Source organism: Lepidochelys olivacea (assembly GCF_965140295.1).
Source record: "Lepidochelys olivacea isolate rLepOli2 genome assembly, chromosome: 10".
NCBI lineage: Eukaryota > Metazoa > Chordata > Testudines > Cheloniidae > Lepidochelys > Lepidochelys olivacea.
Window position 1 is genome coordinate 69,302,147 of NC_140420.1, and position 288,358 is coordinate 69,590,504.

General features: G+C 41.4%; 4 protein-coding genes across 8 annotated transcripts in view; 1 reads left to right on the forward strand and 3 right to left on the reverse strand.

The window, feature by feature from the left end:
- Positions 1-773: 773 nt before the first annotated feature.
- ARNT2 (aryl hydrocarbon receptor nuclear translocator 2) lies at positions 774-135,391 on the reverse strand. 3 transcript variants are annotated; one of them, XM_084641469.1, is made up of 22 exons: positions 133,360-135,391; positions 100,512-100,623; positions 94,136-94,183; positions 90,099-90,143; positions 89,942-89,986; positions 85,961-86,174; positions 82,130-82,343; positions 58,071-58,173; positions 53,746-53,811; positions 53,242-53,327; positions 43,305-43,381; positions 41,255-41,389; positions 40,216-40,290; positions 34,242-34,393; positions 26,723-26,795; positions 26,426-26,549; positions 19,728-19,827; positions 16,923-16,949; positions 16,294-16,432; positions 13,579-13,744; positions 8,170-8,306; positions 774-5,680 (listed from the first exon to the last, which is right to left on the reverse strand). In XM_084641469.1, exons 1-22 carry the CDS (start codon positions 133,697-133,699, stop codon positions 5,582-5,584), a joined length of 2,577 nt encoding a protein of 858 aa, XP_084497595.1. In that variant the 5' UTR covers positions 133,700-135,391; the 3' UTR covers positions 774-5,581. The 3 variants fall into 3 exon arrangements, with proteins under 3 accessions (XP_084497595.1, XP_084497596.1, XP_084497597.1); XM_084641470.1 differs by lacking the exons at positions 89,942-89,986; positions 90,099-90,143; XM_084641471.1 differs by lacking the exons at positions 16,923-16,949; positions 89,942-89,986; positions 90,099-90,143.
- A 42,325-nt stretch (positions 135,392-177,716) lies between these two features.
- On the forward strand, positions 177,717-211,606 carry LOC311527845 (uncharacterized protein). Its single transcript, XM_084642234.1, has 5 exons — positions 177,717-177,818; positions 200,293-200,362; positions 204,043-204,204; positions 210,534-210,610; positions 211,465-211,606. Exons 2-5 carry the CDS (start codon positions 200,357-200,359, stop codon positions 211,568-211,570), a joined length of 351 nt encoding a protein of 116 aa, XP_084498360.1. The 5' UTR covers positions 177,717-177,818; positions 200,293-200,356; the 3' UTR covers positions 211,571-211,606.
- A 17,061-nt stretch (positions 211,607-228,667) lies between these two features.
- FAH (fumarylacetoacetate hydrolase) lies at positions 228,668-260,326 on the reverse strand. Of its 2 annotated transcripts, XR_014713249.1 has the most exons (16): positions 260,156-260,326; positions 256,566-256,676; positions 255,249-255,370; positions 253,463-253,512; positions 251,638-251,728; positions 251,033-251,130; positions 250,829-250,881; positions 249,670-249,769; positions 248,761-248,891; positions 247,841-247,916; positions 246,459-246,505; positions 243,162-243,263; positions 241,353-241,470; positions 229,897-229,958; positions 229,755-229,807; positions 228,668-228,935 (listed from the first exon to the last, which is right to left on the reverse strand). XR_014713249.1 is itself a non-coding variant. In XM_084640749.1 (14 exons), exons 1-14 carry the CDS (start codon positions 260,234-260,236, stop codon positions 228,856-228,858), a joined length of 1,260 nt encoding a protein of 419 aa, XP_084496875.1. In that variant the 5' UTR covers positions 260,237-260,324; the 3' UTR covers positions 228,668-228,855. The 2 variants fall into 2 exon arrangements, 1 of the variants encoding a protein (XP_084496875.1); XM_084640749.1 differs by lacking the exons at positions 229,755-229,807; positions 229,897-229,958 and having other exon boundaries at positions 260,156-260,324.
- Positions 260,327-264,251: 3,925 nt separating this feature from the next.
- ZFAND6 (zinc finger AN1-type containing 6) overlaps positions 264,252-288,358 on the reverse strand; it is a 48,812-nt gene continuing 24,705 nt past the window's right edge. For both annotated transcript variants that reach the window (XM_084640753.1, XM_084640752.1), the window contains exons 2-6: positions 280,022-280,192; positions 277,672-277,783; positions 274,718-274,818; positions 265,861-265,974; positions 264,252-265,188 (exon numbers count right to left, since the gene is read on the reverse strand). In XM_084640753.1, coding sequence (XP_084496879.1) covers positions 265,040-265,188; positions 265,861-265,974; positions 274,718-274,818; positions 277,672-277,783; positions 280,022-280,175 — 630 coding nt within the window. In that variant the 5' untranslated portion in view covers positions 280,176-280,192 and the 3' untranslated portion in view covers positions 264,252-265,039. The remainder of the gene's footprint in view (positions 265,189-265,860; positions 265,975-274,717; positions 274,819-277,671; positions 277,784-280,021; positions 280,193-288,358) is intronic.

Genomic DNA, 288,358 nt, shown 5'->3' on the forward strand with positions numbered 1-288,358 from the left:
AGTGGTGAGAGGGTAATTCAGTCTGTATCCACTTCTTGTTTTCTCTGGTGGGCCAAAGGGCCAGGCAATGACAGTTGTGGTTGAGATGTTTGGACACTGGCTCACTGGGTACTGTACTGAGATCACCAAACTCATTTCACAAAGCCCGCTGAACAGCCATTTGATGGTCACGACTTTTGCTCATTATAATGCTGACCTGAACTGCTATAGCACTAGTGACTCAGAGATAGATATAAGTTTCTGTAACCCGCGATTACCAATCTCCCGAGCCATCTCATCCTCTTAGACAAAAATGAGCATCAAATGATTTTCGAAAAGTTCATGACTGCATTAACTCACTGCTCAGCTCCCTCGTGCCATCAATGCACAAACAAACTCTGAGCCTTGCTTAACCAATCTGTTCATAAAGAAAGTGAATAGACAATGGGAGACTGAAGTATGTATACACACAAAGGGCTGGATTAATTTCACACTGGTGCGGGGTCCCTTGCAATAGAAAGTCCTCTATGAAAGTTGCAGCAGCTTAAGGGGAACAAAAATAGAACAGGTTGAAAAATGTAGTTTTTGGCCAAAATTTATGTAAGGAAGACATGCTTAAGTCTTCTTGATCTAGGATTATGAAATGTGTTTCTATACTGAGCATTATAAAACTAAGATCTGATTTGTAAGCATGAATATCAAAGCTCCAGATGTAACATAGCATTCTGTTTGTGCCAGCAGGTATCCCAATTACTTATATAATGACATGAATTAATAACAGCTCATGACAGTTTTATTTTAATGAAATTTAAAAAGGCAGTTATTAGATATACATACACACAACTGATTCGGTAACTGTTAGTCATAAATATAGAACATTCAGAAGTACAAAATACACTTTATCCACAGCACAATTTCACAGCAATATAAACAGTTTAAACAGATAAGTAACCAAGTGCCTAACTTGACAACAGAAGCCATTTTTTTGGCATTTATTATTTTTAAAAAAGAGCACGACTCTAAGCAAACTGGTCCATATCTATGCAGCTGTCAACCCATGAAAATGTGCTCAAAGTTTGGAGCAGGAGGAGAGTGACCCCATAAACGTCATAGACTCATAGACTTTAAATCATGGTACGCCCTCCCTTTTTTTTTTTCCTCCTTTTCCCCATTTTGGAGGACCTTCTCCTCATGCACCTCCCTCTCCACCATTGGCAACAGTGAAAACTGGGGTTACAGCACAATCCCCTATACCCCAATTTGAGCACTGCTATGAAAATGAAAATATCTGACCTAAAAATTAACCCACTGGACACCTTGCAAACCAACCAACCGAAGAGCAACAGCATTATGACACTGATAAGGCATTAATGATTAAGTGGCTGTATTACTCTTGAAAAAGAGTATGCCTATGTATAAAAATATATGTTATAGCAATTGGGTAAATCCAACACTATATAACACTGTGCCAAAAGTAATTAGGAGTTAAAAAAGGCAGTACTGCAAAAAGTATTTACAGTTTCAGACTGGGCTTCAAGAAAAAGAAGGCAACAAAGCTAGTTATGGACACATCTGGTTAAAGTATAATTGTTGGCACTGTCATTAGTGCCTTTAACAAGTTATGCAATACAATCAATCCTGTAAAATACTTAATGTCAGGAAACAGGATTGATTATATGAACAAGTAAATACCTCAGCATATGAAAATGGTCCCAGTCTATAAGCTTACTCATTGAAGTAACTTCCTCAGCTTGTTACATTATCATTTGTAGCTTCTTGCACACTTGGTTTAAAAAGCAGAATGCTTCAGTTATGTATTTCCCACTGTTTTCAGAAACACTGTTTGCAATACAGTCTGGTCAGAAAACACAACTCTGCAGGTAGAAAAAAATCTGCATGTAAAATCTGCAAACTCTGGCAGCTGACCTACCACAGGCGTTATGTTAACTGCACAAATAAAAAGAGGACAGTTTTCAAATGCAGTTAGCAACTTCAGTCATTATACATGTAAGTTGTTTTATTACCATCAAGACACACAACAAAGATTATAGCTCCACTTATGCTAAAACAGCCTTTGCTGCCACAAGAATTAGAATGAGGAAGAGATTTCAAAAGAGTCAGCCAGGGGCATTGAGGCAGCACATACTGGACAGGAGCCCTAGGAGCACTATTCACTTGGTCTCAGGAATAAGGTTGCCAACCATAATGCTCTTTAAGAGCTCCCTTCTTGCTGGCGTGAAACTAACAGCACCCTCAGAAAAGATCACCCACATCTTCCCTTCCAACGCAGGGAAAGCAATGTAAAGATACTGTGTGGGGGATCAGCTGAAGGGGAGCTTAGGGAGAATGGAGAAACAGGGAGAAAGATAGGCTCAGGATATCAGAATATAAACAGGGGCATACTGTGGCCCAAAGTGAAGTGGATGAAAGCCTTGCACTCTTCTAGACTGGCCTTTAACACTACAGTAATTCCCTTTTATGGCCACAAGGATGGGGAGGAAGAAGACAAGAAACAGACCTTGCACTGATGCCTTGGGCACTAGTAATACTGTATTTTAAAAAAATAGACATGCTTGAATATCTTTTAACAAAGAACTTCAAACTGTACTACCAAATACTGACTGATAAGCCTACTTCTACACACCGATAGCATAAAAAGACAGTGATATGTAGAGAAACTTTTCTGGGCTGGAAAAAACAGGTTTTCATAAACACATTATTTTAGACTGAATTCAGGAACAACAAGTAAAGTATACATACACGCAGAGCAACCGGTCAGGTAGACTGCAACATAGGAACACCATTTTCCAATCCATTTTTCACTTTACAGAAATTCTCATTTTTATATTTTAAAAAATCCTGAATGTATCACATCCAGTGCAGTATATAAAGAGCTATAAATTGCTGGGCCACTCCCTTCTTCCCCCGTTGTTAGACCTGTCACAGAATCAGGATCATCCATCTCTCCTTTTACTATTATTCCCTTTCGCCCAGATGTCTCAACTCACCCACACAGGCATCTTTTAGGGGGGTCAGTGAATTCCACGGACATGCTAACTACAGGGAGCAGAGCTTTTCTAGACTCACTCACTGATCAGTTCTTTGTCCATGCAGTGTGCGCGCAATGGGAGTGAAGGGTAGCAGGGGCAGCTTCAAGAGAATCAATATCCAGGTATTAAAATAAATATAGTTTAAGTGCATGGTTTCCTCAGCTAGCTGAGTATTCTCCTCATCCCCTGGGGCAGGGGAAGAGGTGCCCATTTTTAAAACAGGATGACTCTGCTGAGACAAGTACAGTCCAGAGATCTGAGGCCTCTGCAGTTCTTTATCTAGCTTTGAACTAGATTCAGTTTTCATTAAAAAATACAAGCAAAAGACACATATACACAAACCATCCCTCCAATGGCACGTAGGGCTAGGGACTGGCCCTGGAAAATGAAGCGAAGAGACAAATGGCAGGCGAGACTCTCACTAAACACTGAAGACCACTTACCCCACTCTGTGACCTGCCAGAAAGCAGAGTAGGGTGAGAAAAGCCCCAGTCACACGATTGGGGTTGGGAGCAGTGTGTCTGTGGCCTGCTAGCTTTGGTTTGCCAGCCTGTGGAAGTCTCTCTGGATGAGACCCACATGGTAAGAGCAGGCCATGAGTTAGGGAGATGGCTGCTCTCAATGGAGTCATCCACCCAAGGAACCCCCAGTGATTACCCACATAAGACAATGCTGACACAGTGCATGCCAATAGTCCTCCCTGCTGGAAGACACCTCTGAATTCAGAGGTAGCTTCAAGTAGCCAGGCAATGGCAGCATGTAGGTTGGCAATATGTAGAGACACTGGGCCTCTGGGTGTGTGGCCCTGGCTTCTTGTAGGTGTCCAGAGATTTGCATGGATCCCAGGGCATCCACAGGTTTAGGCAGCTGGACCCTCTTCCCCTTTTTCAAGGGGGCTGAGCTGCAACCTTCACAGGATTTCAAAGAAGCTCAGCAAGTGGGAATTTTGAGTTTCTTGTCCATGGGTGATTTTCCCCTCAAGCAGGGACTATTTGGCCCTAAATCTTCATTTTATATCAGATCTCTGTAACTCAACTAATGTGATAAAAGAAATAAAGGAACAGAAATTCTAGAAGTTTCTGATGGAGAAGCCAGGCAGCAAGACTCCGAGCCATGGAAAAGCATGCACCCTTCTGGACGGCCCGAGTCTCCAAAATGCCCAATGAACTGAAACCCTTATACAGCGGGTTTAAACAGAAGTAGGTGGATGCTCAGCAATTTAGCATGCAAGCAAAAATTCAAGTTAACACCACTGTGTTTTTGGCAGACAACGGCTTGACTGGCTGTTTCCTATTACAAATTAGTTTTAACAACATTGTTTGGCACATGAAACAAACTAGCTCACTTCTCTCAGTAAATGAGCCTTGATGATTCTGTTGTAACAGGGCACCTCTTTTAACTGTCAAAATGTAATGTTGCACAAGATATAACAAAGGGGTTCACAGACAGGAAATGCAACTGGTGCTGAAACAGTGTTCTTGATATGTTGTACAGTAATTTTATAAAAGATCTTTTGGGGGATGTAATAATAGACGGCAAAAAATAAAATAAAACCAGGTAGTGAGAAAATTAGAGACATATAGGTCTTACTTAATAAATTCAATGAAAAAAAGAACAACAGCTTGCGTAAGTAAATATATGGCATAAATCAGAATGACCAGAATTAACCAATTAGTGTTATTTCTAAGTAAAGTGATGCATAATCCTGCAATATCTAAGTTCTGCGATACATTATCACCCCTTTCGGTACACTCTGGACTGGACTCATTTCATATGTTAAAAAAAAAACCAAACCCTACCAATACAGGAAATCACATCATACAGCACAAGATATACATACAGTACTAAAATGTACACATATTCAAGTTTAACTGGGTTAAGAGAGGGGAAAAAAAGTGCTGAATCTTCTGGTCAGAGAGGACTATATTATGCTGTATAATCTCACATTCAAACTGACCTAAAATTCTCAAGAATCCAAGAAATCAGAATACTGAATCTGTTTTCAGAGAACGAAAGCTTATGCTCAAATAAATGTGTTAGTCTCTAAGGTGCCACAAGTCCTCCTTTTCTTTTTGCGGATACAGACTAACACGGCTGCTACTCTGAAACCTAAGATTAGAGCAAGACATTGAAACTGAACAGTAGACCCTGTAACTGGATGTCACCTTACCTTTTCTCTGTTAGTCTTTGTTACTTCATTATCTATTTTAAATTTACCATTCAAAGGGAGCATTAGGAATTGTTCACATTGAGATATTTAGGACTCAGAGATTTTTCACAATCAAGCAAAAGTTTTTCATCTCTGAGGTAGATGACAAGAAAATACAAAATGGATCTGTCAATGACCACCACCAAGTGGTGTAACTTCTTCTTCAGCACTCACACACCAGAAGGAAGAGAGATCAAACTCCTATTATCACTATCCAAAATATGAGAAACATGATTTCTTGTTAGTAGATTCTACGGTTATGCAATACAGGAAAAGCAGAACCAAAACCACACTGAAATGGTTTTGTTGAACTTCATTTCACTGGGTTTGTTTGTGTTGTAGATTACTCAGAAAATGGTGGAAACATGCCCAGATCGGCAAAATCTTCAATGTTGTAATTGCCAGTGCCCTGTGTTGGATCCCCCGGCATAGGCAGCATGTCCTGTATGAGGAAAATCAAAGTGAAGTGTTACTTTATATGCTATTGAGAGACAAACTTTTTTTTGGTTCATCTTTTTAGCTTAAGACCAGAAAAGGCCAAAGACTGGAAAAATAAAGTGAAATTCACCCCATGCAGATGGCTAGCCTGAGCCCTCTGCACTGTTTAAAGTCTCACATGTCCTCTTTCAAGGACTGAACCTGGACTTAAGCAGTGTGTAGGCTTTGTGCTGGCCTCTGCACAGGTCTGACTGTCCCCCATACTGCACATTCTTCACTGATCTAAACATACACCATTTGTTACAGAGGGTGGTTTGTGATAATATGCTAAGACACAGGATCAGCAACTGCTGAGAGACAATCATAGCACCTACTGCAAGGATGCCGTTGGGAGTAGCAGTTGCTTCCTTGTGGCTGTTGACAGCAACAAGTTAGACATTTCAAACCAAATCAGAGAGTACACACTAAGGCATGTGCTGCTCTGCCTTTCCTGGTGATGCTTCCTCAGCGTAGGTAGCATACATCCCTTCATGAAACCAAGACATGGCGGGTTTTAAAGTGTTGGTGGGTTCTATCTACATGTCTCAGTTATTCTTCAGTGTGCCATGAAGGAAAATCAACTAAGGGCCTTTATACAGATGATGGGAATGTGTGTTGTGGAACAGAAAGACATTCCGAGACCCTTCTGAGAAGGGCAGAGCACCCTCATCCCTCACTGACGTCAACTGCAGTTGCAGAAGCTCAACACTGCTAAGGAGGTGTTCAGCCCTCCACAGGCTCATCACCCTTCCGCCCTTCGTACAACCTAGGCAGCCAAGGAACTGATGAGCAAGCAGTGGCCATTAAGCATCATGTGATTTGTGTGTCTCTTAATATGACTCAGCCCCCTTTAATTTGGATCATGCCCCTTTTCTGACATGCTATGCTGGGAGCATTGGAGGGAGTCTCGCCATCAGAGTTCTGTTGTTATGTAGCTGGTACCAGCACACATTTGTGGAGGATCCACTTCCTCCTGAACAGCATGCTGTAAGCAGGGGCTACGTTTATTCTGACTGCACCTCTGCTGAAGAATCCTGGAGGTCTTTCCTCCAGGTCAGTGAGCCTCCTTGTATTTCAGAAAAGGGAGTGGAAGTCGATAGCATTTCTCTGGTATAAGAGGAGTTCATGATAACTGCTCCAAAATCTGCTGAGTCACAGGTGGTCCCTGCAGGAGGCATAGGGAGTACTGAACCTCCTTTTCCCAGTCAGGGACAAAGCCTGGGGAAGAGGTATCCCCTGTTGGGAAAATGATCATGCTGTCCTTTCAGCTCTTACAATAACAAGCTCTGGCAGAACTTGATTTTGTAGCAAGAGAGGGACCATAATAATACAAAATCTAAATAGCAAACAAGAAACATGATAACCTATTGGCTCAAAGCATCTGCCCTCAAGAGGGTGAACTACCCTCATCTAAGAGCAGCATAATGAGGATTTACTCCAGGAGAGGGCAAGCTTTAAATCTAACTGAGGACTTGCGGGATCCATTAGAGTGGAGATAGATGATGGGATGGACTGAAGAAGCACACTTCCCGCCTGCCTTGGCCAGCCCTGTGTTCCTGGTCAATGCTGCACATTTCTAATGCTGCACTTGCCACCCGCGGGGCTCTTTCATCCCCCATTGCCACCCAGAGAAGGAGAAGTTGAAGCTGTCTTGTGCTGCTGAAATCTCCATCCCCTTTGGGGAACTTCTGCTGTTGAGGCCCTGCGCCAGAGATTACACTGGTGAAGACCTTGCAATGAATCTGGCCCTTTTCATTTACTTATGTCTTTCCCTTTTCCCTTGCATACAACTATCCACCCTCCTCTTTTGTTGGTTGGGTTCTTGATCTAATTTAAATGATAAACAGATTATAAAGGGCTAAAGGACCATATCAACTTGCTTGCTTGTAAAGTGCCATGCTCATCTACCATGAATAGTTATAACAGTAATTAATACTGCAAAATAACTAACATAACTGAAGATGATTATTTGCCACTCACATGGCTTCTCAATAGTTGGAGTATTTTAAAAAAAATCGTTAGTTAGTATCTTCTCTAAAGAAACAGCCTACTCTCCTCCCTGACTTTTCAAGCGGAATTAGACCGAAGTTTAACTGACTGGATTTATAGATCTGGACCAGGGTATGAGGAGGGACTTCTAGCCAGGACTGTCTACCTACTGATTTCTCCCTAAAATGCATAGCCCTTGTGCTGTGGAAGCAGGAAGGAGAAAACATTTCAAAACACAGAAGTTTTTGTGTTCTGGCAGAAAAAATGCTTTGAGTTCTAGTGAAGACTATCCTAATCCCAGCAAACATCACTATAAACACCAGGGCAGCATATCTCAAACTGAAGGTTGGTGCTTGTCATGCACAGTTTCCACACTGGGCATGATTGGCAAAGGTTGTTGTTTGGGTAAGAAGACTGACTTTCTTGTGACAACTGTAGACACAATGAATCTTTGACTCTACTCACTTGGAAGACTTCAGTCTGACTGGGCTGCTGGTGAGAATGCTGGTCACTGCTTTGCTGATTATGATGCTGGCTTTGCCACTGGGACCAGACCTCCGAAGGTCTCCCTTGGAATTGTCCACTGCTTTGGCCACTCTCAGCTGAAAGATTTAGATTTACACAGACAGTTCCTTTAAAAGGCACAGATATGTTTTTTGAGACTATTTCTAAGAACTCTGATGTTCAGAAGTAAATTTTATAGCACAGATACTCAGCAAGGACCAGTTCCGATGGGAGTGAAGTCAAGGGGAGTTTTGACACTGCTCTCAAGGGAACAAGATAGTGACCAAAGAGAGCAAGGTGAATTACTGTGGCTGCACCAATATGATAGGGACAACACGCTTACTTACAGTAAAGAACAAACTGAAATAACGAAGAGTGTAATGAAACCTAATCTGGCCACGCCAGGGTTTTCTCCAGTCCCGCCTCTCTTTAATAGCGAGAGGAAGTACCAGCCATTTCACTTAAAAACAGAATGACAAGATAGGCATTTTAATGCACTTCCTCTTTAATAAACTCTTGGAGCAAGAGCTGGACCAGAAGGAGCACTGTCATCTGATGGATTATATAATTCAAAGGCAGCATGTCAGCACCCCATTTACAAAATCTGTTGTTTCATGACCTTTTAAATAGTAAGATAAACAGGTGCCAGCCTTGCTGTCTTATTTAAGCGTAAAAGTCATGTGTTTAGAATACTGGTTGGTGAGCTGCTTTGTCCTCTGTTATTATAGGTATATAGCAGCTATTTACTTCATGCGGCTCTAGTCTCAGAACTGCAGAATTGCTCTGTTCACATGGTGCCAACGGTTCCCTAAGAGTGCGGGTCCACTTGGGTTTTGAAGGAATAAAGAGGTTTAATGTTAAGAAGACTAATGTTGTCAGAATGACCATTTCAGGATTATGGATCTCTCTGCTGGTACTTCAATTTATATCACATTCTGCATCTGTTAGCTACTTCACCTTTTACGAGTATGTTCATGGATTATGTTTACCAACTGAAGTCAACTGGATTTCTCTTTGTACTTTGGTAGGCAGAATTTAGCCCTAAATATATAAGATATCACCCAGAAGATTTTCCTTTTGCATTGGAACCAACAAACTGGCTGTTTGTGGACTCTCTTTCCAAGATTTTCATCTTTCATAATATTTTGGAGAGTTTCTGGCTGGTGCTGCCAAGCCAGGAAATGCAAAATTTATCATTATGCTATGGTGTTTGAACCACTGCTTGCGCTCCCACAGCACAGCACCATTGCTTTCCTTAGGCTGAGATAGGAAAGGGAAAGTGCATCTCCAGTGAATAGCTCCAGTGGATAGCTCATGTCTCAGTGAATAGCCCAATACACATATTTATTTTCAGTAGTGGGTGTTGCATGTCTTGTTCTGTGAATTAAAAATGTTTCTAGCACACCTGAGAACCATTTTTCCCAAAACACTTCCCTTTTATTGCTTCTGTTTTTGCCTTTTTTCCTTCAGACACACAAATCCAAAATTTGGGGGTCACTGGTAGATCAGGTTACTGCAGGTCAGAACCACTGGCCAACTTCCTAGCCATTACTGCAGAAGCACGCGGTTCTGCATGCCACGTTGCGTTAGACTCCTGACAACCACAAACCAAAATTTCCACACAGAAAAATGGAAAGAATGGCAAATGGAAGTAGCCAAAATGCCTGACTCCACAGTTTGTCATTGCTCCATAACGTACAAGATCGCAAACGCCGCCACTTTGACTCCAGTCTCTCTCTACTATCAGCTACAAACAGTAAGCAGTTTCCCAGAAGACTGATGAACTGCAATGGCATGCTTCTGTCACATCTGGGCTGGAGAATTACTACTCCCTTGCTGACTGTTACAAATAATTCAGCTGACTCAGAAATTCTGCAGTCACACTATTGGTCACAACAAAGTTCATTTAAGTTACCCCTTAAAAGAAAGCTGCACCAGTTTTGCTCAGTACGGTATGACAAAATTTACTCAGTGAGGCAAATGAGCCTTCTGCTCAGCAAGACAGAGGTTGCCAGCAGAAGGTTCAGGCTGCTCCTTTCAGGAATAACTGTATTTATTAATAGAATTCAAACTGATGTAGATCAGGAAATATTTTCCACCAGATGAACAGTCATTGCCAAGTAGTTTGGGTCTCCAGTGCAGGTCTTATAAACAAACGTACAAAGCCCAGTGGAATAAACTCAACGAGAAGTTAGCCATTTTGGTGTACACATCCCGATGCACTGCTGCTGAGTCCAGGCAAGGCAGCATAATGCTAGTGAATGAGGCCTAAAGACTGAAAAGGGCTTGAAATGAAACTGGTCTAATTTCATTCACAATGTTGAGTGAAAAGCAAAGAGTGAGTAAATTAGCATTAAGGGCAAAAAGAAAAATTAGTGTTTTAACATTCCACCCGTGGTAGTGATGATAACCTAGGTAAGGGGAAGCAGCTATTCCTGCTTCCTGACATATCTGCAAGGGGTGGCCAAAGTTAAGTTCAGTGGAATACAAGCCATTATTTTTATTTTGTTCCTCCAACAGTCAGAACACGGTGCTGAGGAAACCGAGTGGAACTTTCTTTAAACTCACTGCATTAATGGCTTGATCCAAAGCCCACGGAAGTCAGTGGAAAGACCCCTTCACTGACTTCAGTAGGCTTTGGATCAGTTCCTAATGTAAACAAGGTACTGACTATGATCACCATGTGATTTTAAATCTTTTGCTTAGTGTGTATACAAAACTTTATATGACCTTGGCCAAGGATAGCTGAGTGCTCTTTCTTCACCTTTTGTTCCTGGCAGCCTACCTCACACTTCTGCAGCTGATTCACTGACTATCCTGAACTACCAGCATGTCACGCTGGCTTTAGGAATGTTGCTGTTACATTTGCTGGCTGTAGAATTCCTTAACTCAAGCCTCAGCATCCATCCAAATTTTATATTCTCTCTAATTGCCACAGCTGACTACATACATTCTTATAGGCAGATTACTATTGAGGTCACTGTTTTAGAGGTTTGTGCTGATGTATAGGTCGAAGGGAATAGGGAAGCGTTTGTATTTCATTATTTGTGCTCTCATTTCACTTATTGGATTTTTTTTTCTGTTCAAGCACTCCCTCAGGAACAGCTCATACTAATGGCATAACCTGAAGACACTGTGAACAGCACAATTATCCTGAACCATTCTACTTAACTATCTATGGAGTAATGTAAGCAACTGTGGAGTTTCACACACTCCAAGTATGATCATGATGAGGCTCAAGTCTGAGGGCTTCCAGCCACCAGTAAGTACGTCCGTAAAATTGGGACTGAACCCATGACCCTTGTGAAGGAAATAGCATAAATCAAAGGAAATAGCATAAATCAGTGAACAATAACATTGCTGGATAGCTCCCCAAAATATCAAAAAGTTGATTTTGCTGTGCTGTTGAGCAGTTCCAAAACACTCCTAAAGTTTTGCATGCTATAAATTTGTATGGGCACTGGCCCTTTCAAAGACACTGCTAATGCTACTCATGTTCCTGAAGTAGGATGTATAATGTGCACTTGGATTTTTTCAGATTTAATTTTTTACAAAGTATAAAATATATCTGAGGCCTCAGATTATCAGCATGCATGATTACAGGCTGCATTACCTTCTTAAAATTACAGATAGAGAGCCTTCCAGGCATTCCATAACAGGTAGCGTACTGTACAACAATGTAGTGAGTTTTGAGAAAGGATTGGCATTAATATCTTTATTCATTCTTTTTTATTTGTTTTTAAATATAAAGACACCAATTCTGCCTTCCATCTGTGTCATGCAACTCCACTCCACTGACTGTATATAACCATAGCTTTGGGAGATGACCAAATGTACAATAAAGTGCTTCTAATTCTCCATTATAATCAAAAAGAATCAAACTGCAACAGGTACAGAGAAGGGTTAGTAAAATGATCAGGGGATTGGAGAGTCATGATAGGAGACTAAAGGAGCTGGGCCTATTTAGCCTAGCAAAACGAAGGCTGAGAGGGGATACAACTGCTCTCTATAAATACATTGGAGTAAGCACCAAGCAGGGACAAGAGCTATCTCAGCTAAACAACAATGTTGGCACAAGAATAAAGAGGTCTACGCTGGCCATAAGTGAATTTCGGTAGAAATTAGAAGAAGGTTACTAATCATCAGAGTAGTGAGATTCTGGAACCATCTCCCAACAGGTGAGTGGGGGCAAGAAACCTAACTGGTTTTAAGATGGAGCTAGATCAGTTTATGAATGGGTTATATGATGCCGTTGCCTGTGAGGGTAGGGGGCTAGACTTGATGACCGAGGAGACTGCTTCCAGTTCTACGTTCTTAATTAGTAATTAAAACAACAACAAGAAATTGTTGTTATTGAAATAGAAAAGGCTGGTTTTTTTTGTTTTAATGAATCAACATCTGTCTCATGATGATATAATCCTGTCCAGGCAGAATTTGAGGTGCCCTTGCTATCCCTGTTCTCTAATACACATTCCAAAGCTATGGTCATAACTTAGCTCCTGAACATATCCCATAGGGCCAAGTCCTAATGTCTCTAACTCAATTCTTACCCATGCCTTACTCGGAGGGGAAAGAAATATACTGATTTAACTTGAAAGCTTGAAATCACTGGAGCATTGCCTGGGTAAATAGAAGTAATGAGTGAAGACATTAGGATTTGACCTTTAATAGATTACTATCTCCTGCGACAGTAAAAACAAGAAATGGACTATTGCCATGTTCTGCTTTAGACAGTAGCTGAGAAAATTCACATTAATATTAGTCTTAGTGAATGTAAAGTGTTCTGCTCAGAAACACACTGAAACACCCCCAGCTGTTTAAAAAGCGAATTGTTTAACCTCACAGTAGGAATAGCAAAGGTAATTGTCTGCGTGTGACTGAGAGTGAGGGTGACAGAGGTTATCTGCACAGAATGAGAAATGATTAAGTATCCTGGGAGAGGAGCAGTTGACACGGCAGTGACAGGACACAATTTCTCACATTCAGGTTGGCTTAAAAAAAGTCCCTGTTCTGGATTGTGCCATTTTGGGACTCTTCTGAGTCAGAGTAGAGTGGAGCTGAGCCACTCAAAAGGAAGTTTGGGAGGGATTCTACCTCAGGAAGGGAGTGCAGTGCATCCATCCTTTAGGATGCTGGAGGTGGAGCATGGAGGGAGGGGTCCCTGAACTCATCTCAGTCCATTGCGTCAAGTAGTAAGAAGCTTTGCTTCCTCTCTTTTGCCCTCTCGGCAATCCCTACACACCCACACAAGGGCAGAGACAATCTCAACCTTGGCATACATTCAGAATAGAGGAGCAGGTCCGAAGAATTAAAATACACTTAGCATTTCACTTTCATGTTCACTTGTGAGATACATAATCTGAAACCTACCAAACCCTGCACCTCTGTTTGCTAGGCTAGAGTAGGCATTTCCACTTGGGGAAGAAGTGGCTGGGCTAGAGAGAGGGCTGTACGATGATGGATCAGCTGGATAGGTATGACTGGTTCCAATTCCAAAGGGTGACGATTGAGTCTTGCCAGATTGTGATGGGATTTGCTGAGGTGAGGGGGAGAAAAAGAAGAAGTTATTTTCATTGCTGGCATAACAGCAGAGCAGCATGATAGACCCAAGTTTTAAAAGTGTAAAATCAACTGCTAAATAAAAACTGCCAATGAGATTAGGCATATTATCCCTGTCTCAGCCATATTCAATTTCCATCAACATGGATTTATGGCTATTTAAGTTAATGAAAGCAACAGATTATAACTGAAAATATAACAGCTCTCCTGATGATTAATATCCTCCATGCATTCAGAAAGAGAATCACTATTGTTCATTACCTGATGGTTTTCCCCCACCTCTATTAGGGCATAGAAACTAGGAGCAAAGATTAAAAACGTACAAAAATGAATCTTTATTTGCCAGATGCCCTGTTTTTAATACTACCCCAGTTATCTGAATGCCTTGTAGGATATACCTCATACCTTCAGATAATAGGGATTTTCAATAATTGGGAGAGCTGGCACAAGAGGCTTCCAAGTGAATATTCTGGATCTCCGCACAGGTTGGAAAGCCTGCTGGGTTTTCTCGCCTGATTTTAGAGTATGAAAACCAGCTTGCCCAATGGATACGTGAAACACAATGGATATGTTCTATCTTGCCTTAAGCAAGCAGTCAGCAATTGCATGAGAGACTTGGTGGGGATGCCCAGCACTACTACTGCAGGGGAAAAATAACCAAACTTTGCTTAAAGGGGATGGTTCAGCTAAATCAAGAACAATAACACTTTACACTTCTATAATGACTTCAAAGGATCTCAAAGTATGTTACAAATAATTAAATAGTACAACACCCCTGTGAGATAGTTAAAATGAGACAAGAAGTGGGTAAGTGTCTCGCTCAAAGTAACAAAATACACTAGCAGATAGCGCCAGTAATCAAACCCACTTACCAACAATGTAGTCCCTTTTCCCCTATCAACCAGCCCAGCAGCTCTACAGAAGACTGGTATTTAACAAGTTCTGCTGTTTGAAATTAAAAGCAGTAACATCTCTAGATACATTTAATGGTGTGCATCTTATAGGCAATCAATGCACTGAAGTGCAGCTATTCTCTTATGCAAATGAGGGGGGGGAAATAGATCCCAACAGGCAAACAACATGATGAAAATACAAGTCTTCAGTTTACTTACTAGCTAAGAAGTAACTTAGCTTTGAAGGTCCCCATTATGACAATGAAAGCAGTCTTCAGTAAGACTTTATTGATTTTTTTAAGATGGTAAAACACATTCTGAGTTCCCTAAATTTGTACTCTGGTGATGCAGACTTGACCAGGCTGATCGTTTAGGTTAAGGGGAGATGTCACATTTTTGATCAGTAATCATTAATGTCCTTTCTATTCAGCATACAAATGAAAATGTGTCAAAATATTATTTCAAGTTGATTTCTTTAGGATATGGAATAGATATGGCAGAGTAACTGATGCAAACTGAGGACTGGTCAGCCTGTGTGTGAAACTAGGAAACTAATATGGAAATAATTAAGCTGCTGGTAAAATGATTGAGTGCATACCTTAAAGTGCCTTTATAGACTATATAAGAAAATTGAATGCAAACAATTATTATTAAAATAGTATTAATACTAGTCTTATTTAAACAGATTAAAACAAGAGCATTTAATGATTGGGTTGCTACTCAGTACTTAACACACTGGCTTCTGCATCGTACTGTATTCAGATCACTTGTCATTCTCAGTATGTACTACAGGCTGTATATGGCAGAGTTGGGCAAATTGGTATGCCTGTATTTTAACTGGGAGTCTCCCAGCCTGCGTAAACAGACTCATGCTAGCTCCACTTGAGCTAGCATGCTAAAAACGGTGGTGTGGACTGTGGTTTGGGTGGCACGTTGGGCTCTCAAGCCCACCTGGCCCCTAGGTCTGAGTTCAGTGGCTAGCCCGAGTCTTTGTCTGAGTTGCAACATCCACACTACTATTTTTAGTGTGCTAGCTTGAGCAAAGATAGCGTGAGTTTGTCTACTTGGGCTGGGAGGCTTGCTCCCAGAGGTAGTGTAGACATGCCCGTTTAGGCCTCTGTCCAGCAGAAACTTAAAGCCCAAGCTTAACTGTGCATAGTCCTGTTGATTTCACTTAAAACACACATCTATACAGGAATGAGGATTAAACTGGGATTTCTGTGGGGGCCATGTATGTATACATAGGGTGACTAGATGTCCCAATTTTATCGGGACAGTCCTGATTTTTGGGGCTTTTTCTCATATAGGCACTTATTACCCCCTACCCCCGTCCTGATTTTTCACCCTTGTTGTCTGTCTGTATATATATATATATATATATACACACACACAAAAATATTTGCCCAAATAACCCTGTTTTTCCTTCAGAATTATGCAAAGGAGCATCCAACCTTGAGCTTTTTTATTTTGACCAGGTAAATCAGAAACGGAGGAACTGATTTCATTACCATTTTTTAAAAAAAATAACATAAAAGGTACATTTTACCAAATTTTAATCAAGGAGTTTGATTTGTTCTTTTGTAAAATCTGCTTAACTAGAATGCCCCTAAAAACTTCTTAATCAAACACACACCTGTCCTGGAAATGGTGGACGACTCCCTGTCCAGGTGACTTGACTCTGATTTAACTGACGAGAGATCTGTGTCAAATTTTGGCCTGTTGAAGAAGAGGACTGGATATCATTCACACCAGGCACATGTACCACAGATGAGCTAAAGGGGAAAGAACAGAAAATGGCTTGTAGGTGATAATACAATATTTATGACGCATAAATTGTATGCCAGATACTGAAATTTTGTTAATCAACCCATTAAGGCAAGTTATTCCAGACTGTCTGCATAAGGACTAAATGAAAATGACATGACTTCAGTATTAAAACTATCAGGTATTTTGAAATTCTAAAATATCAGACTGATTATGCAGACACAGTGCGCCAAATTCTTCTTAGTTAGATCCATGCAATCTCATCCAAAGGGCTTGCATGAGTACAACCAAGGGGAGGATTTTAGAAAGATGTGTAATTAAATTATTTTCCATATTGGTTTGGCCCCCAATTCAGGAAAGTAGCTCTCCTCAGGACCACACTTAAGTATGTACTTAACTTTAAACATGTGCTTAAAGTCAGTGGTACTTAAGCACATGCTTAAATGCTGTCCTGAATCGAGGCTTCTGAAAGGATGCTGTTCATAAATATTCTTTAACCTGTTTCTTGTCAGTGTTGCATTCTTTCTGTAAAAAGAAGAAAATATGTGTTATGTAACAAAGATGTATGTTTGATTAGCTGCTTTTAATTCTTGTTTTCTCCCAGTGGTGCTAAAAGATATCACAGTTACAAATCAAACGAACTAGTGTTTTGAGCCCTGGAACAAAAAAGCAGAAAAATACAAATAGGAAAAAATGATTCCTAACAGAATTTATGTAAGTTACAATTTATTGTTTCCCAGATCTTGAAATATTTTAACCTTATAATGAAAATTATACTTTTTTTTGTTCAGTGTTCTTTGTATGGAAATCTTTGGACCTAGTGACTATACTAGCTATAAAACACATATTGATACATAAACTTAAATATACGTCCATGAATCCCAATATTTTATCTGAAAGAACATGTTCTGGATCTCATATATGGACTGCACTTCATAAGTGATTTGTTGTTGGGTTTTGCCCAGGGGTGGAAAGGGGGAGCCTCTGTAGTAATTTTTTATCTTTGCCTTTACTCTTTCTGTGTTAAATTATTGAATAATTTACAAAAACGAATAGATTGCTGTTATGGATTCATGTATGTCTGTATCAAACTACAACCTCCATTTTGCTTTTGTGAATGTCATTTTGATTATAAAACTGTTTTTTACTCCATCTTGGACTGGGATTCCAAGAAGTGTCTAACAATACAGAGCAATCAAGGGTTGTTTCCCATTCACATGCAAGCACCCTAAGACAATGAGTTAGCTGCAGCCAAAGGAATCAGTTCAACTAGATAAGCTGGTAACCACAAAGTCTCTGATAAGGGACTTGAAGTCACTGAGGAAAGTTACCTGACAAACAGGACTGCAGCTATTTTAGATGGGGAAAGGAGGGACAGGGAGCAGACCCAGGACCAGAAGGAGTCAAGGCTGAGTAGGATGAAGTGAGGAGGAATTCTGGATTCCCTGAAAAGATACCGACCAAATCGCAAAGGGCTCTTGGAGTGGTAGAGAAATTGAGGCAGGGATTTGTATGCTGGGTTTATTGTTTTTTTGTACATCTGAATATCTCTTGTGCTACCTCAATGTAACGTGTGTGTGTTTAGAAATTCCTTTGCAGAGTCTGTATTACTTGCTTTCGCTCTCATATAGTCCCTGAAGAGGGAAATAGGAAACCGGAGGGTTCACAGCTTCAGTGGATCTATAGACGCATGCAACTATTTGGGAGTCTGGTGCTAGTTTCTGGGCCTAAGCAACTATCCGATGGCGTCCCCACTGCCAAGAGGGGTGTCAGGCATGGGGTCTGCACCTGGAGTATGAGAGTAGAGGCCCAGAGCCATAGAGGCAGTGTGCCACAACTCTGCCCAGCCCCCAAAGGCCAAGAGCACGTGGGATATAAAAAAATAAGAATGGCCATACTGGGTCAGATCAATGGTCCATCTAGTCCAGTATCCTGTCTTCCAACAGTGGCCAATGCCAGGTGCTTCAAAGGAAATGAACAGAAGGCTAGGGGCAACCAGAGATTGTATCCTTGCCCATGTTAGCTAACAGCCATTGATGCACCTATCGTCCATGAAGTTATCTAATTCTTTTTTGAACCCCATTATAGTTTTGACCTTCACAACATCCCCTGGCTATGAGATTCACAGGTTGACTGCGTGTTGTGTGAAAAAGTACTTATTCACTTTCTCCACACCATTCATGATTGTATAGATCTCTATCATACCTCCCCTTACTTATCTCTATTCCATGCTGAAATGTCCCAGTCTTTGAAATCTCTCCTCATATGGAAGCTGTTCCATACCCTTAATCATTTTTGTTGCCTTTCTCTGTACCTTTTCCAATTCGAATATATCTTTTCTGAGATGGGGCAACAGAACTGCACCAGACTGCTATACTGGATCCAAAGTTGGGTGTCCTAGTAGGGGAGCTCATCAAGGCATTTGTCTTTGTGCCACTGGTTAGTGGGGCAGATTACAAGCTACAATGAAGCTACAGTTAAATTTCCAAGAAACCCAACAAAATAAAAACAACAAAACATGCCACACATCAAGATGGCTACTGACAATTTACATGTTGAAATATCATATAAGATCTAATTAAAGAAAACTTGTGATATCATTGCCAATTACAAGGTTAAGAACACATTGAATTCTATAAAATTATAGCATGTATTAAATTTCTAATTCATAGACCTCATAACCAACAGTTATTGCATTTGAATGGTTGTTCCTTCATTTAGACCAAAGTATTAACCTAACGACAAACTCATTTACAACAGCTACCTGCATGCATAGCTTGGGATTTCATTAAATAGAGTTCATTACAATATAGTTGCTCAAGACAGTTTCTCTTCGGTCACTTTAAGCACCAGGAGAACAAAGAGGAACAGATTAGCCTTCAAGCAGGTAGGCTTCATTAACAGCTAGGCCATTCAGTGAACAGTCATAAATCTTCTTTACTAAAACAGGACTAATACTAAAGTAAATCTAACCACAATGGCTACAGAAATCTCAAGGGTGTGCCAATTCCTAAACTTCAAGTAGTCTGTCAAACCTATAGTATCAGCTAGTAGACTAAAAAATATTTCAGAAGCTACTCACACACCCAAATTATACACGTTTGAAAATGACCTACAATAGGTCTTGCCTACAGTCTGATTCTTCCCGATGAACTTTTGTGTGGGAGCCAAGCTGACACAAAGGAAGAATGATTCACGCTGTACAGGAAATGTGTTAGCGTTACCTGTATTCTGCCTCCACAGAATCAAAATGTCATTCCCTTTCGTGTATGGAAGCTATTGGTGCTGCCCCAGGTACTGTACCTGAAAGCCTTTCCTGAATGCCCTGGCTGGAATGGGCTCCCCTGAGAGTAAAGCTGTTGGTTTCCTGCTGGGGACGCAGAGGCCATCATTTTTTTATCCGCTATAAAAAAAACAAACCATCAAAGAAACTCTTAGGAGAGGACGAAATAAATTAACAATCTGTTCACCAGAAAATAACATGTATACAAACTACATGGTGTGAGTAACATTCTCCTTTTTAATCCCTTATGGGAAGGCCCTATGGAACCCAGTATGGATGAAACCAATAGGGCTGTATGGAAATTAAACCAAGGTCAAAAGGTGCTTTCTATGGAATTTTTAAATCAGTCCATAGGATGTAATAATGAACTCTCTCTCTGCTACAGAATGCAACAGGTTGGCTTAAAAATTCTACAGAAAGGTAACCATTTTCTATTAATTCCATTAACTCTTTTCCAGAAGAGACTGAATTAATGTTAATGGAGGTTACACATTTGCCTTGGGAAGAGACTATATCCTTCTGGATGCAAACAGATATTTCTTTGTCATTCGGGCTTACTCAGTGTGGTCTAAGGTTACATCAGCATTGAAAAATCTGTTCCTGACTTGCAGAACTAACAAATCTGTAGTAACAGTGACTGGAGGCTTATTTCTTGTATGGGAGAGCTATTTTTATTATTTATTTTTTAAACAGTCTTCGAAAGAAAAGGCCTCCTCAGTTTTTTATAGCGGGGTGCACAGGTCTTGGATAATCTGCCGGGCGTGAGACAACACTACTATTGTTGTTAATATAGTATTAACTATTTGTATTGCTATAGCAGCTAAGACTAATTTGTGTTCGGCACTGTACAACCAGAACAAAAAGCTGTACCTTCCCCAAAGAGCTTACAATCTACTCCCCTCAGCAGTAGCGGGAATTATAGTCCTGGTTCTTCCAGGCACTATGGTGGAATTTTGCTCACAAATCAGGATGATCTGTAGCCCCTTAAATACAGATTAATCCCACTTTACTCAGTAGGAATTTTGTCTCTGTGAGGTCTGCAGATCAGATATGTAAGCAGTAATTTAAGGCAAAACTGAGTCTCTTGGGGACACAGTGAAGCTTACTTTCTTTACTCTGACAACAAACTGGCTTGAGCAGGCCACGATCTAGGCTGTGTCCCAATGGAATTAAAGATTAACATAATCATACAAAGGCACTGTAAATGAGACGCATACAGAGATGCCATTGACTTTTATATTCTGTTCTTACACTGTAAATAAACACATTTACTCTTGTGATCAGTCTCTTCATTTGCTAAAACAATGCAGGGCAAACATGGCCATTCACTTTTTTAATAGGAAGTTCTCTTGTGTAATTCTAACAGCTGACACACCAGGGATTGAACCAGGGACCTCCAGAACTAAAGGCATGAGCTGCTAAAGCCTGAGCTAAAAAATATCTCCCCGCCCCAGTGGGGAGATGTAAGAACTCATATCCTCTGCAGATCAGCACAGAGGCAGCCCTCTAACATACACACTCACCAGTAGATTTCTTAATAGTACCATGACTGGGATAAAGCATGAATCAACTTTGAATTTATATTTTGTTAACTATCTCGGCTGGTACTTTGAGAAGGAACAGAAGCTCTCTGCTCTGAGAATCCACTAAGAGATCTGAAAATCTCAGTAAACCTCCCCTCTGCAATGCTTGTTTATACAGCTACAACTGCCAAAGGTACTGGCAACCCTCAATTCCCCTTTAACAACGTAAAGGCCCTGCTCCACCTTTCCTCCTCCACCTCCTATCTTCCCTCATCACCTTTAAGTGCAAAAAACTGCTGATCTTTTCATGACTGTCTGCTGCCACACACCTCCGATAACGCTATAAACCAGGGAGGCCCCTCCTTTTCCTCTGATTTCACTTGATCCTCTCTTGGTGATCATCCTCTCTGTATTTAGAAAGAGTGGGTCAGATGGATCCCAGGATATGCTGCAGCAGCTCTGCAATATGAAGCTGCTCTAGATACTCTAGAACTGGCTGACCTCAGCCAGCTGGAGGATTCCCTCTCTGAAGGGGAATTCCTCAGGTGTCACAGAATTGCACAAGAGAGTGATACAGGGGATGGCCAAGGTATCCCTATGCTCCTGCTATCACCAGCTGCCAAAACAGCTTCTGGGGACCACTGGCAGAAGATGCAGTTAAAAGTAGCTTCCAGGTGCCGAGCTACTGAGGACTGGGAGTGGTTTAAACAGAAACTTTGCTCCCTCCTGAACTCTGCTGAGTACTCTAGTCACACCTCAGAATCCAGCCCTCCGCTTCTTGCCTTTTCCCCCTCTGCCTCTCAGCTCTTCCCTTATAGCACAGCAATAAACACACCCTTGCTGTCCACTGGTATTTTGCCAGGTGCCCTCTAGTCTGCTAGGCTCAAAATCCCCCTACTTTCTATCCCCATACCCTCACTAGTTACTCATTTACTCTTCCCCAACCAGGGCCTACACCCCCCTTCTTGACTCCTGCAATACCCAGACCGCCAGAGGCGCAGCACGCAGTGGCAGGGCACTGCCCCACCAAAGTAGGGAAGCCGACACAGCCTGTTTGTTTAATATATAACGTGAGAGTGAGAGAGAGAGAGAAAGGGAGAGAGACTAAATCCAAATCACAAACACAGCAAATCTCGGGCAGCCTGCTGCAGATTTGCGGCGTTCGTAATCTGGATTTAGCAGCAGGGCATTTTTCTCCTCCGCCTCTGTGGCGGATGTGCAGCCTGTGCAGCCAAGGCCTGGCCGGAGGTGAGGCAGCAGCGGTTCCCTGTGGCAACCGTAGAGTGCTCTCAAGTGCTGGGCTCTACCTGCACCATACAGACCATGCTGGTAAACCAGGTACCTTTTAGAGCACACCAGCAGGGTTTACATGGGGCAGCTGAGCGCAACACATTAGGGCACTCTACACCTTACACTTCTGGCCAACCCCAGGCACAGACTCCAGGGGCACAATGGACGGGAGGGGGGAGGGGGCGGAGAGAGAGGCAGGCCCTCCTTGGCCACAGTGGGAGCGAAGGGGGAGAGGTCTCACCTAGTCCCAGCCCCTCCAGGGGGCGGAGAGCATGGGGCAGGGAGAGGAAGAGATCCTACCATGAACTCTTACTCCTTCCACTGGAGAGGCCAGGATTGGCTAGGATCTCTCCCTCCCTTCCACTCCCCTCCTAGCAGAAATGGGACCTCTCCCCTTCCCCCCCACTGCTGCTGGGACCGGTGGGGGTGGCTCCGTGGCAGATCAGCACAGAGGGAGCTGGGATGCGGCAACTGGGACCGGGCAGTGGAGATTGGGGCCAAAGCCACTGACAGCCTGGAGTAGAGTAGCCTGGACAGTGGAGCTTCCCACAGGAAGCAGGAGGGAAGCACAGGTAGGGGGAGGTAGGGACGGGATGGGACGTCTTTTCCCTGCTTCTCTCCACTGAGTGGGTAAATTGCTCACTAGCGATCAACGGTGGCACCACATTAAACAGTGCTGTATCTCAAAATGGCTACTGCTCAGAAGGCATGGATGGGTAAAGCATGAGGTCTTTTATTTTAATAAAACATGTAGCTGATGTAGTGCGACAGATGCAGGGCACCCAAAAATCCTGTGTTTGTCAGCGCTAAACTATTTTTATAAGCCAAACTGGAGAAAGAAGTCTAGTATCAGTACAAAGCAAGTGTCTGCAAGCAGCATGCAAGTTTGTCAATATTGTTTTTGGACACTTTAGCACACCTCTAACTGAGAGCCCTCCCTTTTTATCATTAAAAGGGTCGCTGATCATGGCTCCCATGAGATACTCACATAGGGAGCACATCCGAAAAAAAGCACAGCTTGTAAATTGATAAAAATGAAAAGTGAAATGGCATTTCCAAGAACACAACTCCTGAGCTCACCTCACAGCTTGCTACACCCTTAACCCTGACCTAGTCACACAAACAGTTCAGAGCTGTTTGAGTATTAGCCAATAAAGCAGCCAGAAAGCAAGATGTTCTCGCTTGGAAAACATTGTTCCGGTGTTTAGGGTTGGAGTCTTGCTACCTTCCAGCAGACCCCCCTTTATGGCCCCAGATACTGACTTCACTCTAAGAGTAAACAGACAAGGATGAACAGGAATAGCATAAGTCTCAGCAACAAAGAGACAGAATATCAAGTCTATATTGAAGTTACAGTGACTTCACAGTTTGAAAAGGTCAAGCTGTACATAAGAAACTCATACAGTGAGGTCATCTCCTTATACCCCTGTAGTTAAACACAATGGGTCATTTCCTCCCTCACTCCAAGACACTTGCGCATTGATTTATTTAAAACAAAAATAAAACTTCTTCACTCTGGGGGAAGTGGGGAAGGTTAAGAACAGCGAACACTTAAAAAACAAACAAGGAAAAATATTACACCTAACATTATCTACAAAAATAGATTTTTTTTTTAAATTGTAAGCCAATATTACACAGTCTTCATAGCATTGCTACTCCAATCCGTCTCAATGAGCCACACTGTCATATACTGTCTGAGAAAGACGGTTACTTCCAATTTTAGAAGCTGGAAGATCTATTAAACGTGTTTACATCCTTTTATGAGTTGCATTGAGAAGTGTGCCTTTGAAAAAAGGTTTCAGATTAGCAGCCGTGTTAGTCTGTACTCGCAAAAAGAAAAGGAGGACTTGTGGCACCTTAGAGACTAACACATTTATTTGAGCATGAGCTTTCGTGAGCTACAGCTCACTTCATCGGATGCGTAAAGTGGAAAGTACAGTGAGGAGATTTTATATATACACACAGACCATGAAAAAATATACATTGTAAGGAGAGTGATCACTTAAGATGAGTTATTACCAGCAGGAGAGTGGGGTGGGGGGAGAGAAAACCTTCTGATCTCGAAGTGAGTATCCTTCAACAAAAAAACTTCGAAAACAGACTCCAACAAGAGACTGCTGAATTGGAATTAATTTGCAAATTGGATACAATTAACTTAGGCTTGAATAGAGACTGGGAGTGGTTGAGTCATTATACTAAGTGAAACTATTTCCCCTTGTTTATTCTGCCGCCCCCCCCCCCACACCCTCACTGTTCCTCAGACGTTTTTGTTAACTCCTGGAAATGTGCTGGAAATGGCCCACCTTGATTATCACTTCAAAAGGTTTTCTCTCCCCGCACCCCACTCTCCTGCTGGTAATAGCTCATCTTAAGTGATCACTCTCCTTACAATGTATATTTTTTCATGGTCTGTGTGTATATATAAAATCTCCGCACTGTACTTTCCACTTTATGCATCTGATGAAGTGAGCTGTAGCTCACGAAAGCTTATGCTCAAATAAATTGCTTAGTCTCAAAGGTGCCACAAGTACTCCTTTTCTTTTTGAAAAAAGGATGGCTACTTCAAAACTGCATGGGAAAGATGTGGCTACTAAGTGAGAATAGAGGGTGGCTTCTAAGTGGAGCTGGACAGTGTATCAGCCTGTCCTCAAACCTTCTGAGTTTCGTTCAGCTTCCTTTTTGGGGGAAATATCTATTTCCAACAAATTCTACGCATCGTTCTTTGAGACTCACCTGCCTAGTGACTTCTCTGCCACAATGCTTTTTTTTGTTCTTTCAAAACAGTTTAATATTATTAGGGCCCTTCATTTTCAGTTTTTATTTAATTTTCCCTGGGAATTTATCAGTGTTTATTATCACAACAACAAAAACAGGTGAAAATCAGTGCAAAAAACTGTTAATTTTTCTGGGTAAATATCTGGGTTTATTTTTGTGGATGGAAAGACAGGGAATTCTGTTTATCAATGTGGTTTTCTGCAGAACTAAAACAGAACCCAAAACACAATGCCATCTCTGAGTTTAAGAAAACAATACATCTCTAATCCCCAAATGAAACTTTTCATTTGAATAAATAAATAGTTTATTGCTGTAAACTTAGAACTATTCACCTATCATAGAATCATAGACTATCAGGGTTGGAAGGGACCTCAGGAGGTCATCTAGTCCAACCCCCTAATCAAAGCAGGACCAATCCCCAATTTTTGCCCCAGATCCCTAAATGGCCCCCTCAAGGATTGAACTCACAACCCTGGGTTTAGCAGGCCACTGCTCAAACCACTGAGCTATCCCACCCCCCTATAAATATATTTACATTTAATATTTGGGCCGCACCGCTTGCAGCGCATACACTCAGCTTTATCCTTTTTTCCTGCTTTTGTCTTCTTAAAACTTTAGAATACTTTGTGTTCTGAAATGTATAGATTTGTGTTTTCTTCCCATTGTAGCGTGTCAAATCTTTAAACCATTACCTGCTAATATCTTGGAATGTGTATGTGGGTGGGCGTGAGATTCATCAGTACGTTCAGATGTGCACGTACTTCAGAACTTGCGTGTATGCCTGTTTGTTTATTGTGTGTATCTTGTAGACTAATACACAGCCTTCCTTTAACAGGCAGCTTTGTATATACACAGAGACTAATGTATTATCGTAATACACATATCTCATGCAACGGATTGTATTTTCCTAACCAAACAACGTTTTTAAAAAAATATATTTGAATGACAGAAAAGTAGAAAATCAGAAAAAAATGGAAAACTACTTTTTGTAAGACCCAGGAATTTTTCGGTAAAAATAGGTTTAAACTGAAAATGAAGGGGGGCTTGCATGTTACGTAATCGTACTTAAGGTCATGACTACAGCTTACAAAGACAGTATTAAAAATTAAATACCAGAGGCTCTCACTTACAAGCAGTTATTCCTGCAAACATCTCAGCAAACCTAGGATTCTGCTCCTGGGAGAAGATAGCGTCTGGCTTCTCCACTGGCTTTCCACCCTCATGAACGTTAGCTGGTATATTTGGAACAGGTACCTGTTGTTGACACATGCAAAGAATGTAATTCTCCCATTCCATATTTGACACAATGAGCTCAAGTATAGCCACAGTGTCTTTTTGTTTTGTTTAGATTCTTAATCACTTTGTGTTTCAAAGATCAGAGAAACCAGTAAAAAAACCAAAAACCAAAAACCACCCAGAGATATCACCTGAGATAAGTCATAGGAGGACAACCCATCTCTCTGATGTACTTCAAGCTCGGCTTGCTGTTGCTGAAGCTGTCTGCAAATTCGAGAGGAAATGACAAGAGTTACAAAAAATATAATTAAGAAACTGAGAAGGAGGCTTGGCTCGCTCCTTTAAATTCCCATAGCAAATGTAGCCGCTTTCAGAGTCTTTGTTGACAAGCCATTTCCTGCAAAGCCAAAATATTTTTAAAGATTTCTTACTGAGAAAACCTCAAAACACAGTACTGTTCTTGCTGAGCATAACAGGATCAACAATGCCTTGCACACCAAAACTTCCATTGACTTCCAAGGAGTTCTGGGCTGTATCCTGCATTCCTTACACACCCAACTTCTTCATAAATGTCATTTATTTTTAAAATGCCAATTAGACTTCTTTAATCTGCGAAGAGCAATACGCATGGCCTGTTCCTGGACTTGCTGAAGTCAATATTAAAGTGCCCACTGGCTTGAATGGGAGCAGCATCGGGCCCACAGCAATCAACAGGTGGGAAAATTATTTCCTCGTTTTATAATCTCGTAGATTCCTGTGCAGATTATGGCAATATTATGGCAAAATAATAATAATAAAATACTACTACTACTACTACTTATATAACTCATATAGTTTGAGAACTACTGATGAAAAGCACGATTTCGCCCATAACAAGTATTTGGATTTGGTCTGAGGTGAAGGACCTGAGTAGTCTCAGGGCAGTTCTGTTTTAACCATTCGCCTCTTAAAGACGGGAGAGGAACATTTGTGAATGACACCAAATGTTGCAGGCTGAAAACCGTCCATAAATCAATACTGTTTCTACAGAGTATCAGCATTTATCTGATTTTTTTGGCTTCTGATGGCTTAAGACAATTAGAGGCAAATTTGGCTTGTACTAGTTCTGCTAATGGTTCCTTTCTGTCTCTTGGTCACATCTAGTGATGCTATTTATGGCATGAGGGGCTCAAAGGCAGCTGACCCATCCACTGTGGTCTAACCCTTACTATGACCTATACCCAGCGACCAGGGATATTTTTCACAGGAAGACAGACACCAAGGCTGTGAGATAGAGGTGACAGCAAGACCAGAATTGGATTGATAGGAAAGTAGGCCACCTGTAAATAAGATCCAGTGTTTTGGTGGTAGCATGCCCCTGGCCTCCTCCTGAAGAAGAATGAGGCTTCACAGACAGGAATTGCAAACCACTGGGCCTTTTTCCTCAAGCTGGAAGATATTACAGATGGATGGGGTAGTAGTGGTGGAAAAAAATGGGGTTCAAGATACCAGGGAGATGGACCTCAACTATCTGGATAAATTCTGGGCTATGGCCCAAAAAGTTAGATCCTTATCAAAACCATATTTTAAAGCTGTCCATTACTATCAAGAACTTGAATCAGAGATTCAAATCCCAAACAGCTGGAGACATACACTATATAATAAAGAATCATTTTTGTACCAAGTGGCGCAAACAGAAAAGGTATTTCCCAAGTATTCCTTGGACCATGGGTTTTCATTAATAGTTTATCAAATAGAAAATGAGTACGTCTAAAAAAATCCACTACTGTATGCAAAGGGATTATTTATTTAGTAAGCAAATATATGCTTTTCCAACAAAACTCCAGGAAGCAATTTAATCACTGAAAATATATGGGGAAATTTTTCCAAACACCATTCTTTGGACGATAAAAACCCATTAAATTGTGTTGTTAACGTGAAAGCTAATTCCATTGTTTCAAATGTTTTTATTACTGACTATATGGTGCGTGTGTCAATAAACAGTACTTTAGGTCTCTTCTATTAAGTATAAAGTGTGTTCTCTTGATTCAGCCATAGATACACAAATGAGTCAAACAAAATAGCATACTTAATTAGCTCTGTTTGTTTGCCAGCACTTGTCTAACCTGGAACTCCTCTGCCTGTCTCTATTTGAAGATACTCATCAGTAGCATTTGTTAACCTACACTACAGAATAAGTACCAGACTAGATCAATATTTGCTTACAAGGCAAACTGTACAAAATCCAACTAACTATAAAGAACAAATATTTAAATGCATCTTCTCTGCATTGCATTGTATTGTACTAAGTTCATTGAACTGTACTACTCAGTTCTAATTTAATTTTAAAAGTGGGTTGGGTTTCTCATTTTTAGCAAGTATTAATATGAAATGTGGTTTTAGCTCTTTAAGAAAATATGCAATGTTTCAGAGAACAGCCAAACTAGGCACAGTTGAATCTTGTTGTTGGGATTGGTTTAGATACTCTTTCACCTGCTGCCCTTTTGAATGGATGATTATTACATATAGATCCCTTTAGTCATTAGATTTCCAGATCAGATGTGTAACAATGGGACAAGCCAGGATGGTTTTGGAAAAATTCAATCCTCTTGTTTTGGTTTGCAAGTGAAAGCCAAAACTGACCCTGCTTTTGATTTTAGGATCCACGGCTTAGAGGAAGCCATGAAAGACGAATTTTCTGGTTCAAAAGATGATATCCTACACAGCAAGTGGAATATTGTCTGGGTCAACTGAGAATTCCCCAGGTAACTGCTAGAATTCCTGGCTCATGATGGGAGTCCCTGTGAAAACCTCTCACTGTGCTTATCTAACCAAATACTGGAATAAAAGACTCTATACAAGTTTCCTTTTGAAACTGGAAAATTTTCTAGTTGAATACCGGTGTCTCGCTGCATAAACTCTGGAGTCACCAACTTATTGTCCTGGCTTCAAATTGGTCAAGAAGAATTCAAACTTTAGAGTGGGCAGTTTTCTTGTTGGGGAGAAATGAGTAGATGCAGACTTGAGATATCACCCCTAGTCCATTTTTATTAGTAATAGATGGACATTGTCCCAGTTATTACTTTGAAAATAAGGTTTTGCTATCTTCACTATCATGGGATAGAATCTCACTGAAACAGCTGATTTCACAACTGGTCTACTCTACTGCACCTTAATCAGAGGCAGTAATCAACCAGAGCTGTCCATTGATTCAGCCAGAATTCTGCCTCTGGTAGCAACCTGCACCAGATCCTTCGGAGGACTGCAACTCTACCACTAGAATATTTCAAGACCAACAGAAGTCCTGGATTCATCAATACACACAAAAATCCAATCAGGCTCATGAAAAATGAAAACATCAAGATCTCTAAAGGTTAGGAAACAACCCATTTCTTCTCTCTGTGCATACAAAATTAAGAAACTGTTCATCCATCTCAGGGTAGACGGGCTCATTCAAAGGCACCTCAACCTGTGTGTAAAATAAATGTTAGTCAATTTTTTCTGGAACTCGAAGAGGAAGATGATGTGGTGAGGTGACGTGTGGCGGTCTCCTTTTCAGCTGAACACAGTACAAATGCTAAACATTAAATACTTCATTTTGGATGATTATATCCAAAAGAAACCAAGCTAATTTTTTGGCAAGGTACTAAACACAGAAAAGAAGTTGGGAAAGTCAACTGCTTCAAGTTCCAAAACAATATTCTAAAAAACAACCATGACCACCACTGCCCTCTACAGTCCTCTTTGAAAAACAAACTGCATTCACTGGGAAACACAAAATGAAACCTTTCTAATAATAGAGATCAGTGGCAGGCAAAACAGACTTCTCTCTGAATTCAATTGATAGCTATTTATCAACATATATCTATATATCAAATCAAACGTATTATCATAGCATCAGTCTCAGGTCAGAGTGCCTGTAAGATAAATACATGGTTTAAAACTAACACAGCTCAGTAAAATGAATATCAATTTTAAAATGAAAAAAAAAAAGAAAAGAAAAGAAAAAAAAAGCCTCACAAGATAAACCCTTCCTCCAAGAGCTTTAAAATTATCACCCTAAAACAAATTCTAAAAATAAAACAACAAGGGTTAGAAATATACTATTTAAGCTAAGTCACACACTTTTTTCTTGTTTCTGTGGCTGAGTAGGCAAACAGGGCCACAGCACAGACCATCAAAACATTTTCACTACATAACCAGTATTCTAGTTTTTAAGCTGGTGAGGTAAAAGGCATGTGAGCCAGGAATGGGGCTAATCACTTATTTTTCAGGTGACCACAGAGGTTTTAAGAAAGTAGAGCATGTATAAATCTTCAATCTGGCCAGACCTACATAGACAAAGACAATTATGTCTCACAATACTCGCATACCTCCTTGCCAGGTAAGCCATCTGCATAGTTTGAAAATGCAGAGTTGTAAAGGCCCTTTTAACCTATTATTATTCAACATTTCCAGATATTCTTTAAATGAGAAAGCCGGGGGGCATATTTGTTGCGTGGACAACTGCCATATCCAGTTGCGTAAAGATACAGACAGACAGACATAGAAAATAGGATTTTAAAAGGGATATTGTCGAAATATAGAATAGAATTAAACATATGTTTACCTGGTCCCTTGTCTCAAATAAATACTTGTGGCCAAATTTTTAAGCAATCTTGAGCCAATATACTATGGTGCTAGATGCATTATAAAATGTATACACAAATCAAAACCTGTTTCTGATTTTGCATACACAGTTGACTGCATCTGTAAAAGAGAATATGCACCCCCTGTGTCTTCAAGTAAATCAGCCTGTTGGGCCCAGTGTCCATTTGCAAATTAACCATCTGTGCATGCAAGAGATGAACCTCCACTGATTCAGTTACAATTAGACATGCAAAAAATGGGCATGCAAATCAGAGGCTAATTCTGAAAAGCTGCCCTTCAGAAGGTGAGCGTCATATACATACACAAATGGCAAGGGAGCAGAAGTCGGTAGAGCTGTGACTATTTACTCAAGCTGAGACTCTTCCCCAAAGTATCCAGAAAATAATATATCCATACACAGGTGAAGCATAGCAATAGCTAGTGAGCCATAACAGTAAGAATTGCACTGTGCATGTGTGTAGGAAGGAGAGAAGAAATGGGAAAAGAAAAAATAAGTCAGTTGAACAAAACCTAGATAGATGTTCTGTTCCTTCTAATCTAGTACTTAAATTTACAAGCTTTTTTTTTTTAAAAAAAACCCAAACCAACAGACTTTTTTTTATTGTGTCACAGCTCTCCAAAGAAGGAGGGAAGGCAAAACATATTTAGCAATTTCATTTTGTATAAGAAATAACGTGGAAATACCATCTGTCGAACTAACAGCATCCAATCTCCTTATTAGGGAAACATCTCTGGTTTGTTTTTAAAACCAAGTAAGGATAGATATGACAGGATCCAGATACTAGCACAGTTTTATTCATCCCAGTCTGTGCTAGGGAGCCAAGGTATCTTGAAAAGGAAAATATGGCACAATAGTCAACACTACTTAATTTATAGGTCAAAATTTAGATCTCTGGACTCTGGAAATAAAAGCCAATTATTTCAGTTGGCATCCAGTTATCAGCAATTGTCTCTAATTTTGCACGCTTGTTTTTATGTATGCAAATGATTACGTGCAAAAGTATGGGTGTGCATCTTTTCCACCCCCATACATAAATATTTGGGTGTGCAAATGAGGCAGCTGAATAACCAGCTCCCTGATTTCAATAAACAAGATTTATTTGCTCCAAATGGGTAGAATGTCCTTTTTTTCAGACACGGTTGATATGTTACCAATAAGGGTTTTAGTTGGCAACTAAAAAGAGACCTCAGAGCCAATTCTAACCATTTATTTTAAGTAGTGTTAGGTCAGTGCATAGCAGAACAGTGCATACCTCAATCTGTAAAAAAAAAACCTTTTGCAGCCTGATCACAAACAACTTACACTGTTTGACATCGTTCTGAAGTTAGCTTACAATTTGGTACATTTATAGGACTTTGTATATTTTCACTGTAACTTATGTCCTCTTTTTTCACAGAGGAATTTATTTTTAAACAACATTATTTTTGCCCATAAATTTCCAGGACATTTGAACATCTGTTTATCTGTCTGGCACATCAGATTTTTGCTGACTTAAGCGAACATTATAGTTGTTTGTTAGGACACTACAAAAACAGTATTCTTTCCTGAACAATTCTTGTAAAGGTTACATCTTTCTGGTAATTCTTAGCAAACTAGATTTTTTCTTCTCAGCATGATTCCCAGGGCACTGTGGGAGTTTAACTCATAACCAAGTTACAAGCCTTATAAACTTTGGTGCATAGGCTAACAGGTAGGATATGCAAAAATGGGCATATTGAGGGTGAGGCTGGGTTTCAAGTGACCCTTAGTGTCCAAGTCTGTGTCATTGTCAAAACGCTCTCCTAAGCAACAAAATAGAATATAGGGTGATAGTTGAAACAGAGGAAGAACACTTACCATTTTTATAAAATGCAAAGCCAGAGGAGAGTTGGTTGTGATAGTGAAATTATCAGTGCCCATCTACATTAATTAAGTGCCTGTTTGAGATCTCCATAACACATTCTAACAGGACTGTAACATAGATCTCAACTTTCCCTTTGAGTTTTAAACTTGTTAAAAAAAACCCACCCAGCTTAGTCCAAAGCACTTTTTAAAATATCAGATTATTATTTTGTTGGGAAAAGATCCATAACAGAAGAAAACATCTCACATTAGCTTCTGCAGCTGCTGGCTCTGATAGTCTGTGTTATGAGGTTATGCGGTGAATTAGGCTGCACTGGATTCTTAGGAGAACTTCTTTGGAAGCAGCTCTACAATACCAGTTTGGGGATTAAACATCTTAAACCTCTCTCATGGGTATAGTCACAGCTTGTGCCCAGAATAATTTAGACTCACAGTTATTTGAGCACATGGCTCTAAAGGACCGGGGAGGCATTAAGATGCCAACCTAACATAAGCTGCTGATGTGAGCCTGCCAAAGAAAACAATCAAAGGAGCTGTTCATCTTTGTAACCTTTACCCCCAACACCAAGTAAGTGCCAGTCTTCTCCTACCATGGTCCGTTCAGGAGTTACTCTAGCAAACTGCCACTGGCTGCAAGGTCATAGGGATGAGTCAAGGAGAGGAGGAACAGGTCTAGGACATGTACACAGTTATAGCACACAAGAGGCAGGAAACTTGTTTATGTGAGCTTGCCATTCCTTTAAGCAACTCTGCAGCTTTCCCTTTGGGCTTATGAACTGGGCTAACTTTTCTCCAGTCTCACAACTGAATTGAACTGGATTTGGACTAGATACCAAGAGGTGAAAATCGCCAACCCTTATTATTAATTCTCTAAGCTATCCTGCTCTTGGCAGATATTGTGCTGCTGGAGGCCTTGTCCTAGCCTTCAATGGAGGCTGGATCAAGCCTGTTGGGCTTTTCTGATTTCATGAGTTATAGTTATTTGTTTTAATCTGTGCTGCACCCATATGCTAATGACACATAATATATGGCAATATATGTTAAAGAGAAACATTTATTTGTGAGAACTTGTATTGTAGACAACCCGACTATAGTTTGGGGGTAAGGATAAATGAATGCAACTGGAAATAAGCCACCACGAGAACCTGACCTTGAGTTTTTACATTGGTTTTAACTGCATGTTTTTAGATTAAATTCTTTAAAAAAAAAGCATTTCAAACTCCATGAAAAGCACATACTTAACGTTAGTGTTGGTGCAAATGATGTATTCAATCTCGTCAGAATAAGGATTCTGAAAAGTGAAGCTGCTGGTCCTGATTAACATCCACTCCCGGTTTTTGGTACGAAAACGATACATCACTGACAGGACTTGGCCCTTCAGTTTAACAACCTAAAAAAGTTTTTGTAAAGGTTAGAGACAGCTGACTGATACCTGATGTAGAAACAAATAATACACCACCAATAACTAGTAGATTTCATACTGAAACTGTGCAAAGATACAGATGCAATTTGGATGTATTCTTTATATAAACCCAACAACCCAAATCCATTCTGTATTTTCAATTAGCCTCTAAGGACAAAACTGACATGTCCTGGATTACAAAATAATCTCTTCCAATTTACATATAAAGACCAATGGACTGTGTCTTTATCCCAATGGGAAGGCATTACAACAAGGCTACAACGTGGAACATATGTCAAAATATATTATGAGAGAAATAAAACCACAGCATCTTTTATCAGATGAATGTTTAGAAATAATCAGAAAACAAACTTTACAAAATGTACAAAACAAATGCCAAGAGAAAACATTAATTTTCATTAGGTTGTCTGACTACTTACAATTCCACTTGGCTGCATGGCTACCTGTTATATTTGCACTGCACCACTCACACTTTAGCATCACAGCTAAGCAAAAACTCTGAGGAAGGGATACTTAGGAAATGTAATTTGCTTTTCTTCAAACATGCTAGAACTCAGACACGCTTCCATTGCAATGTTTAAGATTTTCTGTCAGCCGTGGCATGCCAAAGCATCTGATTCTGAAGCACCTCTGTCTGAATGTGTGTCTATGGCCATTTAAATTCCTGAATGTCCACCTCCCATATCCCCCTGGGTAAAGTCTATCAATATATCCTTAGGCTACATCCTTTCTCCTTGGATGTTTTTAAAAGACAGCACAGTCAAAGCAGCTGGGAGCTCATACAACTGTTCATTACAGTCATGTCTTTTGATGTCTGGACAGTCAAGGCATATCTGCCTATCTTCGGGGTTGGAAGATTCTTTGTTCTCATGTTCACGTGTTCGGACACAATCTATCTATAGGCTCCAAACACATTATATAATCCCTCTTGCAATACCTATGAACATCACCACACAAATATAAGGTTCTTCAAAAATCTATTCCCTCTCTCAAGAAGCGCCCATTCTTATCTCAACATGTGAGGAAGTCACATGCGTAAATCCTTGAGCACCGAGAAAGAGCATACCACAGGGACTTATGAACACATAGCCACAGGGCCTTTGGTCACTTTTTAAGCTGGAAAATCAACTGAAGTCAACTGAACTTTAGGGCATTTTTAAGTCTCCTTTGTTCTGCTCATTAGCTGGGGCCGAGGATCTGGCTCTGCTCCTGTATTCCTTGTATAGCCAAATCTTCCGTTGGACTTTCTTTCACTCATTCTTAGCAGTGATAGTGAATGTTTTTAAATTTTGCCTATTTCTTATTATCTCTTTCCTGCATATAGGTAGGCAAAAAAAATATTAGTTTATTTCAGGTTTTGTCTCCATTGTACCATCATTTTTACAAAGAAAGAAAGAAAAAAAAAGTGGTATAGAACAGCACTGAATTTATCCAGCTTTTTAAACTCCCATATAACATAACAATTCTCCAATAAATGATTAAGAGCTTTGAAGAAATCCCAAGAGGAAGAATTCAAACACAGATCTCATGAATAAGCACTGGCAGGAAAATATTGGCCAGGATAAAGATGATGAAATTCCACAGTCACCCCACTAAACAGGTGAGACTATTTCCAGAGGGCGGAAAAAGAAACAAACGAGATTTGAATGCAGAAATAAAATGTACTCTTTAAACCTGCACAAAGTAATAGAAATAAAGCTGAGATTAGAAATCAGGAAGAACATTACAAAACTTTACCAAGAAAACCCTTGAGTAAGAAATCCAGCACTAAGAACAAAAACTACAGAGAGGAAAACGTTTAACTGAAGATCCAGAAAAAGACAGGAAGGACGTGACGGGGACAAGATAAAATAATCACAGAAAAGTGAAAGACAGAGACAAAAAAACACGAGGAGGTATAGGGTGAGCACACTGCCCTTACTGGTACTGCTGCAGGGAAAAATGTCTGTCTCTGGTGTGCTAGGCATGAACAACTGAGAGGAAAATATGTCTGCAACCGCTCGAAGAAGAAATATAGCTTCACTGGGTTTTGGTATGACTTGCATCTTATGACGAGACTTGGAAACAAACAAACAGGCAAAACAATAAATCAAGACAAAAGACATCTCTAAGACTGAATAATTGGCATGGTAATGTGCCAACAATTTCACAAGGAGGAGGGGTGGAAGACAGGCTATGCTTATAGTGGATCGACCACCACGAATACGTGCTCTATTATAATACAACTTAAGGCATTTGTGATGAAGACAGAGTAACAAGTTAATAGTTTGTAGGGCCTACATGCTTATATCTAAACCAGAATTGGGATGTTTGGTAATATAGGACCGAATTCTACCCTTGATTGCACAAGTTCCACTGAAGTCAGTGGTAGTTGTGTGTGTGTGTGTGTGTAATAAAGGAAGAATTTGTCACAAGAGTGGAACTTTGTCCTACAGGGGACACAATGAGGCTTTGATGATGAAACAACAGATGATCCCAGAATGGATCATCAGATCCCAGATCCCAACCCCATGAACTCTCTCGAAAGCTCGGATCTGGATCCAAATTTTTGGCTTGGGCCCATCTCTCAATGTGACATGAACAACTGACTTTTAAACAGAAATAAACTAGACAAATAAGGTCTAAAGCAGTGGTTCTCAACCAGGGGTCCGGGGCCCCCTGGGGGGCTGTGAGCAGGTTTCGGGGGGCCACCAAGCAGGGCTGGCATTAGACTCGCTAGGGCCCAGCGCAGAAAGCCAAAGCCCTACCACACAGGACTGCAGCTTGGAGCTCTGAGCCCCACCACGTGGGACTGAAGTCAAAGCCTGGGCAACTTAGCTTTGCGATGCCCCCTGTGGCATGGGGCTCTGGCTTTTATATGCAGAAAAACAGTTGTTGTGGCAAAGCTAAGCTGTGGAATTTTTATAGCATGTTGGAGGCGGTGGGGGGGCGGGTGGGCGCGGGCGGCGGACTCAGAAAGGAAAAGGTTGAGAACCCCTGGTCTAAAGAACCTTTCCTCACATAGCTACACTGTGATCATGTTATGTCTTGTCCATTATCTGATGGTCTGGGTCTAATTCAGAAGAAATGTTATGTTTCTTGAGATCTGGCTAAGGCATTCAGCTGAAACTTACCTGGGCCACATGCAATTAGTTTCTGCTGTTTTACAGCAGGCTAGGTCATGTAATGCCTCAGGAAGGAAGGAGAAGATTCTGTGCAAATAAACGCTGCACTCCATAGCGGAATCCTAATCCTCACCCATTCGGATTGGTCTATTTATTAGTAGTCTGTAGCCTGACTTTGCTAACAGGAGTTATCCTGGAAGAAACCTGGTGTTTACTCCATGTAGCTGCTGACAAGCAGTTGCAGAGGAGAATTGCTCTAATCTGACCTTTTCAAAAAGTTCTATTTTAAATTGATCCACTGGATCCCCGGTTACATAGACAGAACATAAAGAAGAGACACAAACTTCAGTAATGCCCAGAATAATAAAACCTATTCATCCTACTGAAAGTTCAGGGTTAATGTTTTACTTAAAACACATCCTTTTGTAGTTTCAATCCAATAAACCATATCCTTTTATCAACAAATGTTCTACCACCACACCCACTGTAAAGAATACAGAACTTGTGTTAGCGTCCATTCTGAACGTTTTCCTAGTGGATATTAGATAGCTGTCCTCTGGAACCTTCTGATACAGAACTCTATTTGTTGTTCTTGGCCTTGAGAACATATCATTCTGGCTTAATTTTCCCACCCTGATGAATGAATTTATCTTCTCAAGGAAGTAAAGGCTCTGAGATGGATTCTGGCAATCAACCAACAACTGCAAATCCCTCTGACTCTGCTATGCACCAACCTGCTTTTGACAGCATCAGCAATTTAAAAATGTCAACTTTACCGAGGATTTTAAACAAAGTTCACTGGAAATAATAGTTACCATTTTAATAAAAAAAATTCTTAAGGCCAAACTACCAATAACAAAACAAACTGTAATGATCTATTGCTCTGCGATCTGAAATAAGCAAATATTAACTTTGTAATAATATATAAAGCATGGAAGTCTTTGGTGGGAAAAACCTGAACTGTCTTAAAACAGTGCACACAAACACGATAACACAAGAAGATTCAAAGCTAATGTTTAACCTCTATCAAAAAACAAAAAGATTCTTCGGAAATGAAAACCATCTGGTGTACAGATAACTTGTTTAATTGTCTTTTAGTCATTGATGGAAATAGCCTGGATTGCATTGCTACTGTACTGAATATTCAAAGAAGGAATTCTCCACCGAAGATAGAGGCAAAATGATTTAGTGGATTGAACCTGGGATGCAAGGCCTATAACTCCACACTTTTAATCTCTGGCTCTTCCAACAGCTTGCTGTGTAAACCCGGAACAAGACACTTAGGTCTTGATCCATCAAAATACTTAAAACTAATGAATAACCATAAGCACATGGAGTCAATGGAGTCAATGACAGAACTCCCACTGACTTCAACAGTGCAGCATCAGGAGACCCTTTTGGCCTGATCTAACTCCCACTGAAGTCACTGAGTGCCTATTCATTAACTTCCATAGCAGCTGGATTGGGTGTCTCGGGATATGCTTACACTGCAGTCAAGATGTGCGGCTGTTTACAGTATGTGTAGACACACCCAAGATAGCTTTGATCTAGCTCGCTTGCTAAAAATAGCAGAGAAACTGCAGCAGCACAAGCAGCAGCATGGGCTAGCCATCCAAGTATGTACCCAGGGTCCTGGGCAGGCTTGTACTTGGGAGGCTAGCCCATGATGCTGTGACTTCTCAGCTGTTTTTAGCAAGCTCGCTAGATCAAAGCTAGCCCAGGTATATCTACACATGCTGCAATCACACTCCTGATTGCAGCACAGACATAATCTCTGAGTTGCAGATTTACAGTTTATAAAATGGGAATAATATTGTATGAATTATCTTCCTCATACAGGTTTTATGGGGTTTAATTAGTTTTGTGCCATGCTTTAAATAGATAATCATCTATATAAATCCACGGCTAACCTGAATCCAGACTGAGAACCTATTCCATATGTTGTGTGCCTTTTATTACTTTATTCTGTATTTAATTTCTTTAAATGATTTATACAGGGCCAAATTCATAGCTGGGTAAAACTGGGACTGTTCCACTGAAGTTTATGGAGTGGTGCCAATTTACACCAGTGGAGAATTTAGACCACAGGATCTATTACAGATGGGATTTTCAAAAGCACTCAGCGCTGGCCTGTGTGTATTCCCGTAGAAGTCAATGGTAACATTCCCAGTTGGGACCGGAGTTAGGCCAGCCCTGAGTGTATGTGACAATTCCTCTCTCTGGATGTGTGTGTGCCTGTATCTGATTTGCTGTTTTAATGTTTTCCTCTTAAATATTTGGTTTAAAAAAAAAAAAAAAACACCACGGGAATGGAGCCGGTTTCAACTCAAAATACCATATTCTTGCTGAAGACAACCAACCCCTTGTGGTACCCACTGACGTCAGTGGGCTCTAGGCAGGCAAGTCCGGAGCCACACTATGGCTCTAAACATGCCCTGAATATTCATTTATATTTTAGAAATAAGAATGAAAAGAACATGTAAAACAATGCTATTTTTCTGAAAATATAGCACCTTGAAGATGTGTGTATAATCCAGTTTAAACTACTGGATTTACAGACATTAATATTAATAGGAATTACCCCATGAGATTCACCCTCAACTTGTAGATATCAGACCTGACCCCTGGTATTGAGAAATGTTAGGTTCTGCATAGAAACTAGAAAAAAAAAATGTAGGACAGTACCTGTTGGAAACTCTCTCTCAAATGGCTTTGATCTTCCGGATGGCAGAATTCTAAAATGTCTTTTCCCAGAAGATCCTAGGAAAGCACAATATAAAACTGTAAAAATACAAACCTGTGTGCTGATCCTACAAGGTTTTAGTTTAGAGAGTAATCCTTGCTCACACACACAGTCACATTACCTTCAATTGAACTACTCACCTGAGCGAGGGTTTGCAGGATTGGTGCCCTACATTGCCTTTAGGCTGTTGCAAAGACATATATCTTTCCTTTAAAAACAGTTTTAAGTGAATTTTTAATGCTTGTTAAAAGGTGCCAGGTTGATAGCCCTGAGGACACTGAAATCCTCTATTAATCCAGCTACATTCACTTTAATATACTGTTTTGTTTGATAAATTTACAGTAAAGCTAATTCAAATCAATATGAAAGTAAATTGATCAGATAAGGACAAAATGTCTTGCCTGCGAACAATTGTTTACATATGGAAACTATTTTCTTTGAGATTAAAAGATAACATGCTGTTATCTGTGAGAAAGCCATCACATAGAGATCATTTAGTATCCAATTATATTACCTTAATATTTATTCAAAGGAGCAGACATGAGCCTCAAGGAAAATAAGCTTCATAATGGAGGTCTGCTTGTTGTTCGATAAACTGATAGAGAAGTTAAAATCGACAACTGTAACAATCTCTCAAAGCAGAATTTATATTGCTTTAAGAGAAATGTCTTAATTTGAAAAATAAAATTTGAAAGCTGCCTAGGATTTGAACCAGTTCAGTGCTAAAAACCAATAAATCCAAAAAGGATACAATGAAATCCCCTGTAATTAAGGGGAAAGCTCTTAATGCTAAGGACGTGTGCACAGTATGGCAAAATAAATGACACAACATCAGACTGTGATAAGGTATAGAATACAGACAGCTGGAGATCAGCTGAACTGTTGCATCTTTTGGAAGTTACGTTTTTATTTGCAAACACAGAGAGAGAATTTCCTTAATTAGTTCTCACCAATCTCTCAGTCTTAAAACTAGCAACTGACCTGTGGTTGGTAGCCAATCACACTGATACATCTTGGATCAACAAATGTGATTATTCCATCGGAGTTGTGTCTAGACAAGAACTCGGTAGGAACAGACATTCCATTCATGTCCATGCACACAGGTGAGCTAGTTACCTAGGACAAACAATCAGATAAATATTATTCGGAAAAGGAACAGTCACCATAAGTAGAGGTTGCTTTTTCATTTAAAACAACACAATCTGTTTATTGTCAACTATTTAAAGGGTTCATAAAGAAAACAAGGACACAAATAAAATGAAACTGAAATGGCTTCAGTCTAGTCCACAGCACAAAAACATCGCTCCATTACATGCACACTGGACTCACCGAACAATACGAAAACAAGCCCATCGAAGATGCCTCACAAAGAAGGTTCTAACAGCTAACTCAAGTAAGTTCCCAAAGAACTGTGACATAGGTCTCTCCCATTGGACTCTTAGGGTATGTCTACACTGCAAGAGGTGTGATTGTAGCACAGGTATTCCTCCCCATGCTACAATCACACCTTCACTTTCAGCACAGACATAACGTTAAGGGCATAATGCTAGCACAGCAGATATCACCGTTGAAAGAAAAACAGAGATTTTCTGTAAATTTTCATCAAGGTTCTTCAGAAAGAATGAAACATTTCCAGGTTCCTACTTGAGATCTATGCAGCCAGCCAAGTTAATCTACTTCTATCCATTTCTACATGGGCTAAGAGTGAGAAAAGTCTTTGCTTTGACTTTCTCTTTCATCCTAAACAACCAGGTCTGTCAAAGAGGCACAAGGCAATCTGTACAAAATCTCTTTTTGCTCTCTGCTCTGTAGCACAATAGCATCAAAACACCAGTTAATAGAGCAGGGAGGTGATTAGCTGTCACTTTATGGCTTACTGTTTGGAGTGCACAGTTCTAAAATTTGTACACCTTGATTTCTTTGTGATTAAACTTGTCCCCTGAGCCACTGCTTGCTTGATCTTGCCTTCACTCACAGAGGGCCTGCTGGCTATTCTCTTATGGAACAGATGTTTTGATGCTCCACAAGTTATTAATGGGATTTCTGGGCAAGAGTCTATTTTGGCAGCTGTAACATCTGCAAACTCCGTAATTTCCTTCTGTCCACCACTTAGGTATTTTATCTTTGAACGTAAGTGTGATTAAGTGAAAAATGTCATAGCAATGCCACAAAAATATTGCATCACACAGGAGACACTATTTGCAGAAGCGGTAACGTTTCCAGTATGATGCTCATCTGAACGGATATTGGTTTGGCAGCTACACTCCAATGACACTGTCATTCTGCCATTAAGAGTGAACAATGCCATCCTAACAGATGGGCATGAGTGAAGGCCAACAAGAAACCATGCATTAGGATCAAACGTTTTTACTAATGGCATGATTCCCAGACAGGAACATAAAAATGGCTTCCTTATTATGATTGAAAAGGTTCACCACTGCTACTCCAGCTCCAGATCAATACTCTGATCCACTAGGACTCCATTAGCAAGGGATGAAGGGAGGAAAAATACAGTACACATAGAATGCCTCAAATTTGGATGTTTTGATCAAATGAGATGTAAAATCTTATTTACACTACTTTCAATGGACTTCTGTGCATGGATCTGCCATATAATATTTCAGCAATATTAAGTGTTTGTGTGTGTAGTTATGCTTTGTAAAGCATTTAAAGTACTTAGGCCCTCTTGACTGCATTAATTTTATTGTTTTCATACGAGCCTTTGCAACTACAGGTTTTCCAGCCAGTTAATTAGCCTTTTAAATCAGCAACTGGAGAAAATCTATTCACAACAATTTCCACCCCCTAATGTTTCCCTCGTCAGGTACCCAGGAAACTTCCAGAAATAATCATTTCTGCAGCCCATCCAACTCCACTTGACTGGGCACAGACACCATAGCCTTGTGCTTTTTGTGGCATGGTACAGACCCTAATCTTCTAACCAGACCCTGTCAGAATCTGATATAAAACTGTACTACAACATTGACTAACATTTTCAGCAGCAGTGGATGTAATAAAGGAGCGTCTTTACCTGAAGCCTCCCTATTGCCACAAGGCAATATTTGCTACCTTGACCCACATCTGTATCTTCTTCTGGTATAGTCATTCCTAAAATAAACAACAACAACACCACCACCATTGTTACTGCTAGGAAAGGTGAAAAAACAGAATCACTTGCCTTTTTTCATAGATGGTTTCAATTTCACAAACAAAACTAGTCACTATCTTCTGGCTTCAGTTAGACAAAGGGAAACATACACAACAGCCGCTAGACTCTGATGCCGGCAATAATATTTTGAGTAATATTTCTTTTCAGGTTATTACTGCAAGATGTAATTTATGCATTTTTCTTTGGTATAGCATACACCAAATATCAGCTTTAAAAGAAAGGTACAATGTGGATTACACACCAACTTCAACATTTAGACTGGTCACTTGCCTCTGAATTAAATGGATTCGTTTCCTTTATTATAAAATATCCAGCATACTTTGTTATGCTAAAAGGAAACAGGAGATTGAAAAACATAGGGATTTCATTAAACTCTATTTGTTTTCAGTTTTTCAATGGGATTAACTATTACAGACGTGAATAAAATCAAAGCATACGGGTAGGCTATTTTCCACTCGTGTTACACAAACAGAAATGCTCTTTACATGAGTGTTGTTTAGATATTATTTGGTTAAGCCTTTAGTAAGTAGATTTCTCAATCTAAGTTTTGAGTTATCCACTTCCTGTGATACATTTTAGAAAAACTCTTCTATTGGTAACACAGTTGATTTATTTTAAACTATTTACAAGCTCTCTTCCCAATGTTTCTTGGCATTAAGACACAACAGAGAATGAATTACTTAAAAAGCAGTTTAATGTGTTAGTGAAGTTAATTGCAAAGTCAGCTACCAGTTATGAAGCAACAATCATGTTTAGAGATTATTATCCTCTGACATTTATACTTCCTAATACAAGTCAATCACACTGCAAGGAATCTTGAACTGTTTAGAGGAGAACCAGATATAGCTTTTTAAACATGATGCACATGGGATAAAAACCCTAAAACACTGGTAATTTTAGTGACGAGGTTTTCCAGATAAACTGTTCCTATAATAAGAAGTGTTATTTGATCACACAGTTTTTGAACATTACACAGTATTTTCCACTTTCCCACAGTTATAAGATATAGTAAACTATAAATGAATATGCAAGAAAATAATGAGCATTTTGTGCAATGTACTCAGTCGTCATCTTGTTCATTGCTCATAGCAAAGGTTACATTCCGAGGCCCAAATTCTGACTCTCAGATAATTATAATTAGCTCTGATTTCACCTGTAGATTTCAAAGGAACTTTACAGTAGAGAAAAAGATTTATTGTTCCCCTTCAACAGACGGTGAAAGTGAGGCAAAAGTGATTTGCCCAAAGTTACACAAGTTAAAGAGACAACGTGGGTGAGGTAATAATTTTTATTGGACCAACTTCTCTTGGTGAGAAGGAGAGCGCGACAGAACTGTGTAGCTCAAAAGCTTGTCTCTCTCACCAGCAGAAGTTGGTCCAATAAAAGACATGATCTCACCCACCTTGTGTCTCTAATACCCAGGAACGGACACGGCTACAGCACTTCATACAAGAAGTTGAAAGCAGAGCTGGGAATAGAACCCACATCTCCTACCCAATGTGGTGCCCTTCCTCTTAATGCATGCAAAGTTCCTAATTTGGCCCTTAACGAGCTTCTTTACATGTAAAGCTCTTTGATGTCCCTGCATAAAAGCCATACACTTCCTTTGGCCCATGCACAGTCCAAGCTAGTATATGAACTTAAGGGTAAATTTTAAAGGAATCACACATTAAATATAGAGTTTTAAAATACATGGAGTTCCATACTATTTTTCAAATAAATTGTTTATTTTGCAGACTTGGAAAAGGTGATCCCTGGATAATTCAGGATTTGAGTCTCATTTTCACTAAGGATCCTTACACAACTCTGGCAAAGTAGAGAACTCTAAACGTGAACATAAATTACAGTTACACCTCCTTCAAGGCCCCTTTCCATTCTCGGAATTCAAAGGGGTCTTGATGTTAGTAAGAATCAGGCCCATAAAACAGTTAAGTTAAAAAGTAATACCTTTAGTAGAACAAATATGACTACCAACTATAACAAATATAATTACACTCTCTGTTCTATTACAACTACACATCCCATGCTGCGTAAAGAATATTTATCTCTGTACATAAATGAAAGACACTAACACACGAATGCATCAAGGATAAAATAAAGCACCAATACAGAAAGAACTACGGAGGCATGGTGTAGGGTTTTTGGTTTTGTTTTCACTGCTGTGTTTATGCACAGTGGAAGTCTTTCTCAAGTACTGAATTTAGTCGTCATCTGAAGGCATAAAGCAGCTTAAAAATACACACAGGGACAAAATCTGGCTACCTGTTGTGAAAATGGAGGTAACTGCATCGTGAAAAAGGAGGACCAAGCATATGTACTTAAAGCTTTGTACACTAACAAATAAAATTCTGGAATCAGGCTATTAGTTGAGGCCACGCTCCAAAAACATATAAAAATCCTTTGCATGTGCACACTGTATTTCCTCACAGATGCAAAAAGTAGTCCACCTGTGGATTGTGTGCAATCCGCAGAGATGTTAAGCACAATCCATTATCCTCTCCCCCATAATGCTGTGAACAATAATCTGAAAATAGAATTGTATACAGGAAAAACAAATGTAAAAGCCATGATGGACAAAGAAAGAAATATAAATAGCAAGAGGAGCTATTGGTCTCAACAATTATTATTAATACAACAATGTCACTTATTTTGAGCTGCATGCCCCCCCGCCAATACTTTTAAAAATATAATGAGGCACCTCTGCCTTGAGGTGTTTAGGGGATTAATTTTCAGAGATGCTGAGGACCAGCTTTTCCCCACTGACTTCAATGGGATTTAAGTGCGCTTAGCTCCTCTGACAACTTTTATTTTTGGCCTAAATATGTATTTAAGCTCTTAAATTTAGGCGTCAGGTTGGATAATGTTAGCTGAAGGGTCTCATTTTTATAATGGTGTTTTCAATCTAAAAACAACATTTTTAAGGTATTTTCCTTCAGTTTCACTGAGCTTTCTTACAGTTTCCTTAAAGACACAATATACCACAAAAGAAGGCAAAAGCTAAGCAGCTGGATGGTTTCCATTTCTCATAATCTTTTTGCTGATGTGTTCAATAACACTTTCCCTTTTTGGAACTTGGTTCAGGTCCACAACTGCCCAAATAAACCCAAAGCAACATAAACAATCTCCAGAATTAAACCTAGCAAAGAAATGCCATTCCTCACTGAGCTCAGGGTTGGCCAGGGGAGCTGTTGTTCCAAAATTCACTTTTTTTGTTTTTTGTTTGCGAGGTGGATTACATTAAGTCCATGCAACACAGTGGAAACTTTATTAGCTGGGTTATCCCACAAGACACACTATGCATAAAAATCTCACTGCCTGGAATTAATCAGTACATGACCCAGTGAATTGCTAACCCTTCCCAAAGCTTCTAGAGCAAAAAATATGCCAAAATGATTACCTGCTTGCCTGCTCAAAGTAATTTAGGTGCTATTATTGGAAGGATTCCATGCAGCCTATTTTTGTTCTGAATGGAAATTGTTTTCCATATTCTCTTGCTGATGGTTATAAAGATGCTATTTTACACTGCGGTGAATGTGCATAGGGGATCTGTACTTCCCCTATAATATATTCCCTATTAAATGTACTTAGATTTCATAAGGACAGGTAAACAAGATCTATGCACTGGTACTATCATTACTTCATCTAACTCTTAACACAATGTGATTTGTTAGAATCTGCAGTTGCCTAAAAATTAGTAATTCCAAAAGCGTTCCAAAAATTTGTACCCAGGAGAAAGGCTATGAAACTGGCCTATTAATAACATCAACAGAATAAAAACACATTATTCACATTCTTGCATGTAGCCAGTAGAAAACTTTATTTCTCAACACCAAAACATACGCTACTACTAATAAACAAATGTAGCACTACGTTTGTCCCGATTAACATCAACAGAGCTAAACATGAAAATGAACCACAAACAGAACACTGTGCAACCAGAGGCCATGTTTAATTTAACAGTATCACTGTGTGCTAACAAGCAGTTTCCCATAAGGTAAAGGCATGTGTTTAAGTGGACATAAGAAAGTGACTTTCTAAACAGTCCCTGATGAATTTCCAACTTGGTCCTAACAACAGAATGCCATTATCTCCTGTCCTTCTGCAACCCCTCAATCCTGTACTTCATGTGTATGTATAGGTGCAGAATAATGACTTTGTGGATTTTGTGGTTTCACTATATCAGGGGTTCTCAAACTTCGTTGTACCATGACCCCCTTCTGACAACAAAAATTACTACAGGACCCCAGGATGGGGGACCGAAGCCTGAGCCCGCCCACACCCTGCCACCCCAGAGGTGGGCCAAACCAAAGCCCCACCTCCCCAGGCCAGGGATCTAAAGCCAAAGGGCTTCAGCCTCAGACAGGGGGCCTGTAACCTGAGCCCTGCTGCCCAGGGCTGAAGCCCTCGGGCTTGGGCTTTGACCCTGGGCCTCAGCAAGTCTCAACCGGCCCTAGTGATCCCATTTTACCTGTCCTGACCCACAGTTTGAGAACTGCTGCAACTATATTAAACTGCAAAATAGATATTTTATGATTGTTCATAAAAGTGGAATTAAAATGTACATGATGTACCATTGCATGGCTACACATTATTTTATACCTCCATCAATTATTATTACCTGTACAGTACCATTCATGTGCATGGCACTTTAAAAGATCATAATACCTCTTGAATAGGTGTATGCAGGAATCTAACTCCTCAAAAAATAAGGACCAAAAAAAATTTCAGTGGGTCTTAAAATGGGGGGGCGGGGGGGAAGAAGTACTTGTAAAAAATTCCAAAGAAGAGGGAGTCATTTTTTTAATAAGCATTAACAATTACAGTGCTGTAAAGAGTATTCAAGCAACTATTTTTTGTTTTGTTAAAAGGAACAGTTTTGCACAAACTTTTTGATTCAGGCCAAAATTTTAAAATAACCTAACTACTCTGGCATTTTGTGGCTAAACACTTACTGTAAGTCTGACTTGGAAGACTAGAAATGAATCAATAATTGCAAGACAAAAAGCTAAAGACAAAACCAAAACAACTCCCCACAAAAAAATCACCCAAAAGAAATACAGAATTCTGTATTATTTGAAACTTTGTTTACTAGGATTTTCAATCTTCAAGTGCCCTAAGGTACCCATCTATTTGACCCTTCTGATGACAATGACTTCCCTGTAGTTTCCCTTTGGAAAAAACATTGGCCTTGGATTTGATTTATTCTTTGCAAAACCAGTAACATGCTGACATACTGTAGTTTCTCTCAACTAAATATTTCCATCCACTGCTATGTGATGAATAAAACTATTACGAAAACATCACGTGGACTGCATAAAACTCATTTCCTTCCAGGAATATGATGCTTTAATTGAAAAAAGGCAAATACTTGTTTTAAATTAAATTTTAAAATAACAGATTGGAAAAAAGTAGAATTGGTATATTTTGTACGTTTGGTTATTAGTTACAACACTTCTCATGCAATCAGAAGCACAGGTTCTTCTAGCCAGTTGGCAGCAGACAAAACAAATGTAGGATCAAAGTCTGGAATGGGCACTCAGCTAGTTTCAAATAGTGAGTCTTTTCCCCATATTGAAAATATTTTAGCACTGTATTTCATTGTTTAATAAAACATCATCACATACAATAAGCAAATAATATAACTCCCTGGAAGAGAGTCTGGATTTTCCAAAACCAACTTTTTCATTTAGTTTTTGACAAATGAATAGTTTTGAGAAATCCACCCCCTGTGCAGACAGTCTGCACAAGGCCAATATTCCACTTGCTCCTAAAAACAGATCCACATTTCCCCTACAGTTACTTACCCAGAAGCAAAGCCTGATGGCCAGGTTATGTACTTTGTGATCCTACCCAGTTTAGGGGTGGTGTGGTGCTGCATTGCCCCATGGGGAGCTCTAGTTAGGACTACCATGTTCCCCCCTACCCCCAGAGAGCACATGGAGTTTGCAAGCTGCTCCACACTTTGAGACTGTACAGCCTGCACCTCCTAATGTGCCTGGCCACCTTTCCAAGAGAGTGTGAAGAGGGTGGATGTAGGGCCATAGCTTTGCCTTCTCCTGGAAGTGCCCACATGCAAGGACTACGGAAATCCCCAGCTCTTGTGTGGGGTACAGTGGGTACACCTCCTTTTCTCTTCCCACACCCATGTAAGGGCTAGGGACAGTCTGACCCTGAGAGAATATGTAAGTCTAACTGTTCTTTGAAAGTAAAAAAAAGATTTGGGGTCTGACAGAACATATAGGCACAAGAAGAATATAGTTATTTCATGTTGGAAATCAACACTTGAGGGTCAGTCCTGCAGTCCTTATTTAGATAAAACACCCCATTAACTTGAGCGGCGAGCTTTGCTTGAATGAAAACTGAAGAAGCAGGTCTCGTTATCAGAATTTCCTTTATACTTTACATGGTGTCAAGTATCAGGGGTAGCCGTGTTAGTCTGTATCCACAAAAACAACAAGGAGTCTGGTGGCACCTTAAAGACTAACAGATTTATTTGAGCACAAGCTTTCATGGGTAAAAACCCCACTTCTTCAGATGCATGGAGTGAAAATTACAGATGCAGACATAAATATACTGGCACATGAAGAGAAGGGAGTTATCTCACAAGTCTGCTGACAGGGCCAATTCGATCAGGGTGGATACAGTCCACTCCCAATAACAGATGAGGAGGTGTCAATCCCAGGAGAGGCAAAGCTGCTTTTGTAACAAGCTAGCCACTCCCGGTCCCTATTCAAGCCCAAATTAATGGTGTTAAATTTGCAAATGAATTTTAGTTCTTCTGTTTCTCTTTGAAGTCTGTTTTTGAAGTTTTTTTGTTCAAGTATAGCTACTTTCTAATCTGTTATAGAATGTCCAGGAAGACTGAAGTGTTCTCCTACTGGCTTTTGCATGTTACTATTCTTGATGTCTGATTTGTGTCCATTTATTCTTTTACGTAGGGACTGTCCGGTTTGGCCAATGTACATGGCAGAGGGGCATTGCTGGCACATGATGGCATATATAACATTAGTAGATGTGAATGAGCCTCTGATGGTGTGGCTGATGTGGTTGGGTCCTCTGATGGCATCGCTACAGTAGATATGGGGACAGAGTAGGCAACAAGGTTTGCTACAGGGATTGGTTCCTGGTTTAGTGTTTCTGTGGTGTGGTGTATAGTTGCTGGTGAGTATTTGCTTCAGGTTGGGGGGGCTGTCTGTAAGCGAGGACTGGCCTGCCTCCCAAGGTCTGGGAGGGTGAGGGATCGTTTTCCAGGATAGGTTGTAGATTGTTGATAATGTGTTGGAGAGGTTTTAGCTGGGGGCTGTAAGTGATGGCCAGCAGTGTTCTGTTATTTTCCTTGTTGGGCCTGTCCTGTAGTAGGTAATTTCTAGGTACCCGTCTCGCTCTGTCAATGTGTTTCCTCTCTTCCCCAGGTGGGTATTGTAGTTTTAAGAATGCTTGATAAAGATCTTGTAGGTGTTTGTCTCTTCTGAGGGACTGGAGCAAATTCGGTTGTATCTTAGGGCTTGGCTGTAGACAATGGATTGTGTGATGTGTCCTGGATGGAAGCTGGAGGCATGTATAGCGGTCAGCAGGTTTCCGGTATAGGGTGGCCTACTTTTGTCATCTCCAACTTAAGGAATATTTTCAACACACAACTGAACAGTGCACTGAGCCACAGGAACCCTTCTACCAACACTACAAGAAGAAGAATTCTGCGTGGTCTCCTCCTGACGGTTGAAATGACAGACTGGACTTCTACATGGAGTGCTTCCGCAGGCGTGCACAGGCTGAATTGTGAACAAACAGCATCACTTGCCCCATAACCTCAGCAGTATAGAACGCATTGTTGTTAGGTTACTTTAAGCCTTGTACTGCATTTGCCTGTATTTTGCTCCATTGACTCTGCTTTCATTCCATGTTACCACTGTGGTCCACTTCAATGAGCGTTTTTCACCAGTGTACGGTCTGCAGTGATGGGTGCCAATTAACCATCTTTACCACCCAAGTAACCCATTAAGCATGACTAGGTGTACTTCTCTGGGTATCCATTTTGCATATGACCATTTAATTCACTTGCATTTGAAAGTATCAGGAGAAAAACTCTAAAAATTGAACTTTGCTTAAAGTAAAAAAGTACATTTTGTTACAGGACTTATAACCTCTGTTTACTCTGTCTGGAGATAAAAATGACTGAAACATTTTGAGAGTTACAGTACACTAATTTAAATTGTATGAGCTTTAGCAATCTTATTACCAGCCGTTAGGAATGCAAAGAGGGACTTTTACACTTCTTTGTGGTTCCAAAGTACAGGCAGATGACATGTGGTCTGAATTATGCTTGTCTGAAGGCTGATAAAATTCCAAAAGGATGCATCATTTTAATTTTTGTAGGTATCTCTCTCTCTCTGTGTGAGAGAGTGAGATAATTATATAACCTTTGAAAATATAAATCTGCACAGAATCAACAAGGAATATAAAGCTGCATGTTAAAATGTGCACAAACAAACAATGTACAGATTTAGTGTAATGGGATTTTTGGCACTCCTAATCCCTGGAGTAGCCTGAATAATGTTTGTGGTATACTCAGTCTATAACCACAAAAGGGCAAGACCTCTTGTTCAACAGGAATTGACATACTAAAAAGAATATTAAAATATTCAACTTCTGCAAATGCTAAGGCCAGTCAAACTATCCCTTCATGATGTTGGACTGGTCTCCATTTAGTCTCCCTTTGTGTTCAGACTCTTCCGATCTGTAAATATTCTCATTTGTAATACTGAATTACAGTAGGTGAGTTGTTTTTTCATTGCTGTTCAAAGTAGCATGTAAAGACTTATTTCCCAAAATCCCACATTCAAAACAAAATAACTTAATCAAGATGCAGAGATAGCAATATTCTCCACTCAGTAAATTACTTGTAAGTGAGTATACCGTTACCTAAACTGAAGCCAAAATTTTCAAACATGGGTGTCTAAAAATAGGCACTGGCTTTGGCCAGTTTTTCAGAGGTGCTGAGTACCTGCTGCTTCCACCGCTTCAATGAGAGCTGCAGGTCCTCAAAACCTCTGAAAATCAAGCCATTTTTATTTAGGCACCTAAGTTTGAAAATTGTGGACTACACTTCTGTAGTCATATGGTACCCTCATTCTGAGAGTGCAACTCTTGTAGATGACAGTTGATACTCTGCCAGTGTACATCAATGGCTGTCGTATGTGGAGAACCAGGGCAGTATATTGAAAGACTGAGGAGAATATGGATGCGCATTAAAAGTGACGCTGACTGACTTTCTGATTTACAGGAAAATGTACATGGACTAACCAGCTGAAATCAGTCAGAGTGTGATCAGTTTTTCTGTACCTCTCAGCAATGCTAACTTTAGAATATCATAATACAACCACATGCACTAGGGCATCACCTGCACACCACAGGGAGCAAATTTGGTCAGGTGTTTTATGGGTTCTTTCCACCTTCCTCTGAAACATCGAGTGTAGGAAACAGGGTACTGATGGCCCATTGGCCAGATCTGGTACGCCAAACCGAGCAAGTAAATAAATAGTAAATAAAAGTTGCACAGTCGAGTTGAACACAACGAGCTACCTGGCTGAGATTATCAGTTTATCAGACTGAGGCTGGGATTTTCAAAGGAGCCTGGGGGAGATAGGTACATAAATCACACTGCACTTAGGCTCCTAACTCCCTTTGTCTCCTTTGAAAATCCAGCCACAGATGTCTAACTAGCAAGTTGGTCAATAGATTCTAAAGATCAGTTTGGTCTTGTACATAGTACTATCTATATTGCCCTTAATGGAACTTTTACCTGCTGGTGGCCAGGCCTTGATATATCCAGTGCAGTGGACTACTGCATACTGTGCTTCTCCTTCTTTTACTGGGCCTAGGCCATTCCTATATGAGAATAAACAATACTATTAACAAAATGTTTGATAGCCAATAGAATTTTGTACTAGTACCAATTTTTAATACAAATTTACCAATTACACTAGTAATAATACTTAATACAGCTCTTACATAATGTTCAACAGCTCAAGTGCTGTATAAGCCATATCTAATTATAGGTAAGTATCATTTTACAGATGAGGTACACCCTAAGGAGTCAGTGACAGAGGCAGGATTAGAACTCAGTGATGAGCTCCCAATGCTGTGCTCACTCCACTCTGATGGGATCTCATGCTATTTGTGAAGCGTGAGTCAGATTCTGATATACAGACTTGTTCGGGTAAAACTGGGAGATTTAGCGCTAGTGAAATGGACAACTAGAAAAGTTCATTATGATATACTGTAGTGGCAACTGAAACAAACTCACCTGTATCTTTTTCGCATGGTGGTTATTCTGTTCAGAGGTAAATGATCCAAAGGGGCATTTCCACACCTAAAAACAAGCCAGCATTTGAAAGATAATATAAATGCCTGGGGAAAAAAATCCAATTTGAACCCCATTTAAGGATATATATTCAAGTAATATTGCGTTTGTTTTTGATTGCGTGTCTTAGAAAAGTATTTTCTGAGGGCTTGTCTACACTTACTAGGGGATTGACGTGCAGTGATCAATGCATCGGCAGTCGATTTAGCGGGTCTAGTGAAGACACACTAAAATCGACCGCAGATCGCTCTCCGGTCGACTCCAGCACTCCACCTGAATGAAAAGCGCAAGGGGAGTCACTGGGAGAACGATCGGAGGTCGACATTGCATAGTGTGGACCCTGCGGTAAGTAGATCTAAGTACGTTGACTTCAGTTACATTATTCACGTAGCAGAAGTTGTGTAACTTAGATCGATCTCCCCCCCTACTGTAAACAAGGCCTGAGAAGTTGCTATTACTATAACCCCCACATTGGTTTTTGTTTGTTTGTTTTACTTTTTAGTGCCCCAACTATTTTCAAGATGTAAATAATAAAACAAACACTAAGAAAACTACTGACTCACAAAAGAAAATCCTACAGTTAACATGAGGCTAAACAAGAAATACAAGAAGAAAACACAGCCCGAAGCAGAGAATCCCAGGATTGGTTTAAGCAGAAACGGGCTGCAGCAGTTCACAAACACTTTAAAAACAAATACGAAAACTAGACAAACGTACGATTTTGGCCCTCAGCTAAACCATCCAAAAATAATTCCAGCTTCCAGAGGATTTATTAGCACAGAGAATTTGCATACTATATACTTGTGTATTCACCAATTATTTATGTATTAGACATTAGTCATTTGTATGTACACCCACATATAACAATGCTGACCCACATTTGGTATAACCCTTTCTATTGGAATATATGATAGATACATCAAATATCTACAAACCCTAAACTACTTATGTACTATCCATGTAATGTCACAGAAATTTGTATAAAGAAAAGGAGGACTTGTGACACCTTAGAGACTAACAAATTTATCTGAGCATTTGTTAGTCTCTAAGGTGCCACAAGTCCTCCTTTTCTTTTTGCAGATACAGACTAACACGGCTGCTACTCTGAAACCAGAAATTTGTACATATATATTGGCCCAATATCTGACTACCTGCTACTTGTGTTCCAAACAGAGCTAAGCAGAAAAAGATTCTCTCATCCCACAAAACTTTTTGAGATTTCAAAGTTTCTCCCTGTTCTGCATTGGGATGAAACTGACTTTTCAAAAATCTCAAACATCAAAGAGACACCCTCCTCTCTGCCAAGAATAGGCAATAGGCCAGTGGTTAGGTCACTCACCTTAGATGTGGGAGACCCCAGGACTTGAAGCTGGGTTTTAGATGTGAATGTTTTGAACACTGGGCTAGTGTGTCAACCTCTTTCTCTGGCCCAATGAATTATTTCATTACTTATACAGAATGGAACAGTTCCAACATGAAAGACAGGAAGATCCAATTGCCCGTTGGTTAGGGCGCTAACCTGGAATATGGGAGAGTCAGGTTCAATTCCCTGCTCCAAATCAGGCAGAGCAGGGTCTAGAACAGGGATCGGCAACCTTTGGCATGCGGCCCATTAGGCAAATCTGCTGCTGGGCCGGGACGGTTTGTTTACCTGCAGCGTCCACAGGTTCGGCAGATCGCAGCTCCCGCTGGCTGCAGTTCACCGTTCCAGCCCAATGGGGGCTGTGGGAAGCGGCGCAGGCCACGGGATGTGGACGCTGCAGGTAAACAAACCATCTCGGCCTGCTAGCCGATTTCCCTGGCGGGCGGCAAGCCAAAGGTTGCCGATCCCTAGTTTAGAACCTTGGTCTCCCACATCCCAGAGGAGTGTCCTAACTACTGGGATAGTAACTATTCTGGTCTGTGGCTGGCACCCTCTGCCTCTCCCTCTCCCCCTAACATTCCATCCTGGACTTGAGAAACTTGACAGAAGTTTTATCAAAACTAGAACATTCCTACAGAAAGCTTTGGTATTGATGAACTGGAATTTTCCAATGAAAAAACATTTTGTTGGAAAACTCCTGACCATATCTAGTTCCAGCTGACTTGTACTGAAGTCAGCTTTGACTACCTAATACCTGGCTAACAGCTATTAATGATACCAAGTAACTTTCTGTTTACAACTTTGATTTGCATACCAGAGTATATTTATTTGTATTTCCAATTATGAGTCTAACTGCATTTTAATCGTGCATCCATATGCAATTATCCCTTTGAAGCCAAATAAATGGTTTGAAAAGACAAAACTGAGTTTATTTTCATTAAAGAGGAGGAACTATATGGCAAAGAAAGAAGAAATCATGCAGCAAACATGGCAACCTCAAATAATTCACAATATTTGAGGATGTATTGGGGTTCAGGTACGAAGACTCCTTCCTCACTAAGATTTTTTACTAGTCACTGCCAGGAAGTAGGAAGAGAAAGAAATAGTAAAAAAAAAAAGTTTAGAATTAGACACACAATGGGACTACACACGCGTGTAAGGTTACTCACACACATTAGTGTTTGCAGGATCAGGGCCTTATAAGTAACTGTGATTTGGATGGCTGTTTCGAAAAGCTGGGGAACAATTGTAAACTGGATATTAGGTCTGGCTCCTGTCTGATCAAAGACCTCATCACATGATCGGTAAACATGGGCCAGAAGATAAAGAGGTGCATCCTAAATGACGAACAGCAGACTGAATACTCTTACTGAGTCAATATTTGCCTGAATTAATGAATTTTATGTAGCTACAAATTAATAATAGAAGAAAATATTCTTGGAGTACATGAGAGGATATGGGTAGGATACTGGTTTCATGATTCCAAAGCACAAATGTAATTCCTGTTGCTTAGCCCTATAACCATGGGGCTAAGTTGCAGCTTGGAGCATTGTGGAGCACTGGGAGAAGCTGGTATGACAGTGCCTTAAAGGAAACACGCAGGGGTTTTGCTATACTGAAAGGAATGCTGGAACCTGCTCTTCCTCCTTGCTGAGCAGCCTCCTGTCCTATCACTCTGTTGCCATGCTGACATTTGCCCCTTGTTTGGACAGTGCTACCACCACAGCTAGAGTCTCCCTGTTGTGCTTCTCAATGCGAGTAGCCAAATTAGAGCTGCCGCCTCTGTAGATCAGCAGGGGTGCTAGTGTTTCTTCACCCCTCCGTAGGACCCATGTAAGGCCAGCCATAATATTGCCTAAAGTAAGTAAGCAACTGTTACATTTATACCACCACTACTATGACACTTCCAAAGCACCCTCAGATTGAAGGCTCTCAAGCAGCTTCACACACTTGAATTGATTAGATTTAATAATTATATTGAATTAGGATGTGTGTCACTTTGTGTGTTCAAAACATTATGCACATACAAATTAATCAGACAGGCTGGTCTTGGGCTTGATTTGACCTTCAAACCTTTTGGTTTGTTTGTGTTTTTGCATAATTTATTCTCAGCATACAAATTGGAAACAGGAAACAAATGCGACAGTGTGCTTGTCCCCCTCAAAGTCACATTGATGGACCTTTCACCACATTATATCTACTTAATGTTGCTATTACAACTATTCATTTCTCTTACAGGGACACCAAGAGGCCACATTCAGGATCAGGCTCCCTTGTGCAGGTGGCTCCTGTTAATCACTTTCTTGCATGTTATTTGGCAAACAAACATCAGAACAGTCACAGAAACTTACCAGAAGTTTGAAAATTGTGAAATAACTCCCACCTCCTCAGCCCCCACCAGATCTAACGTTTACTCATGTATTTAGAATTAACTAGTTGATCACTGATTAATTCTCACATAGCTGGCTAACTCCATAACTAAATTCCTGCTCGTCTTCAACCTATTTTTAGTATTACTGGTTTGTTGGGGAAAAAAACAAAAAAAAAAATGACCCCACAGAGCCAAGTTTCCAGTCTACTTTTGAAGGCTTCTTTCCAGAAGCTTTGATTTAAATAATCAAATTTTAAGAGACAACGGCTTACACTCCAGTGGTTAAGATGGTCTGAGGCTCTCTGGAAAAGCGTACAATATAGCACACTAGTACAGCTATGATTTAATGACTTACTTGTTAATTACAGGCATTGCAGATTGCAAATTGATGCTAGATACAAAAGCAAGCACACTGGAAATGTCTAATCAGCATATGACAGTACATCTCAGATTTTTAAACGAGGTGACAAAATGGGCCAAAATCTTGAGGTCTGAGACGGGATAAGAGTATTGAAGGAATAGAGAATTGTGTACCTCATTCTGCAAATGAAGGAACGCCTTGATCCCATGCACATCCTCATTGAGGACTGCTGACCTTCCTTCTTTACTGTTCCGGTCTTCAAGTCCAAAATTCGCCCTAGAAAAACCAAGGAGAGCAATTCATGATTTTGCCTTTTGCTTGCTAAGAACTGACACAAATTAATTTTACATGGGCCCCAAAATCGCCACCCGATAGGTAAAAAATTCTGGAAATTATTAACACAATGTGAAAATGAACCAGCGATCTGGATAAGAAATGCTTCATATAGCATTAAGCAAGACCCTCTTCCCTCTAAGTTTTTTCAATGAGAACAGTAGCTTTCACTAATACAGGCTATATAATTTTAATAGAGAGGCTATTTTTTTAAAATCAACATTTTTTTTTGGTATAGTGTAGCAACAAACCTAGTTAGCGTAAAATAAGATGCAGCTCAGTTGGCATTAAAATGAATGGAAAACCTAGAATATAAAAAACTCTCCCCATAAATACACAATGACTTAGTTTGGAAATAAATTTATTCCCACAAATTAAGCCCTGAAATTACTGTCAGATATTTAGATTCACAGAATAATTTTATTCCCATGGGGAACAGGAATTAATTGAAGACATGCACATCCTTGAATGGGAGTAAAATCTTTACAAAACATTTTAAAATTGAATATTTTAAAAACAGAACTAAGTAGCAAAGAGAATTCCCTTTTGACTATCAAAGGTTTTTGGTGCTGTAGGAATGTTATTCTTACTAACCAAGGGCTGGACTGTGCCTTCACAGCCTTGAGCAAGGGGTGGTACATAAACCACACTAGCCCAGATGTACTCCTGGGAGGCATTGTTATTTGGAGACACCCCTCTAAGGCACAATTTCCTCTCAGTTCCTGCGGTGGTCACAGGGTGCAGGTCTGTGCTACCAGCAAGTTATGACACCATCTCCCCCAGCTCAGCTGTGCTGGCCAATGTGCTAGAGGGATTGGCAAAGGCTCAACCGCTCTCCACAGTCCAGGTAGCTTGCAGAGGGATATAAGTGGGGATAGTCTCTCACTTCTCCATTCTTTCTGCACTGGCCTATTTTCCTAGGGCCCCCCCAAAATTAATAACTAAAGTTTAGAGGGGAAAAAATCATTATACAACAGTCAAGTTGATTCACAGATGAAAAAACAATACATGAGAGTGCAGATAATTAATTTTAGATACTGTAGAGAACATGTGAATACGAGAACAATTTCCCATCCATTTCATCAGACAAATCAAGTTAAGCAACTTTAGGATTTTTTTGCCTTCATAGCAAAACACTTCCCTGTACACGAAAAGGAGGAGAAAAGTTGCTTTCAAGGAAAAGAATATTTTTTAAACTGAAATAGCCAATATAAATTCCTGCAGTGAAGCTTTTCGTAAAAACCAGGAATAAAAATGTTTTTCAAAAAAGTAATAGAAATATTTTTGCTTTTATCACTAAGCAGCATACCAAAAATATATAAGCACCCTCTACAGTACTGTTAGATAGCTACTAACTTTAAAATTGCCCATATGTGTTCCTTTGGCACTGAACGCTTTGACAAAGCATGCTACCTGAAAGTCACAATTTTAAGAGTAGCGTTTCACTTTGTAATGTCTTAAGAAGATGTGTCAGATAATATTTAATGGGCCATATAGTGCCCTGACTTACATCCCATGTAACCTCAGTGACACGCATGGGGAGTGAGTCAGAAAATTATTTTGAGCAATAGATATTATGACATAGCTCTCAAACAGTTTGTTTCAATTGTCACTCAAATGTTTATTAGCTTTTGCGTAGTTGGAACAATGTTTATTGTTACAGTTTATGAATAAATATATAATATTAAAATAAAGGGGAAGGGGGTGTTAATACTAATTAAACAGATAAAAGGCCAAGTTTTCCGCTGCGCTTCAACTAGTTTCCAGCATTGTGCTCATAAATATAGACTCTCTGGGGGCAAGAACTGTCTCCTACAGGACTGGGTCCTCTAGGGACTGCTGTAATACAAATAAAATAATCATCATTATAGCGATGTTAGAGCTGCAGAGTATGCATGACTGTAAACTGGGCAGATGCCTCCCTACCCAGCCTGCACATACCAATGTGTTTGTACACACAAGCAGTGGTGCAGGAACATCTGTGGACACAAGTTTAGAGGCTAGTTTTAAAAACATGAACCATGTAGCATTTGGAGCCCCCCGTGTACTATATATGTTGACAGTACTACACAGACACCATTAGTACAATTATAAGAGGGAGGTCCTGATTTCTAATGGTGCCAATTATGATACATGCATCTCAGATTGCCACTGATGTAAACCTAAGACTGTAAAAGAGGCTGGAAGATAGAATGATGTGTGTAGCAAAATGTATTTTTCAAGGGCACTAGAGGAAATAAAAACAGGCTTTCAGCCTTTATCTGCACTCCTAATGAGGTCTGGAAAGCCACAAAATGCTGATCTAATGCTGTATCACAATGTCTGTCATGATATTTTATCAGTGTGATGACACAGGACTGCATCAACACAACATCACCAGGTACCAATGCCACATTACAGCCTCATCCCCTTCTCTCTCACCACTCCATTCCTGACTACGTGGATTGCTCCATTCCTAACTTCATTGGGTTAAGAAATGAGGGTCCTGGCATTTTTTACATTGTTGGATCCAGTTGCTCGGCACTCCCCACTTCGTCTGGCACACACTTATCAGGCAGCTTGGATAGATCACCAGTCACTGTTGCTACACCTGGGAGCAAGTACCTATCAGAAGTATGAATCTCTCATAGTCACATGTAGGACTCTGAAGATCTGCTCACGGCTCGAGGATCAGTGACACAGACGGACATCTGCTTTATCATCTCCAGAACTACAGTTTGCTACAGCTGCTCAAGTGGTGGACCCTGGAGTATGCCAAATTACAATCAAGCACAGAGCAAATAAATCACAGCTGCATGCCATATGAGCAGCTAAGATCTATATCCTGATGATAATTCTGTCATAAGATCATAAAATATTCATCCCTCTGTGTGCTTCTGCATCCGTTACACTAATACCATTTCGCTGGTGATATATGTTCATTTAAAATCTCTCCACAGGAAACACATGTGCAAAACACATTTGATTCTGATGCCAGCAACAATATTCTGATTAATAAGAACATTTTGTGGAATAGTAATACAAATTACTGTAATATAATACTATACACATTATGTGCATCTTCTTTTTTTCTAGTATATTCCATAGATCAGTCTTAAGAGAAAAGGTCCAAAACAGGTAACACATCAACATTACCATCTGAATTACTGATCAGCTTTGGCAGTAAACTGATTATTTTGTGCGTAGTTTATTTTAGTTTTAAACTAAATCCTTCCCCTGCTCCAGATTTAGCAAGCACAGTGCCCACTTCCCAGCCACAACACTGCTCTGAATGACACTTGGGCCTCATCATCATTCTAGTATCTGCAGAGCTTAAATTATACTGTAGTTTGCTTTGCAGAGGAAGAATGAATGAAAAATTGAGCAGAATACCGAAAGGTGAACCACAATACAATCCAGGCTCCTGATGTCAGCTACTATTGCTGTTAGATGCTGCCAAAGTCAATAAGCATGATGAAGGACAGGGTTCAGAAGATTAATTATCTGTGTAAAATTAGAAAGAGCCATGCAAGGATCTCACCACTAATAAGAATGGCAAGTAACCAATCCAAAACAGTGATGATACAGGCCACAGACGCTCCTATACTGTGACAAATTTTCAATCAGGTTCTAAAAATGTTCCCATAATGATCACAGGTGCATCTGTATACAAGTACAAAAACCTGACCCTTGCATGTGCAAATGGGTATTTGTGTATGTAGCAGCTCATTTTCCATTTTGATACTCCAATCCTTTTTTCACAACAGAATATCTGAGATGGACCTACGCCATAAAGTTCAGACCCAAGTCTGGAGTTACTCAATGTTCATTGGGTTTCCAAGCTGGGATTTTGGCTCAAGCCTATCTTTATGAAATAGCTGCAGACCTTTCAAAAATTTGGCCCTCTGTGTTTAAAGATTGCATGCAAAATTTTATAAGCAGATAATCAGACACAACCTATGCTTTCTTACTTTTTTCCCATTCTTTCTTTGGTGAATTTGATTCCCCCTAGAGAGAGAGACAAGGTGGTTGAGGTAATATCTTTTATTAGACCAACTTCTGTTTGAGAGACAGATAAGATTCCCACTAGACAGCTAAACCTAATTTCTAATTCCATAGCAAGCTCTTTTCCTCTGTTTGATTCCTCACTCCTACAGTGTCTCTTCCTACAGGCAGTAATTTAAGGACAAAAAAGAATGGTATGGCAGGGTAGACAGTTACAGCTTTACTTCTTCAGGAATCCTCCCTACAGAGCGTCCTTCAAGTCCAGTTTCCTTCCAAATGCCCTTCTTCCCAAAGATAAAATTATCACCATCAGACAACATTATTTTCACAATGACCAACTTAGAGACTGGGGTCTGCTGCATGGCAATGTAATACCCCTCTTGAGAAACAAAAGACCTCCTGTTCTCTAAGCCTGGAGAGATTTCGTTTGTACAATTGGCAAGGTACATAATGGGGCTTTCTACCTAACTCTGAAACATCAGGGATAGGCTGATGCAAGAGGCAGAATCTTGGACTTCATAGAACAATGGTCGGATCTGGTAGTAAATCTTACATTCCCTTGGACATCATCACTAACAGCAAATATCAAGCTTCACATAGTAGGCCACAGAGTCTCATTTTTAAAGGACAAAGTTAGCATTTTTACAATTAATCTCAGGCCCTTTATTTTCTAAATATTCTTTTTTTTCCCCTGTAAAGATAAAATAAATGACAAAATTAAAAGTTTGGTTTGGCCAACATAACAAAAGACGACTTTGTGCTCCTTGAAAATACTCCACATGCTGCTCAGGGAAGACAAATAGAACACAGGAATAGTGCACCAAAGGAATCCTTAAGAAAACCCACAACATCTTTATTGTGGTATAATAAAAAGGAGCAAACCAGGATAGGGATGCAGGAAAACAAGAGGAAATGATTAACAATGAAAGCAAACTAATGGTCAAGTGACTGATGCTATCTGATGTGGTTCCAAATATAAGCTGACCGCTGAATTTAAGGGTCACTGGACAAAAGACTATTCTACAATGATGCGAGTCATTAGAATTTTAATACTTTCAAAAGGTAACAGAGCCAATCTTACAGATTATGTGCATGGAGAGTAGTTTCAAATAAAACTTCTAGTTGCAACCCTACCATGCTAAACAGCAATGGTCAGAAATGAATTAATTATTATTATATTTGTATTGCAGTAGCACATTTGGCCCCAATCAAGGAGCAGGGCCTCACTGTGCTAGGCACTGTACAAATGATGCTCCCTGATCCAAAGAGTTTACCATCTAAGTAAATTCTTGGGAGAATTTCAAGAGCACGATACAAAATGAAGTGCACATTACAAAGTTATCTCTATTACGGTAGCTCAATCAAAGAACATGAAAGGTTTGGATGGAGATAACGTGATAGAAGAACTGCTTCTGTTCCACTGAAGTCCATGGGGAGCAGGATCAGACCTGTAACATGACAGTTACTCATTCTTGATTTTGAATAAGTGATCAATTAAGTTCCAGAAAGCTGAATTTGGGAGCATTGATGAGCAATCAGAACAGAACATTTTCTTTTAGTTGACTATATGCTAGTATGGAGAAATGTGACAGACATCAGAATTTAGATTTTAGCAATTTTAATTTGACTTTTGGTTACTTAATCCAAACTGTATTGAGGATTTCTGATATACACCAGTTAAGTTTATTTCTTCATTGACATATTTCATCGCCAGTTTACTTTTCAATTGTCATTCTATTCACACTCACCGACTAGTATTAAATATTAAAGGCCATATCTCAGCTAGTGGAAATTGCGATAACTCCATTGAAATCAACAGAGCTGTGATGATTTACACCAGTGGATCATATGGCCTGAAATGCATAAATACAATGTTTCAAACGGGTAGATCAAATGGTCTAAATCTGATTGATTCAGCTATAGCTGAATCAATCATCGGATATTAAGAAGCTAATTCTGACTCATCATCATCATTTTACTGCATTAATACAAAAATCAAAAGGAAAAAAAAAGGGGGTTTACAAGTTACGCTCTTAAAATCATTCGTAAAGACCACCACACAGTTAAGACAGCTCGGCCAGGGCTTTAAGCTATATTAAGTTACTACAACAGGATATATTTACATCTTCCCCATGGATCCTCGGTTTTTCCAAATTGGCTTAAGAGTAATATATTCCTAACCTAAGTGGGAAGAAAAACAAACAAAAAAAAAAGCTCCCTCTTGAGCTGGTGTCCCCTTTTCTCTCTTTAATCTGTGACAAAACTACATGAATTCTTGATTATGTTTAAAATACATGGGCCGGGGGAACTGGGGGGGGCATGAAAAACACATTCAACACACACTACAATATGACAAGCTGAAGAGATAGAGAGAGCGCGCTAACCTTTTATGTTTGACTTCCTCACTGCAAACTTCTGCCACACACAACTTCTGCAAGATGAGAGTGGCATTCTTTGAAATATCCACTTTCCATTGATTCAGACATACCATGCACATGATATAGAGCTGCTAGTATTCTGTGCCTCACGTAATTGATATATCATGCAGAACAGATGGGCTTGATGGCTTTTGCATATTTAAATATTTATTTTGTATTATTATTTCTAGGAAACATTCACATTTTAAATTCAGAGAAAAAAAGAGGTTCTGGGTAGTACAATAGGTGCCGGTTCAAATTCTAGTTTAGATTATGAGTAAAATGAGTTTGATGGGACAGCCTCATCCCATGCTTGCATTTGGCCACCATAACCAGCATGAATACAATCCCTACTTCAGAAAAGACTCGAAATTGAACAGTGAAGGTGGTGAGGTGAGAGAGGGATGGGTTGATTCGGGTCAGCCCTGAAGTGTACTGGCAGAGGGGGAAGGAGGGTAGAACTTGACTGGCATAATGCCTGACTCCTGCCAATGCTATTAGTTTCTCATTTTCCCGAGAATTAAATGAGTACACAAATGAAAAAAGAAGATGAAAAATTATAGCTAGTGAAAAGTGTTAGATGAAAGGACCATAGCATTGTGTGTATAATATAAAAATGCTCATCCCAATAAATACAAATGCAAAATGAATCAACTTTCTTCAGATTTCTTGTAACAAATCCGTGACCACGAATGACTGCACAGTTGTCAAAGTACTGCAAGCCATGGCAACTCAGAACCACATGGGGGCAGCACAGATAGAGCTCAGATCCTTCTGCTTCAAAATCAGAGGTTCCTACTACATAAGTGAGACACTTCTTCAGCTGTGAGCAGTATAGGGCCTATGAAACAGCTTAACGGTTCTAGTTCTGTCCAGCAGACAGCAGTAACAGCACACAGTACATTACAAAATCATAAGTTCTCATTACACAGTGAGTTTCTATGACTGCAGATAATAGTTCCCAATAGCCTAACACATTATGATTTACAAAGAGTCCTGATGAATTATAGCCATCTCTGTACACAAATAGCACAAGTAAGAAATACACATGCTCATTACTTGATACATAAAGAATACAGGCTGTACTGTTGATTTAAATTTCTTCACAACTATAGATATGATATCTTAATGAATGAGTGGAGCAACTATAACCTGTTAGCTCCAAATAAGTGAAAAGAAATCTCACCTTATCAAACATCCACGCTATTAAATATGCTATTTAGAATGAGCATATACTCTGTACCAGTGTTTTTCAAACTGTGGGTCGTGACCCAGCACTGGGTCGTGGAATGTAAGGCACTGGGTCACAGCGGCTCTGGTCAGCACCGCCGACCGGGCCGTTAAAAGTCCCGTCATTGGTGCTGCCCGGCTAAGGCAGGCTAGTCCCTACCTGTTCCAACACTGCACTATGTCCCAGAAGCCGCCAGCAGCAGGTCTGGCTCCTGGGGGGCCCACGGAAGAGCTGCCTCTGCACCCCAGCTGCGCTACTGATCTGGAGCTGCCGGAGGTAAGCCTGCGCCCCAACCCTCTGCCCCAGCCCCGAGCCCCCCCTCAAACCCAGAGCCCCTTCCTGCACCCCAAACCCCTCATCCCCAGCCCCACCCCAGAGCCCTGACTCCCTCCTGCACCCCAACCCCCTGCCCCAGTCCTGAGCCCCCTCCCACACTCTGAATCCCTCATTCCCGGCCCCACCCCAAGCCCTCACTCCTGCGTCCCAACCCTCTGCCCCAGCCCTGAGCCCCTCCCACACCCCAAATCCCTCTGCCTCAGCTCCGTTGGGTCATGGGCATCAACAATTTTCTTTAACTGAGTCGCCAGAGAAAAACGTTTGAAAACCACTGTTCTATACTGCACATTTTTCCTCTGTACTAATTAAAAATTCCTCAACTATCTATCACTACATGATGGACAATGTAAATGCAAGCCAGCAAAAGCTGGTTTTCTTCACTGGCTCAGTCCTCAGTGGAATTATTTTAAGCTCTGTATTGCTGTTAATGTTTACTGCATTTAACTGTGACAGATGTTGTATAAAAATTAATGTCATGCTATGACATTCTTACAACAGAAATGAAGTGTGGATTCATATCAACACCAATTAAAAGCAAAAAAAAATAAAAAGTAATATGACTGAAATGTAGCGGTTTTTGTAAATTTTTCTTTCTTCTATTGGCAAGAGGAAGAGCTGAGCTGTGGTAAGGGAACTGTGAGGATTTTTTTAAGTGAAGTAAAACAGCCCATATTGCAGATGTTTTCCTCATTTAACTTCTTACAAAGCTCATAAGGCCAAAAGGTCTCCATTATGTCTGCCCTCATATTTGACTAATCAGTCTGCATCACGTAATTCTCCACAGTGTGGGGCAAACGTGCATCATCACAATGAAATTAAAAAGGAAACTATGTGGGCTTTTTGAGTCTTGCAACTGCGTTATTTTTAAAAGGCTAGTTTTACTTATCACACGTGAGCTTTGCTGCAGATAAAGCCTGTCAAAACTGAAAAGGCAACAAGTAAATGATTCAAATCACATGTTTAAAGCTAATTAGGTTACAAAATAACAAAAAGGAGAATAAAGATCTTTTAAGGGCAATTCTGCATTAATGTATACTCAAAACTCCCACTTATGTAATGATCATATCATTTATGTAGGAAGAACAAAAGCTACGCTAAGCACTATATTGGTGTGACCTTAAATAAGTCATTTAAACTCTCCAACGCTCAGTCCCCCATTTGTAAAAATGGGATAGTAATCCTTCCTTTTCCTTCTCTTTGTCTGTCGTGGCTATTTAACCTATGAACTCTTTGGGTCATGATCTGTAACTTACTAAAGGCTTGTACAGTGCTTAGCAAAAGATCTCCTGATCTCAGTATATATCTCTAGGTCAGTGGTGGGCAGACTGTGGCCCACCAGGGTAATCTGCTGGCGGGCCGCGAGACAGTTTGTTTACATAGACCGTCTGCAGGCATGGCTGCCCGCAGCTCCCAGTGGCCGGGGTTCGCCGTTCCTGGCCAATGGGAGCTGCGGGAAGCAGCATGGGTCGCAGGGACATGCCGGCCGCCGCTGCCCACAGCTCCCATTGGCCGGGAGCGGCAAACCGCAGCCACTGGGAGCTGTGGGCGGCCGTGCCAATGTAAACAAACTGTCTTGCAGCCCGCCAGCAGATTACCCTGATGGGCAGCGTGCGGCCCGCAGTTTTCCAACCACTGCTCTAGGTCCTACCACAATACAAATAAATAATAGTAGGGGTTAATAATTCCATCTCCCTTATACAAAATGAGGTGGGCAGTTGTACTGTGTGTTCTGTTACAGCTTCCAGATGAATTTCAAGGAAAGTCCAAGTAGGAGAAAATTACAACTGCCCAGCCTGTAGGTGAGCAAGGCATGAATGACTGTAGGTCCACATTAGAGTAGACTTTCCAGAGCTGGAGATGGAACCCAAAACCCAAAGACGGAAACAGCTACTCCAAAATGCTTTCTCAACATGGAATTCCATGCTAGGAGAACACTCCGAAGTAACTTTATAAAAATACTGTAACTCACAGATTAAAACCTAAACCAAAGAACAAGATGTGAACCACACTCAGTTTTATGAACTGCATGGGCATTCCTACACCACCAAAATAAAATAAATAATAATAGTTTAATATGAATGCTACCAACCTCCATTAAAATTATCTGCCTACTTAAAGATCTCTTGAGAAATACTGCTGCTAAATGAGCTCCAGTTTCCTGATGCTGCTCTTATTAGGTCGTCAAGATCATGTCACAAGTAATTTCCCTGGCTACAGGATTTTCACAGGTTTTAATTCTATTAAATAAAATAAAGTATAATCTGGTACCAGAATTTATCTGTGGTTTCTCTGTCAACATGAGCCAAGTTTAGATTTAACGACCTCTAATGATTTCCAAACTAATTGCTGGGGAACACCAAGCCACAATGAGGGAATGACCACGCTAGGAGGTTCTACTGTACAGTGGCATTCATTTTCCATCAAAAAAATTCAGAACAAGCTAAGTTTGACAGAGCATGCTGTAGAACAGGATGGTGAGAGGAGAATCTGCCATGAATGCTTACTGTTCTTTTAGCTCTGTCTTTGGCAGCTAAGAAGTAATTAGTAGTAATGGAGAGTTTCCACAATGATATGCTACACCGGCTCCATGCATAGAATTCCCTTTAAAGTGCATGCAAAGCAATTGTAGCACCAGGCGCTGCAGCATCAGACCCATAGAGGATGTTATTTCTGTTGTTTCCATTTAACGAACGTAAACTTCAGTATGCCCTTTCTAGTGCAAATCTCTTTTTAAAATGCCTCTGCATTACTGAAGTGTTATTACTCCCACTTTACCTGAAGGTTGATCTTACATGTGGTGAAAGATTGGACAGCTATAGTCAACTTTTCAGATGTGAAGTCTGTGGAAAATTTAATTGGACAGATAAGATAAAATGTTTTGGCCCTGATTCTACTCTCCCTTACACTGTAACTCAACTGATGTCAGTGGAATTACACTGGTGAAAGAGGAGAATCAGGCTCTGTTTTTTGTGTTATTCTTTCCCCATGAAACAGAGTTTTAAAAAAAAGCTTCTAAACTAATCCATAGAAAGTGTAAGGTCACAGTGTCTCCCCCTCAATCTTACTATCTGCCGTTTGTTGTCATGGTGTAATGCTTCTAGCATGTGTTTCATTATTGTGAGAGTAGTCTCACTCTGTGCACTACAAGAGAGCTTAGCGGGTGGAATTTAGAAAGGGACTCCATTTCTTATGCAGCTTCTATTGAGCTTAGTTTGAAACAATCTCCCTTAATTAAAACACTGCTTGTTTTTCTAGTCTGCCTCCAGAGAGTTTTTATACTTCACATAGCATCATAGAAAGGTGGGGCTGGAAGGGATCTCGAGAGGTCATCTAATCTAGCCCCCTGAGCTGAGGCAGGACCAAGTACAGCTAAACCATCCCTGGCAGCTGTTTGTCTAACTTGTTCTTAAAAACCCACCAATCACAGGGATTCTACAACCTCCCTTCAAAGCCTATTCCAGAGTTTAAGTACCCTTATAAGTAGAAAGTGTTTCCTAAAATCTAACCTCAGTCTCCCTTGAAGCAGAGTAAGCTGATTACTTCTCATTTTCCATGTCCACTGATGGTAGGACAACGGATAACGTCCTCTTTATAAAAGCCCTTAACATAGTTGAAGACTTATCACATCCCCACTCAGACTTCTTTATTCAAGACTAAACATGCCTAATTCTTTCAACCCTTCCTCCTAGGTCAGGTTTTCTAAACCTTTTATCATTTTTTTTTGCTCTCCTCTGGATGCTCTCTAATTTGTCCACATATTTCTTAAAGTGTGGCATGCAAAACTGGACACAGTACTCCAGATGAGGCCTCACCAATGCCAAGTAGAGCAGTTATATACGATATGCCTGTTAATACACCCTAAAATGATATTAGCCTTTTTCAAAACTGCATCGCATTATTGGCTCATATTCAATTTGTGATCCACTATAACCCCATTAGATACAACTTCCCAGTTTCACAGCAGATCATTGATAACTACTCTCTGGGTACAGTTTTTCAACCAGTGGTGCACCCACCTTATAGTAATTTCATCTAGACCTCATTTCCCTAGTTTGCCTATGAGGATGCCACATGGAAATGTGTAAAAAGCCATACTTAAATCAAGATATATCATGTCTACAGCTCACTCACCCCCATCCACTAGGCTAGTAACCCTGTTGAAGAAAGAATAAGATTGGTTTCGCATGATTTCTCCTTGATAAATCCATGTTGGCTACTATTTATCATGCTATTATCCAACAGGAACAAAGGAAAATATATAAATCTCAGAAGCCAGACATTGGGCAACACTGACTTGGCTTACCTGCCTGTGAAGGCACATGAGGGTGACTAAGAACTCTCCCCACCATGTGCCCCCGTGCAGGATCCCATGTAGGAGTTAATGGGTGTTACGTGCCTGCTATTTCAAGACCCCAAGCAAGTATTTGTGGGAGTTTAGGGGAAAGGAAGGGAGTGGATGGAGCCTTGCCTCTGCTATCCCAGCACACCGGCCAGTGGGGAGATAGGTGGTGGCGGGGACCAGCAGCAAATAACTACTCCTCTGGAACAAGAGGAGACTAGGGATGGAAAGGTGCCACACTGAGGCACCATTCCTTCGTGGGGCTGCTCCTGGGTCAGTGCACCAACAAGCCATCCCACACACTGAGCTTGTAGCATAATCAACATTGAGAAGGTACCAAACGGAAGTTAGTTTAAGAGAAAATTCCCCATTCCACAGGAAAGATCTCAAGTTCAACGTTCCACTTTCCCAATATCTGTGGAACACCCCTGGAGAGCAGTGAGCATACAGGGATTACAGAGGATTGAAGGCGAGTTCTGCCATAAGGAGCTGAGAGGAGAACTTTGACTGCTTTATCTGCAATGGGTTAATGAAAAGTGAACTCAGATAGACATTTCTATTAAGTATTCATGAAACATTAGAAGTTTATAAAAAGGAGGAAAAAGATTGCTGAACTATATATGTTTCATCATGCCATGAACACAGTAAAGCAAAACAAAGCAGTCTGAGTAAATATTTAACAGCAAAAGCTGAAACTGATCCTTTTAAACATCTGTGATAACAGACAAATAGATTGCAGTTTCCAAGTGGGAAATTTGCTGTGAATGTTACCAAGAAATAACAACCACATGATTCTTATGTTCACTTTTACATGAATACCTTCAACACCTTCTGAAAAATCATATTAAATACATTTGCTGGACACCTCAAATTATTAAACTGCAATGCGGCTCTCTCTGAGGACTCAGTTAAAGCTACTTCATCTAGCTACCTTTACATCCAAATGTCAGAATTAGCCAAGTGATTTTGAAAATGCAACTTATCATCATCATTTTTCCTTTCAGACTTCTAGCCCAATCGTGATATCATCTTGAACTGAGACCCATAGCAATGGGGATGACCACTACATTTGTGTAGGAGTTATTTAATGAACAGATTTATCCACAGCTAATTTGTTCCAACACGTGGAATTTTATTTTTCCAGCAACAGCCCCAGAGACGAGAGCAACACAAAATTCTCTTCAAACAAATTAATGAGATCAAACAATTCCTTCTTCCATACATTTAAATTACAATCATTTGAAAAGTCAATTATTGTGGGGTCTCTTTTCTCTTGGAGACCAGACTAGCTTCTTCTACATGGCAGTGATCACGTAGAACGTCCTCTTGGGTTACAAGGAAATTAGAAACTTTTCCTTTTTCAGACCTTTAAGTCTTCTTTCCTATACACCCAACACACACAGAGCCAAATTCTATCCTCAGTTTCATCTCTGCAAGTTCATGGAGGTCAATGAGGCTACATGGCAGTAACTGAAGGCAGAATTTGGTTTACAGTGTGCGTGTTAGGCAGGACATATGGACAACTTACAGTTTGAGGCACAGAATATTCAAAAGCTTTCTTGTCCTGCTTGTTGCATCCTAGTCTGATCATAAAATTTGAGGCAGGTCTCACCTGTTAACTCTGCTGCTTGGACACCTGGGACAGCAAGCTGCTCTAGCTGAATCAATGCATGAACAGCACCTGAAAATATTTAGGTTTGAGCTTCATTTTTCTAATAGTTTCTGAAGGGATATCAAAGAGCACAGACTTCTTGTTTTATGCTCTTGCCTAACCATACACAATCTGCTGTTCTCATTCATCTGCTTGAGATCATCATGGAAAGTGACAATGCCTCATTTCTCTAGCCTAAACTTGAAAGCCTACCTCTGAGCATAGTGAATCTGGAAGGCACTAACTCTGATACCTGAAACTAAACAAAGATGCAAATTCAAAGGCGATCTGCACCATAGCAACTTTCCTGCTACAAGAACAAATAGTTCACAAAGCCATAGGCAACTTTTTTACTGGAACCGCAGCAATGGCAACTGGCGGGTGTGAATGGAAATTGTTGCTTTTAACATTCCTTTACTTATACAATATGCCACGAGGCTCATAAAACCCACGAGTTTGCTGAAAAACAGGTATCACATGCTGATTTGGTAGTGTCGCTAGAATGAGCCAAATCTCCCCCAGATTTCACACTTATAAATAGGATAGAATGTCTTGCCAGGATTGGACACTTCCACAGCAAAACCAGGCTGAAATATGAATCCTCAGTGTTCACAGTAATCACTTTTGTAATTGCTCTCTGAGAGAATGTGGCCACTGTGCATTCCAACACAGTCCACATCCTGACCAAGTGGGGATGGCTTAGCGTGTCAACTTCTGCTCTTAAATATCTCAGTTCCCTGGAATCACAGGCTGGAATCCTGGCATGGCTGGCTCATCCCTTCATCTTTCCAAAGAAGATAAACTGAGTACCTACACGCATAGGGGTGTTTTGAATGAGAATTTAAGAGTTGAGGTTCTGACTGCTCTGCTTGGACATGAAAGAGTTCATGAAACTTTTCATAAGGGGAGTGTTTTTCTTTATGTAAGTTTCCCCTTCTCCTCCTCTTGGGTAGCCTGCAATTAACCGTTTAGCTGCCAGCATCCACTGCAGAGGTGGCTGCAGTTCACTGTTATTGTATAAAAATAGTTTATGAAGAATGATGGCTTTACTTTCAGGTAAAAAGCATTATGTAAATGTAAACTACTGTAACTTCCATTTTGCGATTAGTTACTGACAAAGTCTAGCTCTCCCTATCTGCCTGCTGGCCAATACTGTCATTAGGTCAGGCCAGCCACCTTGTGATAAGGATCTATGATCCAAGTAGAGAGATCTGGATTTGATTCAACTCTCCATCACTTCCCAGGCTGCAAAGCCTGAGAACCTTTCAAAGGTACATGGAGCCTCAGAGTTTCACAGTATACATAAAACAGTCACAGGATCGAAAAAGGAAATAAACCATTGTCCCTAGAAACAAGATTACACGCTGCCAGCATTATACCACCTCTCTGGTACGGAACCAGCCCTGATAAACATGTACTCCACGGTACCAAATGCTACAGAAGAGATTCCCAAAGCAGCTTCAATACCGCTTTTGATTTAGCTGATTGTCTTACAATCTCTACAATAGCATGTTTATCTGACCAGAACAGAACTTGGTTCCTTTAAGGCGTTTCCCTAACATCAATGTGACACTTAAAAGCAGAAGGAAATCTAGAAAAGCCTTATCTTTGGCCACACCAGATAAAACCCAAAAGGGAGTCCATCTCTGGAGCCACTTCTAATTCCCATAACATTCAAAGAAGACATTCAAGGGCACCCACCATGTTGTACTTTCTAGTAGAAAACTTTTTGCTTCCTCTGAATTTTAAGCATTGGGGTTTCTTTTTAGCAGGCTAGTTTGTATTGCCAAAGAATCTGAGCCAATTCTAAACTGTCACTGGACCAAGAGAAGATCCCTTCCAGTTATGGTAGGAAACATCCTGTAAATTAAACTTTTTAAATTTTGTTTTCAGCGGATGTGTTCACTGACTTTCATTTTCATTCATGGATCATTATTTTTTATTACTATTGGCATGGTACCATGAGAGGGTAAACAAAATGGGATTTTCCAGCATGAACAAACAGCTTTCAAACAGCTTCAAGGGGGTCTCCAAATGTACTTCCCCACTTTGCCACAGGCAACTGAATAGGTGTCTCACCCAACTCTCCTTTAAGTAAGCAGGAATCTCTCCATTGACATCAGTGGAATTGGATCAAGTCAGAATCTACAAACAGGAACATGCACAACATCCACATTCACACATTGTTGTTTGGGGAAAGGAAGATAGGTGTACAAAGCCAGAAGACAGAGCAGGAAAGATGACACTAAGTAGAAAAAGGAGCTGACAGAAAGTCCTGACACAAGTTTTCAGAAAAAAAGTATTTGATCTAAAGGAGAATATGTAGCATTGTTGTAGCCATGACGGTCCCCAGATATTTAGAGAGACAAGGTGGGTGAGGTAACATAACTGAAAGCTTAAACTTAAAATCTAAATAATGGCAAAATCAACAGAAGAATACTGTTTGCCAGAAGGCCAACAGAGAGGAGGTAAGGTAAAGTTTAAACTTTACAGAAGTTGATCTAATAAAAGATATTACCTCACTCACCTTTTCTCTCTAAAAGGGAATACTTATTCCTGAATTTCTCTCTCAGATGGTGTTATTTATGGTTATTTATTTATTTATTTCTCTCTCAGATGGTGTTATGTTGAGCACTGACCATGTGTTCAGTACCGTACAAAACATCTTCCCTACCACCTCTCTGTTGGCCTTCTAGCAAACAGTATTCTTCTGTTGATTTTGCCACTATTTAGCTTTTTTATTTTCACAATCTGACTCTGTCTACAACACCAGGACTGCCTACAGATGCACACGCAAGCCAGGTAACAGAATCATATTCAATTTCATGTCCAGTTGAAAAGGAATGCTTCTATTGAAGCCATCATCATATGGTAAACTTGCCATTTCAGAATCTGTAAGGCAGGTTCCCCAAGCCATACGTCTATCCCCCAAATAAACTTCCACAATACTAAAGAAATATTTTTGTGAAAAGCTGTCATAGAAAATATTTTCTTTAATTCTATAAAGGCACCTATCAGGTCACCTATAGCTAAAGAGTCTGTCATTGTTTTCGTTATGAAGCCCTACTTCTGGTTATAAAATTTAGCTATAAAAATTTGTGCCAAGATTAAACTTGGCACATGAGTTCTCTGAGCAAAAGTTAGCAACCAAATTCACTTAATCACTGTTAAATCATGAGTGCAAAAGTTTCTGGTTTTGATATTTTGTTTTCCTGCAACTCAAATCAATGATTCATAAAACGAAATATTTTAAACCATGAGCTTGATTTTGATACAACTCCACTGACCTTCACAAAGTTCTATTCCTGATTTACACTAATGAGAGATCAGAGTTAGCCTCATTCTGAAAGAATGGGGCCTACTCAGTTTTGGTGTATTCTCCCACCCACCTACCACCTTTTAAATAAAAACATTATATCAGCCTAATATTTAATTCCAGTTTCTGGATATCTGGATAGTATCATTTTTCTCTGTAGAACTGATATGTGCAAGATTGGATACACATCTGGTGTATGCAACCAGTTCAGGTGCTCACGATGGGAGTACACTCAATTTTATAGGTGTAGTTTTGAACACAAATATGGGAGAGACGGTCTTTTAGACAGGCTGTAAATTTAGCCCTAAAACAATTAAGTAGGATCTCAGACTGCCCTTGATTCACTTTGATATCACCTGGTAGTTTATGCTAATCTGATGCTGCAACAAACGGAGCTGCAAGTGTTGACGGGGAGGAGAATTCTTCCTTTAGTTTTTCTTGGAAAAGATGTTACTGAACATGAACAATAGCTACTTTGCATCTCAACTTTGCTATATACCAAACTGAGTGCTGATAAGTGAGTTACTTGGATTGAAAAGCATCATTCAAAACCTCCTTTTAAGTTAAAAGCAAGTGGAGTTTATATTAAAGTCTTGGCAGAACATTGGCACCCAGTGTATTTAAAAGTCTTGAATATTTTATAAAGGGGAACTGCCTCTTTTATGAAACATAATGCACAGCTCAGGATCTGATCTCCTAAAGTTAAAAAAAAAAAAAACTTTAAGCACACAAATTTTATTTTTCAAAAACAAAATGCCATTATTAGTATTTTTCTGATTTTCTCTCCCCTTCTTCTCTCACAAGTTTGGAGCCAAATTTAGGAATAGGAATAGATGGCCAGGCTCCTCAGTCTACTCGTCCATACTTCCTCCAGCTATCCCCGTGAATCTCATATTGGAAGAATTGTGAGGCACAAACTTCAGTGCTCATTCTGCGATGCCAATGCACTGAACGTATCAGTTTGCATCCCTTTCAGACCAAATGACCAACAAGTGGAATATGGTTAGAGAAATTCCTCTCTATTAAAATGCCTCCAAAGAGGCAGTAACCTTTTATCTCCATATGGATATTTTTAGACAGTAATCCCTCTAGCTTTAAAGGACTTCAATGTGGCTTCTAGAGCAGGAGTGGGCAAACTACAGCTTGCGGGCCACTTCCGGCCAGTCAGACATTTTTATTTGGCCCTCAAGCTCCCGCCAGGGAGTGGGGTTGGGGGCTTGCCCCACTCAGCCCGCCCGGCACCCCCCAGCCCCCGACTCACAATTCCCTTGATGAGCACCATCTTCTGGCACAGAGCCACACTGTGCAGGTGTGCCTTCACTGCGCTCTTTCCGGGATTGGAACCCCACCCCTACATGGCAGCCCCCCCCCAAGCATCAGTGCGCCCAATCCCTTCCTGGTCTCCTACGCCCCCCCACCCCCAAAAATCTTGAAACCACCCAGGGGCTGCACCCGTCCCAGCTAGGGTGCCACCTTGGTGTCACTGCCAGCAGGACCCCAAGGAATCCCTGATACCATCCCTGTAGAGCCCCTCTCCACACCATACCCCATGAACCCGCCCTCCCTCCACCTCGGTAACATCCCTTATAGAGCCCCCCCATGCTACACTCCATAGAGTCCCCCTCCCCCACCGGGCATTCATGGGCCGCCATACAATTTCCATACCAAATGCAGCCCTCAGGCCAAAAAGTTTGTCCACCCCTGTGCTAGAGTCTCAGAGGATAAGAATCTCATCCCCCTTACAGACAATTTAACTGGCTAATTTAGGATTCCCCCTGCATTATTACAATAGCAAACAATCGCAGTGAGGATCTGGGTCCCATTACGCTATGTGCTATATGAACATACTACAAACGTAGTCCCTGATCCCACATCGGAATCAGATAGTACAGTCCCCTGCGTCCATACAGTATCATCAACTACAACTCTCCAAGAGCACAGTTCTGACCAACTAGGTTTTAAATTAAGAGTCATTTTTCCTGTTTGGATACTTGTAAGAACAAAAAAGAAAAATTCTTTGATTATTCTCCTGAATTTCTTCCCTTCTCAGAATGTACTCACCCATCTAGCACATGTAAACACCTTCTTTAGGAGCACTGTTTGTCACTATCACATTTCAGTCCTCGCCTTTCCTAGCTCATCTTGATCCGTACTTTCTTGGTGCTACAATGTGTTATCAATTACCCTACAATAAACACGCAGACAACTGTTCCATCCCCAGACCCCCCCCCCAAATCTCCATGGGTATGAAACAACATAGAAATCAACCATTTTCCCTTTAGCCAAAAATAGATACAGCACTCAACTAACTCTAGGAAAATGAAGTGCAAAAGGGGAAGATGACCCTCTTTACCTCTAGGACTTGTTTTTGCCTATTTAATTAGACACTTCTATTATGCCCATTGCTACTATATCTGTAGCAGCTCTAATACCATTACATTAATGAGCCTTTGCATATAGTTATGTGCCTACATGATCAGCAACAAGCCCACTGCCCTCCCATGGTTTGGAAGACTGTAAAATACCACTGACCTGACAAAGTGAGTCAAGGGCTGAGTAAGTGTGTGTTTCTAGTCACACTTATCTCTTCCATACCTGCCATCTCAACCACTGAGAAGAAGTCACTAGTCATCTAAAACATAGGTGGAAAGTCCCCACTTTTCTCTGCAACTTCATGCCTTTAAACTGCTGCAGGATCTAACTTAGACCAGGTTAAAAACTCAACACTACAGAAATCTCATGTCCTCTCTGTTTTCCCTAGTGACTCCTCACAAGATATTTGCTAGTCACATTTAGTGCTAACAGTACAGACTCCATGATGCACATGAGGGAGGCACAGGTACGCAAGGATGAGGCTGCGCTTGCCCTCACAGTAATGGAGAGAAGATGCAGCTGGGCAGATTGGATCCTGGTTTCAGAATCCCCTTCTGCTGGAAGGCACTTTCTGGCCAGGGACCAGGCTGATGTCCCAGATGTGAAGCCCAGCATAGTTTGGTTTGGGCCTTGGTTTTCTCCTCAGACTGTCACTGGCTTTCTGAGGAGTCTCGTCGTGTGTCGTGAACAGTAGGACAACTTCTTTGTATCACATTCACCGTCCTTCAGTGAAATCACTGCACATTTCTCCTCTTCGCATGGGATCAGGATGGAAGCTGCCTTTCACTACCTCTGGGCAGACAGCATCAATAGTTTAGGTCCATGGAATTGTGCATCCATGTCCCAGACTCACCCTCATTTATTTCATCTTTGGGTGCAGAAATGCGAGAAAGAGCTTACTCTCTCACTGTCTGTACATCGTACTTGCCAATGGTAGACCCAGAAATGCTCACAATGTGCAACAGCCTCTCTGTGTCCAGGGATCACTAACAGTAGGGGCTAACTGGGAAAGTCAGAGCAATGTAATAATAATACTGAGCATTCATATCCTGGTGTCATGTACATACCAGAGGCTTACGCCATGTGATCTGATACAGGACAGTAAAAGTTGCTTCTGTGGAATTCTGTTGTGTCTGTTCCCAAACCTCAACAGGTGAAAAGGGTATTTTACAGGGATGAGGAAATGTACACTTAGAAGGGGGGAGAATATTAAAAATCGTAACTTTTCTAAACGGAACTTTCACCTGAAAAATCCCCTTGTTTCCCTGTGTGGCCCCTCTGCTCAACAGCTGGTGACCATGGAAGGATGTGGGATTTTCCTGCTGCCTGTGGTGAACCGTACTTTTAGCAGAAAAAATCAAACAAGCAGCTGACTGGCTTGCAGTTTGCTTCTCTTTCAAGCCTTGCATTGTTCTGTATAAAACAGTAATCTTGGAAAACAGAGTGTGGCTTAGGGACTGCCCAAATGGTTTGATAAATACTAGCTTGAGGCAAACACTTCTCTCCGTGGTTCTTTTAAAAAAAAATAATTAATTCATTTACCTACACTATTTCATTACACTGATGTAGAAGTTACAACCTGCTGCTGAATTCAGCATGGCTCATGCTAGAGAAAGGGTGGTGTCTTACTGCGTAGATTAGGTGTGGTGCACTTTGGAATATATATGGCCACACTACTCAGAGAGGTTTCAGAGTAGCAGCCGTGTTAGTCTGTATTCGCAAAAAGAAAAGGAGGACTTGTGGCACCTTAGAGACTAACCAATTTATTTGAGCATGAGCTTTCATGAGCTACAGCTCACTTCATCGGATGAGCGAGATCAAGGGGCAATAAAATGGCTGCTGGAGCACTATAGCATGCCGTCTTACAAATGGATTGAAACTGATCTGACGGACTGAAAGGACTATACCTAATTTTAGTTTACGGTAGACTGCAGAATCAAACTACTTAACTTTAAAACTGAATTTCAAGAGTTTGTTTGTTGCTGTCTGTACTAACACTACAGTATGTAAATCTCACTAGTGGTGTCTTCTTTTAAAAAGAAAGACTCAAACTGCAGCATAAGAACATTTGACAAGGATTGTCACTTACTTTAGACTATTAGCAGTAGCATTAATTCTTTGTATTATCAGAGCTCCAAGGAACCCCTATCATGGACCAGGACCACACTGCGCTAATAGTCCCTGCCCCAAAGAGTTTATAATTTAAGTATACGACAAGAGACAGCAGATGGCTACAGACAGATGGGAATACAGGAAAACAATTAGACTAATCTTATACAAACTCTAGTTAAGATCCCAGAGACACCCTGAAAGATTGGTTTTTTTCTGAGATGCACATAAATGGTGTGTGCGCGTGTGACAGTACATGTCTAATGTGTACATGCAATTCCCAGCACTGCCCGTAAAAATCAGGCTGCTGAATGCATTTATGGCTGGAGAGATGTTTAACTGGCCATATGAAAGGTGAAGTACTGGCTCTCTATAACGCTACACAGAAACCGGGTTCACAACGTCTCGACACACTTGTTCCCATGCACTCCTCTTGTCTGCACCAGCTTGTAACTGGCACTAGACTCGGTGCCTTCGGCACCTTCCCATGCCCAGCATGGCCCCTACACCACGGGGTGAGGCAGGAGGGGCTGGCGTAGGGACAACTATTCAGATTTTATACCAGCATAAAATTTCCTTGGACTTGGGGAATCCTCAGCTGTCCATTGAGGGCAGATTTAAATCCCTTTACGCTGATCTAGTCGCTCAAAGGGACTTTTTCAGGGAGAGGATTTGACCCCAAATGTTTTCAGTTTTTGAAGGTTTTTTTCTCTATGCAAAGGAAGGTTCAGCTAAAAAGCTGCACAAGTTTAAAACTGAATGAATATATTTAGAGTTGGATTTTCAAAAGTGCTCAACATTGATCTAACCTTGCTCCAGTCTGAACAGAGCTAAGCGCTTCTGAAGATCCACTCCTAAGCACTAAGTGAGTCTCTGGGATAATTGCTTCTTAAAAGGGAATGCTCTGTATTAAGTGCTATATGCAATGGGAGCGTGTATGCTATATTTTTATTAAACAAAGCACAAAGTTTTAGAGCTATGTGGATCTCAGCAGTTTGCCCAGGTTCTTCTCAACATTCTCTTGGTTTTGATCCATATGGATTTTCACAGTTGAGTTTTGCTTTGAGTTTCTGATTTGAATAAAGCAAATCTTTGCCAAAACCACATGACTCCAAAACCCCATGGAACCATGAATTTGGCACTCTTTTGAGATGGAAGCTGTAAATTGTGCCCAGGTTCACTTGAAACAGGGTCACAGGCTTTTCAGTTATGAAACACAGAAAAACTTCCAGCAAACAAGGTCAGAAGTTTGAGTTCCTAAGGAAGTGAAAACCATGTGAGTTTTGCCTTGTTTGGAGTTTTTGCACAGCTCTAGTATTTTTCTTTAGCCTGAGTATTCCTCAGATATACACATACTGCATGGCTAGACAAAAGGAACAAGCCTACACATTCTTTAAGTAATTCTGGTTTTCTACTTTACAAGTTTCAGTGAAAATGGGATTTAGCTCCATCTTGCTAGTTCTAATACAGCCTATGCCCTATTAACGAAGGTCACATCTCCGATTGGTGGTACTCAGCCTTGATGGCTTTACATGCCACAATTACAAGATAAAGATATGCATCTTTCAATTGAAAAGTAGAAAACCACAAAGTATGTTATAAATCACACACTAGCTAAGAGCAGCAAATATCTTGTTAAAAAGCCACATGTGACTCTGAGCTGCCAAGCATTAAATCTTTTGCATATGTTTTTTCTTAACAGATCAAATGAAACTTTTAGAAAACACAGAAGTGTGGAAAATTATTTCAGGTTTCAAAATAGACACAGGCATAAAGAAAACACATATTTGTGAAGAAGATAAAAAGATCAGAGAGTAAGGAAGGAAAACAATGCAGAATCCACACCTGGGTAAGCCAGAGATGTGAAGGTACAGCTAAGTTAAGGAGGGGAGGGGGGCAGTGTCTACAAGCCAAACCTGAAGTCAAGTAAGTGGGGAGCAGATTTTAACACCACACATAAATGAATAAGCTCACCACCATCATTGCACAGCCAGCAAAACAATGGCAGCCTAATCTCATTGAATTGCCGTTATTCATAGATAAAAAAGGCTAAACTGACCTAGGCTTTAATCAGGATTTTGAACTTCAGCTGAGCTCAGAAGGGAACCATAATACAAGGAAGCACACATCAGACATATCTGACCTGTCATAGAGTTTTCAGATGTACACAGTTGCTCTCTCAGCTTTTCCACATCGTCTGGATGAACCTGCTCATAGAGCGTGCTGCCAAACCACTCTGACTGTGGCTGGTTCAGCACTGGAGTAACGGAATCCGATACGTAGATGACTCTCCCGGTCTCAGCTGCAACTACAAACAGGAACCCATCTGCAGCCTCAAGGATAAGATGTTTCAGTTCCTTGCAAAGACAGGATTTAATTAGAAGGCCACCAAGAAGAGAGAATTAAAGAATACATCTATCACCCTCAACTCAACACTTTTTTGTGATTTGAATGGCTGGTCAAATAATAAGTGAACCACATTTTCAATGTGGTACTGATAGAACAATGCATCCCATTTTGCAATGAAACAAAAATTGTTAATCTTAGTAACTACAACAACATCTTTTATCTGATGAGCTCAATGCAGTTTAGAAAAATTAACTAAGCCTCGTAACTCCCCTCTGAAGTGGGTATCATAAAGAAAGGCACAGACAGGGGAAATGACATGCTAAAGATAATACAGCAATTCCATCCTTATTGAAATGTTCTATAGGATTTAACAGTGATTAAAATCAACAGGATTCTTTTGAAGTGTAATATGATCTTTTAGCTATTATTCAAATCTGTAAAATCTCATAAGGAATGATATTCTTTTAATAGTTTTTTTTTAAACTTTCCAATAGAAATCTATAGCAAAGACATAATAAAAAAATTATTGAAAGATTATTAATCTCTATTAAATTCTGTAGAACTTTTCCACATAGGAAAGGAGGGTCACTACTGACGTTTTCCATTCCCTGAATCATTTGAATGCTAAGGGCCAGTTTCCAAACAGCCTCTTTTTATGCACAGATCTCAGTGTTCCTGTTAAAGAGCACCTACCTTTTTTGTGTGCATAATGCTCACTGTTGCATGCACAACCTGGGCCGTTAGTCACCCAACAGCTTGACCGGTGTGTGCAATTTGTTCTTTGCACGTATCAAAAAAAAAATGTGTAGCAATTTTGGTGGAAGCAATCAGTTGTGCAAAAATGGTTGATGAGGAGTGAAAAACATGGCCCTATCTTTTATTTCTGTTTACTCAGACTCCCTTCTTAACACCCACCCAAATCTGTTGCAACTGAAACATGTTTAGCAACAAACGAGATTTCTCAAGCCAGTCTTTTTCACTGTCCACTTTATTGTTTTGATTAAATATTTTAGTCTCTTAAATAAGGATCTCTGGGTGCTGCTGCTTCAAACTTTTGCGACTATTACCGTGGAGACAGGTGCCTAAACAATGCACGTCTGTGCTAGATCCTGCTGCCCACCCACTGTACATCTCACATTTAATGTCACACATTGACCTACAATGGAGCCTTAGATAGCAAGATACAGTTTAGGGACATTCCAAGCTCCATTGTGGGTTGGAGTGCACAAAATTGAACAGAAGGTGGATGGTACTGGGTGATAAGGAAGAGATCTTAGTCTGGTAAACTGATACCATTGCCTTAAAGAGCTGTAACTGCTATCAGAAATACTGCTAATAAATTACATGCTTCTGCTGACATGTATCTTATTTTTCACCACAGTGTCAGTGTATCCATTTCTGAAACACAACTAAAAACAGGATGATTTTGTTAAAATGGCCCACCTGCCTCTATATTAGCTGCAACTTCTGAAGGATTTATGACCCCATTTTAAATCCAATATTAACACAGTTGGAAATAGAAAAAAATGTGTGAGCCATTCTGTAAGTCTCAAAATAAAAAATAAAAAATGATACAATGAAAAGTGACTAGTCTGCCCTAGAGAAGAGTAACTAGGTGGGTGAGGTGATATATTTTATTGGACCAACTTCTGTTGGTGAGAGAGACAAGCTTTCAAGCTTACACAGAGGTAAGACGACGAGTCAAGTGACAACATTTGCTGTCCCCCAGAAGCAAATTTAGAGAGATAAAAGTGTGACATTTCACTCCATATTCTTTATGAAAATATGCTTATGATAAGAATAAGACACAACTGAGATGTACCTTATGCAAGATGGATCTTGTAAGGTATCATTGGAAAGGTTATAATTTACAGAATGTGATTATCCAATGTGTATGCCTGTATCATTTCTGTATCTGAAGTTAGGAATATTGACTATGTATCTGTATTTCAGTTATGCTACTTTGGGTCATGCCCACTGCTAACGCTTCAGGTGCAACAATGGAAAAGCCAGACAGGACGGATGGCCCATCAGCGAGGACAATGGACTGTGAAAAGGCTTGGCTTTCCTGCGGGGCTCCATATTGCCACTGACTCATGGATGCTGTGATACTACAGGTTTCAGAGTAGCAGCCGTGTTAGTCTGTATTCGCAAAAAGAAAAGGAGGACTTGTGGCACCTTAGAGACTAACACATTTATTTGAGCATGAGCTTTCGTGAGCTAATGCATCCGATGAAGTGAGCTGTAGCTCACAAAAGCTCATGCTCAAATAAATTTGTTAGTCTCTAAGGTGCCACAAGTCCTCCTTTTCTTTTTGTGATACTACAGAGTTAGGTGGTCTTGTCACCTGATACTAAACATTACCTGGGAGTTCTTGTAAATTTCCACTGGAAGGGAGGGAGTGAGGGGGTCAAGTTTGGGAAACAAAGGATTCCCACCTTATGAAAATCCTATTTAAGGGTGGGGAGGAAAGCAAACGGGACTCCTCTCCATGGCCTGTCTTCCCAAGAAGATAGACTGCTAAAGCCAATTGAAGGGAAGGCCAGGGTGGAGTCTAGACTGAGACAGGGGTCCAGTCTGAAAAGAAATATAACTGGAACTCTGAACTACAAACTTTGTAACCTGCCTAAAAGAACATTTAGGGTGAGAATTTACATTTTGTAACCTGTTTAAGTATATTGAGCTTAGCTTGCGTATTTTGCTTTACTTGGTCAGTAATCTGCTTTGTTCTGTTACCTCTTATATTCACTTAAAATTCACCTTTTGTAGTTAATAAACTTATTGCTTGTTTATAATATAACCCAGTTTATGTAATTTCTTACGGGGGGGGGAGAATATCTCCCTCCACATTGAGGGAGGGAGAGAATTGCATAAAACCTTTGGGTTTGTCCCCCTTAAAGGGAGTGGGCACCAGAGTGTTGGGGTAAGCCCTTAAGGCTGAATCTTTCCAGAGCAGATCTCTGTCTCTCTGTCCAGCTGGGTGTGGCCCTGCCTGTGTGCTTGCCTGGAAGAGGCTTGTGAACGTAACCCAGTAAGACCAGGTAAAGGGGACCCAGGCTGGCAGAACAGGCTGTCTCAGTGGCACCCCAGCACATCAGGTGACACCCCAAAGGGGCCAAACCCATCACAAAAAGTACACAGAGATATGAGCATTGCAAGCTCAGCAGCTGCTGGTATTTGTCTAACAGAAATATGCATTGCTTCAAGCCATTCTTTACATATGTAAGAACTTTACTGTTAAGAGCAAAAGTGCGTCAGTTACAGCCCTCTGGGTTCAAAAGTACCAGCAGGCATGAGGACTTTCCAGTGGATAAGACTGAACCTGGGCTCCCTTGAAATACCAGTTACATCTTCTTCCCTATAGGCAAAAGAAAACTAAAGAGGAGTTTCATAAGTTCAGATCCAAGCTCTCCAGTTCTGAGTTTTTACAGTTGGGGGCTAGCCATATAGTTCAGATCCAAATCTGAATTTTCTCTAAATCTGTCTGTGTTCACACCTGGGATTGTGTGCCTCTCATTAATGAAGCAAGGAAAACAATGTGAAGAACCTACTGACCTCTCTATCCCACCTCTCAAAATAATAGGATTATTTAGTCCGGAAGAAATAACATTTATGAAGCAACTACCTGTTCCGTTAGGAAAGAAGGCTTATATGCCCCGTCAGTAGATTTATTTCCAGTGCCCCTCATAGACTTCATGTGCGAAACAGCCATACGCAGAATTGTCAGCTTGTCAGGTTTACGGGCCAATGCACTGCAGGTGGGCACCATGTCCGACAGCTCAGTGATATACTGTGTCATCTTATTTCTCCTGCGTCTTTCAATTTCACTGTGATTCTCCCTAAACATTTAAAGAAAGATCAAGCCAACAGAAAAAGCAAAGACAAGATCAGTATAGGAATTTTCATTTGGTATTATAAATAAATAATAAATAATAATAATAATACTTTGCACTTGTGTAGCATCTTTCATCTAAGGTGATCAAAGCGCTTTACAGATGTAAGCATTATTATCCCCCATTTTACAGGTGGGAAAACTGAGGCACGTGATAGTTAAATATGACTTGCCCAAGGTCACACAGTGAGTCAGTGGCAGAGCAGAGAAAAGAATCCAGATTTCTGAACTGCCAGTTCCTGGCTCTAATCCCCTAGAAATTCTACCTCAGTTGGTTTAGAGCACCAGACAGAAAAAGGAATGTGAGGTGCTGAGGGCTGTCAACTCCGGGGGAAGTCCCACCTTTCAAGAGATGTTCTGTACCTCATAGCATAAGGGCCTTAGTGAGGTGTTCCTTGTATTAATATAGATCCTGATCCAGCTCCTGATTAAATCAATGGGAGCCCCTCAATGGACTTCAGGTTCACAGTAAGCAACAGCTCTGACTAAAATTTTGTAATGGCGATATAGACCGCAAGCTTGTAATCCTATGCAGCAGATCTCAACCTCTATGCTGCCGCCCGCTCCTAAGACCTCAGTAAGGTTATGTATGGATGCAGGGATCAGACTGCAAGATTGGGACCATATTTTGTATAACAAGTAAATACAATATCTAAACCAAATATTAAAGGTAAAGTAGGTCCTGACTTGCCAGACACTGAACAGGTAATTATATAAAAGAGAAAATAACTATGACAATAGTCCACCCTAATACAGTGCTTATTATCTTCAATGAGACTTACACAGATACCTAGAGCATCTTCACAATAACCCTGTTTCACAGAGGTTAAATAACTTGACTATAGCTACAAAGGAAGTCTGAGGAAGCCAAAGAAAGCTAGAGCTGGGATTAGAACTCCGGAGTTCCTGAATACTAATACTGTGCTCAAAAACCATTCAAAAGAAAACATTATCAGAAGCTTTGGTTTTACTTTGTCTTCCATGAGTGACAACATTTATAATTATAAAAGGCCACATCTTAAAGTTTTTACTCAGTCAAAACTATCATTAAAGTTCTTCGGAATTTTACCGGATAAATAGTTGAGTTAAAAATTGTGTAAAGACTTCAGGATTTAGGGTGTGATTTTCAAAGACGTCTAACAGAGTTAGATGTATAATTTCCATTCTTTGAAAACCCCAGCCTTAGCCTACAGACATTAATTTTCATGGCAAAACACTGTACTCAGTCCACCTATCAAATTAGGAAAAACAAGTATCCAGTAAATTAATTTTTTTCCCTCCACTTCACACTTCCCCATACCCTACAACAAAGAGGATCACTGACTCATTTAAATTTTATTTCCAAAGTTCTCAGCACATAACAATAAATATATTACTGATTTGGCCAGTTGCATTTCAGGGTTTTTCAATTACCAGCTGTCAATGCTGTATATAAATTAGGATCTGTGGGCCAGATCCTAAGCTAGTGCAAATCAAATAGCTTTATCTAAGTCAATGGAGTTGAACCAATTTACATCAGCTGAGGAACTAACCTACCGAACCCAGAAAATTACACTGCATCATAGAGGTGCATGTCTTTATTTTCTGACATGGCACCAGCATACTGTACCTGTAAAGCAGTAGCTACCTACAAGCATGCCCAGGACAGGTGTTTGCTACTTCAGATGTCAAAGCAGCTTCTTCCACTGATTTCAATGAGCTGTGTATGGAGTTTTCTTGAGGGATAACTGATTGATCCAACAAGATGTGAAATTGCAGATTACCACATGGAGAATCCAGTAATGTTGACAGGTACAACATGCAGTATTGGAAGAGATTAATTTATTCTGATTTAGCATAACTCAGGGCTGAATAATAAAGGAGTGACTCGTGGAAGTGGACTAAGCAAAGATCAGAATACTTTTCACCCACTTTTCACAACTAAGCTTTTTTTTAAATTTAGGGTCGGGATCCCAGTTGCAATATGTATCTCTTTGAAATACTCTAGCAAATAAGCAAGATCATAGAACACCTAGAAGAGTAGGAGTGCATTGGCTTGTGTTGCTTTAGAAGATGCATCATATGTGCAGGGTATCATATGTAGATATTACATGTTGGAGTCACTGTAACAGAATCAACACATTTTAGAGTTCTGTCTCCACATTCACAATTCCCACTGATATCAATAAGGACCTTATAAGTCAAGCTACGTTTCAGTCACGGGTATTTTTAGGAAAAGTCATGGACAGGTCACAGGCAGTAAACAAAAATTGACAGCCCGGGACCTGTCCATGACTTGTACTATATACCCCTAAACAAAACTTGGGCCGGGGAGCTGCAGGTGCTCTGGCGGGTTGGCCCAGGACCCCCGCTGGTGCTGTGGGGGAGGCGGGCGGCAGCACACGGCCTGGGATGCCTGCTGGTTTGGGGGGCGGAGGGGGAGTGGACTGCAGCGCGCAGCCCAGGACCCCTGTTGGTGCTGGAGGGAGGGTTGGCGGGGCTCGCAGACTCCCTACCAGCTCCACATGTCCCTGCAGCTCCTAGAGGGAGGGGTGGCTAGGGGGGCTCTGCACGCTGCTCCCACCACAAGTGCCAGCTCCACAGCTCCCATTGGCCGGGAACCACAGCCAATGGGAGCTTCAGGGGCAGCACCTGCGGGCGCTGGCAGTGCGCAGAGCCCTCTGGTCCCTCTGCCTAGGTGCTGCAGGGACATGCTGGTGGTAGCTGGAGACCCCTCCCTCCCCCCACCCCGGTAAGCGCCGCCCCATACCTCCACCTCCTGCCCCAACCACCTCCCACACACCCAAACTGCTGCTGCTGGCCTGAGCCACAGGCCACTGCAGAAGTCACGAAAGTCACGGAATCCATGAGTTCCATGACAGGCACGCAGCCTTACTTAGGAGTAAAGCATCAATGAGTAAACAATTCAAACAAGCGTATTGCAATGTCAGCCCTTAATGGTTCAACAAATTACAACCTCTCTCTTTTGTTAAGGTTACCATATACTTTGTTTATCACATTCTTCCTAATGAAGGACCTGTTTCAGATTCTCAACTGTCTGAGTGACATGGCGTAGCCATGTTGATCCCAGGATAATAGAGAGAGATTAGATATGAGAGCTCTGTGTAAACTCGAAAGCTTGTCTCTCTGACCAACAGAAGTTGGTCCAATAAAAGATATTACCTCACCCACCTTGTGTCTCTAATATCCTGGGACCGACATTGCTACAACCACACTGCATAGTTAAAAACAATCCCATACAGAGTAACCGACGGACAACAGGACCATTGCTGCATGAAAACAGTGACAAAATCCAACATTCCATGTTATTTATTATTTTAAAACTTTAAAATTATTACATTAATCCATAGGTCAGTAAAGGGTCTGCCAAAGAAATAAATCTGACACTGACCTGGAACTCACTAAAGTTGAGCTTAGTAGATAACAAGAGGGACCACAGATCCTGGCAACTTCATGAACAAGTTTAGAAGATGGGAGTCCTGGATTTAGAATTCCTAACTGGTTTTTAAAGAATGTTTTTGAGGGTATTAAAATCTGGCCATAAGGGGCTGTTCCAAAGTCCCCAAAGTCAATAGTAGGTGGGAAGTCTCCTATTGACTTTAATGGGCTTTGGATCAGGCTCTAGATAAGTGAACCTTACCGATTTGTGATCAGTCGGAATGTTATCATATAAAATAAAAGAGGCAAAACGTATGTGATTTTCCTTGTTCCTACCTGGCCATCCTCCCTGAATCAGCAGTACTTTGATATTCTTCCCACCTGGAAACAAAATAACCAGCTCTCTAAGCTAAGGCACACAGACTGAGAACTTTTGGATACGACTATCCCCCTTCTTTTCTCTCAGCAGAGGATCTCTACAGAACACGCCTACCTTGCAAATTTTTCCTTATCACCAGAGATTTGATTATCATCATACCTGTAAACAAAATACGGTAAGTAAATTCAAAAGGCTTATGCAAAACTAAAAAGTCAATACAAAGCAGAAGGTGAAGACAACACTTGCAATTGCAAACTACTACAAATTACACCGAGAAGCATGATATTATGGGAATGACGGAACGGAAAGGAAAAGGGGACTCTGGTGAAACTTTCTGAATGACCAGGAACCAGTTGTTAAAAACTCTCTTTGTGTATTAATATGAAAAAGGTCAAAATATGACCCACTGGTTTCACTTAAAATATTAGAGCCTTTTTGTATATTGCTTGAGGAAGTTGTACAAAGTGCTATTAGTCTGTTACTAATAGTAACCCATGAAATATTCCTGGCTGCACAGCTGTAGTAGGGACATCTTCAGCAGGCTGCATCCACTAGCTATGGCACTCAGTAGAGGGCAGTGATGACATATAAATTGTGGAAAGACAGAGACATCCAAACACAGTTCATTATTTTATGGACACCTTTGTAAAAAGGTTTAATACAGACACTGTACACTCCACCAAATATTCTTTATGAGATTCTGGGCCAGATCATCAGCTGGCGTAAGTCAGTATATCTCCACTCAAGTCAATGGCGATCTGCCTCTCTGTATTAGAAATAACATACTGTGTTTGGTGCAAGTGTCTGTCTTTCACAAGGCATAGGTATCACCAATGACGTCTTCTGGATTGAATGTCAGACCTACTTCCTTGTGCATAGATCTCAGAAGGCTAAATATTATTACACCTGAGCCGATACTAACCTCCCTAGAGCGTGTATAATTTGTTGCATTCTAGTCGTTGCAGCCTACAGAGGACAGAAGCCTAAAACCTACTATACAAGCAGGAGTATTCATGGGTTACCACCGTGATTAATCAATCATACATAAATAGGAATCTTTTCTGTTTATTGCCTGAGCAATTTAAAAGTGCAAATCTTCTTTTCAGTTACTCCTATTCAAAGATTATTATATAAAAAGAGAATATTTCACTAATAAAATGTTGTTAATATGCTACAATGCTCTGTACACTTGCAAAGTTAACTTTCCACATAGACCCAAATATGTACATGCCAAAAAAAAAAAGAGTTGTAAGAAAGAAAAATAACAGTTTAAAGTGGGTTGCATAAGATATCCTCCCAACTCCCACAGCCCTTTTAATTTTCTAGGCAAATGAAGGCGTTAACACATGTGTCAGTGCATATCTATGTGCTTTCTATTCTGTTCCAGATGTAGCAAAGTTGCCTTCCACATCTGGTGCCCTTCTCATGCCCTCCAATAAAGTGGAATTCTGCTTTTGCATCAGAAGCAATAGCAAAAAAGTGTGGTGTCTTTCTCCACAGAGGTGGTGGTTAATGATCATGTGTGTAGCTATGACCCCTTGCTAAGGTCACTAGAAACTTCCCCTGCCTCCCAAAATCTGGTTATACTCATGAGTTATACACACAGGGCCAGCTTTTCAGTTGGTGTAAATGCACCAGTTTTATGTACAGTGCCTATTTAAAAAAAAAAAATGATCTGGACAGATAAACTGAGGGTTGTATAGAGAAATAAAGCAAAACTGTATAGACGCCTACTAGGTGTGAGAGTTCTTAAAACAAGTATAGAGTTATGCTCAAGTGTCAAATACAGGCAATAAAACTTCTTATTTTCTCTTATATGAAAGGACTGAAATATGGTCAATCAGGTAGCAGGAATTTATAATAAATCACATCATGTTATGTATTATAAATTAAATTAGACTAAATATTTTGAGTGACATCCCAATGCAGCTGAAGTCAATGGGAGTTTCACTTCTGTCTTAAATGGAGCTAGGACTTCATCCTTTTTGTAGTGTTCTCCAAATAGCAGTCAGGGGCATGCAACATTACTTATAAATGTTACCTTTTTTCTCTCTCTCTTTTCTAAATATATATTCATCATTTGGAATCAGTATTTCCTAATGCGGACACGAAATAAAACAATATCTAAAAGAAGATCCTACTGTTGGAAATAAATCAAAATACCTGGTCCCAATTAATGTTTATTTTTTGAAAAGTTGAGACAAATAAACGAAAAACTATGGGTTGTGAAGAACTCAATAATAGCGCTAAATGCTTTTCTGAAAATAAAGAGCATTAGTTCTCAAGAAAAGCCATTTGATTTTCTATATTACAATTGCTGCTTTACCACGATAAGTACAAAGGCTCCACAGCTTATTTACTAGTGTCTTTAATCCTTTAAAGCTTTCATGGGAAGTACAGTATAAATAACAATCTTTTCTTTCTTTTTTTTTGAAAACTTAAAGGGTCACCATTAACTTGATTTTTTTTTTTTAAAGTGAGTTAAAAGTACTTGTAGGTAATAAATTTTCTCATGAGCCCTCCAGTGAGTTTTTTTCAGTCTTACAGTCACATTTCCTTTTTCAGGGAGTCATATTTAAATCCTCAAAATAGAGCTCAAGTAGGACTGAACTGGTGCGTTTTGCCTTAAGCCTTTCATCCTGTAGTCGCCATTCACGCCAATAATCTCAGGATCAGGCCCTTATTTTGTACTGACTACAGGATAAAATGCTACTTCCTCTATTTTACTTTGCCTTCTGGGATGTGGTCATGCCCTGAAAACATAAAGGAAAAGGATCGGCTCAATGGAGAGTGCCTGTGTCTCTAAATAGCATATGCTATTAGATGGAGACAAAGTAATATGTTGCACTTTCCCTCAAAAGAGTACAGAGTTAAGGTGCTAGAGCACTAAGAACAATTAATCACCAAATTCTGTCTTCAGATACCTGAGCACCTGAATTTAACATTAGATAAGAATTTGGCTCCAACAAAAATAAAAACAGGACCCCCACAGGGGCTTTTCAAAGGCTCTGGCAATGGGTGGTGTCATGCAAAGTGCATATGTAACACTATGCCTACAAAACCCTACATTTTCGCATGTGAACAGACATCTGCATGCACAAATCAGCTCAATATAATAATATTTTACTTCTGTAGCTGCTGCCAGAGGCACTTGAAGTCTGTGAAGTTCTTTAACACTCACATTTTTAAAATACCACTCAAAAAGGTGGATTGGGATATCCTTTCTGAGAACAGCACTAGCTAAACAGAGCTACTGTTGACCTTACTAGGTAAGTCATGACATGGTTTTAGAACTTGGTTCTAACACAATATCACTGTCAATATTAGGCAGGAAAACCATTCTAGAACCCTATTAATGACAACTGTGATTAAACATGGCTGTTATCATGGTTCCAACTGCAATGTGAGTAATAGTGGTGGGCTTCTGAGTACACACGGTGTGTCCCATATTTTTCTAATGGGAAACTGCAAACAATGTAACTAAAAGTGAAATGAAAGGTGAAGAATGGCAATGTCACTTAACTTTTGTTTTAACTTTATTGAAATATTATGTTACTCCTCAAGACACACACAATATTTAAAGGAAGATCTGGCAGAATATTTGAATCGTCAATTAAAAAATCTGAACTATCATAAGCAATATAAAACTCATTCAACCAATAGGAAACTTATTTTCAGTGGCAGAAAGACAAATTCAGCAACCAAGAATAATGAGAGCTTATCTCTCAAAGTTGGAATATTGTAAGTAAAAGTCACAAATGTCCTTATCTGAAATTGTTTCTGTGATATATGTAACGTTTCATATGATGATGCAAAATGCATTCTGAGTGTCGTGAGCCGACAACTACAGTAAGCAGATTCATCTGCAAAAATTTGCTCATCAAAGAGTTCCTGCAGGGCTTGACACTCTGTGGGCTGAGATCTAGTGGATATCAACCTAGTTACTGGCTATTTTGTGCCAGGATGTGGTATGCCTAATTTGCTGACACAGAAGATGTTGCCAATGCAGTTCAACCCAACCCGTTAGCATTGGGAGACACCAACCACATTTCAGCCTATGTGACTGTGGTTTTGTCAATATTAGTAGCTTGCTAGTTGTCTTCCTGCATCGAAAAAGCCAATCATTTAGCCAGGTACTTATAAAAGCTCACCTTGAAAATTTGCTAGGACCCTCTCCATCTTCATCATCAAAGTCCATTCTGAAAAAGCAAAATTTTTGAATAAGTAATCGTTATTTAAGAAGCCAAGAGTTAAATTAAACGTTCTGTCAACAAAAATCTGCACTGCTGCTATTTTCTTCTTAATTTTAAGTGAATGTAGTTCCTTTGAAGTGTGCTGGATTAGCAGCCCTCAGGCCTGATCCAAAGCCCACTGAAATCAATAGGAGTCTTTCCATGTATCTCAGTGACCTTCTTTGGGTCAGGCCGATATATAATGAAGTTCTCTGTTATCCACATAATACAGATGGGGACAACAGTCATACAGACTTCCCCGCACTATCCCGCCCACATGCTTTTGCCCAGGTCTGGAGAATTCACATGTAACAGTGAGAGGGAGCAACAGGTCAATCTCTACATCTAATTGTTTCTTGGCCTCTGCTAAAATTGGCTGCCAATTAGTCCCAAATGATTGTAACTGTGGTGATTTTTGGACTTGTCCGTTAGAAACCAAGATCACCAACTCATTTCACACAGGACGTCAGTCAGCCCTTAGATGCTGATGACTTTCAATCACTACAGACCTAGATTTAAATGAATTAGTGACTTTTAGCCACTACAAAGCCATGTAATAACACTATTACTTAAAACAGACAGCATTTTTACATCTCTATATTTCTATACTTTATAAAGGTTGGCAAGCATTGCTATACCAGCTTTACTGATGGGGAACCTTTGGCATAACGAGACACTAAGTGTCTGATTCTGATTGCACAATGATTTTACTGATGTAACCTTATTTATTCTAATAATCAGACCCGATTTACAAAAATGTAAGTGAGATTTGATTCAGGCCCTAAGTGTCTTATCCACGGTAGGTATTCCATTATCATTCCTTTCAATTAACAAAACAGAGTTTTATTTTTTTTTTAATCCTTTTTATTAGGCAACACAAACACTTCTAAGTTTTCTAAAATTTCCGACTACAGTAAGACTTAAGGAAATTCTGGACTCCATACGCCCTCAAGTTTTTTATGATCATAAATGCAATAATGTATAGCTATGGCAAAAGAAAACTGCAAAGACAATTTAGGTCTTCATATTAAAAAATGTTTCACTGAATTAAAAAAAAGATTTTTTAAATTAAAACATATATTAAAGAATAGTACTACACTGAGTTCTGGGCACAGAATAACTTCTTTGAAACTAAAAACCAAAATATAAATGATCAACTACACAATGTAAGCGCCAGACTCCATCAGTGTATATTACTTTACTTCTTAATTTTTATATAAATGACCAGATGCCCTCTAAAAGATTTTTTTGGACGGTAGTAATCTATGTACAAATGGAACAAAAAAAGAAAATCATCACAAGAACTGAAAATCTCATTAGAAAAGACACATTAATACTTCCAGACGGTAAGAGAGATTATTCATTTCTAAAGGAAGTGGTCAGGAAAACCACTTTCCTAAAAGGTCTCATAGAAAAAAAAATGTGGTTTTGTATTTTGTTTGATTGAAGTCTGATTTCATCATCGATGTTTCCACTGCAAATCATGTTGCGCTCTTCTGCTCATTACCAAGTTCTGTTTCAGAATCACTTTCTATATGATCAACAAGGAATCCAGTGGCTACCCACAAAAGCTTATGCTCAAATAAATCTGTTAGTCTTTAAGGTGCCACCGGACTCCTTGTTGTTTTTGTGGATACAGACTAACACGGCTACCCCCTGATACTTTCTATATGATGAATGGCCTTTCAGTTGTATTTTTGTGGAGCAACAGTGACCTCCAGTGGCCAGCGAGGCTAGTTGTACAGAGATATGTATGGCTAATTCATGGCCAATCTACTCTTCCATAACAATGCTGTTTTCAGTAGGGGGCTCTCCAAATATTCTGAATTTGCTCAGACCAGCTGCATGGGAGATATTTCTAACAATGTACATGTTATCTTGTTGAAATTCTCCTGTGATCCTTGCCCCTGCAATTGATTGGGATAGCTCAGTGGTTTGAGCATTGGCCTGCTAATCCCAGGGTTGTGAGTTCAATCCTTGAGGGGGCCATTTAGGGATCTGGCAAAAATAAGGGATGGTACTTGGTCCTGCTGTGAAGGCAGGGGACGGGACTTGATGACCTTTCAAGGTCCCTTCCAGCTCTATGAGATAGATTTGGACACTTTCACCTACTTGGTGCCACTGAAGTCAAAAGTGCTCTTTACAGGCACAGGGGTCAATCTATGAAGATTCAATTGCAGGACCCTTGTCTATAAAGCAAATCCTTCCCTAACCTCACTGGCTACTGAAGCGCAATGGAGAGAGTCAAGAGTTTACTGCAGGTGCTACACATCCCCTGCCCTGAAGGAAACCAGCTGGGGAGACCTGGATCAGGGCTGGAGGATGCTTTACTATGTAGCGCCTCCATCCTTCCCTGTGTGGAGAGGTATTAAAGGGGCTCTTTCCTTGATGGGGTTTGTCCAGATCCCAGCCAAAACACATGGGGTGGTGGGGGAGGGGAGTATTGAGAGCTGGATCTTCCCATGAGCATAACATCCCAGCTTTATTATGTTTGGTCCAGTTTATTATTATTGGAATATGCAACACTTGATAACAGTGTATTTAGGGCCTGGTCTTGCAGCCCTTACTCATGGGACTCATCCCAATGGAATAAGAGAAACTAGTCATGCAAGTATTTATCCAGCTAGATAGAGCTGAGTTTCTTAAACTGAAAACTCTTTGGAGTTAAGACTGCCAGTCAGTCATATGTACAGACAGCACCTACCACATTGTGTGGGCGACTGGAATGCAAATAGAAAATAAATCTAGACATTTATACCATGTGTATCTAAGTGCCTAGAACTGTTAAACAGGCTTTAACATACTGGACTTTAATATATACTTATCACTTTGTTAGGCTACACTGTAATTGCATTTTTATTACAAATGTAAAACAATGCTTTTTTTAAAAATAAGGACTTAAACTAACTTCATAGAACACTTGTAAAAATGCTGCACAAAATTAATGTCAGCTCTGGTCTTTGTTTTTAAGACAAAAAAAAGGAAGAAGTGGAAAGTAGAGATATGTTAATTATACATGGAAAAACTCAGATCATCTTGAAAAAAAAACCAGTGGGTTTAAAAGTAAGAGATGCTAACTGGTTGCCTTCCACTAATATATATGGTTTAAAATGAGGCAGAACCCAGAAGGATGAGGAATCAGTTTTAACCTTTAGCATTACACAGCACAGCATGTAAAAAAATATTCCAACAAACTCACCTTACCCCAACAGATAAGATCCTCTATTCAGAAAGAGTAAATTGCATGTCAGCAATACCGCAGAAGTAACTTCCCAGAAGACAAATGACATCATTTCAGAAACAATACCTTTTGTCTTCACTTAAAATTCCCATTTTAAAAAGCAACTAAAAATATGCTATCCTGGGCTCTCATACTGAAGAGAGAAGAATAAATCTTGTTTTCTTCTTTCACACAGTATTCAGGTGTTGTGAAAAGGCCAGATAGTAATAATTATATTTATAAAGTGCCCCATGCAAAAGCTTCTTGGGTGCCATAAATAATATACGAATTATGAAATATGGTAACATTTTAAGTTAAAAACACGTTCAAGCAAGAAACAAAAAAGGAGATGGGGGCAGGTTGAGTGGGAAAGATGGGAGAAAATGGATTTTAGGTAATGTTTAAAAATTGGGGAGATGGTTTGAGGTAGCTATTCATGAGGGTGCAGGCAGAAAATGAGTTCCACACCCTAGGGCCCATCATAGCAAAGGCAAAAACACTTGCTGACCTAAGGCCAAAAATCAATGGAGCCCTAAAAGAAATAGATACCCAGCCAAAAAAAACCCAGAAGAGGCCTGAAATATAGCCAGTGCCTACACTGATAAGGGCTTTAAAAATCAGCATAAGCAACAAAAATAAATTTAAATAAGTCTACATACTCTTACTGCCCTCATCAATGGAATATCTTACGCATTTGTACCTTTTTTTCTTCCCCACAAAACGTTTGGCACAACCCACAGAGAGGAAAAACGTATTTCCTAGCTGCTGATGGAATGGAATCCTTACCTTGCAGAAACACCTTCTGGACAGACAATGAGCTTAACCTGGCACATATTTAAGCCTGTACAACAATTATTTTGCCAGAGTGCATCAGCAATTATAAGCAAAAAACAATTTTCAAAAAGATACCAAAGTTGGGAAAGAAAGCCATATTGCTGGCTGCATTCCTTTGTGTTTGATCAGAAGCATTCATTTCTAAAGTGCCCAAGGAGTTAAGTGTACAAAGATGCATCACCAGGGGAGTAAGGAAAGGACTAAATGCTTGTTACAGCTTTGTTCAAAGAGAAAGTACAATGCATTAGACACAGCAAGCAGACATACCAGGCATTCTTTCCCTGGAGGTCTGAATACATAGACTGAATAAAATGCTTTCTCTCCACCACCTTAGGGAGGGCTTTCTAATCTAGAACTAAGATTCACTGATACAAAAGTGCCCTCTGTACAGCAGCAAACCTACACTATCTAATTCAGAGAATTTTTAAATTAAATACATTTTTAAATAACTCACTTTTACCACCACCCCCATCTCATTCTCCTGCATATAAAAGATACTTACAATGGTATATTTAAAACTCAGGACCACATCATTTTGATTTAACTTTCAAGTCAATATTTTGTATAACCAGCAAACTTCACATTTAGCAACATCAATGCTTGGCAGTCACTACTTAGTAATTAGTATTAGCAGCTGACCTGGCTGTTGCTCAGCAGTGAGATCATTTGTCTGGTCACGTAAGAGTCCAAGACTTAAAGTTAGACTCTTTGTAAAGTAGCCATTAAAAAGATGTTAAAGCTTTCTCTTTTTTTCATGGATTCCAAGGTCAGAAGGGACCACTGTGATTATCTAGTCTGACCTCCTGTAGATGCAAGCCATATGGAACTTCCGCAAAATAAGTCCTAAGAGCAGATCCTTTAGAAAAATATGCAATCTTGATTTTAAATTTGTTTTTAGCATAAGCTTAAAAAGGCTTTTGTGTTCAACAGTTTTAACACAAAATGTAGCTTTTTCAAAAGGGATAGTTCATGATTTAATAAGATCAACTGTATACAGTTAGTTCAGCATGTGGAAGCCCACTTCAGAGGTAAAGCAGACCAAAGGAACATATCACACCAGCGCTCCACACGCCTCATCTGGCTGCCAATTTAATTCCAGGTCTAAGACACGGTCCAGATCCTCCTGTTTTTATTCACATATATAGTGGGACCAGCCGTCCTAGCTACTGTCTCTTGTATTCCCCTAGAAGACCATTAAAATTGACAGAACACTTTGGCTGGCAATCACAAGAGGAGAACTCACAGGAATTGGGTCAGGGTTCTCTCAGTGAATCCTCCTCAGTTGAACGATCTTTACTCTTGATGAGCCCGGTTATGGCCATATTTAGGGGCAAATGTAAGACAGACCCATCTGCGTGCGTATATGCCTTCCCCTAACAGAATAGTGAAATCTCCAGAAAAGCGATCTCCTGACCACCATCTGGATTTCATCTGCCTAAGAAAGCAGTTATTTCTAGGGAAGAAAGTGTTTTTCCCCTGTGAAACCCTGAGGTACTTCTACTCCAAGTTGAGGACACTCTGATATTACAATGAGAGAGGCCACAGAACTACATGTGATTAAAAAAAATATATTGTCCTGCTTACGGACACAATGTGAGGAATAAGCAAAAATGGTCTGGATAAAATAAGAATTTCCTCTCCCCCAGCAAAACCTCCAGCCATGTTAAGAAAGGAAACTTGAACCAAACCTTTCTCAGATACTAAGACATTTTAACTTCTGGTTTCCAATCAGGCCCAGGATATGACAAGCCAAAATACCTTAAGAGAGGCTGTAGTTATGGTTTCTGCACCTACGGCAGAAAATGGAAATACTGTATTAGAAATTTAAGTAGAAAATATGTAGTTGGGAGATTCCAAGCCCAATTTTCAGACCGAGCAGGTTTGGATAAATTTCCTTATGCAACTAGAATCACATCTTGCTCCACTTATTCGCATGAGACCTCTCACTGAGACCAGTGGGATTACTCATCTGAGCAAATGTAATGTGCTTACATTGGTTTCAAGACCACATCCCTGAATTTTGGATGCTTAGCCAATCCATAACGCCGTAACCTTCTGAGGCTTGCCCATCACTAAACAAAATACACACACAGCAGCAAGTTCAGTCTTACAACATACATGGTGAAAAGAAAACCAAAACACAACTAGCCAGTGTTGTGACGCATATTAGTACATGTATGCATTTAATTTATGAATGCAAATTGTTTTCAGTTTCACCACTGATAAAATGAAATAACTTACCCAGAACGCCTCTTTCCTCCTCTAGCAGGCATGGATCCTGCCATTCTCACCTGTCCTGTTGCCATAGGTGCAACTGGCAATGTCACTGATCCAGGAATATCTGAAGCCATTTCTGTAATACAGAATGAAAATCATGTTATCCACTATGAAAGGTAATGATGTACAGAAGGCTCTTTTAAAAACACTCAGTGCAGAGTGATCTTTCCTTTTATTTCTAAAAGAAGACAAATTTATCCTTTGTGGTTTAAAAGGACTGTACAAATGATGGCAAATTCATTACACTCTTGCAATAGCTTCAGTTTTGTCAATAGATATCCTGAGTGCAATTGGAGAGAGAGACAATCACAGCATACACAGTTTCCTGTGTATTTCTTTTACGTATTAGCTCACTGTACTTTTGTTCCCTACTGTACAGAAGCTGCCAATGAAGCCTAGCAGTCTTTCACAACACCTAAAAAATACCCTGCGAGGAAGCATATCAATGCAGAACTACTGAAATTAATTAGGTGCTGGGGCATAATTTATCCAGATCAGGCAAAATTTTAAAATATATTTTAAATATATATATATATAAAAATATATATATATTTTAAATATATATATAGATCAATGCAATATTAAAAAGTATGACAAACCCTATATGCTGGTAATTGTGGGTAGCAATGAGGTCTAGTGGCTAGAGCAGGAGATTGGGCCTCAGGAGATGTTATTTACATTCTGGTAGCATTTAGAGACCCTAATCAGAATTCATATCCCAATATGCAAGGTGCTAGGAAGAGTTTACACTCTAGGCTCTTATTCACATCTCTGTCAGTGCCTCGGTGTGTGACGTCAGGCTAATCCGATCTCTATGCCATGCTTTTCCAATCTGTAAAATGGGGATATCAACACTCACCTTAGTAAAGTATGTTGAGATCACAGAACTAAAAGGCATTTTTATTATCCAAAGACAGCAACTGGATGGGAAACATTTTATTATACTTCAGAATGAAATACACTCTAGAAAAACAGAACAATGTAGTTCTTTCCCTTCTTTCTATCCCATAGATTAAGTATTTGTATGGACTTTGTGGAATCATTATATAGGATTTAAGAAATGAAAAGTCTCTCTCCCTCTAAAGCATAGAGATTTCACAGACCATTTGCTGTAGCATGTGGCTGAGATACTACCAACCAAAGATCACAATGTCTAGTGGGCACAAAACAAAAACCCAAAAATGTTTTGTTAAACTGTACAAGGATTGTGCAAACGGGATGTATATTATTACTATTCCCCTCCCCCAAAACAGCTGGTAGGCTGGAGCTTGTGGAAGGATGGAGAGGAATCTGCTGAGAGTGAGCACACATTAAGAGAAAAATAAAAGAGACTGGATGATAAAAAAAAAAAGTGTTCTTCACACACATACAGCATCTCATTACCCCGCCCCGCCCCGCCCCCGCCAATGCATTCTCCTCCAAACTTCAACCCTAAATATTAATTCCGGTATTTTAAAATGTTGTGGGGTTTGGTTTTTTTAAATATCATTTAGAACCACACATATCAGGGTTGGCAAAGGCATCTTTGGTCACCTGGTCCATCCCTGGCAGCAACATTTTTAAGGTCTTCAGTGGAAGTTTATTGATTAGGGGAACAGGGATTGAGGGTTGTTCCCATTTTTCATTACTCAGTGCCATAGCCACGATGTTCCGTAACAGAGTGAGAACCAAACCAGTAACTCTAGAGGTGAAACCAGGGGCTTCTAAGGAGGTGAGCATAAGGAAGGTGTCAGAGCTGCTATGCTGCCTCCACTCCACAAATGGATCCCATTAGACTGAGCAGCCTACACCAGCTTCAGGGACATGCCATAAGTCAACCCTAAAACAGAGAAGAATCTGGGCCTATGAAAGTTTCTTAACAGAAAACAAATTATTCGAGAAATCCCGTTATTTTTCTCAACAGACTAGCACAAAAACCCAACTGTGACAGGGAAGCAGAAACCCACTCTCTTTCAACAGCATTTTCTTTCATGTTTGGAGAGCACTTCATTCCTGACCTATTTTATTCAAATCCATTATTCAATAAATGTACATTTTGAGTCCCATTGTTTCCATTCACTGCTGCTAGGAATTTCTTCTAGCACATTTATTTTATTAGCTGAACTTCTTTTCAGCCAAGAAGCAACAGAGCAGAGAACGTAAAACAATATGCTTCAAAAATTCATTCAACGATTAAAACAAACAAAAAAAAAAGATGCGTCTACAGTGTCATAAGACAGACATAGTAGAGTTACACAAGAACGGAAACATAAAAGCTAAACTGCTATTTCTGAAAATAAGTTATCTTTGAAATATACTGACAATCACCTCACATTTGAAACATATAGCTGAAAGTCATCTTCAGTTGCTCTGCTGATTCGTTTGTTAAAGCAGCTTTTAAAACACTAATAAGTATGCTTTTACAGTGTGTTTCTCACTAAGAGAAACACTGAAATACACACCACTAAGAGGACTGCTCTTTTAACCAGCATGCAGCCCTAGAGCAAAAAGGAATATTTTAACAGAATTTCAAATAAATCCAAAAGTGTCCTTTATTATTTTTTAATACCAGAAAAGAAACATGAACACTCATTTGTGATGAGGCGTTTGTACAGCACTATTTTCCTTCGATACAAAATAAAGCACATACAGTACCTTCAAATGACGTGTTGAAGGTAAGAGGGTCAGAATGGACTCAGCACATTAGACCCCAAAAGAGTCTAAAATTTATAGAATAAGTATCATCTAATGAATGGTCTTTCTACTAACAAGAAAGGGGGTAGGGGGGATAGCTCAGTGGTTTGAGCATTGGCCTGCTAAACCCAGGGTTAAGAGCTCAATCCTTGAGGGGGCCATTTAGGGATCGGGGCAAAAATTGGGGATTGGTCCTGCTTTGAGTAGGGGGTTGGACTAGATGACCTCCTAAGGTCCCTTCCAACCCTGATATTCTATTAAATGCACTTGCCACTGCTCCAACAGTACATTCCACCCTTGACAGCATTCCAAACAGCTCACCTTGCTTATTCAAGGAGTCCCACTGACTATAGTGGATTACACATGTGAAAAAAATCAGCAGTAATTGCCCCTCATGAGTTGTTCCAAGCATTAACTTCACTGCTGAAGGGTCTCAGGATGCAAAGAGAAGAGCATTCAGCTTCAAAGCTAAGGTAAAATAATTCACAAGGAATTTAGTTTGTAGGGGCCTTCATTTTCTCCCATCCTAGGAAAGACTGTATGCAATCAGCCTTACAGTGCTTTCCACCAAGAAGCAAAAACTAATGGAAGACAGAAGATACAGAAGGGTAGATTCCTCAGCCCTTCAGATATTTTTAAACCTGACAACATTCAACCTAAAGAGGATCCCTCAGAATACAAAGTGGGAAGGGGTGATATAAGAGAAGGAAAATAGTGCTCATCACTTTTCACTGTCCTCTCCATCCGGCAGAAGTTTCCAAACAACCAGCAGATGTAGCTAGCAGACCCAAAGAGGAAGCGGACCTCGCTAAGAAGCAATTTGGATAACTTTGTCTCTTCTGGCACCTTAGAGACTAACCAATTTATTTGAGCATAAGCTTTCGTGAGCTACAGCTCACTTCATCAGATGTGAAGTGAGCTGTAGCTCACGAAAGCTTATGCTCAAATAAATTGGTTAGTCTCTAAGGTGCCACAAGTACTCCTTTTCTTTTTGCAAATATAGACTAACACGGCTGTTACTCTGAAATTTGTCTCTTCTGCCTATCACCACACAGGAATACATTCAGAAATGTGAGGCAAGGACAATCTACATGGCCTTGAAGTCTCCAGCATGGTGAACTTGTCCCACTCAGCTCAGGTGGTAGAAATTCATCAAGCAGCATGGCCTTTTGCGGGCATCTTGATCATCCGTTAATAATACATGATTTTAACCAAATGACTTTAAGGCATGATAGGTAGAGACCTGTATTTCAGGTCTTTGAAATGAACATCTATTTGTCCTTCTAAAGAGCTATGTACAATGGAGATTAACCCTAGCGGCTACCTTTTCATCCAAATATTAAATCCTTTCTAGGGGAAAGAAAAAAAAAAAAAAGGAGAGATTTGGTTAGAAGTTAGGCACAATCATGGACTCGTTCATACAGAAGTCCAAAACCAGCTGAAAGAGGAATTCCTGAAGCACCTGAAACTTACATCCATCCAGGAAAAACAGTAAGAACAGAGCCTTGCTCACTAGGAAGATTAAATCTCCAACAAGACACACCAAAGAGCTACTTCCAGAGTCAACAGATTTCATGTAATTTTTCATGCATGTCCTCAAGAAACTATGAGCATGGAAAGCAAAAGCCCATCAAACCCCAGAAAGTCAATATACCAAAACTGAAAACTTAGAGGGGAGTTTCAGGCCCCTCATAAAAACAACTCAAATAAACCTGCTGTAGGGAACAGCTTGTGGACAGGATATGCTTGCATGCATAGCAATACAGCATTATACACACACAAAACATTGTGACCGTGACCCCGGACTTCACCATGGCTCTAGAATGCAGGATGCACCATAGCTTAAAGCAGCTCGTTGTCCAATACTCAATTCCTTCCCTAAATACCCATGGCGAGTTCTGCAGATCTTGAATTCTGGGGGACGGTAAGGTCTAGCTGTCCAGCTGTATAACAAATGCAGTGACGGTAGCACTTCTAAGGGCCGTGACTGGGATATCAAACACACCTCAGAGGGGAGCTTTCACTACCTAATGACAGCATCATTACTATACAGGGTTAACTAGGGTTAACACATCTAACAAGGGGGCACTACTACTGAGTCACAATATCCTGCGGAGCGAAGGCTACATTGCTGAGATCAGGTTCTCCCCCAAAAATATGCACTCCAGATTCTGACTGTGCAGAAAATCCACCCAGAATGTGGCCAGACTATACGTTATAGATTCCAGGGAGTCTGACTAGGAAACTGGTTCAGATTTGAACTCCTTTTCAAAGCAGTTATCTCCATCCTGACTTGCCAACAGTCACCCTGCAGGATCAGAGCCTCAATATAATTTCTCCTTCACATGCTAGAAAGCAGATCCTAGAGCTCCGTGGGGAGCAGGGTGATTAGAAGTTGGATGGATCAGAGAAGCAGAGGACAGAAACATGCAGCCTCACAGAATGAGGTACTTGTCTGTGGAAGTCACAGTCACAAGGAAAATGTGACTGGACAGCCTGCTTTCTCTGAGGCTGGACCTGCTGGCACTGAAGGACACCAGAGATGAAGCTAACAGGCTCAGAGAGGTCTACATAGTACTGTACTAAGGGAAACCTACAGACATAGAATAGAAATGATGTGACAAGCAGGCCACAAGAAGTACTGCTGCCAGGAGCCCTCTGCTGTATGGAAGAGGGAGTGCAGCAGAAAAAAAGGACACCAGAAAATCAGAAGGGGATACCCGCCAGTGATCTAAATTACATTAGTATAAACAGGGAGCAGCTCCATGGGGGTAAACTGAGTTATTTTGGTGTAATAAAATCAAAGCCTGAAAGTGCATGGGCAGTTATAGCATTGGTTGTTTGGTTGTGAAAAAAAAGGTTACCCATTTTTTTGGAACTGTTCATGTCCATTCCATTCTAGGACGCGGGCATTCTACTTAGATAGAATGAAGCCATTCCGTAAGTCAACACAGTTGTTCATTGCAGTGGCAGACAGGATGAAAGGCTGTCTAGTGTCTGCTCAGAGAATCTCGTCCTGGATTATGGCCTGCATCCGCTACCTCTATGAGCTGGCAAAGGTGCCCCCGCCGGCGATCATGATGGCACACTCAACTAGGGCATAGGCATCATTGGCAGCCTTCCTGGCATAGGTGCCAACCCCAGAGATCTGTCGGGCCGCTACCTGGTTGTCTGTCTACGTTTGCGTCGCATTACATGACGACTCAGCAAGTTCGAGACGATGCTGGCTTTGGCAGTAAGCAGACACTGGACAACCTTTCTCCTATCTGTCACTGCAACAAACAACTGTGTGGACTTACAAAACAGCTTTGGTCAATCTATGTAGAATGCCAGCACACTAGAATGGAATCAACATGAACAAGCACTCGAAGAAGAATGGAAGTGCTTGATGTGTGGTACTTGTCAATAAAGTGCCAGAAAAATACAGCTCTCAGGCTCATACACAACCACATACACTGTTGCTACTGTTAACTCAAACAGAAGTATTTAATCAGCACCGGATATTAAGAAATGAGCTGGGCTCTTACTTAGGTTGGGAAGACTCTTTTCTTTTGCAAACAAAAATAAGGGCATATCAAGCATACATAACCCTTACTTAAAAGTGTGAAGGAGTAATGGTCAAAGTGAAATTTGTAGATGAAGTTTGACCATAAATGTTGCCTAACATTGTGGACACAGTAGAGTGGAAAATATCTGTGCAAATACTTTAAATAGCTTTTTTTTACAAGAAAGTTTCTCAGTTGTAAACTATTTTTTAAAGGTAAGACATTTGCTTTTGCATTGCAAATCACAGGGTTACAAAAAATGGAGGAACAAGCTTATGCCCAGTAAGACCAATGGTATTCAGACCCATCTGAGTTAGCAGCAAAGCCAGAGAATAACTTATTGACACAGAGAGCAATTACATAACTTCAATGGAAATCCGGACCCAGTTTCTGGGATAAAGAATGCTGAGACAGCTCAAATAATCTCAGACTTTCATTCCACCTGACCGCTCCACTTTTTCCCTCCTTCTTCCCACTCCCACCCCCTTCAGTCCGCTTCTTTCCTTTTTTGCCTGTTATCCCCACCTTTCTATTTAAATTGTTACCCCATCATGTCTGTGTAACATTGTCTGATTTTGTACTGTCTGGTCCTGCAGCTTTGTCAAGTTGTAAAGTTGTTTAACTACACAATTTTATTGGATATCCTGTGAAATGCATGGTAATTGGTAACATAGACAAGCTGTGAGTCATTTATACCTGTTTCTATTTTTTTTGTACTGTTTATTTCTTTATGAAAATTAATAAAAATTAATCACAAAAAAAGGAGAAAATTTACAGGGTATTTATTTCATTAACAGGGTACAAAAAGAAAAGTAATCCAAAAATCAGCCAAATAGCATCAAAATGTCTTACAAGTAGGATTCAAGAAAGCACTCATTTGGTAGGGAATAATCTCCAGTGACAGATTAGATTTCTCTTCTATCTCCATCATCCACGGGCCTGATCCCGCTACCTGTTCTCATGTTGACTTGTACATCAGTCCATGAGTAGTCCCGTGAATTCAAGAAGAACGGTACTATTCGATGTGAGTAAGGGTGACAGAATCTGCCTTGCGAGTCTGTGTCTAGAATTATATTCATGGCTGTAGGCCTCTTTGCTGCCACTTCCCCACTTACAGAATATGACAGCATTTCGTTGGTGTCGCATGTAGGTCATGCCAGAGTGCTTTGGAATCTTTTGAAATGAAGGACATTTTACAAATGTACATTACAAAAAAAAGTATCGATAAATTCCAGCTCCAAATAAAAGATGGTTTGTATTTGTTCTGGCCTTTATAATAAAGTTTTAGGTCTATGTAACTTAAGTTACATTTACTCCACAAAGTGAAACACAACATCAGGTAAAATCTGGTCTCAAGGTTTATTCTAAATAGATTTGTAAATATATGTATGTGATTTTTACAACAACCTGTTTCAATTCTTTGTACTGCTGAGTGTGATATCCTCCAACACAACAACTGAGGGGCTAAACCTCAGCAATCTTAGTGCAGTAAGATCACTGGATTGAACTGTAGGGGGGAAATATTGATTTTATTTTATTTTTAGTTGAATGTTACTTACCAGAGATTGGCCCCTAAGCCAAAATTTCAAATTCAAAACACCTCCCAAGCTTCTGAGTATTCAGACTCCAGATCTGGATTTGAATTTTGAAGCTTTATCTCAGCTCTACTACAGTACATGCTTACGGCTTTTAGACAGACACAGATTTCAGAGGAGCACAACTGACCAGTTGCACATCTTCACAGCGTGTGTCATCCAGCTGCGGGGGAGATTCTGCTACTGTAGTCAGAAACCTCTGCTTCTTGTGAAACTCCCAAAGGAACACGCTCTCTCCCATCTAGAATGGCCACTACCCAACATTACTTTCAGTCAGCGTATTACAGTCTTTGCTTCAGATCAAGACATGCATGATCTGCATAGGTAATGCTGGCCCCAATCCAAAGCCCACTGACATCAATAGCAATCCTTCCACTGACTTCAACGGGCTCTAAAACGCTTTAACTTCCAAATCTTGTGACAAGCGCAATATTTGCTAGTAAATATTAGGGGACCATTGAGGATGCTCTTTCCAGTATTCTTTAATCCTTTACGAGTCATTGTAATATGATAGGTTACATTAGAACTAAATATCAGTGCATGACTAAACCTGAGAGCAGAGGTGCTGGAACAATTTTTATAGTGGGGGTAGTGAGAGCCAGTGAACCAAACTGTAAACCCTGGATATAATGGAAAACACTTCAAGCCAGGGGATATGGCAGCACCCCCAGCTCCAGCACCTATGCTTGAGAGATGCCAGTTATATAAATGTTACAGATTTGACTGCCAGTCCACCAACTGACTGAAATGGCAATCATCTCAGAGTAAATCTTAGTCTAAGGTTAACACACGTGCCCTGTCCCTTGAACAGAAGCCGATAAAAACGTTTTAGATGTTCCAAAAAGGTAAAGTCTAAAAACTTCTTTAGGTAATGGACAAATACAGTTGTCAAAATCATGAAGAATTAAGATATACAACCACTAACAGATCACAAAGGATTTTACCACCTAGTATAGGCACATTTAAGAGGAACAAAATAAAATCACATTTGTGAATTCAGAACTTTGCAGGTGAAAGCATAGCCACCATGAAGAATATTTCATAACACCTACAGTAAAATCTAATTATAAATTTAGTCACATCACTTTGGTATGTTAATTACAGAGAAAGAAAAAACCCAGATAAATTCCACACAGCAGTACAAATTTAAAATACAATTATTTTACAACCTTATTAATATTATTATACATACATACCATTAACAGGTAGGTTAAATAGACAACAGGTCAGAAAAATTTATCATTACATATTGCAAAAGCAGCAATAACCTTTAAATGCTCTTAACTCAGCACAATTATCATATCAAATAAGTCATAAATATAATAAATCCCACCTCTACAGAAGAATTTTTTTCCTGTGACCAAAACCTTCTTGAAAGAAATTTTATCCGCATCTGAGAAACATCAGAAACCTCTGGGAAGAAATGCAACTGCATTGGTATTCTGCTCAGAAAATGTCATCACAGATCTGTTTACCTTAACTGTGGACCATGATTCAGCCAGCAACAACCATCTTGCATACTGATCAACTTATTTGCAGCAAAATTACTAACATTTTCTAAATTAACCACATAGATTCTGGAAAATAGTTAATACTTTTAAAATTTTAAACTTTTTAAAAATTTTAAAAATTAAGTATATAATATGGACACTATTTTGTTACATTTTTCATTCCAGCAAGATGCATTGTACTTTATGGAGCTTCTCCTGTTATTCTATTGTGCATAATATGACATATTCTATTACATACAATTATCAAAGGGACATTTGAGGGAAGTTTAAAGTAAGAGCTTTACCATCTTTAGGATTCACAGGTGAATGTTAATTGCATATGAAAAATGTAAAACAATGCAAGTACGTACGTAATTCTTAATGGATCTGTTTTTACAGCATGTTTGGCAGTATGCGCGGTCCTGGAACCTTAATAAGAGTGCAGGAGAGCTGGAGTATCATTAGCGTAGTTCAGCAGCATCAGGAAACCCCAAAGAGTCCCTGCCCCCAAAAAGCTTTAGGCTATTTTTTGGGGTACATCAATTTTTGTGTATTCAACTTGAGACATATCAATAGGGCCTGATTTTCAGAGGGTGGGTAGAGGGTGTCTCAAACTGGGCACCCAAAAATGGTGGTACCCAAAAATAACTAATCTCTTGTGAAAATCTTGGCCTACAATTGTAATTTATCAAGTGAAAGGATACTCCATTTTTGAGGCATGGATATGAAATACTACTTTTAAAATTAAAAACAAAACCCATATTATCAGATCATGAAGCTATTTACGTGGCAATTTCTGACCTTGGATAGGAACGTGCTATTCCAGCTGACTTCAATAAGTGTTATGGATATGTATCCGAGGGCAGAACCTGGCCCAATAAAAGCTCACTAATCTAGAATATTATAGGATACCAAATAAACAGTGTATCAGAGCCAAGTTCTACAATGAGAAACACAAACTTCACTTATGAAACAGCAATTTTAGATAAGAAACTGCTTTAATTGCTTCATAAAAGGACAGAGGAAGTTATAAATTTTATTATTCTACAACTATTACAGCAGACTGCCAAAAAACCATAAAAAATAATTATCTAACACTTAAAGTGTACATTAAGTAACTGTCCCAAAGGAAATTAAATATTTTAGTGCATTTTCAGAAAAGATGTTTGTAATGTAAACTGGGAAATTAGGTGCCAAATTTAATAAGATGGGTCTATGTGCAATTCTACACTTACATTAGCTCACACAATTTCCACAGTTGCACATACGTTTTTGTATGCAGCCTGAGGCCTCATTTTTCCCCACATTTGGCCCTAAAAATGCATCCTTTGTCTATGCAACAGTGACCTGTGCTAATAAACGTGCATACTGTAGGTTTCTCTAAGTGTACTACTTCTGCTTCCTGTGCAATTTGTAGCATGCTGTACTAAAGGCCATTCACAACTCTAAATAATTCTCTTTTCTAAACTGGGAACTATTTCTAATTTTTGTTTTAATTATAGTAATAGTCCAGAGTTTTCAAAACTACATAATTCAAGGCCAGGTCAATGCTAGAAACTTTTATCAATACAGTAACACTGGTTAAGTGTGTGATTTTTTGTAACACTTCTATACCAGCAAAAGCCCTACTGCAGACACAGTTAGACCAGCATAAAAGTGCCTCTAACCATGTAGCTTATTTCACTTGGGAACCTGATTTATACTGCCAAACATGCTCTAGTGCACCCCTGGCCCAAAAACACATTTTGCAGTGACAGTTTGATTCGGCCCACGGTAACAGCCATCAGTGCTGGTGACGAAATGAAAGGAGAGGGTGGTTTCTTTTCCCAGCTGATGAGTGAGAAACACCTGAGTAAACTGGGGAAGTTGCCAACCACAGAAGCTGAGCAGTATTACCAATGCCAGGAGTTTAAAAATCATGAGTCAGACCCCCCTCACCCACCTCCCACCAAAATAAATATGATCGTGTCCTAAAACTCATAGGATCTTTCAAAAGACTAAATCATGGTTTTGGGGGGCCATCTTCTGGTTTTTAAACTCCCTCTGTTCATCCCCAACATATCTGTGATGATTAAAGGCTGAACATTCAACCTTATTGCATACAAAATGTGCACACAAATATGTAGGCACCAGATTCTATAGGCTCCTGCTCCCTGGCTCCTCCCCACCTCCGCAGCGAATGGTTCATCGCTGATTCACCTTAATCGCTTCTTATTCCCATCCTTTTCTCCTCATTCCCATTTTTTTCATCCCTCTCTTCTTAGCATACTAACAGCTTCCAGCTTGGGAAAAGAGGCGCTTCTTGCATCACGCTCCAGCAGACACGTACAATGGGCATTGCCGACACCTTCCAACGAGCCACCCTCATGGTTAAAAGAGAATTTGCTTGGACTTCAATTGTTCAAAGGAGCAAAGGATAAAGAAGAATCCTTAGTGCTCTATTAACTTCAGTTCAACTGTGACACTAGACACAAGTGGAGGGTCTGGCCCCTGTTGTTTAAAAGATTCCATAAATTCCAGGGACAGATTTTCAAAGCCAATTTTGCAGCCTCTCTGCAAATTGGCCAGTGGTAAGAACCATGGGGTATGCCCCCAGAAGTCCCAGACATGGGGGAGTGCAGCATCAGTGAGGACACAGTAACTCGAGTAGAGCTACTCACACCTGGACTAGGCTAACCCAAGTGCTTAGACCCGCCTGATGCTGATTGCCCGAGATAACTCTGCATACTCTCAGTCTTAATTCTGAGTTTTGTTTTGTTTCCTGGAGAATGGGAGCAGTCCTTCAGAAAGGAGTACAAAATGTGGATCACGGTTTTTGTACTTGGGTCGGAGCATAATGAAATTCAACAATCGAATAAGAGCCCAGGTTAGCTCTGCAGTGAAGACATACTCTGAGTGTCAAATATCTAGGCACAGTTACACTCACAAATGGGTAAATTGGATAGTCACATAGCTAACGGCCCAATCTGCATTCTCAAAAGTAAGGATTTCATGTGAAGTTCACTGGCCAATCTGCGGAGGCTTCAAAGTTGACATTGAAAATCTGTCCATGGAATTGATGGAATATCTAAACAGGGGCCAGACCCTCAACTTGGGCAAAGTGTCATAACTCAGCTGAAGTTAATAGAGCTATGATAATTTTCACCAGCTGAGGATCTAGGCCTAGGCCAGGGGTTCTCACAACAAATTTTTTGGTGGCCTCAAAGTGCGGCCACCAACTCTTGCTGGGGGGTTACGCTGACAATTTTTCTTAAAATACTTAATTTACTTTAGGAAAAAATATATATGCACAGACACATGTCCAAATTATTGTAATTTATTGAATCTGTGTTATTGAGTCTGCAAAAAAAAATAACATACAGCTGTCTCTCTTCTTTAGTGGACCTAAACAGAATAGAAACAGAAATAAGGCGCTCTGCAGGTTATTGTCTTTTTTGTTGTTGTGTCTTTTCCTTTTTTTGGTTGCTTTTTTAAAACAGACTTGCTAGCTAAAAAGTCTGCTGCTGAGAAAAGTGATATTAACAAACATACAAATATCACTTTTCACAGCAGCAGACTTACTCAGTCCTGGCAAGCCCGGGGACAAATTAAGTCTTGGATGGGGAGGTCGGTAGGAGGGAAGTGGGGGACAGGGGGAAATGCATAATGAGCCAGCGGAGGCAGCGGGAGCCAGGGACAACGGGGGGTGAGCCCCACTGCTAGGGGTTGGAGTCCCGGGGCCAGAGCCTGCTGCCTGCTACACCAGGGCTGGAGCCCAACTCTACATCCCTAGGAAGGTGGGGAACTCATTAGCTGCCTCTTCCTCCAGCATTTGAGTCTCCAGAGGGGGCAGGGTCCAACCCCTGCTGGTGGCCCTTGGGGAGGGACCACTGCTTTGTCCCCCCAATCACTGCCCAGGAGTCTGTGGCTGCAAGAAAAGCCCCTGGTGGCCGCATTTGAGATGCGCAGGCCTAGGCCCTCACATAGCACAGAATATATTGCCATACATAGGTACAACAGCAATCTCTAGGGATGCATATTTTAATTTGTCCTTGTTTTGTTGTTTAGACATTCAAGATCATTTGATCAATTTTCCCCCGTTTAATAAGTATTAATCAAATGATTCTCCATCACAAAATTAGGCTTCCCACACAAAGCAGCGTTTCCATTTAAAAGAAATTATCATTCTCCCTCCCCCTATGATATTTTGAATGTGCTTAAAATAACAACATAAGTATAAGCTGTGCGCAAGAACAGCAAGAAAAAGTTTCTCTAAAAATTTTTTTTCGTAAATTTTACACACTCTATTAGAACTAACAAATGCAATATAGGATTGTTCCATCATTCATGCAGCACCATATCTGTAGAATCTCAATTTTATATGTAATTACTTTATCTATTAACATACAAATTGAAGCAATGTAACATACATCCAAACTGTGCACATAAGCACAAAGCGGAAAACTAAGGAAGTGTAATGACTCTTCTTCAAACTTTCTCAAAGATAGATTGTGCTTAGTCCATTAACTCATCATTTAACGTTTTCATTTAGTTAGTTTGTTTAGTTTATTTTGGTTGGCATTCCACCAGAAATTCATGTACAGGAAATGTGTTTTCCTTTCTAAAATGGAACACTTAGTAGATGACATACAGCAAAACACCAGGAGGTAAAGTGGAAGTTGTAACACAAGAATATGTTAAAACTAGACATAATAATATTGCATTAGATTTTAAAAAATTACACACACACACACACACACACACACACACAGAGTCCAGGGGCCACCATTATTTATTACTTGAAAATGATGTGAGTGAGATTCTTGTCTCTGTTCCCACCAGTACACAAACAGCCTCAGTGGAGTTACTCTGGATTTATACTTGTATAATAGAGTTCAGAGTCTGTCGCAGTGTGAGCAAAAAAATTATCTTATTGTACTTTGCTGAGATCCAGACTGTGCCCAAATCCTGTCGCATTTTCCTCCACAACATTTCTAAGATCTGACATTTTCTGTCTAGATAGCAAAATTCTCATCTAGGCTCTCTATCTCCAGTCTTACCTGCTGTAATTACTTGTTCTCCTTCCCCAAATCCCACCTTACTGTCTTGTTACATCGCTCCACCCTATTATATCATGTTTGAGATGACCTATAGACTCTTCTGGGAAATTGTCTCTTTTTATCCATTTGGGAGGATGCCTAGCAAAAGTTTGGGCTTTGTAACAAATAAGCAATTATAACTGTTCAACACTTTATTATTCACTATTACAGACTATTTTTTTAATCCACCCATCTTTAAATTATTTATTAAAAATCAATACTTCACTATTAACTTCAGTGTCACCATCATCAATCTCTGTCCTTTAACTTTACATCTTGGTCAGTAATAATTACTTTGGTCAACCAAAGTCGATTTAGATCTCTACCAAAAGTCAATTTTTAATCATTAGAATCCAGAGCCATACGGTTCATACAAAAGATTCAGCTGTCAATTTCCAAGAATTATTTTACAGTTGCCTTTAGAATATTTATGGTGCTATATTAAGAAAAAAATAAGCCAGATCAATATTATTCAGCACTGTTCCAAAGTTTAAATCACAGCAAGATGGCAAAGCATCCCATTCTGAGAGGTGCTGAGTGCCCTCGATTTCTAACAACTTCATAAAGCATAATAAATAGTAGTAAACAGACAATGAATTAAAGTTAATGGATACTAAATCAACTTAAAATGTTGACTGGGATTGATTTTAACCAACTGCAGCAAGACACCAGTAACTCAGCCTTCCTGGGTAGCCAAACCTTTTCATTGCTCCCCCAAGCTGTTATCTCCACCCATCAAGATACCAAAGTCATATGAAAGTTTTATTCCATGATTGGAGATGCAGTAGGTTCACAATCCCTGCCCATACTTTCTGTTAAGCCAACTGCATACAGTACAAACTTGTTTTCAAAACATCCTGATCGTGGAGTCAGAACAATTTTTCTAATTTTAACTTTCAGCTGGAGAATACTGCCAGCAGATTTCTGCTGATAATTATTCATGTTTTTAAATGAATTTCCTTTCATCGTTCCTGGCCTCCAACTATAATTGCTTTGCATAAGCACCCTTGCAGTCCAGTTTTACTGTTACAAATGTTCACAGAAAGTATAGTAGACACCAAGTTTTAAATTTGGCTCAATCACTAATTCATTCTGACAACCAAAAGATATCACGTGACTTACTTCATCAAATAGAACAGAATACACATAGTGAATACTGAACGTCAAATACTCAGAGGTATGCATCCGATGAAGTGAGCTGTAGCTCACGAAAGCTTATGCTCAAATAAATTGGTTAGTCTCTAAGGTGCCACAAGTACTCCTTTTCTTTTTGCGAATACAGACTAACACGGCTGTTACTCTGAGAGAAATACTGGTAATCCATAAAGCTAAACCATTTTCAAAATTTCATCGAACAACTGAACATATTGTTTTGATGAAATCATAATCAATTTGCAACTGATCAAGCAAAAAATTTAATAATTCTACCACTTAAATTATTCATTGCAAATAACTTACTTGCATCTTTCAAATGATTTTGTAAACTTATTCATTGTATCTGCATAATAAAAAAATCATGTTGCAGTAGGGATGTACAACTTTTAAGTTTCATTCAGAATATCATGCTGGGTTTATCAAATACTTAATTATCAGTATATTTAGGGTATCACTGGGCATGCTTAGTTAACCAGTGTCTAACGTATTCAAAAGTTACTGTATCATTAAACAGTATTTTACTGACTGCACTCGTGTCTGCAATCCTGCTTGGTCAGCAAGTAAGGGATATTTATTTAATGTTATGATACTGAACTGACCTTTTGTGTGTTTTCAAATCCCTATTCATCATCATAAGTCAAACTGAAGAGAAAATTAAAGTGCAGTTGCCAGAAAAGTCACTCAGTAAAAATGACCATATGAGAGTTCCTTATTGAGTCTCTCCCCCTGATTTCCAGTTTGAGGTTCCTTAGTCTACAAAGATTTCCCACGCCCTTCCCCGCGCTTTAAACTCCAGTTCTGCAAACTCAGCCTGCGTTCAAGACATTAAGTTGTGTCCTTTTGCCCCCTACATCACCACCAGTAAATAAAGACCCTCTAATTAGCATTTAGAGGGCATTTTTTTCTATTAATGAAGCAAGAAGCAGAAAAGAATCCAGCACTGAAAAAAATGCTTTAAAATAAACATTAACACTATCCATTGAATTTATATAAACATTGAATTCTACCAAGCCTAGGTAAAGTCTAGTCTACAGGCTGCAGGAAAGGGCTGGGAACCAGGAAATCATGGGTTCAGATATGACTGATGCTTGGACAAGTCACCTAAAAAGAGTATTTCATTATTGCCCCAAAACTGCAGTCGCTGGCATTTAGCAGTGGATTCTTTCAGTCAGACATCTAACTGGAGATTCCAAAACACTCCATTCTACAAAATTAAGTGCTCTAACATCTCACGTATTGACTCTTTTCAGAGTCTTTGTCAGTCATTCAAAATTATCGCAAAAAGGTCGAAGTTTTCTGCAGTTGAAAAGATTTGGCCAAAGGAAGATTATGATTTTTCTGCCCTTTGCTGCGCCAGTGACATTTATTATGCTGTTAAGAATGCTAGTCTCTCCCCCTTGCTGTCTGAGTATCACACCCTTTATGTCTATGAGTAAAGAGGAACAAATAAAAACCCATCCGTTTTTGGAAGTTCCGAAGGTAATTGCAGGGGTGGGGTGGTTTGTTTGTTTGTTTTATTTTTAGATTGTAAAAATCTTTCATTCCAACTGGTGCCCCAAAGAGAACACTTTCAGAATAAGACATGACGGAGAGCTTTATAAGTAAATACACAACTCAGCCAGCCTTGTTATAGGAGAATCTCCGGGGAAATATTCGTTTTACCAAGAATTTGCTACAAATGTTGAGAATCTCAAATCCTGCTTAACTTCATCACAAAGAACTGTTTCTGAACATTTACTCTGATCTAAATTAAAATAAAGTAAATTAAAAGTAAGCTTTCCTATGTTTTCAGAAGGAGGTTGTTACCCTTAGAGACCACTATTACTGCATTTTCCAGAATTACAATCACAGGGTTTCACTAGCAATTTACCATCGGAACCACTAAGCAGACATTCTTTCCCTGACTTTTTAAACAACTGAAGATCTAAAATAATGGAAGATTAAGGGAACACGGAAAGAGAAATATTCAGATTAAACATTATGTCACGTTCACTAGAAGCTGATTGTTCCCAGAAGTACACAGACAGTCTGTAGATGCTTTGAACTTGGAAGTGAAGAATGTTATTGAATAAAATTTTCTACAAACAAGCTAGATGTTTATATACAAGCCTTGACAAAATTGAATTTTTCATATTTATATCTGGAAGAGCAGCAAGACAGCCTTTACATATGTAAACATGAAGGAAACATGAAATCACACCAAATGTCAGATTTGGCTATCAAGTTCTAGCTAACAGCAGAATTCTCCATAACTACATACCAAAGGACCTGTAGTTTTCAGCTATATTTTATAAGAAAGAGCCATGGGAAGAAAATTAAGTGCCAACACCAAGAAGAAAGACTGCTTGACATGGGACCCTTTTCAGTGTTCATTTTATTTATTTGTAAAGACAGACTAAATAGCCTATTTCAAGGAGCAATCTTCTACAGTTTATACATCACACAACCACACCAAACAGAGTGGTTTTCCTTCCTCTAGTAAGCCATCCCATGCTTTCCACAATAAAGATGAACAAACTCTTGAAAGACGTGTGTGCCCTTTTTCGGTTTTTTAAGTGTGCATGTATTTTAAGTATTATTGAACCACTTGGTAAAGTTGTGTGTGTGTGTTCAATATTTCACCCTCACTTTAAAATCTAATTGTAACAACCCAATAACAGGTTGGAATGCTTTCAAAAGCAGTGAGCAGCTGACGGAATGAGTAGGCAGAGAGCGAGTTGCAAAACACATATTAAAACTAGAAAAGACATGGGAGCTCTAGCAGTTTAGTAGCGAAGGATCACTGGTGGTGTTCCCTTGCCTAGGTGTATATTTTGTTAAGACAATTAAAGGATATGTGTTTTGCCTTATCACTAACATATCTAGCATACAGAGTGATGAATGTGAATATGTTAAATGTAACAACTAACGTCCCCAGAATGAAGGATACTTGTTGCTTCCAGAGTAGCAGCTTTTAGTTTTACACCTACATCTTTTCTCCCTAAGCTCCAGCAAAAAACCGATAACCAATGAAAGATACAATTGGTGTCATGCTTTCACGGTTGTGATTCAAACATCAATCCTGCAACTGAGCTATTGGTTAACTGTAAGTACTTGGAGAAGGAAAACTTGTAGAACTTAATAACATACATAGAAGGCTAGCAAAGACTATTCAGAACAGACATGGATGGCTGAGTTTTGTTTGTGCCCTGAGCAACATTTCATGGTCTGGGAAGGATTCAGATGAGTTCACGTGTGAAAAGCAACACTGGTTTCCACATAGGAAAGATTCTAATCACTCTAAATATTAGCATACTGTGGAAAAGGCTTCTTCATCTTATTGCTGAATATGGTTGAAACTATAAATAATTTTTATATCAATAATTTTGTTCTATCACTTTGGAAAAAAATGGATACACTGTTTGTTCCAGGTCCAGACTCTCTGACATCTCTCCCTTAAAAGTAAAGTTCAGCTTTGAAACTTCTCCACATCAACACCACCATTTATGTTGGTATAACTTATGTCACTTATGTCAGTGACATTTGTGAATAAGCCAACCCCCCCACATGATGTAAGTTATACCGACTTAAGAACTGGTGTGGACAGCGCCATGTCAGTGGGAAAGCTTCTCCTGCCACAGCTGCCAACGGTCATTGGAGATGGATTATTTAAGTCAACAGGAGAGCTCTCTCCCATCAGCTTAGAGCGGCTACACAAGAGAGTTTACAGCAGCGCTGCCTTAGACTACTATTTGTATTACTGTCATACCTAAAGGGCTCAACCAAAACAGGGTCCCACTAGGCTAAATTCTGTACCAGTGTAATGGGTTTGGAGAAGGCAATATGGTAACATCAGGTATAGCATTTCTTTCCCTTTTTTGTACCTCAGCTTACCTTTCTGCTGTGATAGAGACCAGAGCTAGGTCTGTTCAGGACTTCCATATAATGCAGAGTTAATCTGATAAAAGGAGAGTGGCACACAATCTCTAAAGAAAAATGTTCACTAAATCTATCTATATGAATACACTACAGTTCAGGGACTGGCAACCTTTGGCACGTGGCCCGCCACGGTAAGCACCCTGTTGGGCTGGGCCGGTTTGTTTACCTGCCACGTCCGCAGGTTCAGCCAATCGCGCCTCCCACTGGCCCCGGTTCACCGCTCCAGGCCAGTGCGGGTGGTGGGAAGCGGCGCAGGCCAAAGGTTGCTAATTGCTGTTATAGTTTATGACCCTTGAAACAACTGTGAATACTTTCAACACCAACTCTTTCAGTATTTCCTTCTCCCCTCAAACTATTAATACTTGTTACAATCAAGTTCAAATGCAAACTATAATTATGCACATGCATACATACATACATTCCCCCAGGACTCTTCTCTGGGAGGATTTACCCTTCTCAGTCTTGGCGGAATGGGGTCCTAACTCTCTGTAGGGCATGCAAACTCCTTAATGTCTGGGAAACTCAGATCCAACAACATCCTCTGAATTTTTCAAAATTATAGTATGTTTTCTCTACCATCACAAAACTGCGTCAATTTCAAAACCATTTCCATTTTTCATGCGCCAGTTGCAGAAGACTTAAAGGAGGGAACTATATTTCTTGATCTTAATGGGTTCTGAAACAACAAAGGCACACTCAAGGAATGAAAACTCAAAATTCAGCTGAGTTCATCTCACGTACATTTGCATGACTGGGATTTTAACAATGTCAAGGTGCAGCACTGCAAGTTACATGACTGTAAAATGAAATCCTGTATTTATTTGTTTTTCAGCTGAATGTTACAAATGGCAGCTGAAATGATAAAACAAAGAAAGAGGAAGTTAATTGGTTCTCATTATTAAAGCAAACTGAGATATCACTCAGAGTTCTCATATCGATACATTTTATATTAATCTCTCTCTCTCTTGCTATTACCATCACCACCACATGAGCAGTTGGGGGTGGGGGGGAGGAGAGACAAAAGGCACTGAGGGTGAAGAAAAGCAGCTCTGTTTTGCTCCTACCTAGCACCTTTAACTTTGCCCATGTTTAGTCATTTGTACCCAGGATCCACCATTAAAAGCATGTGCCTCTACTATTTAAGCTAAAAGAGAAAAACTCAACAGCTGGTAGCAGTAATAGGCTATTATACTCTATGTCACCTAGCCACTAGAGCAGGCCACAGTACACTTGGCTAATGTGTTACACACCTCCTGACACTCTATACTAACTTAGAATACAAGTTCTGTTACTATAACACTTAATGCTTTTAATAGCTCCTCCAAAAGTGTTGAACAGGTGTCCCCTGTACAGAGAAGCTATAATTCTATATTAGCTATTACTGTACATTGCCCAACACACATCTCTTTATTACAAAATGTTAGCGTATTCAAACAATTGGGCTGAACAGTGCTAATCTGTTGCTGAACAGTGCTAATTAGCTGAACAGTGCTAATCTGGTGCACATTCTCACAGCACCCAAAAGTCCCATGAAAGTCAGTGTAAGTTAGGGGTACGGAATCTAGTTTCCTATTGTCCACCTCAGTAGTTGCCATAGAACTCATGGAACATTTTCAAGGCGACACAGTCGGTCAAGAAATTTCAAGCACCATCACAAAGGTGCTCTCAAAAGTGAACTTTGTAAAACAACATCTTGGTGTCCAGGTTTACTGACTGTCAGCAGCACTCATCAGGCTGAAATTTATTTTCCTGGCCAGTCATACGGGTCAGCATCCACTGACTTCTGTGGTTACGGTTACATGTGTTACTGCTTAGTGTTTAGGAACTTAGACATTTTCCATTTCAAAACAAGATTTTTCTAGCTGACAGCACTTTAAGGTAAACCTGCTTTCTGACAATTAAGCAGTGTTCTCACATTACCACCAATAACAAAGATCCTGTAGCATGCATGAAACAAAATAAAATCCAGCTCTTATTTCCACAGCTGTATCGGCTCTGCAGTGCTGAGAGGAGTAAAACTTGTTTTTGTCAGTAAACAAAACAAATGTGACTCAGAGGACACAAAGAGTACAGTTACAAGCAGTAGCTAAATGCCATTTTTATAGCTACTTTCATGACTGTAACCACTTTCCAGTGGTTACTGTTACATGCAGCAGCTAGTCAGTGGACTATACTGACCTCTGCCATGTGACAATGGTATGAGCTTTGTAACCCAGACTCATGTCAGGTGATTGGGGATAGAAAACAAAATACCAGTCTCTTACCAGCCTTCCTGTGTGCCACGACTTTATTACACTGCCCCTCTTCAGGATGGGGGTGTTGTACTGGATCACATAGTCAATGATATTTCACCCAGTTATTATTTCTTCTTATTTTATATTGCCATAATATCTGGAGGCCCTAATCCCAATTGTCATATGATCCGATCGTAAGAAGTTACTTTACTTCTCCCTGCATCCTGAAACAATTTGACCCTGATTTTTAAATATGGCCAGACCTCAGCCTCTGATTTTGCACCCAGATACAACAGTGGGTGCAACTTTACAAGCATACAGCACTACAAGTCCATTTTACTGCACTCAGACAGCTACCAATCTACCTAGACGGTAATATATCTAGGTGGTATAAAATGCACATGTAATTATTTGTGCCCCAAAACTGTGTTCCTAATTATTTCTGAGATCAAAATTGGATGCCATTTTTCGTCAACAGATTTTTCATTTATTGTCTATCCAATAGAAAGGGATTCTGGTTTTTTATCCTCCATAATACAACAGTGCAGTATTTTAGGCCTTTGCAGCATCTGTCATTTGTTGGCATGTCTCTTCCCATAAACTATTTGCATGTAACTGACAGTCAAAATCTACAGATACATTTTGAGTCTGCCCGTAAGCAAATATTACTGGTAAAGTGTAAAGGAACATTTAAACAAGCACATATACCAATAGCAAAGAAAAACAGACAAATTATAGGGTAATTAACATACAAATGACGATCCAGTTGTTAATTACTATCTGTTCCAGGCGTTCTGTATGAGCAATTTACCTTAAAAGCCTTACAATATGTATACAAGTAGAGTCAGCAATTAAACACTTCAACTCTCCTCTGGCTTTATTAGAGAAAGATGACAACTTCTGCATATGATTTTATTTGTTAGATGTGTTTGAAGTTTAGCTGAGGGAAGGACTGGCAGCACAAATCTGTAATTTAAAGTGCAAAGTTGTGACCTGTCCTTGAGCAAAACAGCAAAATGTATGTGTTCATGGAGTGCACATCTAACTTAATAGACGTTCCCAATCTTGAGCCAACTAATAAAAATAATACTCTGCACTTAAACAGTGCTTTCCATGGAAGGCAGTGTGGTCAGTGATTAGAACAAGAAAGCCTCACCTTCCCTTAGGGAAGGCTGCTGGCTCTACCTACTGAATAACTATGGGACTTTCTTAAATGCTGTCTTAGCACTTGAGAGAAGCAACAGTACAAAACTAGAATTTGTTTAAACAACAGTAATTGAGAAGCAAGAATGCTGCTGAGCCCAGTGCCAGAGTTAACTCTGACAGAGTGGCTGTACCAGATGGAAAGGAAATTGAGTAGTGAGGAGGAAAGTGAGACAAGAAGGAGAATGATCTGAACAAAAAGGCCAGGGGAACAGAAAAGAAAAGAAAGGGAAAAAGCAGACGAAAGAGAAGGAAGATGGGATTGCAGAAATAGGTTAATAAAAGGAGACCTTCCTAGACCTCCGGAATATGAAAACGTTTCAGCAGTACTAGATCTAGACCTACTTACAATGCAAAGGATTTTCCTTTGTATGCACTTTCTTTCTCAAAGAAACACTGGTTTCTCCTGGATTCAAAAAGGAGCTCGTAGATACCTGGAGATTATCTTTCAATGTATAATCTGAATACTGGCTGCCTTCAGCAATCCACACAGCTAGGAAACCCCTTCGTAATGATACTCTAATAGGCGGATCCTCTGCTGATGTAATTTACCCCAATTTCCACTGAGGATCTGGCCTTACAAGTCCCTGTTGATATTTAGAAGCAGACATTCCATTTGTTATGGATTGCTAGTCTGCTAGCTTTTCTAGTGTAATTTGTTGCACTTACATTTATTATTAGGAAAAAGAAAACAATTCCAAACTGCATAAGCAACACTGCACTGAGGACAAGGAGAATAGAACATATAGTGAGAGATAGGACCTGCACCACCGAGCATACAATCTAAATAAAAATTTAAAAAGATAGACAAAGAGGGAGAAAAAGGGAGTCACTTTACAGAGGTACAGAAAGATTCACTGACTTGCCAAGGGTCAGACAGGAAATCTTCCACAGAGCCAGGAATTAAACCCAGATCACCTAAGTTCCAGTCCAGTGACTTAAATACAAGATCGTCATTTCTCACCTTACTAGCATTGATTTTATTAGCATGCTAATTTTCATAAATTAGTGCTGAATTTATGTATTTACTATGCTCTTCACTTTGTAATTATTTAAATCTAAAAAGTTACCCACTACCACACACACCTTATCTTCACAAACCATTAAAGTAAAAAACGAGTTGAATTTGTCTTCATCATGACAAATAATGCCAGATCTGTCCTCCTAGCAACTGGCTACATCAATAACCTTATTTTGCATGTGACTGTTTTAGAACGACTGTTGTTCTTCCTTTTCTACCCAAACCTTACAATATTTTTCTTACTGAAATGAAAAATCAGCAATATCGTCTCTACAGCAAAAGTGTCTTTTTTATTAAGTGTAGTGAAACATTAAAGCTTGAAGCATCATTTGAAACTAACCATACTATTTTTCATTTGCATATTCAAACATATCCAAGATCAAAATTATATTCTGAAATTCATCGCTGACTTTAATTTAGAAATATCAGAAAAATATATGCTTTTAATATAAGTTATTACTTTGCAGACAGTTTTAAAATTAAACTGCATCACAGAATTGAGTCAAGAGATGCTGAAATAATACATTGTACTATGACTGAATTAAGAACCAATTGAGTAGTAGGAAAGCTATGAATATCACAGGAGAAAAAGATCTTCAGTTTAACTAAGCCTGATATTAGCTAATGCATGCTGAGGATAAGGATCTCTGTTTTAACATTATCTTGGACACAATTTCTTTGCATCCCACATACTTTTAAAGCCCATTACAGTCTCCATCACTATAACACTCTGTTTATTCCCAAGGATGTTGTTAAATTGCTTTTGGAGTTTACTGACTAGTCTACACTACAGTCAGAGCAAAGGTGTTACTACTGTAGCAATAAAGTAGAGAGGTTCCAGGGCTTAAGTTCAAAGGTATTATATAGACTCAAAGATTTCTGAAGCCTAATACACTGGAGTAGGTTAAGCAAAAAAAGAAAAAAAAAATCAACAATTTTTAAAGGCAAAATTAATGCTCATAAAAGATGCCAGACGGACAGCTTAAAAAAAAAAATCAACAGCCTCTGTACATCTACAGAAGAGGCAACAGCAGTAGATCAAAATCTAATGGATCATTAGGAGGGCTAATAATGAGATAGGATATATTATTTATCTCCATTTTATAGAGTAGGAATCAGAGGGTAAGTTGCCAAATGTCACACTCAATAAGCTATTGGCAGGAACAGAACCCAGATCTCCTGATACCCAGTCCAGTGCTTTAATCCCAAGTCCAGTCTTCCTCACTTTCAACACAGAACAGGTAAAACACTTATGTGGGTGACGTAATACTTTATTCACCACAGTTTCAGTCCTTGGCCTCTCTGCTGAGAATTCCAGTAACAGAGCTGGAGGGCTTGTCTAGACAAAGAGCGTGCAGCTCTGGGATGTCAATCTATCCAGCACTAGCCTGCCATGCACTAACTGAAGTGGACCAGGCTGCTCTGCACTAAAAGCTCCCAAGTGTGCTTTGAGCTACCCCACTTTGAGCATCAAGCACACACAAAGTTTTAGTGCTGAAAGTCCACATGGACAGCACAGCGGGGGTGGGGGGTGGAGGTGGAAGGGATGATCCCTGGTACTCTGGCTGCTCCCCCTTCCTGCAGTGCAGCTACTTGGTCCCCACTCTACTCTCCCCCCACCCCCTCCCAGGGGCTGTGTTTGCACAGACGCCCAGGCTGTGTGCACTGTCAGGGTGATGAGTGGGAGCTAGCCTCAAAACTTCCCTGCAGCCTCCCGGAGATCCCTTATCCGTACTTCCCTGGGGGGTGCTGAAACACACTGCACCCCAAGCCCTGGGGATGCACTTCCCTGCTCCACAGCCAGCAGCAGCTAGGCGTGCGTGCTTCCTCTGATACCTTCATTTTATGATAAACTTCAAAACAAACAGACAAAAATAAATAAAAACCCAGCCAGACCAAAACACCTTCATTGAACATCCTGTTTAAAATATTAAGAACTGCAAAGTTTCATTTTAAGAGTTTGACAGCCCTGCCCCCTGATGTCCTAATTAGCCTCAGAAAAGGTGCACGTGGACATTTTCCTGCCACTGTGACTCAGTCTAGAGGTGGAGATCCCCAACTCTCAGATTAGATGATAGTTCAGTATAAAGCCTTCTCAAACTACAGTCATTCTAAGGAGACAGCCACCAAAGGAGCTAATTATGTGGTTTATGTACTCATGTGCTCCTTATGGCACCTGAGTCCCATCAAGAGCACTGCCACAGTTAGGAAACAAGGTGGGCAATAGAGTTTTCCCCACAGTGCACCACATTCCTAGGGCTAGAGGGTCGACATGAGGGAGGGGGGTGCTTTAGGCACTTTGAGATGCATTTACTTTGACTCAGATCTGTGCAGTGCGGTGCAGCGTGGACCCCAGAGACCTAGGTTCGAGCACGGGTCAGAAAATTCTTAAGTTGGGTTAAAATGCAATGTAGATGCTCAAGCCCAAGGTTCCCCAACATGGGTCAGCTGACCTGAGTCCCATTAACCCTAGGCTTACATGGCTGTGTAGACATACTCTTAGTTCATGGCAGGCTAGTGCAAGGTAGATTTACACCCCAGCATGCCATGCACTAACCTTCTGTCTAGACAAGCCCTTAGTGTTGACAACTCTCACAATTTTAATCACGAGTCTCATGATATTTGATGTTTTACTTGGAGCCCCAGCTCCTGGAAACAAGTGATTACACGAGAAACTGAGCTTTTTAAAAAAATAAATCATATTTAAGATTCTAGCCCTCATGGTTGAAAAGAAATTCAAAACATAACTCAGGTGTACCCTAAAGGATCAAAAACCAGAAGGCAAATAAAAAAAACCCCTCACATTATTATGTATTTATTTTTAATTTTATTATTTTAAGTCAATCTCGTGATGGGGGGCGGGGTGCCTGACTCATGAAGTTTTGAAAATTTATAAGGGGTAATATTGTGGTGCTAGCCTTGGTGGTGGCTTTGTACCATGGACATTTCGGCTCAGACCCTCAAAATGTACTGATTTCAAGCCACTAGGAATTGGCTTACTCAACACATTTCACACAGGATGACAAACAGGTTACAGCTTTCAGTCTCTACCAAACTGAGCTAGACTGGAACTGCAACTGAAATCTCCCGCGTGATCCAGGCCTCACTCCATCTCCAGAAAAAGCAAACATTGCATTACATAATTTACATTTTCACAGTATCTTGGCTGACAGCAAACATCAGTAGAACAGGAATTTAACTTCTGGTTAATTAGCAAAATTTTATTTGAAAGTAACAATGTGGACAAGCCAGTATACCAAAAACGTATACATTTAAAAAAGACCCAACAGATGCAGCACCAAGTTCAAACGTCACAGCAAGCACCATTTTATGAAAAGCCTGCTTCACTGCCACAATTTTTGGTTCTTAGGTCCCATTTAGCTTGTCTTCGTTTAATAAGCCAATCATATTTTAGCAGGAAATAAATTATCTTTCATTCTTCGTGACAATGCAGAAGAGCTTCCCACACACCTGCAGCCTGTTTCACAGCTTTAGATACTTCAGTTAGTCATCCAGACCATGACAAGCCAACAAAACACCTATAAGATAGGACCAGTTTTCCCTCTCCCATGGTAAAACCTGCAGGAGGGGGGGAAAAAAAAACAAACCTGAGGTTTCAGAGTAACAGCCGTGTTAGTCTGTCTTTGCAAAAAGAAAAGGAGTACTTGTGGCACCTTAGAGACAAGTACTCCTTTTCTTTTTGCAAAAACCTGAGGATCCCCTAATGAAATTTCCCCCACATTGTTCTGTCAGTGGGGTGTATAGTTACACAGAGAAATACAGATAGCAGAATGAGCAGGTCTGGCTCCCAAGCTTCACAGGGTATGTCTACACTGCAATTAGACACCCAGGGCTGGCCTGTGTCAGATGACTTGAGCTCATGGGGTCCAGCTGCAGGGCCGCTTAATTGCAGTGTAACTGTTCCAGCTCAGGCTGCAGCCCGAGCTCTGGGACCCTCCCACCTCACAGGGTCCTAGAGTCTGAGCTCCAGCCCGAGCCTGGACATCTACACTGAAATTAAGCAGCGCCAGAGCCCCAACCCAAGTCAGCTGGCATGATCCAGCCAGAAGTTTTTAATTGCCATGTAGACATACCCACAGAGCGTCCCTGGACAGTTAGTCCCATTCGAACTATAATCAAGGTTTCTTGGCCGCTGCTAATTCCAGCTGTGATACTGACAGGCCAGCTCAGGTTACGGCAATAGGCAAATTCGCTTGTGTGTGAATAGCAAAGAAATGTTAAGCATAGTAATTCACTCGAGTGTTAATTTAGTTCAAAGAAAATGTGACTCATATTGTCTTCACTTATCTATAACCTGTTGAATGCTATCACATTACCTTATGTATATCCATGTACTGAATTAACCGTAGATCAAACGTTTATGTTAGTATTAAGATGAGAATTTACTTGACATGTAAACTTCATGAAAACTAGTGGAATGTTAGTTGTATTGTTCTCACTTATCTGTTCCTCTTAATGGCAGGCATTTGCATGATGTATATCCTTGTAACTAAATAACCCTTAAATGCAGATGAAGCCTTGGGGGATGCAAATAAAGAAGAGGCTAACTTCAAAGCAAGTGGCCATTGGTGTAATAACTGGAGGTCAAAGACTCAAGATACATTCCTCCCTCACCGTCAACAAGGAAACCCACACATTGGTAAAAGCACTGACAGCTTGCTTTCTGTGTGGAAACACTACAAATATGGAGTCAGGGAACGATCCTGCATCCTGTTGTTTGGACACTCACAGGGAAGCGTTCCAGATGCAAGACAGAGATTCCCAAAGTTATTTTGCATAATTCTGAAAGACTTATGGAAAACCAGCAGATTACCACAGCTCTGCAATTATTTTGGACGTACAATACCTGTTAATGTATTTTACTTGCTTTAACCTCTCCATAATTCATTTTCTTAGCTACTAAACCGTTAGTTAGTTAATTAGAGAAATTGGCTGCCTGCGCTGTCTTTGGTGTGAGATCGAGAGTATCCACTGAGCTGGAGTAAGTGACTAACCCTTTGGGGCTGTGAGTAACCTAATGCAACGTGATATTTGGTATAGCAACCAGTATCACAAAGTCCAGTTTGTCAGGGTGGCAAGGTAGGCTAGAAACCTGAGGGGACTATTTGTGACTCCATGGTAAGACTAATACAGTGATCCAAGAGGGCACACTTGTTACTGGCTTGGTGAAATCTAATCATTGAATATACCACCAGTTTGGATGTCTGTCCTATTTTCTGACAGTTTAACGTGAGATTGGCATTCACAGTTGTGAGCCACTCCAGACACCATGACACCAGCACCTTCCTTAAGGGGGGTTCCCCACTACAAAAAAAAAGACCACATAAAAGCAAATATAGTGGCAGGCTGTATTCCTTTCCCAGATATCTTCTGTGGAAGAAGATCACACTCTGCATGGACACAAGGTTCTGTACTATTAGATCCCAATGTAGATTCCTAGCTAAGATCACATTTAAAAGTCAGATGTATCTATTATTACAGAACACCGAATGTTTCCTTTTCTGATGTTACATTCCCCATATCATGGTAATTTTCTTCCACTAAGCTAGAATTTGACTAATCTACAGCTACCATATAATATGTGTGGTGTAATGTCCTGCCTAAATTATCAGCTGTTATGAGAATAAAAAGCTATTCAAATTAGAAATTAGAATGATTAAAGGCTCTTAAATTAATGGCTCTATTGTCCTTCCATAACACAATGAGCCAGGTCATCAACTGGTCTATATTGGCACAGCTACCACTGATGTCAATGGAGCTGCCACCAATTTACACCACCTAAGGATCTGGCTCCAAACAAATACAGCCATAAAATCCTACTACTAAGGCTACCATAACACACTGCCAAATTTGCAATGGCTTTCATTTCAGTTTGTCTGCACTGCTTGGCAGTATACCTATAAACACGTTTATTCTCTGTGGCTTGTATTATGTTACGGCTACAGTGGAAACCGTGGTAGCTCAAACATGGTGCTACAGCTCACTATCTTTGTGCCTATAAAAAGACTTACTAGTCACAACCGTAACTTTCACACACTGAGAATTTGGGGGTGTAGTTTACAACGGGTGGCTGGTAAATGTGCCCCTCAGCTCAGGAGGTCTGTGCTTAGCTCATGAGTGAAAAGATGTCTGTCATCTCAGCATCATCAGTGGGGCATATTGGTTCACATCACAAAACCACCACACAATTCTTCACACTTCAGGATGGCTGGCAGCCTCTGCTTAGGCAAATTAAATTTGATAGGTAATTGTAAACCTTCCTGGGAAGCAACGTACACCTTCATTATGTTTGCCTCCTGCCTGTCTCATTCCTAAAAATTAAATCCAGAATGCGTCCCAAAATGAACAAAGTATATTTCAAATTCCTATAGGTAACCATTAGTCACAGCATAGAGGTACAACACAAGGATCTCTACACCTATTATGGCCTACCTTGTGGCTACATAGGGTATGTATGTTAAGACAGGGCAGCCTCTCAGGCCTGACTCCACATCTACATGCCCCAGGAAACTTTGTGATCGTCACAGATAGGTCAGCATGGAGAGTATTGAAGAGGGAGCGGCCAAATATGCAGTAGCCCCAGCAAATGGTACAAGTAGCACGGAGAAGCTGTGGTCCCTATTATACTATGTAGCCTGATACAGTGGCTAGGAGGCAGGATGCAATCTTGCACCCTTGACCCTAAATTGGGGAAGGTGGATTTCAACTGCTCATTCTACTTCAGTTCACATACGCTAAAGCTCATTTACTCTGACTCTGTGTGGGTGAAGTGAATTTCACCTTTAACACACATGATATTGTAGGTTGGGAGCTAAATAACATTCACTTAATAACCTTTCATCAAATATTGATTTTCACTGACTATTTTCACTGGAATTCTGAAATTAAAAATTAATCTTAAGGAGTAAGGGCCTCAGTCTACTCTACTAACACATGAAACCAAACACTCACTGAGCCAAATTCATTGCTCACATAATTCCACTGAATTCAGTGTGAATATACACATGAATAAGAGTAGCATTCAGTCACAAGAATATGGACCAAATTCTTCCATTGTTAATCAAGCAGAACTCTTATTGTTTCCAACGAGCGTTTAACTAGATCACATTGAAGACGCAAGAATTTGGCCATATATTATTAAACTATCAAAAACTAGAATCACAACACTATATTTTTGTAAGCCTGCCACTCATTTGCTTGGAGCCCAATAGAATTTCAACTGCCCCATTACAATTTAGTTAAGGATTTTTTTAATTAAGCAAAGCACGCTTTTATAATATGCACACCGACACTTTGCATCCTGTATTAAAGCAATTTTGAGCATTCATTTAAACAATGCTGCGGGAAGGGCAGCCAGCACATCCCTCGGCCTGCGCCACTTACCCCAGCCCCCATTGGCCTGGGACGGCCGAACCTGCAGATGCTGCAGGTAAACAAACCGGCCCAGCCCACCAGCAGCTTTCCCTGGAGGGCCGCGTGCCAAAGGTTGCCGATCCCTGATCTACAGTAATGCTCCTAAGAATGAGCCCCACAAAAATCCAACACAGGAGATGTTTCTGAGTTCCTTCTATTGATAAAAACGGTTAAGAAATGTATGGCTACACTTGCACAGGAAAAAACAAACATACAAAAAAACCCACCCTCACACAAAAACCACCCACCACACACATTGGCCAAAATGTATGTCTTCAATATTTTGACTCCAAGCAAAAGTTTTACAGCTCAGTAATACATTCACCCTCCCAACTTTCCCCCCCCCCTCTATATATAAAAACAGTAGAAATTCTGATATCCTTATCTATAGTATGGCTAAGGAAGGGCTGTTCAACAACACACAGTATTGCTCTTACATTGCATCTCATGTGAAATTCACTCATTTTGTATTACTCAAACCTATTTTCTCCTTATAACCCCATATTCTCTCTTTCCCCCCCAATTTGATTGTTTATGTTTATGTAGAATTTTGTCACCATTTACCCAAGAAAGTCAATGTAAGCATTCTGAGTTAGCTCTAGGTAGATGGGTTACTGGAAACTAACAAGATTCTCTTTAGAGGTACACAGTGCTGTATAGGAACCTCTATTTGTGAACCCCAAAACATTTTGAATGCAGGCAAGAACCCCTTTGAAAATCTTAAGACATAGTCTGGGGACCCCCTGGGGGCCACAGGTTGAGAGAACCACTGGTCTCGGAAACACTTTGGCTCAATGTTATTTTATGATCAAAATTAAAGGAGTGAAAATGGCTCTGTGCCTGAAACAGGCTCTGTTACATCCCTGAACTTTCCACCATTGTTATCCAGCAACAGTGAGCTCTTTTTTACAATTCTAGAGAGATAAGTGATCTCTCTCTCCATCCAGGGGAGTGACCTTGGAACCATATAAAACTCTGGAAACTTAGGGCCAAACGTATCCCTGGCCTTATTCCAAGTAAGTGAATGGCGATACACCCAGCGGACAATTGGGTCCAAGAAGATGCCCACACGGGACCACACAGAAAGCTGGCCCTGCGCTGTTGGATCCCGGGCGAGAAGGGGGCGTGGGAGAGATGCTGAACCTCGGGACCTGGGATGGCTGGTCAGTGGTTACTCCTCCCCACATGACAATACGCCGCTCTCTTCCCTACTCCTGCGCGGCCGCTGCCCTCTCGGCGAACAACCCGCCCACCTAGCCTTGGGCAACGGGGGGCACCGCGCATCGGTAGCGCTCGGGCTCGGTGACAGCGGCCAGGCTGCTCCTCCTTCCCCCGAGTCCCTCTCCCAGCCCAGGGCCCGGCCAGGCTGCACCCGCGTCTGTGCGGGGCCGGGCGGAGGGGCCGCGGGGGCGGGCGGGGGGTGGCGCCGATGTCCTGCCGGGCAGGGGGCGGCCGCCGCTACTCACCGGGAGGGTTTACAGCCGCCGGCGTTGCCATCTTGTCTCGGAGGCGAATTAAGATAAATGCAAGCGGGGAGGGGGGGCGCAGATGGGGGGGGCGATGCTCTAGGCAGCCCGGCCCGGCGCGGGAGGAGGAGGAGGAGGAGGAGCGAGCCCCGGGGCTGCCAGCCACACAAAGGGCCGGACGCGCAGCGCCCCGGGGACGGGGCGGCTCCTTGTTGCCTTGGCGCTCCGACTCCCTGCGCAAAGCGGACCTTGCAAGATGTCTGATGCTCCCGCTTCGCTTCTGCTCATGCTCCAACGCCCCGGGCGGCCGTAGCGAGCATGTGCCGGCCGCCCCGCACATGGGCGTTGGGACGGGGAAGCCGCTGCCCTCTGCCTGGGCCCCCGAGCCTGGCTCGCTTCCGGGCAGCGCGGCGCGGGGACGCCCGGCTCTACAGGTGTGGCCCAGGGGTGAAGGGACACCGCGCTGGGGCCGCTAGCCTCGGGCCCAGGCGGGACTCAGCTGGCCGGCTTGGGGCCGCTTCCCCGGGGCCCATCCCTGACAAAGCAGCAGGTTGCTGCGCAGCCTGAGTCCGGTCTTTCCTTCTCTCCCTGCTTGGATGATTTGTTCTCTCCCTGGTGCTCCCTCCCTGGAACTGAAAAGCCAGTCATGGTGCGTGTGGCTAGATCTCCGAAAACATCCGGGCAATGGGCAGCGGCAGTCAGAAGAAAAGCTAATACTGTGCAGAGCCATTAGAATTCCACCATGAGTTCAACAATTTCCATTCCACCATCAACCTCAGCCTGGACCAATCCACACAAGCGGTCCATTTCCTGGACACTACTGTGCTAATAAGCGATGGTCACATAGACACCACCCTATACCGGAAACCTACTGACCGCTATTCCTACCTACATGCCTCCAGGGTCAATCCAGGACACACCACACGATCCATTGTCTACAGCCAAGCTCTAAGATACAACCGCATTTGCTCCAATCCCTCAGACAGAGACAAACACCTCCAAGAGCTCTATCAAGGATTCGTAAAACTACAATACCCACCTGCTGAAGTGAAAAAACAGATTGACAGAGCCAGAAGAGTACCCAGAAGTCACCTACTACAGGACAGGCCCAACAAAGAAATTAACAGAACACCACTGGCCATCACGTTCAGCCCCCAGCTAAAATCTCTCCAGCGCATCATCAAAGATTTACAACCTATCCTGAAAAATGATCCTTCACTCTCACAGATCTTGGGAGACAGACCAGTCCTCGCTTACAGACAGCCCCACAACCTGAAGCAAATGCTCACCAGCAACCATACACCACACAACAGAACCACTAACCCAGGAACCTATCCTTGCAACAAACCCCATTGCCAACTGTGTCCCCATATCTATTCAGAGGACACCATCATAGGGCCTAATCACATCAGCCACGCTATCTGAGGCTCGTTCACCTGCACATCTACCAATGTGATATATGCCATCATGTGCCAGCAATGCCCCTCTGCCATGTACATTGGCCAAACCGGACAGTCTCTACGCAAAAGAATAAATGGACACAAATCTGACATCAGGAATCATAACATTCAAAAACTGATAGGAGAACACTTCAACCTCTCTGGCCACTCAGTAAAAGATTTAAGGGTGGCAATTTTGCAACAGAAAAGCTTCAAAAACAGACTCCAACGAGAAACTGCTGAGCTTGAATTAATATGCAAACTAGATACTATTAAATTGGGTTTGAATAGAGACTGGGAGTGGCTGGGTCATTACACATATTGAATCTATTTCCCTATGTTAAGTATCCTCCTCACACCTTCTTGTCAACTGTCTAAATGGGCCATCTTGATTATCACTACAAATTTTTTTTCTCCTGCTGATAATAGCTCATCTTAATTAATTAGCCTCTTACAGTTTGTATGGCAACTTCCACCTTCTCTGTATGTGTGTGTATATATATCTCTTCTTATGATATGTTCCATTCTATGCATCCAATGAAGAGAGCTGTAGCCCACGGAAGCTTATGCTCTAATAAATTTGTTAGTCTCTAAGGTGCCACAAGTACTCCTGTTCTTTTCATTAGAAAAGAGAATCACACAGAAAATATCATAATCTGTTACATAACGCCATGGTACCCATCCACCCTCCTCCCCTCCCCCAGGGTTGCCAACCTTCCAGGATTGTCCTAGAGTCTCCAGGAATGAAAGATTTTTTTAAATATTATGTCATGTGATGAAACCTCCAGGAATACTGCCAGAATTGGCAACCCTACCCCCACCTCGAATACTGCGTGCAGTTCTGGTTGCCCCATTTCAAAAAAGGATGCATTAGAATTGGAAAAGGTACAGTGAAGGGCACCAAAAATGATCAGAGGTATTTTCAGCTTGGAAAAGAGACGACTAAGAGGGCATATGATAGAGGCCTATAAAATCATGAATGGTATGGAGAAAATAAATAAGAAGTGTTATTGACTCCTTCACATAACACAAGAACCAAGGGTCATCCAATGAAATTATTAGGCAGCAGGTTTAAAACAAACTAAAGGCAATACTTCTTCATATAGCTCACTTGTGGAACTCATTGCCAGGGGATGATATGAAGGCCAAAATTATAATGGCTTTCAAAAAAGAATTAGAAAAGTTTATGGAGGATAGGTCCCTCAATGGCTATTAGCCAAGACTGTCAAGGATGCAACCCCATTCTCTGGGTGGCCTTGGCCTCTGACTTCCAGAAGCTAGGAGTGGACAACAGGGGATGGATCACTCGATGATTGCCTTTTTATTCCTTCTGAAGCACCTGGCACTGGTCACTGTCGGAAGGGACTAGATGGACTATTGGTCTGAACCAGTATGGCTGTTCTTATGTACAGTGCCTTAGTCTTTCCTTTCTCTCCCACTGATTGCGCAGTTACTCTTCTTTGAGTTTGCAATCCACAGAGCACCTTTCAGTTTCCACCTCTCATTTATGGTCCTTTAACATATTAGAGAAGAGTCTGTATTAGCTTTGCACATTTCAAAGCAGTGATGGAGCGTAATAGTGTGATAATTCTGTACAGAGAGCTGTAGCAGTCTATCTTATTCTTGTAGATTTGGCAGTTCTAGACACGTATACAGGGGTGTTAGGAGTTGCTATAATGCAGGGGTGGGCAAACCTTTTGGCCTGAGGGCCACATCTGGGTTTGGAAATTGTATGGCGGGCCATGAATGCTCACAAAATTGGGGGTTGGGGTGTGGGCTCAGGGGTGGGGCCAGAAATGAGGAGTACAGGGTGCGGGAGGGGGCTCCAGGCTGAGGAAGGGTGTTGGGGTGCAGGGGGTGAGGGCTCCAGCTGGGGTGCAGGCTCTGGGGTGGGGCTGGGGATGAGGGGTTGGGGTGCAGGAGGGTACTTTGGGCTGGGACTGAGGAGTTCAGAGGGTGGGAGGGGGATCAGGGCTGGGGCAGGGGGTTGGGGCACGGGAGGGGGTCAGAGGTGCAGGCTATGGGCAGCACTTACCTCAAGCAGCTCCCAGAAGCAGCGGCATGTCCTCCCTCCAGCTCCTACGTGGAAGCGCAGCCAGGCAGCTCTGCACGCTGCCCTGTCCGAAGGCACTTAGGGCTGGGGCAGCGTGCAAAGCTCCCTGGCTGCCCCTACACGTAGGAGCCGGAGTGGGAACATGCTGCTGCTCCCGGGAGCCATGTGGAGTGGGCCAAGCCCCTGATCCCGCTCCCTGGCTGGAGTGCCGGAGTGGGGCAAGCCCCGAACCCCGCTCCTCAGCGGGAGCTCGAGGGACAGATTAAAACATCTGGGGGGCCGGATGCAGACCCCAGGCCATAGTTTGCCCACCCCTGCTATAATATCTTAAGCATTTTTCAATTTGGGAGGGGGGTGTTTGCACCTGGCTCCAGGAAGCTAATGTTGCTGACCCCTGCAAGTGATAATATTAGATCTAGGAGTAAATCATAGGTTTAGAGCAACCCCATTTTTTTGTGAATTGGTTACTATTTCTCAAGGAAGTGTCCAGATTCGAGGACGAAGGGGGTTATCTTCACTGACACAATGGGGGTTGGTTTCCCCTCCCCCCCATAGGATTTAAACTTCTCAAGTGGAGAGAAGGCAGATGTAGTTTTTATTTTGAGACAGCTAAGCTCGGTCAGCACTAACACCCCCACCCGCCCCCCGACCATGGTTGACCACACCTAGTTTACCTAGAGTGCCTTGTCTCCGCTGTGATTTTACAACAGGATAGCTTTTGCATGTTATTAATCCTATGGTAAAAACACACTATTTTTGATAGTCAAGACATAGCCCAGGTGATTAAATAACTTTAAAAGGTTAGAATAACTTTATGTATTATTCAGTATGTTATCTGAGCCACATGATTTCCTGATTCTTGAAAGTGTGTCTTTGATACCTGTGTGGTTATAGTTCTGCTGTCTGAAATGCCATCATGTGGATTGAGAAAATGAGAGGTATGGAAGAGGGAAGTGAGGGGAGGTGTGCAGAGGAGGTGTTTGGGGCTGTGGGAAAAGAGAGCTGCTATCTAACTTGTGCAAGAGATGCTGGCTGGCCTATGTAAAACAGAGAGAAAGATTCTCAATGTCCTGTATGAGAGTGAAAGGTAGAGATGGAGAAGGTGTGGGGGGGAGGGGGGGAAATCTATATTTAGTTTTAGTTTACTGTAAATTAAAGAAGCAGGAGTTGTTTTTGGCTTCATTTCTTTAACACATATCTAAAGGTTTCTTTAACCCCAGGTTCAAGCTTTGTTTCAATAATTTACAGGATTTAATAGTGAGATATAAGATGCTTTGTTTTAAATGTTCAATACATAGTGTTTAAAAGGAGCAATGTACCTTGTAAAGAGGTACTGTAAAGGCAATAGCATTGCTTCCACGTGCTTAACTATATTATTTTTATTTTGTGGATTAAGATGGAGGAGACGGTGCCTTGAATGGAAATATATTAAATACAAAAATCTTCCTTAAAAGTAACATTAAGGATCACATTTAAACCCACAAAAGCTTTAAGAATTCAGAAGCTGAATCTGCCATTCTATAGTCTAAGCAGAACATTCACATGAATTACATACTACTCTGCCAGAACCAGTCTTACACACTACCCACATTCTCAAACATAAATAAGTGGATCCAGGAACATTAGACAGCCTTATTCTTATTTTCCTTGATCTTGTGCATTCAACTATTATTCTGCACATTGATGGATTGCAATTTCCTTTGTTGTTTTTCAAGTTTAAAAAGGTGCCATAACTTTTATCCTTTGTAACAGAAATGTTTGACATAGGCTACAGGATAACAGAAGTTATATATATATATAAATTGCCAAAATGTGTGTATCACACTTAATAAGCAAAATCACATTAAAATAATCGGTTCAGGGGTTCCAGCAAGATCGTAGCTTTCTGATAAGAAAGGGGCATCCTCACCTTACAGAGTACAACTCATACATGCCCTACTATCCAAAAGACATCTGTGATTTCCTCAGTAATGTCCAAATTTATAACTGTTTCTAGTATCATGGTTCATCATTCAAGAAGATTGGCACATATTATATTTGTTTCTATTGATAGTAATCAGAGTAAGAAGCTTGTATGCAGCTGAAGGGTATGAATCCTTTTCAGATTGTTAATTTTCCTCCATGTTTTCAGTTTTAAAATCAGCTGTATGGTCAGAGACTGAGATGTGACCTGGATTTTTATTTTTAGTTAGACCCATTGTCTCCATGGTTGTACAGCAATTCTTCAAATATTTCTTGGTTTAATCTTAAACATAGAAACACAGTCAGAACAGAAGGAAAATGAACAAAGGAAATGGAGGTTCAGTAGCACATGCTTAAAAAAATGGATTCAAACTTTTTGCCAAAAGCTGAAACAAACAGTCACAAGGACTCAAATGCAAATTTAGTTTTTCAAAGTTGGCAAGTATTCCCATAATTTTTAAAAATGTATTTCATGTTATAGAGAGATAAAGCGGGTGTATATTCAGACCCTGTTGTGAACATATAATCCCACAAAAGCAAAGAAGTTCAGAATAGACACCAAAACTCAGGCTTTAACTCATTCTGTTGTGCATATGGTATGTGTAATATCCAGGTACAACGGGATGACTTTTGTCCAAAAATTTCAGAAGTGAGTAGTGATTTTGGGCCCCTACCTTGAGATGCCTTAGAGCAGCCTGGTTTTCACAGGGTGTTGTCTGAAATCGGGCACTGAGAAAATGAGGCATCCAAAACCACCAGTCACTTTCTGAAAATCTTGGCCAGTCTTTACTTTTATTCTTCCCATAGTATGAGTTTTATTGTGTAGAACAATTCAATTCTTGACTCTTCAAGAAGAAAATATGATGGGAAAGCAATAGCTATCCAACATATAAAGGAAACCTACACAATTTTCTCCTAGACCCATAGTCTGACACTCAGTTTTATTTTCACATTTGTTCCTTGTACAACCTGTAAGAATTGCTGATCCTATTTGTGGTGTACACCCTGCATCCCCTGCCCCATATACAGTTCTAAATGAGTTTAAGGTGATCGCTAAAGGCTCAGGTCTTTCTGCTGTTGTTACTAGTGGAGTGATTTTGCCTGGAGAGGTTTTTCTTTTTTTGAGGTGGGTGGGCGACAGACATTCTCCTGCTTCTGTGAGACCATCCTCCTTCTCTGCAGTGCACAGACAATCCAGGAAGTTTTTGGAGAATGCTGGAGGAGCCAAGTAGGGGCCCTGCTCCTCTTGACCTGCTGCTCACAAACAAGGAAGAATTGGTAGGGGAAATAGAAGTGGGTGGCAACCTGAGCAGTAGTGATCATAAGATGGTAGAGTTCAGGATCCTGACAAAAGGAAGAAAGGGGAGCAACAGACTGTGAGCCCTGGACTTCAGAAAAGCAGACTTTGACACCCTCAGGGAACTAATGGGCAGGATCCCCTGGGAGGCTAATATGGCCGGGGGGAAAGGAGTCCAGGAGAGATGGCTGTATTTTAAAGAAGGCTTATTGAGGGTGCAGGAACAAACCATCCCGATGTGCAAAAAGAAAGAATAGCAAATATGGCAAGCGACCAGCTTGGCTTAACAAAGAAATCTTCAGTGAGCTTAAACACAAAAAGGAAGCTTACAAGAAGTGGAAACTTGGAGAGATGACTAGGGAGGAGTATAAATATATTGCTCGAGCATGCAGGGGTGTAATCAGGAAGGCCAAGGCACAATTGGAGTTGCAGCTAGCAAGGATGTGAAGGGTAACAAGAAGGGTTTCTACAGGTATGTTAGCAACAAAAAGAAGGTCAGGGAAAGTGTGGGACCCTTACTGAATGGGGGAGGCAACCTAGTGACAGATGATGTGGAAAAAGCTGAAGTACTCAATGCTTTTTTTTGGGGGGGGCTCGGTTTTCACAGACAAGGTCAGCTCCCAAACTGCTCCACTGGGCAGCACAGTATGTGGAGGAGGTGAGCAACCCCCAGTGGTGAAAGAATAGGTTAAGGACTATTTAGAAAAGCTGTACATGCATAAGTCCATGGGGCCAGATCTAATGCACCAGAGGGGACTGAAAGAGTTGGCTGATGTGATTGCAGAGCCATTGGCAATTATCTTTGAAAATTCATGGCAATTGGGGGAGGTCCCAGATGATTGGAAAAAAGCAAATATAGTGCCCATCTTTTAAAAAGGAAAGGAGGAGAACCTGGGGAACTACAGACTGGTCAGCCTCACCTCAGTCCCTGGAAAAATCATAGAGCAGGTCCTCAAGGAATCCATTTTGAAGCACTTGGAGGAGAGGAAGGTGATCAGGAGCAGTCAACATGGATTCACCAAAGGCAAGTCATGCCTGACCAACCTGATTGCCTTCTATGATTAGATAACTGGCTCTGTGGATACGGGGAAAGCCGTGGATGTGATGCATCTTGACTTTAGCAAAGCTTTTGGTATGGTCTCCTACAGTATTCTTGCCAGCAAGTTAAAAAAGTATGGATTGGATGAATGGACTATAAAGTGGATAGAAAGCAGGCTGGATAGTCAGGCTCAACGGGTAATGATCAACAGCTCGATGTCTAGCTGGCAGCTGGTATCAAGCTGAGTGCCCCGGGGGTCAGTCCTGGGGCCAGTTTTGTTCAATATCTTCATTAATTATTTGGATGATGGGATGGATTGCACCCTCAGCAAGTTTGCGGATGACGCTAAGCTGGGGGAGAGGTAGATATGCTGGAGGGTAGGGATAGGGCTCAGAGTGACCTAGACAAATTGGAGGATTGGGCTAAAATAAATCTGATTAGGTTCAACAAGGACAAATGCAGAGTCCTACACTTAGGATGGAAGAATCCTATGCACTGCTACAGGCTGGGGACCAACTGCTAAGCAGCAGTTCTGCAGAAAAGGACCCAGGAATTACAGTGGACGAGAAGCTGGATATGAATCAACAGTGTACCCTTGTTGCCAAGAAGGCTAACGGCATATTGGGCTGTATTAGTAGGACCATTGCCAGCAGATCAAGGGAAGTGATTATTCCCCTCTATTCGGCACTGGTGAGGCCACATCTGGTGAGGCCCAGTTTTGGGCCCCCCCACTACAGAAAAGATGTGGATAAATTGGAGAGAGTCTAGCAGACTACAGCAGCCAGCAGGGCAACAAAAATTATTAGAGGGCTGGGACACATGACTTATGAGGAGAGGCTGATGGAACTGGGCTTATTTAATCTGCAGAAGAGAAAAAATTAGGGGGGATTTGATAGCAGCCTTCAATTACCTGAAGCGGGGTTCCAAAGAGGATGGAGCTCAGCTGTTCTCAGTGTTGGCAGATTACAGAACAAGAAGCAATGGTCTCAAGTTGCAGTGGGTGAGGTCCAGGTTGGATATTAGGAAAAAATATTTCACTAGGAGGGTGGTGAAGCACTGGAATGGGTTACTTAGGCAGGTGGTGGAATTTCCATCCTTAGAGGTTTTTAAAGCCCTGGCTAGGGTGCAGGTTGGGGTTGGTTCTGCTTTGAGCAGGGGTTGGACTAGATGACCTCCTGAGGTCTCTTCCAACCCTAATCTTCTATGATTCTCACCCATTCCTGAAGTGTCCCAATATAAGTTCGTTTCTTCTAATTCCCTTGAGAAAGGACCTCAATACTTACTTTGGCCTCTTCTTGTCTCTTATTGTACGGTAAAGTCTGCGCTAGTCTACACTAGAAGTGCTATATCTGCGCATCTGCACCAATGCAGCTGTGCAACTACAGTGCTTCTGGTGAAGATGCTCTATGCTGACAGGAGAGCGCTCTCCTGTCAGCATAATAAATCCACCTCTGCAAAAGGTGGTAGTTAGGTCGTCAGGAGAAGCTCTTCCACTAACAGCGCTGTCCACACCAGTGCTTAGGTCAGTGTAACTACATTGCTCAGGGGGGTGGCTTATTTCCACCCCTGAATGACAAATTATACAAAAGTAAGTAGTAGTGTAGATCTGGCTTTAGACTGTCTCCTGTTCTGCACTGCAGCAATCATCTGCCGGCCTCTGAAACCCACTAGTCCTCTCTCCTCCTGACTTCTCTCCAGATAAAGTCTTCCCAGACTCCCTTATTTTCCACAGGCTCCTCCAATGTCTCCTCCTTGAACAACCACCCCCTTTCCTTTTCCAAGTTTCGTCTTTAGTCAATTCCAGTCTTATCCCAAGAGTCCCTTCTCACCTTTACTCTGCCTCTGGTCTCTCCTCTCTCTCTAACCCCAAACTCGCCCTAAGTCTCTTTCCCAAAATGCCTCTCTCCCATCTCCAAATTCGTCCATTTTCTTTACCTTTTCCCTCTCACAGCTGCCTCCAAATGCTTGTATCCCCATCATCCCATTACCTGTCCTTACCGCTCAGGCTCTCTGGGCAAAGCTGCCCAAGATGCCATAGGCACAAATAAAGGCAGGCTGTCACCCTTATTAGTGCACCTTCCATTGTGCTTGTTGCCCTGATAGCTGTGCCAGATTTTCCTAAATGCTCAGCTCCCAGGGAATGATGATGGAGAGGGGTGCTGTGGTTCTTCATGCCAAGAGCTGCGTGCTGCGCACTTTGGAAAATCTGGTCACAGATGTAAATCTCAAACTGGAAAGAGAAAGAAGAGAGAGAATGATTATGCCAAATGTTGTCAATTACTGCATTCGCTTGCAGCGGTGCACCCCATTGGCATTTTTTTTTAATTTTTCATGTTCTGGGAGTATTACCAGCTTCAAACATTCAGAAATCACGAGTCAGGCCACCAAAATCATGAGATTTCAAAAATTACACACTTGGTGGGGTGGGGGGAGGGTATTTGCTTTCTGGCCCTTTAGGGTGTATGTAGATCAAGCTTTTTTCAAGCTTTTCTTTGCAAACGTGGAGGCTAAAAACTTGCTTTAAAAAAAAAAAAGGAAGTCTGAGGGTCTCATGTAATCACACAGCTCCAGGAGCTGGGGCTTTAAATAAAACACCAAATATCACAAGACCAGTGATAAATCACAAGAGTTGACAACACTGACTAGCACAGTAACTAGCAAAACATGAAATAATTCTATCAGAGAGACTTTAAACCAGCCTTCCAGCCCCCAAAAGTGATTTAAACCCCTTCAAATTGCAACATTCAGTTGTCACATGATACAAAACAACTACACTAGCTTCAGGCCCTTACTCAGGAGAGCAGTCCTTTTGACTGGAACTATGCACAGTCAAAGGCTGCAGGATCAGTCCCTTCCTTTGCTGAATGAGTAGTCAAACAGTTCAGCCATTAAGATGCAAATTGGCATAAAGATAAGAAGGCATGGAGACTACGTTTCCTCATTTCCTGCAGATAGTTTTGTCAGAGAGACATTAAAATGTTCCAGCCTGAGAAAGTGCTTCCCGTAGAAATTTCAGTCTACTGATGGTTTATTAAGATTTTACTTGAGAGGGTTTTTTAAAATATTGCCTTTTACAGTGGCTGTCACTTGCTGCCACAGAGGTATGGTTGCACTGCAGAAATTCCTAATTTGTAAATGTCTCACTCCACTGAAAGTAAAGGTGAACTGGATTTAATTTACTTCAATTCAAAAATGGTTTTTGCTAATTAGCATGGTGAATTATGTGATGATGGCTTATCTTCATACAGCTTAATTATGGGGAATGATAGAAAAATATTTAGTTGTAGCTATAGATCGTCTTGATTACAGGACTTCTAAAACCATATCTTAGTGGGAAAGCATCCTATTAAGGACCTAGTTCTGTTTAAGGAGATTAGGCGCCCAGTTCTCTCATTTTCCTTTGAAAATCCCATGCATAAGCACAAGTAACTCTACTCATGGAAGCAATCCCATTAACTCAATGGAGCTACTCCCATGTGTAAATTACACCCATGCTTAAGTGTCTGTGGGATTAGTCTATAATAGTGTAATTTAAATATAATGCCATACTTCTAATAAAAATATTATGCATTACAACAGTGCCTTCTTTCAGAGTAGCAGCTGTGTTAGTCTGAAGATCTCAAAACATTTTACCAACATTCGTGGAATAAGCCTCACAACACTTTTGTCAGATGTGTATTATCATCCCCATTTTGCAGACAGGGAAGTTGCCAAAAAAGACACCAGAATTATTTGACAACACTTTATCCTATCTTACTGTACATGCATGTACAATAGACCTAAGGTCAGAGATTAGTAAACCAGTGAAGCCATTCATGTGTGTTGCTCTGTCCTTGCATAATATTCCATGAGATTTCTGACCGTCCTGGAAAGAGCACATTAAAAGAGCTTGTACTGTTTGTGTGTTTGATACTCTACCCCATGTAAATAAGGCCTGAATATAAGGAATAGAACAGGTCTGTCAAATAAAAAAAATTGTAGTGTGCTTGAGGTTTGCTGCAATTTACATACAATAATGCAAAAACAAGAGTCTAAAAATCTTTTGCTGGCAAAAGCATTGACGACTTGTTGAATTTAGTTTAAGAGGCAATTGTTCATCCACTTTTAGGTGGCTTAAGAAATTAGATTTGTTTTCTTGCCCCCTCCCCCCCCCGCCTTAATGGGTAGCATCAATGGAAATATTTTTTCATCAGTTTGTGTGTGTGTATAGTGAAATTGACCGTAGCAGCATTGGCACCCGCCTCTCTGGCCAATACGTGCCTGCAATCACTCAGTTTTAAACAGAGGCGGCACCCACCTCTTGTGAGTGCCCCCCCAGCCAATGGTTGTTTGGCAGGTCTTTAGTGACTCAGCCCTCCAGCCAAGTCACACACACTGTCCCCCGCTTCCAGGTATACAGTTTCTAGTTCCTTCTCATGGCCCTGGCATGGGGCCATAGCACCATGGCTTCCCCCCTGGAGACACTGCCTTCTTTAACAGCCCAACAGGGGCCCATTTGGGTACCCTCAGTTGGTGTCCTTTTGGTAGCCCTCCCTGGGTTCAGTCTTCACCCAGACCAGCAGGGCCCATCACTGTACCCTCGCCCAGTCTGGCTAGGTTCTGGGCTCAGCCTGCCTGCTCTGACCTGTCCATGGTTCTGCTGCTCTTCTAGCCAGTCAGAAACCCAGTTCTCCCTCCTCAAGCTCCAAGCAGCAACTGATTGCTCTGCCTCTGCTGCTCCTTTTTATATGGCCCTTCTGGACCCTGACTGGTTGCTCCAGAAGCCCCTCTGATTGGCTGCTCCCCTTTAGCCCCACTTTAGGCTGCCTGGAGGACTTCTCCCCTCCTCTTTTCTGGAGCAGGGGGAGGCAGGGCCACAAGACCTCCAGCAGAGGGCCTCCACATCTAGTCTACCCTATCACATCAACATTTACCAGTAAAAATCTAATCCTTCCAAGCCGTCCCATAACTATCACTCCTAAAAATTCAGTTTTAAAATAGCATCATTTGAACTGAAAACCCCCTTTTACATGCAACCCCCTTTACTCTAAAAATGCCATGTCTATCATTCCATTTGAATAAATGAGTTTCTGCTGTTTCATGATCAGGACAGCTACAACAGAGACAACAGATGCAAGTTTTCCATTCAAATACTATAAAACATGAAGTGTCATGGTACCATAGGACCTTAAGTTCCAAGGAATGTTAGGAAATTAACCTTGATTGGAGCAAAGGCAAATTAGAGGGAAAGGTAAAGACTCATGTACCATATTAAAATGGAATTCTATTTCAAACCTTTGAAAAATGGTAACATGGGGCTGCATATTCAGTATCTCTCAATGCTTTTCAGTTAAAAAAATACTACAGGTTATGTTTTAGTCAAACTGCCGGCCCAGCAAATTCAGTTTGGAATCTGAAAGTCAGCCTGGATTCTTTTGGACTCACACATGACCAACAGTAGACAGCCTGGCCAAGTTTTTCAAAGAGGCAAAGGTTTTTGGGAGCTCAACATGAGACACCTTAAAGAGGCCTGATATTCACATGGAGGGTATGAAGAACCTTCTGAAAATCAGACCACATAACAAGGTATGTCAAGCTGGGCACACAGAAGTTGAGGTACCCCAAAAAATCACTAGACCATTTTGAAAATCTTGTCCCTGTCTGCAGTCAGGGCTAAGGGCCTGATTCAACTCCTACTGAAATCAATGGCCAGACTCCCATTAGCTTCAGTGGTGCAGGACTGAGCTTATAGTTAACAATTCTGTAGAGAGTACTTGCAACTTAAGTCATAATAAAACCCATTTGACTCACTAGTTCTGCAATACTAAGAGGAGTAACAACTTAAGTCAGCTGACGTATAACTCTGAATACAAAAAGGGAGGCCTATTAAGAATGAAAGTACCATTTGTATATGGTCACTGCACAGAGTGGAACTGCACTAACATTTTACAGATTTCCCTTTTTTCTCTCCATTACCTCCTGTCATGCTGTCTGGAGTGGCTCATGACCATGAGTGCCAACCTCAGGGCAGACTGTCAAGAAGCAGGGCAGATACTTCACACTGGTAGTATGTTCTATAATTAGATTTCACCAACTCAGAAACAAATGTGAACTCCTGAAGCACTATAGCCAGTATTACTATGTAGTCACATACAATCCCCTTGGGCATTACAGTCTATCTTGTCACCCAGGCAAGCTGGATTTAGTGTTAGTTGGTTACTATACACTGAAGATCACAAAATATTCAGGTTGCTCCCATTTCCAAGAGACCAGTCACTTATCCCAGGTCAATCACAGACCCCTTAGATCACACACCAAAGACAGTACTTGTAGGCAATTGCATAGTAAATTATCTAAGGATTTATTAACTGAGACGAAATGAGAGTTATTACAAGGTTAAAGCAGGCAGAGATAGACTAACTCATTTGTGGTTTCAAAAGGTGACAGAATTGTAGTAATCTGTTAGCTCTGAATGTCTTTTAGGGCTAGCCCAAGTTGACCCTGGGGATCTCTCCTTCCGTTTCATAGCTACAGCCCCATGAGAGTCCAAACTGCAAAAAGATAAAAAATAGCTGATGAACATTTTCAGTTCCTTCTTCCAGAATTCAAGCTGATGGGATGAGCTCTTTTGCATGTAGCCTCTTCATGGATGTGATGGGGCAATTAAAATCTTTGTATTGTGATGTCCCACAGTGGCCCATTTAGTTTTGATAGGCCTTCGTGATAGGCAGGAGATGATCCCTCCTGACTAGGTTCATGGTCTCAGAACAAACATTTTTTACAATTACAAAGCAAAAATGCGATAAAGATATTATAAGTGAAATTAATGCATGCAGCAACTTACAAGTAAGTCTAAACACAAAACCACATTATTGTAAGTCCAATACCCATCTTAATCCTACTAACACACCGGTGAAACAGACTGGTTTCCAGCAATGAGTTCGTCCATGTTTGTCTGAAGCCTAAAGCCTTGGCAAGAGCTGGCACCAGTTCTGCCAGCGTCATGTCTGCTTTTTCAGAGACTGACTATAGCAAAATGTGAATATTTACATAGTTGTGACATCTCCATATCTTGAGAAAACTATTTTATTTACTAGTTCTCGTTTTCTTGGCTTACAAGCATATTTCCATAAGTCAATCTGTCTGTAACCCACAAAAGACGGATTTTTGTTTGACATAATAAAACCAACCATAGACTGGAACAGTTTTACATTTATGGCAATGCCATTTGAAAAGCATTATTTTATTCTGATATATTAAAAAAAATACCACTGCCAAGGTACAGGAGGATTTTGCTCAGTTGAAATGAGAATTTATGAAGAACACTAATGAATTTTATAGACAATTTGATTTGCATAGTTTTCTTTATCTCTTCAGAGAGATTTGCTGGGCATCATAACTGCAATAAGACTAAAACGGTTGAACAATCTCTTGGATTTAAAAGTACCGAAACAACCACAATCCTAGGTGATGTGAAAGGCAATTCTCTCTTTAAAAAGGAAAGAAGTTATGATGAGTCTGAGTCATGCTACACCATTCAGTTTAACACAGAGCACATGATAAAAGAGCAAGAATGGGAAGAAAGGAGCTGTCTAATAACCTCTCTTTTAATCAAATATGTTCACTCTTTCTTTTTTTAAAAACACAGTTCCACAAGGTAGTGAGTTCAAAAGAATCCTAAAACAGAACAGAACACATCCACTTAATTGTCTAATAATTGTTGATAAGTTTATGGTTGATTCTACAGGCAATGATTAAGAGGCTATGCAGATTCTTAGCAGACCCTTACATTTATGAGCTTGCACACAATATTGTAATTGCTTCTTTGCCAGTTTCATTTCTGAAGTTGACGAAATGTGCATGTGTAACCATGGCTTAATGACCATATAGTACATGTTTAATTATGTTCAAAAATATAATCTCTAAATGTTGGAATTTCATTTCATAATTCGTTTTTATGTGCTTTAAATGGACTATCTCCAGTCATACGCTTTATGGTTCTTTCATCTCCATTTACAAAATAAGAACCACCATCTTGAATATTTTAATAGCTGGACATATGGTCATAGATAATGTTTTCTTCTTTATTTAAATCTCCAGATAGCCTCGAGACAGTTTTTTTTTATTTATAAACATGGCCACGTATACAAATTATGTTAGCTAAGTTCAAAGCTAAAACCTTCTTTGTATTAGTTCAGTCTCACACTAATTAAACTTTAACTTTTACCTAAATTAGATCATGCATTGCTCTTACTGGAATGCACAACTCAGCATAATGATTTTAAAGCTCTTAGTGTGATGACTCACAGTCTCTCTAGAGTTTGCTGGTTTGTATCATTACCTTTGGGAATAAGAGAAAGATCCCGTGAATGATGTATCAGCATTAATCTGCGTGACAAAGAAAGAGTCAGCAATCACTACATAAAATGCCCTGCTCTCGGAATTTAGATTCACCACGTTCACACATTTTGAATTTGCTTTTTGAGAGCATTCATAGGTAAAAAAGGTTTGTTCATACAGATCTCTGTGGAAAAAGAATGAGGCAAAATTATGTGACCAAATTTGCTTTGGGTGGAAGTGGAAGTAGTAGTAGGCTTCTCTCTTTTCCCATTGATTTCCCCTCCAAAAGATTGTTGCTTCTTTGCACAGATGACTATTATGGTGTGCTACCATAGGTAAAGTATTGCCAGGTGTGGATGAGTGACAATGAAGATGTGCAGGTTAGCGCTCTCCCTTGCTATCTATTGGCACATGGGACAACATGTCTTTTTGGAAGATCCCACTCTTCCTCCACTGCTGCATCTCTTCCTCACGGTGGGTGAAACTCACCTCTGAGCGGGGAGTCCATAGAAGGCCTATTTGCTGTTTAAGTCCCAATTAAGCCCTCAAATTGGGCTTTGAGCGGTGCATAGGCTTTTTGTAGAACCTCTTCACAGCCATGAATTTCACCCTTTGTGTGTTGACGACTGGTGAAAGCAGCTACAAAGAGAACAGGAGAAAAGTGGTGAATAATTCCCCAGGCCAAAGCCATGAAAGGAGACACTGATGAGGATTCAGTTGTACTCCTCCCAGCCTGGAAAACATGTGCATTCCTGTCACAATTGCCATGCATCAGTTGATATGCTGAATGGTGATGTGAGAGAGAAAATTGGAGCCCAGTATTCTGGCTAGGCAACTGAGCCCTTCTGCACTGGAATGGTGCAACCTGAAGAAGAGCTCTGTGTAAGCTTGTATCGTTCACCAATAGAAGTTGGTCCAAATAAAGATGTTACCTCACCCATCTTGTCCTATATACTCCATGACTCTTTTCTAGGTTACCTGAGGTGTCCAGGATGAATCATTGTCACATGCTTACAGCATAAGAGAGCCTTGTCTGTGACCACCAGGGGAAAACCTTCCCTGACTACCAGCTGCTGACAACACAAGCCCTCTACTCTGTGCTCCACAAGGCCCGCACACGCTCTCTCTCTGCTCTGCAGGCTGGCAATTTACACATCCCACTTTGTTACACTCCGGTATCCAGTCCTTTATCTCCTGGACATCTTCCATGTACACCAGTCCACTGCCTCCAGGGAAGCAATGCACCCCAATGCACTGATTTAATCTCAGTTCAACACTTTTTAGTTTCTTTAGCACAAGGCACTAGACAGATTTATAGTAAATTGAAATTGAAGATTATTAAAATAGAGCTTGAGATAGAGATTCAAATAAAAGCAAATGTAAGGGTTTGGAAATAGAAGGTTACAGGTAAAAGAAAGACACAAACTACAGTCTATACTTATTAACTAGTTACCTTATTAGACAGGAAAGTATCTCTCCCCAAAAGATTTTTTCTTGCAGCACTTGTCCAATCCAAAGAGCAGGGATCCACTTTTCATGAGACCTCCCCACCCCCACTGGTGGAGAGTCTCCTCTTGTAACGAACAACAACTTGAGCCATTTATTCTGCTTTTAAAACAACAAGCCATTGTTTTTTAGTTCAGGGGCCCCCTCCTTCAGAGAGCCCTCCTGGGGTTCGCTTGTCTGAGGGTATGTCTACACTACGAAATTAGGTCAAATTTATAGAAGTTGGTTTTGTAGAAAGCGTTTTTATACAGTCGATTGTGCATGTCCCCACACAAATGCTCTAAGTGCATGTAGTCGGCAGAGTGTGTCCACAGTACTGAGGCAACCATCGACTTCGGAAGCATTGCACTTTGGGTAGCTATCCCACAGTTCCCGCAGTCTCCACCGCCCATTTGAATTCTGGGTAGAAATCCCAGTGCCTGATGGGGCTAAAACATTGTCGCAGGTGGTTCTGAGTACATATCGTCAGGCCCCCCTTCCCTCCCTCCCTCCATGAAAGCAAGGGCAGAAAATCGTTTTGCGCCTTTTTTCTTGAGTTACCTGTGCAGACGCCATACCATGGCAAGCATGGAGCCCGCTCAGCTAACCATCACCATATGTCTCCCGGGTGCTGGCAGACGTGATACTGCATTGCTACACAGCAACAGTTTATTGCCTTTTGGCAGCAGACAGTGCAGTATGACTGGTAGCCGTCATCGATGTAGTCCAGGGTGCTCTTTTAACCAACCTCGATGAGGTCAGGGGCACCTGGGCAAACATGGGAGTGACTCAGCCAGGTCATTTCCCTTTTAAGTTTCGTTTCATGGCAATTCAGTCCTACTGGCAGTGCACTGTCTTTTAATCTGCAGCCAGCAGAAGATAATGGCCAGCAGTCATACTGCACTGTCTTCCGCCAAGCACCCAGAAGATGATGATGGCTAGCGGTCATACTGCACAGTCTGCTGCCAGCAAGATGTATAAAGATAGATGAAGTGGCTCAAAACAAGAAATAGACCAGATTTGTTTTGTATTCATTTTCTCCTCCCTCCCTCCCTCTGTGAAATCAACGGCCTGCTAAACCCAGTTTTGAGTTCTATCCTTGAGGGGGCCATTCAGTTTCTTGCAAAGCCACCCCCTTTGTTGATTTTAATTCCCTGTAAGCCAACCCTGTAAGCCGTGTCGTCAGTAGCCCCTCCCTCCGTCAGGGCAATGGCAGACAATCGTTCCGCGCCTTTTTTCTGTGCAGACGCCATATCACGGCAAGCATGGAGCCCGCTCAGATCACTTTGGCAATTAGGAGCACATTAAACACCATGCGTATTATCCAGCAGTATATGCAGCACCAGAACCTGGCAAAGCGATACCGGGTGAGTAGGCGACGTCAGCATGGTGACGTGAGTGATGAGGACATGGACACAGACTTCTCTCAAAGCACGGGCCCTGACAATGTGGGCATCATGTTGCTAATGGGGCAGGTTCATGCTGTGGAATGCTGATTCTGGGCTCGGGAAACAAGCACAGACTGGTGGGACCACATAGTGTTGCAGGTCTGGGACGATTCCCAGTGGTTGCGAAACTTTCGCATGCGTAAGGGCACTTTCATGGAACTTTGTGACTTGCTTTCCCCTGCCCTGAGGCATAAGAATACCAAGATGAGAGCAGCCCTCACAGTTGAGAAGTGAGTGGCAATAGCCCTGTGAAAGCTTGCAATGCCAGACAGCTACCAGTCAGTCGGGAATCAATTTGGAGTGGGCAAATCTACTGTAGGGGCTGCTGTGATGCAAGTAGCCAACGCAATCAAAGATCTGCTGATATCAAGGGTAGTGACCCTGGGAAATGTGCAGGTCCTAGTGGATGGCTTTGCTGCAATGGGATTCCCTAACTGTGGTGGGGCCATAGACGGAACCCATATCCCTATCTTGGCACCAGAGCACCAAGCCGGCGAGTACATAAACCGCAAGGGATACTTTTCAATAGTGCTGCAAGCACTAGTGGATCACAAGGGACGTTTCACCAACATCAATGTGGGATGGCCAGGAAAGGTACATGACGCTCACATCTTCAGGAACTCTGGTCTGTTTCAAAAGCTGCAAGAAGGGACTTTATTCCCAGACCAGAAAATAAACGTTGGGGATGTTGAAATGCCTATAGTTATCCTTGGGCACCCAGCCTACCCCTTAATGCCATGGCTCCTGAAGCCATACACAGGCAGCCTGGACAGTAGTCAGGAGCTGTTTAACTACAGGCTGAGCAAGTGCAGAATGGTGGTAGAATGTGCATTTGGACGTTTAAAAGCACGTTGGTGCAGTTTACTGACTCAGTTAGACCTCAACAAAACCAATATTCCCACTGTTATTACTGCTTGCTGTGCACTCCACAATATCTGTGAGAGTAAAGGGGACACGTTTATGGCGGGATGGGAGGTTGAGGCAAATTGCCTGGCTGCTGGTTTCGCATAGCCAGACACCAGGGTGGTTAGAAGAGCACAGGAGGGCGCGGTGCGCATCAGTGAAGCTTTGAAAACCAGTTTAATGACTGGACAGGCTACGGTGTGAAAGTTCGGTTTGTTTCTCCTTGATGAAACCCCCCACCCCTTGCTTCACTCTACTTCCTTGTAAGCTAAACACCCTCCCCTCCTCCCTTCGATCACCGCTTCAAGAGGCAATAAAGTCATTGTTGCTTCACATTCATGCATTCTTTATTCATTCATCACACAAATAGGGGGATAACTACCAAGGTAGCCCAGGAGGGGTGATGGAGGAGAGAAGGACAAGGTCACACAGCACTTTAAAAGTTTAAAACTTTAAAACTTATTGAATGCCAGCCTTCTGTTGCTTGGGCAATCCTCTGGGGTGGAGTGGCAGGAGGCCCCCCCACTGCATTCTTGGGCATCTGGGTGAGGAGGCTGTGGAACTTGGGGAGGAGGGCGGTTGGTTACACGGCTGCTGTAGCGGCAGTCTGTGCTCCTGCTGCCTTTCCTGCAGCTCAACCATATGCTGGAGCATATTGGTTTGATCCTCCAGCTGCCTCAGCATTGAATCCTGGCTCCTCTCATCACACTGCCGCCACCTTTCAGCTTCAGCCCTCTCTTCAGCCCGCCACCTCTCCTCCTGGTCATTTTGTGCTTTCCTGCACTCTGACATTGTCTGCCTCCATGCATTTGTCTGTGCTCTGTCAGTGTGGGAGGACAGCATGAGCTCAGAGAACATTTCCTCATGAGTGCGTTTTTTTCGCCTTCTAATCTTCCCTAGCCTCTGGGAAGGAGAAGATCCTGTGATCCTTGAAACACATGCAGCTGGTGGAGAAAAAAAAAAGAGACAGTGGTATTTAAAAAGACATTTTCTAGAACAGTGGCTACACTCTTTCATGGTAAACCTTGCTGTTAACATTACATACATAGCACATGTGCTTTCGTTCCAAGGTCGCATTTTGCCTCCCCCCACCACGTGGCTAGCCCCTCAACCCTCACCATGGCTAACAGCGGGGAACATTTCTGTTCAGCCATAGGCAAACAGCCCAGCAGGAACGGGCACCTCTGAATGTCCCCTTAAGAAAAGCACCCTATTTCAACCAGGTGACCATGAATATCACTCTCCTGAGGATAACACAGAGAGATAAAGAACGGATGTTGTTTGAACGCCAGCAAACATACACTGCAATGCTTTGTTCTGCAGTGATTCCCGAGTACGTGCTACTGGCCTAGTGTGGTAAAGTGTCCTACCATGGTGGACGGAATAAGGCTGCCCTCCCCAGAAACCTTTTGCAAAGGCTTTGGGAGTACATCTAGGAGAGCCGCAAATGCCAGGGCAAATTAATCATTAAACATGCTTGCTTTTACACCATGTATAGTATTTTAAAAAGATAAACTCACCAGAGGTCCCTTCTCCGCCTGGCGGGTCCAGGAGGCAGCCTTGGGTGGGTTCGGGGGGTACTGGCTCCAGGTCCAGGGTGAGAAACAGTTCCTGGCTGTCGGGAAAACCGGTTTCTCCACTTGCTTGTTGTGAGCTATCTTCCTCGTCCCCAAAACCTGCTTCTGTGTTGCCTCCATCTCCACTGAAGGAGTCAAACAACACGGCTGGGGTAGTGGTGGCTGAACCCCCTAAAATGGCATGCAGCTCATCATAGAAGTGGCATGTTTGGGGCTCTGACCCGGAGCGGCCGTTTGCCTCTCTGGTAGGCTTGCCTCAGCTCCTTAAGTTTCACGCGGCATTGCTTCGGATCCCTGTTATGGCCTCTGTCCTTCATGCCCTGGGAGATTTTGACAAATGTTTTGGCATTTTGAAAACTGGAACGGAGTTCTGATAGCACGGATTCCTCTCCCCATACAGCGATCCGATCCAGTACCTCCCGTTCGGTCCATGCTGGAGCTCTTTTGTGATTCTGGGACTCCATGGTCACCTCTGCTGATGAGCTCTGCATGGTCACCTCTGCTGATGAGCTCTGGCCAGCGTGGCAAGCTGCAGGTGACCATGCAAACAGGAAATTGAAATTCAAAAGTTTGTGGGCCTTTTCCTGTCTACCTGGCCAGTCCATCTAAGTTGAGAGTGCTGTCCAGAGCAGTCACAACAGAGCACTCTGGGATAGCTCCCGGAAGCCAATACTGTCTAATTGCATCCACAGTATCCCAAATTCGACCCGGCAAGGCCGATTTAAGTGCTAATCCACTTGTCAGGGGTGGAGTAAGGAAATTGATTTTAAGAGCCCTTTAAGTCGAAAAAAAGGGCTTCATCGCATGGATGGGTGCAGGTTTACATCGATTTAATGCTGCTAAATTCAACCTAAACTCCTAGTTTAGACCAGGGAGAAGGCTCAGTTAAAGCTCAACCTGGACTGACAGTAAACAAAGTGCTGTCTCCATGGATGTCCATTGTTCTCAGCATTGATTGTTAGCCCTGAGACCCCCACTTCACTTCAGGTGACAAGTCTCATTTCAACAGCTTTGCAACCTAATATTCTAGCTTTTAGATATTTCATAAACTATTGCTCAGACAAACATCTCAAAATAACCATTTCAGTTAGAGCCCACACACAACCCCCTTCGGTATAATATCGAGTAAATGGGCAGACACAGATATAATTTACCTGCCAGAGAGCATACCTATGTCACGTGCTCCTGTGCTGGAATTACAGCCCTAGTATTTGTGCCAATGACCGCTGTCAATGGAGACAGGTGATGAAAGATTGCAGACTGCAGCATTGGATAAATGCCACTAGGACAGAGGTGGGTAAACTATGGCCCGTGGGACCATGCTGTGCAGCCCCTGAGCTCCTGGCTGGGGAGGCTAGTCCCCAGCCCCTCCCCCACAGCCTGAGCGCACCGCGCTGCCAGCGCTCTGGCCCGCCGCTGTTGCCCGGCAGCGTGGTGGTGTGGCTCGCTCCGGCATGGTAAAGGGGCGGGGAGGTCCCAGGGTGGCAGTCAGGGAACATGGGGCGGCTGGATGGGTTGAGGGAGCAGGCAGGGGATAGGGGGAAGTTGGATGGGGCAGAGGTTTTGGGGGGGCAGTCAGGGGATGGGGAACGGGGGGGTGGATAGGGGTTGGTCAGGGGACAAGGAGCAGGGGGGTTGGATGAGTCAGGGATTCTGAAGGGGTAGTCAGGGGGCAGGAAGTGGGAGGGGGCAGATAGGGAGTGTGGGCCAGGCTGTTGGGGGAGGCACAGCCTTTCCTACGTGTTCCTCCATATAGTTTTGCAACCCCGATGTGGCCCTCAGGCCACAAAGTTTGCCTACCCTTGCACTAGGAGATACCTGAAATATTGCCATGCAGTGCTTAAACAACAGCACAGCACCACAGAGAAGTTTCTGAAATGGTTCTATACGCACTTCATCCCTTTCTACATTTGCAGTTAAATCACATCCAGCTCTAGTTTAGGGCATCCATCGTTGACACCTCTTGTCTGCAACAGGTAGCATCCCCAGAGAAGACAAGGATTTACAATTTTGCTTGATTTTGAACTAAAATTATAATTGGCCCAGATTGAAAAGGTTAATGAAATCTTTCAGGCAAGCCTGGACACACCTTTGGGTTTGTAATGCAACCTGAAAATCATCAAGTTTCCACATAGTTTCAGCTTTCGTCACAAAAATTTCACATAGCTCTAAAATTCACAGGCAATGGCAGAAGCACCAGAGGGGCACTAAACCACCCAAAAAAGTATTTTATTAGGGTCTCTTCCCAACTCTGCTGCTGGCCTGCTGGGTGACCTTGAACAAGTCACTTCACCTCTTTACCTTGGTTTCCCCATCTCTAAAATGGGGCTAATGATACTTGACGGGCTTCATAATGTGCTTTGAGATTGACAGATAAAAAAATGCTCTATTAGAGCTAGGTATTATTATTATAGTCAGTACTGCTATAATAACCAGTGTACCCTTCTCATTCCCACTATGCCAAGAGTTCCCAAATTAAGGGTCACGACCCCAAGTGGGGTTGCACCATCAAGGATGAGTTGTGGCATGCAAAGTCATGCTGTGCAGAGGATGCCATTTTGTAGAGCAAAATGATGTGTTCCGTGCAGTGAGACCTCACTCGTATGGTGCATGCGAGAGCAGGCTATGTGGAAGACGCCATTTTAAAATGGCATCTGCCATGCTGTCTGGGGTTGCAGGAAGCAATAAATCAGAAAATGAGGTCATGCAGGTGAAAGGTTTGGGAACTGCTGCACTAAACATAACCACCAGGATTCTCCCAGGGGAATATGGGAGTTAGGGACTTAACTCATTGAAAATCCCATCCTGAAATGAGAGTTGGGTAGCTAATGAATGCCACTGCACACGACATTTCCCCAGTGAATCAGTGAAGAAAAATGAACACCCCTTGAAATCTTTTGATAGGACAATCCTCTCCCCTCCCCAGAGCAGCCCTGGTTACAGGGTAACAAGGAAGATTAGCGTCGGGGGGGGGGGGGAGGAGTGTCCCATGACCATATTGTCAAGAAAAATATTTTGACACAATAAGAGACCTTCTCACCATTATCACGTGGTCTATGGCCAGCATTAAATATTAAGAAGGACTGGTGAGAATATGATCCTGTATTAATAGGATATGAATTCAGAGACACACGCTAGTAAAATGCCCAAATGGAAGGCAACTTACCCTTATCTTCTGCTACACAAAATAAAAGCAAAACAGCCACTATCTGTGTAATTACCAGTTTGTTGAGGACACAACTCAAGGTCATATTGATTGGGTCAGGTCAATCATTGCCTGGCACCATACAGCCAGATGCAAAACCGTACACCAACAATGCCTACACCAGGTAATACTACCATTAAACTATTATTTAAAAAACAACAGACACACATTTCTTAAAGTACCAATGTTACCTCTAGAGCAGTGGTTCCCAAACTTGTTCTGCCGCTTGTGCAGGGAAAGCCCCTGGCGGGCCGGGCCGGTTTGTTTACCTGCCGCGTTCGCAGGTTCAGCCGATCGCGGCTCCCAGTGGCCACGGTTCGCTGCTCCAGGCCAATAGGGGCTGCTGGAAGCGGCACGGGCTGAGGAACGTACTGGCTGCCGCTTCCAGCGGCCCCCATTGGCCTGGAGCAGCAAACCGCGGCCACTAAGAGCTGCAATCAGCAGAACCTGCAGACGCGGCAGGTAAACAAACTGGCCCGGCCCGCCAGGGGCTTTCCCTGCACAAGCAGAACAAGTTTGGGAACCACTGGTCTAGAGTATATATAATGTGTATTGTGACAGTAAGCATAGCATAACTCTGAATTTCCTGATTTCTTGGATCATGGCCAAAGCACCAAATTTTGGTCCCTTTGAAGTCAATGGGACCAGGATTTAACAACACAATTCAATGTTTTTAAGGTCCACTTCTTTAGTAAGAGCCTCCCCGTCTTGCCATGGAATAAGAGTAGAGGAGAAAAATTGAGAGAGTTATGTGAATTTTTTTCTGTGACTAATAAATTTGCCAAAAAGGCAGTTTTGGGGCAACTGAAACTATTCATGAATTAGAGTTGAATTCAGCAAATAGTTTCAGCTGCATTTAAAAAAAAAGGAATTTTTTGGAAACATTTTAAACTGTTTCAACATTTTCAGAAACAAACCATTTTGACATTTCATTTAAAAACACACTTCAAAATGTCATTGCCAACTGACATTCATTTAGAAATGTCATTTTTCATTCAGTGCAGACAAAATGTCTTTTTGTTTAGGTGAGAACAAAAGTTCTTTTCAGTTTAAAATAAGCAAATTTTTTTCTGATTTTTCAGCTTGGCCATTAACCAAATCCTTAATTTTTCCACTCAGCTCTAGCGGTAGCATTAGCTTTTGTTTACTCCCAACCTTCAGAACAAAACAAACATAAAATGTGGTTTTACAAACTGAATTTTTGTAGAATTTTTTTCTGTAGGAAATTACAAGTTTTTGGCTTACTCTGATTCAAAACAAAAACATTTTGAAATGTCAGAATTTTCCATAGTACAAAAATTCTATTTTCTGACCAACTCTACTTCAATAGGTGTGAGCTGCTCCAGTAATCTCAGTGGGTTAACAATGTTGACATTTGATTTGTAATTATTAGGTTTCAGAATTAACTGAGTCACAGCTGATTATTTTAGCAGATGCAACCAGCTAATACGCTTAACTCACAATCCCAAATAGCATAACCATTTGCCCAAAGCTCCAGCTTCCATGGGACAACTTTGCAATAATTTTTTTTGTAATGATGACAAATAAGTGTAACTCAGTAAAAATTGAAAGAGCGGAGTCAGTATAAAAAACCAAAAATAAAATCAAACTAAATACACCCATTATTTATGTATTGTGCAATTCACCTGCATTTACTAAGGGTCTTCCTTTTAAAATTTAAATTAAGCTGCCATAGAATTTCCTGTCTATTACACAAGGTTGCCACAGAACTGCTACAGAATTTAGGTTGAGCTTGCTGCAGAGAACAGGGAGCCCTGACTATATATAGCACTTCCAATTTCCAAGCTTGGGACCAGTCATCCAGTCTTTACGCTTCTAAACTGAAATTAATAGGCAATTTCCCTGAATAAGGAATGTAGCAGTGAATCCTTAAAAAGCATATGGCAAAAATTTTAGCAGCCAAGTCCCTTTTGTCCAGTCTGTTTTTAAGAGTGTATGAATACCTTTAAAAAGCTTTTGATATATTCTAGCTGTTAGCTGTAATTATTTATGGGATTTTTATCTTGTTTCAGCTGTTTTTTGGTTGTATGTTTTAATGTTTTCTGGTTTTAATGTTGTTGTTTGTGCAGTGACTGGAACAACAGACCATTAAAATAACATTTATTATTCTCTTCTCTTATTTTGTTATTGTTATTTTTGGAAGATATCAGGCCTCTTTTATGCAGTCTCTTTGAATAGAAACAAACAACACTGTTTTCCTGGGAAAGTTAGAGCTTTTGTTTTAAACCAGCATGAACGGCCTGTTTGGTTATTATAATGTTCCTGATCTCGAACATTAGTTTTTCAGGTTTCAGAGTAGCAGCAGTGTTAGTCTGTATCCCCAAAAAGAAAAGGAGGACTTGTGGCACCTTAGAGACTAACAAATTTATTTGAGCATCGGATTCGTTCTTGTGCTTTTTCAGGGAGTTTCTTGAGCAAATGGTGTAGTTTTTCAGTTTCCAAAGACAGTATGCTACTTAGGACCATGTAATTAAAAGCAGCACATTACATATAGCACCTTATCAGAAAGGTCCATTTTCACAAGAAAAATGGTTTCTCTAAAAGAGTACACCCCAGCTTTCATTTGGCATAATTAAAACAAATGCCATTGTTCTAGTGTTCTTTAAGTTACATTTATTAAACTGTATGTCACAGTGTGGGAGCCAATTTTCTTTAATGTCACAAGGGATACATCTGATATAATTGTATTTAATATTTTAGTGGATAGTACAGAGGCTGAGGTTAGGCAAGCTTGTTGTAAATTAAAAATCTAAGTTGAGCTCAGTGAATCAACCTGTTTTGGCAAGAATCATTCTTATTTTTTTATATTTGTTTTATATGTGTTTTATATTCTTTTCTATCTTAATTACATTTCAAAGTGCTGCTCTCTAATTCCAGGGGTTAGTGTCAGTTTTTAAATCAGTGCCCTACAACAACGCAGACCAATAAAATGTGAATAATCCATTTGATCCCATGACTCTCATTCATCAAAAACAGGAGGTGTTCTTATGGAACTCATTGTATATGTATAGTTTATGTGCAGGATCACTTGTACTTAATTACAGAGACAGCAGTATTTAGACTAAGGGCATTGGAGGTTAGTTTAATCGTAAATGACAGATACAGTGGGCCAGATTCTGCCACCATTACTCATTCTGAGTTGTAATTTACTCTGAGCTGACTCACTGAAATCAACTACTTGGGAAGTAAGAAAGATTCTACTCAACATGTATCAGAATCTAGAGTGCATCATTAAATACTATTTCAAAACTATTTGGTACTAGTCCTCACAGACAGGTCTCAAAGCAACTGACGTGAACTTCTACAGCTCATGTAACACAAAAATTTTCCATTAAAAATAAAGTGCAAAGGGGTGTGATGTGCCAAATTATAGCATTGCTACCTGAGGAATGTCACTCACAGATTTCATACCATTGTATCAAAATCAAATAACAAATCTAGGCAAACGTATTAGAGCCCAAGCCCCTTCTTCATGTCAAATCGATGAGACTGCTCATGTAAGAAAGGGCTACAGGATCAGTCCCTTGGGATCAACAGAAGTTCCCAAAATGAGGCCTCTGTCCTCTAAATCATTATACAATGGAATTGTGTGATCCTTCCTGCTCCAGAGGCATATCCTACTGTCGGTGCAGAGCCCACAACACTAGATTACTTTGTGGATTTCTATATCAAAAGAGGGAGCAATGAAAGGATAGGGCATTGGACAGCCCATTCCATTCTATGTTTTTTGTTCATTTTTGCTGACAGCTCTTGCCTACTAAGCCAAGGCAGTTCACCATACAATCAACCCTGGAGCCTCAGGAAATTCAACAGGCCAGAGTCCGCTTCCTTGCATCACCATACCTGGGTGTTTGGACGTGACTGGCATAGAGAGGATGTAATCTTTTAATTATGCAAGTAGTCTTTATTCATGTGAGTAGTCCCATTGATTGTAATGGGATTATTTCTGTGAATAAGGATGACTCACTAGTAAAGGTTGCAGGATCAGGCACATAATTTGCTTTTAGACTTCCATGGCAGGGCAGCATTTCTGTAGTGTAAGCCAGCCTGAGGCAGAACCTATCAATGGTTGCAGCCAACCAGAGACTGCATGACTTGAAAAGCTGTGAGTGCCTTTGTCTGTAGAGTGCCCATATGCTTTAAACACTATCAGGTCATTGCATTAAAAGATGCAGTGATGGAGTCTCAGGGGGAAATTTGCTGCCTATTAAAGTCAATGGCAAACTTCCAACGTCTACAATGAGGCCAGGGTTTCAGCACTAGAGGGTCAGTGCATTTAGTGATGGGAAGATGAGGGCAGCTGTATGTCCACTTGCTATACCCCCACCTCTCAGCAGGTAGACCCAAGCTCTTGACAAGAATGAAAGATGATTTAAGTTGCAGTCTTGGACAAATTACCTTGAAACACCCAAATACATAGCAATGCATTCTGTGTATCTAGGCACAGACTAGATCAAATAATACAGAGAGTAGCAAATGGACATTAAATTGCCTGCAAAGAACATTCTGATATGCCAGAAGAGCGATAATAATAGGAAGATAATATTTTCATTCCTTGAAAATCCTGTTGCTCCTTTTTCAGTTTCAGGCATGCTAACTTTTTCAAAGCAGTGATTTTAAAGAACAAATGGATTATAAAAGTGTCTAATATACATAGGGCGGTGCTCCAATTCATTTTGAAAACTGCCATTTTAGTTTCTATTCTAAAAAGGAGGGATATGCTTTGCACTTCTTATAATAAATGCTTGGTGTGGTTCATAATACTATGTGGGGAAAAAAGGAAAATCTGTATTTTCTGAATGGTGAGCAAATACTAAGACTTTCAGAATTATGATTTTGAAGCAACTCCTCCATAGGAGGAATAAGTATGAATTTAATGTAAATTAGAATTAGCATACTGATATATAAATTAAAACACAGGGAATGACTAAATATTGTATAACCTACAGATATGAGCCAAGATAGAAAGGAGTTGAACAAAAAGAAATACCACCAATGCTACTACACTGTATAAAATCTGTTCCTTCCTTGCTTAAATATATTTTCATCTAACTTCCCATATCATCAGCACTCCTATTTTGATAAATGGTCATGCAGTACTCTAGTCATCAGTGAAGTCCTATTATTTCAATGCATATCGAGGTCCTCCTTATTGAAAATGAAAGGAGGATGAACTAGGGGCCTGATCCTGAAACTATTACTTGCATGAGTAATTCTTAGTTTTGTGAATAGTCCCATCAGCTTCAATGGGATTTCTCACAAGAGTAGGGGCTGCAGAGTCAGCCCCTAGAGAGTTTTACCTTATCTCGTGTGGGAGGTCAAGCGCTGGGGCACTAGAGATGGATTTGAGACACCAACCTTCTCGTCCTGGTTCTGCCATGGACCAGTCATATGACCCGGGGCAGGTCACTTCACCTTTCTCTGCTCTGCCTCCCCTACCATCTTTGTCTTGTCTATTTAGACTAAGCCTTTCAGGGAAGGGGACTCTCTCAGATATCTATCTATCTATCACCCCCCCCCAAAGCACTACATTCATACAATAAATGAAGGGTACTCATTTTCTTTTGAAGCCTGTTAGATTTATAACTAAAGAGTGGGCTTCTTATAGGCCTTAAGTTATCAGAAAAAAAGGTAGCATGCTCTATAGCATAAGATACAGATTGATTAGTAATAAATTATAGAATACTTGACGTCTTTCACCCAGAGAGATCCCAAAGTGTACACCTGAAAATGTATATAGATACTACAAAGAAGGTTTTCTTCATTCGTCAGTGAAATGCAACACCCTCCAGAATGAAATAGTTACTGATGTAGGTAGTTTGAAATGAAAAAAAGAAATAATTGTATGACTTATCAGGAACATGCTTAGGCCCAGATTACACAATCTATGGATGCAACTCTCACTGAAATCAAAGGCAAGTTGGGTCCATGGACTAAGGGCAGTATTTGACACTATCTGTATGAGAGGCTTTCAAGGACAGACTGTTAAACTGGGGTCTTGGAAATTTGTCCCTGAAATAAAGGATCTAAGCATCAATTTGGACATCAACCCTATGGGGCAAATTCAGCTCAGGTGAAAAGCAGGTGCAAATCATTAAAGTTACCCCACAGCTGAATTTGATTGTGTTGGTAGAGTTTCAATTAAATGAAAAAGAAAAAACCTCCAAACAATCAGCAACTTGAGTACAATTAAATCTTGAGCTTTGGCTTGGTCATCCACATCCCACACACTTACAGTGGATAAATAATGAAGTTTGTTATTAAGAATTTTGTAAGCCAGAGATCCCCAAGTATGAGGAATGCAAAGACAGTGGAAATGTTATATTATTGTATTTGGCAAAAATAGAACATATCTGCTCAGACAAGAATTTGGCTTGGATGTAGGCACATTTGTTGACTTTGTACAGCTCTTTGAGGCCCATGGAGTTATATCTGATCAGAATTTCCAGAAATGCCATTAAAAAAAAACCAAACTAATAAACTCAGTGGGTTATGAAATAACGCTGGATGGCAGAAGCAAAACACAAAGATAAAATATATATCTTGTTTATTTTATTAGACCAGGTGTGATTCAGATGTTACTGGAGAGTTACATGTTTGGAGACAAGAAAACAATGAAAGGCGACACGGAGACATTGTTTTCCTTTCCTGGGGGTTGTATCAGAGCAGTTGGGAAGAAGTAAAATGAGATTCTGGATTCTGAAAATACTGCAAGCAGCTGGAATTGATTTCTCTCGCTGTGGGTCACATTTTTAAGGGGTGTCAGTAGCAATACAAAATACATTTAGGGTTTGTTATTCTTACAGTGCTGGCAGAAAGAGATAGGTCTGGTAAAAAGACTTTTTCAAAGAATCACTGGAGATCAACAGACATATATAGCTGTTTTAGCCTCAGCAATAGCTGGATACTAAAAGTTATGGGCCAAACTGGAAGCTTTTATAAATCCTCCCCACATTTTCTAAGAATTGGGGTTCCAGCTACGATCAATGAGATTTTCCAAAATCAAAACCATATCCAAGCCTCCTTGGTCCACCTCTGTTCGATCCTCTGACAGTGCAGAGTGTATCGTCTCTATTGAATAAACTCCATTTCCTAGATGAGAAAAGTGGGTAGGGCATCTTAAATACCATCTGGTAGAGCCGAGTTGTGGGGAAAGATTACCATGAAATTCAGTGTACCAGATAAATCTATTTAACTATCAGTCCATCCAACCAGGTACTTCCATAGCCCTCATCACATTATGATCTGAATATTTCTAAGATTGTTTAAATATCACTGATAGTGAAAACATGGCAAACTACGTATTTCACTCACAGCCTTATTTTACTGGCTGTGGGCTGGACGTGACTCCCTTTGACTTTAGTGGGTTGAGCCTTTGTTGAAAATGTTGCATGTGTTTATTTTTAGTTGCTTGTTTCCTCAGAAGATAGTTTCTTTTGTGGTGGGCTCAAACTATTCATTAGGTTTGAAAACCAAAACTTATGCACAGTTTGGTGACATGGAGTATAAATAGAAGGAGAAAAAAACACAGGAAATCATGAGAAGGGTCAAAAACCAAGACAACAGGAAACTTAAAAGTCACAAATGAAGGAGCATGGATTAACTTTATCAGAACCAATCACAGTGCTCTTAAGATCTCACCCCTTTCAATTGGTGTACACTAGCACTGCAAAACCAGTATTAATTCTGTGGTCTGGCTGGTATGATCCATACACAGCCCCTCCATCCTCTATGCAGATTATCTTTTGCCTGGAGCAGACATTTCCAGGGTATAGTGGTATTTAGGACTATGGCTGGGTCAGGGTATTAAAGCACTAAAACACAAAGATCATGATCCAGTCTCCAGTCCCTACCCACACATTGAACATATGTGGAGGGCTTTCAGAGCAGCTCCTCAGGGGGTATTGTGCAGTGCCAAGATCACTAATTTCATCTTTCAAATCCCCCTTGAAGACTTACTTCTTCCAAGAAGTCCACAAATCACTGCCAGCAAGGATGTCATCATTACTTGGAATTGGAATCAGAGCTCTAAGATCTACCCTTCCTCTGGGTCTCTCAGTGCAGTCACAGTGTCTGATCTGTGCTGTCTGTTTAAATTGTAAACTCCTTTGGGCAGGGATTGGGTTTTCCTCTGTTCTGCACAGGGCTAAGAATGTTGCTGGCACTTAAAGAATCACTGAGAACTGCATCAGTGATATTAAACTTGAAGTGGAAAAAGGGTATATACCATTTTGAAATTTACCTTGGGGAGGGGGGAGGAAAGAGGCGTTCTGCTGGAATTTTTAAACCTCTGTTGCATCCATTCGCCAACATGTCTGAAAAACAAATCTATAAATTACACTGGTGCTTAGAGGTATGTTTAATATATACCCATACACCATGCATAATCAGACAGTTCCCTGTATTATAATAGGAGGGAAAGTTACTGATTGTCATGTTGTGTGGTACTTAGTTAAAATGAATTTGAGAATGATTTGGAAGGCTGGATCGTGAGTTGACACAGACTGGTGCTGAGAGTATGCCTACAGTACATAAGCACACATTCATTTTGATGAGGAGAGCGGGAAAGGATTCAACTACAAGATAAGAGTCTAATAGCTAATGCTCAGCAAACTGAATTACAATAAAAGTCCCTTGAGAGAACTCAAGGAATCCATACAAATGTTATTTTTATTCTAATATTCTCCAATTATTCCATTTGGGGTGATGACCTTTTGCCATGTGTTAAACTAGAGAACCATATTTAGAGCATATTGTTCTGTCTATACAGAATCCAATGCTAAAGTGTCTTTTGAATTACCTCTGTTCTGCCTCAGGCTACACCTTATGCATTGAGGAGGGTGTTTCCTTTCAGAAAACTTCACATTTTCCTGAAAATGTGGCTTAGAAATGCAGAACTCCAAAAGCAATAATTGACTGCTCAACTCAATCCCATTTGATAAAGCCATTATTATTATTAATGTTTATATAGCACCTAGAGGCCAACTAGCTGGGGGCATTGTGCTAGGCACTGTACAAATGGTCCCTGCCCCAAAGAACTTACAGTGTAAAAGACAAGACATAACAGATAAATGAGACAAACAAGGGGAACAGGGTGGGAAGTGGGGTAATAGGACATATGCAATTTTCTTAATCAATCAGGAGAGTAGGTTCCAAAATGCTTATTTATAAAAGGGTTTTGTTACTTCAAAGATGTATGCATCACTCCAAACATAAACCGTCACCCTACATACTATGTGCCTGTGCTTACTGCTGGTGTCTCAGTAAGGTGAAGTCTTAAGTAGGAAATTTTATCACATTTGAACATGATTGTGAAGAGCTGAGATAGCTGACACAATGCTAACTGCAACTGACCAAGCAGTATGGTGTGGAGAAAGCAAGCTCCGATCACCTAACTTCTTGAATAATGAATAGGAAACTGATGGGATCCTCTGTCCCTTGTGCTGGAATAGCCATTGATTTCAGCAGGAGCAGGCCCTGGCCTCTTAGATGGTAAGCTCACAGAGGCAGGGGGCTGGGTTCCCCCCTCCATGTTAAATAAATGACAGCATTAACACCACCTTTTGCTTTCCATGAAAGGCAGTTTTGGGTCACAGTACAAATAAGATCTTAAATAGCTGCATTTATTTACAGTTGCATGATGACATGTCTGAAGCCTAGTGGGAACTTATGTCTGTGTTTTCCATCTGTGGCAAGGCTTTTAAAGTGTTTAAAAAAAAAAAGGACTTCCTTTGACAGATGAATCCTCGTGAGTAAAAATTAATAAAAATTAGTTCAATGCTGGACCAGTCTTGATCACTTGGGAATATAACATACAAAACTAGTCATCCCAAAAATGTTATTCTTCTCTAGGGAATGGAGCTTTTTGTTTGTTGTAATGAAGTGTTATAATTGAAGTCAGTTTTGGTGGTGTGTAACTTTTCTAGAGCTAAGAAACCAAAGTTTTATTATGAGGCTTAGTGTTTGAGAAATCTTCATACCATGTAGCAAATGAGTGACAACTCAAGATTCTTCTCTTTGGAAAATATACATTGTTACTCTTTTCAATCCCTTCTCTTCCTTGAAAGTCCATTCAATGGTTTTCATTACTAAAATGTATGGGCATATGGATTTTTTTTTTTGGCAGTTGTAATAGTGACGAGTTCTCTACCTATATGTACTGGTGCTTCTGATCTTTGCCTATTACCTGATGATTTCTTTGGAAGCAATGGATATGTTGGCAGAAACATTTAGTCACAGTGGATGCCTTAAGTTAATTTACTTTATCTCTAGGCAAGAGTGATCTCATTAAGATCTAGAAATGGAAATAGGTCTAGACATTTTCCTACATCTATAAAACCAGTATCTGTGAAATCCTGATGGGCAATCTACTGGGCAAACAGTCTCTCGTAGGACTTCATTGTCTGAATAGGTCTCGCCCTCCACTTCACCTATTATGTTTAAGTGATTTTGATGTTTGTAAGTGAGAAGCTATTTGCACTGGGTAAATCCAGGCATAGATCAGTATCTGTGCCAGCACTCCTCAGTCTAGTTCTTATTGGAGACAGTCAATCATGCCACATTGTGCCTTGATTTCATGGCACAGACAAATAGGGACTGTCAGGGTTCCTTCCCCACTCTGAACTCTAGGTTACAGATGTGGGGACCCGCATGAAAGACCCCCTAAGCTTATTCTTACCAGCTTAGGTTAAAAACTTCCCCAAGGTACAAACTTTGCCTTGTCCTTGAACCCTATGCTGCCACCACCAAATGTTTTAAACAAAGAACAGGGAAAGAGACCATTTGGAGACGTCTTCCCCCCAAAATATCCTCCCCAAGCCCTACACCCCCTTTCCTGGGGAGGCTTGAGAAGAATATCCTAACCAATTGGTTACAAAATCATCAAAGACCCAAACCCCTGGATCTTGGAACAATGGAAAAATCAGTCAGGTTCTTAAAAGAAAGGTTTAATTAAAAAAAAAAAGAAAGGTAAAAATCATCTCTGTAAAAATCGGGATGGAAAATACGTTACAGGGTATTCAGATTCAAAACACAGAGGATCCCCCTTTGGGCAAAACCTTAAAGTTACAGAAAACAGGAGTAAACCTCCCTCTTAACACAGGGAAAATTCACATAAAACAAAAGATAAACTAATCCGCCTTGCCTGGCTTACTTATACTGGTTGCAATATTGGAGACTTGGATTAGGATGGGTTGGAGAAGGTGGATTTCTGTCTGGCCCCTCTCAGTCCCAAGAGAGAGCAACCACGTAAACAAAGAGCACAACAAAAGCCTTCCCCCGAAGATCTGAAAGTATCTTTCCCCCTTATTGGTCCTTTGGGTCAGGTGCCAGACAGGTTAGCTGAGCTTCTTAACCCTTTACAGGTAACAGGATGTTGCCTCTGGCCAGGAGGGATTTTATAGCACTGTATATAGAAAGGTGGTTACCATTCCCTTTATATTTATGACAGGGACCCAAAAGAAACCAAAAAGCACCCTATTCACAATTTGATCCTAGTGCTAATGATGTTTGTGAAGTGCTCAGATACCAAAGCAAAGCAATTAGGGGAATTTAAGTACCGGTACAGATAGAGGCTTGTAGAAATAACAGGTTCTGGGCTAGATCAGGGCATGACCTACTCTTCTTTGATATCTACTAGAAAACTTGGAGGACAATCTTTATAAATGATTGGTATCTAAAAGAATTCTTTTAATTATGGTTATGACTCCATGTCTGTCATGGAGCTTGTGGAAGTCACGGATTCTGTGACTTTCCCCAACCTCCATGACTTCTGCAGGGTCCGGTGTGGCTGACTCCAGGGGTCAGCTGCTCAGGCGGTCCCTAGCTGGCCAGCCGGAGCAGTCACAGTTAACAGCCCCTGGCAGCTGGTACCTCTGGCCCCGGGCACCCCACCCAGCAGCGCCCCCCCCACGCCCTTTCAGCACCCACACCCCCAAAAGTTAATCATAGGTATTTTTAGTAAAAGTCATGGACAGGTCATGGGCCGTGAATTTTTGTTTAGTGCCTGTGACCTGTCCATGACTTTTACTAAAAATACCCATGACTAATTCATAGACTTAATTATGGTGTGTGTGTGTGTGTGTGTGTGTATATATATATATATATACACACACACACACACACACACCACACTTTATTAAAGCGAATGTTAAAAAAAGGATGTAATACATAGGTTGAGAAAAGAGTGTCTGTACAGTTGGGTATAGTACTTAGATTATCCACAAATACAGAGTTTGTTTTTAAAAGTCATAAGATATATATAGTGCATAATCAGCAATAACCCAAATTAAGGTGAATAAATTTAACAATACAGTTTATATATTAGAATCCGAATACTAGGGTACATCTCTCATGAAAAGCTATACAGGGAGTTGGTTGTAGAAAGCAAATACAGCAACGAGTGTAGACTGTCCCTCAGTAATTGAGCATTTAGGGTAGATTGTCCATTTGGAAAATACAATCCATGAGGAAACTATTTCAGTTACTTTCCCCACTGCACTTCTCATTGGCTCTCCAATTCATCCCTCCTGGTATTGCCAATGTCTGGTGATGCGTTGTATGTAGATGTCCCTCAACCACCTGATAGTTTCCGACACCATGAGTTGCCACATCAGCCAAGTATACACTGACCAATTCCGCATTCTCTCAACACTCGCTCGTTACCATACTGCAATACCACTTAGTGCCAGCTTCCATAGGAAGAAGACACCTGTGAAGTAACAAGTGTTGTGGAGTCCCACCCAAAGCCCAAGGTTTATTTCCCTAGTTCAAATTCAAGTCCACTGGAACTAGAACCTCCCCACATAGTCTGTTGCAGAATGACTAGAAGATCATTGTACTTATTTTCTCTCTCTTCCTCTAAATCCTAGACTGAATGAAGGTGTGGTGCCTGCCCAGGTTAATTATCTCAGGGAGGACCGTGAGACATCAGTCCTCATTTCCATTTGCACTAGGGCTTCTTTACACTAGTCTAGTAGCTGTGTAAATAGACTTTAGGGCAAATATGATTGAGACCCTCTTTCACCATGTATTCCCAGACTATCTTTTTTAATTAGAAAAAAAAATCTAGTTTCCTTCATGCCGAACTAAACAGAATGAGAATAAATAAAAGCCCACCTTTATTTCTTATTTATAGGCACTTTACACCATCCCTTGCTCCAAAGGGCATAGCTACCCTCTTTATACAACAGAAAAGGTTGAAAGGAACATATCCTTTAAAGCTATTTTCCCTTCATTATCTGGATTACAACAGTGCATCTGCCTCCGACACAGAAATCCAGGAGCATCCAGGGAAGGAAGGCAACATCTGTCCTCCACCATAAACCCTCCCATCTGGCATGATGGCCCAATTCACATTCCAGGCCCATAGTTCTCATCTTGGTTTTTCTCAGTTATAAAATGTCTTGTGATGCTGAGTAAGAAACACAATCTGGAGGTTATACACAGATGATCCGGTTTAAAACTGCTATCCCTCATTCCAAGAGTTACACAAGTACCACAAGTTATGCACTGTTACTTGAGTGGTGTTCCAAGGAACACAGTGGCATGTTTTGAAGCAAGCATGTTTTTAAACCATGCACACCCATTATCCACTATTTTTATGATCCTTCCTGGGATGGGGTCAACTTCATATCTTAATAAATTCTAGCTAATTTGTTCTGTTTCCTTACCTGATCTTATTTCCCAGCCATCTTGAAACAAAACTTTCTAGCTACTTATTTAACTTGCAGTATTAAAACCCTAATCACATCTAGCCAGTAACTCCATGATGTATTCTGACATCAGCTGATAAACAACAGCCAGACCTCCTAATGGGTGGAAACAGAAGTCAACAAGCTTTGATCTCCTCTGAGAGCATATTTGAAATAAAAGAAAGATCCTCCTTTCTTCCCCACTTCTAACTAGACCTTTGTGCAATTGCCAGAGTCACCGACCTTCAAGAAAATGACTGACTTCCTCTTGAGCGTGACAATGCTACTGCTAAATTGACTACATGGGTTGTTGCATAGCAACAAGAGGCATTTCTTCCCTTGAGAACTGAATTTGACTTTTGTGCATTGCTCTCTGCCCCTGCCATTTTGGAATGATAAAGACCAGAATCAAACCAGTTGTCTCCTGTAGCAACACTGAGCCATCAAGATAAGCACACCAGGTCATTTTTAAGCACCCGATAGATTTTCCAAGGCATCCTTAGCACAAAACTACCATCACAACTGTCAGCTACAGTGGCAGTCTTAGCAGAGAACGAATGGACATGAAAGCTGAACTCCCCACTCGTACGTAGAGGTGGGTGGTTGGTTTCAGAGGGGTAGCCATGTTAGTCTGTATCAGCAAAAACAACGAGGAGTCTTTGTGGCCCCTTAGAGACTAACAAATTTATTTGGGCATAAGCTTTTGTGGGCTATAACCCACTTCATCAGATGCATGGAGTGGAAAATACAGTAGGTAGGTATAAATATACAGCATATGAAAAGATGGGAGTTGCCTTACCAAGTGGGGGGTTAGTGCTAACTAGGCCAATTCAATTAGAGTGGATGTGGCCCATTTCCAACAGTTGACAAGAAGGGGTGAATATTAACAGAGGGAAAATTACTTTTTTGCCAGCAATGCCCCTCTGCCATGTACATTGGCCAAACCGGACAGTCTCTATGCAAAAGACTAAATGGACACAAATCAGAAAACAAGAATTGTAACATTCAAAAACCAGTAGGCGAGCACTTCAATCTCCCTGGACACTGAACAACAGACTTAAAAGTGGCCATTCTTCAACAAAAAAAACTTCAAAACCAGACTTCAACGAAAAACTGCAGAACTGGAATTAAATTTGTAAACTTGACACCATCAAATTAGACTCTGAATAAAGACTGGAAGTGGCTGGGTCAGTACAAAAAATAATTTTCCCTCTGTTGATACTCACACCTTCTTGGGAATGAGACTCATCCACCATGATTGAATTGGCTACGTTAGCACTACAAAAAGTAATTTCCCATCTGTTGTCCTTTGTATCCGGGTTCAAGAACTCAAAAAGTCATGCAGCCTGTAATCAAAGGAAAGGTCGAATGCTCCTGGTCTATCATAATTTGACTTAGTGCTGGTGGGGACCTGAATCACCCGACTCAGTCAACCAAGGCCTAAGTCAGCTGTTACAGTATCATTCCAGCACAACACTCACTTAAAAAAAAGCCATCAACACTTTGATCCACCCACGCACTCTCCCGTCCATTCCGATGGTTTTAATTTGTTTTGCTTTCCCCTTGTAGTCAGACTCAGTGTTTTGAAGCACACAGATGTGAATTGCCATCTGCATTTTTTGTTTTCTTATTAAAATAATATCAGTTTCTTTGCCCAGACTTGAATCTTTGGTCTGTAGCTGACGTTTCCCCTCGTAATTCCTCTTCAGGATTGGGTTTTCAGACTGATAACTGTTGCATTTTGCACACATGCAAATCTGATCTCATACAAACAGGTGAATACTTCATTTCTGTAGTAGGCTTCCCTTTGGGACACAGTGACAAACAGATTTTTTCAGAATTAGGAGCCTTTCATAAAACACACACTAAAGAATTCCATTTCCAACACAGGTTTTCTAAAGGTCTAGGAAAAGAAAGGACTGCAGCTCCATTTGAAAGCTATTATCAAAACAGGAGTACTTTCAGTTTGGGAAACAGATTAATTAATTGGAGATGGATGGTCTTGTGATCAGTGCACCGGACAGAGACTCAAAAGCTTTCAGCTCTGCCACAGACTCTTCCAGGATATGTTTACACTGCAATAAAAAACCCCACAACTGACTTCGGCTCACAGGGCTCAGGCTAAGGGGCTGTTTACTTGCAGTGTACACATCCAGGCAAGGGCTGGAACCCAGGCTGTAGGACCCAGTGAGGTGGGAGGTTGCTAGAGTTCAGGTTGCAGCCCAAGCCAGAATGTCGACACCATAATTAAACAGTCCCTTAGCATGAGCCCAAATCAGCTGGCACGGGCCAGCCACAGGTGTCTAATTGAAGGGTAGATGTACGCCCAGTGACTTTGGGCAAATCATTTAGGACCTCATCTAAAACCCACTGAAATGACTACAATTGACTTCAGTGAGCTTTGTATCTCTAATTCTCAAGTCCCCATGTGTAAAATGGGAGGGATAATCCTGGCTTTCTTCCAGCCTTTTGTCTGTCTTCAGCTCTGCTGCAAGCTCTTCTGGGCAGGAGCACTCTCTTGCCATGTTTATGTACAGTGCCTAGCACAGGGGAGTTCTGATCTTGGTTGGGGCTGCTCAGTGCTACGGTTATAAAAATGATGGTAATAGAGCAAGCAACCAGAGAAAGGCCTAAGCAATCTTTTCTAAAGTGAATTCACGCTTTAAGGAATAATAGTTCCTTGATAAGACCTTTATATATGTCTTTTTGACTTTGATTAACAAATAGATATGCAATACAAATAGATACAGGGACGAGTTCACTTTTCCTATGGACAGGAAGTTTGCTATGTATGGTACTCTTCATATTTCATGACTGGAGTCACTTACAGCCCTGTCCTGCTTCCCAGACATCCAGGTTAAAATTCAAAAAAGTTTTGTTGCAGTTTTCAAATGCAATATGCATTCCAGCTCATTTGTAAGAGATCTTCAACTAAATCACCATGGACAATGTTGCTCCTTAGGGACTCTGATAATTCCCTACCTGGCAACACTGCACTCAGTCAAGTATTTAATCTGTAATACAATAAATATCACATTTTGGGACAGATCAATAATTAGATGTGGAAGGGAAGGGGGGTGGGGGGGGCTGCAGGGACATGGATGTGATGCGAAGTGGCTGGGGGAGCTGGAGAGGAATCTGAACATCTTTGCGAATAGTCCTGAAAGACCTGGCATTGGCTTTTAGTAATGGGTTATTTTCACCACCAAAACCTAAAGATACCCCCCCAGGATATCAGAATCTCATTGAGATTAGACCATCATCTAGTCAACTGTTTCGCTTGTCTAACCTCCAGAGGAGCATGCCAGCTTGGGTACTGTGTTCACCTATGTGCATCTGAGGGCTTTGAGTGTGGATTATAGGGAGGGTTGGGCAAAGGCACACAGCATAACCTGCAGCGAGTCAGGACTGTAGGTATACCCTCTCACAGGATGATGGCCCCTTTAGGAGGGAACAGGGGCCAGCACAGCTGGACTGATTCCTTACTGCATGGTCTTAAGGGGAGGTGCCTGGGCCTTATAAAAGCAGGAATCAGGCAAAGGGCAGACAGTGGTTTCCTGTGTACCTCTCTCTCAGCCCAGAGAAATAAGGGAAAGGATTATCTAAGGAGCTGCTGAAAGAGACCTGAAGAAAATAGCTAGAAGAGCTGCCGTGAGCAGGATTTACTCAGATCTCCTACAAGGACCTTGACCAGGGAAGGTGCTTGAGCCTGAAAACCAGGGAGAATAGGCTCCAGGGGAATAGAAAAGACTCAAGCGGAGAGCGGAGCTTGCCAAAGCAGAGAAGAGTTGCAGAGATGAGACTGTGGCAGCAAGGAGGAAGATTGAGCATTGTGACGTGTTTTGGGTCAATAAGAGAGACACTGGGACAAGGAACATTATTAGAAAAAAAAATCAAAGCCTGTGTGGCATTTAAAGGAGCCCCATGAAAGGAGAGATACAGACTGGGCTGCTGCAGAACCATACCTGGCCAACAGGGGCCACTACAGGGCAAGGTGTCCACCTATACATACCATAATACTGAATGCTTCTTCTGCCAGAACTGTGCCCTCTTTGGCGTGTTTTATAGCATCAAGCCCCCTGCATGCTTAACACATGATAATTGTATTAAGTAAACTTAAAGTTTCAGGTAAAGGCCCCAGTGTTGATACTGTTCTGTATACAGCTCAAAAGATACACTGCTTTGTGATGTTTCCCATCCCCATCCACCATTTGAGTGCAGAAAAAAAAATAGTCCCCCCACACTGAGGTGGGCTCACATCATTTTATAAAGACCCAATAACAGTGGCAAACATACCATTTGCCGAGTTTCCCTGTCTAAAATGCTTCAGTGCGCAAATTAGTATACTGGGGTGGTTCTGATGTATAAGATGGTGACTCAATCTTTAGTCTTTATATAGGTGAGAATGCAAAGAATTGTAAACAATATTAAAACAAAAATCTCAGAGTTGAGAAGGACACAAAGCTACATTCCCGGGACAGTGCCACAAAAATCCCAGAAGGACAGGAAAAAGCTTAAGTGCTGCTGATTGACATACTGTGGCTCTACCTTACAGATAGGCTGTGCAGCTGTTAGATGCCTGCCCTTGACTGCCCTTTCAGGATTCAGTTAATAGGCCTGTAAAGTTGATTAATCCTCCTGGCTTGGGTGGGTGGGTTTTTCTGGTGCTACCTGAATGGATACTCACCTCCGGGAATTCTCTGACAGCAATGAGACTGTTAAAACCTATACACTTGACAATTTAAAGTCATTCCTGTTTTTGAAGGGGTCTTCATGCCACAGTCACTTCTTGATCAACTCTCCAACATCCACAGAACTCTGAATAATGATTGGAAATAAGGGATTCCTTTTAACAGGTTTATTCTTAAAAACTATCACTGCTATTAAATATTGGGACAGCTACGTGGGCAAAGCATCCCACTTTCACCACAAGGGCTACAATTTATTTGACGACACAAATTTACCACAAGCAGTTACGGACAATTAGCTCTAGCAGGTCACAAGAGGCCCTGCTAATGAGCAGAGCAGAGATGAAATGGGTTCTTTATCCCTAAGAGGTTCCCTCGAAGGCCGGAGTTGAAGTTACTGGCAGAACAATGCAAGGAAAAACGCTACAGAGTCCACAATTTTTGCTGAAGTTAGCTAGGGAGATGAACAGTTGCACTGCCCTCATGATGCGTCCCAAACATTTCATAGCCACATGTGTCTCACTGGAAGGAAGTCAAGACTGCCTTAAGGACAAGTTTTTTGATGCTAGTACCTGTTCTCTTCTCCAGCTTATTATTGTTGTTCATTATTTCTATTATTGTAGAACATCCCAACCCCACTGAAAGATCAGATCCAACTGCTCTAGGCACTGTACAAGCAAGTAAAATGGTGTCTGAAAGTTTAATTTGCAATGTTAATCCCAGAAGTTTTAAATTCTCGCTTCCCCCCTCCCCCTCAAATATACCATTCCCATGTAGATATTATAAAGTGTCAAATCTAGGAACCCCCTGGGCTTGTACTTCCCAGTATTAAAAAGGTTGGAATGAAATAACTTAATGCTCACTCAAAATCCTACAAATCTGGGCTAATGCATTTTAAATGTAAACCCCAAATCTCTCTGAAACATTGTGTTATGTTCCTTTATGCCTTCTATTGTGACACAGGATGCATCCAAATTGCTCTGTAACAGACAACAAGACAGCATGAAGGCTGCCACAGCCCCTTTTGCCTTTAAAATTGTATGGATGCAGTGGGTATTGCTACAAAACCCTCTTAGCTGGTCTAGAAAGCTGCGCCTCTTCATTCTTTCGTTACGAAGACCCAGTGGATTGCTTACTTAGCACACACCAGAGGCTATAGATAGGGCAAGCAGCCACTGCAGCCAGAAAGCCCCAGTACAGAACAAATGCCATTACCCTCAACATGCAGATACTTTGGAGCTGAATTGTGCAGAAGAGAGAAACCGTCCAGGTGACAAAACCATGAGTGGCTGAGAAGAACAGCCACTGCCACTCAGCTGAAAAAGCAATGCAGTAAGTGACTCTGATATTGCAGCAGGCACGGCCGGTTTCCTCCGATTAGTTAGGAATTGAAGATCCGCAGCTTTTTTTTTTTTGAGAGAGAGCGAGAGAGAGAGAGTCTACAGTCCAGGAGCAGCGTCAGAGTTCTGTGAATGTCTCATAGTTCTCTTAATTCACAAACCGAGACGACCAAATTTAACTGATATGCATACATCTTACATGGTGTGTGTGTGTATATTGCAGAGGAGGAGCGTTTGCTGTATGGTTCTGGGCTGAACTAGTACTGTTAGCTTTGTCATGCTTTTCTATAGTCATTTTGACAGTGATTAATGGAGGGATGTCACTTAACATGATAGTGCACACCTCTATATTACATTATACATTGTAATTTATATGCTGGGATGCAGGTTATTTTCCATGCTCTCACTTTAATGTTTAGATTTAGAGGGACTTTGACTGGCAAGTGTTAAGTTGTTTGTTGCAACTATCAATGTGAATGGACACAATAATTTTGATTTGAGTGGAGAGGTCTAGTTTGTGATAAAATACTTAAGATAATTGGTCTAAGTAGCAGCTGATATTTGTTGGTAAATACTTGCAAGCAGTACTGAGTCATACTGTATCTTTGTTTTTATAAATTCAGATGTTCTTCTGATCCCACATTCTGCAGTAAGAGACTGTGTAATTTATAACATGTAGCTGAGTGATAACATGATTTGAAGTTTAGTTTATAATGAGACAGAATTTGTTTCTCATTTTGCAAGTATTAGAAGAGGAGGAGTTTGGGTTATAATCATAGGCCTTCACTAGAAACTCAGTTAATCTTTAGAGGCAGATTCAACTGCACATCTTAAAATTTGTTAATTTAGGGCTAATTCTGAGTTGCATTTATTCTGTATTTTGTGGGGTTCTGGCTGTAGATATATTCGAATCTGGCTATTGCGGTCACCACTGCCATTTTGGGTTGTGAAAAAAAGTTTAACAAATATAAAAGGCATCATTTTAAAGAGTTAAAATGTTATCAATTAATTCTAGTTAGGGATTCTCCAAACCATTGAGTCAAACGTTAACGTTAAGCAGCTGTGAGGTCTTGTTAAAAAAGCCACTAAATTTAAACACTTAACTTTGGTCTAAGAGTTATTGTCTGAACTACTGGAAAATGAAGTTCCTCAGAATGTAAAAGAGAAAGGTATCTGGTTCATTTACTTCATCATGTTAGTTCTGTAAAAATTTCAGTGTAAACCACTGTTTACTGGGAATTATAGTGTTCCAATGACGTGACTGAAGTAAAATTTTTGTTGAAATATTTTGTGCATGGATATTGTTTTAAGCATAGATGTTTTAGCCTTAAGCAAAAATGAAGAAATTAAGAAATACATTGAAATTACAATTGAGGGGTATCAGGCTTTTCTTCTCAGATGTAATGTACATAAATCTTACTGTTCTCTCCCCCACACACACACTTAAGTAGGCGTACAGCTGGTTTTTAGATCTGCTCCCTCTGAGAAGGCAATCTAGAGAATTTTCTCCTTCCAGTCTAGGTGGCCTGTGACATATGGTACAGTCAGGCTAAAGTCATTAAGATGACTAATTAATAAGTTAAAGTTATTCCTCAGTAATAGTACAAGAACTGTCAAGAGGGACAAATCTGCAATTAGAAGGGACTGCATCTAAAGCTACTTCTCCACTTCCCTGCCCCCTTCTGTTTACAGAACTTGATAGTGCTTCCAGCCCCTCTTGTCTAAGGCCCTGAGTCAAAGCCCACCAGAGTCTTTCAACTAATGTGTTTTGGATCAGGGCCTTTGTTACTTTGAGATCCTGTTATAGAAAATGAGTCCATAATCTCTGCATAGTTGCCCAGCAATGAACCTGGAACATTAGAGGGTTAAATAGCTAAAGGCCTTGAATGTGCCTTATAAAATCTTAGTATCGGTTAACTATCCTGTATGAACAGTAGTTATTTCATCTATAGTGAGAATGCATTTAAGCACACCCAGCCTTGACACTATCACCAGACTCATTTTGTGGTGAACTTTGCTGAAAGTGAGACAGTTTTCCAAATGTTTTCCCTAGAAACAAAATTTGGGAGTGGGAAGACGAGAAAATGCAAATAAGAGCTGATATTGGGAAGATACTATATTTGTAGTGACAGTCACAGGAGGACATTGGATTCAAGTAACAATTACATGGAAGCGTGAAAACTGCTGAGGGTCTTTAAGTGTCGTGAACTGTGAATTTAGAAGAGTTTTTCAGTGGTGATTGTTCAAAGTGGAAATAAATTAATTGACATGTTAAATGTGAAATCCAATTAATCTGCCGTGTAGAATAAGAATATTGAGTGTAAGTGCTTTAATTTCTGCTTTGCATCCTTTAAGCACAACTTTAAGGGCAAACTTAGCAAAAGCCCTGACTCATAGGCTGAATTAACTTTATCCCATTTACAACTTTTACATTGGAGAAAGATACAAAGGAATGTTTCCCAGGTTTAACTTTCATAATAGTTAGTTGTAGTAATTGATAAGCATCATTTAAATCACTAATCAACATCATTTAAGGTAATCAAGTCACAGTAACTTTTTGAAGGATATTTTCCTGTAGCTATATCCCTTTACCACTTGTTTCATTTGCAGATACACTGAAATAGATGCTCACATACAACATGAAATGTGACAGCACCATCCTGTGGTTGGTGAACCAAATATCTGAACCAAAACCTCTGCTACAAAAAGAACACACCAAAGAGCATACAGCAGTTGGATCTATATGCTCAATAATTTCAAAGTGCAATTTAAAGGAGACATGTCCCATTTGCACCTGAAGCCAATGGCACAGAAAATGCAATAAAAATATATAATAGTCAGCATATTGTCAAGGGACATACTTGACTATATTCTAACAGTTTTTAATAGCATTTTTAGTAGAGCTGTCATTCTTCATTCCTGCAAGGATGAAGAATATTTGACAGTAATATGCCCTAAAACATAGCACACATTTTCCAACAAAATAAAAAAAGGTGACAAACAGATTTCTTCCCCCTCCCCCCCCATTCTGTTATTCAAAGCTTCTGGATAGTTTAACTGTCTCGATACTCTTAAATGTGTAAAATTATTCTCATTTATGAAAGAAAATGACTTGGAACTTTCATTATTCTAGCCTGCTGTGATCCAGGGGTGATTTCAAATCAGACCCCTCCAGTGTATTTCGCAAAACATTTTCAAATACTGGAGCCAGTGCTTCAAGCATCATTTAGGAAGAAATGTAATTAAATATCAAAGGTAATTGTTTGATACTCCATATTAGCTACTGTTCACAACAGATGCGTTCCTCTCCCCTGCACTGATGGGCAATATTTTTAGATAGCTGAAACACTGGATTTCACACACACAAAGAGTCCCCAGACCTACAGTGCAGGAAGAACAGTGCACGAAGAACAGTGCACTATATCTGAGGAGGTTAAAAGGGTAAGATAGCAACGTTTAGGAAGTGCTCTGACTGAGCTGATTTGTGCAGTTTTTTTTTTTAAAACAAATTTACTCCTCCTTCCTAATGCAAGCATTAACATAGCTATAATGTAATGTATATACATCACTGCAACTGGAAGTGAGCCAAATGATACTAGCAGGACCAGAGTCAGGATCTTCCCCAATGACATACTCTGGGGCAACCAGGGCAGAGGAAACGAAACCACTAGATCAGAGGCATAGTGGAAAAAGAAAAGCAGTTTGACTCCAGTCCTTTTCAACTAATTTGTACACGTTTGCCAAGTGACAATTGCCACAAGGATAGTGTGGAATCAAACAGGTTAATAATTGGTGGGTTGGGAAGGGAGCTGATCTCATGTAGTGAAAAAGTTACAGAATTACAAACCCCTAGCATTCAAACTCAAATCAGATAGTCTTAATCACATGATTTTAAAAAATACATTTTCATTTTTTATTTGCCTTCTGGTTTTTGAATCCATAGGATTTGTTTTCAAGCTTTTCTCCACAAGCCGGAAGTCTAGAAAATTACTTTAATTTTTTTTTAAATCACCACCCAAAAACATGACTCCAGAAGCTGGGGCTTTAAAAAAAGCCACCATCAATCCCAAGACTCGTAATAAAATTATGAAACCTAGAAATGTAGAGTGAGATGATCCCTGTATTAAACAATTCACATTTACAGAAGTTTAAAGAGTCTCCCTTTTGCAGCTTTGCCTTCAAGTCTTTTAGCAATGCAAGAATCTCCTGTGATAAGAAACTATAGAATTTTCCTCTCTGCTTCTCGAGCCATCAGCTAATCCTATTTCAGGATCAGGACTGAAGTCGGCTATTGAGTTCACCTTATCAGAAGTTGTAATGACCTGCTCAACAAAGAACAGATAGTGGTAGTATTTGGTCCTTATCTAAAATCTATTTTGTTACAGGATTCTTTTGCTACTTTTTAAAAGATCTCTTTCCTCTTCTCCTTTCCCCAACCACTTAGTTTTTTCCTTCAGTGTGTTGACCAGACATCATTATCACCAGCTGTTCAGCTTACCTCTGCATTATGTGATCTACTCAGGCCACTTGCCCTCTATCATATCATAGATATTACAGCATCAACGATGAGAGAGACAAGCAGGGCGAGGTAATTCTTTTATTGGACCAACTTCTGTTCGTGATATTAAATAAAATGAAGATTACCTCACCTGTTCATCTCTCTAATACCCTGGGACTGACACAGCTACAACTACACTAGATTAATGACTGTCACTGGGTATGACAGTGTCTATATATTTTGGGAAGAAGCAGATTCTCATTTGCAAAGAGCACCTGCCTTCAAATCATGTTCTCAATGCTGAAATTTGTGTAGCAAGTTTTTTAAAGAAAAAAATGTCTGGAGAACAGCAACAGATTAATAAGCACAGTCCTGCAGTTAAGAAGTTTCTTACTAATTGCTGCTATAAAGGAGTTTATTCTCAGCACTGTGTGACCACAGGGCTTGATCCAAAGTCCACTGATGGCAATGGAGAGATTCCCATTGACTTTGGATCAGATCTTAGAGTTCCATTAAAAGTATATTGAGAACTTTTTTTTTTTTTAAGCAACTAGGAGCCATTTTCATCTACAGAAATTATGCTGATTGTGGCTTGATCCGGTTGGGAAGCCAGACGTGATATAGAATCTGATCTTGCAAACCCTTACAGTCATGAGTAGTCCTTATTCACAAGTATCTCTGTTGACAAGAGTGGCCCTATTTGCAAGGCAATGTAACATTTGCAGAATACAGGTCATAGTGGGCTAAGATGTTATGTGGCATCCTAAATTTCCAGTATTATTAGGACTATCAATGATTCAGTTTAAGCCTACTAAAGAAAAGGCATAGTACAAGCCTTTGGACATTCTGTTAAAGTTCTTAATTTTTAAATTGATCTAACAACATATGACTTTAAATGTCCTGTCTGTGGACATTTCGTGTACCATTGCTGCACAGTTAGGGACTTCGAATGAACTGTCCTCTAGACAGCCTTAGCTCTCTCACATTGAAGGCCACTGAAATCAGCCAGCAAGGGCATCTTTCTTTTATTAGCAAAATCTCAGTGTTTAAAGTTTCAGGGGGTAAGCACATAGTGTCTCCTAAAAGTAAAGAGGCATTTTTAAATCAGAAAGGAAATAAAGCTGCATCTGTTTAAAATAAACAAAAATGTTTTTCAGTCAGGAATTGCCAAAAGGTAATTACTACTTTATAAAAGGAAAAGCTACATGTCACCTTAATGGATTCCAGCTGGATGTGTTTGTCTCTCATGAAGAAAGCAGCTGACTATTACAGCAGGCAGGTCAGGAGAAGAGTGACATTTGTGCACCACTTCATCCCAAGTCTCCATGGCAGACCACAAAGTAGTCAGAGGAAAGGCTGATACCTCAATACCATTTGTTACCTTTCTGGCCTCCAATGTTTCAGGGGCTTGGGTAGTCTTGCTCTATTCTCCCCGAGTGTGTTGAAAAATGGCTGTGAGGTGGTGTTCTGTATAAAGTCTACAGGGAACATGACCACCATGAAAATCCATCCACAAAAAACAAGAGCTAGAATGATAACATCTTGCAGTTTTTTCGTCCTAATCTTTCCTGCAGTTAATCCTTCAACTAGAAATGAGCCAGGATTAAACCACCTGGGTTGCATGGGTCCGTGTTAGATAGATATATATATAAAAATAATGTGTGTGTGTGTGTAACACACAGGCTCAATCTCAGCATTTCCTTTGGCTGTACAGAGAAAAAGCTAATCTACAGAGACAGCTGAGGATTCCCCCTGATCCAAAGAAACTGTCAAGTTATGCAAAGCTAGTGTTACTGGCTCTACACCATCCATTCCCTCATCCACAAAATAGCAGGGGGCTATCAGGCATGCAAGCCGACAGAGTAAGATACACAAAGCTCTTCTAAATCCTTGGCAGGTGGCTTGCCTGCCTGCAGCTAGGGCGACTTTCAGCAACCCCCAAGCTGTTCTAAGTTCCAGCCACTTTTTCTCACATATCTTCTCAGCTGTGCAAAGGGAACATTCATTGTAGGGGGGAAAAAGTAAAAGAAAAAAAAAAAAACCCCGCCCCCCCCCCAAGCTCCTGGGTGAAATCTGGCTCAACTGAAGACAGCAGAAGAGCTGGTTAGAATGAAGTGAGCAGCTGTCTATTAAAAAAATGCAGCCTTTGCAATGACAGGACTGGTCACTGAAAGTTTGTTTTGGAAGGAAAAAAAGTTCAGACAATGTTGAAACATCCTGTTTTGACTTGTCATTCAAAGTGACTTTCAAAATTTTTACAATTTTGAGTTGTAAGATATAAGGTACCTTATACCTCTTTGAGGTTAATAGTTTCCTATCAGATTTACAAAAAACATGGCTTTAATGGAAGAGTGGATTCCAAGACTACAGAATTTCTGTGTTTGAAATATCTGGATCTGTCACAGGTGTATGAGCCAAAGTATGGTTGCTCTATTTACCACTTTTAACAACTTTATCTATCTGTAGATAGAAAGAGGAGCTACCTGACCTTATACATTGTTATGTCACTCCAGTGCTCTGGGCTCAGAATTAAGGTTTATAATATAAAAACATAGGCCAAATTCTTCCCTTATAACATCCCCAATACTCCATTGGTGTCAATAGGGTCACATGGTTATATCAGAGGGCAGTATTGGGCTGCTTTTTACTTCAAATGCATGTTGGTTACAGGTTAAAAATCAACAGCCAAATAGAGGAAAAGCTTCCCCCTTTCCTCCCCCGACCCCAAAAAATCTATGCATGAGATCTTCCTGCACTGAGAGTCTGACTATAGAGCTTATTCTGGTAAAAAGCTTTCCTTCACATCCACACATGCATTATGTGAATCTTTATTTACTCTGTACAATAGATGGAAATACTTACCTTTGCCCTAAATCACTCTAACAAGGCTCTATTGTCCACTTTGCGTGCTGAATGAGATACTAAGCCCAGTTTTGTAATACACCTTCCAATGAAGCTGGGGCCTCCTAGTACACTTTGAAACCTTGGCCATTCGGAAACTCACTCTCCAGGAAGCTGCTGCAGAATCCATTCATATTCTGGCAGTAGCAAAGCAATTTAAACAAGCAGATTTGGCAGCTAAAGGGGAGGTTTTTGTGGTGTCAACACCTTGCTAAAATTGAAGATTGAAAGATCTGGCAAGGCTTATGAAGAAGTAATCTTAAATCTCCTATTTCCCATAGCCAACCTAGCTTAAAGAATTCTTTGAAAGGTTCCCCATACTCAGAAGTCACATGGGTAGATGAGTAACTCACAGCATTGCCTTTGCTCTAAGTTACTGCACAATACTCTCTCTCTAGTTGTAGACAATTTATTGAACCGTGATTTTTTTCACTGCTTTGTGACTGATTTCCGCATTCCCCACTACTGCCCAACAAAGCTAATGAGACTTCAAACAACATAGCGTACGGAAAATTAATGTGGGTAGCTTTGGAGGGGTTGAAAAGGAAGCAACTATGCCTGCTATTAGGTTATGCAAATTAAAACGAGTAATGCTAGCCATCATACCTCAGAACATGGCCTCAGGATGGGGAAGTGAACTATTACTTTGCTAATATTTTTGATATTTGCAGCCGAATTTTCCCCAGCAGATTTCCAGCTTGCACCAAGGAAATATTGCCTCAAGTTTACAGATACTCTTATTTATAAGTGGACATCTATTTGTAGCTTAAACAAGCACCAGCAAAGCGTGAATGCCCAATGCTGCTCACAATTAATTACAGAGAAGCAAATTACATTGGCACTGTAGGCAAGATTGTAAGTTGGTAACAATGGGATATTCAAGGAAATTAAAACCGTATAGTTAAAGTCACGTTTGCTTATTTGCATAGGGACTGGCATTTTTTCCTTCTTTGGCGGTGTAATTTATCATATGCATGTTTTGACACCTGGGGCCAAATTCAGAGGTCACTTAATTGACAGCATAGCTGCATGTTGGTAAGAAGGGCAGAAGGAGGTGTAGTAAGATGAGCAAAAACCAAGAAACTAGTAGATCCCCTCAGCTTACCTAACATTACCTTACGTTCTCCCTATTATTGCTACAATGCTTCCTGCACTCAATGTACAAGTTACACATATTGACACTGACTTATCAATGTCTACAGTAATTTAGGCCACCATTTACATCATTTCTGAATGAGGCCGTTGGCATTTTCTATTTTATTGTGGCATTCCAATAATGGCCCACGGAACCACATGACAATTGGAGGATATCCAAGCCTGTGCTGATCTCAATTAATGAAATAATACAACAAGGATTATATGTACATTTCCCATGGAGCAACTGACCTTGCTTTAGGGATCAAGGATTCCTCAAAATGGTTTAGCAGCAGCTGGAAAAAAGTCTCCTGACATTAAAGGTTGATCAGTGTTACAAAAGAGCAACTGATCGATCACACAATAGACAAACTCCAGAAAATTCTGCTTCTCAGAAATAGGGACACCATTTATATAGTAGCATTCACAAAGCTGCTGTTATTCATTATGAACTTGAACTTCAATTTTCACAATTGAACATAAACACTAAACAATATGACATTCCCCCTAAACTGTACTGATTTCCTGAAACTGGTACAGAACACAGAAGTACAATATATGAATCACACTCTGCTTATTAGCCTAATTTGAAAGGACTCTGTGTGTGTGTCCATTCACCTTTGTTTGGTTAAAATAAAAGTTTGACCTCTGACCATAAATCAAAGCTTAAACCTCACAGCTTGTATGTTCCCATATTAACATTTGAGACAGACGTTCTAGTTAAACTTGTCAGCAGTTCTATTTACATACATCATTTTCTAGAGTTTGTTCTCATACTGGCTGCATCTGAAACTTGAGGTCTCAGATTCCAGTTTATACATTTATATATATATTTTTAAGATCATGTAAATCTCCAACAATTAGCTATTGTTTTGTAACATACAAAAACATACAAAAATAATCCTGAAAGCCAAGCCACAATTGTCACCTTGTGATGGCATTGTGGCTAGGAAAGAGACAGGAGCGGGACAAACTGCTCCAAAACCTTCTTCTGGTCAAACATCACATGCAATTTATTTAGTGTTCTTCCCATGCAATTTATTTAGTGTTCTTACAAACTTGTACAGCTCTGTATATACATACACTCCTTAGCTCACACTCCTTCGCTCAATCAGCCAAGGAAGAGGAGAGACAGATGGTATCTTTCTCCCTGGGAGGTCTTTCCTGGCTTTGACTTCCAAAAGCCTGCCAGTCTCTCCTTGCCTCCTGAGCACTTCCTTCCTGTGCCTTTTCTACTTTCTGGACCAATTAGCCTTTTGGGCTCTCCTCAACCCAATATATCAACTGGGCACAGCTTTCTCTCCTTTTCTGGGGAGATTACTTGATGATCCAGTCATCCGAATGCTGGTATAACGTTAGTTATTTCAGGTGTGACACTGTTGGTATAACTGCTGTTGCCCAACACTGTCACACCTGAAATAACTAATGTTTCTTTAGTTAAAGAAGTCTACTTTACGTTCAATAAAAACAAAATGGAAATATTCAATGCTCAGGTAGGAAAGTTTCAAACCAGACATCCAACTAGCCAAGCTGAAAGTGAAAATTAGTTTTATTGCGCATCTAATTGGACATGCAGTTGCTATGGTCACAATGGAGACTATGACCCTTGAAACTTTCATAGAAATGTAGGGCTGAAAGGGACCTCAAGAAGTCAAGTCCAGCCCCCTGAGCCGAGGCAGGACCAAGTAATAAACCTAGACCATCCATGACAGGTGTTTGACAAACTTGTTCTTAAAAGCTTCCAGTGATGGTGATTTCACAACTTCTCCCGGAAGCCTATTCTAAGGCTTAACTATCCTTATTGTTAGAAAAATTGTTAATATCTAACCTGAATCTCCCTTGCTGCAAATCAAGCCCATTACTTTCCTCTGAAGCCAGCCCTTCTAGCTCATTTAGTTATTTTTCCAGCTTCTCAGTACTCCCCTCTTTCCCATTAAGGAAGTTACCATTAAAAAGACTCATGACTGTTGAGATGAGTTATGCACCTTATCATTTATGCATTAATGGCTATAGCGATCACCCACCTACTCTGTATTCTCACCACAGGGATTATTAACCCTGGCAAGATAGCAATTAGTATGTATCAACAAACTGACTTATGTTACTGAGCAATTTGACAGACTAGCTGCACTTGGGTTTTCTTCAGCAATGGTCACAGCATCGATTTATAGAAAGACTTGTATAAGTATATATTTATGGCTAAGTTTTGTGGCAATATCAAGCTGGCTTCCATTTTTGTGCTCCCATTTCTGCATGTGTAACTCAGCCTATAAATGCACCTGTTTTATGCAAGCACAACCCTCATTTGCATGCACAGTTCAGACAGATGGTTACCTCACGACCTGATCTGGGTACATAAATGAGTTTTGCAACTGTAGAACATCTGCATAGTGAACTTTGCATGTACAAAGAGTTGTATGAAGAAAAATGAAGGCCAGAACTGAAAATCTGACCTGTAATGATGTATCCTCTAAAAGGCACCATATGATAACATTGCTGGAGGTCAGTCTGGTTCACATGCTGTGTGCGGCAAGCTCCCGCGGGCTCTGCTATTAAAAAGAGCTTAAACTCTGTACCCATGTCTGTGCCTGATTTGTTTCCACATGACCCTAAAAGTGACTTATCTATTCATGAACAAGAGTAAGTCACCTCATTTTGCTTGAATATTTTAAAGGCCTGTCTGTACTGCAGAGTTAACGTGAGTATTGCTCTACCTCAAATCTCATTCATATACCAAAACCTTTAACTGAAGTGTATTGGTGTTTTTAATTCAAATTGGCTGGTCCCTCAGGTGATATAGGCCAGGGGTTACCAAACTTTTTCTTTCTGAGGCCCTCCCTACATGCTATCAACACTCCACGGCTAAGCTATGACATGGGTTTTTCTGCATATAAAAGCCAGGGCCAGCGTAAAGGGGTAGCAAGCAGGGCAATGGCCCAGGGCCCCACATCACGGGATGACCACCAAGCTAAGTTGCTCAGGCTTTGGCTTCAGCCCTGGGTGGTGGGCCCCTGGCTGCAGTTCTGCACAGCAGTGCTTTGGCTTTCTGCCCTGGGCCCTACAAGTCTAACACCAGCCATGTTTGGTGGACCCCCTGAAACCCAGACCCCTGATTGAGAACCACTGATATAGGCTACAGCTCAAGTCAGCACAACTCATCAGCGGCTAAGACTGCTCTGTGTAGCTGGAGTGTTATGCCTCAGTGTGGCTGCTCTCATTCAAGCTAGGCTAACTTAATGTGTTATTAAAGATCAATTTGTTGGTAGGAAAATATAGGATTGGGGTTCATTGGATGTCAGTGGGAAATGTAATGCAAATATAAGCATGTAATACTCAGGAGGAGTTGGAAAGTTTCAGGTAAGAGATGACCAAGTTTTATTTCTGGTTTCTTATAGCCTGTCATATCTGTTTTCTTTTTAAAAAAATTAATCTTTTAAAAAAAATGTGTGGGAAGGGATTTACAGAAAGAAACTGATCAGAGTTTCTTTACCATGTATAGTGTCCAAACATACTTTGAAAGTATTCCATCCTCAAACAGTTACAACTAATAATCAAACAATTATATTGATGGGGATAGGGAGAAGACCCTAGTAATTCACGTATCTGATCAATTAATGTTCAATATTACCCTAGTTCTTATTTTTTGAATAAGACACCACATTTTAGAAATTCACATAAAGAATGTTATAATGCAACGGAAGACCAAAGCTGATAATCATGAAATATAGAGTGAGAGTGACATAGAAACGGTATCAAGCTAGGGCTTGACCCAGCACTATATTGTGTAATTTAGAGATTTTTTGAAAGGGTTTATGAAGTTTTATCAATGACAAGGGGGCAGGGAAAGGGAAATGTAAGACCTCCAGATTTAAATGCACAAAACTGTACATCTTACCCTGTAGGGACTGGGCTACAACCTGAAACCCCCCTTTTTTGAATTTCCGCCTTTTAAATTGGTACGGTTGGTTACTCAAGGACTTCTGGGTTTTCCTTTAGGTAGATCATTTGGTTCTGGAGGCCCTGTATTAGTGCATCAAATTAATTAAAACTAAGACAAAAGACATTTTAGCAGACTTCAAAAAAAAGAACCATTTTGTAAAATTACCCAATCCTGTTTTGCAACTGTAATACAAATGTAATAGTGAAATACAGGAGTCTAGCTGGGATAGCTATTGATTGGATAAATTTGAGGAACTTCTTTGTCACTCAGTCCATTGGTTTTATATTCACAGATTCTAAGGCCAGAGGAGATTACTGCAGTCATCTGGCCTGACCTCCTGTATAACACAGGCCATAGGACTTCCCTGAATTCATTCCTGTTTGACCTAGAGCAAATCTTAGAAAAAAGATCCAATCTTGATAGAAAATCTGCCACTGTCAACTTTTAACTCCCAATCTTTGGAAAGTTGTTCCAATGGTTAGTTACTTTTGCTGTTAAAAATTTACACTTTTTTCCAATCTGAATTTTTTATTCTAATTCTATGATCCTAACACAAGGGAAACCAGACTAATAAGGCAATTAAAAAGAGAAACTCAGTTTGGGCTAGACCTTCTAGACAATCAGTGGGGGTTTCCTCCCCCCCAAAGTAAAGTGCTTTTTGTACACAAGACATGTCAATCGGCTCATTCAGATGAAGAGCTCTTTGCTCCTTGTGCACTATGTACATGAAAGTGCATCATCTTGGCTCATGGCATATCAATCAGATATTATCTATGCTCTGTACAGAACTGTTAGATGCTGTGCCAAAACAAACCCTTTTACAAACTGGACATGATCAGAGTTCTGACAGCTTGATTCCCAACAGTATATTGACAAGCTACTAATCTATTTGAAGACAGAATGTAATTGCACAATTAATTTTTTGAATCAAGCACCACACTTTCAATAGTCTGCTGAAGTAGCAAAGAAAAAACCAGACAGTCTGAAGCACAGGTCTGGAATCAGAGCTCCTTTCCGCAGTCTGAAACAGTAGCTCTAACTGCACATTTGATATAGACTCCAGGTGCTTACAGCATAATCCTCATAGGAGACGACAGAATATCTGTACACATTCACAGAGTGCATCAGCAGCAAGGAAGCAACTTGCAAGCGTGGACAAGAGTCCAGACTCTGTCGCCCTTGGTGCAGAGTGGAGGGGGAAAAAAAAAAAAGAAGTGGTGTTAACCCATCTTTGTGCCCACCCCACCCGCAACTGAGCACTAATGCCAGAGGCTGGGCTGGCAGCTATTAGAGCAGCTTGAGGCTGCTTGTCTTCACTCCAGCCACAGCCCCCCAAGGGCTGTTTTAGCAGCCAGGGATCATAGAGAAAGATGTCCCAGCCATGCTTCCTTTCTCCCGAGCCATGTCCCACATGCCAGGGGCGGGAAGGGAGAGTGGTGCATAAGTCAATATGGTGGCTCAATGTCAACCACAGATTCCTTAATGCCTGGGGAATCTGCAAGGTGCTGAATCTGTCCCCACAGAAAGCAATCAGAGAATTGACTTAGGGCCAGATCTTAGCCCTTGCTCTGATGGCACAAAGCAATGTTTTAGTTGCTTGGGCAGTTTTCACAGGAAATTCTTCATTGCTCTCTATCATCTGACTAGATAGAAGACAGAGTCAGTGTCCTCTGAAAGGCAGCAGCAGTTCCTAGACTGGTAGTGCAATGCCACCAGATTAGCATTTGCAATGCTATGGTACAGTGGTTTTGAACTTCCCTTTGGGAATCTTAGATATATCCTGCAGACCTCCAAGAGTCCACAGACCACAGGTTGAAAACCATTGCTATAGTATAATCACTATATATATATAATGCGTGTGAGTGTGTGTGAGAGAGAATTTGGCTTCTATTCTTTTTGGCATAGTAATGTGATCTTGCTCTTTAACACACAGTTAATCAATTTGGGGGAGGGAGGGAGGAGTGGCCAAGAAGAAATCACACATTAATCTAGACAGTCTCTCTGTGACTAGATTAACAGCATCATCCCATTTTACAGCTGGGAAAATGGAGGCAGACAGAGATGAAAGTACTGGTCCAAAGTCACACCAATTTTGTGACAGAGCTGGGAATAGAATCCAGATCCTCTGCCTCCTAATCCTGTTCTTTCACCCCCAAGGCCACTGTCTCCCATGCTCATGTTGTCATTAACTAAAGGACTGACATGGAAAAATTATGTTGCTCCAAGGAGTTGTACCCATAGAGTACTTTTAAATTCATGCCACATTTTAAATCAGTTACAGTGGAAGATTTCAGAGATTGATCTGAAGTTATTTTTCTGGTCCTTATACATAAGCGCGTCACAGCATAATCATCCAATACAAATCTACGGCATCAAAGCTCATTTCACACTATGGATTTGTGACTGCAGATCTGCATGCCTATCTTGCACACAGTGTGACTGCACAGCCAGGTGCTTGTACATGCAAATACCAACTAGTTCTTACATAGTGCTTTAGAAAGTGACCCAGTAAGACAGATCATTGCCATTACTGTAAATTACCGCAGTTGTGGCATTACATGCTTCCTTTTTTAAAAGCTTGGCTCTCACTCCTTTTTTATTAGTTCCAGACATTGCTCTGTGGAGCTGGAAAGGTTTTGTGGGGGAAGAGATGGTGGTTGCGTATCCTGACTAGGCCGAGATTTCCTTTTGGAGGTTGTGTGGCCAGGAACACTGCTATTATTTAGTACAACAAGGCTTTAATGTACAGATTTAACAGATGGGAAACAGACATAAAAAGATTAGGAATGCATGTGTTGAAAGAAAAAAGAAAAAAAGAAGAGTGCAAGTCTACACAAACCCAGGACCCTTCTTGACTGAGCCCTCTACTCAAACCATTAGCTCATACAGACTTTCACCAGATCTTTCTTAACATGCAAGAGAGAATATTTGCAATCTGATGTGTTACACACCTGCAGAGTCAGAGGCCAGAGGGGTCATTTATTCTCAAATACTTATCAGGTTCCTTCATCCCAGCCAGCGCCGTCAAGTAAATGCAATGCATTTCCCTTTTATTACAAATGGGCCAAAGCCTTTCAAAGTCATCTGGCTTCTTTCTGAAGGAGAACGCAATCCATCCCACTGGGAGACAGCTGAAAATATGGTTTATCCAGATACTAACTGGATCCTCACCAACAGGATGCTTTTGTGCAGTAGTCTCTATGGGACTGTATAGAAGGGTTGTCTGGAAATGATGTGGCCCAATTTTCTGTGGTGCTGAGCACTTGGTAAGTTCCCCTGTCTGCATCTCTGAAACAGAGCATCTCAGACCATAGTGATTATCATGGCAACTTAAAGTGCGTTTGCCCGAACAGATACCAGACAGGAAATAGTAATGAAATTCTTGTGTCTCCCACTGCCAAAGCACCATCAGACTTAGCTAACAAACAGCTAAGAGATGACCAGCCAATATAAGAGGGGACAAAGAATAGCTAGACGATTCTCTACGGGGTTTTGCCTGACACAAAGTATCTGCTCTCTAATAATTTCCTAAAATAGCCATTTATGTCAGATATCCCATTTTGGGGGACTCTTGCTTCTGTTTCTAGTCTGCAATGCCCCTTTTCCTCTCATTCTTTAGACCAGTAGAGAATTTATACCTTTAACTAATAGATTGTTTTGCCCGATGTTTGTTTGGTTTGCCCTTGTGACAAGTCTGTAGCACTTGTCTGTGCATCTGGGCTTTTTGGCTATTCTTTTGTACTGGGAATTTTTGCACAGGGCTTAGATACTGGTTCTGGGTGTCATATAGTTTATATTGATAAAAATGTATAGTATTGCCCTGATTCTCAGGCATGCCTGTATTGAAATATAGTACGGTATAAATGCTTATGTATCTTACATGGTCAGCCACCACAAAGCCATAGTGTCTTTGCACTGTGAAATCCTTGCAGATTTGTTCCAGATTAAGAGCATTATATACACACATACACTTCATAAATGTAGCTTTTTAAAGGTAAAAATGCAACAAATTTGCCTCCTGGGAGAAATGCACTTTGTGTCAGAGAATTTGGGCTTTCATCCACCCAGACAGATTTTTCACAGGAAGGAAAAGGTGCTCTGCCCATAAAACATACTTTGCATTTCTGTAAAATTATTTGAAGCGTGAGAGGAAAACACACATCTTGCTTTTTTTCTTTTCCAGCTTTGTCTGCAGGGAGAAATTTCCACATAGTTCCGCTTACAGTTCTCCGAGCACTGATTAATTGGTAAAACGTCACAAAATGAGGACAACCAATACTTGCCTCATTCTGTAAAGTTTAAATAGGATGGAGCAGTGGTTTTCAACCTCATTGGCAGACACCTGCTCGGGGTCACATAATAGCTGCACAGCATTTACAAGCCTTGGTTTAAAGGCCAAATCCATTTATTTCTCTAGGACTTCCTGTATTGCCACTCAATATGTTTAAAGGCTAAGTGTACATTGAGGGTTATCAGCCTTCCTTTCCTGAAAATATGTATTCTGCATTAAGACATCATTAGAGGATGGCTATTCAAATCCATCTAATCTCTAGGCATCAGGTCTATGACTTTGCAGTTTGATAGCACCACACAAGAGGATCTCAAAGCCCTATACAAAAGGCACAGAAGTTAAGCCCTACAAGTATTAACATTAAAAAACAACACAGTAACAGCCAGTATTGCTGCAGAAACATATGGTCACATTCATGCTGGAAAGAGATACATTGCACGGTTCCCCCAGTCTGACCTATGCAGAAGGCCACTTCTTCCTGGGGCTGGGAGGGACTGGTGTGTCTACCATTGTTCATCAATGAGCCCTTTGGCCACTTCAGGACAATATAACGAGTCCAAGCCAGCCCTCCTCAGCTGGAAGGACGGTGACATTAATGGAATTAAGTACAAAAATTAAAATATTTAGGGCTCCCTTATAGGTGTGAGGCACCCTGAGAAAAATATTTTTTTGGAACTCAGTCTCTGCTTGGCCTGTCTTTGTCCCTCTAAATGCACATTACAATACCCCCCCGCCCCCCGCCTTCCCTCCCTCAACCTACCTTACCAACATACCTTCCAAATTGTCTTTTGGGGTAGAGGGTAAATCATGAGTGCTCATATCCCACTCCATACATTACTGCTGATCCATGATTTTCATTATTATTTTGCTTTACTTTGTGAGGCTTCTAGACATTTTCAGGCTCATTGTGAAGCAGAAGTTTGACCAGGAGTTATCTAGTGGTGAACTAAAGCTTGGAAGATGGGAGATGCTTGTTCTCCAGAGTTTGAGATTCCAGCAATCAGCTTTTTAGCTCTAATCAGTAGATCTTCCTAACTCAGCAACATTCTCAGGCTACTCAAAATGGCCCACCTTGATTATCACTACAAAAAGGTCTGTCCCCCACCCTGCTCTCCTGCTGGTAATAGCTCACCTTACCTGATCACTGTCATTACAGTGTGTATGGTAACACCCATTGTTTCATCTCCCCACTGTATTTTCCCCTGAATGCATCCAGTGAAGTGAGCTGTAGCTCACGAAAGCTTATGCTCAAATAAATTTGTTAATCTCTAAGGTGCCACAAGTCCTCCTTTTCTTTTTGCGGATACAGACTAACATGGCTGCTACTCTGAAACCTGAGATCTAATGTAATTACCAGTAACTCCTGGAATCTTTGCTCCGTTGTTGGGCTAAACAACATTTAGCTAACAGTGCCAAGTGCTTCATAAGTGAACAAAAGAGGATCAGCTATTTGATCCATTTAAGGGGTGGGGGGTACTCACTAAATTGCAACAACCAAATTATTTTAAAAATATCTTGAATCATCTTCCAAATAAAGATTATGTGACCAAAGTTTCTCAACATTAAAAGTCAGAAAAATGTTGGTACAATAGAAGCCTTTAATGCTTTCTCCAGGCTGATTTATGTGTTCATCAGCTCTTTGGGCAATCACAAACGATCTCTTTAATCTTCAAAGGAACTATCAACTGCTAGTAATTTATTATATAGATTTGTTAAAACAAATGTTCTGAGGAACACTTCTCTCTTGTTCATATACAAATGATTTCAAAAGCAGATTAACTCATGAAAATGTGATTATTCAAACTGATCTGAAGCTTTTTGAAGCACCAGTGTATGAATTAGTTCTGACTGGAGAAAGGGACAAAAAATTAAGAAAAGTTAAAAACCAACCAACCAACCCACCCACCCAGAGACACCTTACTTTATGCTACAGGTAGACAACAAAAAGAAAAGGAGTACTTGTGGCACCTTAGAGACTAAAATTTATTTGAGTAATCAGGATCACAGGGTGTCTATGCTACTAAAATAGAGTATTGACTTCCTCCTGAAAGAATTTTAAGCATAAAAAGGACAATTAGGTTTTTTTTTAAATGGAGGCAGCAATTAAAGAATTGCTTTCTAGTAGGGCTGTCAATTAATTGCAGTTAAGTCACGCGATTAGCTCAAAAAAATTTATCGCGATTAAAAAAAAGAATCACGATTAATTGCACTGTTAAACAATAGAATACCAATTGAAATTTATTACATATTTTGGAGGTTTTCTACATTTTCAAATATAATCTATTTCAATTACAACATAGCATACGAAGCGTACAGTGCTCACTTTATATTATTTTTATTACAAATATTTGCAATGTAAAAATGATAAAATAGTATTTTTCAATTCACCTCATACAAGTACTACAGTGCAATCTCAAGATCATGAAAGTTGAACCTACAAATGTAGAATTATGTAAAAAAAAAAACAAAAAAAAACCCTGCATTCAAAAATAAAACAATGTAAAACTTTAGAGCTTACAAGTCCACCCAGTCCTACTTCTTGTTCAGCCAATCAAGTTTGTTTACATTTGCAGAAGATAATGCTGCTGGCTTATTGTTTACAATGTCACCTGAAAGTGAGAACAGGCATTTGCATGGCACTGTTGTAGCTGGCGTCTCAAGTGCCAGATGCACTAAAGATTTATACGCCCCTTCATGCTTCAACCACCATTCCAGAGGACAGGCGTCCATGCTGATGATGGGTTCTGCTTGAAAATGATCTAAAGCAGTGCAGAACAACGCATGTTCATTTTCACTATCTGAGTCAGATGCCACCAGCAGAAGGTTGATTTGCTTTTTTGGTTGTTTGGGTTCTGTAGTTTCCGCATTGGAGTGTTGCTCTTTTAAGACTTCTGAAAGCATGCTCCACACCTTGTCCCTCTCAGATTTTGGAAGGCACTTCAGATTCTTAAATCTTGGGTCGAGTGCTGTAACTATTTTTAGAAACCTCACATTGGTACCTTCTTTGCATTTTGTCAAATTTGCAGTGAAAGTTGTCGTTCGTTTTAAGAACACATGTGCTGGGTCACCCTCAGAGACTGCTATAACATGAAATATATGGCAGAATGCAGGTAAACAGAGCAGGAGACACAGAATTCTCCCCCCAAGGAGTTCAGTCACAAATTTAATTAATGCATTTTTTTTTAAAATGAGCATCATCAGCTTGGAAGCATGTCCTCTGGAATGATGGCCGAAGCATAGGGTGACCAGATGTCCCATTAAGTATCGGGACAGTCCCTATTTTAACCCTTTGTCCTGCATCCCGATTGATGTACGATTGGGACCGCATTTGTCCCGATATTCAGGTAAGGAGGCGAGAAGGCAGGAGGTGCCAACTCCGTGGGTGTTCTGGGGCTGGAGAACCCATGGGAAAAAATTAGCGGGTGCTCTGCACCCACCAGCAGCCAAGATCCCCCCTCCTCGCCTCCTTCTCCCCCCCCCCCCAAGCGCACCACATCCCTGCTCCTCCCTCTCCCTCCCAGCACTTCCACCCCTGCCGCCGAACAGCTCTTTGGCAGCACTTAGGACTTTCCGGGAGGGAGGGGAAGGAGTGGTGATGTGGTGCACTCAGGGGAGGAAGTGGAGAAGAGGCATGAGCATGGACTTGGGGGAAGGAGGTGTAATGGGAGAAGGAAGAGGCAGTGGGGCGGACACTGGGCAGAGGGGAAGTTGGCACTGTAGACAGTGAAAAGGCGACCAGTGAGCCAGTGGCGGGCAGGGAGGGTGAAGAGGTGAGCGATGGGCCAGCAACAGGCAGGGGGTGTGAGGAGGCAAGCAGTGGGTAGGGGACTGAGGAGGGATGCAGCAAGCCAGCAGTGGGCCGGGGGATGAAGAAGGAATGGTGGCGGGGGGGGGGGGGGGGGAGGGTGAGACCTGGGGCAGAGCCTTGGAGGAGCAGGGATGGACTGTGGGCAGGACTGATGTCACCCCAATGTGTCCTGATATTTTACTGTTGTGATCTGGTCACCCTACCGAAGCATGAAGAGGCATATGAACATTTAGCGCACCCGGCACACAAATATCTTACAACACCAGCTATAACAGTGCCATGCAAACACCTGTTTTCACTTTCAGGTGGCACTGTAATTAAGAAGTGGGCAGCAGTATCCCCCATAAACGTAAACAAACTTGTTTCTCTTAGCAATTGGCTGAGCAAGAAATAGGACTGAGTGGACTTGTAGGCGCTAAAGTTTTGTTTTTGAGGGCATTGTTTTGTTTTTGAGGGCAGTTATGTAACACAAAAAACCCTACATTTGTAAGTTGCATTTTCGTGGTCAAGAGACTGCAGTACAGTACTTGTATGAGGTGAACTGAAAAATACTATTTCTTTTGTTTTTTACAGTGCAAACACTTGTAATCAAAATATAAAGTGAGCACTGTACACTTTGTATTCTGCATTGTAATTGAAATAAATATATTTGAAAATGTAGAAATCATCCAAAATATTTAAATTATATTGTATTCTATTATTGTTTAACAGTGCAATTAATTTTTTTAATTGTTTGACAACCCTACTTTCTAGGCACCGAAAAGTTAGTCTGGATCCAACCACAGTATTTCACTTCCATTAAATACTTACTATCTCGGATTATAAAGTTGAATTATTAGGAATATTATGGTAGGATTAAGTGTCCAGTCACCTATTTTATAGATCTGAAGTTTAAATTAGTGGTGAATTCATTTGACATGCATCTGGGAACAAAAACTGAGAAAAGAGATCAACTATTTGAGCAATTTTTATATTAGCTGATGAGATTACAGTTACTTAAAAAGTTCAGGGGCAGGACTGGCCCTGGGGTTTAGCATCAACTGAGAATCTGAATTTGAGTGTTGAGTCCAGTCTCTAATTCTATGGCCCAGCAGAGGTTAGAAGCATTAAAGGAGACAACACACTGAGTCCCTAGCCAGAGGAGCAAATTGTGATACACATGAGAAACCCCTTTGAGTGGATGGTGGCACTGATGCACTCAGGAGGAGCTGTATCTAATCCTCTTTGGTTGATATCATGGGATCTTTGAGGGGGAAAATAAATAAAAACAGGGGAAAAAACATTTCCTGAACTGGGACAAAGTCAAAAACCTCAATTTTCACAAAATAAAAATTTTAAAAAAAAAATTCAGAACATCCTTTTTTTAAAAAACTGTAATTGGCTTCCATTTCAAAACAGTTATTTAGAGAAAACTTTGCAGTGAAACATGAACAATTTCAAACGTCTTTAAAAAAAATTGAGCCAAAACATATGGAAACTGACCCTTTTCTGCAAAGAAATTTATTTTCAACTAATTGGTGTTTTCCAATGAAAAATGTTTTTGGGAGTGGGTGGGGAAAAAAAAAATGTCCAGCCAGCTCTAAAAGGCAGCCGAGGAAATGCAGCAGATTCCAGAGACCTATTAACTTATAACTTTATCTTTCGCTCTGGAGGAAACATTGTTTACAAAAATACATCAAGAATTTTGGATTTAAATAAAATCCCCATTTTTGTACCAGGGATGTTCTTTTGGGGAAAAGTTGGATATGAATAAAAATGGAGTTTCTCCTTTAAATCAGGGGGATCCGGACCGAATGCCCCCTCAGTCTCTTGCTACAGAGAGTCCCTGCAGTGTAATGGAAATCGGTAACATTCACTGTGCATGTGCAAAGGAGGTTTTTTGTTTGTTTTGCAGGCGATCTTGGTGACAATAGAACTGCTTCCAGGTCTGCGTGGAAGTGAATCTGATTAGCGTCTGCATGCAGGTAAAGCCATTGTGAGCACCAACGAAACTTTAGGTACATTCACAACTGGGACTTAGACCCACTTTACTGGAATGCTAACATACGATTGAAAGCCTCATATCTGGAAGGTATGCATGCAATTGTATTTATGAAATCCAACATGGTTTCCCTGTCCTCCCCTCCCTGTACACTGCCTATATTTTATTACAAGAAATGAGAGAAAATTTTCTGTTAAACAGGGAAGAGAGCGCTGGGTACGAAGGGCAGTTAGGAATTTGGCTGATGGACTAATGACACCGGGGAGCTTAGGGGATGTGCGTGCACCCACTAGGACAGATTGCTTCTGTTGCTTGGGGATTGTTGCAAAATGGGTCTTTCACCAGGCCTGAATATGATCTGCATGTAATTGGGTATTCCGTTAAGCAGAGTTACTTCTGATCAAAAGCCTCTGTAAGTGACACAGTCCATTTCCAGCTGGAGGCTGAGCAAACCATCTTGGATAAAATTAAGAACGGCCCTTAATCTTCATCAAAAACCAGAAACAAGCCATTCTGAAGTACAATCAAACGTTTTCATACACTCTTGGATGTTCTGGATGCAGCCAAATTAAGGGCTCTAAAAGCTCTCAGAGGAAGGCAGGGAGAATTCCACACAGTTATCAGTCATGTAAATACAGAATCTTAGATTAATATACTGTGGGTCTCATTCCTGTTGGGAACACTGAGGCATGGCCACTAGGTAACTCGAGGGGATGGAAGACCACGAGTGTCGATGAAGCCCCCTCGCACTAGGCCCAGGTGTCCTTGGCCCCCCCTCCTGCCTGGAGGCATTCGCAGCATCTCTGCGTACTAGGCCCAAGTGTCCTTGGCCCCCCCGCCTGGAGGCGCACACAGCAGTTATGCTAAGAATCTGCAACAGTATGTTGCAGAGTCAGACTGCCTGAAACTAAGCAAGGCCAAACAGGGGAGATATGGAAGAACAATGCTGAATAAAGCAGCTTTATGTATAGTTTAACAAATGATACAGAGAATCAGGGAACTAGCTGGGAACTGGATTGGCTGGCTATGTGGATACTTGGGGCAGCTTGCTATTGGATAAGTATGCTGAGAAAAAGGATGTATAAAAGCCTGTGTAACTTCCTGCTCTGTTGTGCAGGATTTGAGATTTTATTCTCCCTGTACCTTTTTGCAGCTGCAAATAAACTTTTCTGCTTCTCCACCCCGTTGTGATTATTGGGTGTAGCACACCGGGTAACGAACCAACTCAAGCTGTTGTTCAGCCTCTCGGCACTGGGTGCCGGCAACATTCCCCTCACTGAGGCCAGCATGTATTCAGAGTAACTCCACTGGAGTCAGTAAAGCTACACACCAGAGTAAGAGCAGTAGAAATAGAAGATAAACTGACCTTGTATCTAGTCTCAACCTTTATCTTTTGCTTGACTCCTGTCAGCATCCCTTCTCCTTGCTTCATTAGAATAGAATATAGGTGTTTTATGTGCTTGGTGACTGCCCAGAAAGATACAGCTCAAGCCCCAAGCATCTGTTCTGGCTACACCACAGTCCAGATATCTCCCTGAGCCATCCCCCTAAATTGCTCTCACAGCAGACTCTCCAGCCAGCTCTCAGCAGTGAGCAGAGTCTAGAAGAAAACGGAGGCAGAGCTATGAAGAATTCTATATACCTCACTTGACATGAGGGTGAGGCAAGCCCAGCAGGCAGCCAAATGAAAATGTCAGATTTCTTCCTTGCTGCAGCTATTTAAGAGCCATTTATTAAAATGAAAGAAATTAAGACTAAAAATAAAACAGCTGAAAGAAACCCATAACAGCTCATTGGGTGTTGATAAATCTCACACACGCAGTGCTTCCAGCTGCCAACAAGATGGAAATTCATGTTTAGATTTCTATGAAAACACTAATTAACCACAGTAGGCACTGTTAATGTTTATGCAATCCACCTGTAATGCATTCTTACTGGGGTAGGTCGTTACCATATCAACTTTATTAGGCCTCAAGTAGCACTTATTTCAAATGATTAATTTTTCTTGCCTGGATGAGAATGAGCATTGTTCAGATGCAACTCTTGCTGCACTGTGGGGGTGAGGCTGTTTAAAAGCTGATAGAGAAATTTCATTAATACTGTTTCCTCTGTGTGCTTGTCTGTAAGACATTAGGTCATTATACAAAAAATGCCATCTCAATTGTGGCAGTCCTCTAAGGAAGAGCAAGCTGGGGAATATCTTGCCTTCAATGAAAATAAAAGCAAAACTAAGCACCTTTGGCCAGATTCTCACCTGGTGTAAGTCAGCATTGCTCCCAATATCTTGCTCCTAGAGCCACACTCTGACATTGATTTCGTTTGACCAGATGATTTCTGTGACTCCTTATTTTGCCTGATGCAGCAGTGTGACAACGGCTTATTGTGTTGCACCTTGAAAAGGTACTGCACAGAACTTGCAGCCTGAAGCCACCATCACCTTCCCACCCGCAGGCTGCAACAGGCAAGAGCTGTGCCCTCCCAATTCAGGGCTGCTCTCCAACTCCTGGCATAACAGACAGGGCCCCAGTCTGGTCAAAGCTGGGGACCTGTTTGCAAAGCTCATTTATCCTTGGGTTTGAGGGCAGTTAACGGAGCACAGATCTTATTGTATGGGGTGAGGAGTTCCATTGGAATTCATGGAATTTGATTCATAAGGAAGTTATTTGTTTTCTGGATTTCCCTTTCATTTGTTCAGTGTTTTCAACCAAACAGTCAGACAATGACTGACAAGGTATAGTCATATACTGCAATTCAAAGGCTAGTGTTTCATAGACGTGCAGACTGTTTTACTGATTTCCCTCCCCTAGCCGCCCCCCCCCCCATGTGTGCCCACTGTTAGCCGGTTGGCTGTATCCCTAAATTATAGCCAGACATCCACCAATCTGATTGTCTAACACCCGTTCTATTTCTATACTGTCCGCTGGAAAGGGCTAATCTCAATATCATTGAGTTTGCCTGACAGATTTCAGAGAGCCAGACTGGGGCCCATAAGGTATCCCTGTATCACCTGCAGTAAGGGTAGCCAGCACAGGGAACAGTGTAGAGAAAAGAAAGAACAGCCTCCATGGGGCTGCTACATCCCTTTCCATGCATGTAGCAGTTAGTGGGTGGGACATTCTCCCCCCAGTCCTACATGCTGGGGAAAGTAGTCTATCATATATAGGGCTTGTACAAGGATCGTCCCCCTGGAAGAGAGGGAAAGCAAGAAGCAGATTGTCACAAGTGCACAAAACCATGACGAGCCCCAAATTTGAACCAATCCAAGTTTGTACATTTCTGTATTCCCAAATCACATTAACTGTTACTCTCAGCCTATGGTGTGTTCTCTTTTGAAACTGGAGAGTTATATTCTCTGGGGTTGAAAGTCACCCTAGTGCAATGAGCCACACCAAGCCCCATTCATCACTGAAGCCCTCAATCAAGGCTATCTTTAAAAATTCAGCTGTTTAGAAGCTATTAATTTTACTCTAGGTTAGTTGTATACTACACTATGGTGTTTACATTTGTATACCAAAACACTTTGAAGTTGATCTATTCTCTCTAGTTATTCTCTTATCTTCTAGTTTTTAAGGTACTCAGATGTTCATGAATTAGGACACTGCTGAGTTTTCATTAGGCTTTTTTTTTTTTATTAAGTTTTGTTCTGTCCTTTTCTTGCCCTAGGTTCTCTTAGCTGGCATAGTTCACACCCACATCCATTTTGCTGCTGTAATTGAGAGCACATCCTGTGAAGTCTACCCTAATCAAGCAGGCCTCCTCTCGTGGATCAGTACACTAGCTATAGTCTTTGGATTGGCATCAAACGTGGCCCCAGGGAAGCTCACAGTGAGTTTGAGTACATGTCTGCCATTTTACTACAACATAATTATGGGGAGTTTCACTTTGGACATGAGTTGACCCACATGAAGGAGCCAGAAAACACGTTTAGTTCACTAAAGTCTCAGTTAATCCTGTACATAGTCAAGGAGCCTGTTGCTGCAGATCCTGTATGATACCTGCAATGGTTATTAAGCCCCAATTCAGAAAAGCAGTCGAGCATATGCTTAAACGGTATTTAAACATGGGCTGAAGTGCTTTGCTGAATTGGGGCCTAAATGGAAGGGCTGATGCCACTTCTCTTCCCCTGGCAATGATATAGAAGATGGTAGTTACTGTGTATTGTAAGTTGGCAGTCTGATTCAAATAGGAAAAAGCAGGGGCAGCAGCAGGATACCAATAGCAGCAATGATAAGTCTGATGTTTCCACATCAGCACAGAGCTCAACCAAGGGAGCGGAATTCAGAAAACTGAACATTTGTATCATTTTTAGGATTTCAATGAACGTAGCTGTCTGCTGAATGCTTTGACTAGTGGAGTCAGTGAAATACATTGGTCATGAGACTTTGCTTTTTCCATGTTTGTATTATAGAATAAATCTATTAACTGATAAAAGAGAAATAAAAAAACATAAAACAGTCATGTAAAGCTTAGTTTCCTGCTAAGGAACAGTAGGAGACAAGACTGATTTCATGGACTAGAGAGTTCATCAGCAATAGAAAACAGGCAAGTGAGAGATAGTAGAACAAATGAGCTTATTAAGACCCTGATCCTGCAACAGTATTGCTAGTCCAAAAGAAATCACTAATCATTAGTCAGGCCCCATAACTCCTGAGATTGGCAGAACAGCAGGAAACTTCAAAAAAGTTGGGTGTTTTTTTTTTTTTTTTAATTTGCCTTCTGGTTTTCGTACCTTTAAGATGCATTCAGGTCACGTTTTCAAGCTTTTCTCTGCAACTCCGAGGTCTAGAAGCCTTTTTTTTTTTTTTTAAAGGGAAGCTGGAATTCCAACAGTCAGAGGATTTCAAGGGCTGGTGTGTTTAAAAAAAAAAAAAAATTAAAAAAAAATAAAGCTCCAAATATCATGAGACTAGTGATAACATTGTGAGAACTGACAACTGCAACAGGGTTCACTTACCACCAGGGCACCTCCTCATGGTGATTCTGGGGATTAGCTCCTTCCACATCCGATACCCCCTTCTGCTGCTCATTCACAAGCCCTGCAACTTCTCTTCTGCAACTCAGGGTGCTCCTTCTTGATGCCTCAGCTGCTCCCTCTTCATGGCTTACTGCTCCAGCCAGGTCATTGTGTGTCTTCTCCCCAGGGTACCAAAGGATCGCTGGATCAACTGTACAGTTACCTTTCTAGGCTATCCTATAGTTGAAGACTAGTGCCACTTTTCTCCATGGCAGATAAGAAAACTCAGGCCTGCCCACTACTCTGGGTTCCAACACAGGGACCCTCTGTTCAGCAGCCACAGTCTGCTCACTCCCAGACTCTGTTATTATTTCCCTATGCTCCTTCCTACTCTTCTTCTCCAGCTCCCTGTAGCTAGTTCACTCCACTCAGGTTCTTGACAGAGTCACATGCTCACCTAGGGAGTGACTACAGAACATCCCCTTGCTGGCTTTCTAGCAGCCCAATGGGCTCATCTGAACTTCATCTTCTATTAGGGCTCACCTAGTCAGCCTGATTCTCCTACAGGTGCAGCCTATTAGTTGGGAAGGGGCTAATTAACCTATTTTAACCCTTTCAGGTGAAGTGCGGCGTGAACACCCAATCCCAGGAACACTGAAAATGTAAATCAGGGGCTATATTTAAAGTGTGCAACCAAGTCTGTGAGTTACCTCTTTTTAAGCATAGCAACAACTGAAGACTCAGGTTCAAAATTGTGATCTGTAGTCTTTATTGCACATTCAAATTTCCACCTTAATAGCAATTCTTACCATAACTATCACTATCCGTTATACTGAAGTGCTATATGAAAATATACCCTGTCCTTTGATATCTCTGCAGTTTGTCTTTTCATCTCTGCAGGATATTTGGATTACTTCTGCTCATCTCTTAACTTCATCTGAATTTTGCCATGTCCTAAAATAGATACTTCATTAACTTATTGCTCTACTTGCATCAGGTCTTAGGGACATATCACATGTGGGATAAGGGTATAATGTGTTCCTTAATTCTCAAACCCCTCCCCCCATCCTAAAATAATTTTCTCATTTCCCCCATACCTCCTGGAGTACAATCATTAGACCTTCAGTGATAGCATTGCACGGGGTCGTAGAACTTCCAGTAGAAATGGATGGCTGTCTTGTCACAATACCTGCTATAATAATAACCAAAATAGGCAGAGATAATCCAGCCATTAGGAGAGTGAATGGTACTGGTCTGTGTGTTCGTTACTCAATAATTAGCAATACTTGTGGATTCCCCCACCACAAGTATTGCATATGCTGCTTGTACTGTTTAGTCTTGATCACATGAATATTTAGCAGCTTTTCATGCTTGAGAACCATGGCACAAATCTTGCTCATCATCACTTGACAACATCAGCGTCACTGAGTATTTCATGCCCTGGTCTCACACCTGCCACTATTTGCAATTGTACTCATCAGCTCCAATGTACATTTTATGTCATATTGCTGAGTTAACCCTTCTGTTCTGTTCAGATGCAGAGTGTTTTTATGTAAGGGCGGGGGCTGTTCCTGTGGTATCTGGATCCTTTAGCTGTTTACTGTCATAGGCCCCATTTGGGTCACTTCCCCTCTGATTATGGTGGCCATCACACGATGATTATGGCAGCAATCTCTTAGTTAAATACATGGGGATGGTGTTCAGAAGGGGTATTTACTGGGTGTTACTAGATGAAGAAATCAATCAACTGTCCCTGTACAGCAGCTATGTAATGGTGCTGTCTTGTTGATAACGCCTTTCATTCACACTACTGTCTGTCTCCTGCCTGATTCCAATGGCAATTTAGGGCCTGGTCCTGAGAGTTGTTTAGCACCCTTACGGGGAGGAGAAACAGGTTGGTGACATCAGGCTGCCTTAGCCAATCCCTTTGTGTTGTTTGGATCCTTGGTAGTAATAATGCAGTTTCTACACTGCCAGTTTTCTGTAATGCCCCAGCAACTCCAGAAACCAGCAGTGCACAACACTGTCAAATACCTTCTGCTAACTAATCTATCATGTCATTCAGATGAGCACAAACAGCAGACAGGCACACTCCTGTATGGCTGGATTTACAAGAGGATTTTTCCCTTTTGGCAGTGTGAATGGCTGGAATAATGTGGGTAATTGGTCAAGCCATGGGTTAGCAGGGTGACTTGCAATGCTGGGCCATTCCTCCAAGGACTAAGGTCTGAAGCACTTCCTTTGACTGATCTGAGACATAAGTCACTAAGGATCAGGCAAATCAGAGGACCATCTGTTGTGTAGGGATGAATTAATGCGGAGAGCAGAGGGAAGGGAGCCATGTGATTATGTGATCCATGCAGAACTCATTTATGACATTGAGAATAGAACTGGTGGGAAAATAGCTGGGGGTGGAGGGAGTTGGGTGTTCCCTGCAGAAAATGCAGGGTAAAATATTTCAGCCCAAATCAGAAAAAATGCAATTAAAACTGGCACCATGGGTCCTCATGGGAGTTGTATTTCAGGTACCTTATGCTCACATTCTTCTCTGTGGATGTAGCACTCTGGCTCCACTACCTCTCCCATGATACACCACTTGCTGCCCCTGTGGGGAGCAGAGGGGGTGCATCTAGACATGGTGCATGGCTGGAGATGTAGTTCAGACAGAGAGCCCAGCCCATGGAGGAGAACAGGAGCATAAGGCATGCGAACTATAACTCCCATGAGACACCACAACACCCTTTTAGATAGAATGTGTCTTTTATAAAATATCAACATTTTCTGTGTAATGTTAATACTTTTCATGAGAAGTTCCATTTAGTCAAAAAACAATTTTCTGTCAAAAAACAGTTTCAATGGATAATTTCCCACCAGCCCTAGCTGCGAATCCATATGTGGGAATCTGTAACAGGATAACAACATTGGAGAGAAAAATCAAGTCCAAGCTAGCTGGTCACTTAAACCTCCGATTCCAGACAGCTTCCCCATTCAGGACAGCTCTTAACTTTACCTGCTTGAAGTCTAAGGGTTGTCAACTTGAGCTTAAGTGCTCTCCTGAATTGGGCCCTTAGTCCCAATTCAAATGCTCTCAATTCTGATGCCTTTGGATGTTAGCTCAAGAGCAGAGCGAGGCTCAGCTATCCTCTACCACCACTAGTACTGCCTTGGAAAGTCTGAATAGCACAGTTCTAGAATTACTGTCCTACACCAGATTTTTGGAGCGTGAAGGTGATAAGGCTTCATTGCTCAGAACATTTCACCGTGGCTTAGTCTACATTAGAAAGTTTTACCAGTAAAATGTTACTGGTCTCACCACAGGCTTCCCTGCATCCACACTCAGATCTGAGTCCTGCGAACAAAAGCCTGAAATTTTGCTGGTAAAATTAAACCAGTCTTCAGACGGTATGATTCTACTGGCAGGATGCCTGTGTGGACACAGCAGTACCTGAATGGACAAATACAGTCCTCCAGCAACAAACCCACAATGCAACAGTTCCTGCAGCAGTGACCTCTCTGGTCAAAGTTTTTAACTCTGCTGCCCCGGGGTCACAGTGACTGAAATCTGCCCCCCCGTAAAGCATGTTCTGGAAATACCTCTTTCCCCGCCTGCCACCTTTACAACCACAGCTGAGCAAGCATGGCTCCAGCTGAATCGTATGCTGCCGCCTGTCGGGGAAAGGCGCTGCCCAGGCACAGCTGTGGACTTCCCACAGGAACAAAGATCTAGCTGTTGACATTGCAAAGAAGATGCAGACGCTGGGTTACAACAGGGACAAGAACCAACGGTGGGCAAAGGGGAAGAAGCTGTGGCAGGTTTACCAGGAGCAAAGGAGGACAACAGAAAGTCTGGCACTGCTCCCAACAGCTACTGCTATTATAAAGAGTTCGGTGCCACACTGAGTCGGGATTGCACCCTGGACCTGCAGGCTGAGGAGAAGCTGAATGAGGAGAGGGATGTGGAATATGCAGGCCCAACCAAGAACCAGGGGCCCTTGGAGACCCAACTGAACCCAAAGAGAGAACTCAACACTGGGGAAGGGGCCTGAGGTAGGTGTAATTTCCTGTCCGCCCCTTCCCCCCCAGTAATGCACAACATACTTTCTTCAGAGCTTCTGAAACTTCAGTCTCCTCCCTTTTTCCTCTCCCCCTCTCAAAATGGCAGTGGACTCTGCAAGGAACAAAGGAATTCTGTTTTAAAGTAGCTGGTTTATTTTAAGAGCATGAACTGGCAGTAACATGCAAACCTTTTGCCAGTACTTTTGCTTCCATTCAAAGTACACACTTCTTCCTGCAATGCTTGTGGGTAACCAAATCATATGCACTCCATAGAAAAACTAAAAAAAAACCCAATTGCATTGATTGTAAGCTCAATGCAAACCAATAAGTGACAATTCAAACTACATGATTTTGTAGAAAATGCTTTGTAAACGGATTGTTTTCAGGTGTTCAAGACCAGAACATGTTACCTGCAGACTGTGATTAGATGCAGGAAAGTGATAGAAACAGTGTGTGGTTAACTGGTGGGGAGCTGGCTTGGACTGGCTCACATTGCTATCTGGCAGTCATAGGGGCCCTCTGCCACTTGTGGAAGTGCCCATTTATCTGTGCCCACACAGCTTTCTGGCCCTCTGGGACAATTTCACTGAACTTTTCACTCAAGTAGAATGTGATCTTTGCTCAGACATTTCTCCTGCCAGAGTAGGGCACCTTCCCCACCACTCTGTACAGACCTCTCAGGGGATCATTGCTATAAAGATGCTGTCAGTATGAAGAGCTCCAGGCAACCATGTCCCTTTCATTTCAGAGCCAATGAACAATACGGAAGACTGCTTTGAATACACCTTCTCTGACCTGCACCTTGCACCCAAAGCAGCTAGCACCTTGCACTTTCTTTTTTAATAGCAGCCAAATGTGAATGCACTCTGCCAAAATACCTGTGTTGGCAGGAGTATTCTGGGAGAACTTTCGGCAGTAAAACTTTCCAATGTAGGCAGAACCTGTCTGTAGGCATATTCCACTGCATTAGTGCCTGGTTCCCACCCAAACCACCACGCTTATTCTAGCTCCAGTTTCTTTCCCCCAGTTGAAGTGTTTTTGAATGTTATTGAACAATAAGGAACTGTTTAGGGCTAATAGATGACTAGTTCCAAAGTTGCAGAAGATGTTTAAAGACCGAATCAGTATTCTTGTTCTTTTCCAGCAGACGCCCTCACCTCCTTCATCCACCAGCCTGACCAAGGGTGGATGTCAAGGGAAATCTCTCCCACCGCTCATTCTGTAAGTCGAATCAGTTTCCCTCCTTTAGGGCTCCAGTATATATCAATTGCATTAAGAGCTAAAGAATTTGCAAGCTACGGCAACTGGCCAGCAAACACTGTTCTGTGCTCAAGCCCACTTTACTCACAAATTTGGATAATGGGGGTTGAGAGTCTCTTAGATGATATAGTGCATCAACCCTGCGCTAGTCACACCATTCTGAGCAGTGCGGTTGTTGATGCACCGTGAGTTTAAAAGTCACACTGCCCCCCTGGAAAGCATTAACTGGCAATACTGCCATTATTGCCAGTAACTCCTAAAATTGCTGCAGCTGAAAGAGAAATGTATAGGAAAAAAGTTTGGTTTTTTTTACTATTTTTCCCTTTGTTTGCTTTGCGTGAGTGATAGCACTTTGACTATAGACAGTTTCCCTAACAGTTATCTGGGTCTTTTACAGAGTAACAGTGAAAAGTAAACTATTTTAAAAACAAGAGACTGTAGGGACAGGTGGGGTAATTTGATTTTTTTTTAACAGCAAACAATGGATTAGATTTCAAGTTGATGGTGCCCCTTTAACACTGTTTTCCTGGTTAAAAAAAAAATAAAACCAGCCACTCTTTATTAGCCTCTCAGGAGCAAACAGTAATGAGATAATTTAACAAACATGGGCATCGCCGCAGAAGAGCCAGACCTGGGTTCTATATCCCTCTTTGCCGGCTGACCCATAACATTTCCAGCCTTTCTTACCCACCAGAATGCAATCCTGCCCATTGAAGTCAATGGGAGTTTTGCCATTGACAACAAAATGCTATTTTCCCCATGCTTCATGATGCATATCAACTGTCCTGCTGTTTGACGGCATGATTGTTTTGCAGGTGTATGATGATGGTAGGAGTAAGCACAAACCCGGATGAGGAGAGATGCAAACAATGGAGGCGCCAACACCAGAGCCTGCATATGTTGATGTGGACAAAGGACTAACATTAGCATGTTTTGTCTTCCTTTGCCTTTTCTTGATCGTCATGATTATTCGCTGTGCAAAAGTCATCATGGACCCTTACAGCGCCATCCCAACTTCCACATGGGAGGAGCAGCACCTGGATGACTGAAAGGGACACTGCAGGAAGCTTTCACAGCACAATCTGGAAGACCTTTTCATTCAGAGAAGGTGAATGTATATTAAACCGAAATACAGAGTGGTGCAAATACCTCTGACAGCATATTGGTTACATTTTCTTGCATAGCAGGTTGTAGACATCATTGTGTCCCTATCTGATGGTACAGCCTATTTCTGTTATAACCTTCACATATTAACAAGAGAAATTACGATGTAACTTGAATAGCACAAAAGCTTTCTAGGCAATAAGACTCCCTTAAAGCTTCTAATATAAACCTCAACCTGGCATTCTTCTTCCTTAAGGAATATTGTCTGTGTTGTTTCCAATAAATAAGGGGATGGGTAGCTATCAGTACTTGGAAAAGCAATAAGGGCATTTGATCTTTCTTTGACAATGGGTTGCTTACAATATGTTTGTCAGTTATTTTTGTGCGGTTCTTAAGGCTATGAAAATGCCAGACCTTATAGGTGTGCATAGTCTAAGACTATGTAAAATGCCACCAAGGTCTCCTGGGAATTTCTGCCCCTGGGATGTCAGGGAATGTAAGTCCTAAAAAGGTATATACGGTGGAGTAGAGAGATGTGCACAAACTTATTCTTGGCCAACTGAGTTCTAGGCACACACTTCCCCTACAGTATTTTAGAAATGTACTTCCAAGGGTCACGATTATGAAATACACAAAACTTGTGACAATTTTCAAATGATCAGCTGTACAATTGCTCCCATCTTTTTATTTACAGTTGTTAGGAGTCAGCCTTGCTGCTACCCATCTGGGTTGCACAAGATTAAAGGAGCAAAGGCAAGAGAAGAAGAGACATATCTCAGAACTAGCTACTCTAGATAAGATGGGGTTATATTTTTCTACTGGTCAGTAAGAAAGAAGAGTATTTAGCAACAAATTATAACGTGCATTCTGCCATGGCAAAATTAAGTACTTTTAATAGAAGAACTTTTCACAAAATTGTAATATAAATATCTGCCCAATTTCCCCCGTTAACCATTCACTAATTATTGCAGATAAGGAGGAGAAAGGGATTCAAAGAGCTCCCAGATTATATTGTGCAGTTTTGAGGTTTGGAGGGAAAGGAATTCCCTTCAAATATAAATCCTAGGTTCTGTATTCCCTGAAGACTTTCAATCCTGTCTCTATTGCAAAAATTCACCCACAGCTGCTTTCCTGCAGTGACTACAGGTTTTGTTCAAGGGAGTCCAAGGAACTACTGGAGTAATAAGGAGTTTACCCTACAGGAGTCGTCCTGCAGATGCTAGGTCTCAACTAGAGCAGTCATGGGTGCATCCGTGAAGAACCAGTTTCCACCAAACCTGGAGGTATCCAGCTACTCACACACAGAGGGGGGTATTTGCCCCCTATATTCCCAACTCCGTGACCATGCTACCAGGTGCCTTTCTTTGATAAGGTTGCCTCCATGTTGTAGGATGCATTGTATAAGAAGGGGGGTATCCAATGGTTGGAGCAAGGAAGTAGGAATCAGGGTTCCTTGGTTTCTAGTCTCAGCTCTGTCACAGACATGCTACATGACCAGCAAGTCACTTCATTTCTCTGTGCCTCACTTTACTCATCTGTAAACTGAGCCACCATAATATCTGCCTGCCTCCCACTGAGCTCTGAAGCTTAATCAATATCAGAAAAGCACTTGGAGATCCATAAATAAGAAGCACTGCATATAGGTATAAAGTATTAATTTATTGTAATTATTTGTGAAGTTGGAATAAAGGGATTGGTTGAGATTCATTATAGGGTAGGTTAAATTCCCCCATTTCAGAGGAACCCCATAAGATGCTCTTCACCATTTAGCCCCTGCCTTAAGGACCAGATTCTGCTGTTCTTACTCCTGGTTGTTAGCACCTTGCTCAATTAATAATCCTGTTGGTTTCAGAAGGATTCTTTGTGGAGTAAGATGCTATTCCACATGACTAAGGGCATCCAAATCTGGCTCTAAGAGGTGTGGAGAGTATTGTGCAGAACTTCTGCACTGGGATGAATTTCACCCTCTGTTCATTTCTGGTGTTCATTTGGGAGAAAGGAGTTTACTATAGATGCTAGGATCTACCTGGATAGTGCAGCTCTCTTCCCAGCTACCTGACCTGGTTGAATTACCCATTGCCAGTAATTTAGCTGACAAGTTTAGCTCTTGTTTCTGTTGGCCAGTTGTGGATTTTTACAATGTGAACGTTATTCAACATAGTGTGTGCAAACAAATTGCTGTCTATTTTGTTCCTGGCTGGGGCACTACGAGTATCTCTTTACACTATATGAGTTATTGCCTCGGTCACATGGTATTGTTTCTGCTCCCTGACTGGGTGGCTCAATTTTGTCACCCGTAGTCACGTTGACTACTATCTTACACTGAGTTTACTGGGACTACTTACAGAGTCCAACAAGAGTAAGGGGAACAGAATCAGTCTCTTGATTGGCAAGAGTCACTTTTTTGTTCGCGAGTTATCTGCACGCCTAACTGCTCAGCCAATCGACAGTGCAAATGAGGCTTGTGATAGCCATTTTCAGTGTGAACACTCTGATGAATGTTTATCTGCACCCATGATACTTCGGCTTACCATAGGGTCACAAACAGAACCCCAATCCAGCAAAACACGTAACCACCTTAGAGCTGCTGTTTAGGAATTCAACACAAGGGACGCTATCTATGGATATGTCTATTTTCTACTAATAATGCATTTCTGTTTCAGCTGTAACCTCCCTGATTCATCCTTCTGTTGGTAAAAGGCGAAATCCTCATGCTTAGGCTTTCCATAAGCATCTACCCAGTCATCTAAGACCTTTCCATTTGAAGTTCATATCTACACACAGCTATTTCATTTCTTCACTGATCATGCAAACATGATCTGATTTCTATGCATCCCAGTCTGCTGCCACCTCACTCGCATAACCCCCAGGTTTCTTTGGGGCTATCTGTAAAAGGGAATGCTAGCTTCTGTGTCAAAAGCAAAAACACTCCTTATTTCTTGCCTTCTGAGTGTCAACTTGGCAATTTCTCACCTGTCTTTTAATCAGCACACATTATTCTAATGCACACATAATCCTGATCCTGCAATCCCAACGTCACATAACTTCCCTTGAAGTCAATAGAAGTTTTGTGTTAGAAACAGCTGCAGCATTGAGCATAGATAGTAATTTAAACTGCATGTAACAAGTGCCTCGGCTACTTTGTTTTATTTTAAATAATTATTCTCTACTTACAATCAGCAAACCTACTCATCTTGTAGTGAATGTGTTTATCTAATACAATAAATGGCCTCAACACAGAACTTGTTCTTGTTTTTTAAAAGTAAGGCCATCTTGGTTCTCTCCTGGTCTTCACAATCCATTCTGCTGGTCTCTACTATCTGAATTGTTCATTGGACTGTAAAGGACTAGATTGTAACTTTATCCTCTACCAAGAGTAAGAGGTGGCAAGTAGAGCAGAGACTCAGTCACAATTCCCTGCCTCTTTTGTCCAAGAGAAGAGTAAGTTGCTTCACTCCTTTTCATAGAGCAGCTTCACCCCCACAGCTACTATGGCTGGCAAATGGGAGCGCCTCCCACTGTCTCCATCCTTCTTTTCCAGCTTACTGACAGCCCAGTGTGTCAGACAAGTAGCCAGTGCTCTCCTCACCACTCTGGAGTCACAATCTGAGCAGGGCCAAGCCAGGGGAGTCGGAGGGAACCAATTCCCTTTTAGCCCCTGTGTATGTGAGTAAGGGCTGTGGCAATCTAGCCCGAAGAGAGGTGTCCCCGTGGTGGAACTATGGGGGAAAATTTTGTGGGCCAGATTTTCAAAGCTGGGGTGAACTGGAGCACAGTTGTTCTCGCTGCTCCTACAAAATCCACCTTTATGCATGTAGCTCGCCCACGTAATCACTGTGTCTGCACTAACAAGTGGCCAGTTGCATGTATGTGCCTGTCCTGGTGCAACTGCTCCACTAGTCTTTGAAGATCTGGCCCTTTGTACCTTGATCCTTTGCAATTTTAACCCTATTGCATAACGGGGGAGGTGTGTGGACAAGGATTCTAGGCAGGTGCAAACTCAATTAATGGATCATCTAAAATAATCACGGTACAGAGATTCTTTTTTGTTCCCCTAGTTTCATTTAGCAAAATCAATTTGGCACCAATGAAACCTGCAACTATGACCACTTTGTTTTACACTGGCAGGATTACAGCTGCAGGACTTCTAGAATTCCCTGAGTAAATCTGTCACTGCTCTTTAATAACTATACAAGAAACAGGAGGTTCACAGCACATAACAGGCAGCTACAAATCCTTGCCTCTGAAATGGTCCCACCAAGAATGTGTGAAGTCCTGAAAGCTTTGGTTAAAAAAAATTAATGTTTGCACGACGGTCTGGCTTCACAGGCTTAACAAGGGGAGAAGATCACGGAACCCAGTCAAACGGTGGGCCTTTAACGTTTCAACGTGCAAGAGAAATTGAATAAAACAATGCATTTGTGAGCTGTGGAACCTCTGGCTTTTCTAAACCTACCTGCCTTTCTCAAGCAACAGCAGTGACGGGGTAAGATCATCATTTTATGCAGCCACTTCCAGATGGCCTGTTCACCAGATACATAGAGGAGATCTCAGAGATACTGGCCTCTAAGTGTTCATAAGTATGGGCTGGAGTGTTCCTGCATAAAGGGACATGGAAGGCGGCAGCTCTAGACAGAGCCCCTTCTCCCTATGCTGGGGTGGGAGAGTAATTACTACCATCCCCCTTTCCCTAGCACAATACAGGGTTCACACACATGGAGCAGTGTGGGGATTGGAGTTAGAGCAGGGGAGTGGCCACTCTCTGTAGTGCTGCTCCCTGTAGACTCTATATGGAAACCATGAGGGAGCTAATTCTGTCCCAAGAGGTCCTATGACCTCTAGGTTTGGAGGCCAAACTTTCCCAGGCAGCCATTCTGATGTCCCTTCTCTGATCAGCTGTGTAAAAGGGGTGCTGAGCTGACCTGATGTTAAACCTTGGCTCATGGGATACCATGTCATGTAGCCTGTCCTAATGATTATTCTGCAGCACTATGGTATAGATGCCTAAGCCCCTGCAATCGTTTACTTTTGACTGAACTTGTAGTGTGTAACGTTTGAAAACAAGGAACATTTTGGGGGGAAAATATTGATGCACATTTAACATCCACTGAAACACATCGGCTTGGGCTGGTATGTGCTCCATGCGACCTGCCCAACAACAGTATTTCATGCTATTTTCACCCTGGAGAGGAAACCCCTTGAAAGTACTTTCTTGCAGCTTGGTGACAAACAGGTAAATTCTTTCCTGTTGTAAATGAACCCTGTTCCGAAAGACACAATGGAATTATACTTGTTTATACCCGCAGTGAATCTGCAGGGAACTGGAGCGGGAAATATGTGGCTGAGTTTGCAACAAAGACTCTTAAAGAGAAAAAACAGTAAGATTTATAACCATATTCTAGCAAGAAACAGAGGTTTGAATCCTCTGAGTTCTCATAACAGGCTCTATAGCTCTGAGCTAAAGATCAGAGCTTGAGTGAACAACCTGAGTCACTCTAAATGCATTTATGAGAGAAGTAACTAACCCTGAATTTACAGAACAGAGACCTTGTCCAATGCTAACTTACAGCTTTTCCTGAAAGAAACAGAGGGATGTGCATGATGCCAGCTAGGGAATTACAACAGCAGCACATTCCTGCTGACTCAGTGTGGGTCTGAGAGGGTAACTCCGTCCCCCACTGCTTGAGGCCAATGAGCAAGGCTAGCTCAGGAGCTGCAAGCTTTGGTGAGGAGAATGTGTGCTTGCGCTCTGGCCATCCAGATGCCATAAGAGAGTCTTGATTCATGCACATTGCGTGCTGCGTAGGTTGAAGTCTCTATCGTCCTGAGAAAGGGAGATGAAGCAGGTGGCATCGAAGCATCTGCTACCTGTATTATATATGACATAAATGCAAGGGGAGGAGAGGAGCTGTCCAGTTGCATCTCACACTGGTCTGACTTTTAACATGAACATGGTAAATGGACTTTGCAAACACTGCAGAGCCAGGACAACGTATTTAATCTGTTTAGTGGCCTCTGGTGCCCATTAAAAATGGTGGGGCTGCAAGAGGGGTAGAGGCACCAGTGACCATGCAAGACATCCCTAGCTTTAGTTTTAAGAGACTGATAAGTCTATGAGCAGGATTATCTGACGAGGCTGCCTGTGATAGCAGGGGACTGGAGTCAATGGCCCAAGAGGTCCCTTCCAGTCCTAGGTAGCCCTCTACTTTGCCTTGTGGAGCAGAACTGAAATAGCTTCACAAAAGCCTGTATTCCTGGCTCTGAGCCGCCACCCTCTGCTGCCTGCAGTCCATATGTCATCAGTCAGGTGTAGCACAGCTTCCAGCAGCAGGAGCAACTTCACCAGGAGCTCTCCAGTGGCAGCAGGCGGTACTGCACCCTGCAGTACGTCAGCCACACAACATGGATGTGATGTGACTGGCGGGGCTTAGCTCCATTGTTCTGGAAGGATTAGCTGCCCCTACAGCTTTGCGCTCGAGCTGATCACACATAGATTAAACCCCACACACCTTTTTACAGCTCTGTCCTGCTTCCTTGGAGGCACTAGGCCCAATTCTGACATCACCTACACCAGTTTTACACTGGCATAATTTCACTTGAATTCAATTCACTCCTGATTTAGAAATGCGTTGAATCAAAATCAAGCCAGCTATCTATACAAAAAGCCCCATTTCAGCTGATTTCTGGAGAGTTATCTCTGGTGTGGAGATCCTGGTCACGTAGACTTTGGAATTTAAATTAATCATTTTTTCTGTCACTCAGTCTGGAGTGGTTCACAACTGTGAGTGCTGACTTCAGGGCAAACTGTCAAAACTGGTGGTGTGTTCTATAATTAGATTTCACCAACCTAGTAACAAATGTGAACTCCTGGATCACTGTAACAGTCTTACCATGGAGTCACACACAGTCCTCTTGGGCATTCCAGTCTATCTTGCCACCCAGGTGAGCTGGATTTAGTGATAGTTGGTTATTGTATTACAAGAAAGAATATAACAGAGTCAGGTTGCTTCCAGACCCAAGAGACCAGTCACTTACCCCAGGTCTATCTGAACCTCACAACTCACCCCACAGACAATGATGGTAGCCAATCCTCGTAGTAAACTAACTAAGGATTTATTAACTAGGATAAAGCAGAGAGAGAGTTAATTACAGGTTACAGCAGACAAACATATATCCACAAATGAGTTATAGTCTATGGTTCCAAAAGGTGACAGAGTTGTAGCAATCTGTCAGCACTCAATGTCTTTTGGGGCTAACCTAGGTTGACCCTGGGGATCTCTGCTTCTGTTACATAGCTCCAGCCCTGTGAGAGTCCAAACAGCCAGAGAGAGAGAGAGATCCAGTTTCTCCTTGTCTGGTATTATTATCCCTTCCACTTCGTAGTCCAAACTGATGGGATGCATGTGACACTGCACCCCATATTCTTCATCGTGATATTATTATATGATATGATTTAGCATACTTATGATGTGTTTTATGCAAGACAGCTCATGTGAGGTGTCATTGGAAAAGTTATGATTTGGTGAATATGATTATCTTATATGTATGCAAGTATCATTTTTGTATCTAAAGTTAGGAATATTGACTATGTATCTGTATTTCAATTGTGCTTACACTGTGTGACACCCACAACTAGCCTTTCTGGTACAACCATGAAAAAGCCAGACAGTGCTGATGGCCCATCAACAAATACAACGAACCCTGGAAGAATTTAACATTCCTGTGAACATTCCAGACAGCCTGTAAGTAATGGCTGCTATGACTCTACAAGGACATGTGACCAGGCCACCTGATTCTGGACTCCATCTTGGGATGTCAGTATTTTTCCACAAACCAATCTGGGAACCAAGTTTTGAAACAAAGGGTTCCTGCCATATGCTAAAGCTATATAAGGCAGGGAGTGACATCATCTGTTGTTTTTCACTCCTCACAGAAGAAGACTCCTGGAAACACCTGAGGAACAAAGACTGAACTGGGGGAAGTGCTGGACCCAGGCTAAAGGGATGTCTAGCCTGTGTATGAAAGATCTGGGAATTCCAAGCTGCAAAGAAAACATGGCCTTTGCCTTAAGAATCTACAAGTCTGCCTGTACCATAAGTTTGGATATGAATAGCAGATTCTTACCCTATCTATCTAGTATATTAAGCTTAGGTTGCATTTTTGTTTATTTGCTAGGTAATCTGCTTTGATCTGTTTGCTATCACTTATAATCGCTTAAAATCTATCTTTTGTAGTTAATAAATTTATTTTGTGTTTTACTCTAAACCAGTGAGTTTGGAGTGAAGTACGTGGGAATCTTAGTTCAGAGAGGCTGTTGCATATTCCTCTCCACACTGGGGGGGAGGAGAACTGGATAATAAATTCATACTGGTTGGGGTTCGGACCAGGGCAGGATGGTACTGCTCTGGAGTCGTAGGCTGGAAATCTGGGGATTATTTTGGCTGTAGTCTCTCTATTGTTAGTTCACATGTGGTAGCTGGTCAGAGCACCTGCATGTAACTGCAGCTGGGTGTGTCCTTACCTGCATGTATGCAGGTGGAAATGTAAGACCGGGAGCATATCTGCAGCTTATCACAGCAGCACAGTGTGAGAGGGAGCGCAGGCTGGTGGGTCAGAGGGCTCAGTGGTACCCCAGTTCCTGGTGGCACCCCGGCGGGAACCCGTCACAATATGTTCACACGTAGATCTCTCCTTCCTGGAGGGAGTTAGGAATGCAGTTAACAGGGCATCTGTCCTTTGATGCTACACAGTTCCTCGTCTGCCTTTAACTGGCCATCTTGTATGCAGGACGAGCACTTTACCTTAATTAATGCTTCTTGCTCTGTATGTATAAATATCTTCTTATTATATGTTCCATTCTATGCATCCAATGAAGTGGGCTGTAGCCCATGAAAGCTTATGCTCAAATAAATATGTAAGTCTCTAAGGTGCCACAAGTATCCCTGTTCTTTTTGCTGATGCAGACTAACATGGCTGCTACTCTGAAACCTACAATTACAGAGGTTTACAGTGCAAACACTCAAAATACAACATTATACCATGGGCTATAGTGGTTAAAAATGAGATCAACACAGATCTTACAAGCATTTAATAAAGTCTAAACACTAAACACATTCTTACCAACTTAACATCTAATAGCTATTTTGATAATGCTAACATTCTAGGGTTGCCAGTTTTGATTGGATGTATTTCCTGTAGGTTTCATCTCATGACATAATTAATTATTCCTGGAGATTCCAGGACAATCCTGGAGGGTAGGCAACCCTATAACACACAGCTAAGCAAGACTGGTTTCCAGCTATGCACTTGTGTTTGGTGAGGGCCTTGGCATGAGCTGGCACCAGGTCTGCCAGCATCACATGGACGTCTTTGATCTCGCTAGCTCCATTTTGAAGCCATGCTCCCAACTGCTTCTCTCTGCTCCCTCTAGATTTTGCTCCTCTGCTCTGTTACAGCTCCTGACACCATCAGCTGAGCACCACCAGCAGCCGTAAATGTGTTTCATCTACAAACAGCATGGCCAGGTCCTCAAAGGGATTTAGGAGCCCAGCTCCCACTGAAATCAGGATCTGAGCTCAAATAAATACATTAGAGGACTAGCTCATATTGTTTGTTCTTGACAAGGCATTTTACTTACACAGCAAATCAATTAATATGAAGTGCATAACAGAGGCAAAAACAGAAGGAAGAGGACTGCATTCTCACTCCCAAAATGGGCTGACAACTGAAAATCGAGAATCTGGTTGACTGGGGACAGTTGGAATGGAACACGTTGTGACAGCATACTTCATCATCTCCTTTCAAAGGAAGCCACGTGATCTTAGGCAACATCAGAATGACAAAATGCAGCTCTATTTTAATCAATAAGCATCAAGCTTGTGGCTGGGTATATCCAGAGAGCTTATTCATAAATTAATTGCATGGTGCTACTTGGCTAGGTACAGAGGCATTTGAGACAGCATGTTCACACACATGTTCCTAAACTAGCCGCAGTTGTTATGTAAGATTTAAGCTAACATAATGCTTCTGGCTTGGAATTGAAAGCCAGGATCAATGTAAATTTGATCTACCAATTTCTCCTGAAGTTCCATTTAATGAGGTCACTAATTCTACTCTGAACAATTATTGAAAACCATTTCATGACCAGACATTGTGGGCTTGGCTAATTAAGGAGTTATGAGCTGTGTGCATGTGTTTTATGGAGGTGTTTGCAGAGAGAGCCCTGGAAAGAGAGATCATCGGCATCTATAAGCTAACAAAGAAAGAAAATTTAACTTATTTCTCCAGGGTTCAGCAATGATTGCTCACGGATTCAGCAGAAATCCATACTTAACCTCTCAGACCTTTAATTGTATGAACTGACAATGTGCACATCAGAGTTCTGTCATGATCTTGACAACCACCAGCATGTGTGGCCTGGAAGCATAGACCTCATCAAGTTCTAAAAGCCTGACTGTGAAGCATAAAGAAGCTCAGGGTAGGAATTAAGACTGATCATTTACCTTCTTGATGCATGTTTCCTTTACATCTTTTCCTCGCTGGTGCACAAAGCACAAAGTTTCACCTCACTTACAATCTACTTACTTACAAAATCAGACATAAAAATACAAAAGCGTCACAGCACACTAATACTGAAAAATTGCTGACTTTCTCATTTTTACCATATAATTATAAAATAAATCCATTGGAATATAAATATTGTACTTACATTTCCGTGTATAGTATCTAGAGCAGTATAAACAAGTCATTGTCTGTATGCAATTTTAGTTTGTACTAACTTTGCTAGTGCTTTTTCTGTAGCCTGTTGTAAAACTAGGCAACTATCTACATGACCTCTGCGTACCCCCGGTTCAGAACCACTGCTTTATGAGATGAGTAAAGCAAAACTGGACACAGTCAAGACCAGCATGTGCCATCGATTTATACCATGGCAGTCTAATGCTGTCAGTGTAATGCACTATTACTTTCATTTAAAAATGTCTCTAGTGATTTTTAAACTATTTTTATTTAGTTGTCCTAGTAGCACCTGTAAACCAAAATCAGGACTCCACTGTGCTAGGCACTTGCATGCATGCATAGTAAGAGATTTACCATTTATATAGATAAGCCAAAGGGTGGGAGGAGAAGCAGAGTGGTGAAGTAAATTGTCCAAGGTGACAGAGCAGGTCACTGGGCAGCCCAGGATTCCTGAGTCTCTTTCCCACTGGACCAGGCTCTCCTAGCAATAATATGAACCTGTGGGCGTGCAATGAAACAGCTCTTGACAGAAACAAAGCCTCTCTTTCTTAATAACGCTCAACATCATTTTGTTTTTTGCCCTTCACTGTGTATTGAGAAGATGACGTCACTCAGCTGTCCACAGAGATGCCAAGTACTTTCTCCTGCCTGTGTTTGAAATCTGCACTCTATGCGCCAGATCTGATCTCATTTACATGGGTGTTACTCCATTTTGATGCTTGTGCAGAGGAGATCAGAATCTGGCCCCATGTGGCCGATGAAGCCTTGCTCAGATGGTACTGGATGCAAGCCTGAATAGTGGATGCATTTTTTATAATGTTCTTATATATAGTGGGTGAAATCCTGGCCCCGGTGAAATCAGTGGGAGTTTTGTCTTTGATATCAGTGGGACAGGGATTTCATCCTGTACATCTGAAGCCATCATCCTCCCTCTGGTGGAGAAGTTATAAATGACAGTACTGCTGGTTTTCCATAAGGGCTATACTAGGAGCGGGATTGGCATGGACTGGCATGTTGAACTGGATCCTGCATGAGTTCCATTCAAAGAACCCCTCAAACTTCAGGGGGTGTTCAGGTCTTGAGGGCTTATACCAACAGAATGGAGCAGTTTAAAACATTGAAACACCAGACTCCATGCCCTGATAGTCACTTAACCTTTCCCGCAGCCTGCTCTCCCGCTAGCTATTGAAGCAGAAAGCGCACTTTCCATTTGTCATGCTGGGGACAACTGCACAGATGAGATTTCTCTTTTAAAAAGAAGTTCACCTCCTGGGAATGGTGGCTGCCGTTAGTTCTGCAGGAAATAAGAACACAACACAAAAGATTTATAGGTTCCCAATAAACACATCTGTCTTCTAAGACCATTGCAGCAATGCTACTACCTGAATGAAAAATGTAATTCGCATGTGTACATCAAGATCAGAGCCCATTAATAACAACGTGCTGGGCTGGCTGGCCATCAGCAGCTGTTGTCAATATAGATTTTACCCTGCCTTTTCAGAAAATACCTTTTCCTTCAGCATACAAGAAACTCGAGTAAGACCATAGCATCATGGTGTCCATACAACAGTAATGCTCTTAGGCCAATGAAACATTCCCCACCTCTTAGGCAATGTTTAACATTATAGGATGAAATGCTGGCTCCGTTGACTTCAGTGGCGTCAGGATTTCAGCCACACTTGATAAAGAACTAATTGCATAGGACTGCAGAAGAGACGGATGCTAGCACTAGAAGAGAGAGGAAATCGTGTGTTAAGGCATGGGACCAGAGCTCAGGAGATCTGTGGGCTATTCCCCACTCTGCACTGACTCCCTGCATGACCTTGAGCCAGTCACTTGCGCTCTGTGCCTCAGTTCTGTGTATGTAACAGCCCAGGGGTCTTGGGAGGATAATTCCGTAACGACTGCAAGGCACTCAGCTGTCCGATGGGTTACACATAGGTACTAGTGGGAGAGGTTAACCAAGAATATCTGAATTGGTAATACTGGACCACATGTTCGCTGATGGTGATTATCAAGGAGAGCAGGTTGCTAGGTGTCCCTAAGGAAGAACTGTGAGCAATTTCCTCTGTTCAGGCGCTGAGCTTCTAGGAGCGCACCATGCGCATAGGAGGTTGGGAGTGGAGTGGGGCTAGGTGTCACCTCTTCAGAGTAGCTCCTCAGTGCCCCACTGAGTTATTCCGGCTGGGCACTGGGGAGACGATTCACCTTTCAGTGAGGTGTGGCGACAACCACAGCCCAAACAAAAGAAAACAGGTCGCACCTGTGGTGCAGGTATGTCCTATATCCAGCATCAAACTCAGACGTTAGTCTGAACCTGGGCATCTCACAGGAGCACTCCGCATTGGACAGGATGGAGCCCTTCATCAGCTTCTTACCATTGCAGCTGCTGGGGTAACATGAGCCATTGTTTGGAGAAACCTGGGGAGCAGGATAACAAGGATGACATTCCTAAGCACAATGTAGATGAGGTGGAGGGTGTTTTCTGGATGTACTTTGGTGTCACCTGGCTGGCTGAAAGCACAAAGGACAACTGAGAAAGTGAACAGGGGAGTGTTATCAACGTCTTCACATAACACAAGAACCAGGGATCAACTCAATGAAATTAATAGGCAGCAGGTTTAAAACAAACAAAAGGAAGGACTTCTCCCAACACTGGTCAACCTGTGGAACTTGTTGCCGGGGAATGTTGTGAAGGCCAAAAATATAACTGGTTTTAAAAAAAGAGCTAGATAAGGTCATAGAGAATAAGTCCATCAATGGCTATTAGCCAAGATGCTCATGGATGCAACCTCATGTTCTGGGTGTCCTTAAATCTCTGACTGCCAGAAGCCAGATTGGACTGGATGAAAGGGTATGGATCACTCAGAACTGCCCAGTTCTGTTCATTCCCTCTGATGCATCTGGCACTGGCCACTGTTGGAAGACAGGATATGGGCTAGATGTACCATTGTTCTTCTTCGTACCGACCCAGTATGGCCATTCTTATGTTCACCGTTGGTATTACCCCTACACTCGGGAAAACTGGAACACAGCCCTGAGCACAGGCTGAACTGCAAGGAGACACTCATGGTAAAAGGCAACCTTTCTCGAGTAACACAGCATGAGACTAAAACCGAGGCCTTCCCCACTTGTGGGAATTAATGAGCTCATGGGCTTTTCCACAGGAATTGAGGCATTGACTTTTGATGTCCTGACAATTGTCTATGACCTACCCCCTCCCCAAGTTCCAGCAGAGAGTGATCTGCACCTGTGGATCCCTGCTGTGGATTGACCCTACTGTGGCTGGAGATTGTTCCTTGCATGTCATTCTTTCTCTTTCTTCTTTACCCTATGGAAGCCCTCTACAAGGCTGGGGAGGAAATAGGAGCAGGAGGTCTCTGCCAGAAACTCCACTTCCTCAAATCTGCACAGCAACATAGCGTACATTTCTACAGAGTCTACAGTCACTTAGTTAGCTCTCGCTTTGCCAGCTCACATCCCACAGTGAGGACAGGGGCACAAGTGTCACATGCAAACTTATTCACCTCACTGTTGACCTTTCCCAGATCTATAATATATCTATTATAGTGTACTTTCAGGGCACTCAGCTATAAACCTCCTCTACTGAAAACAGACCATTTATTACAGATCTGTTCTCCCCCCCTCAGCCAGTTTCTTACCCAGGACAAAACATTCTCTCTCAGCCCAATCACTCCTTAGATTCCTGAAGAGCCTCATGCCAGGGACTTGAACGAAGAGGGTTTGAAAAGTTTAAGAAGTTATTGTGACGGTGCCCCCCATGTGCTTATGAATGTATATATGACATAACTGGAATATGCTTTATGTTACATATGCCATGTAACATATCTCTGAAAAGGTTATGATCTACTGAATCTATTCATCCTATTTATATTCATGTATCATTTTTGTATTCAAAGTTATGAATATTGGCTGTGTACTTGCTTGATTTTTAAGTAGCCTTAGTTAAGGATTTGGTCAGTTTCTTGAGAAAGGAATGTACAAATTAAGTGCCCAATCGAGAAGCACTTAATGCACAATGGATCTTGAAAGGCTCCAATCCACATAAGAAATCTACATGAGGATGTTCAAGGCAACATGCAAACAGTGGCTGCTGCCTGTGAAAACTGAGTCATGCATGGACATGTGACTTGCCCAAGTGACTCTCAAACTCCATCTTGGAGCTGGACTTTGCATAGCAGAGAGGAGGGGATCTCCAGCCACAAGAGAAAGTCTATTTAAGCCCATTGGAGACCCCTCCCTTTGGTCTTCAGCTGGCTAAAACGATAGCTTCTCCACCCACAAGGATATCTGAAGGAAACTGGAACAAAGGACAGTAACTACAGGGGGTGTGAGTGATTGCTGAACCCAGACTAGAAGGAGACTAGTCTGTAAAAGGAAGCTTACTGGAATTCCTCTGAGGGTGAGGTTTTTATCTGTGTTCAGTTTTCTTACTGTATTAGACATAGACTTGTGTGTTCTATTTTATTTTGCTTGGTAATTCACTTTATTCTGTCTGTTATTACTTGGAACCACTTAAATCCTACTTTCTGTATTTAATAAAATAACTTCTTACTTATTAATTAACCCAGAGTGTGTATTAATACCTGGGGGGGGGAGAGGGGAGAACAGCTGTGCATCTCTCTCTATCAGTGTTATAGAGGGCAAACAATTTATGAATTTACCCTGTATAAGCTTTATACAAGGTAAAACCGACTTGGGCTTTGGACCCCATTGGGAGTTGGGTATCTGAGTGTTAAAGACAGGAACACTTCTTAAGCTGCTTTCAGTTTATGCCTACAGCTGTTAGGGGATGTGGTTCAGACCAGGGTCTGGGTTTGCAGCAGGCTACGGGGTCTGGCTCAAACCAGGCAGGGCACTGAAGTCCCAAGCTGGGAGGGCAGGGAAAGCAGGAACAGAAGTAGTCTTGGCACATCAGTTGGCAACCCCCAGGGGGTTTCTGTGATCCAACCCGTCACAGTTATATCTACTGCTGACTCCCATAAAGAATTCCAGCAGCTTAGAGAGGCATATTTTTCCAGTACAGAAGCTGGGCTGGTTCATCACCATATTATAGCAGACTCAGTTAGGTGTTTTATACCTAGATTTAATTGTTTTTCAGCTAATTTACCTGCTACTGAAGCAAAGCTTATTGGTCTGTAATTCCCAGGATCAACCTTAGCAATTAAAAAAATAATTAATATGACACTGGCTGAGCTCTAGGTCTCTGCTAGAATAGCTGATTTAAATGGTAAATCATGTGGGTCTGATTCTGTGCTGAGCTTCTGGGATGTGCAGCCTGAGGTACTAGGGCAAAGATCGCTTTTATGTCTGGATTTCGGGAGCAGCCCCCAGCATAAATTAGAGCCGCCCTGGGTGCTGTTTTCATTTATGGCAGCCTCATTGAAGGCTGCCTGTGAACTGCTCTGCAGCCCAGTGTCCATGGCAGTATGCTCTATGGACATGTCTTCTACTGCTCCCAGCACCCCACCTACACCAGGGCTAGTAAAGGGTACTTTGCACTCCTCCTGCAGCAGAGGGATTTGCTTCTGGGGTACCTGTACAGCCAGAGCAGTGTATAAGATGTGGAGGTGGGGGGAATTTCTCCCTGTATTTCTGCCAGCAGTTCACCCACTTAATTCTTAAATTCTTTCAGAGTTCCTGGATTAACCACTCCATCCTGGTGACTCTTTGGCATTCAAGCTATCAATCTAGGCAACACCTCAGTCCCTAGTACTGCCTCCTCTGTATTGCCTGCAGAAGAGTAACTCTGGGGCAGGTATCTCCCAATTATTCTCTGTGGCGAAGACTGATGCAAAGATTCCCTTATTCTCCTTGCTTGCTGTCATGCTTTTAACTGCCTCAACAATAAGGAGCCCCCCAATTCCCACAGAAAGTTATTCTACAAGATCTCACCCCCCATTCATGGTTCAAAATGTTCGGTCTACATTTTCTTTGCTAATGTAATCCACCTGCTCCTGGCTTGTACCATGCAAAGCTCCTCCTCTGACTCACTGGTGTTTACATCCGCCAAAGGACTTGGAGAAAATAAGGCTGCCCCAGCTCAGAATGCCCACTACTAATGGACGGTGTACAAGGACTCTACTTACATCTATGGAGCTTAACCAGGACAGCATCACAGTCAGCGTCAGAAAGAGAGAACACCGAAGGCAACTGCATCATTAAGATATTTATTGAGAACAGTTAAAACACTCGGAAAACTCCAACCATTTATATAAAAAAATACAGATTTGAACACCATGCATGTGCACACACACATTTTAATTTCTTCAGGTCAGAGAACTGTTACGTCGGGAACGTGGCGAGGCTTCTTCCCTTCCTAAAAAGTCATCTTGTGCAGGCAATCATGGAACAGAGATGGCTGGAAGCACTTTTCCTGAACATTGGCCAAATCCCACTCGGTACCCATTTCCCTGGCAGTGACCTGGAATGGGGAGAGGAAGAGAGTCACAAGAGGGGCACCCAGTGATTTTTACAATAAGTAAAAAAATAAAATAGCACAAACTGCAGTACCAACACGAAAGGGAACAAAATGAATGTAAATACACTGTCGTAGGCCTAGCTCCTTAGCTGTGCTCAGTTGGGGTGATCCAAACTCCACTGACCCAAAGTTTCCCATCGACATTGAGGGGCTTTTGATCAGGCCAGTACACACTGGATACCACTGAGGGGAGGGGGCTGTAAGGCAATATTTGTGGGTCCCCAAACCTGGGGCTGGTTCTATGCCGGCCTGGTCTCTGGTGTAGTTTAGAGCAGCCTTAGGAGAATCCTCAGCTTGCCAGACCATCAATGGGATGGCTACATTTAAAAAACCAAAACTAATGGTCAGATCCTCAACTAGTATAAATTGGACTAGCCCATTAAATTGAATTGGCACGGCTCCACTGACACCAGCTGAGGATCTGGCCCAAGACGTCCACTATGCTCCATTATATAAACAATGAATGTCTACAACTGCTGCCAATGTTGCCGGTCATTGATTACATCTGCAACTACAGAATGATTTGACCTCTCAATACTCATGCAAGCTGTGAGTTGACACACTGACATATTGTCCTACATATTTATTTTTTTAATTCCACAATCCTGGGGTATGTGGCTGCTGCAAGTCCCCCCTCAGTACTGGTGCATTCTGCCATGTACTGTACATATTCAGAAAGAGCAATCCATTAGTTCAGCTTGCAGAGAAAGCAGGAAAGGAAACTCAGCTGAAAGCATTTCATCCTGTATGCATCAGGCATACCTGAAAACGTTATACTGAGATGAAGCAACAGATAGAATTACTGCAGACCTCAGCTGATAAGGTTTAGTGAAGGGAAAGACATCAGTGGTATAACATGTCCCGTTAGTTTATTTTAAGGAGCAATTTCATTGTCAAAAGATACACTCTTCCCTGCATGTAACTAAATGGTACAGTAGTTCCAGTGATTCATCTGTCTCTGAATTTCTATTAGAGAGAGAGAGAGAGAGTTAATGTTATTCAGATCATTTGTATCTTCTCACTGAGGGCTTGTCTTCACTGCAGTGTTAGCTCAAGGTATAACTCAATGTTACCCCGAACCTGACTCCTGTTTACACACAAAAATTTCTAGCTCAGGTAAAGTGACGCTTTAAATGCGAACTAGCTGGTCCACGGGGGTAGGGGTGCGGGAGTGTGCACTGAAGCTTGAGTGCTGCAGACACTTAAGCTAGCAATGCAGTGGGAATGCAGCTACAGGCTACAACTTGTGTTAGCACAACTCACCAGGTGCTATGCCAAATCAACCAGCCTGTGTAGTTCAAATGTTTAGTCATGTGGCCACTCTCCCTTGAGCTAGGCTCACAGAACTCACAGCCCAGAGGGACAGTGGGAAAAGCCACCTTTGTGCTCTCCCAATCTTCATAGAATCATAGGACTGGAAGGGACGAAGGCAGGACTAAGTATTATCTAGACCATCCCTGACAGGTGTTTGTCCAACCTGCTCTTCAAAATCCCCAATGATGGAGATTCCACAACCTCCCCAGGCAATTTATTCCAGTGCTTAACCACCCTGACAGTTAGGAAGTTTTTCCTAATGTCCAACCTAAACCTCCCTTGCTGCAATTTAAGCCCATTGCTTCTTGCCCTATCCTCAGAGGTTAAGAAAACAATTTTGCTTCCTCCTCCTTGTAGCAACCTTTTACATACTTGAAAAGGTATGTCCCCCCTCAGTTTTCTCTTGTCCAGACTAAGCAAACCCAATTTTTTCACTCTTCCCTCATAGGTCATGTTTTCCAGACCTCTGATCATTTTTGTCACTCTTCTCTGGACTCTCTCCAATTTGTCCACATCCTTCCTGAAATGTGGTGCCCAGAACTGGCCACAATACTCCGGTTGAGGCCTAATCAGCGTGGAGTAGAGCGGAAGAATTACTTCTCATGGCTTGCTTACAACACTCCTGCTAATACATCACAGAAGCATGTTTGGTTTTTTTGCAACAGTGTCACACTGTTGACTCATATTTAGCATGTGGTCCACTATGACCCCCAGATCCCTTTCCGCAGTACTGCTTCCTAGACAGCCATTTCCCATTTTGTATGTGTGCAACTGGTGGTTCCTTCCTAAGTGGGGTACTTTGCATTTGTCCTGATTGAACTTCATCCTATTTACTTCAGACCATTTCTCCTGTTTGTCCATCTTGGGTTGCTCTGGGGGCTAGAGAAGCCCCTTTGCAGGTCTAAATTACTGTAGCTTCCCTGGGCTGTCCTAGAGGCTGCAGCCCTGACCCAAATTTCTTCCACAGTGCTGCAGCCCCTTCTGCTCCCGTCATTCCCCTACACCATCCGAGGGCAGCCTTCTGGCTGTCGGCCATAGTGCCTGCATCAGGGAAATCCTCCCCCAGCTGAATATGGGGCATTTATTTTGCTCTGGCCTGTTTCCGCAGCATAAACAGGCTGAACCAGGGAGTGAGGATCTCATTCATGGTGTCTGGAAAAAAAGGCTTTGCAGCATTCCACTGCGGTGATTCATAGCAACATTGTCCTTACTTCCTAATTATATACGTAGCGGAGACTGTCCTCTTACTTGATTGCTCCCAAAGTAGAGTGTGTTATTGCTAGTTTTTACAAGGCACTGAAATCATTCAGTTGGCAACAGGGAAGGTGACTATTCACTTAAGCAGCTTCGGTATCTGCACTCCCTTTCCTGACATTAGAGGCTTCAACAGGACCTTAAAGGAGATTTTTCAGCTCTTGACTTTACCAAGGAGTGCTTTTCAGAGAAACAAGTCCTAAAGAAATAGAATTTCTCATTCCCTCTTCAGTCCACTCACACTCAGGGGTTGTCTCTGAATCATATCACAGAATGCCTGCATCTATGCTCTGTTCATCCCAGAGATTCTTTGTAATGCTGATAAAGCAGTGGAGTTTTCCTTGAGAGAGCAGATTCCACTTCTTACGAGAACTCAGGCTGTGCAGTAACCCAGAGGTCTAGGGAAACTCTGTCTCTTTCCAAGGATCAAATGTTGAAAAACTTAGTGCAGAGAAGTGATCAGGTCTGAAACTCAAGTAGCCAAGGCATAAAGAGAGGAATAGATACTAAAAGGGAGAAAGCCATCTTTGACTAGGTCAGACTGGAGTGACACTTGGATATAATATTAAATGAGAACAGTGTCACACTGGCCACCTACATGCCAAAAAACCTCCAAAAAACCATGACTTTGGAAAAGAAAATGCAGACTCTGAACTTTATAACTGGCCAAATTCCTGCTCAGGTTTATTGTAATGACTGTCAGTGAGGTTAAATGAGTTGGGGGTTAAATATTGAACACATTTATTCAAAAGGGCCTGCTAAGCACTAACAATCAACATGTTTACTCTTGGGGTTGGAAACCAATTCAGATTTCACACAGCAGACGAACATACACAAGGAAACCTTAACGAGGATAGGAAAATGCTATGTTCCATTTGCTGAACGTCATGAGTACACATGCTCTTTTCCCCCAAAATATTTGATGTTTTCCAGTCTCACCAACTGGATACTCTCACAAAAAACCAACCTTCCACATAAACTTCCTCGTGGCTGGACTTTACAAAAACTAGACAAGCCATTTACAACACACACTTTGCTTCTCTACAAAAGAAAAAGGACACTAAACTACCTAAACTACTACATGCCACAAGGGGCCACAGCAATGGTTCCCTTAACCCACCCAGCAATATTGTTAATCTATCCAACTATACTCTTAGCCCAGCAGAAGAATCTGTCCCATCTCGGGGCCTCTCCTTCTGCCCCACCACCTCTACGAACATGATACAGTTCTGTGGTGACCTAGAATCCTATTTTCGACGTCTCCGACTCAAGGAATATTTCCAACACACCTCTGAACAACATACTAACCCACAGAGACCTTCCTACCAAGACTACAAAAAGGATTCTGGGTGGACTCCTCCTGAAGGTCGAAACAACAGACTGGACTTCTACATAGAATGCTTCCGCCAATGTGCACAGGCTGAAATTGTGGAAAAGCAGCATCACTTGCCCATAACCTTAGCTGTGCAAAACACAATGCCATCCACAGCCTCAGAAACAACTCTGACATCATAATCAAAAAGGCTGACAAAGGAGGTGCTGTTGTCATCATGAATAGGTTGGAATATGAAGAAGAAGCTGCTAGGCAGCTCTCCAACACCACTTTCTACAAGCCATTACCCTTTGATCCCACTGAGGATTACCAAAAGAAACTACAGCATTTGCTCAAGAAACTCCCTGAAAAAGCACAAGAACAAATCCGCACAGACACATCTCTGGAACCCCGACCTGGGGTATTCTATCTGCTACCCTAGATCCATAAACCTGGAAATCCTGGATGCCCCATCATCTCAGGCATTGGCACCCTGACAGCAGGATTGTCTGGCTATGTAGCCTCCCTCCTCAGGCCCTATGCTACCAGCACTCCCAGCTATCTTCGAGGCACCACTGACTTCCTGAGGAAACTACAATCCATCAGTGATCTTCCTGAAAACACCATCCTGGCCACGATGGCTGTAGAAGCCCTCTACACCAATGTTCCACACAAAGATGGACTACAAGCCGTCAGGAACAGTATCCCCGATAATGTCATGGCAAACCTGGTGGCTGAACTTTGTGACTTCGTCCTCACCCATAACTATTTCACATTTGGGGACAATGTATACCTTCAAATCAGCAGCACTGCTATGGGTACCTGCATGGCCCCACAGTATGCTAACATTTTTATGGCTGACTTAGAACAACGCTTCCTCAGCTCTCGTTCCCTAATGCCCCTACTCTACTTGCGCTATATTGATGACATCTTCATCATCTGGATCCATGGAAAAGAAGCCCTTGAGGAATTCCACCATGATTTCAACAATTTCCATCCCACCATCAACCTCAGCCTGGACCAGTTCACACAAGAGATCCACTTCCTAGACACTATGGTGCTAATAAGCGATGGTCACATAACCACCACCCTATACAGGAAACCTACGGACCGCTATTTCTACCTGCATGCCTCCAGCTTTCATCCAGACCACACCACACGATCCATTGTCTACAGCCAAGCTCTACGATACAACTGCATTTGCTCCAACCCCTCAGACAGACACAAACACCCAAAAGATCTCTATCAAGCATTCTTACAACTACAATACCCACCTGCTGAAGTGAAGAAACAGATTGACAGAGCCAGAAGAGTACCCAGAAGTTACCTACTACAGGACAGGCCCAACAAAGAAAACAACAGAACGCCACTAGCCATCACCTTCAGCCCCCAACTAAAACCTCTCCAGCGCATCAAGGATCTACAACCTATCCTGAAGGACGACCCATCACCCTCACAGATCTTGGGGGACAGGCCAGCCCTTGCTTACAGACAGTCCCCAAACCTGAAGCAAATACTCACCAGCAACCACATACCACACAACAGAACCACTAACCCAGGAACCTATCCTTGCAACAAAGCCCGTTGCCAACTGTGTCCACATATCTATTCAGGGGACACCATCATAGGGCCTAATCACATCAGCCACACTATCAGAGGCTCGTTCACCTGCACATCTACCCATGTGATATATGCCATCATGTGCCAGCAATGCCCCTCTGCCATGTACATTGGCCAAACTGGACAGTCTCTACGTAAAAGAATAAATGGACACAAATCAGACATCAAGAATTATAACATTCAAAAAAAAGTTGGAGAACACTTCAATCTCTTTGGTCACTCGATTACAGACCTAAAAGTGGCAATTCTTCAACAAAAAAACTTCAAAAACAGACTCCAACGAGAGACTGCTGAATTGGAATTAATTTGCAAACTGGATATAATTAACTTCGGCTTGAATAGAGACTGGGAATGGATGGGTCATTACACAAAGTAAAACTATCTCCCCATGTTTATTCCACCCCCCACTGTTCCTCAGATGTTCTTGTCAACTGCTGGAAATGGACCACCTTGATTATCACTACAAAAGGTCCCCACGCACACACACACCCCCCGGCTCTCCCGCTGGTAATATCTCACCTTAAGTGATCACTCTCGTTACAGTGTATATGGTAACACCCATTTTTTCATGTTCTCTATGTATATAAATCTCCCCATTGTATTTTCCACTGAATGCATCCGATGAAGTGAGCTGTAGCTCACGAAAGCTTATGCGCAAATAAATGTTTTAGTCTCTAAGGTGCCACAAGCACTCCTTTGCTTTTTGCACATATACCTAGTTATCTGCAGGGCCAGCTGGTCCAGCACTGTCCCTTCTCTGGAGATGAACTCCAGCCCTGTCCCCATCCTACAGGCATACCAGGGTGGAGGAGGAAAAGTTCTCGTAGTATTGATATCCTCACCCTTGTCCTTGGCAGTGCCCCTCCTCCCACAGAACCCAGAAGACCGGGTGCGTATATAGTTCCTGAGCGCTACTTCCCACCCCACAGACCCAGCTGAGAGGTTCAGTAAAAATCTCCTGGCACCCTCATCCCCCAGAAAGGTAAAGCTACTTAGAGTGAGCTGGTCTTCTCCCTTCTCTCTAACAGACCTGGGCTCCCCGCTAGCCACTCTGACCAGGAGCTAACTTGTTATATGAATGACCTTCAAACAGCAGCCTGTTGGCTCATCACTAGTAAACCCTACTTAAGTCAGTCACAGGGCTCTGAGGAGTCAACGGAGTTTCCATGAATCTTTGTTCGGCTTCATTGCTGGTGATTTTTAGCACAATGTGCTACCCTTGCGGTCCACTATAATTGAGAGCAGTAACAAGGTGTAGCACGGTTAATGGAGCAGGCTCTGTGGACCTGTCAGCCAACACCGCGGCCCCCAAGGAAAGACTGAAGGAACTACAGATACGTTTTGAAACGTGCCACAGTGCCGTTTAGCGAAAGAAATCTTGCAATACCAGCTGCCATGAGAAACATTTCTCAGGAACAATACATTGCTCTTGGTTTATTTACGTTAGGGTTCTCTGAAATAGCTTAAGGAGGAGGGGGGAGGGGTTGAGTCAAGTGGAAATTTGAAACAAACAAAAGTAGGCAATAAATCATTGGTTGGGCACTTGGTAAGACAGGCCTTAGTCCTGCCTTGGGACAGGCTGTAATAGGCCTACACTCTAACCTGTGCAGTAAAGGCTTTGGTTCGACTTACCATACGTCACTAAATATGAGGGCATCCCGAACTAGCTCAGGAGCCAGCCCTGGAGCATACATTTCCTTTTACATACATCAGCAGTTGGGCTTTACAAATGTTTTGATCTATTGTAGCTGCGGAACATTGTTTATTTCAAAATAGCACACTGTTAGCATCACTAACTTGGCTTAATGCGCATCTATCAACATGCAATGTTCTGTGTTGTGTTAGCGTTACGTTATATTATTTTAATTGTCCCACTGATAAACGATGTTCGAGATTTGAAACAGCCGTCTAAAAGGAAAGTTCTTATTAAGCACCAAGGAGATCGTGGGCCACATTCTAATGCCCTGGCTCATGCAGAGTAGCCACTAGTTGATGTCAATGGAACCACTTGAAGAGTAAAAATACTATTTATTTACTGTGAGCAAGGGTGTCAGAATCTAACCTATGGCGTAGTGGCTAGAGTATGTCACACGTATTCAGGACCCTGGGGTTCTATTCACAGCTTAGCTCCTGATGTATTGTTGGACCTTCCACAAGGCATCAAAACCCCTGTGAGGTTTAGTTATTAACCTAGAACTCTCAGAGCATCAGTCAGGGCTACAATGGAGAGCCCAAAAGGCTTCTATCAAACTGGGTGGCAATTACAGTTGGCTGGGAAATAATTTCATTTCCTGCCAAAAATTTTGAACAATGTTTCCATTGAATATTTTCCTAACTTGGGGGAGGAGGCAAGGGTGGAGTGGGTGTAAAAACAGCCAAACCCCCGATTTTTTTTTTTAAAATGAAAACTTTACAAAAACAGATCTTTTTCCATGAAAATCTTTAAAAAAATACTTTGTAGCCAAAATAACAACAACAAAAAAACACTGACAGCAAAAATTTGACCCGCTCCATTTTCAATGATCTATTAACACATTTCATTAAAATCCAATAGTTTTATACCAGCTTTCATCCAAGGATCTCAAAGCAGTTTACAAACAGCAATACAGACAGTCTTGGCATCCTGTGAGGAAGATGTTACCCCTCCAGACCCATCCAGCCAGTGCTTTTCATTCCATTAGGAAAATGAAGCACCAGGCTGAGATACTCAGTATTTGAAAATCAGGCTACTTATTCTGGTGCTTGAGCACGGATTGAGTGTCCAAGCACGGAGATTTGAACTTTTCTGATCTAACTGACCTTTCCTAGGTGGCAGAATCTGTGTCAATCAAGAATAATCTCATTAAGTACTAGCTGTTTTGCCTCAGATAATGCACAGTGCATATCGAGATGGAAGAGGAAATGCTCCCCTTTGTTCCACATTTTGCTTAGAAGCAGACAATAACTTGAGTGGTGTATTGCGAGCTCAGCTCTGGCCTGCAGAAAGAGGAGACGAGTGTAGGGTTACCATATTTCAGGTTCCCCAGAAGAGGACACTGCGCGGTCGGGGGGCTGAAAGCGGAGTCCAGTTGGGTGGTACCTGTGGCAGGGGTACTCGCTGGAGGTGGGGGCCAGTGTCGCTCCCTGCCATGGTGGCAGGCACAAGAGCAGGACACAGCGACAGCCATCAGTCAGGGCCTCCCTGCGGGATCCCCTCCCCATGGTTGGGAGATGGGCAGATGTGGCTGCAGGAGAATGGACCAATCAGCTGCAGATGCAGAGGAGGGACCGATCAGGAAGTGGACCAATTGGGGCTCTTTCTGAGCTACACCATCTGCTCTGCAAAAATCCAGGACATTTCCTGATATTTGAAACATCTGCCAGGACAGAGGATGGAGACTCAAAAAAAGAGGCAATGTTCTGGAAAAACAGGACGTATGGTAACCCCAGACGAGGGGAATCTGCCTATTAGCAGGTGGTGGGGAGTGGGGGCAGCTGCAACGATGATTTAAAAAGCAAGAGGAAGTTCTGAAATGTCACTACTACAGGATCTGCACTTCATTCACACTAGTGGGCCCATTCACCTCACCTAACTACCCCACTTGGTGCACAGAGGTCATCGCAGTGCAACGGTAAATTCCACAGCCTCTACACAGTGCTCTCCCAACAAACCCAACCCACAGAGAAGTGAACACATGGCGAGGCTCCATGTCCATCTCTGCACATAAATCTTCACTGCCTTCTTGTCGATCATACTGTCACCATTTACCCCTCCGGATATCTCAGCTCATTTATTGCAGCTGTTGTCAGTTTCAGTAACATATTTTCTATTTCCGTTCTTGGTTCAGGGGATCTATTACAGGGCCCGCTCTTGTGACGTCAGAGCCGTTAATCTTGCCGATGCTTTCGAAGCGGTTAATGGGCTGTACTGATGTGCATGCACCACCGTGTGCTGGATTTTGCCACCTCATTTATTTCAGTGCTCTCTTTGAAGGGCCCCTGCAGTGTCTGCTTAGCTTCATACTCAGACCTTGCATCAATGCTCCTTCACTTGGCTAGAATTATTTTCCTGTGTTCATTCCTTAATTGCCGAAATAGCCAGCCGGGTAAGGCACCGTAGTTTTGCCTCTGTGCTGTAGGTATCCCCCGCCTATGATAGTCCTTGCAAGTTTCCCAGTCCCCAAAAAATGTTCCTTTCACCAGACATATGTACCAGCCTCCATGACTTAGTCACAATTGTTTTCTCTTGCTCATGGCACATTCATTAATTCTTCCTAGTACTTTGGCAGCTTCGTTGTCTGTGTAAATCCTGTGGGCTACTCCACTTAGTATGTGTAAGAACTGGGGGGTGGGGGAGAATGGAAGAAGCTGTTCAGATCAAGGTTAGGTTCTGGCTAGTGAGATTTGTTGATATGAAAAATTTCACAAACAGTTCTCTAAAATGGCCAGCAGAGGAACTGAGGAGATGTCTGCAAAATTGGGTCAAAAAATCTCACAAGAATAGCTTTACCCCATATCAAAAACAGGAGGAAAAAAGTAATTTCTGGTTCTGAATCTGACCTTGAACTAAAAACACAGGAGTCGGGTTTGGATCCAGGAATCTGAACTGGAACCCCCTCTACCATATTCAAAACGGTTTAGATCTAGGATTCTGGGTTCGGCTCCTGCAGCCAGGACAAATGGCTCAAGTGCATGGAGGCTTTGGCTGGGAGTTTCAGAGGAGCCTAAGGGACGCAGGCACTCAAATCCTATTGAAATTCAGTAGGCACCTGTTGTGATAACTGGGCCAACAAATTTACCCTAAGTCTGAGCTTAACTGTGAAAAGTGAGTGAAAGTTCATAAAATGTTACAATAACAAAACGTTGAAAACAGGGAAAGATGGGGAAAAAAAAGAGGCTGAATTAGCCCAAACAAAAAGGCCTACTGATAAAATTCAAAGACTTTATTAAGATAGTGTCTGGTAAACCAGAACAGTGGGAGACCGGCAATCAATGAACCAAAATTGGTGTGTCCAAATTAGGCCCATTGGCTGATAAAATAACGAAGGAGTGAATGACTCTGCCCATCGCTCCTCCTAAGGGCTCCTTAAAATAAAAGTGTTTGAGGAAAACTGGTAGAGAGGAAGCGAAATGGAACAATTGCTGATTCAAAGAAGGGAAAGGAGTGAGCTTCACCATCATGGCTGCCACCCTCATCGTCACCTGGGACCCTGGGATCCATTGTAGCATCATTGGGTCTTCATTGTTCTGATCACAAGAAATGTCCCAACTAGATCAAGCCAAGAGAGGGAGTCAGAGATGACATCTCTACCTCTACTGGCTTCGGCTAAATCCCGAACACCACAAGATATGTGGAGACTCTCTCACATTCACACTGTCTTTTTCCTTTCCCACCTTATTTCTTCTCTTTCCTATCCTCCTTTTGCCTTCTGTCTATGAAAAGTCTGGCTTAGCCAGCCAAGACTGTATATTTTGCAACACCTCTGTAAGCCTGTGACCACAGAAGCAGATAAAAGCAATGCCCTAAAACATCCTGATGCTGGTATGAGTTTGCCAGGACTCGGAGTGGCTGATACGACTGTGTGCTGTGCCTGGGTTTTCCAGCAGCAAGGTTGCAAGGGAGAATCAACACCAGAGACAGAAGCTGCCCTTTCTATCTTTAGGTTTCTGTCTGTCTGTCTTGTTTTCTAGGAAACGGGACCAGACTTCAACAGCAGCAGCACCAGCTCATTTCAACTAATTTTTTCTTTTCTCCAAAAAGGACAGTCATTACTGATGGTTAGTCTCTAAGGTGCCACAAGTACTCCTTTTCTTTTTGTGAGTACCACCTAAGAGACTGTTAAACAAGTGGGGGTTTCTGTCTAAAAACTCTCTATAGCTCAAGGGGAAATGGAACAAGGGATGTTGTTAAAATGAAAGCCGTGCTTAATACTTTACATTCCAAATACTTGAACCATTTTCCCTTCTCGTTCTGTATCTTTAATAAGAGGCTTAATGGTGTTTGCCATGGTACTAAGCAGGCTGAGTTCTCTGTATACCAACCCTTTTTGAAATTGTTTAATGTTAGACCATGTCAGGGGCATTTAACACCTTTGACTCTTTGGGTCCATACATTCCATCTAAATTACACCACCACACCGAACTCTTTAAGGCTCCTTTCAAAATCCCAGTCCTTAGTGTCATGATGGAAAAAAACAAACACCTCCTTTGCTTTCCATAGCAGCTTTTATGCTACCTAAAGGAACAACGCTATCACACATCTCTATGGAGAGGGAAGTGTCAAAAGAGGAATAACAAAGTATCACATGTTATTTTTAGTTTGCAAAAAACCCCAAATCAAAACTACTAGCCCCTAACATATTTTTGTGCATTGCACACTATATATGACTACAGTTATGTGTGTGCGCGCGTGTGTGCATGCAATAACTACTTAAGGGAAAGGCTGGCTAGTGAAAAGCATCACCATTCCTGCTCTGGTGCTGTCTTTTCAGTTCATTCAAAAATATCTGGCAACTTTATTTGATAAAGTTGGGGGGCAGGGGGGGGGGCAAGGAGGGGGCAGAACAGAAATCCTGGCATCATGCTCAAAAGGGATCTCTGAACCTAGGAAATGGGGAGCCCATGTGCTTCAATACTAGGGTAACAGGCACTGTATAATACCCAAAAATAGACAGACACTTACAAACAGACCCATACAGCAGATATAGCAGGGGACAGTTTATCCCCCTGCCTTTACCTCCCAGGAACCAGGAAGGGGTCATGTGCAGCTAGGAATTCACAGGCAGCCTGACTCCCACTAGAAATGCTATACATAAAACAACTAGGGGCCACACGCCGTGGTACTCGGCCAGAGAACACACTCATAATCATTTGGTTGTTACCTGTTATAATGACTTCATCCCCATCCTGCAGAAATTTACGAGAATGTCCATTCCCAAGGTCAATTACTTTTGTTCCCTTCCATGACATCTCCAGCAGGGAGCCAAAGTTCTCCGGATCCTTCAAAACATAAGTTAGTAACAGAATTCAGAGTAACAGCCGTGTTAGTCTGTATTCGCAAAAAGAAAAGGAGTACTTGTGGCACCTTAGAGACTAACCAATTTATTTGAGCATGAGCTTTCGTGAGCTACAGCTCACTTCATCGGATGCATACCGTGGATACTGCAGCAGACTTTATATACACACAGAGATCATGAAACAATACCTCCTCCCACCCCACTGTCCTGCTGGTAATAACCTGGATTTGTGCTGGAAATGGCCCAACTTGATGATCACTTTAGATAAGCTATTACCAGCAGGACAGTGGGGTGGGAGGAGGTATTGTTTCATGATCTCTGTGTGTATATAAAGTCTGCTGCAGTATCCACGGTATGCATCCGATGAAGTGAGCTGTAGCTCACGAAAGCTCATGCTCAAATAAATTGGTTAGTCTCTAAGGTGCCACAAGTACTCCTTTTCCTTTTAGTAACAGAATTGTAAAACCATTCCACATGTCTGTACTACCATTAACCACCAAGCCCCTGCTGCTGGGAGTGAGAAAACAAATACAGTATATTGTTGGATTCTGTGCAATGGAACCTTGCCAGTAACAGCCATTGATCCAGTTCATTGATGTGCTAGCTTACTCACCCGTCTTGTGTATTTAACTCCTTACTTGCTGGAGGCCACAACTGCCTAAAGCAGTCTTCTCTTTGGCATCATTAGCTTTTGTAGTGGGCACGATAAAGAAAAATTGGATCCTGTTCGAGGAAGAATGGAGCTAAATCTAGGGCACTATTTCTGCCTCTCAAGTATCTGTCTATTGCTACATTTCAGAGTCCTATTCACATTTCATTGTACAGAGGAATGCTAAATGTTGGTAAATGTTAAAAAGATTTTAATGTAAATCTGCAGCATGGTGTATTAGAGAAAAGAAACAGCACTTCATTTATACACGTGTACCCCAGCAGGATGGTGTAAGTGCTTTATTACGCTGGCACACTGCTGGAGCCTTATAGAAGGACAGATGGCAATGCACTAGGAGCAAGATCCAACCCCCACTCATGTTTCCCAGTGGAAAGTCTCCCGATGACTTTATAGGCTATTGGACATCAGGGTATAAAATATTAACCTGTCCTTATTTTCTATTTCAGCAAGAGGAAGGAAAACAACACATCACACCTCCGACCACCACTGAACAATGTCCAGCAATGTGCTGGTCAGGAGACAGAGCTCCATGAATCCCAAAAAATACATTGGAGAAAGTGGGTTTTGCATTTTCTAAGTAGAGTGCAACACCAGTGCAGTATAAATGAAAATAATGGACTATGAAACTAGGTTCATACAGAATTGAGAGACTTGGAAGTGTTAACACTTTGAAAAAACAGTAACAGTAACACTTATATTATCTAGAGGTTTTCCCTCCATAGATCTCAACATACTGTTGCTGTGGGGTTTGTTTTTAACAATGAGATAGTAGCTGTAACTCACACTGCAGGATTGGGCTACTTTTGTGCAGGAATATTGTTGCCTCTAAAATACCACAACTGGCTTTTATGGATACTGACAGTAGGAAGGCTTAAAAAATATGTACTCCAAAAAGACTAAGGAAGAACTACAAAGATGTCCATAATAAAACAAAGTGGGTTGAAGGCCAGTTTCTAGTTGCTGAGTACTTAGTTATTAGTGACAGCTGTTCGTGAAATGCTTACGGGTCCACTGATTGTTCCAGATGCCAGGAGATCTCCAGGTCTGAGGTTGCATCCATTGATGGAGTGATGAGCCAGCTGCTGTTTCATGGTCCAGTACATGTACTGGAAAAAGGGGGAAGTGAATGACAAACATGACTCTCAGATATCACTAGTCTGTACAAAATGCATTTCATTCTTTCTGGATCATACTGTTAAACATTAGCCCTCAAGAACAACATCCTTATCTAATCAGGAGCCTTCAGCAGCCTAAATGGAACATTTGTAATTACTTTAAATTGATCCTCTGGCTCACTGATTAGTCTCCAGATGTATGGCCTTCTGAATATAAATAGTTTGAAGAGGTGAGAAGCAACTATTGTAACCCTACTTTCACAACATACAGCATATTAATACCACAGCTCCGTAGGCAACTGGCCTGGTCCAAAGCTCAGTGGAATCAATGGGAACCTTTCCAATGACATAATGGACTTTCAATCAGTCCCACTCTATATGAGCATTTGGCCCCTCAGCAGGAATAAGTAGATGTCAATGGAATCCTATGTAGAAGGATTTTAGCACCTGAAGGCGTGGCATTAAAGTTGGGGTTATTGGCAATTTGTGGCTACCAGAGTCAGCTGTTTCTGCACAATGTAACCAGTCCTAATTATTGTTAAATGGGTAACTAGACAGAAGAAGTGCAGGTACCTGGCAGTACAGCACAGACAACATCAGTCATGTTACTAATATGACTTTCAAGGGGAAGAGCCTCTTTGGCCACTGACTCACTAACCTAGTGAGGAGTTTTTTAAATGAGGTTCAAAGGAGACCGCTGAGAAAAGCCCACAGGTAGGTTTAAAAAAAAAGTGACCTTAACAGAAGGCCAGGTGTTGACCTTAAGAGTATGTCTATGTGCAATAAAAGACCTGCGGTTGGTCCGGTCAGCTGACTTTGGGCTATACAATTATATGTAGATATTCAGAGTTGGGCTGGAGCCCAGGCTCTGTGACCACGCCCCCGCACTGGGTCTCTGAGCCTAGGCTCCAGCCTGAGCCCAAATGTCTACATTGCAATTTTATACCCCCACAGTCCAAGTCAGCTGACCCGGGCCAGCCTGCAGGTCTTTTACTGTAGTGCAGACATACCTTAAGAAGGCTAGATGTTGGGGGCAGGAAAAAGTTCAATAGGGACATAAGAGCAATAAGGGGGAAAACAATGGGGAAATCTGCTCAACATCTTAGGTGTTTATTAACAAATGCAAGGAGTATGGGGAACACACAGGAAGAACTGGAAGGCTTAGTACCCAAGCTACATTAATTAATTAGCATAACAGACTTGGTGGGATAAATCTTGTGACTGGAATTTTGGTATAGAGGGGTAACAGTTTGTTCAGGAAGGACAGGGAGGGAAAAAACAGAAGGAGGGGTTGCTTAATACACCAAGAATATACACACTTGTAATGAGGTCCAGAAAGAGATGACAGGTTTCAGAGTAGCAGCCGTGTTAGTCTGTATCCACAAAAAGAAAGGGAGTACTTGTGGCACCTTAGAGACTAACAAATTTATTTGAGCATAAGCTTTCGTGAGCTACAGAGGCAGATCAAACATTCCGGGTGAAGACGAGAGGGGAAAATTCAGGGTAATGTCATGTTAGGGGTTTACTATAGACCACCAAATCAGGAGGGGGTGGATGAGGCATTTCTGGAACAAACAGAAATATCCAAAACACAAGCCCTGATAGCAATGGGAGACTGACTATCCAGACATCTGTTGGAAAAGTAATATGGCAAAATATAAAAATCTCAAATTCTTGGGATGTACTGAGGACAGCTTCTTGTTTCAGAAGTTGGAGGAAGTAACCATGGAGGCAGCTATTTTAGACTTAATTCTGACAGGGAGAAATTGGTTGTGAATCTGAAGGTGGGAGGCAATTTGGGTGAAAGTGACCATGAAATGATAGATTTAATGATTCTAAGGAAAGAAAGAGTGAGAATAGCAGAATAAGGACAATGGGCTTTAAAAAAAAAAAGCAGACTTTAGCAGACTCAGATAACTGGTAGGCAAGAGCTGATGGGAAGAAAACCTAAGGGTAAAAAGGAGTTCAGGAGATGTGGCAGTTTCTCAGAGAGACAATATTAAAGGCACAACAGCAAACTATGCAAAAGAAATATAGGAAGAATAGCAAGAAGCCAATATGGCCATATGAGGAGCTTTTAATGACCTAAATTCAAAAAAGAATCCTACAGGAAAGATGGAAAAATTGCTAAGATTGAGTCCAGAAGGGTACCACAAGTATAGAAGGACAAAAATCAGAAAGGCTGAGGCACAAAATGAGTTACAGTTAGTGAGGGACATAAAAGGCAATTAAAACAGGTTCTATAAATACATTAGGAGCAAGAAAAAGATGAAGGAAATTGTAAATCCACTACTTAGCGGGAAAGAAGAGCTAATAATAGAGGACATCAAAGCATTTAATGTCTAGTTTACTTCAGGCTTCACTAAAAACATGGTGACCAGATGCTGAACACTATTAATATTAACAAGGGGGAAGGAGCACAAGCCGAGCGAGCCAGAGAGAGAGAGAACAGGTTAAAAATATTTAGATACATTAGATGTATTCATGTCGGCAGGGCTTGAGATAATTCATCCTAGGATACTTCAGGAACTAGGCTGCCCTAATTTATATTGAGCCCACTTTTCCCTCACCCTTCTGGGTTCGGTAGCCAGTGGAGTTGAGTAAAACTCAAGGCTTAGGCCCAATGTTAAACACTGGCTATAAAAATAGCTGCCTAGAATTTGTCTCGCAATTGTTTAAACTCTTTGGGTTAGAAACCAGGAACTAAAATCCAGTGTGGACACAAAACACACTATGCAATCCTGCAGCTGGCATGTCCACATTTATTTGACTGGTGTCCTCCATCGCACTTGGACTGGGGCAAATGCTGTGTTCACCTCTGTGTAACAGCAGTGATGCTGGAGGCAAACACACGCTGGGTGGAATTAGGATGTTTTCATCCATCTTTGTATAGTGTGCGCCCTTCCCCCACTCTGCCCTTGCACCATCGCCAGCAAAACTATTATAGCACACGTAGAACTTTTTTGGTGCTAAGCCCTAGTTGCAGGAAAAGACAGTCTCTGTTCAGAGCTGAAGCTCCCAAGTGTTTGTAAATCAGCTGGGACAACAGGCATCACCAACTTTCCTCTTGTAACAGGCCTGATTCTCAGCTAGTGTAAATCAGTGTATGCTGATTTATACAAACTGAGTATGGGACACAATGTGCCAGCATCATTTGAAATGAATGAAATTAAACCATACTCTTACCTTAAAGTTTGATTTGCATATTGTGGCTGGGTTGCTCATTCCTTCTCCTAAAGGGACGGGGGGGAAAAGCAATCAATGGGAAAATTGCACTAGGTGAAGACGTCTATGGCATTTTCATTTTATGGCTGGACAGAGGCTTCCATTGCCATTGTCAGGCTCAGCAGAAAATAAGCAATGACATACTGTGTCTTGGTAGGAAGGGCTGCAAGAGGAGGAAGTATGCCAAACAATCTGATTTCTATCCCCTGCTCTGCCACAGACTTCCCCTATGACTAAGTCACTTAATCTCTTGTACCTCTGCTTCCCTCACCATAAAATGGAGATATTATTTCCCTGTCTTCTAGGGGAATTGTGAGGCTTATTTCGGACAAATGGCAGGATCTACAGAAATACATAGTATTATTAAAAGGAAAAATCTCCTTTGCTATTTTCATTTTCATACCACCTTACCTTCAACATGATTCTAGCTTAAGTCCTTATGTGGCCCTCATCAGTAGAATAGCATTCCGATTTTATGATGACACAGAGAGACTAAGTGACATGCCCAAGGTCACACAGGAAAACTGTGGCAGAGCAAGGAACTGAGTCTGTGACTCCATAGTACAGGGTACTGTCTTAACCACTGGCCAAACCTTCCTCTGGTTCTCTCTTTGATTCTCTGTATCAAACTTTTGCTGCATCATCCCAAGAGCCCACGAACTGCACCCGTGAAGGGGATGTGTTGGGGATTGAAAGGCAAGAGATGGCAGATACACAATTTCCTGCACCCCCTTGCTGGCCTGTTCTATTGGGCGTTAGGGTGCTGAGCTCCTCTTCTACTGATACACATGCAGTAGCAGGACCATGACAGTCCTGCACATTAAGCATAGCATCAGAGGGTCATGTTCTGATCCCTATACTCATTTCGGGACATACCTTACTCTACACGTCCCAATGAAGTCAGTCATCTTTCACCTCTAGTAAAACACACATTCTTAGTACTCTTTCCCTGGTCTTCCCTCTCTCCATTCCTTCTGATTATTAGTTACCACTTGTCACATCTTGTTTTAATTAGACTGCAAAGCCATTGGAGTACCGTGGAGCTCTGAGCCCGCTTGGGTGTCTAAGTGCCATCAGAATAAATAAATAAATAAATAAATCAATCAATCAATCTTCAGGTTGTAAAATGGTCATATGCAGCCACCGCAAGGGGACTGTTTCCCACAGTACGGCACTGCACTGAACTAACGAGTGGGCACATTATGAGCTTTTTGACCTTTCTCTGACTCAGCAAGTATTGCCCTATGCGGAAATCAGGATCCCAGAATGGATGGACCAATATGTCTGAAACATGGCGAATTCTACATCACTTTAACTCCACAAATCATGAAGCGTTACTGTACCTTTGATAGCGACAAAGAGATTTATGTCAAAAGCATAGGGTTCTTCATCGCAGAGGTATGGCAGTGGCTTGGGAACCTAAAGCACATAACAAGCATTACAGCCTGAAGGCCAAAAGGAAAGAGAAAAGTCTAGCACATACCTGGGGACATTTAGTAAGAGCTCTCTTCCCATTCCCTTTGCCTTCATGAATAATTGCCTACCCTACTGCTTCACATACACAATTATGTCACAAATGTTTACACCACCACCGAGGTATTCATTTAAGCAAATGCACTTTTTCTCCTGGCCTCCAAAAGCGCTCTTGATTTTTCACATGGTTGTTAAACCCAAACAAATAAAATTTTAGTGCACCTTTGTCCTGATTTGGCACAGTGTGTGTACTCAAAGTTGGCAGAAGGCTTGCAGTTTCAGACCTGAGAAGAGCGATTTGTAAACTCTCTTCACTGTATTAAGTCTAATTAAATGGCTACATGCCATAGAATCAAATACCCTCAAACTATGGGTAGGCTTGATTCTTGATCAGAATATTTTAGCTAGAGCCCATCATCCCTATCACTTACTGTAAGCACTTGAAGTGTTACCAAATTCTAGAGAGAAGCCTGCCGATTAGCACCGTTTCTAAGCACATATGTTTGAGAGAGATATTCTTCTTGTGCTGCTCACATCTACAGATGGTTTTCTAAGCTATGCAGCCATACTCACCATGACTGAAAACCTGGCCCCACTGAAGTCAATGTGCATTTTCCCCACTGGTTTCAGTGGGGCCAGGATGTCATTCCATATCTTGGAGGCAGGATCAAGCCTTGAAGTCAGTAGAAAGGTGCTGGTACAACCAAGAGTTTCTGTTCTCAGACCCTAGAGACCTTCATTCTATTTTCACTCAAATCATTTCTAGCGACCCAGCTGTTCTCTTGCTAACCTGGACCGGGTTTGGCAACACAAATGGCATGAGAGCTTCCATAGTAACAACCCATGGAGAGATGGTTGTGCCAAAGCTCTTGCCCAGAAATGGACCCAGTGGAACATATTCCCACTTCTGAATGTCACGAGCTAGGAAAAAAGGAAAAATCAAAGAAATATAATGAAATTTTCAGAGAGTTACACAGACTTCAGGCTAGTGATGGAGTGCCAGATGAGAGCTCTGCACACCAACAGCCAGCACCATCCACAGAACAAGCAATGAAATGCTACCCACTTGCCCAGGGTAGTTCAACCATGACCTAAAGCAGTCATCTGAAGGGCTCAAAAGCACAGTTCGAAGTCCTCTGGGTAGGTCTCGCTTAGGAAGAGCGGCCAAAGTTAGATCAGGGTTCATTAACTCCAACCCATCCAATATTTTTACCCTAGCCTAGACACTGGTTAACATCTTTTACTTCCATTTAACTAGTTAAAATCAATCTTAGGGTCCATCTTGATTAGCTACATTGAGCTACAAAGTGTTCACCCGTGTCTACACTAGGGAATATGTTGTAATTGTTAACTCTTTTCCCTCTAATCTACAGCTACCCTCTGCTGAGTGCGCCAGCTATGGCAATGATTTATGTCACATCCCTGTCAATCAGGAATTAGACCTAAAATCAGCTCATTTCACGTAGACAGCTAGATGACTTCCATTAGGAGTAGCTCTTAGTCATTAGTGACCTGAGCTGGATTTGAACCAATGCCTGAGAGTTGTAGACTGTATTCTACTCCCACAGCCCTCAGCCCATCAGTGTCGTGAGTAGTTTACATTTCCATCATTTAAAACAAATACAATATCTGTCAATATTTTAAATATCTTGCAACAGCAAAAAGCATTCCCCCAGGGAATCAGAGTAACGCTTATTACCACTCCAGTCATTCATAAGGACCATTCCAAAAATGTGCTCATGAGCTGTGTCGACTGGGATAGGCTTCCCAAACTCGTTTCCGGGGCCTACAAAGAACGCCTAAAATGGAAAAGAAAATGCTTTAACCAAGTCAAAGTTTTGAAAATAAGAACTTTGTTTACACCAAGACAAATCCCCTGCAGGTAGTGCTACTAAAGAGGAGGGCAGACAAGACAGATAGGGTAGAATGTGATTTTACTTGCTTTCCGCATTAACTTTAATTGGAATCTCCTTGTGCAGATGAAACAAGTTACAGTTTTTTCCTTTCCCCATGTGAGAGAGCAGGGTTGAATCACCTGAATAGTAGTGAGCTGATAAGACTCAGTTTTCTGGGGAGGAGGGATTGCTCAGTGGTTTGAGCATTGGCCTGCTAAACCCAGGGTTGTGAGTTCAATCCTTGAGGGGGCCATTTGCGATCGGGGCAAAAATTGGGGATTGGTCCTGCTCTGAGCAGGGGGGTTGGACTAGATGACCTCCTGAGGTCCCTTCCAACCCTGGTATTCCATGATTAAACTCAGGGCCTGAATTTGCCAAAAGGCACTCTCATCTAAACTGCAGCTCCCACATGCACAGAGCTATAGCTAGTGCACTAAGAAATATGATCTAGTCTCCCTATGCAGAGGTTCTAATTTCCTGTAACAGAACCTTACGCAGCGAACTCTATGCTTCCCGTTTGCCCAACCAAGGGAATCTTCCCTTCTTCTCTCCATCCCACTCTGCTTAGACCTTTGCAGCTACAGCGATCAACTTAGAGACTGGCTAAGGGGCATGCCATGGGCTAACAGAAAATGAATATACTGGGTATTTCTTACAAGAGTCTCACTAAAATACACCGTCCCTACCAGTCCCCAATATGCAGCCACTGCCTTTCACACCCCTTGCACTGGAATGATACTGAAGAGAAGTTAACCTAGAATTGCTTTCTTTCCCATGCAACTCTTAGGCATGGAATTCTCCCCTTTGAAGCAAGTTCTACAGCAGGCAATATACCACCCAGATGGAGGTGCTATAAGAATGGTACCTGTATATAACCTATGTCATGTTACGTTTTCATAACAGGCTCAGCTTTTTACTCTTTTATTAAAGGGAAAGAGATGTAATATAATAAATACATCCTACCATTTCTAACTCAATGTCCAAAAGTTTGCAAGCACCGAACACTGGAGGTTTAGCTGTGAATTAAACAGACAGAAAGGTGCATTATGAAGCTCAAAACAAACAAGCAAAGAAGCTAGAAAAGACAAGATGCAGCCAAACATATTCCAATGCCATGCTGCTCGCTAAGGAGAACAGTGCATTTCCATGGCATGACCACGAACTCACCATCGTCAGGTTGCATCTGCCCTACTGGTCTTTGAATTGGTGTTCCAGACACCACAACTGAAGATGCACGGCCATGGTAACCAACGGGTAAGTGCAACCTTGTTAAAGCAAAGCATTGATTGTGTGTTAAATGCTGTATTACAATCACTAGAACCATACACTGTGGAAGCTCAAAGCACTCTACAGTAAGTTACTAAGTTTCACTGTCTAACCACTTTAGAATACGTTTGTCCTCTGAATGGTGCCACCTTTTTAGGCATCCATATTTATTTACTGACACTCAGTCATTGGTTTCTTGCTATATGAGAAGAACCAGCTTTCAGATTAAACTGTCTCTGAATCAAGGAGCTGCAACTGACTCCTTGCAGTCACTCCTTTCTGCTACAACTAAGCACAGCTCAGACATAGCGGAGAATGGAGACGTGAAGTTTCAGACACTGTGGGACAGATCCTCAGCTGGTATACATCGTCGTAGCCGTAGCAGAGTTATATGTACACTAGCTAGAAATCTGTCCTTGGGGGATTATTTTCCTGGAAGGTTACAGAGACCTTTGCAAAACATGTAAAACATGACATGTGAGAAAAAAAATAACTGAACTACGAACCAGTTAGGCATCAAAGCATTCTCCTTCCCTCTGAACATGATCCCAACATTTGTAGCATGTTGCCTTGAAGAATAGAAGTCAGTGTAGTCTCCTGGGAAAAAGAAAAGCACAAAATATAGATCAACTGTATGAAAACCCTTATCTGGTAGGGTGAAGGGGCATAAACGTTCCACATTCTGTTACCCTGAAAAGGATGGGGAAGGGGAGAGAGAAGTAGAGGAGTTTGGAAACATGTAGTCACAAGACTGTAGTAATCATACAGATGATCTATAAGAGGGGATGGTTGCCAGCTGCACATGGAGGATAACGCAGCGCAAAACTGGTTACACACTGCAAAACTGTTTACTTTTTTTAAAACTTGCAGTGAAGAGTGGCAAGAAAAAACACCATTTCAAACCATTAGCTACAAATATATGAACAAGCCATGTGCTTTGTACAGTTTAACCATTTTCTATTGTCATTTTCATTTTGCTGATGCCATTGAGAATGCAATACTGCTAACAGAGGAAAGGATTTTGTAAACAGTGCATTTACTGCCCCCTAGTGCCCTTTTTGGGAAATGGTTTGACTCACATTTCAATTACCTTGGTAGCCCTAATGGAACTCAAAATGTATGCAGTGGGAATGAAAAATATCAAAGATTATAAGAGACTTTTTTCCCCTTCCTAGCTCCACCCTTAACTTGCTGAGCCCACACATGGTTTCAGGTTCCCAGTCTAGCACCAGTTCCAAAGTTATTGACAGAAACAGTGTTGCCAATTCTTGTGATTTTAATCACACGTCTCGTGCTATTTTGTTACAGCTCCAGCAGTCAGGTGATTATGTGAGAATCACAGCTTTCATTTAAAGAAAAAAAAAGGCTGCCCTTATAGTTGCAGAGAAAAGCTTAAAATTTGACCCACATGTACCATAAAGGCTCAAAACCCAGAAGGCGAATAATATTTTATTTATTTTTAACTCTCACGATTGCTGGTGCCTGACCTGTTTGAACATTTGGGTTTGGTAGTACTGCAGAAGAACTTGCAGGCCACAGTGGCAGAGATAATTTTTGAAATTCAACTGGTCACAGGTTAGAAATAAGGCTGATTTCACCCAGTCTCCCTTCCTTGGTTTGTATTTATCAGCTCTGTTAAAATCAGCCTCGATCCCCCATAAAAACACACACACTCATACAGGTCTTGACTTTTCCTTCACCTGAAGGTCATAATATATGTGCTCAGATACCATAGTGACCGACAACCCTATAGAAATACGTGGAAATGGTTGCTCTGGTGCTTTCCAGAATTGTCAGACGTAATAATTTAACCTAACGAGAGTTACAAGTCCCCCAGGCACCCAGCCTCCATAAACCCAGGACCTGCAGGAGTCATCTTGCAACATCAATGCAAAATTCAGCCCAGTGCTCACCCTTGGGGCAAGCACGACACTGCTCTGCTAGGGAGGATCTAAATGGCACAACTGAGCCTGAAGTTATTTGTAGTTACATGACACAGTGTTCTGAAATCAAGATAATCATCTGCCTAAAGAAAAGGGCTTTGAGCCAGTGGGGTCATACGGGCCTTTGGAGACATAGTTCTGACTTCAGGGATTAGGGGGACCAAGGAACCTTGATTTGATTAAGTTAGTAAAAGTTGCTTACATCGGTGTTAAAATACAGCACACACGTTTTATTTGTGACATCAGTAATATCTGCAATTAATCCGTAATATCTACTTTACACCCATTCCTTGTCACAGCCACAGTCTGACCATCCTGTAAATTTGGGGCATGTGGGAGTCTCAGTGGCTACAAGCAAATCGTGTAGGTTTCAATTCACGAGACTTACCGATTTTAGCTGGAAGGTGCATTATAGTAGAGGCCTGAGGTACAAATGCTCTAAAAATACAAAACAAAGATTACAACTCTCAAAAAAGCCGGTGTCACCCTGGGCTGGCTTAGAGGAAGTTCAGTCTCTTTTTGCACTAACTTCGTTCTGGCACCTGCTTTGAAAAATCTTGCCTTGCCGCAATTCTGTGCTAGCTCATGGTGTATAAAGTAAGCGCACAGAGGGTACAGGCTGCTATTGCACTGAAGTGGTTAACTGATTCTACAAGCTCCTGTGAGGAAATGTACAATAGTGCACAGGAAGGGTTGCATGCCTGGAAGACCTCACTCTTTTCCTACAGCAGCACATGGGAGGAAATGCATCCACTGAGATGCACTGGAAGGTGAGTATAGATGTGTCCTCACTGCACTCTACTGGATGGAAGGTGTGATCTCAAGTGTTTTAGTTTCAGTTGCCCTCCTGCAGGAGGCCTACAAAGACACTAACAGCCTGTATACTACTGACAGCAGTAAAGCTCAAAAGGTCTCCCCTTAGCACAGGTGTTAAGACACCCTTGTTTTCTGACCTCACAAGTGCTAAACCCTTCAGGCCTCTTGGGATACGTCTACACTGCAATAAAACACCCGCAGCTGACTCAGGCTCGCGGGGCTCAGGCTGTGATTGGGTATAAAATTACAGTGTAGATGTTTGGGCTTGGGCTGGTGCCCAGGCTCTGGGAACCTGAGGATTAACTCTGCAATTTTATAGCCCCCCCATCCCGAGTTAACTGATACGGGCCAGTCACAGGTGTTTTATTGCAGTGCGTAGACATACCCTGACTTTCATGCTGCATGCATGGAATTTATGGGACCAAGGCTGCTGGCCTCATGTATGGGCAACCGCCCTCCACCTCTACCCCTCACAGCCAGCCCAAGGCCCCTTGAACCCCCAAGCGCTAGGCCCAGGGGGAGGGTAAGGGTTGGAGGCACCCTGGCCGGGGGCTCCTGTGGTGCACCAGGCTCCACTTGCTAGTCCTGGCAGGAAGGGGAGGGACAGTACTTCCTCCTCCTCTGTACTGACCATTCCCAGGGCTGAGTCAGACTCACCTCTGGGAACCTCCCCCAGCTGCATGAAGCACTGCATGCCCTCCTCCCCCTGCTTCTTGCGCCCATCACTCCCTAGCTATGGGGGGAGCTGCCCCTGCATTTGCCCAGGGCACCATTTTCCTTAACACCAGTCCTGCATGGGACTATACAGATATCTATACATGCAGCCAGCTCCGATTTCATTACAGCAAGGAACCCGCCTGAAAGTTTACCTCAGGTTGATACTGTATTGTGCCTTCTAAGTTTACAAAAGGCCTTGAGAGCTACACAACAGATCCATCTCTCCAGAGCTATGTTAAATATTTACACAACGCCACTGTTCAATGAAGTATTGAGGGAGGGAGAGACGACTGGAACCGCAGTGACATTCAACTACCCTTCTCCAGGGAACTGGATTCTCTGCCAGCGAGAACACCTCTTTATAACACCTCTTTAGGTGATGGACTGATTGCTTCTGTTTACACACCAGCAACTTCTAACAGTAGTGTGCAACTAGCTTCCAAGCCTCAATAATAATAGCAACCAAACTGCTCCTCTCCTCCGACTCTCCACGAATATCTCCTCCAGCTGGGAATGACACCCCAGCTCAAAATACAGACAGACCCTGAGAAGGCTGAAGTACCAAATAAAAGTGCTTTGTACATGTGATGAGGAACCACGAGTGTTAATCTTGAGTCACTTCCAGATCCCAAATGCCTCACCTTTTCCGTAGCTCAGAGTTGTCTCTCAGTGTTGGCTCACTGGCCGACAGTAGCTTTTGGAGAAACGTTCTAGCTTCCTTCCAAGCTTCGTGGCCCAACCCCATGAAGTCATTAAGGGTTGGCTAAAACACAGTATGAAGGTAGAGATGTGTGAGAGAACATTTGTTTTCTCAACTCCCTTTGCTGTACATGTGGGGTATCTCCTGTGTTACCAGTACTGAGATTACATTACTAATCCTGAAGTAACAGGCAGCTCCATGCACAGAGACCCTGCCTATCATGATCATTAATATGGTCTTATTGTTTCTTTGTGCTCCCCCACTTGTCAACCAGTATACATCTGTTGTATCTGACTCATACTTAGATTGCAATGTCCCTTCCCCAAAGAGAATGTTTTTGTACAGCATTTATCACTATAGGGTCCTGATCTGTGCGATAGGTGCTCTTGCAAACCAAATAAATAAATAAATCGAATAATAATTAAAATAATCATCCACCTACATCTTCAAATACCATGGAAGCTTGCAATGACAAGACTAGTTGTGATCTGAGATATAAATTATATTCACCTCCCATGCAGAGAGCCAGCAAGGGCTATGTACCACTTAAATCCCACTTAATCCAAGTTGTTTCCTCTTGGAGATTCTTCCTTATGAAGATGCCAGAAATGTAGGGGTTTAAGTGGGACTGGAGTGGTGTATAAATCTTGGTACTGGCCCTCTGAACTCGGTAGATTTCACTCCGTAGTGCACTTCTTAATCAACAGAAAGAAACTTTTAGGAGAGCTCATTTATTTTACTTCTGTCTAAATTTTAAATTGCAGGTGCTCTTTGTTAGTGGCTCCATTCCTAAGCGATGTAGGTTCCAATTCAGCAAAGTGTGCGCTCCCCCTACACCTGCCACTTCTGCACAGGAAGGAGAGGCCTGCCTGTGCTTTGCTGAATTGGGGCCATAGTCAGACCATCTAACTCTCTGCTTCTGTGGATTGCTGCAGAATCATCTGAGTAGCCATGTGCACTCAGTGCCAACCCAGCACTGTTACACTCCAGTTTTAAGCCAGTAATTCCATTCAGCAGAGTTACACTGACATGAAACAAGATCACCACAATGGTGAATCAGTCCCAATTCCCCATGCCCCCCACCCCTTTTAAAAAAAAAAAAAAAAAAAAAAAAAAAAAAAGGACAAACCAGCAACTCAAGCATGCACATGTAAACTACCACAATGCTCTCGATCAGAGTCTGGGTCACTAAAATTTCACATGACAATTCATTTAAAACATGGTGGAGATGGACATTGTCAAATTGTATGATAAATACCTGGTCAAAGACATCCTGGTGCTTGGAGAGGGCTGGTCCACTAAAAAGATGTTTAATAGCACTCAGTTCCAATACCTGGTCTCCAATTGCCACCCCAATCCTGTGCCTAGGCTACAATTGGAAAAAAACGTGTTTATACCTGTGGCCAATAATGCTCTTATGAGGGTTCTGGGGAAAAACAAGGGAGTACAAGGAGTTTAAGTGGGGCAGGAGTTGAGGCGCTACCTTGGTGCCTACCTTACCATAGTTATAATTGATGGACAAAGGCTGCTGATTTTAAAATTTAAGAGGAAGGCAGGGGAAGCTGCATTATTTTTTTTGGCAAATTCCTCACAGATTTTGAGGGTGGAAGGACACCCTTCCACCACAACCTTCCAGGGGTGGGGTAAGGGGAGGATATTGTCCTTCCTTCCTGCCTATCCATCCATGGTACCCATATACACTCCCCACCCCATCACCATAGTATCAGAGGGCCACACAACCTTTGTGGGCTCATCCCCAAGTCCCCATGAGGTAGGGAAGTGCTATTATCCCCATTTTATAGATGAGGCAGAGAGAAGTTAAGTGATTGCCCAAGGTCACACAGGAAGCTTGTGGCAGAGCAGGGGACTGAATCTGAGTTACCCAAGTCCCAAGCTAGTGCTCTTATCACTGATCCATCCTTCCACATGAGGAGGTGGAAAGGCTGGTGTGGAAGGTTCCCTCCATGTGTATATTTACCTATCACTAAAAAATGAAAATAAAAACAAACAAAGCAAAAACGCTGCTCATTTGTGACAGTTTTTAATAGGATCTACACAAAAACTCTGTTCAGAACTTGCACTGCTGTCTTTGCAGTGGCACAGACTACATCCCCCCTACCACAGCTGTGCTGAAATCAGAAAGATGCTTTGGCATTACAAACAGAAGTTCCAACTGGTAGTGAATTTAAATGAAATATAGCCATAGTAACCAGTTTCATTCCAAAGAAAAGTACAGATATTCAATTTTGTCTCAATGAAAATAGAATAAAACCAGTACAGATTAAAAAACAACTGCTTTCAGCCTCTCTTCTTTGAGCAAGACCCCAAATCTGATTTGCACAAATATAATCCTAGATGTTTATTCAGCAGGCATTCCTGCCAGAAAAATCTCAGGGCCGGACAAGTTAATATGTAACCTGTAGCCCTAAATAAAATCTGTTATTTTAACAGAGCGATTATTATAATATTGTGATAGGACATTAATTTCCAAAAGGTATAAAATTATTTGAATCAACTTTAAAAAAAATTGAGACATTTGCGCAAGAATAGTTACTAGGGAAGGAAAAAATGCACTATGTAGTAACACACAAACACGCATCCGGGAACAGATTAAGGGCACGTCAGCACTGCAATAAAACACCCACGGCTGGCCCATGTTAGCTGGCTCGGGCTGTGGGACTATAAATTTGCAATGTAGGGTTAGCTGGCTCATGTTAGCTGGGTCGGGCTGGAGCCTGGGCTCTGGGACCTTTCCCACTCATGGGGTCCGGTCCAGAACCCAAACTCAGCTTGAGCCCAAATCAGCTGACAAAGGCCAGCTACAAGTGTTTTATTGCCATGTAGACATGCCCTTAGTTTCATCATCCAGCTTTTATCTTTGGAAAACACCAGATAATTAGAGCCAAGGCTCTTCTATGCTGGAATTCATTTTTAAACTACAACGGAGAGGCAAAAAATGCTAGAGTAACTGAGAACCATTATGATGATTCTGCAATGTTCATTAACCATTGATAATCCTCCAGCTTCTGTTTCCAGAGGTATCTGCTTGCCAGCTCTCTCTTTTATGATGTGTGTTGGGGGGGAGGGGAGGGGTGGGGTGTTTCAGAGGCTCCTGTCCTTCATTGCTAAATGTGCACATGAATGTAATCTGTTGCAAACAGCAGTGCTGTACAGTAAATTGGAGGTACATGGTGTGATTTTCAAAAGGAGTCTAAGAGAGTTAGGGACCCAGTTCCCATTGAAATGGCAATTGGGTGACTAACCCCATTGGGCTTCTTTCAAAACCCTAGTGATGTTTTCCTTGTATGGCCAGAAAATATAAGTGTTGCTGTAGCTGTGTTGGTCCCAGGATATGAGAGACACAAGGTGGGTGAGGTCATAGCTTCTTCAGGTCAACTTCTTCAGACCTGAAGAAAAGCTCAGTGTAAGCGTGAAAACTTCTCTCTCCCACCAACAGAAGCTGGTTCAATAAAAGATAGGCCCTCACCCACCGTGTCTCAGAAAATATAAGTCCCACAGTGTGGTCCTTGCACATATGAATTGAACGGAACAGTAAATATATAAAACAATGGTTTTCAACCTTGAGTTATTTGCGGACCACTACAAATTTCAAATGGATGTGTGGACCCCTTTGGAAATTTTAAACAATCTGTGAACCCCACAGGAGTTCATGGACCACAGGTTTAAAACCACTGTTCTATGGGAATGACAAACTTTTGCGGCTCCCTTAGACAGTCTGTGGCCCCCTTAGACAGTCTGTGGACTCGCAGGAGTTCACAGACCACAGGTTGAAAACCACTGATATAGAAGATACAGAAGAGACTTGACTTGTCCAAAGTCACTCAGGTTAGTCAGTTGCAGGGTTAGGAACAGAACCCAAGTCTCCTGACTCTCAATCCAAATTAGGGGGAAAAATAAAAGGGTAGGCCCTTAATTTATAGGATTAGAATTGTGGTCCTGTAGACCACTATCATGTTTAAAACAAACTTCACTTGAAAAAGATATTTAGCTTGGAAGGATTTGATTTTTAATCAGTAAACATCAATTCCACTGTATATACAGGAAGTGACAAAAATATTTAATCAATAATAGTCCAAATTTACTGACATGCAAAGTAAGAAAAATGTTGCTTGAGAGCTTATTAAAATTTGATTTAAGGATATTTACTGTGTATATTGACATCTGATATTGACAATTTGTGTTTTAATGCTTATAAAACTAACTTTGTATCTCAATAGCTACTGTCACAGCCTAATTATATTTTACACAGATTATTTCTTTCATCAAATTTAGCTTTCAGATACATCAATTCATATTGCTTACAATGTACATTCCACAATACAACTAAGATTAGTAGTATATAGGATAAAAGTTAAAATGGGGCTTTGAGAGGGAAGAGGAAGGAGAGGTTAAACTCAGCCATAAAGGAGATAACAGAAAATGGTGCTGGTAAAGAAAAGTGAAAACTTTATAGCATACAGAGGGGCATGAGGAAATATAGACTTTTACACTCAAAAGCAGAAAATATATTATATGCATTTAATATGGATTTAAAGTAAAGTACTTATAAAAATATTAATGTTCTTTAAAGAAATAGCCCTCAGGTCATCACATCAAGAAAAGACAGTATAAATGTTGAAGCTTCCTAGTGTAAACAGCTAACCCCTAAGATTCCCAGCCAGGAAAGCCTTTCCTGTCCCTGGTATCTGGGGATCATCACACAGCATTTGAAAAAAAGAAAAAGAAAAAACTTTTCTCCTCATTCATAGCCTCTGAACTTCAGAGCAAAGATTCACCCACAACAGCAGCAATCTTTGCAGCACAAAGACAAAGCAGCAGATAACTCACCTTCTCCTCTGTAGAGAAAACCCCATAGGGAAGGTTCTGAAGAGGGAAATCTGAGTTCTCCTCTATCTGGATGAAGGACATTTTGAGCTCAGGGCAAGCTATGGTGCAAACACGCTCTCAGCTCGGCTACAACCACACCAGGAGAGCCTCCACATGTTGCATTAGACAATGTGGATCTGCCAGGCCCACCCTCTCCTTCAGCCACAAACCAATCAGAAGCCACTCTCCAACCCACCCCCTTCAGCCCTGCTCCTGCTTGTAGATGGTTAATGAATACCAGAGTTCTGCATGACTCAGCAACACGGGCCTCTGCACCGTTAACCGTTTCTGGCTAGAGCCTCTTTGAGAGGAGTATATTGTATGGTTACTGAAGGGAAGACTGTTCCCCCTTCCTGAACCCTTGATTACTGGGAGAAGCTATAGATGTGCACCTGCTGGGCCAGGAGACACATTTGTTTCCCTTCTGTTGGGGGCACTTGGCTATAGAAGTGATAGTAACAAATGACCCTACAAGAACCCAGGCACAAAAGGGGCAGCTCAGATACCATGGGGAAAGCAGACAGTTTTTATTTAGCATTTGTTCAGTTTAGAAGTTCCACAAGAACCTGATTCCATCTATAAAGCTCCAGCTGCTGAGGTGCAAATATCTGCAAACAGTGGCAAAGGACAGAAACCACCACCTCACTCTACCCCATATCCTTGCCAGCCGTCCTAGGTCCTTTGGAGGAAAACCTAGACCAAAAAATTAAAAACCCAACACCACTGTTCTACATGTGGACACAAGGCTGAATGTAAAAGCAGGACTTTTTAAAAAGAAGAAAAAAAATAATGAGGTAGGATGGGGGAGAAGATTCTTTTTCTATAAAGATTTTTAGACTCCTGGCTATCAAACCACAAAGCTGATTATCCCAAATTGATTTTGGTGGGGGATGAGTAGTTAAATGAACAAAGATTTGCTTGGATTTATTTTGACTTGCTCTGTCTGCTCTTTAATGTGGCAATCGTAGGACCAGACTCAACTACTTTAAATTGGCACAGCTTCATTGACTTCAGTGGTGCTATGCCAGTTTACATGAGCTGAAGCCTTGGCCCATGTAATTTCAGGAATGTTCTTTGCAAGGAAAAATTAGCTTCCAAGCAGTTATGTACTATGTTTAACTGAAGTAATATTATAGTATACCGTGAGATTTGAATACCTACATTATTACGGTAGCCAGCATTTATTGCTAAATATTTCCACAGCTGATTTGATTTTATCTATACCCAAACAAAAGTCATATAGTTAAAGCATTAAGTTTTGAGAATGTGTTTCATTGAAACACACTTAATACCCCTTCCAGAATTAAGATTTCTTATAGCATCACATTTAATGATGCAACAGATGCACTGGTATAAAGGGAATTAAATGCTCATCCGCTAGCATCAGGCAGACCATTTACTAGGATGTGAAGCATCAATGGTCATACTACTGTCATTAAGTGCAGCAAGAGTCAAATCAAACTCCAGTGTGATGTGCTATTTCTATTTTAGTGCATGAATAGTAGTAAATGGTGAAGGATGTTGTTCAAAGTCTATTCATTGTATCCAATGCACTTAACTCCTAGAGGAATTTTTGTAAGCTTGAAAGACAATGATAGCATGCCCTCAACAGCCAGGCTACAAAGACTTATTTCATTGGTTCAAAACAGATTGCACGGAGGAGGAACTGGATAAGGTTGACTCTAAATCTTTGTCAATAACCCCCATCTGATTTTGGAATAGCAGCATTTTAAGCTCTAGTTTCCTCCTGCTTACGGGTGGTGGTTCCCAATATGTGAGGTAGGGGGCACAGTCGTTCCTGCCTCATGTGATAAGTGCAGAACCAAGTGGCAAAGGGAGCCTTGGAGCTCCAAAGGCAGCTGCTTTCCCTGCACTTGTTTCCCTCCTCCTCACTCAGGGATGTCAGCCTTACTCCTGCTCCTCCCTCCTCCATGGAGCAGAGAGACAGCAGTTCCTTTTAAGCCAACCAGCCTCTCTTTATGCATGTTGTGCCTGTTCTCTGGTCAGTCCTGCAGCAGCACCTCCACACCAATGGGTCACTGTGCTAAATATGTAGTGGAGATGGAGGAAGAGAAAGGAAGCTGGGGGGGACGGGGGACTGACATTGGGGGGAGGAAGAAGATAAGCGAGACGGGCCAAAAACTGGAGAAGGAAGATGCAGAAAACGGGAAGGGAACTGGGTGCAAGGGTAGTAGGGGGAGGGTAAAAATGGTAAGCAAAACCTGCAAAAATATAAAATAGACAGGGAAAAATACAAGAATCAAGGGAGATGTGACTACCATGCTATGCCATTGCATGATGACACGTGGATGCACTGTTCACAAACATCATAAATGAGGATCTTCTTTAACCCAAAAAGACTGGGGCACCATTGAAATATCTTGATTTGCAAGACCCTGATTCATGCCCTCCCCCCATGTTCCATAGCCAACGAGTCCTTAGCAGTGCATGGTTCAAAGTCCATATCTGATTTTCAAAGTTAAAACCTCCATATGATGTTCCTGAAGGTATAAAATGGTTCTCTCCATCATCTGAAGTTGTAGATTACCTCACATGCTACCTGATGTAGTAAGACCCTTTGTGCAGTGCAATGTACGGTACTTGTCTGGTAATTGTCAGCAACCACTTTTCCTGCAGGGTTCAGAATTTTAAAGGATGCATTCAGCATTGATTAAAGAAAATTAACATTTTAAATAAAGCCAAAATCCTGAATGGCTGAGCAACTGCACACAAAATCTCATTTGTTCCACAAATATTTGAAAGCTGTTTAATCGGAAGTAAGAGTCACCAAGAGAAAGGTAAACTGAGGATCAGATCCAGAGAGGAATTTGAGTCCTACTTCTGCATATGTGTAAGTTTTGAAAAGAATCCATGGTGGGGTGAGCTTACACGTGCAGTTATAAAAAAGTCACATACATTGTTATAGCTATAGCACATAGCCTTTAAACAGACATTGGTGATTAGGTGGGTGTGACCATCTGTGGGCAGAGTGACTATCCAGGACTTCACAAGAAAGGCAGATATGAGTCACAGAACAACTGCAAGACAGCCTTGTCTACCCTGCCACTTCACAGTGCTGCAACTTTCTCACTCGGGCTGTGAAAAAACAACATTCCTCTGAGCACTGCAAGTTTCAGCACTGTAAAGTGGAAGTGTAGACAGTGCACCAGCCGTCCTCTCAGCGCGGTAGCTACTCCCCTCGTAGTGGGGGTGCCGTGACTACGCAGCCACGTTAAAGTGCTGCCATGGCAGTGCTTGAACGTTGCTAGTGAAGACATACCCTGAGTGAGAGAAGTTGATTCACAAGCCGCCAGGTCTGTTAAATGGACACTAAATCTGAAAAACTGCCTAAGGGTTTCTAACCTTCGTATAGCATAGGTCACATCCTAATGAAGAAGTTGTCTCAAGGGCCAGCTCTCCCAAACAGAACTGCACAGACCAAATCCCGTAACATATGTTAAATCATCACAAATTAACAACAGCTACAGCAACTATTTACATGGAAAAATGACAATATATGTTTGGCTACTTTGAATGCAATTTAGCAGACTGAAATCATGAGGAGCCATCACCCTGTGACTGCCTGGTTCTCCAAGCCAGAAGTGGCTCCCACAAACTGCAATGTTGGAACCTCTGATCCAGTCAATTTCACGAGGCTAAATGAAAAACAATTTCATTCACTTGCCCCAGGAGTTCCCTGTCACCTTTTATGATCACATTTACCTATTTTAAAGCGCATTTTTATATATCTTGTTGCTGTGCAAAAGACAAGCGGGGAGAAAAAAAAAATCACTGACTGTATACAAAAAGTGTTTTCAAATGGACAAGTTAAGAATGCCGATAATGACTTTATTCCCTCCAGTCTTTCAACAGGTAGGTGTCACTTGTAACAGTAGGTAAAATAAATTCAGATAAAAGTTGATTTAATTGCCATTCAGATCTACAAGGATATCAGAATGCATTGTACCTGGAGAAAGAAGAGGTCCAAATCAAAATAAAGGGCTGAAAAGCAATCAGTGTGACAGATACCAGTGATCAACACAAAATACCCCAATTTTTTAAAATTTTATTTAATCAAAGTTAAGACGTGGATAAACATAAATACAGCACAGTTACTTCAGATCATTCTTCATATTTGTGTACATACAGACTGATGAATGTAATCCCAGTGAAATCTTCAGTCAGCAATGAAGTGCATACTAGCCTACCCCGACCCCACACACACACAGAAACAAAATCAATTTTTTTTTAAAAACCACACGAACTTATAATCTCAGCACACACTCTCTCATTACAAATGATTCATACATAAATAGGTAGTGGGTGCAAACAAGCTAATATGCTAACATGTATAACCTTTCTTGTTAATGAAAACCAGAAGCAGCCATAATGATTAAAATACATTCAGTTACTGATAACTAGTTGTGCCATGAGGCATTACCAAAAAAGAAATCGTGCTGCAGAGAAAAGCTATATACAACAAGAAAATAAACTGCGAAGTTAATGCATGCATGTTTTGTACTGGAAAAGCACAGCCCTCCCATGTTTTCTCCATGTTTGTTATAAAAGCCCTCTGCACTCAACTAAAATTAAAATGATCTTAAAGGATAATACTTGTAAAGTTTACTTAAGTCTTCAGCCACAGAAAACTGCAATGAAAATAAATGTTCAGAGTCATTTTCAAAACAAAAAACAAAAACAAAAATCTATTCTTCTGATGACATGCATGATTAAAAGATCTAGGCAAGATACACTGCTCTACATTCCTGATGACTAAGGAAAAAGCTCAAGTCAATTTAATCTGCAGATGGTCAGGGGATTTTATATTCCAGCAGAAGTAGCAGTTCAGATCTTCTGAATCTTTTCCCCAACAACTACAGGATTTTCTTTCCTGATTTTCTCAGCAGCATCAGCTTTGTAATTGTAAGAGCAACTGTGTACATCTGAATAACGGTGCACACCACAGTAAACGTTTCCACACCGGCATTCAAACCCTGTAAACAGAAATATTGATCTATTAAGACAGACACTAAAGATGACTTAATTCTACAGGTTTGGCCTTTTTAATATCCTAAATACTACATTCACATTCGTTATCAACTAATCTCAGTTACCAGCATCCGTCAGTCAAAGCCAGTTTCTGCTGCCAAAATTGCTGACATATAAAGCACCGAAGTTATAAATCTTTGTTGTAGTGATTATTATAAAGAGCCCTCACTTCAAATATGCATTGCTATACAGCACTACAAAAATACAGTCCCTCAAGACTTACTGCAGACATTTTTTCAGTCACCAAGCGGAGGAACGACTCAAACGATTTTCAAATACTTAAACTGAATCATACCACTTCATTATGAAGGCTGATTAATGAGCAGACTCTTACATTTACCTCAACTCTCCAGGCCATTATATAAGAGCTCCCAAACAGGAGCACTTGTAATGAAGAGCATTTTGCTTAATAAATGAAACAGTTAAACACAAGGACATATGAAAAGTCCTCTTTAATAAGAGCTACTGGTTGAAAACACCTTAGGGCCAACTTTTACTTCAAATCCATCAAAGTCAACAGACTAACCCACATGTGAATCTGAAGGCAGAATTTGGTCCTTTGATATTAATTGCATAACTTAGTCTTGGACTAAGAAAGAAAATGAAATATTTCTTACCAGTAAGTCCCACCTTCTTCCGGCACATGAAACAGCGATTCTTTTTCTGTTTTGGTTTGTCAAGTGACTTGTCTTGTTCTTCAGATGTAGACTCTGCACTCTCTGACACTAAAGCTAATATAAAAGAGATAAAAACTGAAAAAAGAGTGGAAAAAATGGCAAGAGATTTGTTTGAGCCACAAGAGAAATTTGAAGCCTATTTTGTAAATTCAAGCTCTGGGACTTGTAACCTTGTTGTAATCAATTTTTCCTTCCATAATCTACAATCCAGTCACGTGTGGAACTCTGCTTTAGCAATATTTCTGCATCACACAACAAGTAGTGCACTTGAGCTCCCTCTTTCTAAATTTAATTATCCAACCTGACTCATCCAAGAGAGAAGTCAGTTGACAGTGCTAAATGTTTTATATACAATTCATAACCTACAAACTACTGTAAGGACTAGTAAGAAAGACAGACCAAGGTTTAAATATACACACACTGTTCCTTTTAAATCTCAAAACCCAAGATTTAAAAATGGCTCTGAAGTTACCAAGTTTGGCAAGATGCAAGTGTAAGGTTTAACAGTTCCATAAAATTGTTACAATTAGCAGTATTCAAAGCTGATTCAAGTCAAGTGAGAAGCACAGATAATTTACCAGAGTTCAATAAAACACTTCTCCCTTCCGCAATGCTGCCTCACAATGCTCTTATGGAGGATAACAATATTGAATCAAACAACTTTCGGTATGTCAGATTTATGCTACTGAAGGCTAAAGACATCCATTGCCAATGGAGAAAAGAATTTAACTATGAAATCCGAGGGAGAAGGAATTACCCGAAATGAAAACTACATCTTTTTGGGAAGGTGGAGGTGTAATGTTTCCAGGCAATTCTAATCTTCTCTCACATCTGAAAGAGACTTGGGCTGCATATGGGAGAATCCGAGTAGAGAACATACAACTGAACAAATTGCCTGACCCAAGAAAAACAGGAGTGGTATTTTGTTCAGTTGCTGCCCTCTTCTCTACACCTGGGTGTATCAGAAACTTACAAAACTGACAGCAAGGGAAATTAACCTGGTTTTAAATGGGTCTGTAAGACAAACACTACCTACCAGCTATCTGCTAGGTCACAACAGGACAAGCTTTCACTGCCTACGTTGTAGGAAAGTGAACAGAAGAAATAGGGTGTGCAAAGGAAGGGACAGAGAAAGAATGAAAGGAGGCCGCAACTGGGTGAGTGCCAGCAAAAACAGGGCTAATCACATGAATTGCTAAAGAAGGGATACAGCAGTAGTCCTAAACGTTTGTCTGCAACTTGGCTACTTTTTCTGACAATATACACACAGCTGCATGCTTACCAGGCAGAATCGGTCAGAGATACGGTGAAGTATCACTTACCAGCTCTCTACCAATCTCACTACTACTCCTAAAGACTCACCTGACAGTTCATACTTTTTCACCCTCAATAGTATCTGAATGTTTGGGGTGTCTTTAGTATGTACATACAACTTTGAAATTATCAGTGGTCCAACTATAACTGCCAAGTGTTTGTTAACTAGAAGTCCACTTTGTAGATTGCCAATCTGACATGTTGAAAACTAATAAAATCAAAGGTTACAAGAGGCAGGAAAATAAGTTTGGATGCAAAACAGAAGAATCTAAGTCTTTTAGGACTAACAGGATGAAATTCCAAAGTAACCACCTCCACTGATCTACTCAGAGAGACTTGGGACAAAGCAGGACATGCAACAGCATGTACAATAGCAGCAAGGTGTGCGCAAGAGAGGAAAAACCTCATTTTAGTGAGTTATCTAAAAGTAAAATTAGTGAGCTGCAAAATAAAGATTTGTTACAGCAAAGACCTAATGCAAATAAATACATCAATTTGGTTGAAAGGTTAACCTAGTGAGGATAAATATATAAATGAAACATATCCATGAAGACATTCATTCCATTATAAAGCAATATTACCATCATGACACATTTGTACCAAAGAATTTTATATAACCTAATATGTGTGTCACCAAATGTATAGTATTTAAGTAAAACTTTCACTTACCTATAGTACATAGTTTAAAATCTGTATCATACATCTTTCCTCTCTCTCTGGAGCCTTCATCTAGGAAGTCAGGATCATCTACATTATTTTCTATGCTTGTATCAAAGTGTACTCTGTTTCTGAGCCCTTTGTAGTATCAAGTAAATCTAAAATATCCAACAGCAAGTCCTCTCCCATATGGCCTACTGAAATACTCTATCTAGGTGAGGTCCACCGATGTTGACTGGGATGGGACATTTTAGATCCATTTTATTTACATGTCTTAATAATCTGTGCTCATTTAAAATTACTTGTTTGCACTTTCTATTTAGTTTTAACTACTTGCATTTCAGGAGTTATGACAGGTAGTCTATGATCGCTGCAAACACTACATTTTATATTGCTTGTTCAGCAGTGGATGGGTTAAGGGACATCTTAAAATATTCTTTGGCTGCAGCAACAGTAGCACAAGAAAGGTCAGATGAGCGTGAAGCAGGGGAAGGCGAGAAATAAGCAAGGGGCAACGTACTTTGCCACTTACCAGTTATTTAAAGTGGCATTGCCAAAGTTTTCCTTCATGCAAGATATTGAGCCTAATCCTCTGCCCCTCCTCATTCCACTCCTTACTTCTTAAGCACTAAAGCTGATCTAGCTTCCACTTGTGTTACAGCAGCACTAAGGCTACTGAGGCCCTAGTAGCTCCCAATATCAGGGGGGTATTGGAAAGATAGAGTTAAAGCCACTTACGCTTCCCTCCCCAGCGTAATCCAGTCTTCTTAGAGGGAGGGTGGATTCCTAAGTAGCAAAAAGCTTGGGAAACAGTGGAAGCAAACACAGCTCTTATTTAAAAAGCAAAACAAAACAGTACTAATGGGAAAGCAGCATAGCAACACTCTGCGAGCACGTCTTCCCTGTTACATCCTCCCTATTCTTGGGTTTCAAAGTTTCATGTAGCTACATTATACATTAAAGTCAGCAGCCCCCTTATAATGTGTGTTTCAGACACCTTTAAACCTCTAATTTGAACTTTAGCCCTACTGGCCTGTAACACCTCCTTGCACTATAGTTGAAGTAGCAAAGTAACACTTCTAGACTACCCTCCTGAACCCAACTCTTGCAAGAATACGCTGAACTGTGGCACTGAGTTTGTGTAAAACAGCCCCACTATAAAGTAAATGATCTCTGACTTGCCTAGGAGTCATGACTATTAATCTTAATTACATAAACCAGAGATTTGGAGGCATAGCAGGGCTTGCTGCCTGTATTAGAGCAAGTTGCAAAGGAGAGCTTTTGTATGCCTAATTGGGCCTGTCCAACAAGAGAATCCCATATTAATGCAACAAGGCTGGGGACCCACCTGAGCAAGGAGTGAAAATGGCTGGTGTAGTACTAAGTATTTAGACTGCAAAGCCCAGAAGGGTCATGCAGTAACCAGATAATGTCTTTACCTGATTAATACACAGAGAAATCAAGAGCCTCCAATGCTCCCTCCCAGAAACTCAAACAGTTTTGATAGTTAACATTCAAAAACACGAGGCTAGAAGTATAATATATTGAAAAGAACACTTCCAATGACCAAAAAGGTCTCCTCCACTTTCAATAGGACCGGTTGTACATCCTAAATCTGCAAGGTAAAGGGTCACCTCAATGTGCAGATCTACCTGAAGCTTTGCTTAAAATGCAGAGGTTGTACAACAGTACAAACACAACTTCACCATCTGATTCTCCTACAGTTTGCCAAGGAGAAGCCCTAATCCAATGAACCCACAGGCTAGCTCAACAGATTGAGAGTCTCACTGGCTAACTGTAGCAGGTCCAAAGGAGACTTGGGGTGGAGGGCATAGCGTACTATGATATGTGTTTCGGAAGCGACAGGGAGGAGCTTGCTGGAGAATATACTTATGGAGATACACTGGGCAGCTCTGCTGGGAATCTGAGCTTTGCTGGAGAGACTAACTGGGGAAGGGTGCAGAAGACATGGAGCCAGACAAAGTAAAATGGAAGTAGACTGCAAAGATTGTTCTATCAGTTTCCACAGCAGAGAGGAAAACAAAAAGCACAGAATGGAGTAGTGTTATCTTTGGATACTTTAAGTCTTCCCAGGTGATGTAATGCTGGGTCTGAAACATAAAATGTTGTGTGAAATTTGAAGTTCATAATTGTTATTGTTAAACTATAGGAGTTCAAGAAAGCCTGAAAGGACAGTTGTCATCTTATACTGGTTGAAGCAAGCCTCCTAGGAGTCTGATAGTGGCCTAGAAATTTCAGGTTTGTACTCCTTATTGAAATAATCTATTTTTAGAATGATCAATGTCAGGTTTTCTGTTTAAGGGATTTTAGCACAACTCTAAATGGAACACACAAAATATTCATAACTGTGGAGCCACTAGGGTGCTTCCCTAATTTTGCTCCATGTTGCCTTTTGCAATGTAAGTGCTCTTTTAAGCAGTAAGGGCAATATATGCAAACTGAATATGAGCAGTTCTGTCACATCTCTGATCCAAAGCCCTTTGAAGTCTATGGAAATGTTTCCATTGACTTACATGTGCTTTCAGTCACACCAGCAGATATTGTGAGCACCATAGCATTTATCTAAGATATTCAATACTGCATGCAACGTGTTCCATGTAGTTAGTCCATTTTTATTTTAAATAATAGTCCAGCTCAAAAGCTTATTTACCTATGGACTGGACAGACCAAGACATGCGTCAAAAGTGGGCACCTTCCAGTGGTCAGACGAGACAGACAGACCTTTCATACATTTTGCCAAGTTCATTTTCATTGAGCTCAGTCAAGTTTCATGATGGTACACAATGCCCAGTGACTTAAATCAAACTATTTCTACTATCTATCTATTCCTAGCTATCTACAGAGGAGGCCTGAGCACCTGTTTTTTTGGTCTCAATCTTTTGCCGTTCTGGGCCAATGTATCTACCATAACGTTGAGTGCATGTATCAAAAAAGCTCTCAACCCTACCACTTGTTGAAACCCACTCCCATCCTAAAAGTTATGCATATATTGCTAGAGAGCAAGAAAAAAGGTAGACCAGCTATGCTATGTATGCCTTTAAGTGACCTTTACATTATAGTCAGAAGAAGTCAAAGAATATTGGAGAGTTTAACTGCACACGAACAAAAGTATTACTGTGTTACCCTGCATTTAGCAGGGAGCATACATGAAGATAATGAATGGTTTGTAGCACTATAACCTGCAAAGTGGTAGGCAGATATTAATCTCCATTTTACAGCTGAGGAAAGACTTTGAAAACTAAGCAAGGTAAAAATTCTAGTAAAGATTTGTTCAGCAATCTGAAAACAAAGTCTGACTATTACCTGAACATTTCTAGGGCAAAAACCTCATGAGGGAAAAAAAAGTTAGGTTTTATCTTAATGCATTTTATCTTGTCATATTAGGGATAATGTTCATAAGATTTGAGAATGTTCACAATTAATTGCTTTTAGAGTTATTTAATATTTTTGGCTTTGCTACAGTATTTAATATTTGCAAACAGTTTGAGTAAACAAACTGTAGAACATGCTGACTATTTGAAAGCCAGGTTCGCTCAGATTTCCTACCTCTTCCTTGATCTGTTTTGCAAGGCATAACACAAACTTGGGTGTATAAAGGGCAAAGCCACACAGACCAGATCAAGTCAGAGCCACCTGAGGGATTTGTAACCTTGCAATTTTACCTAGGTTGCCTGACATGTTACATATCATCTGCACAAATACAAATAATACTCCATATGTCTGTTTGCTAGTTTGTTTTTTTAACTTCTAGGAGAGTCTGAGTGAGTGTGATTTGTCCCGGTTCTCATTTACACTTGCAGCTGCCTGTAGCATATGCGTAGCCACATGCCACAGGGAAAGGCAGGCTGCAGCCACAATGCTGTGTGTAGCTACAGGTGACAGTGAAAGGCTCTTGCAGTGGGGCAGTACACTGCTAAAAACAAAGTGTAGATGTAGAGGCACAGCTTGGGCATGCAGAGACACATGAAGGGTATGCATCCTAGGGTTCTGGCATCTCTTTACTCGCCTAAGCCGTGCCTCAGTGTCTACACTGCTATTTATACCTGTGCTAGCTGGGTATGCAATGTCTGTACTCTGCACACTGCCTTAAGTGCAAACCTACCCATTATCGCAGCCTTGTGTGTTCTGCTTTACAAATCTAATAGTAACCAATTTAGATTCCTACAAAAAACAGTGTGTACCTTAACCTTTATTAAATGACCAGTATGGAACATACTCAAAAACGTCAAATGACTTATTTGGGTTATGTTGATTATATTGTGCAGTATATTTTCATTTTGAATATTCAGCTGATGCAGTGTTCTATGCAATAAAGAACTAACGCTTCAATCTGGCACTAATTCCCCACACTGCTTTGATCAGAAATTACAAGCTATTTTTATGGTAGCTACTGAAGCAGCTACCAAAACATGAAGCTTACTTAATTTAAGGTGAACAGGTACAACTTTCTGATGCACAAAGCAAGAATTGCTTCTTAGAAGTAAAAAGAAAAGGAGGACTTGTGGCACCTTAGAGACTAACCAATTTATTTGAGCATAAGCTTTCGTGAGCTACAGCTCACTTCATCGGATGCTGTAGCTCACGAAAGCCTATGCTCAAATAAATTGGTTAGTCTCTAAGGTGCCACAAGTCCTCCTTTTCTTTTTGTGAAGACAGACTAACACGGCTGTTACTCTGAAACCTGTTCTTAGAAGTAGGAATTTTAGAAAGCTGGGGTGAGTAAAATGGGTAAATTGCACTGTGCTACTATAGATCAAACAAACAGTTTTTTTAATTTAATATTACCTTGTATTCCCCAAGAGATTCTAATAGATCCTCCAACTACTGGCGTGGATGTGAATTTCATTCAAAAAAATGTTTTTACATTATCTTACCTCACACAAAATTGTTACACTAGCTTGAAAACATGTTTGTGTAGAGTCTAGCTAGCTCCCAGCAAAAATTATTTTATTTGCTAAGCATCTAAACAAAAAAATTAATTGTTACCTGCAAAACCTGGAAGTGAACAGACAACTTTGTGTTTGCAATGTACAGTTTAAGGGTCTGCACAGGAACTCCCTTCAAAAGAGAGAGGGCTGACTGCCACCACTGGAGAGCACTTATGAATTTGCTTGTGACAGGGAATTCCATGTCTGGGTCCTCATGGTTTAGATCTGTAGTTACTAGGTGCTGGTGATCCTTACAGTGAAACAGGCAGTAAAATGAGGCAGGAGACCACAAGGTCCAGAGTTCCTCAAGCACTAGGCACAGGAAAATTCCCATTACAGTAACTCCTCACGTAATGTAGTCCCGGTTAACTTTGTTTCATTGTTACATAACTGATCTATTAGAGAACATTCATTTAAAGTTGCACAACGTTTGCTTATAATGTTGTTTGACTGTGGGGGCTCGGAACCAGGGTGGGCTAGCAGCCCCCCTATCAGCTCCGATTCACCTCCCCACCCCAGCACCTCCAACTGCCGGCGGCCCTGCAGGTCAGCAACTCCCCCTTCCCTCCCCATGCCGCTTGCCTGCAGCAATCAGCTGTTTTGCAGCATTCAGAAGGCTATGGGGGTGGGGAGGAGCGAGGATGCGGCACGCAACCTCCCCTTCCCTCCCTGTGCCTCCCACCCACAGCAATCAGCTGTTTTGCGGCATTCAGGAGGCTGAAGGGAGGTGGGAGGAGTGAGAACGCGGCGCGCTCAAGGGGAAAGGGGGTGGAGCAGGGGCAGGAAGTGGCGGGGTGGGGGTAGGGCCTTGAGGGAAGGGGTGGAGTGGGGGCAAGCCTAGGGCAGAGCCAGGATTGAGCACCCCCCAGCACTTTGGAAAGAGGAGCAGCAGGATGATCCACCCTCTTTCACCCTGACTCCAGCACTTCAATCAAGCTTCACAGTCATCATTGCTGAGTACAGTATTAAATTGTTTAAAACGTATACTGTATATGTATATAATGTCTTTTGTCTGGCAAAAATAATTTCCCTGGAACCTAACCCCCTATTTACATTAATTCTTATGGAGAAATTGGATTTGCTTAACATTGTTTCGCTTAAAGTCGCATTTTTCAATAACGTAACTACAACATTAAGCGACGAGTTACTGTATCAGGGTTTCTAATTTATGTGAGCCTGCCCTCTGGTGAAAAAACAACAACCAACAATACTCTTTTCACTCTTTTGGGTGAGGAGGGGAAGAGGAGGAAGCAGGGTCATCTGTCAGTGTACCCAGAGGAGCAAGCCTTGGAGGCAGGAGGAGAAACCTCTTATCAGCTGATTACCAGCTCTATATTCCAGAACAAACAGAATGTTAGAGCATTTACAACTGATATCCAACTATGTCAAAAAGTTCACAATCTAGTATGGGCAGATTTTTTTTTTTTTTTAAAAGACGACCATTGTCCATTATATATATATATATTAACAGCACCAAGTTCTTTCATCACTCCATAGTGAAAATCTGATTTTAATAATGTTTTAGTAAAAATTAATCAATCCATTCAGAATGTTACCTAAATTCATATTTCCCCAACCCCAGTTAAAAACCCAGCACTAAGGCACACACTGATTTTAAGCACATTGTATATAGTTAGAATTCAAAGTCAACTGAAATGTGAACATTTTTGTCAACCTTATCTGAAGTTTCCATACGTGTAGTATTTCTACATTAAAAGCATATGCATGCCATGTTTCATTTTCCTTCAGCTTTATGCAACATTGTCTTTACATTGCTCAGAATGAAGCACGTTAGAATTTATTATAAAACTAGTCAAGGTGTAAAAACAGCATATATATTTCATACATGCTTTAATTATGCAAATTCAGACACTAACCTTGCAAATCTTCTGTTTCAGGTACTGTTTTGTCCACAGCTGTAATTTCTGCTTGGGATGATGCTACAGATTCTGTTAAAAGTGACTGGTTTGACACAGGACTAGGAAGAAAACAGTTGAGAATTCGTAAGAGCCAGGTACAGGATTTATTTTCACAAACATTGCTCAGATATTATGATAGGACAACAATGCAGTGTACCAATCTTCTAATTTAGAAGTTAAGGACTTCAGTGGCAAATTACAGCACTAGTTAGTGTTTAAACAAACAAACAAACTGATGAGAAGCCAAATATTTTCAGCTTCCATTGTAGTACACACTTGAGTTAGGAGTAGGCTTGGCAGAATTCAATTTTTATTTTCTTACAGTTTTAACTGATAATACTGATGTTTATTTTTAAGTATTTTATTTTTACCCATTTGAATTTTCAGTTTCAGGAAATTATGGTGGGGATTAGGCAATTACTATTTAATGACACTAGGAATTGAGATTCAAATAGTTAAAGCTTTATAACCTTTAAAGCATAAATTGTCAACCAAATCAAAACAAACAAAGTATGTATACTTAAATCAAACCCTAATAAATTCTCAAGCAGATTTTTCTTACTTTGCCTATCTGTAAATTTTGATTATTATGGATAGAAATATTTTGTCAGTGTATGTATGTGTGTAGTGAAACCAATGTTTATCAAAATTCACAGATAATCTAATACTTCCAAGCCTAGTTAAGAGTAATGCCAACAACTAGCTGAAGTAACCATAGTGGCTACTAAACCTCAGATTCATATACTGGTATGTTTAACGTGAGAAAGAAAATTGCAGCTTGTCCCTGTGAGTGGTCATTAGGCTGTAGCCTGAATCCAGGAAGATAGGGGAATCTACTCAAATACTTAGGACTTCCACAGAACATCTTGCATTCTTCTCTTCCATCCTATCATCCCCTGTTGCATAGAGAAGCCAATAAGACTTTGTGACTTGAGCCTTCAGCCACACTAATTATGCACTACTTAGAATAGATCAAAAATCCCAGGTGCTGTTAGGGGACAGGGCAGGGGGTAGATTTTCAATTTAATATTTTTCTAAATAAAACTGAAGTTGAAACTTACTGAAGTCATTGAGGGTGACAAGTCCACTTCCCTTTTAGGAATCCACTAACCCAGAGGTGGATTACAATTTTGTGGGGCTCTGGGCCAGAGCAAGCAGGGGGCCCCTCTCCGCCCCTTTCACCTGCAGTCCCTCCCCCCCGCCCCCCCAACAGCACTCCTGCTAGGAAATGGGGTCAGGGCACAGGGGCTTGCCCCTCCTGTCAGGGAGCAGGGTTGGGCTGCGGGGGCTTCCCCGGCTCCCCAGCAGGAGCGCCAGGTGAGCAGGACAAGCCCCCATGCCACAACTCGGCTCCCTGGCAGGAGCGCCAGGCGAACGGGGCGAGCCACTGCATCTCAACCCTGGCAGGAGTGCTGGGCGAGCGGGGCAAGCCCCTGCGCCTGGACCCTGACAGAAGCGCTGGGTGAGTGGGTGGAGCCGGGCAAACCCCGTGCCCAGACCCCGGCAGAAGCACCGGGTGAGCGTGTGGGGGCACTGGGGTGATCATTTTTCCAGGACCCCTCATTTGGTTGGTGACCCTGGACATGGGCCCCGTTGGCCCAGTACCTAATCTGCCAACCAAGCCAGAGATTATCAGAGAACTGACAGAAGGAAAGAGGCTGGCTCTGGATACTAGCCAGGATGTGGGGGAGGGGGAAGGGTAAAGGTGCCTTGCAACACTTCAGAGGGTTTTCCTCTGCCCCTGGGCCTATAATACTTTGACACTTTTCCAGACCTGGCATGAACTTTGTGCAGTTTGACTGGATAGAAAGGCCGTATTAGTATGAAGTACAAACCTTCCACCCAAGCTGGAAATAGAAGGGTAAAAGGCTCCTAGATCAGCTAGCACTGCAGATGGTATTCAGCTCTTACTCAAGTTTACAAGTATGAGTTATCAAGTTAACAGCTTTCATAAATATTGACTGAGAAGCTGTAAACTAGGACTGGTTGTGTTCAGACGATTATAAACGAATGATTCTAGTCTTACCTAACTGTAGTCTATATTATGACTTTTTAAAAAGGAGAAGGTTGGTTGATGAAGTTAGAAATTGCAAGCCAATTTACTTAAAATTTTAATATAATCTGCTTGTTTAACGTCTTTCATGCCAAAAGATCCCAATGTCCTTGAAAAAATTAAACTGCTGTTGGGTTCATGTCATTCAACACTGAAATGCAGCTACCAAAATAAATAAGTAAATATTTAGCTCTTACATACTGCTTTTCATTTGTAGATATTGGAATGATTTACAAAGAGACGTATATCCTTTACTAATTCTGACAGAGGTGAAGGAGACAGCAGTTGAGTAGCAGAGCTAAGAATAGAACTCAAGTCTCCTATATCCTATTCTGAATAACCTATCCTCTAGATGAAATGATGAGATGAACTGAAGCAAGCAGTTCAATATGGAACATTGCAGGTCAGTAAAGAGAACTGCAATTAGAAGAGCTTTCCTGTCCAGTTTAAGTATATATAATTAATAACTCCTATTTCTAAGATAGTTTCCCCTCAGAAAATCAACCGCCAAATTGAATGTTGTGGAGTGACGAGGCTTCATAGACTGTTTTAGTGCAGATATGATTTCTCTATGAGCAGAAAGGTGTCACTGCAGAGATTTTGGTATTTGAGACTTTGAATTAAAAATCAGAATTTTGTTTGTTTTCAAATATATTTATAAGATGATCTTGTTTGTATAATAGTAATTGGTAATTACTTAAAGAAATCTCATCTTTAAGCATGCAAGATCAAATTGCTCATTTCTCACCCCCAATTTTTAATACCTAATTATTCAGCCTCAGGACATAGTTGAAACAGTCATGTTTATATCAGTTTGTATGTAAAATGTTGACTAACAAGCATAGACAAGATAATTTACCTTGGCTGTGTAGACTGGGTAGATGTAGAATCTAATGTTGATGGAGTTTCTGGGACACTGCCTTCTGTGTGCTGTACTGGTAAAGACTCGGTTATACTACTGACAGAAGTTGCTGGAAGAAAGACATTAATGTAAAACGGGTTTCACTGCCTTCTGGAGTTACAGAATTTATCCATAACAAAGATTCTTCTGCACTCTGGTCACAATTCAACATACTATTTTAACATATGGTGAAATTCCTTGCTGAATCAGAGCCTACATTTTAATGGATTATATTGTACTGTAATTATTTAAATTAATTGTGTCTGGTCACATTTGCCCACTTCCCACCCTTGTCCACCAAAAGCCCACACTGCACATATTTCAAAAAAAGCAGCATTAAACAAAGGAAAGCATGACTGTTTTAAATTACTCAAAAGCTTCTATGAATAACTGGTATTTCAACTTCACATTTTTGTAAGAGACCAATACCACAGAAGATATTTTAGGATATTTGGGACCAGTATCCAACTTCCCCTGTATGCCCAGACATCTTTCATCCAGGTATCATTTTACTTAACCCTTTTCACTATAGATCCACCACTGCACTTTTGGAAATGCATCAGGCAATAACATGCCATTAAACTGAACAGAATGTTAGGGCCTACATGAAATGACATTTAGTAGCACAAGTTACGCTTTCTGCATGGTCTGCTTCCAGTCAACAAGTAGTTAAAACTACATAACATACGACACAGCTATACATACAACAAAGAACTATACAAGTATCTCTGTGAAGATATTGTACTGTGTCTACATCCAAAGAAGTCTAACAGACTGCCTGTACTAGAAGGCAAATTTCTTCATTTGTTTATTCAATTGTAAAGAGAGACTTAGGCCATGGGAACGCTATGGACGAATCTCTGTGTTGACCCAACTTATTATTGAGCCAACTGGCAAGTAGCTCATTGAGTCATACTACCAGAAGCACTGCATCCAGGATCACTTAGTGTAGTGAATCATGACATCTCCACTGAAAGAGGTACAATTCTTGCCACACAAGGTAGGATGTACTTTCACTGTCTGGCCAAAAGAAATAATTTTGAAATGGAAGAACCACCTTCTCTAAGGCCAAATACTATACTCCTGAAGGATCTTCTGGGTTTTGTAAAACAAAACAACAAAAACACAAAAAGCCACACACAGAAACAAGCAACACACACTACTACAAGAGGGAACATTCGTCAATATAAAATTGCAGTAACATACAGTAACAGACAAAGATTCCATTGAAAAACTCTTTGAACAGGTCCACATCTAGGGGCCCAGATCCTAGAGTCATGGGATATCAGAACCAGAGCTTTCCGTTTAAATGAGACTCTAGCCCTGGTGGTTGTGAAAAAGCTTAAAAATGTGACCTGAATGTAATCCATACCATGAAGTTTACCAGAGTCTGCATGCAGTTTCCAGCAGAAGAAGCAGCTGCCATTAGTCATGAAAAAAACAGTCTGGCCCCACACTCACCACAAGAGCAGGCCAGGGTTTAGCTACACCATGAAAGACCACCATATCATGGGGCTAGTGGGACCCTGCTGCTGCTTTCACCACTGCTTGGAATGAGGGGGACACTACCAATGGTTCAGAGGGGAAGGAGTCTCCTAACTCCTCTAGGCAGCTGAGGGTGAGGAAGGAGAGGCCCCTGGTCATAACTGTTGCCCATTCCAAGTGGTCAGGGGACAAAGGGCCTCTGCTGCTGACCTGGAGCAGGGCCGAAGTGCAGGAAGCCCACATGAAGCGTGCCTAAAGCTTTGGGTTGTCTTAATCCAGATGAGCGTAAAGACTGCTATGGGAACCTTTCTTTCTGAAGACCAATGCTTCCTGAGTTGTGTTTGAAGTGTCAATCTTAATACTGCACCAATTACTTCCAGAATTTAGATTTTGTTCTAAATATTTTTCATCTGCCCAAGACAGGTTGTTCTCTGTAGAGTCAGTAATTCCTGATAATCTTCTCTGAAAAGAATTTCTAGCATTTTTATAGTGATATTAGACACCTAGTGCTTATTATATCTTGCCAGAAATAAATGCAAGGCACAAAAATATAAACTACAATTACACTTGTAAAAAGATTATCCACAGTATGTTTATTTCATTTTAAAGCGGATTCAAAGATTCTGTAAAACAGTAGAGACTTTTTGGCAGCAGTACAGTGGATTGCCCTCTCTCTCATTCTTTATCATCATCGGCTGCTGAAAAAAATCAATCAAATCCCCACTTCAAAAAATGGATGAGGCAGGGACATCTAAATGTAAATGTAGCACACAAGGTTTGCTCAAATTGGAATCAAGATGTTAGATATTAATCTAATACTTACCAGGAGGGCTAATTCTACCATTACTACTATTCTGCCTTTGAAGGTGTTCTTTATAGCAAATTGAACACATTCCATTTGTACGAGGGTTTCCATAAAATCCGCATCCAGTGGAACAAAGCATAGGCACTTGGCTATGGTTAGTTTCTTGAGCCATTTTCCTCTTCTGTAAACCTGAAATTCACATACACAGCCAATTATCTAATGAACTCAGACGATTTTCAACTGTTGCATTTTAAAATACAAAGGTTCCTACTGCTTTGGCATCATCTATTCCAGGCACAAAAGTCTGCTTTAGAAAAAAAGGATCTTTGGGTCAAATTCTCTACAATTGTTTCATGGAAATCAGTGTCTTTAAAAAATAAAACCACCACCAAATTTCAAGACCCTGGTTAAAAACAAAAATTGCAGAAGAAAGAGTGTCTTCCATTGACTTTGGTGGTAAAGACTGTGCAGGACTGAGCCATCTTAAATTAATGTGCAGCAGGGTGTACATTTTCATAAGCAAACAGTTTTTTACTTTCCTGTGGAGCATTCAGTAATTTATCACTTTCAGAGAGACTATATTAATTCCTAGCCTACACCCTGAAAGCACACTTTTTGAAGCTTGTACTCATGACACTACTCAAACTCTGAAAGTATAAACTGAAGACTAAAGAAGGGAAATATTGCTGCTTACTTCACAACATTTAATCATGAACAGCAACTACAAAAAATTTCAGGTATTTCTCTGAATTTAGGAATCTGTTACATTATAAATTCATATTTAGATTTTCATATTCAGAAGTTACCATTTTGGTCAAGACTAGCATTTGAACAGATACATTCCTCCATACCTCAACTCCAACAAGATGTTTGCATTTTTAGAATATTGTTTCATACAATTTAGATCGTATGTGGTAGTCAATTTGGTAAGGGTTGCTTTGCAAGTTACCCTGTCTTTTATTTGTATTTCTCTCCTTATTAACAAGGAACATTTGTCTTGCAAGCTAAAAAGCTCAGGTGGCCTTCTCTATCATGAACTTTTGTGATGAGTTGCCTTAGCAGTTCTCAAGTGACCCAAGTCTTAGATTAAGCTATTGGAATCGGTTTCAGAGTAACAGCCGTGTTAGTCTGTATTCGCAGAAAGAAAAGGAGTACTTGTAGCACCTTAGAGACTAACCAATTTATTTGAGCATAAGCTTTTGTGAACTACAGCTCACTTCATCGGATGCATACTGTGGAAAGTGTAGAAGATCGATCTCACGAAAGCTTATGCTCAAATAAATTGGTTAGTCTAAGGTGCCACAAGTACTCCTTTTCTGTTTGCTATTGGAATCCAGACTGTAACACATGAATTTAATACAATCACTTTGTCTTCTTCACCCTCAATCAAAACCCCCAAAACTGACCATAGTATATAGTTCAAGGTTAGTCAATACTACACTGTCAGTTTCAAATAGATCATATCAATGTGCCATTACCTTAAAGAATGCCAAGCTGACTGTAAAGTACAAAATACCACAGAATTGTTAGGCAGATATCAGATTGCTTAAGCTTGGTTCATAAAATGCTCTCACTGTACAATTTATTCAGCTAGAGAAGAAAGGAAAAATACTCTTATAGCAGAGTCAGTCAAATTTATCTTTTAACTTCAGCTTCTTAAACATCTGGCAAATGCTCAAATGTTTTCCCCTCATGGTCACAGGTCTTCAAATATTGCCTTACAAATTTTCAATGGTAGAAATTTCTGAACAACATCTTTCTTCTACAGCTTAGTTTTCACAAGTATATCAGTGTAGGGAGACTGCCCTTTCATTAGGAGTCTAAAGTAATGTGAATCCAACCTTCCGAATCTAAGGAGATGTTATGAATTAATATTTAAGACGTTTACAGACCATTACTGTTTGTACTAATATAGCACCTAGAGACCCCACTCAACAAAATGCCCCTTGTGCAAGGCATTATGCAAGCAAGTAACAGAGTTAATCTGTGCCCCCAGGAGCATAAAAATCTGGGTTTGTGACAGGGCACAAATATGAAACAAACAGACATAACTGGAGATGGAAGGATTGTTGGATCATATTAAAGAAGTTCTGTATTAAAATCACAAGTGAGTTTGATTCCCCATAGTTTAAATTCCAGGGTATTACTAATTAAGAGGTCTGTTGGTTTTTGGTACTGTTTCTCTCCCTCTATGTGTGAAACTTGCAAGCTGCTAATTGCGTTAGTACATTCTAAGACAGAGTCTGTTCTCAAAGCAATTCGCACAGAGAGAGACTCAAAGCAATACTCTGTAACAATAGAAACAGTACCCAGAGACTCCCCGCCTTTTTGTTGTATTAACAATTGTGATTAAAATAGAGATAGAGGATGTCTGTGGATGGATGCTTGATGTGGATAATAACTGAATGATCAGGGAGGTGCCAGCCTAAGAATCCAGTGTCCATCGGCTGAAGAAGGCATCAAGTGGAAATAACCAGAGGACCCCCTCCCGGAGGGCAGACTGGAATCCACCCAACAGCCTCAAGAATGGGAGAACCAAAGAACAAGATAACATCTAGCAGCACGGAGCCATCAGGAATGTGCTATCTGCTGATTGATTCAGCAACAGCATGATGAAGCAATTCCCATAGACTGGCATAGGAACAAATTCCTATAAAAATGGACTCTAGAAAGTGAGAACTTTGGGGTCTGATTCTGCAAACCAACTTCCAGGAGCATCAGATGAGCATCTGACAAGGCCCAGCTCCCTCCTCATGTCCAGGCCACCTGGCCAGTGGCTTGGCATGAGCAACTCTAAGGCTGGTAACTATGGTAACAACCTTGCAGAACCTGTGTGTGTGTGTTTGTATGAATGATTGTGTAAATAAACATGAGATTGAATGGAATGTTATAGCTATAACTAACTGATTACTATGATTCTTTCTGTATTCACAATAAATGTGGTATTTTGCCTTTTCCCCTTTAATAAGATCCTGCTGGTTTTTATTTTATTGGTATAACAGGATGAGCTAACAAAAAACAAATTTAGCATAAACAAATTTCAGGATCACCAATTGCCTAATCATTGCAATGGTCCATTCAAAATGTATACAATATACACCACCCAAAAGGTGAAACTGTTGCACACTGGAAGCTTGTCAAGACTTGACAGTTGAATTCGAGTAAGAATGATTCAATAGGTTTAGACCTATGGACATTTAGTGTATAGCAGATCTTGACTGTATGGAAGACAAATCCATGTTCCTAAGTTTTCCTCATCACAGGCATAGTCAAACTATAAATAAAATGAACAGTGGATATGTCAGAATGGGTTTGAAGTGATCAAGGCAATATAGTAAACATGAGACCAAAGGCCTGTTTCAGCAATCCTACTCATTTTCCAAGCAAGGGCATGTCAGTATATACTAATAATTTTACCACTAACAGCAGGTGCTTTGAAACCAGAGAATAAAGTCAATGCTTTTTTCACCAGTTAGCCAATTTTATACAGGCAATTTAACATAGGAGTACTACCAGTGCTCTAGAATGCATGGAAACTTTGTGTAGATACTAAAGCAGCAGAGGAAAACTCACAAGTTCAGATATATAAAGTCTCCAACATTTTTATCATGAGAAAGCCGTCTGACTTTTTGTATACAGTACAACCTCAGAGTTACGAACACCAGAGTTACGAATTGACCAGTCAACCACACACTTCATTTGGAACTAGAAGTATACAACCAGGCAGCAGCAGAGACCAAAAAAGGCAAATATGGTACAGTACCATGTTAAACAAACTACTAACAAAAATAAAGGGAAAGCAGCATTTTTCTTCTGCATAGTAAAGTTTCAAAGCTGTATTAAGTCAATGTTCAACTGTAAACTTTTGAATGAACCATAACATTTTGTTCAGAGTTACAAACAACTTCCATTCCCAAGATGTTCGTAACTCTCAGGTTCTACTGTATCAATTTTAAAGAAAATGTTTTTTCATTGCAAAGAACTAAACATCTAAAAAGGGTACTAATTGTCTTACTCGGAACCAGCTCAACTATCTAAAGCAAGGGTGGCCAAATTTACTGACCCTCTGAGCCACATACAACAATCTTCAGAAGTTTGAGAGCCAGGGTGCACCTGCTGGGTGGTGTCTGAGCTTCAGGACTGCGGGAGGCATCTGCCAGGTCTCAGGGCTTCAGCCCCACTCCTGGTGAAGCCCCAAGCCGCAGCAGGTGCGCCCCATGGGACTGAAGCCCCGAGACCCCCGTGGGCAGAAGCCCCTACCCCACCACCCTGCTGCAAGGCAGAGGTCCTGAGCTCTCCCCGCCCCAAGTCTGGTAGGTGGAGAGTGGGGGGAGCGGAGTGGGGGGCTCCACGAGCCACAGTGTCTGTAAAAGAGCCACATGTGGCTCTGTAGTGGGGCAGATTAGCCACCCACAGACCTGGAGGGGAAGGAGCCCCTCATTGAACCCTGGTGGGCGGAGCCACGACATGTTCAACCCTCCCGCCGGAAGTCAGTGGGCGGGACCAGAAGTACAAAAGGCGTGCTGGAGAACTCAGTTGAGAGGCAGCCGCCGGAGGAGCCAGATGCCTCCTGTGAGCCCCCAAGCTGGGAGGCTGTGGCAGACCCTGAGGGAGCTGAGGACTGGCCTGGACCGCCAGGGCCATTTACAGACCTAAGCACGGAGGAGCTGCAAGCGCTGACAGAGGCTCTCTTCCCTGAAGACCAGAATGACCTCTACAGAGCCATGTACACCCGAGGGGGAGTTGGGAGGTGGCCCGGGGTAGCCGACCACTGTCTGGCTGCAACGCTGACAGCGAGTGAGTCCGCGTGTTGCGGTCAGGATCCCCACTGACCCAGTGGCAGACCTCTCTGCCACTGCTAGGGCCCTGGGCCGGGACGCAGTGGAGTGGGTGGCCGTCTCCCCCTCTCCTTGGCAAGAAGCCTGCACTTGTCAGCCCTCCGCCAGAGCTAGGGGGCCCGACTGTTTGCTGCTCAGCCTGATTGCAGGCCTGAGCCCTCAGACTGCCCAGCCCCAACCGGGGGCTAGGGCTCTGTAACTGTTTGTTGTTTGGCCCTGATCAGAGGCCTGAGGTCACGTCTCTCATTGCCCGCTGATTCTCCACGTCAAGCGACCCCCGGAGCTGTAGTGGGGCGGATTGGCCACCCACAGACCCGGAGGGGGAGGAGCCACTCCCCCCAATGGGCTACAGGCTCATGAGCCACAATGTCTGTAAAAGAGCCACATGCGGCTCATGAGCTGCAGTTTGGCCACACCAGTCTAAAGTTTCATGCTTCATGTAATTAAAACTTGGGCTTAGTTAAGGGTGACCACTTTTCTTTAAAACAGATCAGAGACAGAAGAGCAAGACTACTAAAAACTAGACCTGGGCTGGGAGGTTCCCTTCCATGAGCTGTCTAGCCATACCCTCAGTAACTAACTTGAGCACTCCACACACTTACGGTGATTATTATTGCTATCGATATTTTTGTTCATACATTGCTCATTTAACAAATATTGTCACTGCAGCTAGATAAACCCCCTAACATTGTGGTTCTCAAACTGTAGTCTGTGGACTACTAGTGGTCTGCAGCACTGTCTGGTGACATGGTGCTATATCATTCTGTTCTCACCTGCTAAAATGCACTGAAAGACAGATAAGAATCCATCTAAATCTGATCCTCTCCCACAGCACAAAGATAACAGAATGGAATAATATAGCTCATAGGCTTCCTAGTTACAGTAGAACATCACATGTAATTTACGTATCTGTACAGTCCCTATAATTCCTATCATTCTTCTCCTGCACAGAAAGTTTTCACGGGTAAGTCCTTTCTTACACTTCATCATGTAGTAGACAGCACTCGGTGTCAGATGAATCTTTATACACTTCTAACTTGATTTATAAAAACTTGAAATAGCGAAGAAAGTAAAACAGATTAAGTTTTTAGAGTAAGTTTCTAGACGGTAAGTTCTTTGGGGGCAAGGACTAGATCTTCCAAAAAGGCTCTGCATTGCACTGAGCATAATGGTTATGTTCAGTAAGATAATTCTTAGTACCGTTGTATGGGTATATCTTGTTATGGAGAGTAAAATGGATCATGATGCCAGATAACTTTAAAAGTATGTGCATTTGGTCTTTTAGTTACTACCAGTCTCAAACACTCCATACTTGTTAGTGTTCATAGGCTTCAGTCATCAATCAGAAGGATCAGGGACAGCGGCATTTAGTAGGATTAGTCTAAACCTCAGGTTTTTAATCTCCCTTTAAAAAACAAAAAAAAACCCTCCACTTTTTACTCTCCCAGCATTCCTCCCCAGAACAGAGGTATGTCTCCTTGCCCCTGTTCCTTATTTGTATACTTGTAAGTGTATATCATATGTGCAGCTGTTACTGTATTACTATTATTATAAAATTTAGTGTAGTGAGGATGTAGATGCAGATCAGCTAACTCTGCTTAAGCCCATACAAATCATGAACAGTTTTCCAGTTCCAAGATGTCCTTCAGGTTCCAAAGCAAGGTTTGAGTTGTACAGGTGCTCCCCATATATTTTATGGAGATTCTGGCCCCCATAACCAGTAGGGTGGAGCAGACCACAAGAATGATATACTGGTGCCTCAACTACAATAACAAAACTAAATACAATTTGTGCCATGTTATCAGTATACTACAGTATCACTACTGGACTGGAGAATGAAGGAGAGAAAGCTTACATTAAACTACATACCTGTTGTATTAACAAAGACTATTGTCAGTACTTTAGTTAGAGCCTTCCATTTCAAATTTCACTTGAGGAATGAAATCTGACTAGAATACCACTAAATGCAGACTTTAAATAAATTAAGTAGCTAAACTATTCCCCCACCACCATAAGCACACTTAGACTGGTCCACTGTGGAACTGCTAATGGTAACCTTCTACCATTGCTGATGAAACAGGAAAAGAAACTGCAGACACACCCTTCCCTATTCAGCTACCCCAGTGGCTGAGGGTAGTACTTGTGCTGCTCACTCATGTTGTATTTTCTCACCAGACGCAATGTTTGACAATGTGCATGATTAAATCATCTGCACTTTATAGCACCTACTGGTATTACTATCTGGTAAGTCCTGAGGGTCTGAAAAGCATTAAAGGGGCAATGCATACTGTGGCATTATGCCACCATATTCTTCATAGAGATATTGTTATATGATATTATAGCATAACTGTGATGTATTTTATACTAGATAAGGCATGTGAGATATCATTGGAAAGGTTATTATTTACTGAATATGGTTATCCTATTTGTATGCATGTATCATTTTGGTATCTGAAGTTAGGAATATTGTCTAGGCATCTATTATAAATGTGTTTACATCTGGGGAATGCCCACTAGACAGAATAGATGGTGGTTGGGAAGGGCCATTAGGGAAAACGATAGTTCTTAGAAGATGCTAATCACCCACTGAGAAGTCTTCCTGGGGATGCTACAAACAGCCTCTGAGTTTTGGCTGCAGGGTCATGTGACCAAGTCACCTGGTAATGGACTCCATGAAAATACAAGTATTTTTCCACTAATGGGGGTGGGAACCACACTGGGAAACATAGGATTCCCACCATATCCAAAATCTATTCAAGACAGGGGAGTAACATCATCATGGCTCATCCATCATTAACTCCCCGGCCAAGAAAGAAGACTGCTGGAAACACCTGAGAAACAGAGACTGAGGTTTTGTGGGTTTTTTTTTTTGGGGGGGGGGAAGAAGGGCTGAGCCCAGACTCGAGGGGGTCTGGCCCGTGAAAGGAATATCTGGAGTTTTAAAGCCTCAAGCAAGTGCAGCTTGTCTTCAAGAATCTCTGCAATCTACCTAAAAAAAAGTTAGGGTGAGAATTTTTTACTTATAACCAGTTTCGTTAGTATATTAAACTTAGATTACCTAGCAAATAAAACAAATACGCAATCTTCTTCTGTTTGCTATCCCTTATTTAAAATCTATCTTTTGTAGTTAATAAATTTGCTTTTGTTTGGTCTAAAATTATTTTGTGTATAAATCCTACCTGGGGGCAGAAAGTGGTGTATACCCCTCTCCACATTGGAGGGAGGGGAGCAAATATCATAAGCTTACACTGTACAGTTCTCTGTGCAGCACAAGACGGTATAATTTTGGGTTTACACTCCAGAGGGGAGTGTGCACTTGAGTACCGGGCAGTTCCTTAGCTGAGCCTTCCCATGCAGGGCTGATCTCAGCATCTGTGTGTATAGCTGTTCCTACCTGTATGTGTGCTGGTTAAGAGCAGTCTGAAGGCTGAGGGAGGGAGGGAGGGTTTGGCTGGCTTGCCTCAGCAATACAGTGTAAAGGGAACCCAGGCTGGTGGGTCACGCAGGCTCAGTGATG

Bases quoted from the DNA above. Each gene is read 5' to 3' on its own strand.
- LOC311527845 (XM_084642234.1), top strand. The intron at 204,205-210,533 runs GTGAGTTTGAGT...GTTCTTTTCCAG, and splicing joins TGGCCCCAGGGAAGCTCACA to CAGACGCCCTCACCTCCTTC. The intron at 210,611-211,464 runs GTAAGTCGAATC...ATTGTTTTGCAG, and splicing joins TCTCTCCCACCGCTCATTCT to GTGTATGATGATGGTAGGAG.
- FAH (XM_084640749.1), bottom strand. From the start codon at position 260,236: ATGTCCTTCATCCAGATAGAGGAGAACTCAGATTTCCCTCTTCAGAAC. The intron at 253,513-255,248 runs GTGAGGCATTTG...TTGTATTTTTAG, and splicing joins AACTCTGAGCTACGGAAAAG to AGCATTTGTACCTCAGGCCT. The intron at 248,892-249,669 runs GTAATAAGCGTT...CTTTTTTCCTAG, and splicing joins CCTTATGAATGACTGGAGTG to CTCGTGACATTCAGAAGTGG.
- ARNT2 (XM_084641469.1), bottom strand. From the start codon at position 133,699: ATGTGCGGGGCGGCCGGCACATGCTCGCTACGGCCGCCCGGGGCGTTG. The intron at 89,987-90,098 runs GTAGGCGTGTTC...TTTTGTTTCCAG, and splicing joins GATAAGGAAAAATTTGCAAG to GTGGGAAGAATATCAAAGTA. The intron at 16,433-16,922 runs GTTAAAGAATAT...TTTCCCCTTTAG, and splicing joins GCAACACTGACAAGAAACAG to CTCATCTGTGGTACATGTGC.